Genomic DNA, 222,806 nt, shown 5'->3' with positions numbered 1-222,806 from the left:
TATTGAACAGTTAGGAGCACTGTGTCTAGTTTTGTTAGTTCTGTGTGGCCTTACTAATCAGTCTCTTGGCTTAAATGTTCGCTGCTTTTACTTTGACACAGTTGATGAACAGCACTGGGGTTCAGTTCCTGATGTTTGTGTTGGCAATATATTTTAACCATATTTTAAGAGTATCAATTCTGGCTTTTTATGGAAAAGATAAAAATCAAACAGTATATTCCTTTTGAGGGTTTTTTTAATACGTAAATATATATAAATATAATATATGATGGATTTTTCTAATTTTTTATATTTCCTTACAATTTGTGGGTATTAATCTAACGTTAGATTCTGGCATATACTAAGTAGCTAGTCTGGGCTTTCAAAAAACATGCATGGAAATTCCAGTTTTTATTAGCTGAATGAGGATATTTAGAAATCTCTTTTAAAAGTGACCTGATTACTAAATATCTTAATGTTTATTTTTAAACTAACAATTTGTTATGTCTTATTAGGCAGTCCTAAGGTGCAGCTCAGATGTCTGTGAGCTGTGGGCCAAGCATTCTGTTTTCAGTTCTATAGCACAGAACACTGATTAGTATTGTAAAGAGACATCCACATCATTGTTCTGGTTTTGTATTTTCAGCAGGTTCAGGTGTCCCTTGAGTGACGTATCATAAATGTGGGGGAGTGGGGTGTCAGAATCAGTTACCTGGCTTCTATTTTGTCCGTAGCTTAGATTTGTCCCTGTTGTCAAAACTATCCCCCAATGGTATAGCACATACTCATGCATAAACTGTTAAATGAACATCTTTGTATTTGTATTCGTTTTCAACATTGCCAAGGTGCTATGGGAAATTACAATTACAAAATTAGAAAAAAATAAAATTATCAAAAAACAGGACTGGTTTTCTTTTCTCCAGGTGGGGTGTATCTACTACTGCGTATTTCTCAGTAATTTCTATGCTGCGCACTCTAATCTGCCGTGCAAGCTAGAGCAGAAGCTCTCTTGTGTGGGGGGGTGGGCATTTTACTTGTAAACAATAGCAGTTCGACTTTATGATTCTGGGAATTTCCATTTCTACCTCTGTCGGCTACAAAATGATAGGGAAATGTGCAGTTTAAGGATTTTTGTCTTGGGACAGATTATATATAGCCTGCTTCGATATAGCAAATCAAGTTTAGGTTTGGGCATTATTTGTTTACTTAATTTTATTTTGCGCGAGTTGGTGTTTTGCTTACATGTATGTATGTATATGCGCCACATATGTACCTGGTGCCAGCTGAGCTCAGAAGTTACAGACGGACTACCATATGGGTGCTGGGAACCAACCCCCAGTCCTCTCCAAGAGCTGCAAGTGCTCTTAATCCTCTCTCCAGCAGTGGGGCTGTTTTAAAGTCTGTCTTTAATCCCAGCTCTTGGGAAACAGGCAGCTGAATTTGAGACCAGAAAAGGCTGCACAGTGAAACTCTGTCTCAAAACAAACATAAAAGAGGACCTCTGGGCAAGGTAGAGAAATTTAAATAAATTTAGGTCCTTTGTTTACTTCGTCCTTCCCATTGGGGGTTGTTTTGGTTTGAGACAAAAGTTTTAGCATCTGCTACCAAATTAATATGATAGGTCAGATCATCTATTAAACATGCTATAGTGCAAAAAATAAAAGAAATGGTGTTTCTGGGCAATTATGTCATAGTTATTCCTGAATTGCTTGGTTAATATAAGTTTTTAAATGTAGAAATCAAGTTTTCCTAAATGTGGTCTGATTTAAATTATATTATGTAATCTTAAATTAATTTGGTACAGTTTTATTTTAGATAGTAAACATTAAATAACTAGGTATTTGTTTTATAATCACTTAGCTCAGTAGTAACAGGGTCCTTTAGTGAAGCTGTTAGCACACTGAAGTTACCTTCTTAGTGAAGGCAAATGTCAGTGAGCAAAGGCTCTCTCAGTGACAAGTCCCTAATGGTAAATGCTGAGAAAACATTGGAAGCCTTATGTCAGTGTGTCAGTAAGTGTGCTGTCTCTGTCTCCTCACAGGGGCCGGAAAGATGGTTCAGTTTCCCCAATGGAGTTGTGAGCTAGCTGCCTGAGGGTGCTAGGGTTCAACCTGCAGTCCTCTGGAATAACAATAAGTTTTCTTAACCACAGACATCTTTCCAACCCTGTATTACTATTTTTCCTTGTTTTATTTCATTGTTTTGAGACAGTCTCATGTATCCCAGGCTGGCCTCAACCTCACTAGCCGAAGATGGTCTTGTACTTCTTATCACACTGCCTCCATTAAGTCAGTGGTTCTCAACCCCTTTGGGGTTCACACCTTATATCCTGTGTACCAGATATTTACATTATAATTCCATAACTAGCAAAATTACAGCAGCAATGGAATAATTTTATGGTTGGGGATCACCACCGTATGAACTGTATTAAAGGGAGGTTGGGAACCACTGGTGAGCTAGGATTGTGGGCATGTACCCCCATTCTTGATTTATCTCGTTCCAGGATAGGCTTTGTGCATTCCCGGCAGGCACTCTAACTAACCTGTGAGAATGTGTTCTTAGTGGGCGCAGCCAAATTAGTAACCTCATGTTTGTCATCCTGTGAAGCACTGGAGAACATTAAATACTGTGCCTCCACTTTCTTTCAATTTCTGTGTTTTTATTTGGGGATTGAGGTGCATATCTTCACGGTACATGAGGAGGTCGGAGGACAGCTTGGAGGAGTCAGATTTCTCCGACCATGTGGATTCCAAGGAGCGAATGTCATCGGCTTGGTAGCAAGCACCATTACCCACCATAAGTGATAAATGTAATTAAATGTTTTTCTTTTGGGTTTTTATTCTATGTGTGTTAGTGTTTTGCCCGTCTGTGTACCATGTGCCTCTGTAGGAAACCAGAAGAGGGTGCCATCCTTGGAACAGGTGCTAGGGGTCGGGGTGCTGGCAGTTGACACAGCCTCTCCAAGAACAGTAAGCGTTCCTAATCCGTGAGCCATTTCTCCAGTCTCTAATTTTTAAACTAAGGTTCATTTTTAGTAACTTCTGCAAGGAAGATTTCGTCACTGTTTTGGAATTGTGTTGATGTATGTTTATTTTGAAACTCTTGTTCACTGCTGCCTTGATTTGTGGTCCTCCTGCCGCAGCCTTCCAAGCATTTATAATTGATTGTAATTTATAACGTGTGTATTGTTGGGCTGTGTGAGTCTATGTGCATCGTGTGCATGCAGTGCCCACAGATGCCAGGAGGCCTTGGAAAAGGCAGTTTTGAGTCTGATGTGAATGCTGAGACCCAAACCCAAGTCCTCTGCAAGACTGATTAGAGCTCTTGCTGGGCTGTGTCTCTCTCTTCTGTTAAGGTCTCTAATTTGTTTAAGGTGCTGGAGATTAAATCTAGATCTCCGAGACTGCTCTCTGTCACACGACTACACTTGGAGTCCAACAGACAACATATTTATGTGTGCACATGCAGGTATGTGCACATGCAGGTATGCAAGTATGCTTGCATACTTGACTGTGCATGTCAAGGCCAGAGGACAGATTGCCTGTACCATATTAACTTTAAAGTAGTAAGCCTACTTGGCATACCCAGGGTAAACACTGGAGAGAGATTATATCTCTTCATACATTCCTAGATTGGATTTGCTGTATTCCTGCACATATATATGTGTGTACCATGTGTGTGCTTGGTACCTGAAGAGTTGAGAAGAGGACATATCTGATGCAAGGTATATGCTGGGCAGTGGTGGTGCACACCTTTAATCCTAACACTCCGGAGGCAGGTGGTATCCCTGTGAGTTCAAGATCAGCCTGGTCTATAGTGTGAGTTCCAGGACAGGCTCCAAAAGCTATGGAGAAACCTTGTCTTGAAAAAAAAAGAAAAAAGAATGCAGAGCCCAGTTTTCCTGCCAGAAGGCTGGAGCTGATGTGTTTTGTAGCCTGGTTACCTTTGAGTAGTTTGTAGGACCAGGGACTTTCAGACACTGAACCCTACCGCTGACCAGCATTTTGAAACTTGTTTCTCTCAGTCTATCTAGAGAACCTATCTTTAGGGAAGGTGAAGGTGTCACGTGCACTTTACAAAGAGTTTAATGTCATGTCTGATCCGTGTTTAGCTTTGTTCCTCAGAGATCTAGGTATATGGTGGTGTGCACGTGGGACTGAGATAGTCCTCACAAGAATAGTTTTCACCAGATTGCTGAGTTTAAATAAGCATAAAATAATCCACTTGGGTCAGACTCCGGATGTTTGAACCAGCACTGGCTGCTGAGTTGCGGTGGTCGGAACTGCCTTTTTGCCTCCCACGGCTTGTTACTCTGTTGCCTATGAAGTTTGCAGATGCCCCACGCCCACGAGCACCTAAAGGCCGGTTCTGTTTACCAGGAAAGTGGATCTCCTAAGGTGGGTGTCTGTTTACCAGGAACCTCCCTTAATCTCCCCAAAGGTCAGCTACCCCGCAAGGGCATCTGGTTCTTAGTCTGTCCAAACAACTGCTAGATAGAATGGTGGAAGATGGCAGCCTTGCCTTCGGGCGCCAGCAGCAGTCTGTTCGCTCATCTTTGGTCGCTCTCTCTGTTGTCCCACCACAGAAGCTCAAGGACCTCCTATCACACAAGAGCCTCTCTACGTTGTCCCCTTGTACATCCCAACTTCTCCATATCCCCTTCCTAGTAAGGATTCCTGGCATCACTTGGCTCCCGCCCTGCACTTAGCCCTCTGTACTCCTTCCCAAGGCCCCTGACCTCACCCATTCCTGCCTAGAACCTTGAAAGTCAACAACTGTTACCCCTGTCTAGTCCTGCCTAAGCTTGACTCACAAGCGGGAGCTCATTTTCAGCTTCACTGGCTCCCACTAAGCACACTGTGCCATAGTCTCTAACCTGGTTACAGAGCCTGTGCCTTTACCACCAGCCCCCTACTAAAGATAGAGCGACTGCGAGAGTAGTCAGCTAACACCCCCATCCTCCTTCCTCTATTCTCCTCCTGGCTCCTCCAAACTTAACTCGTGCCTACTGGAGTCCCAGCGACAGGCCCTATTCTCATTAGACGATTTAGTAGCCTGAGCTCCTGTTCCAGGAGCAGCAGGGTGCAGCGCATGTGCACTGAGACCATGCAGCCAGTCAAGGTACTGCCTGCTTACTGGGCATGCGTGCAGAAGGGATGCACTCTGCCAGGTTTGCACATAGATATCCCAGCTTCTCCCCAAGGAGCCTGGCCATTTCTGACTTTATTAATAACTTTGGGTCCAAAGATAGACATGTTGCATGTTGCTTGCTGTTGTTACAAATGTAAGAGCCTTAAAGGGACAGGCGGTGATGGTGCACATAATCCCAGCACTCGGGAGGCAGAGACAGGCAGAGCTCTGTAAGTTCAAAACCAGCATGAACTACAGAGGAAGTTCCAGGACAGAAAGGCTCCAAAGCTACAGAGAAACCCTGACTCGAAAAACTTAGAAAAGAAAAAGAGCCTTAAGTTACCTGAACACTTTAAGTTACCGTTTTTTAAAAAAGAAAGCTTAGAAAAGCTTAGAAAATGAGGCCTAACTTGGTTTCAAGCATAAAAGCCTGGCTTTCTTTGCCTTTTCCTGGAATTCACAGGTCAGGCTTCATGAAAAGCAGGCTCAAAACCACCATGCTGCTGCTACTTAGAAATTGCTCATTACTATTCCTTTATGCTCCAGTGATAATTCAAAAAGACCTGCCTTTCCAGTGGCTACTCTCATTATTCAAGCATCTAAGGGTTGTGGTAAACGATTGGATGTCTCCAGATAGAAAGAAAAGGTAAAAGTTAAAGATTAGGATGCCTAATGTTAACTGATGGTGGTAGCAGGCACCTTTAATCCCAGCACTCAGGAAGCAGAGGCAGGCAGATCTCTAAATTTGAGGCCAACCTGGTCTGCAAAGCAAGTTCCAGGACAGACAGAGCTTTTACACAAAGAAACCTGGTCTCAAAACAAACAAATAAAAAAGATGGCTGATGTTTCCAGAGGTCTTAAGCAAGCTGTGAATGTTATAATTTAATAACACGGCACTAGGGCTGGAGAGATGGCTCAGTGGTTAAGAGCATTGTCTGCTCTTCCAAAGGTCCTGAGTTCAATTCCCAGCAACCACATGGTGGCTCACAATCATCTGTAATAAGGTCTGATACCCTCTTCTGGCCTGCAGGCATACACATAGACAGAATGACAGAATATTGTATGCATAATAAATAAATATTTAAAAAAAAAAAAACACGGCACTAAGGAACACCATACAACAGAACTCTCACGGAAGGGGTTTATTAAGAGAGAAAGGCATACGAGCCTGCCTGCCTGCCTGCCTGCCCTCCCGCTTGTGCCAGCCCGCCCGTCTGCCTGCCTCTCAGAGGAGTGGTGGGAGAATAAGAAAGGGAAAAGAAGAGGAAGAGGAGAGAGAAAGCAGGCAGGGTTTCACTTTTTAAAAGGGTGGGGGTGCCGCCGACTAAGGTGTTGCCTGCCTGTGTACTGGGCATGCACAGGGGTGAAGCACTCTGCCAGGTCTCCCAGAAGTGGACCAGGTATGCCTAAATGCCAACATTCCTCTTCTGTTTATTTTAGAAAGTTGAGGAGTTAGGAGTGGCAGGTAAAGTTTGGTCCTGCTGATCTGGAGGCACTGGAGTCTTGGGGACCTGGGAACACTGAGGTGCTGGCCACCTCCCGAGGTAGCTTGCTGTTTCACATCATTGTCCAGGCTCTATAGAACTGTCTGGCACTGCTTGGACCTGGCAAGATGCTGATAGGGCAGAAGATAAGGTTAAGTTTAGGGGAAATTTTTTCCTTAGATCCTGGTACTTGAGGGAAGGGGTGTTCCAAGACCAGGGAAAGGTGGGAAACTTAGGCTGTTGATTTTCAGTACTTATCTGGAGTGCATTGACAGTGCATCTGACCTCTTCAAGGTGGGTTCCAAGTCAACTCCCTGGATCTCACAAGAGGTTTTTGAGTGTACAAATAGATATGTTTTAGACACATTAGCATTCCCACTCTTTGTATCTGTAACAAAATCCCTATTTGTACCATATTATAGAAAAGGTGGTATAGTCACACAGTGGTCATACCCTGCCAGTTTAATACCCTAGCAGCATTTCATCACTATGAACTTTTGGAGTCTTTTTTTGTTTGTTTGTTTGTTTGTTTTTTTCAAGACAGGCTTTTTCTGTGTAACAGACCTAGCTATCCTGGGACTTGCGCTTATGGACCAGGCTGGCCTTGAACTCACAGAGACCTGCCTGTGTCTGCCTCCTGAGTGCTGGGATTAAAGGTGTGCACCACCACTGCCTGGTGAACTTTTGGAGTCTTAATATAGCAGTAGCATAATGAGAGGGAGAAACCTGGAGCATGTTTCATTCTTTCAAATTCTTCTCATCCTCAGACCTTCATAACTTGCATTCTCACACCTTAAGTCAGTTTCTTAGACCCTCACATCTTTTTTTGGGGGGGGGTAATTTTTCGAGACAGGGTTTCTCTGTGGTTTTGGTTCCTTGCCCTGGAACTAGCTCTTGTAGACCGGGCTGGCCTCGAACTCACAGAGATCTGCCTGCCTCTGCCTCCCGAGTGTTGGGATTAAAGGCGTGCACCACCACCGCCGGCTAGACCCTCACATCTTAAGTCTTCACATGCTTTTCTCATTCCCTGCTCCTTCTGCATCCTCTCTGCTCCCCAGCTGTGCTGGGTGACTGTGTATATAAAGTCTGAAGGACACTTGGATTTGAGGGATGAGGAAGGCACTTTTGCGCCCGAAATCTGAAACCTGGATTGTTGATGGAGTGGTGGGCCACTTCCCGCTGCTGCCTGGCTCCCAGCTAGCTTTACCTGAAATAATTACACGGAAACTGTATTCTTTTAAACACTGCCTGGCCCATTAGTTCCAGCCTCTTATTGGCTAACTCTCACATCTTGATTAACCCATTTCTAATAATCTGTGTAGCACCACGAGGTGGTAGCTTACCAGGAAAGATCTTAACCTGCATCTGTCTCGGAGAGGAGAATCATGGCCACTGCCTGACTCGGCTTCTTTCTCCCAGCATTCTGTTCAGTCCAGTCTGCCGACCTAATTTTCTGTCCTATTAAAGGGCCAAGGCAGTCTCTTTATTTAACCAATGAAATCAACACAAAACAGAAGATTCTCCCACATCACTGTATCGCCATCAAGAGACCAGCCCTGATGCAAAAACAAATAGTCTTTATTTGTGAGTTAACTCAGGTCTCTCCATCCTTCGGAAGCCGCAATAGCAGCAATGACAGTGGCAGTAGCAACAGGAACAGTGCAGGAGAGACCCTGAGCAGCAAATACAAGGGGTTGAAATAACGAAAGAGCCTTGGGGGAAGTCCAAGCCCCTGGGCTTATGATTGGCTGTCCCCTGGAATTCAGACTTCCAAGCTTAGGATTGGCTGCCCACTATGATGTAAGGAGGCTTTCCAGGCCTGAGGAGAATTCCAAGCCTCTAGGGCCTCAGTGATTGGTCAGTTTTCCTTGCTCAGGGATTGGTGGTTTAGTGTCAGGGCAGAGATGGCTCCAAATCTGGGACCAAACTGTGTTTCTTTCTTTGATTCTTTTTACCTTTTTGATCCTAATTTTGGGATCAGGGCAAAATCTTTGGTATACTCTGAATCTAGTATGTTCTTTTGGTCCTGGTTTCAGGGCCAGGGACTTTTCTCTGGCTCTTGGTTTGGGAACAGAGTATTTCTTCCCCTGGCTCTGGTCCTATTTTTAGGGTTGGGGTTTGGAGTAGAGCCATTCAGGGTCTAGGTAGGGTCTATGAATCAGGAATTTTCTGAAGCCTGCGTCTCTCAGGCACAAGCCACCCAGTGAGTCATCACTCAAAGAATAGGGGCTGAGGGACTAAGCTTGAAGGACTCTTGGGTCCGAGAGACAAGAAATGAGGCCTTACTCATGGGAAACAGACAGAGAAAGGGGGCTCACGAGTCCTACCCGTGCTAGATGGAGGGGCCCAGAGTCCGTTAGTTGGAGAAGCAAAGCTGTAGCACATGGACTTGATGTCAGTGTCCTGTTGTACCTCAGTGTACTGGGGGGCAGGAGGAAACCCCAGGAGAGCCTGCCAAGATCATCGTACCAATGTTATAATTTAAAAAAACGGCAGGCAGCAGCCTTGGCAGGTTGGAGCCAAGAGGCCCCACAGCAGGTGAGAGAGACACACCGTCCAAACGGCACTCACGTAGAGGATTTTATTGGGGGAAAGGAGGGAGAGATATAGGAGGTATAGAGCTGCCTCATGGGAAGAAAGAGAACGAGAGAGAGAGAAGAGAGGGAAAAGGGAGAGAAAGCAAGTGGGATTGTGCCTTTTAAAAGAGGGGGTGCAGCACATGTACACAGAGCCCACACAGCAGGCCAGGGTACTGCCTGCATACTGGACATGCACATGGGTGACACACTCTGCCAGGTTTCTAAGGGGCAGGTCAGGTGTGCCTGACAGCGAGGATCTGACAAAATTATTTAAAGTGTGTGAATATGGGTCGCAGTCATAAACACTGGCTGCTGTAGCTCTCAGTTGTATGCTGGCTGATTGCTCATGTTCTTATCCCCAGAACCATCTTCCGATTCCTCAAACTCTTTCCCACCGTCATCTTTCCTGCCAGGAAACTTCTGTCTTACTGCTGCATATGAATTTCATGTTTCTATCTTGTTGGCAACTTTTCAGGCTTTGTTTTTGTTATGGGTTCAAGCCATGGTGTTTTCCAGCTGTCTGCAGACACTCGTGATTACAGTGAGGATTTCAGTGTCGAGTCCAAACAGTGGTTCTGTTGATACATAAAACTTGATCTCTTGTCAGCTCTCTTACCCCCAACCTCCCAGGCAGTGTGATAGGCCTAGACATCTCAAGCCTACCCCCCAAATAAAGATCCCCCGGGCTCCTTAGCTCTCTTTCGTCCCAGCAAGTTTCCACCCAGCTTGCAGATACCATCCAGGAACCAACTTCAGCCCTGTAACTACTCTAAAACCTGCTCACTTATTTTAACTTCACAGCTCCTACAAAACCTGGAAGCCCTGAAATTGCTACCCACTGAAGGGGGTGGTTCCTCTTCTTCAGTGAAGGATATTGCTGTTATCTGAGCTCGTCTGGCCAAGTGGAAGTGTGGATTACACACATTGGTTAACAAACTACAGCCTCCAGAGGCCAACCCCCAGGGGAAAATCCCTGCCAGAGTCCTCTCTAGGGCACTTGATGAAAAATATGTCAACTCGGGGGAGGGAACGCAGGTCAAATAATCCCAAGATAACTCGGAATAGAGTATTCTAAGGTTTTCCTTTATTAAAAGGGAACTCACGGATCACAGAGAAGAAATAGGAATAGTGTCTGACATCCAGGTGTGGCTCACAGAAGAGAGAGGCCGAGTAGGCGGGACCATGACTTTTTGGTACCCAAAGTCACGCCCAAACCTGGTCCAACCTCTTAAAGGCCATTGGCTGAAGGAGGTTCCCCATGAGGTACTGGCTTCCACCCCTCCTTAGTCTGCTAATCTCTATCCTTCTCGTAATAATGGTTGCTCCTTTTCCCGGAGGAGAGAGTTAGTGAAACAACACAGCAGTCAGGCTTACCACCTTGCACAGCTTTGGACTAGTGCTTCCGGCCCCTCCTCTTCTCAACCCCCCAGTCAGCAGGAAGCAGCCAAAGTACTCTTGTTCCCCCTTACCCCCTTATCAAACTCTAATGGAAAGATTAGTCAGGTGGCTCAGAAATAAAACCACAACCCTCCTGCCACCTAAATCTTTTAGTTTATTTTGCATACATACGTCTTACCTGCATATACGTATGTGCGCCATGTGCATGCCTGCTATCTGTGGTGGCCGGAAAAGGGCACTGGATCTCCTGGAGCTAGAGTTGTTGGTGGGTACCGCCGGTGACATGAGTGCTGGAAACACAGACCCAGATCCTCTGCAAGAGCAACAAACGCTCTTAACTGCTGAGCATCTCTCTAACTCTACTGATGGGGGAGAGTCTTCTGGCTTGTGTTAATTTCATTGGTTAAATAAAGAGACTGCCTTGGCCCTTTAATAGGACAGAAAATTAGGTAGGCGGAGTAAGCAGAACAGAATGCTGGGAGAAAGAAGCTGAGTCAAGGAGTTGCCATGGTTCTCCCACTCCAGAGAGACGCAGGTTAAGATCTTTCCTGGTAAGCGCACCTCGTGGAGCTACACAGATTATTAGAAATGGGTTAGATCGATATGTAAGAGCTAGCCAATAAGAGGCTGGAACTAATGGGCCAGGCAGTGTTTAAAAGAATACAGTTTCTGTGTAATTATTTCGGGTAAAGCTAGCCGTCCAGGCAGCCAGGTGCCGGGAAAGTAGCCCGCCGCAACTAATACAACACTCTACCACCTCATTTTTGACAAATTTATCAAAAACGTATATTAGAGGGAGGAGATGAAATAGCTCAGTAAGGAAAGGCATTTGCCACCAAACTGAAGGTCCTAACTCTATCCCTGGGACTCGTCTGGTGTGCACTGTGACAAAAGGTTTAGGCATACAGTCCCTGTCAATGCATTTGGGTGACCTCAGACTCACAGAGATCCACCTGCCTCTGCCTTCTGAGTGTTGGGATGTAAGGGTGTGTGCCGCACCAGACTGTCAATCCCTTCCTGTGCTGCTCACCTATTTCTTTCTTGGTGGTATGTTTGTGATGTGTAAGGCCAGGTGAATGACCCCAGCCTTGTCCTGGAACCATGGCAGTGTCAGAAGCTGGATATGAAGACAGATGATCTCCGGTGTCCGGCATGGAGGAGGCTATGGTGCAGCTTTTCTCATTCCTCCTAAATCTGAGTACATCTGATGCCCCCCGCCTCCACCATGCCACCCGTGTATGACCCCGACAAAATCGAAGTCGTGTACTAAGATGCACTGGGGGAAAGGTTGGCTCCACATCACCTTGGCCCCCAAGCTTGGTCTCCTATGTCTGTCTCCAGAAAAAGCTGATGACATTGCTAAGATAACCAGTGACTGGGCAGGTTTAAGGTATACTCACAGAACCGCACAGATGTCTTCTTTCCTCCTCACAAGTTCATCGACTGAATATTCTCACGGGACAGTGTTTCTGTTCTGTGATGGGGGTCTTACTATTTGCTCAACCTGAAATGAACCTGTGACCCCGGGGGGCTGCTTTCCTATGATGTGTGCTGCCTGACAGAGAGTTCTTACTGAAGATTTTAGAAACCTCTGTAGACACGTGTTTTTTTTTCTTTTTTTCTTTTCTTTTTTTAATATTTATTTATTATGTATACAATATTCTGTCTGTGTGTATGCCCGAAGGCCAGAAGAGGGCACCAGACCCCATTACAGATGGTTGTGAGCCACCATGTGGTTGCTGGGAATTGAACTCAGGACCTTTGGAAAAGCAGGCAATGCTCTTAACCTCTGAGCCATCTCTCTAGCCCCCTATACACGTGTTTTTAAATTTTAAAACAAAATTTTGTTGTTTTTCTAAGACAGGATCTGTCCATTCTTCGTGGTCCCCATGGGCTGGACTTATAGGCACAAACCACAATAACTTGTTGAGAATGTATTTTGACTGCATGTGAAACACTAATTCAAAGTGACCACGGGGCTGTGGAGAGGCCTACATAGGCAAAAGTACTTGCTTCCAGGCCAGGCAGATTGATCTCCATCCCTGAAGCCACAGGATGGGAGGAAAGAGTCTCCAGTTCTTCTTCTTTTTTATATTTATTTATCTAGTAGACAGTATTCTCTCTGTGTGTATGCCTGCAGGCCAGAAGAGGGCACCAGATGGTTGTGAGCCACCATGTGGTTGCTGGGAATTGAACTCAGGATCTTTAGAAAAGCAGGCAATGCTCTTAACCTCTGAGCCATCTCTCCAGCCCTCTCCAGTTCTTCTTGACTTACTTCTCCACACTTGCCATAGCCCAGGTGCATGTGCACACACATGCATGAATGCGCACACACAAGAAATATCACTGATGGAGGAAGGTCATTGGTTAAATAAAAAGAAACTGCTTGGCCCTCATTGGTTAGAAGATAGGTGGGAGGAGTAAACAGAACAGAACGCTGGGAGGAAGAGGAAGTGAGCTCAGACTCCACAGCTCTCCTCTCGGGAGCAGACACCTCAGAAGAGACGCCATGCTCCCGGCTCCTGGGCAGACACACGCGATGAAGCTCCAACCCAGGATGGACATAGGCTAGAATCTTCCCGGTAAGCGCACCTAGGGGCGCTACACAGATGATTAGAAATGGGCTAAATTAATATGTGAGAATTAGCCTAGAAGAGGCTAGATAGAAATGGGCCAAGCAGTGATTAAATGAATACAGTTTGTGTGTTGTTAATTTGGGCATAAGCTAGCCAGGCAGCCAGGGTGCTGGGGATGCAGCCCCACTGCCCTTATTACTACATATCACTAAATTTGAAAAGAATCAGTATTTTCCTCCCCATCGTATCGTCCCTGTTATTGCAGTAGTCTAGAGAAATGATACCAAGTTCATTGCTAAATCTTCCTAACTGCCCCCACTCCCCGGAACAGACACATGAGCCTTCATAATTGTCTCAGAGCACAGAAGGACGGAAAGGTCACTCAGCTGATTTTCAGAGGTAAGTAGGATCTCTCTATCAAAAGAGACCAAGGAAACTGAGACAATGATGGCTCACTGCAAATAGACCTTTAAAATACTAAATAAAATATTAGTAAGTGAAATTCACTGTTGTAGCGCCTGCTCTACAGGATGGTATGTGAACCGGAAACCAAGCTGGAGACTTAAAAACACATGCACACAGACAGACAGAGACTCGGGGACACAGGTCATCCATGATCCAAGAATGCCGAGTTTATTGTGCTCCAGGGAAGCTGATATAGGGATCCTTAACTGATAGCCACACCCTAGCTCTTGGGATCTTTCAGCTGCAGACTCACCAGAACCAGCTCCCCTACCATCAGGGTCTCGTGCTCAGAGCAGCTGCAGACTCACCAGAACCAACTCCCCTACCATCAGGGTCTCGTGCTCAGAGCAGCTGCAGACATAGGTAAAACAAGTTGTTTTGCTCAGTTCACTCCAGCAGGCAAAGAAAGTCAAGGGGCCAGGGATCTGCAGCCCCCAACCCACTTTTGAAATTTTTAAGGCCTTGCTGGGCGATGGTGGCATACACTCAGAAGGCAGAGGCAGGCTGATCTCTGAGTTCAAGGCCAGCCTGGTCTACAGAGTGATTCCAGGACAACCAGGGCTACACAGAAACCTTGCCTCACAAAATAAAAAAGAAAGAAGGAAGGAAGGAAGGAAGAAAGGAAAGGAAAGAAAGAAAGAAAGAAAGAAAAAAAGAAAGAAAGGCTCTTAACTTTTAACCTATTAGGATTTATCTCAGAATAAAAGGAAAAATAATATAATACTTGGTACCAAAAGGCCACATGCGAAATTCAACAAAAGCAAACTCAACAAAAAACTCTTAAACTAGAGCATAAAGAAATGTTATAGTTTGTAGGCCCATATTTCTGTATGGTGTAGCAGCCAGGCATAAAAGCCAAAGGCCCGGTCTGAGCTGATCAAGTAGCTCAGCAGACAAGCTGTCTCTGCCTAACAATAGCAAGGATGTACTTGTTAGAAATGTAGATCTCCTGAGGAGAGGTGTTGAAACTGGTCAGGATGTTTGGTGCTTCCTTCCTTTGTAATTTTGAGGAAGTCTTAGAGATGCTAATTCATGGCCTACATGACAACTAGCTTACAGGTAGATGCGGACATGACTAAAAAGCCCATTCACCTGGTTACCTAGAATACAAGTCTAATGTGTTTTCCCGCTCAGTTTATGTGATGATAAGGTGTTTGGGTAATAAATGAGAGGATCTTCAAGGGAGATCTCGCCCTTGAAGGATGACCATGTAAGCTGCATCTGATTATTCCTCGCTACTCTGTTCCAGTCCAGTTAGGGAATCTGTGTTGGACTCACGCGGGCTTCAACAATAGTTGTTTCAAGAATAGCATAACTGAGAACTCATAACCTAGAACATCTTCAGTAGTTCAGAAGAAAGCCTCCCACCACCCGTCAACCATCTAGCCAACTTGATGAGGCCCTGTCTGGGAACCTAGAAGGAGGCTAGGGTAGAGCACAGAGGCAGTGGCAGAGCACTTACCCAGGATGGGAGAAGCCCGGGTTCAACCCAATACTGAAATAAAGTGAAATGAAATAAAAACGGGCAAAGTCAGAGGACTTAATAGCAACGTACAAAATGACTTACTGGCTATGGAGCGCTGACGCTCCCCTGTGAGCCCAGAGCAGCCCAGCTGCACAGTGCTTACGAGGCCAGCATGGACGTCCTGAGGCTGGGGATGAAGCTCAGTGGACAGAGTGTTTTCCTGCCTCTCATGGAACTCCAGGTTTGAGCCCAGCACAGAATAAACCATGCAGGCAGATCTCTGAGTTCAAGGCCAGCCTGGTCTACGAAGCTAGTTCCAGGACAGCCAGGGCTACACAGAGAAACCCTGCCTTGGGGGGAGGGGAGAAGTGCAATCTCGCCCAAATTCACACATGAACTCACAGCAACACATACATGTGCCTTTCCACGACCACATACAAAGATAACTATTGTTTACTTATTTTAGTCCTGCTGGGAACTAAATCTAGGATTTGTGTGTGAAAGATGTGTGCTCTGCCATGAAACTATATTCCCAATCCCAAAAGCAATTAAAAAAAAATCCCACTTATAAGAACAGTAATCTCAGCCGGGCGATGGTGGCGCACGCCTTTAATCCCAGCACTCGGGAGGCAGAGGTAGGCGGATCTCTGTGAGTTCGAGACCAGCCTGGTCTAGAGAGCTAGTTCCAGGACAGGCTCCAAAGCCACAGAGAAACCCTGTCTCGGCAAAAAAAAAAAAAAAAAGAACAGTAATCTCATTAAAATATTTAAAAATAACTAAAAATACTAAGTATGCCAGTTATGATAGTGTACACTTTTAATGCCAGCACTCAAGAGCAGAGGCAAAGGCAGAGGTGAGTTTGAGGCCAGCCTGGTCTATATAGTGAGTTCCAGGATAGCCAGAGCTACATAGTGAGACCCTACCTCAAAACACAAAAATAAATAATACCTAATGACCCAAGCAAGTCTGATGCCAGAACTATCCTAAATCTCACAACACTCTGAACCCCAGCAAAGCTCTTCTCTGACCTCAGGTTTTATCATCAACAATTGGGTTTTTAGGATTGGAGAAATGGTTCAGGGGCAGCTTGCAGACAGATACAGTGCAGCCTACTTCTTGATCAGCAGTAAACAGGAAGTGGACTGAGTGACACACTGAGTAAAACTTAAGCAAAAGAGACCTCAAAGCCCGCCCCTATAGTGACACACTTCCTCTAACAAGGCCACAGCTACTTCAACAAGGCCACACCTTCTAATGTGCCACTCCCTTTGGGATGATGGAGGCCAATTACATTCAAACTACCACATTCCACTCCCTATTTCCATAAACTTGTAGCAATATCATAATGCAAAATATATTTAGTCCAACTTCAAAAGTCCCATAGTCTATCATAGTCTCAACAATGTTTATAAACTCAAAGTCTCTTCTGAGATTCATGCCATGCCCTCTAAATTCAGAATCAAAAAGCAGATCACATACTTCCAATATATAATGGCACAGGATATACATTACTGTTTGGGTGGAGCTCTGTCTGGGCTCCCCCGATCCAACTCCAAACCCTGCCAATCATTAGCCCATGAAACAGGGGCTTCTTCCCCAGAGATGCCCGGAACCACACCTACAGCCTTTTTTTTTTTTTTTTTTTTTGGTTTTTCAAGACCAGGTTTCTCTTTGCTTTTGGAGCCTGTCCTGGAACTAGCTCTTGTAGACCAGGCTGACCTCGAACTCATGGAGATCTGCCTGCCTCTGCCTCCTAAGTGCTGGGATTAAAGGAGTGCGCCACCACCGCCAGGCCCTCCAGGCTATTTAATGCCTGGTCCTCCAACTTGCCACGTGGTTCTCTTTAATGGCTTTCTCCTCCCCTCCCCAGACCACCTGGGAGTTGCTTTGCTTATTAAATCTGAATTTTTAGTTCTTAATTCGACTTAGTTTGATTGGCTGCATCAGCAGAGAGACTTAATATTGGGCGCACTTTCATTTGGTGCATTTTCCAGGAAGGAGTTGATCTCCCCCTCCCCCCGTTGGTCCTCTTCCATGTGGGTGGGAAGGCACTCTTTTCTGAACCCATCCTCTGCAGGGCTACATCAGCTTCTGGACTGGTAAATTGCCTATCCCAAGAGGTCCTCAGAGGCCTGGGACCTCTCCCGATTTTGGGGTGATCCCACCAAAGATGCAGCAACACTAGGACCACCGACCAAGAACAAAGGCTGCCTTTGTTCTGTGGGGACTCTTCCTCAGAAGACATCCTGTTTAAGGCACACCCCACACACCCTTTTCTTGACCCAAAGTTTACAGTTGTGGATGCAGTACTTTAGGCTTTGGGTCCCAACACAGACTTGTTAGATGGACAGTTGCAGTTCTAAGCCACACCCCCATCTCCTTTGGAGTGTGTTTTGCAAAATCTTTTTAAATTGGGGCTACCTGACACCATATGTCCTGTAGTAATAGGAGCGGTGGGGCTGCGTCCCCAGCACCCCGGCCACCTGGCTAGCTTATGCCCCGAAATAACAACAGACAAACTATTCTTTTAAACACTGCTTGGCAGCCGGGCGATGGTGGCGCACGCCTTTAATCCCAGCACTCGGGAGGCAGAGGCAGGCGGATCTCTGTGAGTTCGAGACCAGCCTGGTCTACAAGAGCTAGTTCCAGGACAGGCTCCAAAACCACAGAGAAACCCTGTCTCGAAAAACCAAAAAAAAAAAAAAAAACCAAAAAAAAAAAAACACTGCTTGGCCCATTAACTCTAGCCCTTACAGGCTAATTCTCACATCCTGATCAACCCATCTCTAATAATCTGAGTAGCATCAGTCTTACCGGGAAAGATTCAGCATGTCTGACCTGGCGGCTTGTTTCATTGCATCTGCCTGGGAGAGGGGAGCATGGCCTCTCTGAGCTCACTTCCTTTTCCTCCCAGCATTCTGTTCTGTTTACTCCACCCACCTATGTTCTAACCAATAAAATGGGCCAAGGCAGTTTCTTTATTTTTTAACCAATGACCTTCCTCTATCAATGTCCTGAATGCCTGATGCATTCATGTGCACTAAGGCCTGGCCACAATATGTACTTGATGTTAAAGATGGCTGCCAGAGGAAACTTTTGAATTTTCCATCCTCTGTAAACAGAAGTTTCTGTCTTGCCTGGTTCTGCAGCCATTCAGTTCCAAAGAAACACACAGAGGCTTATATTAATTATAAACTGATTGGCATATTAACTAGTAATTAAAACTTAAACTAACCCATTATTCTTGTCTATGTTAGTCACATGGCTTGGTACCTTTTATCAGTAAAGCATTCTCACCTTGCTTCCTCTGCATCTGGCTGGTGACTGCAGACTGAGCCTTTCCTCTTCCTAGAATTCTCCTACTATGGTTACCCTGCCTATACTTCCTTCCTGGCTACTGACCAATCAGCATTTTATTAAACTGATACAAGTGACAAATCTTTACAGAGTACAAGAGCATCTTCCCACAGCAATCCTCCTTGAAAATTATTGCCAATGTGGGGACAAGTGGACAGAACTGCCATATGCCCACAGTTTCTGGGCCTTCTTCTATACATTGGCCTAATCCCCCTGAATCCTCACTGGTCTCTTCTCACAGCTGGTCCTGCCAAGACTCTTGCCTTCTTCTGCCCTCTCTGAGAAACAGCTGCAGTTGATGGAACTGTTCAAGTCCATGCTCTTTTTTTCTTTTTTCTTTTTTTGAGACAAGGTTTCTCTGTAGCTTTGGAGCTTGTCCTAGAACTCCCTCTGATAGACCAGGCTGGCCTTGAACTCACAGAGATCCCCCTGCCTTTGCCTCCCTAGTTCTGGAATTAAAGGCGAGTGCAACCACTGCCCGGCTCCATGCTCCTTTCTCCCTTTAGGACCCCTCATAGATAGAAAAGTGGTTGGGTTCCTTCTCTGCTAATCCTTCTGTTGATATCAAGGAGTTCCATTACCTGTCCCAAACCAACGATCTAACATGGCATGATCTCAATATCATCCAGGCCTCCACTCTCCCTCCCGAGGAATGAGGTCAAGTTCAGGCAGCAGCAAGACAGTGTGCTGGGGCTGGAGAGATGGCTCAGAGGTTAAGAGCATTGCCTGCTCTTCCAAAGGTCCTGAGTTCAATTCCCAGCAACCACATGGTGGCTCACAACCATCTGTAATGGGGTCTGGTGCCGTCTTCTGGCCTGCAGGCATACATACAGGCAGAATATTGTATACATAATAAATTAAAAAAAAGGCAGTGTGCTGACCAGACCAGCCTAGTGCATAATATGCTTCTTGTGAGTGACAGGGTGGTGCCAGCTATAGAACCATAGTGGAGTTATCAGTCAGGTCATGATGACTGGCAGAGGTGGGATCTCATGGTACACTGCTCCTGTCAGGGTATAGAGATGTCTTGGAAAAAGTTGCTAATTTTGATAAACTCCAAAACATTACACAGTGAGCCAATGAAAATCCAGCCATTTTTCTCAGTAGGTTACAAGAGACCATGGTTCAATATATCCACCTTGACCCAGCTTCTCCAGGGGGATCCACTGTCCTGGTCATCCATTTCATTTCTCAGTCAGCACCAGACGTTAGAAAGAAATTTTAAAAGTCTGAAGAGGGTCATGAAACCCCCATACAGAAATTGGCTCAGGACCTTTTCCACCTTTATCCCTGGTCCTAGCACTCTCCTCCAATACGTAGATGACCTCCTTCTCTGCAGTCCCTCCCTGCCTCTGTCCTAATGGGCCATCTCTTCACTTCTTAACTTACTTGGCTCCCCGGGATATTGAGTTTCACCTGCTAAGGTTCAGCTATGTTCTCCCACTCTGGTGTATCTGGGTGTTTAACTCAGTCCAGGGTCTAAGACCCTCCCCACCTGTAGCAGGAGAGGTGCTTGTTTGTCCGGGCCACCCCACTAGCTTAGCTCCAAAATAAGCACACAGAAAACTATTAATTAAACCACTGCTTGGTCCATTAGCTCTAGTTAATTCTTACATCTTAATTTAACCCATTTCTATTACATCTGGTTAATTCTTACATCTTAATTTAACCCATTTCTATTAATCTGTGTATTGCCAGGTGACAGTGGCTTACTGGGTAAAATTCCCAGCATCTGACTCTGGCAGATCTATGGCATGGCATCTCTCTGACTCTGCCTCCTTTCTCCCAGCATGCCATTTAGTTTTCCTCACCTACCTATGTTCTGCCCTATCAACAGGCTCAAAGTAGTTTCTTTATTAACCAATGAAAGCAACACAAATACAGAAGGACCTCCTACACCACTCACCCCTGACAGGGTCCAGGCCCTGCGAGATTTACAGCCCTTGACCACAGCAGCTCAGATTCTCTCATTTTTGGCCTGATGGGATCTTCCACCACTGAATCCCTAACTTTGTCATTACAGACAAGCCTCTATACCAGGAAGCCAGAGAGACCCCCAGAGGGCTTCTTACCTACCTGACCACCATTGTTCGTCACTTCTCACTACTACAAAATTCCTTTCTTAACAGCCTCTGCGCCGGGCGGTGGTGGCGCACGCCTTTAATCCCAGCACCCAGGAAGCAGAGGCAGGCGGATCTCTGTGAGTTCGAGACCAGCCTGGTCTACAAGAGCTAGTTCCAAGACAGGCTCCAAAACCACAGAGAAACCCTGACTCGAAAAACCAAAAAAAAAAAAAAAAAAGAAGGGCAGATCTTAACAGCCTCTGCCCTTGCTCTTCCAGACCCCATAGGACTTTATCACCTTTATACAGATGAAAGGTTGGGAGTGGCCACTGGGGTTCTAGTTCAAATGTTTGGACTTTAGAATCAGGCTGTCGCTTTTTTTTTTTTAAATATTTATTTATTATGTATACAATCTTCTGTCTGTGTGTATGCTTGAAGGCCAGAAGAGGGCACCAGATCTCATTACAGATGGTTGTGAGCCACCATGTGGTTGCTGGGAATTGAACTCAGGACCTTTGGAAAAGCAGGCGATGCTCTTAACTGCTGAGCCATCTCTCCAGCCCAGGCTGTCGCTTTTTTGTCCAAACAACTAAACTCCACTGTCTGTGAATGACAGCTATGCTTGAGAGCCTGGGCCACAGCAGCTAAACTCACCAGGGAGGCACTCAAGATCACCCTGTTCCAGCCAATCACAGTATATCCCACCCACCACCTCTCAGACCTTCTGAGCCACTCTTCTCTCTCTTTCCTTGGGCCTTCACAAGTCCAAGTCTCTCATTTACTGTTTCTAGAAAACCCTAGAATTACCTTGAACCCCAGCCCTGTCCTGAACCCCACAACCCTCCTTTCTGTTCCTTCTTTCTCTGGTTCCTCCTCTCATTCTTGCCCAGAGACTGTAAAAGTCTTATGCTCACTCAGTCTGGTCTCCTAGACCCCCAAGTGTGCTTCTTTGTTGGTGGAAATTCTATAATAGACAGATCAGGAAATCTCCAGGCGGGGTATGCAGTGGTCACTTCCACTAAAACAGTCCAAGTGACCTGTCTGCCAATAGGGATCTCTTTCACAAAAGCCTGAATTAGTTACCCTGACTAGAGTGCTCCACACAGCCAAGAGACAATGGGCTAGCATTTATACTAACTCTAAACTCATTTTAATAGCCCAGATTCATTCTGTCCTTTGGAAGGAAAGAGGCTTCCTCAATACCAAGGGCACTCCCATAGTTAATTGACCCTGTATAGCCAAGCTCTTGGAGGCCCTCCAGTTCCCTGCAGAAGTAGCCATAGCCCACTGCCAGGGACACCAATCCTCCAAGGACTTAGTGGCCTTAGGCAATGCCAAGGCTGACTGAGTAGCCTGGGGACTGACCTCCAGCTCCATTGGATTAATGGAACATATTTTGTTTTTGACACCCTCCTATCAACCCTGCTATCAACCTGAGAAGGATGAACTACTAAAAAGGGGTCACACAGACAAAGGATGGATGTTTTATTTAAATAACCACCTCTTCCTCCCTCAGGATCAGGCACTCTCCATTATTTCAGACATCCACCAAACCTTGTATATGAGGCCCCAAAGCTTTGTTCCATTTCTTAGAGCCCCTCTTTGACCACACCCTTGTTTTACAGGCTCACTCCTGCCAGACATGTGCTAAGGGGGCCCTATAGACACAGCAGCCCCTGCACCATCTTTGAGATCAACCAACCTGGCCAGATTTCACCCACATGCCCACTCATAAGAGAGCACTGTTAACACCCTTACCTCCTAACTCTTGTCAACACTTTTACAAGATAGATAGAAGCATTTCCCACCTCCAAGAAGACAGCAGCTGTAGTGGCTCGGGTTCTCCTGGACCACATCATCTCTGGGTTTGGCGTGCCACAGACAATAAAAACAGACAACAGGATAACCTTTACTTTCAAGTTCACAGAGCTTGTGTTAGAAGCTCTCAACATTTCCTGGAAGCTCCATATCCCCTGCCATCCACAATCCTCGAGTAGATGTAGTTGGGGAATAAAATGTAACCATCTGAAAAGAGCTGTAAATGTGTGGCTATATAGGGGAGATGTATGTATGTACAGAGAGATATGTAACTAACTATAGGGGAAAGATGCATGTATGTACAGAGAGATATGTAACTCTAGGAGAGAGATGCATGTATGTACAGAGAGATATGTAACTCTAGGAGAGAGATGCATGTATGTACAGAGAGATATGTAACTCTAGGAGAGAGATGCATGTATGTACAGAGAGATATGTAACTCTAGGAGAGAGATGCATGTATGTACAGAGAGATATGTAACTCTAGGAGAGATGTATGTGTGTACAGAGAGATATGTAACTCTAGGAGAGAGATGCATGTATGTACAGAGAGATATGTAACTCTATGTAAAGTCCCTGCTGAGTCTTTCTTAGGTTGAGTTTTTAATCATAAAAACCATGTTTTGGGTTAGCATATTTCAGTTAACAAGAATAGTTAGCCAGAAGTGGACATTAACCAGAGAAGGCCTCTATAAGTTGGTGCTTGCTGCTGTCTTTTGATGTAGCCATATGCTCAGCCAGTCCACCAAACTGAAGGTGTGCTCTGTGGCCTTGGAATGTGGTTAAGATCTGTACTGCCTAGAGAGCAGCTCTTTAGTCCTAGAGGGCTGGAGAGAAGGGTCCAGTTTCTGAATCTGGGTTGTTGTCTTGATCTTGTTGTGAGGCCTTCTAATGTTAATCCCATGGACATGAGGAGAAAGACCTCTGACCCAAATCATGGCCATATTAATTAAAGCCATCTGTATATCCCTACAGGTGGAGTTCAAGAGATCAGCATTGAGCGTGGGCAAAATAAGGGTTTTTATACTTCAGGAGTAAGGGCTTTCCAAATGGGGGATTGGTCAGGCAAATAAACAGGGTTACAAAAGTAGAACATAAACATAACAAGTTAGTCATAACAATTCTTTGAAACAAAGGCATGGTTGGAAGGTGGCCATAACAAGGCAGTCATAACAAGGTAGTCGTAGCAAAGTGATCATAACAAGGTGGTCATGACAACCTTCTCAAGCAAAAACATGGTTGCAAGGTGATCATGACAAGGTGGTCATAACAACAAGTGGTTATAACAGAGTAATTATGGTGATTTAAAAGAAAATGGCCCCATAGGGAGTAGCACTGTTGGGAAGTATATACTTGTTGGAATAGATGTAGCCTTGTTGGAGGAAGTGTGTCACTGTGGGGATAGGCTTTGAGGTCTTTTATGTCCAAGATATGCCCAGTGTGGCACACAGTTCACTTCCTGTTGCCTTCAGATCAAGATGTAGAACTCTCAGCTCTTTTTCCAACACCATGTCTGGCTGCATGACACTATGCTCTGTATATTGATGATAATGGACTAAACCTTTGAAACTGTAAACCAGCCCCTTTATAAGAGTTGCCATGATCATGGTGTCTCTTCACTGTAATAGAAACCCTAACTAAGACGGTCGTTATAACAAGGTATGGTTGCAACGTGATCATAACCACATCCTAAAGCAGAGGCACAGCTGTTGTTTCCTGGAACATGCAGTTCAGAACCATTTGTAGCTAAGGCTACAGGTTGCCCATAGCCCAATCCTTGAGAAATGAATATTTAATCATAATCAGGAATGAACCAAGTTTGTCTTTACTGTAATATAGCTTTCAAACCCAATATGGAGGCAGGCTGGTTCATTAATATTCCCTGTAGCTGGAATTATTGGTGGTTGTGAGCCATCATGTGAATGCTAGTAATCGAACCCAAGTCCTCTGCAAGAGCAACAAGGGCTATTAATCATTGAGCCACCTGTTTAGGCCCCTTATTTATTTATTTATTTATTTATTTATTTTGAGACAGGGTTTCTCTGTGGTTTTGGAGCCTGTCCTGGAACTAGCTCTTGTAGACCAGGCTGGTCTCGAACTCACAGAGATCCGCCTGCCTCTGCCTCCCGAGTGCTGGGATTAAAGGCGTGCGCCACCACCGCCCTGCCTTTATTTATTTATTTTTGATACAAAGTTTTTCCCTGTAGTTCCACTGATCTGGAATTTGCTGTGTAGCCCTGGCTGGCCTTTATCTTCTAGTCCTCCCGTCCTAGCCCTCTATATGTTGGGATTTCATGCATATACCATCCTCCATACCTGCAAAGCTACGTATCTACGTGTCTATCCATGAAATACAAGGTCTGACTATTAGCCACACCTACTGACAATAATCTTGAGAGAGCAGAACTCTCTGATCTAAATCTAGGTGGGACCTTTGCTTGAGGTAGAAGCACAATAACCTTGAAGAAGTAGAGATAAGTTCCAATTCTCTGACCTTTTGTCAAAGTGGAAATAGGCTCACATTTTTGGGCCTCTACACTCTGTAGGCTAGAGAGATGGCTCAATGGTTAAGAGCATTGGCTACTCTTCCAGAGGTTCTGAATTCAGTTCCCAGCAACCACATGGTAGTATACAACAATCCATACTGAGATCTGGTGCCCTCTTCTGGCCTGCAGATATACATGCAGGCAGAACACTGTATACATAATAAATAAATAAGTCTTAAAAAAAAAGTTCCTCTAGGAAAGAGCTCCTGTGTTCCAGCCAGCATATACTGCCACCCTCTGTATGAGATACCTTACTGCTGCAGTGACCACTGGAATCTTAGCCCCACCTGCACCTAGAGGAGCAATCACTGGAACCAAAGCCCTGCCTACACCTGGAGGAGTGATCACTGGGGCTGGGGCCCCTTCTGCACTTTGAAGAGCCATCACCTGAGACTTGGCCCACCTGCACCTGGAGAAGTGATCACTGGAGGTTCTGCTCTGCCTGTACCTGAAGAAACATTCAATGGAGCTACAGTCCCCAACTACACCAATTGTAGGAAGAGGAACCCCCTGAAACACAGACTCCACCTATACCCATTGGAGAAAGAGATGGGTAGACGGCAAGGTAAGAATACACTAAACATAAAGAGCGATACATGGAAAGATGGAAAATACACAGAGAGTCTGGATTATGTTTATTATTGTATGTTCTTTGAATTTTCTGACTGTGGATGAACTAAGTACAGAGAGATATTACATTGTACGGGCTGCTAAGCTAAACCAGCATATATATTTTACAGGTATCTTGACTTCAAAATTTGGGTCTAAGGATATGTTGCTTTGGAAAAGAAGTTCTACTATTGTTTCCACAGAGGATGAGAATCTGTGGATTCCTTCCAAACTAATGTGGTTTTATTAAACAAGACCCCCTGAAACAATAGCCCAGATGGTCCAACATCCATGACAACTCCAGGAGTGCTGGCTGAGATAAACCTTCCACACAGGATGCCCCATGACAGATCTAATTAGCAGCATCTCCAATCAGCAGGAAGTAGTCTAGACAACAACACCCAAATTCCCTAAATGATTGTTTATAAATGTTTGTTTACATTTAAAGGGTGATATACTATAGACATGAATACTTTACATTGATATGGATCTTGATCTCTTGATACAAATTTTAGGTCAATTTTGTAATATGTTTATTTCTGCTCTTGATTAGGATATTGTGTTTGTGCAGCTCATTTAAAAATGTAATGTATAATGAAGAAATACAGGTTAATAGATAATCATCTATAATAGTCAAGCTTGTAGTCATGTTAGTTAGGTTTTCTAGATATATAAACATATATTTCAGTTAGATAATCTTCAAAACTTCCCAAGACCTACAGAATATGGCTTGTAAAATGTTTTAAAAACTTAAGACTTTTCATGACAATGAGACACATTTGCTCCTGGCAGCACCAATCTACTTCAAGAGGATGATGGGCATTGAAGAAGTTTCTTATGGACTTTGTTAGCCATTTGGGCAAGAAACTGCTCTTGCCTGGACTGCTTGATGTTATGCTGTATGAACTGGATATGCAGGACCCACAGAAAAATGACTGCTGAACTTGCCTAAAGATGAGACTGTCCTTCAGGGTTCTTACTTCATAAAAGAGTCAGTCAGTCTGCAGGACACAGAAGAAAGCAACTGATAAACTCTGTCAATACAAGCCATAAGAGATCTTCAAATTTCCTGCTTCATGGAAAAGTCTGCTGGATGCTATGGGCCTCAACGCTGAAGGTGGGTGGCCCAGTGTTTCAGAAGAACTTGGGTGACTGCCCAGGCAGTGAGATGTATCTGTCAATGCTAGAGTTTTGAAAGTTGCTTACAATGTACTTCCTGTTTACTTAGATAATATTATATCCTTCTGGGGTCTTTGATGGAGTTAAAGAATAGATAGTTAGGGGCTGGAGAGATGGCTCAAAGGTTAAGAGCACTGGCTGCTCTTCCAGAGGTCCTGAGTTTAATTCCCAGCAACCACATGGTAGCTTACAACCATCTGTACTGAGATCTGGCGTCCTCCTCTGGCGTGCAGGCTTACATTGAGGCAGAATGTTGTACACATAATAAATAAATCTTTTAAAAAAGAATAGATAGTTATAATTATAGTTTACCTTAGTTATGACAAAATATAAAGTAGATATAAATACTGTAACTCTAATTCTTGCTTGACATCTGTTTTGTTATATGTAGTTTTACTATGTTAAAGTTAAAACCTTACTTTTTATTTAAACAAAAAATGGGAAATAGTGTAGGCAGTCCTTTTGTGTATGTGTTGCTTTTATTGGTTAATGAATAAAGCTGTTTCGGCCAGTGGTTTAGCAGAATAGAGAAATTCCACGCAGAGATAGAGGAAAAAGTAGGCGGAGTCAGTGAGAAGTCACGTAGCCACTGCAGGAGACAGACATATCTCCACTGGAGCCCATCAGAAAACTTTTTTTTTTTTGTCTAGAATTCCTTTCCAAGCTCTATCAGGTTTCATGTGGATTTAGCTAGCCCCAAGTTGGTTGTCAATCTGCAGACAGAGGCTGTTCATTTGTCCCCAGCCACTCAGACTCAAAATAATCACACAGAAACTATATTATTTGCAATACTGTTTGGCCAATAGCTTAAGTGTATTTTTAGCTAGCTCTTATATCCTAAACCAACCTATCTTAATTAATCTGGGCATCACCATGAGGTTGTGGCTTACCGGCAATGTTTCAGCAAGCTCCAATGGAGGCATCTATCTTCTGTAAGCAACTACTCACTGACTCCACCTGCTTTTTCCTCTATCTCTGCTTGGAATTCCCACCTTACTCTATTCTGCTAAGCCACTGGCTGAAATAGCTTTATTTATTAACCAATAAAAGCAACACATATACAGAAGGAGACTTCCTACACCACAATATGGCACCACCAAAAACTAGAAGTTCTTTTTTTTTTAAAGATTTATTTATTTATTTATTAAGCATACAATGTACTGCAGGCAAGGAAGGCACCAGGTCTCATTACAGATGGTTGTGAGCCACCATGTGGTTGCTGGGAATTGAACTTGGGACCTCTGGAAGAGCAGCAAGTGCTCTTACCCTCTGAGCCATCTCTCTAGCCCCCAAACTAGAAGTTCTTTAACAGCAAGACCTGAACATCCCAATGCAGATGAAACAAAAGAAAATGGCCTTAAAATAACTTTATGAAGATGATTGAGGCACTTCAAGGGAAAAAAAATCCCTTAATAAAGTGGAGGAAAAGACAAACAACAAATTGGAAAAATCAACAAATCCCTTAAGAAGAAAACAAAAAAACCCAAAAAACAAACAAAAACAGAACAAAACAACAACAACAACAACAAAAAACCCCAACCAAACAGATAAGGAAAATGGTTCAAGATTTGAAAACTGGAAAAGAGGCAATGAAAAAAAACCCAAGAAACAAGGAATTCTGGAAATGGAAATTTTGGGTAAATGTTCAGGAGCCACAAATGTAAGCATAAACAACAGAATGCAAGAGATGGATGAGAGAATATCAGGTGTTGAGGATATGACAGAGAATATTCATCGGTCAAAGAAAATGTTCAAGCCAACAAACTCTTAACATAAAATATCCAGGAAATCTGGGACACTGTGAAATGACCAAGCTAAGAATAATAGGGATAAAAGAAGGAGAAGTACCACTCAAAGGCACAGAAAATATATTCAACAAAATCATAGAAAAAAACTTTCCCAATCCAAAAGACATTCCTATGAAGATACAAGAAGCTTACAGAACACCAAATAAACTGGACCAGAAAAATGTTCTATTGCCACATGATAATCAAAACACTAAACATACAGAATAAAGAAAGAATATTATGAGCTGCAAAGGAAAAAACCAAGATCTATCAGAATTATACCCGACTTCTCAATGGATACAATGAAAGCCAGAAGGTACTGGACAGATGTGCTGCAGATACTAAGAGACCATGGATGCCAGTCCAGATTACTATTCCCAGCAAAGCTTCAACAGACAAAACAAGATATTCCATGACAAAACCAGATTTAAACAATGCCTATTCACAAACCCAGGCCTACAGAAAGTACTAGAAGAAAACCTTCAACCCAAGAAAGTCAGCTATATTCACAAAAACACAGGCAATTTATGAACTCACAACAGCAAATTCCAAAGAAGAGAAACACACACACAATGCTGTTGCCAGAAGTTTCTGTCCAGCAGCCATTCATCCCAAAGAAATACACAGAGGTCTACATTAATTATAATAAACTTGTTGGCCTATTAGCTCAGGCTTCATATTAACTAATTCTTACATCTTAAATTAGCCTATTTTTCTTGTCTATGTTAGCCACATGGCTTGGTACTTTTATCAGTGATGCATTCTCATCTTGTTTCCTCTGTGTCTGGGTGATGACTACAGTCTGATCCTTTTCTCTTCCTAGAATTCTCCTGTTTTATTGCCCTGCCTGGTCATTCTGCTTATACTTCCTGCCTGGCTACTGGCCAATCAGCATTTTATTAAAATAATACAAGTGACAGAATACAAGACCATTGTCCCATAGCACAATGCCACCACCAACAACATAAACAAAAATAACAGGAAGTAGCAATCATGGGTCATTAACATCCCTTAATATAATAGGACTCAATTTGCTTATAAAGACAGAGGCTAACATACTGAATACGAAAGTAGAATCCATCCTTCTGCTGCACACCTAAACTACAAAGACAGACATTACCTCAAAGTAAAGGATTGGGAAAAGATTTTCCAATCAAATGGACCAAGAAAGAACTTGGTGTAGCTATCCTAATATCTAGCAAAATAAACTTCAAACTAAAGTCAATCAAGAGAGATGAAGAAGGACACTTCATACTCAGCACAGGAAAAATCCATCAAAAGGAAAAACATTACTAAAGCTTAAATCATACAGTAAGCCCCACACACTAAAAGTGAAAAACTTCAGCACCCCACTCTCACCACTGGACAGTCTACCAGACAGAAACTTAACAAAAAAGAAGGGAACTGTGCTCCAATGTCTGATCCTACTGCATGTACTGGCTTTGTGGGAGCCTAGGCAGTTTGGATGCTCAACTTACTAGACCTGGATGGAGGTGGGGGGTTCCTTGGACTTCCCACAGGACAGGGAACCCTGATTGCTTTTCGGGCTGAGGGGGGGGACTTAATTAGGGGAGGGGGAGGGAAATGGGAGGCGGTGGCTGGGAAGAGACAGAAATCTTTAATAAATAAATAAATTAAAAAAAAAGAAGGGAACTAAGAGATGTCACAAATCTACAGAACATTCTACCCAAAACACAAAAGAATATACTTTCTTCTCAGAACACATCTAAACACCTTCTCTAAAACTGACCACATACTCAGTAACAGAGCAAACCTCAACAGATACAAAAATATTGAAATTACCCTATGTACCTTATCAGGTCACCACGACTTAAAGTCAGAAATCCTACAAACACATAGAAACTGAACAATACTCAACTGAATCACTACTGTGTCAAGGAAGAAATAAAGAAAGAAATTAAAGACGTCCTAAAATTCAGTGAAAATGACCACACAACATACCCAAACTTATGGGACGCCAGTGTTGATGAAAGTTCATAGTACTAAATACCTGTATAAAGAAGCTGGAAAAATCTCACACTAGAGAATTAACAGAACACCTGAAAGTTCTAGAACAAAACAAAATTGATAGACCTTTATCCAAATTAACAAAATCAGAAATGTCCTTTATCATGAAGGCAATATACAGTAAGCCAACAGTCAACATTGAACTAAATGGAGATAAAGTGATTACACTAAAATCAGGAACAAGACAAGGTTGTCCGATTCAATATGGTACTTGAAGTTCTAGTTAGAGCAATAAAACAACAAAAGAAGATCAAGGGGATACAAATTAAAAAAATCAAACTTTCATTATTTGCTGATGATATGAGAGTATATATAAGTGACCCCCAAAATTCTACCAGGTAACTCTTTCAGCTGATAAACAGCTTCAGTAATGTGGCAGAGTACAAGATTAACTAAAAAAAAATCAGTAATGATTCTATATATATATACAGATGATAAATGGGCTGAAAAAGAAATCAGAGAAACTTCACCCTTCACAATAGCCACAAATAACATAAAATATCTTGTTTTTTATGTTTTTTTTGTTTTATTATTTTAAGTGGAAGACCTGTATGACAAGAACCTTAAACTTTTAAAGAAAGAAATTGTAGAAGACATCAGAAAATGGAAAGATCTTTCATGCTCTTTGATAGGTAGGATCGACATAATAAAAATCATCAAATTTGGCAATCTTACCAAAAGCAATATACAGATTCAATGCAATAACCATCAAAATCCCAGAAAAATTCTTCACAGACCTCAAAAGAACAGTACTCAACGTCATACGAAAAAAAAAACCAAGGCCGGGCGGTGGTGGCGCATGCCTTTAATCCCAGCACTCGGGAGGCAGAGGCAGGTGGATCTCTGTGAGTTCGAGACCAGCCTGGTCTACAAGAGCTAGTTCCAGGACAGGCTCCAAAACCACAGAGAAACCCTGTCTCAAAAAAACAAACAAAAAAAAAAAAAAAAAAAAGAAAAGAAAAGAAAAGAAAAAAATTCCAGGATAGGCAAAAAAACCTTGTACAATAAAGAAACTTCTAGAGGCACCACAATTCCTGACTTCAAACTCTACCACACAGCTACAGTACTGAAAACAGCCTGGTATTGGTATAAAAACAGACAGGCAGACCAATCAAAGACCCGGATACCTATAAACACCTGATTTTTGACAAAGAAGCTAAAAATATAAAATGGAAAAAGAGAACATCGTTAACAAATGGTGCTGGCATAACTGGATATCAACATATTGAAGAGTGCAAATAGATCCATATCTATCTCAATGCTCAAAGCTCAAGTCCAAATGGATCAAAGACCTCAACATAAATCTAGCCACACTGAACCCTGTAGCAGAAAAAGTGGGAAATACACTTAAACACATTGGCACAGGAAACCACTTTCTAAATATAATACCAGTAGCACAGACACTGAGAGCAGCAATTAATAAATAGGGCCTCCTGAAACTGAGAAGCTTCTGTTGAGCAAAGGACTTGCTCAGTGAGACAAAACGATAGCCTACAGAAAGGGAAAAGGTCTTCACCAACCCCACATCTGACAGAGGTCTGATCTCCAAAATATATAAAGAACTCAAGAAACTAGATATCGGAGGGATGGCTCAGTGGTTAAGAGCACAGATTGTTCATTCAGAGGTCTTGAGTTCAATTCCCAGCAACTACATGGTGGCTCTGTAGTGAGATCTGGTGCCCTCTTCTGGCCTGCAGGGATACAGAACACTAACCCTAACCCATAAACAAACTAATAAACATATGAATAAATACATCTTTAAAAAAGAAACTAGACAACAAAATTCCAAATAATCCAATTACAAAATGGGTACAGATCTAATATAAGAATTTCATGGCTGAAAGACACGTAGGGAAATGATCTACATCCTTAGCGGAAATGCAAGTCAAAACAACTCTGAGATGCTATCTTACCCCTATTAAAAACACTGATGTCAGCTAATGCTGGAGAGGATGTGGAGTAGGGGAACACTCCTGCATTGCTGGTGGGAGTGCAAACTGATACAGCCACTGTGGAAATCAGTATGGCGATTTCTCAGAAAATTAGGAATCAGTCAACCTTAAGACCCAGCAATACCATTTTTGGGCATATACCCAAAGGAGGCACACTCATACCACAAGGGCATGTACTCAACTATGTTCATAGCAGCATTATTCGTAATAACTAGAACCTGGAAACAACCTAGATGCCTCTCGACTGAAGAATGGATAAGGAGAATGTGGCACATTTACACAATGGAGTATTACTCAGCAGTAAAAAAAAAATGGCATCTTGAAATTTGCAGGACAAAACTAGAAAAAAAAAACCATCATGAGTGAGGTAACCCAGATCCAGAAAGACAAATATAGTATGTACTCACTCGTAAGTGGATATCAGACATAAAGCAAAGGTTAACCAGCCTTTCCACAACCCCAGAGAAACTAGAACTCTGTTCCAGAAACAGAAGCTGATGCCGAGACCCACCACTAACCACTGGGCAGAGCTCCCGGAGGACAATTGAAGGAGTGATAATATGAACAAAGGGGCGAAGACCATGATGGGGAAACCCACAGATCCAGCTGACCTGAGCTTCTGGGAGCTCACTGAGTCTGCAGTGACAACCGGACAACCTGCACAGGACTGAACTAGGCCCCCTGAGTGCAGGTCACCCTGGTGTGGTGTGGGCAGTGTGTGGAGCCACTGGCAGTGGGACCAGGATCTAATCCAAATGCATGAACTGATTTTGTGGAGCCCGTTCTCTATGGAGAGATACCTTACTCAGCCTAAGTCGTGGGTGGGGATGGTGGGGGTGGGGAAGGCCTTGATCCTGCCTCAAGAAGATGATGGGACAGACTGAGTTGATTTCCCAGGGGAGGCTTTACCCCCTCTGAGGAGTGGATGAGGGGTGGGGTGGGGGGAAGAAGGGGGAACAAGAAGAAAAGAGGGATGGGGAACTGGGATTGGTATGTAATAAATAAATAAATAATAATAAAAAAATGAAAAGTTATTTTGGCGGGTGGTGGTGCTGGCATGCTTTGAGACCCAGCACTCACTGGGAGGTAGAAGCCAGTGGATCTCTGAGTTCGAGGTCAGCCTTGTCTACAAAATGAGTTCTAGGACACGGAGAAGCTGGGTCTCGAAAAACTAAACCAACCAACCAAAGAAGCAAATAAATAGAATTTTGTTTGTATGCGAATGTGGGGGTGTCTGCAGAGGTCACAGAAGGCTTCAGGTCCTGTAGCACGGGTGCTGAGAACTGGGCTTCAGTCCTTACCAAAAGCAGTTAGCGGTTTTAAGAACAGAACCATGCCTTCACTCCCCCTCCACTGCTAACTAAGGTTTTTTGTTTTTATTTTTTATAATTCTTTATGAATCAAGACAAGATGTAGCACATTCTACTGTAATCCTTTTTTCTTGTGTTTTGAGACAGGTCTCAGGTAACCCAGGCTGGCTCCCACTGAGGAAAGAAAATGACCTTGAATTCCAGATCCTCCGGTTTCCACCTTTGGAGTGCTGGGATTACATGCACGAGACACTTAGCTTTCTCCTGTCTTAAAGCTTGTAACTGAAAAAGAAAAAAAAGGGGGGAGGGTTTGCCAGGTGGAATTCAGTAACTGGTGGACATGGCATGGCCTGTTGCAGGCCCTCTTAGAGAGGTGGCCATTAGGCAAAGTGGGGGAAAGGACAGGACAGAGGCATGCTCTAAGGGATGAAAGGGGCTGGAAGAAGTAGGGCAAAAGCCTCGGAGGAAATTCCTTGCTTTAGAGTTTGGAACGTAAGTGTTGTGTGTCTCCTGGCCGAGCCGAGACGACTCCATTCTGCGCTCCCGAAGCCAGGCGGCAGAGGGCGCCGTAGCCACGCTCGTCCTGCGCCTCCGGGGCGGGGCGTCCTCGGGGCGGGGGCGGGGCCGCGCGCTCACGTGACCCCAGCTCATGGCGGCGGCGGCGGCGGCAGCTGCGGCAGCGCCGGCGGCTCTCAGCGGCTGGAGCCGGATCCTGTAACCGGGGTGTGGGCCCGCGTCAGTCCGTCCCTCCTTCGGCCCCCTCTCGTCTTCCGGAGTGTGGCTGGCGGAGCCGCGATGGCGGAGCGAGGCCTGGAGCCGTCGCCGGCCGCGGTGGCCGCGCTGCCCCCCGAGGTGCGGGCGCAGCTGGCTGAGCTGGAGCTGGAGCTGTCGGAGGGTAGGCGCGCGGCGGCCCGGGCGGGCGGGCGGGCGGGAGGGCGGGCGGGCGGCGGCCTGCGGGGAGGTTGGGCCGGGTGCTCGCCGCTCCCCACCCGCGAAGCGTGGCTGCGCTTTCATTGTTGTCCCTGGGGGCCCCAGCAGGACTTGGAGACTGGTCAGCTCGAGACAAAGCTGCGCCCTCCGGCTGACACCTTGCCCCTCTGCCCTGCCTTTCTCCTGAAGGGCCGCACGCCTGCACCCATCTCCTGCCTTTGGAAAGAGACCCAGGGCAACGCCGCAGCTCCATCTCTTCCTGCTTCTCTAACAATGCGAGGTGCCTCACCAGTGACAGGCGTGAGAAAGGAGCGGGGAGCCATTGAGGGTCCGAGGTTAGAGGCAGTGGCGTTAACCCAGAGAGACACCCGATGCTGCTGCTTTTAGACGGCTTCTCTCATGGGGGACAGCGGGGCTTTTTCTTGGCACCTGTATTCAGGCTGGGTTTCCGCATCTGATCATCTTTTGGAGTCTTTGAAGAGGTGGCTACCGGTTACGTGCAAATCCTGGCCAGCACCCTCTTTCTTTTGACAATGGATTAGTACAGGGAGGGTTGGGTTTATTTAGATAATTTCAAACATGGACTATATCTAGACACTGTTACTAGAAAAGTCACTTGGACAACAATGAGAAGCGCAATGCCGGCTGTGGGCATGTGATCAGGGAATGCGCCTTTGCCACCAGCTCTCTGTAAAGTTCCTGTTTTTATCGCAGGCGGCCTCTGAACAAAAGCAGCATTTTCTCCGCGCTGGGTGTCAGTACTTTGCTGATGTCTCCAGAGTTACATATTGTTGAATTCCTTGCCAAAGGCCTTCACCATTATTTTTCAAGTGCATTAGAAACTGTTGATGGGGTAGGGGGGAAAGAATGTGACCAAGTTCCCAGGAGAGTTCCAGTTCTCACTTTTGTTAACTTACCATGGCTTTTTAAAGGGCTTTTCCCCTTAAAAGTCACTTACAGTGAAAAACCAGGATGAATTTGAGTGTTACAAATCTTAAGCAATTGAAGGAAATAATTAATTTTAATAACACTTTAAGGCTTTCCCAATGTATAGGGTGGTGTGTTTTCACCTGCATGTAATTACCAACATATTATTTTTCAATTAATCAGTTGGGATGTGCTTAGGAAGATAGGAATCCTTTGGGCTGGTTGCCCGGTGATACCTTTGGTCAAAATACTCACCAGGTAAAAAAAAAAATCAGTTGAAGTAGTTTCTTAAAATATGTTTCCCTTAAGATTTTCCTTTGCCTTGTCATCCTTGTGTGAAAGTGTTGTCATTAAGTCTGATTAACTCCATTCAAATCTTTTTAAACAGTTACTATTATTTTTTTTTAAATAACAAATCAGCTGTGGCTTTCCTTAGCCAGAAAGGGAGGTTTGGCTGGATGTTTGCGTGAGAGGGAGATTAAAAATAGGTTCTGATTGCTTTCATCGGGAAAGGGAAGTCCCGGGCGCTCCTCTGGATGTGATCTGCTCTGCGTGACTGTTTACAACTCAGGGTGTTTCTAGACATCTGTGGAGAGAGCTGTTCTGAGGACCTATTTCGAGGATCTGCCGCTGATTAGCTCACCCTGCTCTCGGAGAAAGGTGTGAAAGTCTTAGAAACTGGAGACAGCAGCCTTTAGACATCTGAAGGTCAAGTGAATGGGTTATTTTCCCAGGCAGAATGTTTTGATTGGCACATGGCTTAGTTTAAATTTATTTCTTAAGGGTTTGTACTGCATTAGCCTGCATTTTAGTCTTCGTGCTCCAGAAGGAGATAACAGTTGAGAAACCTTGAGCCTGCAATGTCAGCGGATTGGCCATCTGTCTGTCTTGCTTCAAGTACACAGATGGTTGGTGCTATTTGGAGTTCAAGTGAAGTTAAAATAAGCCAGGGGTCCCCAAATCTTTGGTGGTGTTTGTGACATCAGCAAGGGTCCTCAAATCTGTGGTGGTGTTTGTGACATCAGCAGTATATTTTGACCTAGCCTTTTCAAAAAAATTTTTTTCTCTGTAATTACTGTTCTGACAAAAAAACTTTGCTTTTTTTTTTTTTTTCTTTTAAAGACCTCTGTGTTTGTCACGACTTGCTGACATTGGCAGATTTGGTCTTTCCTTGTTTTTTTTTTTTTTCTTAGTTTCAGGCTGTAGTTGGTCCTAAAGGTAGGAGAATCTGAGCAAACTACTGGCAGAGAATTTTCTTTGTGCGTGTATCAGTGTGTGTCCGTGTGTGTTGTGCTGCAGGCTTTGATCACACATCGGGTGAGATGTAGGTCGGTGCCTCCTTTGGGCTGTTTGCCGCAGAGCCTGTGCAGAGCCGTGTGATGGGTCAGCTTCTCCAGCCGCTCACCAGGGACCGCTTCTGCACTAACAGCCTGGGACTGTCTGGAGAACCATTTAGAAACTGAATTTATAAGTGAGCTTGATAGATGAGTTGGATATGGCTCTTAGCATAGTTCCTATTTCTATCTTTTCTCGGGATCTGCTTGTGTCCTCCCTTGACAGTAAGCTCTGTTGGACTTCACCCCTTTGGTGGAATGGGCTTGATGAGCATTGTCTGTTTAAATCTGACCTAGTGTCTGTTGTGTGATGCTTTTCCTATGCACTGTCATCTGAACATCACTAACCTTCTCGATGGGGTAGAACAGGTATATTTACCCCCTCCTTGGTTTAACAGCAGGGAAAATTTGGACTCAGAAAGGTTAAAGGATTTTGTTTAACACTGCCCATTGAGTGGGCACCATTATCTCAAGCCGTGATATTATTATGGAATCTGGACGATTGCAGTATCTGAGTTGTGATTGCTCAGATTTCCCCCTAGGAAACACTGCATTCAGTGTTTATGCCACAGTTCTGCATAGCCTTGTCGGTTCTTAGATTCACGGTGTCTGCCTGCTGCTCAGCTGCCTTCCCTGTGCGGAGGATACAGAGGTGAACAGGATGCTGTGCCAGCCTGCTAGGGGACATCTCTAAAAAAGTCAACAAAACGTCACACAAGACCATGATAGAGCCATGCGCAGGGGCTGCCTTCTAAGAAAGAGGAAGCTTTCCCGTTGTGAAAAGCATCAGAGAGCTGTAAGTACAAGTTGTGTAGTTGGTAGCAAAGGCTGTGATTTGGCAGGCGCACAGCACTGGGTGTTAGGCCAGCGCTGGTGGTGCAGGCTGGAGGGTGAGCAAGTCTTTCCGTGTCTGAGAACAGCCCAGAGATGGTGGCGGCTGGAAAGGTATTTAAGATAAAACAACACTTACCGGAAGGGAGCCTCCCTTTTCTTGTTTGGACACTTCTGGGCATGAACAGCATCACACCCCCTGTCCCTACATGTTTCATTCCCTGTCTCTGAGTCCTGAAAGTGGCACAGAGTCCACCTTGGAGGCGGAGACATAGAGGGCACCTTCTTAGGAATTGTAGGAGGGTTGAAAAGAAAGGGGAAATATGGGCAGACTGAATTTTAATCTCAGAAATGAGCAGGTCAACTTTCATCAGCAGAAAATTTGTAAAGCCTTTCAGTTTACCTGCAGCGGGGACTCACTTCCCTCCAGATGTGTCACGAATTCATGGAGTTGTAGGCTACATACCCCACCCCCCCCAGGCAACTGAAATACCTGATGTCAAGAGTTCAAGTCTGGAGTATAGATTATTTTTATTTATATTGCTGCATGCTAAAGAAGCATTCTACCACTGATTTCTACCCTCACTCAGTCCTATAGACTTTTATTAAATTACATTAATTATTAATTACACACTATGTATGCACATGAGCTCATGTGTGTGTCTGTGTGTGCTCATGTGCGTGTTCGCACACACGTGTCATGGTGCGTGATGGAAATCAGGAGAACAGTGGGATCAGTTTTCTCCCTCCCACCATCCAGGTCTTGAATGGTGAACTAAGGTTGTTAGGTTTGTTGGCTGGTGCCTTTTTGCTGAACCATTGGGCCAGCCCCAGATCCATGTGTTTAAAATGTCTGATTTTCTTTATTGGAGTATTGAGGATTGAGTCAGGGCCTTACACATGCTAGGTGAGCGTCTACCATCACCCCCATGAGTGCTTTGCCATGGGGCTGTGTCACCATCACCCCGGTGAGCAGAGCACTCTCCTGCAAGGCTGTGTAGATTTTACTTATTTTTTCCCCTTCATTGCAAAGAGAGTCTAGGCTGGTTTAGAAGCCACTATGCCTGGCCCCCATAGATTGATTTTTTTTTTTTTTTTATAGATTGATTTGTTTTTGAGACAGGGTCTCTCTGTGTAGCTCTGGCTGCCCTGTAATTTACTGTATAGATCAGGCAGGCTGGCCTCAAACTCAGAGATCTTCTTGTCTCTGCCTGCCAAGTCCTGGGATTAAATCTGCACCACCATATCTGAATCTTTTATTTATTTAAATAATTTAAAAGAATTTTCCCCAGGGTTTGTACGGTCATTATTGTAATTCTCCATTGCTCTCTTATGCCAAAATATGGAATAATGCCCCTTCTTGCCTGTTTATATTTTGTCAGTCACATGTTTTCTGATTAATTAAACTGCTTTTCATTTAATATAAACTGTAGAAGCCAGAGTTGTAAGGAAGTTTAATATGGGCTGGTATAATATGGCATGTAGGGACAGTTAACACGTGTATGCTCAGTGACTTGACTGTTCTCGTGAACAGGGTCCTTGTGAAGTGATGCATGAGGTCACTTGGTGGAGGTTTTTTAATTTTATTTTTTTATTTTTTGAGACAGGGTTTCTCTGTAGCTTTTGGTTCCTGTCCTGGAACTAGCTCTTGTAGACCAGGCTGGCCTCGAACTCACAGAGATCCGCCTGCCTCTGCCTCCTGAGTGCTGGTATTAAAGGCGTGCGCCACCACCGCCTGGCTATTGGTGGAGGCTTTTTAAGCAAGGTTTCACTCTACCGTCATTTCTCTTGACAGCCTAGATCCTTGCTCTAACACGTTGGTTCCTGCGGAAGGCTGGAGCAGAAAAGCTTTCAGTTTGTTTTCACTCATCGTCTGCCATATGTGTGATGAGAATGTACCCGAGCCTGAAGGATCAGGCACTTGGCTTGAGCATGAGTGTGGTTCTGAGATTCAGGCCTCTGTAGCCTTGGAGGGCTGGTGTGGGTGCCTCAGCCGTCCAGCAGGATGGACCTAAGCTCCCCTTGTGCCCAGTGAGCACTTCTTTTGCTTTTTCCTCCAACTGTTTTCTGGTATCTTTTCCTTTGAATTGACCTGCAGCCAGCCTTGTTGAATTCTAGTCCAGGCCCGCTGGCCTCTCTTTAGAATGACCTTTGGTCTTTTCAGAAGCTAGAGCTTTAGTTTGAAGTCTTTGCTAAGTCCAGGGTTTCGATGTTTATTTATAAGTTTGCATTATAAGTTTGCTGAAGGAACAGATAAGCTTGCATGTTGCTTACCTTGGGGTCAGTGCTAATGCTTCTGAACACATCAGTAACTCATTTTGTTGTTGTTGATTGCTGGTGGGAAGTTTCACGTGTTGATGGTAAATTAAGTGCAGTGTAGTGTGGATGCACTTCTGTGAACTGAAGGGTTTGTTTGTTTGTTTGTTTTGAGATAGGGTCTCACTATGTAGCTCTGGCTATCCTGAAACTCGCCATTGTAGACCAGGCTGGCTTCAAACTCAAAGAGATCTACCAGCCTCTGCCTCCCAAGTGTGGACTTGTTTTTTGTTTGTTTGTTTTTGCTGTTTTGCTATTTATGTGATGCCTGCATGTATGGATGTACACCAGTGAAGTCAGAGGGCTTTGGATGCCCTGGAACTGGAGTCAGGATGGTTGTAAGCCACCGTGTGTGTGCTGGGAATTAAACCCAGGTCCTCTGCAAGAACAGACAGGGCTCTTACTCCTGAACCATCTCTTTAGTTCCTACTCTTAGTCCCTTGCCCTCATTTTCCAGAAGAAGAACCATGTCCTCCCTGTTCTGAAGTGCACACCCCTACTGTGTTCTCAGTCCCATCTATCCACCTGTCCTCCTCCTGTGGGAGCTTGGGACCTGCCTTAAGTATCTCTTCATTCCTAATCTTTTTACCTTTGTCTTTTCACTCAGCTTCTCATGTAACTTCTTGACTCTTGGTCTCTTCTCTTCAGCATTTATAGTTGTTCCAGTTTTTTTCTGGGGAAGATGGGAGAAAACACAACAAACACTTCTCAGAGTGGCTGCTTGCTGTCATGTGTCTAGAGTGGAGGAGATACCGACTGTGCCCCCCCCCCCCCCCGGGTTTCTCTGTATCTTTGGAGCCTGTCCTGGAACTAGCTTTTGTAGACCAGGCTGACCTCAAACTCACAGAGATCCGCCTGCCTCAGCCTCCCGAGTGCTGGGATTAAAGGTGTGCGCCACCACCACCTGGCCCAACTGTGTCTCTTATTTTGCCTTTGCTTACTGCTCAGTCCACCACCAAAACAGCTGTTTCCATGACTGCTAGTTGCCTCGATTCAGACTGGGTACCTCTGGGTACTGCTGTAGTGCTGGGCACAGCCCTTTGCTGTTTTATTTTTTTAACCGTTTTCAGACAGGTCTCTGTAGTCCAGGCTAACTTTGAGTTTGTGGTAATCTTTTTGCTTTGGCCTCCTGAATGCTGGAATTACAAGTGTGAACACCATACCTGGCTCTGTGGATCATGGTCTCCACAATATTTTCTCTCTTCTTAACTTGATTCCTTGTAGTTTCCAGGCTGTTCTCATGCTTTGTCCTGGCTTCTCACTCCATCTTGCTTCTGATGCAGGTGTCTTCAGTAGCTTGTCATTATTCGTCATCTTACTTACATATAACGTACAGAGCAGTCTCACGCATGCCCAGGGCGTCAGATGTCAGTGGCCCTCAGTTGACTCCCAGGTCTAGCACTGAGATCCTTTGCTGTGTGCACACCACTGGTATCCCTCTGGACCACTTAGTAAACCCAAAGCTTCTTCTTGTCCCAGCTCCTCTACAGCTAGTTCTCTGTCCAAAGATGGCCATTGTTTCAGAGTGCCTGCTTTCTGTCTGTGGTGCTCAGTTTCATTGTCAGCGCTGTCTTAGTTAGGGTCCACTGCTGGGAAGGAAAATGGCCACGGCAACTCTTATAAAGGAAAACATTTAATTGAGGTGGCGGCTTACAGTTCAGAGGTCCAGTCCATTGTCATCATGGCAGGGAGCATGGAGATGTGCAGGAGACATGGTGCTGGAACAGGAGCTGAGAGTCCTACATCTTGCAGGCAACAAGAAGTTGAACAAGTATCACACAGAGGGAAGCTTAAGCAAAAGAGACTTCAAAGCCCGCTCCCACAGTGACTATTTCCTCCAACAAGGCCACATCTATTCCAACAAGGCCACACTTGCTTCAACAAGGCCACATCTCCTAATAGTGTCACTCCCTATGAGCTTATGGGGGCCAATAATATGCAAACTACAACTTGACTGGACCAAGAAACATCAGTGAATTACTGAGATGGACCTTTGGATGTATCGTCAAAGGCTTCTCCAGAGAGGGTTAGCTGAGGGGAAAGTAGGAAGATCGCTTTTAGTGTGGGTAGCACATTACAGTCTGGAGTCCTGGACTGGATAAAAAAGGAAAGAAAGAAAACAGACACTACTAGTTCACACACCTTTCTGTGCTGTCTAGACTGCCAAGGCGTGAACCAGCGGTCGTCTGCCACCATATGCATTCCACGCCATGATGGACTGTGTACCCTAACTGTGAGCCGAATGAACCCTTCCTTTAAGGATTTAAATACCTCTGTCAGGTAGTTTGTCATAGCAACAAGACAGCAACCAATACATCATCTAAGACTTTCCGATGCTATAACAGAATTCTGTAGACTGGGTGATAGGTATATAATAGAAATTGATTGTTTACCATTTATAGTTAAGAAGCCAGAGTTCGAGGTAGCCAGCACATTCTTTCTTGTGTGGGAAATGGTGCCATTGGGGCTCAGTGGAGTTTGGGCAGGTGACTATGGAGGAAGAGACTAGTTTGTGACTCAGAATTGTGACAGCATTTGTGACTAGAGTCCAGGACCCACAGTGTGTCTCTGTATGCAGGATGGCTGAAGGCTGATGGGGTTGGGGCTGCCTTGTGGACCATGTATTCCCAGCTGGATGCAGGTGGTCATGACTTCTAATGGGGGTCTTTGTTGATGTCCTGCAGATATTCAGTTCTGTAGGATAACATGGTTCATCTTGGAATGTTGATCTAATTAAAGTTTGGTAGAATATATTACTGTTTTAATAAAGATAAAAAAGATAAGGGCTGGGGCATGGCTCAGGAGTTTAGCATCAAACATGAGAACTGGCATTTGCACCCTAGAGAGCCTGGTAAGTACTGGGTGGATGTGGCAGCCCAATCCAACCTCAGAAAGCAAAGCTGGGGATCCCCAGACCAAGTTGGCTAGGGAGACTAGCCACAACATCATTGAGCTCTGGGTTTGATTGAAAGACTCTGCCTCATTGAATAAAGGTGGAAGAGCCAACCAACTGAGGATGATTCCCAACATCAGGTGTACCCACATGCATGTGCAGCTCTACACATGTGTGCCAACATGTGCATATCACACACACACAGTTGGAAGAAGGAAAAAGAAACTCTAAGAAAATGAATTCTTAATGTTTAAAGTTTGTAATGAATCCAGTTTGCTTTAGTGGCTGGCCACTTCATGAGTCCTGTGTCAGTCAGCCCCGTGTTCCTTTCTTAGGAAAGAATTGAAAGACTAAGTGCTGTCCTCAGACAGGATGGTTTTCGGCTCCTATGTCACGTGATAAAGGGCACCATTCACGTAGGATACAGTGTGTAGTGGCCCTAACTGGTGAGGACTGAGACCAGAGAGCAAGGGCAGGAGGCTCCCCTAGAGGCTGCTAGAGCCACTTCCCCCACAGTGAGGTTAGGGCGTGGAGTGGAGACCTGTAATTAAGGAGACAGAATTGTTGACTAGAGAAGCAGTCGGGCTGCAGACAGGAGATTTAGCAGAGGAATCTAGCGGACTACTATGCTCTGGGGCTTCAAGAGAGAGCTGGCCTGGCTGGCCCTGTTCCTAACTTAGGGAGGAGCCTCGCTCTGGGGAGAGGGGAGATAGAGCCAGGTTCACTGAAGGTGAGGACACAGAGCTGAAGGTCTGTAGCAGCCGGAGTTTCTGACCTGCAGGTGCGCTCAGTGTTCCTCAGTCTGCCCCTCTGTGATGGGTGTGATGGAGGTTGTCCTAGGAGAGTTTGTGCAGCAGGAAGAAAACAGCTCTGGGAAGTACCAACATTTGGAGCTGCAGAAGAGGAACCTGGAAAAGAAGGTGGCTGCGAGAGAAAGGGCAAAGCAGTGGGGATTCCCTTAAGAGTTCGCTTGCTGAGGCCGCTTGACTGAAGTAGATTCATAAGATGCCATTGAACTTACAGGCGAAGGAGACCACTAGTGGTGGCTTTTGCCTGAGCTTCTTTTGTTGGTGGTGGTTGTGTTTCTTTTTTGGGAAGTGGTCTCACTACATAGCCCTGGTTGGACTGGTACTCCTGCTGTGATCTAAGCTGGCTCAAACTCAAGGCGGTCTTCATGCTGGAACTGCAGGCAGTTTTGGTGGCCCTGGGGACAGGGATTGTGTGTGGAGACTACAGCATGTTGCGTTACTCTCGGTGAAGCATGCAAAACCGAGAGAAGTGGAAGTGAGGCTGGCAGGAGCACAGCCTGGCTGTGAGGAGATGAAGTAGTAGGTTGCTTGTCTGTGTGTCTCTTCCTTGTCTGTCCCCACTAGAAAGAATGTTGCAGGACCCTTGTCCACCCCACAGGAACAGAAGGAGCTTCTGGTGTGGTAGGCACTGTCACGTTTCTGCTGGCCAAACAGGAGAGACTTGAGCATGTTAGATTTGGAGTAGAGGGGCTTGGGGACTTGGAACATGGTCCTCTTGAGTCAGCAAAGTGGAGTGACTGCATCAGGGAAAGAGGAAAGGGCAGATAGTTACAAGTGGTAGAGGAGGAAGTTGAGAGGCCTCTCTTTGATGGCCTTGTGATTACTCTGTCAGTCAGAAATAAAGAGCAAAGAGTGAGTATATATTTTTGAGAAAAGCTTTGTGAAGACAGAAAAAAGAAGAAAAAAAAAAGCCAGGTGGTGGTGGTGTTCACTTTTAATCCCAGCACTTGGGAGGCAGAGGTAGGCAGGTCTCTGAGTTTGAGGCCAGCCTGGTCTACAGAGCTAGTTCTAGTACAGGCACCGTAGCTACACAGAGAAACTCTGTCTTTAAAAACCAGAAAACTAAAAAAAAAAAAAAAAAAAAAAAAAAAAAAAACCCAGAAAACTACAATAACAACAAAACAACCCAGACAGCAACAAACAAACCAACTAAAATCAGAAACAAGCCAGCCCTTCTAAAATGACTTCACCAGGAGGCACGCATAGGTGATGATCTGCTTCGTAAGGGCAGCCGACGCCAGGCTGTGCCAGACAGGCTGAGTAAGAGCAGGTGAGACAAGAAGCCGTGTATAGTCTCAGACTGCAGGTCGGGTGTGGCTGAGCACGGAGGATTAGCACACCTGTGTGCATGCTGGCTCATTGTGCCACACAAGCAGTGGAGACCATCCTTGGTGTCTTGGGAAGTTGGGGGAAAGTGGAGTACAGTGGTTCGCTGTCCCTCCTTGAGAAAACCAAAAGAAACCTGAGCTCTGAGTGCAACGGCAGCGTCTTGGTCCTCATCAGGCTCTTTCCTGTGATTTGTTTCTGATTCATTCAGCAGGAAACAACTTCCCCAACTGTAGCAAACCTGTTTCTCAGATAATGTAGAAGTAAAGGTGACAGTGAGAAAGAGGATGTGTGCTGTCATGGCTAGTCACAGGAGACGTGACTGTATTGGTCTATCAGGTTTATCTAGAGGTAGGGAATAGTACACTGCTTTTGCTTACAGTGCCTTTTTCTTTTTTGAGACAGGGTTTCTCTGTGGCTTTGGAGCCTGTCCTGGAACTCACTCAGTAGACCAGGCTGACCTTGAACTCACAGAGATCCGCCTGCCTCTGCCTCCTGAGTACTGGAATTAAAGGCGTGCGCCACCACTGCCTGGCCAATGCTCTATTTCAGTTAGTCAAGTTTAAGACTGCTTATTTCTCAGGATCTTTCTGGAAGGGAAAAGAATAGGAAGGACAAAGTTACAGCGTTTTAGACTTGGGTTGGAGTGAAATAACCCAACCAAGCTGTTTGGTTTTCCTTTTGCTCTCAGTGAATAGGCTTCTGAGAGTGAGCTCTATAAGCGGGAAAGGTGGCTGAGCTGAACTCTTCTCATTTGCTAGGCCGTGTTCCCTGAGAAGGAGGGCGTCTTCCAGAAAGGACAGGCTCTGTGCGTCATTGGCTGAAGGTAGCTCCAGATTCTTCACACCATGTTTAATTCTCTGTAGGGGAAAGCACCTGCTCCTTTTCAGAGATGGAAGGACATTTCCTTCAGATAGAAGTGCAATCAGAAGTGACTAAGGCATCGTGACTGGAACTTGGCATCGTCGTAACTGGTTCTACGGGTGGTAGAAAACCATCTCCGCCTCCCTAGAATCTCAGTCTTCGCTGTTAGTTAAGCAGCACCACAGTTGACCACTCATTTTGCAGAAGAAAAATGACTTCATCACTTTGAGAAAATCTTGGGCTACAGATCATGTGTTCACTTGCCATCGGAAAGCTGAGGACCCATTTCCCATTTTACTGAGATTTATAAAAACATCTTTCAATAATTTTGAATCTGGACTGGAGAGATGGTTCAGTGGTTAAGAGTACTGGCTGCTGATCTCATTCCCAGCACCCACACAAGGGCTCACAGCCATTTTAACTCCCATTTCCAAGTGATCTGACCTTGTCTTTTAGCTTCCACAGATGCTAAGAACATAATATGGTCCACAGACACATGTGCAGACAAAGCATGCATATGCAAAAAAAAAAATGCCTTTTTTTTTCTTTTTAGAAAAAGAACTTGGAACCAGGCCTGATGATTCACACCTTTAATCCTAGTACTTGGAAGCAGAGGCAGGTGGATCTCTGTGAGTTCTATGACAGTCAAGGCTACACAGAGAGACACTGTCTTAAAAAAAAAAACAAACAAAAAATAACTTTGAATCTGTATGTGGTCATCCCTAGCTGTAGTTCCAGCTACTTAGGAGGCTGAGGATCATTTGTGCTCAGGAGTTTGAAGCCAGACTGGCAATTTAGTTTTTTTTTTTTTTTTTTTTTTTTAAGCCCTGACTGGCCTGGAATTCACTGTGTAGACCAGTTTTTTTTTTTATTTAAATAGGTTTTTTTGTTTGTTTTTGTGTCCCCCCTCCCTCCCCCGAGACAGGGTTTGGAACCTGTCCTGGAACTCATTCTGTAGACCAGGCTGGCCTCAAACTCACAGAGATCCACCTGTCTCTGCCTCCCAAGTGCTGGGATTAAAGGTGTGCACCACCACTGCCCAGTGGCCAGTTTTTTTTTTTTAAGATTTATTTATTCTTGGGCTGGAGAGATGGCTCAGAGGTTAAGAGCATTGCCTGCTCTTCTAAGGGTCCTGAGTTCAATTCCCAGCAACCACATGGTGGCTCACAACCATCTGTAAAGGGGTCTGGTGCCCTCTTCTGGCCTGCAGGCATACATACAGACAGAATATTGTATACATAATAAATAAATAAATAAATAAATATTTAAAAAAAAGATTTATTTATTCTTATTTATGTGTTTGTGTGTATATGTGTACCACAGATACAACCATGGAGCCAGAGAGTGTTGGACCCTCTGGAGCTGGAGTTGCAGACAGTTGTGAGCCGCCTGATGTGAGAGCTCTGGAAGAACAGCTTGTGCTGCTAACCACTGAGCCATCTCTCTAGCTCCTCCCCTCTGTTTTTTCCCTTTGTCTTTTTGAGGGGTCTCAGTATCCTCCCCAGCACTGGGATGCAGGTGGCCTGGGAGCCTGTCACCTCCTGCCTGTGCTGTCCTGTGTGATTGTTCTGCCATCAGAGGAAGCAATGTTCATGTTTATTTTGTTTGTTAATTAGTCCTAATGCTGCGTGTGCAAATTATGCCTAAATATTTAGACCCCACAGCTTTTGTAGCGTCATTATTAAGTAAATATTGCTTTTGGAACCTAGAACTATTGTTGGGGTCATAGGAAAAGGAGTACAATCTCTTATCATCCAGTCCTCTGCACTCAGTGATAATAGCTCTGACTCAAGGTCCGCTAACTCTTCTTACCCCACTGATGATGTTTCTTACAGCTAAATTTTCTTCTTCTTCTCCTTCTTCTTCTTCTTCGTGGAAATGATTCTGGGCAGTGACATCAAGTGTTCATCAAGCACAGCATATGGGAGGGCAGAAGCAGGCAGATCTTGGCGTTTAAGGCCATTCCAGTCTACCTAGTGAGTAGGGCCGCAGAGTGGGACTGGCTCAAGCAGCCACTGCCACTAACAGCCCCAAACTGGGAATGAAGATAACATGAAGAACATACATGCTAAACTATAAAGTCCTTACCTTTTTTTTTTTTAAGATTTATTTATTAAGCATACAATGTACTGCTGGCAAGGAAGGCACCAGATCTCATTACAGATGGTTGTGAGCCACCATGTGGTTGCTGGGAATTGAACTTGGGACCTCTGGAAGAGCAACCAGTGCTCTTACCCTCTGAGCCATCTCTCCAGCCCAAGTCCTTACCTTTTAAAAATTCTTTCTCCCCCCTCTTTAAAACAATTATTTTTATTTAATTTAAGCTTATGTGAATGAGTGTTTTGCCTGCATATTTGTGTACCACATACAGTGCTGGTGCTGAGGGAAGCCAGAAGAAGGCATTGGATTCCCTAGAACTGGGCTTACTGGTGGCTATGAGCCTTTGTGTGGGTGCTGGGAATCAAGCGTGGGTCCTTTGGAAGAGCAATAGCGACTCTCCAGCCCCATCTGCCTTCCATATGGCCTCACTATGTGTTGTAGGAGCTGTGGGCCTGCTTTTCGTCCCGCCCGGCTCCCGTATGGCTAGCTTTACACCAGAAATAACAACACACAAACTGTGTTCTTTTAAACACTGCTTGGCCCATTAACTCTAGCCCTTACAGGCTAATTCTCATATCCCGATCAACCCATCTCTAATAATCTGTGTAGCATCAGTCTTACCGGGAAAGATTCAGCATGTCTGACCTGGTGGCTTGCTTCATCGCGGGCATCTGCCCGGGAGAGGGGAGCATGGCCTCTGAGCTCACTTCCTCTTCCTCCCAGCATTCTGTTCTGTTTACTCCTCCCACCTATGTTTTAACCTATGAGGGCCAAGCAGTTTCTTTATTATAATTAACCAATGACCTTCCTCCATCAACTATGTAGCCAAGGCTGCCATCAACTCTTGATTCTCTTACTTCAGTCTCTCCAATCTTGGGGTTACAAGTGGGTGTTTATTACCGCTGGTTTCTCTCTTTAGCACTGTGTTTGCTTCATTTTACTTTATACCAGGTGGGTGACAGACTGTAGTCCTTAACAAAGTTGACAATTGACTTAGCCCAGAAAGTCTTTTTCTCTTTCTTTCTTTCTTTCTTTCTTTCTTTCTTTCTTTCTGACTGGGTTTCTTTGTGTAGTCCTGGCTGTCCTGATACTCAGTAGACCAGGCTGGCCTCGAACTCAGAAATTCATCTGCCTCTGCCTTTCTGCGTGCTGGGATTAAAGGTGTGTGTACCACTGCCTGCCTAATCAGAAAGTCTTTAATATGTCTGTTTTTAGTGCTTCTCTTGGGTTGGGAATAAAAGTTCAGTAGCTACACATGCACAGAGTCCTGGGTTTGATTCTGAGTTTTCCAAAACAAAATAAACCAGAAACCTGTTTTTTTTTTTTAAAGATTTTTTTTTATTTATTATGTATATAGGTTTCTTCCTTCATGTATCCTGCAGTACAGAAGAGGACACCAGATCTTATTACAGATGGTGGTGAGCCACCATGTGGTTGCTGGGAATTGAACTCAGGACCTCTGGAAGAGCAGCCAGTGCTCTATTCCTCTGAGCCATCTCTCCAGCCCCCCCAGAAACCTGTTTATTTTATCAATTTTTCTCCAATACAGATGTAAATTAGAAACAAAAATTGTTATAAGGACCCACACTGGAGGAGCTGAAGCAGCAGAGGTGTTTTTAGACAGGGTCTCACTGGCCCTACGATGATGGCCTTGAAGTTGTGATCCTCCTGCCTCTGTCTCCTGCAAACTGGGGTTATAGGTGTGAGCCACCATGGTTACCTCAAAGTAGCAGGTTTTTTTTGTTTTGTTTTTCTTTTTTCTTTCTTTCTTTTTTTTTATTTTACTGCATTATCATCACCAGGGTCCCTTTCTCCCACTGGTCCTGCTGTGGGGTTGAGGAAGCCCTGCTTCCCCCGTGTCCTAACCCCCTAATCTGCTCTCTTGCCTGGGAGGGGACAGCACTAGAGCAACACAGCTTTTGCCTCTGGGATTTTCTGGAGCCTGAGAGCCTTCAAGACCCAGGCCCTTGTAGTCAGGCCGCAGCAGAGGACTGGCCTCTCTCCTCAGCAAGTTTCCTGCTCCTGATTTTATCAGCATTCTTCCCAGCTTCTCTGAGCATGCCTAGTTAGAAGTTTTTAAAGATTTCTTCTAATTTCTGAAGGGCAGGGTTTTGACAGCCCATCTTGGTTTGTTGCTTCTTCACAGACCATATAAAATGTGGTTTTTCCAGGTCAGTGTGAGTGACTTCCCTGTGAACGTTTGTGGCTTGTGTGATTTTCTTCCGGAATTGAGTCGATTTTCCTAGATATTTACAGTATTATTGTGCAGTATTATATAGAACATAGATAATGTGTGTTCACAGTTTGAGAAGGTGTACACTAGACACTTCTATACATGTATTTTAGTTTTAGTATTGAAACTTTAAAATACCTTTTAGGGCCCATAGACTTGTTTTTCTCCTTACACTCTGCATAGCCATCAACCTGATTTTTTTTTTTTTTTGAGGCAAAGTATCTCTGGTTAGCCCTGTCTGTCCTTGAAATCCCTGTGTAGACCAGGCTGATCTCAGACTCACAGAGCTCTGCCTGCTTCTGCTTTCCCAGTGCTGAAATTAATGATGTGTACCACCATACCTGGCTTCTTAGAATTTATTTCTGGGTTTTCTGTTACTTTAAATATTACAACTGTGGGTTCTCTTATATATTTCCTTCACAGTTAAAAGTGTTCATCTACACTGTTAGTCTTGGATTTTCCACATGTGTTGTACATAGCAGAAAATGTGAGCAAAATTTTTGGATAGGAAATTGTAAATGATTAAAAATTATGGCATTTTTGTATTTTTCCATAGTCCCTTAAATATACTGTTTTTTATTCTCAGATTTTTAAAAAATTGCTTAGCTGGGTAGTTGTGGCTCATGCCTTTAATCCCAGCACTTGGGAGGCAGAGGCAGGTGGATCTCTGTGAGTTCAAGGCCAGCTTGGTCTACAGAGCTAGTTTCAGCATTGTCGGGACTGTTATACAGAGAAACCCTGTCTTGAAAATTCCTTAACACTTAACTCTCTTCCTTGAAGACTATAAAAAAATAAGGGACCAGAGGATTTTGAGTTAGGTACTAAAAATCATGCAGCTTTTGTTTGCTAGCTGTAATTTAGGCAAACGTGATGCTTTTGCAGAGACATTTCGGAGGTCATCTGCGTCACATGTCTGTTTCAGGTGCTTCTCTTCGAACTGGAATGGTGTGTTGCTGTGAGTTTCATAACTTTTATAATTTCTTCTTTCTATTTACCTCATCATTTTTTTTTTCGAGACAGGGTTTCTCTGTGGCTTTGGAGCCTGTCCTGGAATTAGCTCTGTAGACCAGGCTGGTCTCGAACTCACAGAGATCCGCCTGCCTCTGCCTCCTGAGTGCTGGTGTTAAAGGCGTGTGCCACCATCACCCGGCACCTCATCATTTTCTATCAGTAACTCAAGTTTTTTGTTTGCACTGTGTTGCAGGATATTTGTGTATGTGAAGATGTGTCTATGTTTTGTCTCACCTACCTAAGGCAACTGTTTTATTTAATAAAGAGCTGAATGGCCAATAGTTAGGCAGGACTTACAGGTAGAGTGGGGAATTCAGGATGAATCTAGGTGTGTGTAGTAATATTGGCGGCGGGGCTGCGTCCCCAGCACCCCGGCTGCCTGGCTAGCTTATGCCCGAAATAACAACACACAAACTGTATTCATTTAATCACTGCTTGGCCCATTTCTATCTAGCCTCTTCTAGGCTAATTCTCACATATTAATTTAGCCCATTTCTAATCATCTGTGTAGCGCCCCTAGGCGCGCTTACTGGGAAGATTCTAGCCTATGTCCATCCTGGGTCGGAGCTTCATCTCACACGTGCGTCTGCCTGGGAGCTGGGAGCATGGCGTCTCTCTGAGGCGTCTGCTCCCGAGAGGAGAGCTGTGGAGTCTGAGTTCACTTCCTCTTCCTCCCAGTGTTCTGTTCTGTTTACTCCTCCCACCTATCTTCTAACCAATGAGGGCCAAGCAGTTTCTTTTTATTTAACCAATGACCTTCCTCCATCAGGTGTGCAGGAGGCACCAGCTTGACAGGGAACAAGTCACACATACAGAATGGAAGAGAGGTTGCAAAAGCCACGTGGCAGAATGGAGATGAATAGAAACAGGCTAATGTAAGTTCTAAGAGCTAGTTGGAAAAAAGCCTGAGCTAAAGGCAAAGCTTTCATAATTAATAAGAAGTCTCCATGTCATTATTTGGGGTCTGACATCCCACAGGAAAGTTCAACTATAGTTGGCGCCCAGTGGGGGGTGCCAGATGAAGTATTTACTTATATTGTTCTGTTATTAAATAAAACTCAGAGTCAGACATCAGGGTAAGAACCTGATTGCTCAGAGAAGTGGCAGAGAAGCTACTTTCTCAATCAGAAAGGGCTTGTGAATCTTTCTAAGCCCCTTCCTACTACTTCCTCTGTCTATCTGTATTCTGGGTCCTCCAAAACCTTTATGACCAATTCTGGTCAGCTGGTCACTAACTCTGCCCTCTGATTCAAGATAAACTTTATTGACAGTCTCGGCATGTCTCTGCGAACAAATATTCCACAGCAGCACCGGAAAAACAAAAGTAAAAAACATCATAAAGCATTCAGAAGTGAAAAATTTAAATGAGAGGTGGTAGTGTGGCCCTTAAGCCTAGCTCTGGATATGGATGGGTCAGAAACATGTAGATCTCTGTGATTTCCAGGCCAACCTGGTCTCAAAAAACAAAACAAAACAAAACAAAACAGCCTTAGGAGATCTCCTGAAGAGTAGTAAAGCACCCGGATTGTAAGTGTGTTCTGTTTGAGTGCTGAACGTTTGTCTCCAGGCTGAAGCACGCTCTACCTTTTTTTTCTTCCTGTTGGTGTTTGGGATTGACCCCAGGACTTTAGATACAGTAGACAGTGCTTTGCCATTTAGTTATGGCCACCCCTTACTAGGGCTAAACTACACACTATGCTTGGGATAATAGTTTTCTTATATCGTTCTGGGTTAAAGGTAGTGGCAGAGAGAGGCGTCTGTCAACATGGCGTGGCTCAGAAAAATTGTACTCAGTTTTGATCAGTTATGACAGGGCTGATAAACTATGGCACTCAGAGAAATCCATCAGAAATACCTTTAATAAGGAGTACCATGGCTGTGCTTAAGGTGTCTGCCAACAAGCCTGCAGACCTGGGTTCCTTTTCTTCAGGACCTGTGTGGTGGAGGGAGCAAACTGATTTCTGCAAGTTGTCCTCTGACCTACACATCCCAACTATGACAGTCACACTTCTTCTCCCCCAATCACACTCTCACAATCATGAATAAAATTTTAAAAGTTAACTATTTCTAAGCTACAGGGAGCAGTTTGATTGGGTTGTCTCGAATGGTGTACACCCTCTGATAACTGTCACCTGCTGGCTTCTGGAATGTTCCTGAAACGTAATTGTAGGTGTGCATTCAATTAGACATGAGATAAGAATGGGTTGGAGATTTTCTGATGATCGCTGCAGCAGTTACATTTTGAGAGTGGAACTTGCTTCAACACGAGAGACGGTACGTAGTTTTCCACGGCTGGGCTTATGAAAGAGCCTAAGCCTTGGATTTGGAGGGATCCCAGGTGTCCTCCGCACTTGCACCGTCTCCTTGCAGCAACATGTACTGTGAAATGTGAAAATAGTCTGGCCGCGGTGCCAGGCTAGTTCAGGAAAGTCAAGTTTCAGAGTTAGGGCGGATGAAGAAAGTCTCACGGTAATAACTCAGTCCTAGAATGGCTCAAGAGATTAGAAAGTAGAGATTGAGATTGAGGTAGTGAAATTCTTAGTGCCCACAGTGATTTCTAAACTGTGAGCATTTCATTTCTGTGAAATGTTTTGTGTTTTACCAAACAAATGCCTGCTTCCGTGCCCTGCCATGGAAAAGCTTATGAGGAGCTAGATTTTAGTCCTGACAGATAGAGAAATATTTGTAAGTGTGTCATAGAGAATGTCAGCTTTCCCTCATTTGGTATGGAGTAAGAGATTAAAATGGAGACAAATTGACCAAATACCATGTCTAGTCTTTTTTTTTTTTTTTTTTTTTTTTTTTTTTGGTTTTTCGAGACAGGGTTTCTCTGTGGTTTTGGAGCCTGTCCTGGAACTAGCTCTTGTAAACCAGGCTGGTCTCGAACTCACAGAGATCAGCCTGCCTCTGCCTCCCAAGTGCTGGGATTAAAGGCGTGCGCCACCACCGCCCGGCTCCATGTCTAGTCTTTATTATTTTTAAAACTGAATTAATAAGTAAAGGGATCCTAATGTGCCTGGTTAGAATTAGAATCAAGGTCTCGTAGCAAGTGATGTAGAGGTTTTGATTCGGATTTAAATCTGCATTATTAAAATAGAAGAACTCATATCCTTAAAGTTTAAGAGAGCTTTTACCCCACAAACTGGTGATGATGGCTTATTAATTCTCCATGCTGGGGGAAGAAGTCACCAACAGCTTCTGTTTGGGGAATAGAGAACTACAAATCCAGTTTGAGAGGGTTTAACTCTGTCATGGCTTACAGTGGCATCCCTGTGGACTGGACCACCCTCAGAAATCTCTAAGTCTAAAGGGTGTGTGACTGCAGACGGTCTCACACCTTTCTAGGTCTGGGACTTTCTGGAACCTGACTCCTCCTCTTGAATTTGTGACTCACAAAAGAAAGTGTCATACATATGCAGTGAGCCCAAGCTGGAACCTCATAAGACCCTGACTAGGTGCTGTGTTTATCTTGGGATTTCTTCCTCTTTTTTTTTTTCTTTTTTCTTTTCATATTTTGAGACAGTGTTTCTCTGTAGCTTTTGGAGCCTATCCTGGAACTAGCTCTTGTAGACCAGGCTGGCCTCAAACTCACAGAGATCCGCCTGCCTCTGCCTCCTGAGGGCTGGGATTAAAGGTGTGCACCACCACTGCTCGGCTTTATCTCGGACTTGTAACATGCTCCCCAAATCTTTTTAATCTGTGTTAATGTGTATTTCGGTACTAGCTTTTCCTGTCTCCATTTTTCCTTCTAAGAGGAAAACACAATTCTTTAGTTGCTACTCTCACACCTCCCTCTGTTTTATGCAGACCTGTCTACGTATAGTGTTAGTTATGCTCGTTCCTTGTGATGTGAGGTGTGCGAGGAGGGACGCAGACAGGAGAACGGGTGACTGACTCAGATGCGCGATCCATGACACTTGGGCGGCAACCACACCTAGAAACCTTGACAATAACAGAGCCTGTGTTTGATACACCTCACTTGTTAAGTCCTGTCTGGATTTTACCTTGCTGTACATGTGTTGTTCATCAGCAGAACTGAACAGGTGCTAGGACATTCCAAAGCTTTAATCAGACCCATGACGACACTCTTCTGGCTTTGGCCTTACAAAGGAAAAGAACCACAATAGCCAGAACAAATTTTTGGTTGTTTCTTGTGGGGTGGTTGTGGTGAAATGGTTTAGGGCTCTCACCTCCATTAAGGTAGATTGTAATGGGTAAGTTAAGGTGAAGGCAGTCTCTCAGAGTCTTCCCCTCCTGTTAATGCCACCTGCTTAATGATAAAGAGGAAGAATATGCTCATCCAGGTAGTTATTAATTCCAGTTCCCAGCTGTAAACATGAATCCTGTACGTTCTTCTCCGTTACTTCTCCACTTAGGTATTTACTTAGAAACAGCAATAGAAATGGGTGAGTTCTTCTTGGCCTTGCTAGGAGCAAGTGTGAAAATGCAGTGTAGATACGAGTGGTGGTGCCTGCCTCTAATCATAGCGCTGGGCAGATTCTGCCTCAACAAGTCAACCAGCCAACAAGAACACAGCCAAACAACCAAGAAAAAAAGAGCCACACAGAAGTCAGCGTTGTTTGTTCATTATTTATTTTTTTGAGACAGGATCTTATAGCCATGACTAGACTGGAACTGGAGTTATAGCGATTATAAGCCCCTAATGTGAGTGGGACCTGAACCCAGATCCTCTGAAAGAGCAGCCAGGCCTCTTGATCACTAAGCCACCTCCCTAGTACTCAGAATAGTTTTTCAAAGTTCATAAAACCGAGCTCTATAGTTCAGTGAATTTACATGGCATTTTTACAAAAGGACTGTGCCTGTGAACCTACTGCGGTGGTCTTGAAGGAAAACATTGGCTAGGAATGTGGCTTAGTATGTAGAGTGTCTGTCTGTCCCGCAGGAAACCTAAGATCCCCAACACCCATAAAACTGCCTGTGTTAAAAAAAAAAACAAAAACAAAAACAAAAAAAAACCTGCCTGTGTTAGTGTACACCTGGGGCTGGTAACAGGAAGACCAGAAGTTCAAGGTCATCCTCTGTTACGAGTGAGTTGTAGGCCGGACTGGGTCACAAAACTAAATCCACAGCAAAAGAAGGAAAACACCTTTATTATCAAGAACTGTCCCCGGTAGCGGTAGCGTTTCCCCAGCATAGGTACAGACTTCTGGGAACACCGTCAGGTTTTGTCCCCTTTTGCATTTACTTCAGTGATATCTTAGGAATGTTTCCTTTTGTTCTGCCTTCCCTTGCAGGAGTTTGTTCTGTTTCATGTGAGTTTCAGGAGTGCTGTCTTTTTCATTGTACACAATACTAGATTTATAGCTGTGGTAATTCATTTGTTTTGTTGTTGATGGACAAGTAGATTCGTTTATAATTCTGATCGTGAATGTTCTTATCTTTCTTGGTGCCCATATGTTGGTTATAGTCAGTAGTAGAGCTGCTTGGCACAGGGTAGAATTTTTGTTGTTGTTTGATTTTGTTTTTCGAGACAGGGTTTCTCTGTGTAACAAGTTCCTTGCTGTCCTGGAACTTGCTTTGTAGACCAGGCTGACCTCTGCCTCCTGAGTGCTGGGATTAAAGGTGTGTGCCACCACTGCTTTGCTTTAATTTTATCTTTCAGTCCCTTTTTTTTTAAATTTTTGAATATTTCATTCATTCATTCATTTTTGGTTTTCGAGGCAGGGTTTCTCTGTGTAGCCCTGGCTGTCCTGGAACTTGCTTTCATTTCTCTTAGATAAGTATGTGTAGGTGGGCAGGGGTTGGTGTGATGGTTTGTAGATGAGGCTGGCCTCGAACTTAGGTAGATCCACCTGGCTCTGCAACACCAAACCTGGCCTTTAAAAAAATTTTTTTATTGATTTTTATTGAGCTCTACATTTTTCTCTGCTCCCCTCCCTTCCACTCTCCTCCCCTTCAACCCTCTCCCAAGGTCCCCATGCCCCCAATTTGCTCAGGAGATCTTGTCTTTTTCTACTTCCCATGTAGATTAGAACCTGACATGTTTGAAGTGCTTGTGTAAAATGGACATCCTAATCTAAAAATCTAAGCTCTGAAAGCTAAGACAGCTAATCTTGGTGAGTACTGACAGTGTCCACAGACGGAGAGTCCTCACCTGGCTCAGCGCAGTAGACCACACGGAGAGCATAGTGCTGCCTTCCATCTTTATGTGCAGGGCGTAGGTAAAGCAGTAATGTAAGGTTAGGTGTTTGGTGTGTCTGGTTGCACTGTGAAACTCCGAGACCATGTTAATAAAATTCACCTTGGACGGGGCATTGCCAGCGAGAAGTTGTCAGGCACACGAAGGAGTAAGGAGAATCTTAGTAATTCATGGTCTTTGGTTTGGGACTTAGATAAAAACAACAGTCACGCTTGTGTCTCAGCCTGAGACACCAGTATGCACTCGGCATCCTCAGGGTTAGACTGCAGAGCTCGGTCAGCAGTTTCCTCAGCACATGCTGGTCTTCCTTGCTGGGCTAGGGAGGACGGTCAGAAGAAACATCAGCCCAAACGCAGTGCCAGTGCTGGGAGCCTGGAACCTATCTGAGCCTCCTGGCAGCGTACACAGTGGGAAAGGGTGGCTAGGCGGCACCGGCGTTGTTGGCAGCAGAGAATTTCTTTCTAGTCTTTTGTAGTTGCTGACATGAGATGCCAGCGTAATGTAACTTATTACAGATTTTGTGACAGACACTGACCAGAAGTGAAAGCAGCAGCAGAGCTCAGCTGCCCTCTGTGACAGAGCTGGGGAAAGCACTGAAGCCTGTTCAAAGCACAGCCCTTTCACTTTGGACTTCGGAAGAAAGTGAGGTAGCTGACGTTAATGACTGGTACTTTGGTCAGTAATAGAGTTCAATTCAAATGTATATTATTTGAGTACCCATTAATAGGTCAGATGACTTGCTGGGTGTGGTCTAGCCTACAGTACAGGGATGAATTAGACGGCACCCTCACTGTCTACTTAGAAGTGTGACACAAAAGACACAATAGCGGCAGCCTGCAGTGTCTTTCTGAAGATGTCCCCAAGGAAGTGAAGGGGACAGAGGAGTTCCAGGTGAGAGCTGGAGAGGGAGAAGCTGGCCATGGTGTGAGTGTCATAAAATTTCATTTCTCTTAGATAAGTATGTGTAGGTGGGCAGGGGTTGGTGTGATGTGCAGTATTGGAGTACCCGTGTATTTGCTCCATATGTGTGGGTGGCATCTTGATTTAAGTACTAGGATGGCAAAGAAAATAAAGAGCTCACATTTTTTTTTTTGTGAGCTTATTTATGTGGCTGCTCGTGCTTGGTTAGAAGTGCGTGTGCTCCCTAATGTAGAAGAACATAGAACAGCGGAATGATCTTTTCCCCCAGATGAACTGGAGCAGTGTCTTGCTCAAGTACCAGGTTTTGTCTTTGAGAGAAAATTTTTGGTTTAATCGAGGCCTGAAGATCTTAGGGAAAGCAAAGGGAGAGTTTGACAAAGCATGGACTTCTGGCTTTAGATCTGAATTTCTGATCAGCTAGGTAGAGGGAGTGGCTGCAGGTGTACCTCAAGAGTCCTGTGTTCAGCCAGGTGGAATGGGACCCTTTAGTCCCAGCACTCAGGAGGCAGAGGCAGGCAGATATCTGTGAGTTCACGACCGGCCTGGTCTACAAGAGCTAGTTCCAGGACAGGGCTTTTATACAGAGGAACCAGGTCTGGACCCCCCCCCCCCCCCCCCCCCCCCGCCACATACACACAAAAGTTCTACAGCAGTCAGCGAGAACCATCAAGACTGTTATTATCTATTTTTCAGGATTAATTTGAACATTTGATCCTGCTGCCTCCACCTCCCAGTGCTGGGATTATAGGCATGTGCCATATGGCCAGATTTATCAAAACTTTTTCTTTGGCCATGCATGGTGGCACACGCCTTTAATCCCAGCCAACATTTGGGAGGCAGAGGCAGGTGGCTCTCTCTAAACTGGAGGCCTGTCTGATCTACAGAGTGAGTTCTAGGACAGCCAGGGATGTGTGTAGAGAGACCCCCATCTCAAAATAAATATGTAAATAATAAAAAAAAATAAAAAAACAACAAAGAATTTTTGATCAAAAATAAATAGAAACTTTTATATTTATTTTTATAAATATAAAGTGATATTAATAAGGTTTCTACTTTGTCCTAGCTGTTGGGAAGACAAGTTTTAGTCCCAGGTTCAGTTCAGACTGATTTTTTTTTTTTTTTTTGCTTTTTCGAGACAGGGTTTCTCTGATTTTTTTTTTTTTTTTTTTTTTGCTTTTTCGAGACAGGGTTTCTCTGTAGCTTTGGAGCCTGTCCTGGAACTAGCTCTTGTAGACCAGGCTGGTCTCGAACTCACAGAGATCCGCCTGCCTCTGCCTCCAGACTGATTATTTTGTGGGAAAAGAGGTGATGAGGTGACTTGTGCAGTAATCATAATAATGTACTTTTTGTTTTCTAAACCTGCCAGGATGTCCCCTGTGTGTCAGGAGTAGCCATATGTCACTAAGCCTGAGCCTCCATCCGTCTATCTATCTAGCTGTCTCTTAATTTTTTTTCTTTATGGACAAGGTCTTATTGTGTAATCTAGGCCAGCCTTAAGCTTACCTCTGTCTTTGGAGTGCTTCAAGACCAGTGATTTTAAACAATGCACACGCCAAAATCTTATTGTTTTAAAGCATGTATTCAGAGAGATGGGCCAGCAGTCAAAAGCACTGACTATGCTTCCAGAGGACCTGGGTTTGAGTCTTCACAGCTCTATGGTAGTTCACAACTATCTGTTCCAGGTTAGGCACCCTCTTACAGTCTTTTTGGGTGCCAAGCACACACATGGCACACAGCACGCAAAGCACCCATACACAGAAAGTAAAAATTGTAAGAAGTGTGTATTTCAGTGACCCTCAGTCCGTGCAGTACTGTGCGGCTGCTGTCTAGTTTCAGATCTCCCATTTGGGTCTGATCTCAGTTTTTACATGTGATAGAAGATAGCAAACCATATGTGTACTTATACACAAAGATACAGTATTTCAGTGTCTTTGTTTGATATAAACCCGCGCCTGGTTTCATTGTCTTAAGCCCTTACTGAAAATCAAGGGCAAGAAAGACAGTAGCACATAAAGGCTCTAGTCCAGACCTGATGACCCAAGTGGCCTCTGCGCTTGGGCGAGAGTCAAAGGACAACTTTGTGCAGCGTTAGGTTCTAAGGATTGAACTGAGGTTGGCAAGCAGGCATCTTCATGCAGCAAGCAGCTTCACCTGCTGGGTCTGTGAGTTCAAACCCTATTCGTTCTCAGCTGCATAGTACCGAGGGGAGGGGAGGCAGGACCAAGGCAGAGTCGGCAGTCTTGTAGAAGGGAGCAGCGGGCTGCATTTCTGCTGCCCTGCTCCTGCATGGATAGCTTATGCCCTGAAATAACCACACACAAATTGTATTCTTTTAAACACTGCTTGGCCCATTAATTTTAGCCTCTTATTGGCTAATTCTCACATCTTGTTTTAACCCATATTTAGTAATCTGTGTAGCACCATGAGGTGGTGTCTTACCGGGAAGGATCTTAACCTGTATCCATCTCGGAGAGGAGAGCTATAGTGTCTGATTGACTCAGCTTTCTTTCTCCCAGAAAGAAATTCTGTTCTGTCTACTCTGCCTACCTAATTTTTTGTCCTATCAAAAGCCAAGGCAGTTTCTTTATTAACCAATGAAAATAACACATAGACAGATGACCCTCCTCCATCACAGTCTTCACACTCTGAGCACCTGTTCGCAGTGCCTTTCCACAGAGCTAGCAAGCAGTCCCTGGAGTAAAGCAAAACCACACCACTCTGGGGACATCAGGATGATACGTGGCTAAGGGACAAGCCTGGCACTGACCTCAATCAATGAAGTTTTTAAATAGAATTTCAATTCGTTATAATGACTTGTGTTTTCAATGTTACATATACAAGTATGAGTTAAGTAGATTTCAGAATCTCTTTGTGCTTTAAAATATACCTACAGGATAGTCTTACAGATTTTTTTTTTGTTGTTTTGAGAAGGGTCTTACTACGTAGCTCAAGCTGGCCTTGAACTCTTTCCTCAGTCTCTTGAGTGCTGGGATTGTGAATTTAAGCCATTGCTCCCTGCACTTCCGTGTTTACTCCTGATAATGTGCCTCAGAGCTTACATGGAAGTGCATTTCCTGTGTAGTGCAGATACAGGGCTCCTGTGGCTGTTTGTTCTCAAACTTGAGTACTTTAAGTCTTGGAATGATTTGCATTGTGGTCTTATGTCTCAAGTTTGATATACTGGGAACTTGGAGATTGGAGACAGTGAAACAAAAGGAAATAAATGAGATGTTTCCCTGAAGTTATAGCTGGTTTATGTGTAGATAATTTAAAAACACATTGTTTAAACAGCAATTGAAAAATATGCTGTCCTTGCCAGGTGTGGAGGCTGAGGCCAAAGGATTGTGAGTTCTAGGCCAGCCTGAGCTACATAGTAGTGTGAGACCCTCTCTCAAACCAATAAGACAAAACCCACCAAAATCTATAGTATTTTATTAAATGAAAGGCTATATGACATGAGCAACAGAATTTCTTTTCTTCTCTCTCTCTCTCTCTCTCTCTCTCTCTCTTTTTCTTTCTTTCTTTTTTTCCCAGACAGGGTTTCTCTGTGTAGCCCTGGCTGTCCTGGAACTTACTCAGGAGACCAGGCTGGCTTTGACAAACACATTTATCTTAGTGCTGATTTCCTCAAGAATGAAATTAGAGGAGCAGAGTAATAAGTTCCCTTCTTACTCTATGTCCTCCCCCAAAGTGATAACTGGCGGTGATATGTATTTTGTATCTGCATTTTTGGGATTCCTTCTCAAATAGAGCAGACTCAAGGAAAAACAAACAGAGCAGGAAGGGACCTCCTTTAAAAATGCAAATGTGTCTTGTGTGTCTGAATTTATTTGCAGTTTATATAATTCCACCCTGCAGGTCAGTGCACTCACAGTAAAGCTACAGAGTACATTTTATTGGCAGGCTTTTTCTCTACCTCTGGGGCTAGCCTAGGGCTTGAACCCAAAGCCTCGGGTCTGATAGGCTCTACCCTGAACTGCAGCTTCGTTTGTATTGGCTTTCATTTTAAAATTCAAGACAAAGATAGGATTTTCTTTTCTCCCATGTCCCAGGGTGCAATCATTCGCTAAGAACTGAAGTTCTTTAAGAAACTACAGGGTTTAGCCCGTGTGAACTTTCCGTGTACGGCAGCCCGTGTGAGCTTTCTCTGGTACAGGTTGCAGCTTGTTCGTGTCTCTTAGTAAAAGTTTAAATTTCATGGTAATTAGCTAAATTGCATGATCATTGAAACTAAAAATAGAAAGTATTTCAGACCAGTGAAGCTCTGAATACAGCTGCTTCGGGTTTAGACTGTAAATTGGAATTGCCTTCATTGAACAAGTCAGGGATGAGAGTGCAGGCTGATTTAGAAAATAGTCTGCTGGGGTCTCTGAGCTTTGTGTTAACAGGGGTGTTGGCAGCCCATTGAAACTCCTTTATAACTGTCCCTTATCAATATGCAGCTCATGTCTCAGGGCTCTGAAGGATGTGTGTCTAAATACAGTGACTGTGCAGTGCTGGACACGGAACTAGGTCTCACCTATGCTAGGCAAGTGCTCTCCCTCAGGCGTACACTTCCTATACTGCAGAGTACACTTCCTGTACCACAGGGTACACCTCCTGACCACAGGGTACACCTCCTTTACCACAGGGTACACCTCCAGTACCACAGGGTACACCTCCTGTTCCCTAGGAATACACCTCCTGTATCACAGAGTACACCTCCTGTACCACAGGGTACACCTCCTGTACCACAGGCATATACCTCCTGTTCCACAGAGTACACCTCCTGTTCCACAGGGTACACCTCCTGTACCACAGTGTACACCTCCTGTACCACAGAGTACACCTCCTGACCACAGGGTACACCTCCTTTACCACAGGGTACACCTCCAGTACCACAGGGTACACCTCCTGTTCCCTAGGCATACACCTCCTGTACCACAGAGTATACCTCCAGTACCACAGGGTACACCTCCAGTACCACAGGGTACACCTCCTTTACCACAGGGTACACCTCCAGTACCACAGGGTACACCTCCTGTTCCACAGGGTACACCTCCTGTTCCACAGGGTACACCTCCTGTTCCACAGGCGTACACTTCCAGCCTTTATTTGAGTAATTTTTATATTTGATTTTAGTCAAGGCTGAGAAACATTTTGAGTAATTTTAAAGGACTGACTTGTTCCTTTTTTTAGATAGTGGTCAGTGATACAGTGTTGGATTTTCTAGAAACTTCCCAGTTTGCAAGTTACATTGGCCTTATGTCTTTCTTTCTTTAGCTGGTGGATAGCTGCCATTTTGTTTTGTATTTCTTGCTCAGTGAAACGGAATGAGGAGGGCCAGTGAAATGGATTCTAAAACTCCCTTGTGCTCTCTTGTTTTAAGTTAAGGTTTATAATAGCATGCAAACTCTAGGATGTTCTTTAATTTGCTCTGTAGCTGCTGGTCTTGACTGCTGCTGTTTCTCTGCCTCTGCCTGGATTACAGGTGTATGCCATACCTGGCTCCCAGATGATGATGATGATTTCTTCTTCTCCTCCTCCTCCTCTTCCTTCTTCTCCTTCTTCTCCTTTTCTTTTTTGAGATAGGCTGATTTCTGAACTCTGCAGCTGAGGTGGGCCTTGAACTCTGGTTCTCTTGTCTCTTGAGTGCTGGGGTTGTACAGATTAATGCTACCATGGCTGGCAAAGAAGGAGCCTGCTTTCAGTTCAGCCCTTAGTAAAGTTTATTGGGTTATTTTTGGGAATTGAAGATTCCTGCTGGTTTTTTTTTTTTTAGTTTTAATTTTTGTTTGCTTTTATTTATTTTCAAAGGACAGGGTTTCACTGTGTAGCCCTGACCATCCTGGACTCACTTTGTAGACCAGGCTGGCCTTGAACTGGGTGTTGGGATCAAAGCTACCACACCCAGCTAGTTTTATTTATTTTTACTATTTATGCAATTTATCCATCCATCTATCTGTCTATCTATCTATCTGTCTGTCTGTCTACCTATCAGCAAGGTCTCCCAATGGTCTGAAATTTGGAGAGATCCACCTGTCTCTGTCTCCTAAATGCAGGGATTAAAGGCGTGTACTACCCCGGGCATTCCTGCTGATTTCTTGAACAGTTTCCTCATTATTTTTTTTCCACTCATCTTCATGCAACTAGTACATTTTCAAGTGCATTGAAAAATTCAGCTGCTTAGAATCTAATTATGAATATTCATGAAAAACCCAACGTAAAAGAATGAAGCTGTCATTTATAGCCGTTACTTCACTAGTAGCTATATAAAAGTTTCTCCTATAATGAGGCCCCTGGAGGATCATTGGGAACCTAACAGGCTTGCTGTTGTTGTTTTGCATTTGAGACAGAATCTTATATAACCCAGCCTGACCTGGAGACCGTCCTGTTGCCAGAAGGAAACGTGAGCCCCTGACCCTCCCAAGTCCTGGGGTTATGGTGTGTGCTACCACGACTAGTCCCTGACAGGCTCTTCTGGACCTTATTGTTCATTTTTAGCTTATTGAAAATTATTAAAGCCAGGTGTCTGTGCATACCTGCAACCTTTAGAATTTGAAAGACTGAGGCAGGAGGATTATGAGGTTGAGGGCGGCTTAGGTTTATAAAGTGAGACCCTATCTCAATAAGGGAAGGAGAAAGTAGGAAGGGGTTAGGAAGTGAATAGGCCTGCTAGAGCCAACCAACTTACTGCAGCGAGAGCCCTCTGTCAGTTAGCTCATGGTCACCATTCTCCACAGACAGTGCTCTGGTGGGCTGTCCTCAAACTCAGAGATCTGCCCGCCTCTGCCTCCTGAGTACTGGGATTAAAGGTGTGCGCCACCACCACCCAGCTCTATTTCTGTTATTAATTCTCCTCTTGCTTTTTTTTAAAAAAGGTGTGGAAATAAATTCTTTAAATTCTTAGACTTTTATCAAATTTCTTTTTATTTTTTCACCTTTTAAAAGCTTGAGCTTTATTTTGGAGATGATGATTTGTGTTCTGTTAATTTCAAACTTTTCAAGTAAGTGGAGGAACGTAGTAGAGTTGGTGTGTTCACGGAGTCGTGCAGACAGCAGGAGCATCGCATGTACGGACACCCAGTCTATGAGCCATCCCTCCTGACCTCTCCCCAAGCTTCTGGCAGCACTCAGTTCCTTTTTGTTCCTATGGCTTTGCTGTGTGGCTTCTTTGTGTATATGGGGCCACACAGTGACATGCATGCCTCTGTTCAGGGGACCAAACAGTGATATGTATGCTTCTGGTCGGGGTCCTTTCGTCTTCTCCTTTCTCTTAAGCTGTCCCAGGAACTTAATCAGAACTAAGCAATCATGTAAGAACTCTCTTATTGTTGAGTAGCACAGTACTGAAGATGGAGACTTCCCAGGTGACTGGTACGGTGCATTTTAAGCACCAAATTAGAGTGATGGTTGGTGCAAGTTTTTCTGAATTACATGGCCCATCGCTCTAGTGGTCTCATAGGATTTATGATGAGTGGTGATAGCTGTGTACTCTGCTCCTGTGGAGGAATTGTGCACTAGCGGAAGACTAAACACAGGCGAGAGTAGTGTTTCTATTCACCCAGTATTGCAGGGCTTCAGGGGCTGATGGTGTCTGAGGTCAGTTCTGCTTCAAATTAGAGTCTGATTTAAAAACTTCTTCTTGTACATAGCATAACACACACAACATGTGTTCATTGTAGAAAAAGTAAGATTCGTAACTAAGTCAAAGCAAGATGACAAGCTGTCCACGTACCAAGATAGCTGTCCTTAGTGTCCCCCACTAAGGCTCACTGGCTGGCTCAAACTCACGATTAATCCTGTCTCAGCCTTCTGTCCTCCAAAGCCATCTGGTTTCTTTCCTCAGCTCTCCTGTAGCCCTTCCCACAGCCCCTGTGCTGTCGTCCGCGTTGGGCAGCATGGCACTTGTCTCCCTCCTGTGGAGACGGCACCTGACACGAGTTCCATGTCATTGTAGTTTGCTCACTGGGAGCCAAGTTCTGCCTTCTTTACTCTTGACAGCACCCAGTGCTCTCTGACTTGCTGAGCCTTCTTTCTACCCCAGCATCCTTAAGTTTGTTATGGGCTCACTTGTCTCATTCCTCTATTTATCTCTGTCTATCATATATCTACTATTCATCCACCCATCTGTCTCATAAAAAAGTAGGGCCTTTCAGCCAGGCATAGTGGAGCATTCCTTTAATTCCAGCACTGGAGGCAGACAGACAAAGGCAGGCAGATCTCTGTGAGTTTGAGGCTAGCCTGGTCTACATAGAGACTTCCAGGACAGCTAGGGCTACAAAGAGAGATCTGTCTCAAAATAAAATAAAATAGGGCCTTCCTGTTTGGCTCAGGTTGCCCTTGAACGCACACTCCTCTTAACTTTAACCCTTAAAGTGCTGGGTCCAGCTTTAGGGCACCACACAGCTTCCTGGCTTCACTCAGTCTCAGCCACTGCCTTTGATGATGCCTCTCCCTTATCTCTTCCTGGAATGTCTTTCAGTCTCGTGTGTAGGTCCTGACTCCATTCTGAGTTAATTTTTATGCGGTGCACATTCTTCATATGGATATATCTAATTTTCCCAGTACTGTTGGTCAAAGACCATCTATTAAATGATTGTGAGATTTTTCACAAGCATTTAAAAACTCATTTAAATGTGTAATTACTTGATTAAGCCTTTCTGCCCCTATAATGAAGTACTATGAGAAGGAATTGTGTTTGCTTTGCACACTCCTGTCTGCAGTCCCTCAAGCAAGGCCTGGCCCTTTGCAGCCTCTCGTCCTCATCATTTACTGCGGAAGTTCACGGCAATTCTGAATGTCACAGAGGCATTCTGTGCCTTGTCTGTCTGTCTGAGAACTGTTGCAGGTTGGTAGGCTGAACTAAAGAGTGTACTAGGTGTTTTGTTATTCCCATAACCAATATACAATGTCTCCATCAAAGAGGACTTGTGGCTCATTGCTGTATTATTTTTTTCAACTCATTGTTTTAATTAAAGTTTTATTTATTTTTCGTTTTTCGAGATAGTGTTTCTCAGTATAGCTTTGGAGCCTGTCCTAGAACTCTCTCTGTATACCAGGCTGGCCTTGAACTCACAGAGATCCACTTGTCTCTGCCTCCTGAGTGCTGGGATTAAAGGCGTGCACCACCACCGCCCGGCTTTCTAGATTTTATTTTCTGTATTGCTCGTTGATGTGGATCCAGACTTTTGCAGTTGTATGTTTCTTCCTGTGTGACCATCATACCATGGCTTTGTTCAATTTTAACTTACTTTTTCTCGATTTTTTTGAGACAAGGTTTCTATGTAGCTCTGGCTGTCCTGAAACTCACTTTGTAGACCAGGCTGACCTCAAACTCACAGGGATCTAACTGCCTCCCCAGTGCTGGGATTAAAGGCGTGTGCCACCGCCTCTACCGCCGAGCCTATCCTGGAGTCTTATATGGCTGATCACTGGGTGAATGACACAACAGAATAAATCACATTTCTCTGGTTTTCTAGAGATTTCCTCTGTGAGTTTCCTTGATTACTTCAGCTTGGTGCATCTCTGAAAGAGATCTGTGTGTGTGTTGTGTTTCTAGTATACAGTCCGCTATTCCAGAAACTTTCTGTGTGTCCTCTGGAGACCATTCTTCTCTCTTCTGCCAGAGTAGAGAGGGCAGAACCATTATTTTGACTGCATGGAGGAGAGGGGAGGATCTGAAGTCCGGCTTTTCTTAGACTGAGTCTACTACCCATTGCAGTCACATTTGCTGAGGGATCTGGCCTCCCATTCCCGTGGGTTTTTGTAGTGTGGATCACTCTTGGCCACTTTAGAATTGGCTTCCTTGGGTCGTCTGGGAGACGTTTATCTTGTAATTCCCTGCTTTGCACATTTTAGAATTGCACAGCTGCATGGTCTGAGAAAGAGCAGGCTGAGTACTTACTCTGCCTAGAAACTCCCAGCCACCCTGATCTCCACTCTTCCTCTCGAGCTGGTCTTCTGGTCACCTTTTATCCACTGTCGCCCCTGGCTTCTGACTTTTACCCTCATTTGTTCCAGCCCCAGTCCTGTTCAGTACCTGCATTTTTTCCAGCTCACTGGGCCTTTCAGTGGTTTGTCACTCTTTATCCCCACTTGTCTGGAGCCTCCTGTTCTTGTCTTGGAGTCTAGACCCATCAGATAGTCTTCTCGTTGGTGTATTGTTGGTTTGCCTGGTTGTCTATGCTTCTTTGCTTCCCCAAATACGAAGCACACTCACCGGAGGGCAGGTTCTAGCTGTGTTTGGTCAGCTGCTCAGGAGTCCTCGGAAGGAAGTGTAGGGGCTGACAGCGCTGTGACTGCTGTGACAGCTGTGCCGTGCCGCACCGCCTCACCCCCTGCCTTTACGAACTACTCTTCAGGTGACACGCCATTTTCTTCACAGGGTTTTACCACTATGGGAACGAGTATTTATTTGCTTTTTAAAAGTAAAATAAATGTTGTGAGTAGAATAGTCCTTTTATTTAGAATTAGGCTGAGGTGGGAAGGGTCTAAATGATACATGTTGTTAAGCTTTCTTAATGGCTGAGATTTGGTTCTTCGTCTGTCTCGTGGGGCCAGTAATCTCTTCCTACTTTATAGGACCGCAGAAGCAAAGGCAAGAGATTAAGGGAAAGCATTTGGGAAGCTAAGGAATTACCTGTCATCTGTGTGCCATTTGCTTCTGCAGATGTCCCGGCTGAGGTGTGGGGCTACGGTCCTGACTGACAGCAGAGTCAGCAAGATGAAAATCCCCCACCCCCTGCATATCGGATGATTTTTATTCTTGGGTAGTCACCATTCCTGCTCTGCCCCCTAGACCTGGCGTACCTGAAGCATTGACCTTGATGTTTGCATGACTGGGGCTTCCTAGATCCAGGGCATCTGCCAGGAGGGTGTGATTCATGGTTGATACCTGCTAAACTGTGGCTAGCTAGCAGGTTGCCTGAGGGAGGTAGTTCCTATAGTTCTGAGGGAATTCATGGTGGGCAAAAGTAGAGTGGAGAAAAGACTCTTAGATCCTCTCCCTTCCTTCACTTAGCCAAGAAAACATCTTTCCTCTAGGTTAGCAGGAAATTGCAGATTGATATTTTCATATTATCTTTCGTCCTTCTCCCTCCCTCTCTTCCCCACTGCTGTGATCTTGTGAGCCTCCGCCTTAGGCTCCTAAATGCTGGAATACTATGCCAGTCCAGATTTATTTATGCGTATTTATTTATTGACAAGGTCTCACTCTGTAGCCCTGGCTACTTGCTACATAGACCAGGCTGGTCTTTAACTCACAGTGATCTTCCTCCCTGTGCCTTACGCCTGCTACAGCTAGTATATTGTGTATATATGTAGTACACTGCCAGATTCAGTATTACGACTACTACTATATTTTCTTCTTTCTTAGATTATTATTTTTATTTTATTTTATGTGTATGGATGTTTTGCCTATGTATATCTGCACATCACATGTATGTAAGTAGCCATGGAGCCCAGAAGAGGGCATCAGATACCTTTGAACTGGAATTTCGGGCAACTGCCATGTGGGATGCTGGGAATCAAACTCAGGTCCTCCAGAAGAGAAGCCACTAAAGCTATCTCTTCAGCTCCAGATTTACTTTTTAGAAAGGCAGAAAAGCAGAGTGTGTCTAGAATGGGGTGTAGCAGGCTTAGGAGAGGGCATGAGTAAGTTTGGTCAAGGTCTTCAGGCCTGTATATAATTCTTCCCACTCCTAGCATTGTATGACAGGGTTGATATAGTTCACTGGACAGTAAATGGGGCGATCAGATGTCCTCCCTCACCTTTCCTCAAGGGACACATTTCATATTATTCTCCCATGAGTAAATAATCACATTCTTAAAAACTGTAATTTGGAAGTTAATCTTCATAGAAATGAATGTGATACTATTAAATTTAAAAGATTAAAGGTAATAATTTAGACTAATGATTTAGTCTTGTTTTTAGAAATCTTTTTTTTTAGGATCTAGAGAAATGACGTAATGGCCAAGAGCATGTATTATTCTCGTAGAGAACCTGAGTCCCATTCCCAGCACCACATCGGGTGGCTCACAACCACCTAATTCCTAGCACCATAGCGGGCTACTAGCGGTCTCCAATTCTAGGAGATCCAGCACCGTCTTTGAGCCTCTGTGGGTACCCGAGATGTACATGGTACATAGATATGCATGCCGGCAACACACTCATATATATACACGCATATATATGTATATATATTATTTTGCACTTCTACATAACCTCTCCAGCTTTCAGTGCAGAGGATTGACTCTAGGTGCCTTTCCTACCCCTGAGGTGCATGTATCCCAGTCCTTCCCTGTCAGGTCAGTGACAGTTTGACTATGTAGAGTCCTTCAGTGAGGTCCATGTTAGCATGTGGGGGTTCTGATGGCAGTCCTTCTCCCGCCTTTGCCGGACTTACTGGGCCGTGTCTGATGATAGTCCAGGTCTTGGCACTTTGTTGTTCTTCTTTGGCACAGTTCTGCATGTGTGAGCTTGAGGACCATGTGGAGATTGGCCTGGGTTGGTGTTCTTGTTCACATCTTGAGGTTCAGAGTCCCACGACTAACTCAGACCTAAGCCATGAGTGGAGAAATGGCAGGAAGAGTGATTACCTTGTGTTTGTGGCTTGCGTGAGTTTTTCTCAGGCTTCTGGCCGGGATGAGGTCATTTCAGCAGTTTTAGTTTGTGTCCACTGTGCTGTTTTGTGAATTGGGGCACAAGGACGAGGCCATTCTTGGGTGAAAGCCAGGAACTGAAGGAGTTTTGTTTTGTAACGCAGCAGCCGCAGGAAGTGCACAGCACTGTGAGCCCCAGTGCACACTCCTGCTTGCCTTGCTATTTTTCTTATTTCTCTAAGAAAACCTGATGGTTGTGTTTAGTTCAGAACTTTTGTGGCAGTCAGAGGCAAGAGAGATGATTATGGACCTCTTTTTGTCTTGCTTAATACCAGAAATAGATTTTTCTGTTTGTTTTGTTTTGTTTTTTGCCTATAGAACTTTGATAAAATATTAATTCTAGGGCCAACAGGATGGTTCAATGGGTAAAAGTCCTTGTTAGAAAAACCCAATGGCCTGAGTTCAATCTCTGGAACCCACTGTGGAAGGAGAGAGCTGAGTCCTCAGAGTTGTTTTGTCTACCACATACATGCCATAGTATGTATTCTTACATACATGCATATATGTACACATACACACACACAACTATATTGTGTACATAATAATTAAAAAAAGATTCCTTCTAAATATCAGGGAATTAAGCCTTGGGGAATGACCTCCACACACACTTGCTTTTTGTGTCCATTTCTCCTGTAAAAGAATTCCCATCCCTCATGTGATCAGGGCACCGCAGTGTGCAGCAGTGGGCACATGGTGCAGTGTGGTAGTGGACCCAGTAGCAGTTGGGTAGTATCACTTTGCCCTCTCAATTTGAAGAGGCCCCTCAGTTGCATAATACTGTCTCTTAAGTGTAATTTGTTAATTTTAGGGTCAATAAAGTATCATAACAGAGAAACTAGTTAATGGCCAGGTAATTAGTAGGGTTAGAAACTAGTTAATGGCTAGAGTAGTTAGTAGGGTTATAAAATTGTTAATTAATATGGGATGCCCTTCTGTATGCTGTAAATATGTCTTGGTTAATAAAGAAACTGATTTGGCCAATAGCCAGGCAGAATAGAGCCAGGCAGAAAAGCTAGGCAAAGATAAAGGGAGAAAGAAGGTGGAGTTGTGGGACACCAGCAGCCACTGGAGAAGCAAGATGTGAGGTAACAAACCACGAGCCTTGTGTAAAATATAGAATAATAGAAATGGGATAATTTAAGTTGTAAGAGCTAGTTAATAATAAGCCTGAGCTAATAGGCCAAACAGTTGTAATTAATATTAAGCCTCAGAGTGGTTATTTGGGAACTGGCAGTGGGAGAGAGACACCTCCAGTTACAGTTAATGGCTGGAAAAAGTTAGTAGGGTTAGAAACTTGTTAATGCATGAGGTAGTTAGTAAGGTTAGAAACTAGCTAATGGTTAGGGTAGTTAGTTAGTAGGTTAAAAGCTAGTTAATGACCGAGGAAGTTAGTAGGGTTAGAAACTAGTTAATGGCTGAGGTATTTAGTAGTGTTAGAAACTAGTTAATGGCTAGAGTAGTTAGTAGGATTTGAGGGTTAGGCTAGGCATGAACCTTTCTAGAGATTCTAAGGTGCTTCGCTGCAATGTGATAAGTAACTTTCTCCATGGAAAGCCAAGGCTTAGTCCTCCCCTATCAGCCTACCTGACTTTTGCGATGAAAGGGAATGTTGGTGTGAATACACTAAAGGTGGCATCCCTTCCAGTTATTTCAGGGAGTTTGGCTGGGGTGAGGCTCTATGAGAAGTTTGGAGTTTTAGCACCTTCCTATGTGGCAGTTGGAGATTGTCCAGACCTACTGTTGGCCATTAGTACCTTTTACCAAGTTGAGTGTAGCTTTTTGTTTGTTTGTTTTTTTTAAATAAAACATGCTCTATTTTAGATAAACTATTATTTTTAGGAACTATGTAAGTGTCAGATAAATCTCTGTCTCTGTCTCTCTCTGACTCTCTCTGTCTCTCTCTGATTTTCTGAGATGGGCTTTCTCTATGTAGCCTTGGCTGTCCTGGAACTCTCTCTGTAGACCAGGCTGGCCTCAAACTCACAGAGAATCTCCTGCTTCTGCCTCTTGAGTGCTGGGATTAAAGGCATGCACCATCACCACTAGGTTTAAGAGTAGCATTTTTTTGATAAAAGATTATTAGAAGTGTTGGTTTTACTTTCTCAACCAAACTTTTGTTGACTACTTAAGCTATTTAGTAGACAATGAGTTGTAGCAAAACATCCGTGACCTAGCCCCTGCCCACAAAGAAGGCATAGTCAGGAAGTGATCTGAAATGAAAAAGAAGTTCAAGTGCAGTTGTGTGTGCTGAGGTAAGTGATAATAGGGACAGGGAAAGCAAATTCAGTGACTATGTGGGGAGGGAACAGGGAAGGGCGGACTGCTGGCTCAGGCCCTACAGAGGGTTTGTTGTTGTTGGCAGCTTCTTGAACAATTGGTTGGTGGTAGGCAGGAGTCAAAACTGTGACCTTCAAAACCTAGGCCATTTCATTGTTTGTGTGGCTTTAACAGATATCTAGGATTTGGAATTGATTTAAAACTACATCTTTGTTTGTGTTTCAGCTTTTAGTTTTAGTGTTCCTGTAGGAAAACCCTTTATGGGTGTAGCTGTGAGCAGCCGTGCGGGTGCTGGTCCAGATGGTCCTGAGGGTGCAGCTCTGGTGACACCATCTCTGGGTCACTCCTTTGTCTTCAACACTGAGCAGCTTTTATTTGTTCTGCAAGTGGAAACCAAGACCCGGTTCCTGATTCGGATGTTTTGTCATCTTCATGTAGCTTCTCTTTCTCTAAGCTGAGGTGTCCATTTCATGCTGATGTAAAGAAATTGTTGGACCCAGCACTCAGGAGGCAGAGGCACGTAATCTCAGAGTTCGAGGCCAGCCTGGTCTACAGAGTGAGTTCCAGGACAGCCAGGGCTATGCAGCGAAAACGTCTTAAAAACAAAAAACAAAACAACAACAAAAAAGAAAACGAACAAAAACCCAAACAAAGACAAAAATGGCCATAGCCTTTTCTTAAACTTCACAGGATTTATACTCCTCCTTTAAAGGACAGTGTTTGAGCCGGTGACAGGGCTCACCAGGTGACAGCGCTTGCCCTGAGGCTTATCCTTGGAGCCCACAATGGAAAAGAGAGGTCTTTTGACCTCTACATAGGATCTTGCTTGCTCTTTCTCTCTCATTCTCACATTCTCTTTCTCTTACACTAATAAACAAAAATTTGAAAATTGTGTTTGTACAAAGCTGATTTTGTTTTTTTTTTTTCGTTTACATTGTGAAGTTAAAATCTGTTTCCTAGAAAAATCCTTTGCAAGAGGAACTGAAAGCATTGCCTAGGGTGGGGGTAGAAGTTGCTAATCTGTGACGCTGAACTCAGGCTGTGTGGGAACAGTTTTGTAACATTTGACTCAAGCAAACATTTCCTGAGGGCTGCGGGCAAGGGACGCCTAGTTGATGTTATGGGTCAGGTTGAGCAGGAGAAGGCTGTGTCTAGAAGACACTGACGGGGCACTGTGCTGACTCTTGTGAATCACCTCCCTTCCATCCCATCTTGGCCACTTTCCAGATAATGAGAGAGTTCTAATATGTCATTCGTGTAAGATGAAGAGCCTATTAAATTCGTTTACTTAAAATATTGCTTTCAGATTCTCCATTATGCTAATGAAATTGAGAGTAACAGCAAACATGTTGCTGTCTTGATGCTTGTTTCCATAACTGAACATTCCCAGAGTGCCCGCTTTTCATGGTGCACAGTGATCTGGCCCCTCTCCTGCTGTGAGTCTTCCCGATCAGCTCAGTGGTCCTGCCCTTGTGCTGTGAATCTTCACAAAGAGTATTAAATCAGATCCAAGCAGCTCCAGGAGACGGCTGAGAGCTTGAGAATGTGCCCAGCACAGCATCTTGGCCAGGAGGCATGTTAAACAAAGGATGCTCTTTGGCATTCAGAAACTGATAGGCATGTGCCATTCTGCATATGAGTGCTCATAAAAAATGCTGCTTAGAGTCTTGTGTGCTGTCATTCAGGCTGAATTAAATAGTTAATATCCTTGTAGGTAGTGCAAACTGTTGGCACATTACCCCAATGAAGCAGATCTCAGCCGCTCACCCAGACACTGCCACCCTCTGTCCTCTTAAGCAGGTAATTGCTGGAATGCTCATTCAGAGCTCTGTGCTGAACGGTTTAGGGAGTGAAGCGATCACTAAAAGTCAGTCCTGTCGATTGCTTTAGCCTATCACCCACAACTCAGTGTTGGGACACTCCATGTGCACTTCATGTTAGGGGATGTAGCAGAGATGTGCTGGAGGCCTAGACCAGGGGTTCTCAACCTGTGGGTCATGACCCTTTTGGGGTCAAACAACTCTTTCACAGGGGTCCCCAAAGACCATTAGAAAACACATATATTTACATTATGACTCATAATGGTAGCAAAATTACAGTTATGAAGTAGCAATGAAAATAATTTTATGGTTGGGTCACCACAGAATGAGGAACTGTATTAAAGGGTCACAGCATTAGGAAGGGTGAGAACCACTGCTCTAGACTGTGCTGCTAGAGACTGGGAGTAGCACCAGTCGCTCAAGGAGCTGTTCAGGGAAGTCTTATTTTCTCAGTGGAAACTCACACTTGTCACAGAGGAGACAGACAGAGTCAGACGGGAGATGTTTTCGAAATTTTCTTTCTCCAGAATGTGAACTTTCCCTTCCTCAGGCTAAGGATGGCAAAGTCTAATTATGGAGACAGCATGAAGGTATCTTACATGAAGGCAGAGGATTTATTCTTCCAATAAAATGGCTTCTCAAGTACTTTTAAAGCAACTAAAGATAAATATTTATGGATTATATTTCAGTAACTGGAGGGCATTTTGAAGATGTATTTTTCTTCTGACTAAATGTGTTTTTCTTTTGACTATGTTTTTCTTGTGTTTAATGATCATAAGAATTCTTGGAACTCTTTCCCCAAATCTTACAATCTGAAAGTGGAGGCAGCATGCAAAATTAATTTCAGTATGGAATCTTGACACTCCTTGCCAGTTTCATTTTATAAACAAATACGAAGGGCGACATTCTCTCTCAACATACCTTAGGAACGTTCATCTGTCAGGGAGCTCAACGTCGAGTGATACTTGTCCAAGACATTTCTCGTGGGGTTGATGAGCCCTTGGGTGTTATTGACCAAGTTCCTAAGTGCGGAATGGACCTGTGCCAGATCCTTCCCTGCTCCTCCAGCTCCTTCAGTCCTCTCTGCCTGGACTTGCCGGGGCCTGTGGTAGTGACTGTGCTCACAGGTCATAATGCCTGGCTCCTTTGCATGTTTTTTCTCCTACTCCTCTTCAATATTGTTATTACAATACTACTTCTAGTAATAATGGTCATGGTAAAGGAAGCCATTCAGTGTTACAGTTTGGCTTCCTAACTGAACAATTTGATTGGTGGAGATGTAAGCTGTTTAAATCCCCAACCTATCTCCAGCACATGGCTCACACACATGAGGTAGGAACAGCTCTTTTTTTCCCCCCATGTTGCCAGCCAGATCAGCCACTTCCCTGTCTAGGGCAAGGCCACTGACTCTTCAAAGAAATGCTGGAGACGTTACCACTTGGCAAGCCTGGATTCACAGCAGAGGGAGACTTTAGAAACCAATGAGGAATGGACGTTCTCTCTTTGAAGTGCTTCCCTTTGCTGTGCATGGTTTTTATGAGGGTGGGCTGATCCTGAGGTAGGAAACGGCAGTGTGAGTAGGCCAAGGAGTGTTTGTGAGAAGAACCTTATTTGGGCTTTTGGAAATTCATAGCAAGCATTTGTTTACGGGAATGATGGAAATGGTTAGTCCTTCAGTAGTTTTCTCTGACCTATTTCTTTCTCTTTTCTGTTTTTGGGTTTCTTTGAGACAGGGTTTCTTTGTGTAGCCCTGGCTGTCCTGCAACTCACCCTGTAGACCAGGCTGCCATCGAATTCAGAGTGCTGGGATTAAAGTCATGCTACCACCACTGCCTGGCTTCTCTGCCTTCTCAAACACGTGACTTAGTGTTTCTTTCTGAATAATGAGGCAAGGTTTATAATTGTTTTCTTCTGTCCGCTAAATTTTAAAATTACTCCCCCCCATCCTCCTTCCCTCCATTTCTGTCTTCTCTCTCTCTCTCTCTCTCTCTCTCCCCCCTCTCTTTCCCTTCCTCCCCCCCCCCCTTAAGATTTTTGAGACAGAGTTTCTCTGTGTAACTTTAGTGCCTGTCCTGGGACTAGTTCTTGTAGACCAGGTTGTCCTCGAACTCAGAGATACGCCCGCCTCTGCCTCCCGAGTGCTGGGATTAAAGGTGTGCGCCACCACTACTGCCCAGCCAACTGTCTTCTCTTCTTAAAACAGGATCTCATTATGTAGCCCAGGCTGCCTTCAAAATTACAACCTCCCAAGTGCAGGATTGCAGACATTCACCACCGTTCATGGCTGGGAAGACGGGATCTTGCTATATAGTTCAGGCTGGCTTTGAACTTGATTCTCCTGCTTCATCCTCTTTTCTCAAGTGTGAAATTACAAGTGTGTACAACCTGCCTGATTCTTCCTCTTTTTGGTTTTTCAAGGCAAGGCTTCTCTATGTAGCCCTGGCTGTCCCGTAACTTGCTTTTAGACCTGAGAACCTTTACCTAAGGAGCGCTGGGATTAAAGGTGTGTGCCACCACCAACCTTTACCTAAGGAGCGCTGGGATTAAAGGTGTGTGCCACCACCGTATGGCTTTTCCTCTTCTTTTTAAGGCTTTCTTCACAAACTCTCTTGATCCGTCCTTCCTTCATTCAATCCATCTGTCCTTCCTTCTATCTGTCTATCCTCCCTCCCTCCCTCCCTCCCTCCGTCTCTTTTTCCCTTCCTTCTTCCCTTCAATCCTTCCTCCTTCCCTCCCTCCATTCCACAGGATCTCACAAAACTGAGACTCAGCTGGCCTTGAACTCCCTATGTAGCCAAGGCTGGCCTTGAATTCCTGATTTTTCATTACTGACTTCAATGTTAGGATTATAGGCTTGTGCTACCACATACAGCTTTAATGTCTGCTTTATTTTAAGAAAAATAGCTATTTGGAAAGCACTGAATTTATTGACTTATACATATTCTCCAAATTTAGAACGTTTCTTTAAACAGTATCAAAATCATGGGGACTGGAGATAGTTGTCAGCAAAGTGCTTTCTGCGCAATGAATGAGTTCTGACTTTAGATTTAGATTGTGTGAGATGCCAGCATGGCACACTTGGGATCCAGATAGGCGGATCCTGAAGCTTCCTGACTGTTGCTTTTTGACTGGTATCAAAAGCCAAGTGGATGGCTTCAGCTCAGTCTCTGGCCCCCACACTGTTATGTAACACCTATGTACCCCAACCCCCTCCCCAACTATCAGGAGTTTGTTATGCTTAGCTTTTCAAAAATTGTGGGTTTTGCTTGAAATCACTTTGAGTTCATGGGCTACGAGGGTCACTTGGTTTATTTCGGAGAAAATAGCTTTCAGATAGGCATTTCTTCCCAGTGTTTTTTTTTTTTTTTTTTTGGTTTTTAGAGACATTCCCAGTGTTTTGAGAGTGGAGTCAGAGAAGAAAAGCAGCTGACTCAGCTCCTCACTGGACTGTACATGTGTTTGCCTTGAGCTATAACAAGTATGACAGTTGTTTCAAGTAGTCTTTGATATAGTCAGCAAGGCAAGTAATGCCTTCCTGTCTTGATTAAAGTGACCTTTACTTTGAAGACCCTCACTCAGTGCTGGGGGCTGGGTTGGCAGAGAGGTGGGCGTATCATTTTAGGGGACTGTGGAGGACTTGTTTTTCTCCTGTTTCTTCCTCTGCCCTCTGCCTTCCACTCTTTGCCTTTGCTGCTGCCCTGTAGGCTGCTGGTCGTAGTTGAATGCCACTCTGGTCAGACCCCCACTCCACTCCACTCATCAGACAGGCACCAGGCAAATGCTGGGACTATCCTAGGGCACAGAGAGAAAAACCGGTCCTGAGCCTCACCTCAGCCTTCAGGGGCTAAGGCAGCAGGGAAGGGCCACAAACCTGCTAACCGCGTTCGTTGGCTTGCCGATGTGTTCATCCAAAGAGAGCTCACATCACACAGAGGAGTCCACAGTGAGGCTTTAGCTGTGAGTCATGTGTGATCCCAAGGTGGGAGGACTCAGGCTTCCTAGGGCCTCCAGAGCTCTCGGCTACATAGGCTGTTTGCGCTCACCATCCTAGGAAAAGGCCATCGCAAGACTTCACGTCTACTTTTGTGGCTGAAGCCTGTTTCCTTTAGTCTTTTTTTTTTTTTTTTTTTTTTTTTTTTGTATTGGTGGTGTCCTGTTTTTCCTTTAGTTTTTAACACAGATGTCTAACAGTGCCCTTGTGATTTTGTTATCTCCAAAGGTAGTTTCATTTCCTGTGTCTCCTCTCCCAGTGTTGCTTACATTTGTGTTTAGCATGGTTCCTTTAGTCAGTCAGGTGTTCTGTGCTGGGCCGGTTCTTTCCCAGGAGCTACAGACATTGCTTTTATAAACTGGAAGTTTCTGGCATCTAGGGATCTTGATTTCATTTTAACAAAGTCACTGGGCTGGAGAGATGGCTCAGTGGTTAAGAGCATTGCCTGCTCTTCCAAAGGTCCTGAGTTCAATTCCCAGCAACCACATGGTGGCTCACAACCATCTGTAAAGAGGTCTGGCGCCCTCTTCTGGCCTTCAGGCATACACACAGACAGAATATTGTATACATAATAAATAAATAAATAAATATAAAAAAAAAAAAAAAAAAAAAAAAACAAAGTCACTAATTGTGTTGTTATCGTAAGATGTGAGAGGGGTAGCCTGTAGTACACAAGGTAGCTCCCATCAACAAAACTGTCATACAGGCCTAAATGCCAGCCTCAAAAAAACCAGTTTTATTTTAGTCCTCTCATAATCTGTTAGAGATTGTGTATTTATTTAGAGGCTGGGACTCATCCGTAGATCAGACTCCACCCACCTCTGCCTCCCATATGCTGGGATCCAGGTACATGTCACCACACCTTGCTGTTAGCCCTTTAAAAACATTTTTTTAAATTAAAATTTTGATTGGAGCTGGAGAAATGGCAGTTCTGAGCAGTTGCTGTTCTTCCAGAGTACCTGGGTTCAATTCCCAGCATCCGCATGGTGTCTCACAGCCATCCATAACTCAAGTTCCAGGGAGTCCCATGCCTTCTTCTGGCTTCCGTGGGCACCAGGCATATATACGGACAAATATGTACATAAAATAAAAATAACTTTAAAGGTTTTATTTTTACTTTTTTAAAAATCTATAATTGTCTTATTTTGGAGAAAGTGTTTTTAATTATGTTCAGTAGGAGTTGATTTTAGAGTGATAGGTTCCTCTTAGGAATGAAGGCTTGAATTTGTGCCTTAGGTCATCCTGGGTTATTAGTTTCTAAATCTAAGAACCACAGTATCTGATGATGTAAAAATACAGGTCCCAACTGAGTCTTAAAGTACTTCTCTAGGAATGCCTTTAAACTAGCCGGCTGCATCCCTGGAAGTGCTAGGAGTTCATGAGCTAAAAGTCGGATATGCTCTGAAGACTCATTGTGTGAGAAGAAAATGCTCTTTGTTGCACTCAGAAATAACGTACACCCCTGGGACAACCAGTCCTGCCAGTAAAACCAGTCAGACCACCTGGGCTGAACCAGCTGGACTTTGAGGGCCAATGGAACCTGGCTCTCTGGTCCCTGTGCTGTGCAGTTCTTCTGGTTAGCCACCAGCTGCAGTAGGGAGGGTAGAAGGGAGCGTGGGAGGGATGAGGACGCGGTCAGTGGATCCGTGCCTACTACCACTCTTACGCCCAGGAGGGAATTACTCAGTGCTGACTTTCCCTCCCAAGCATCTGCTGCAGCCCACACTCACCACAGATCTAAGCATCCTGCTGTAAATTCACCTGCCCAAGGCGGCAAGGCTAGGTGCTCCGTTCTTCCCGTCAAGGGCGGTCCTGTGCTGTCTGCGTTGTCTTCTGGTTGGCAGAGAGGAAGGTGAATATGGGCGAGCTGTTTTGTTGCAGGGGTTCATGAGCTGTGAAGTTGTAGAACTCTATCTAGGATGAAAAGAAAGATGGAAACCTTTTATTTGCCATTTTTCTTTATAACTGAAATGTCACCTCTCTTAATGCTAATTAGGGCAGGGCTTAGTGGAGACAGGAGAGCCTCCCCAGTTAGAAAGGAGTGCTCCCTCCTTTTAGGTCCTTTGTGACTCAGATGCTATGATTGACCAGGGTGGATCCGGAAGGAGGAAAGAAGGGTGTAGTGGCATTTCATTTTAATAAATGAAGCCTGCCTGAAGATCTGAGAGTAAAACAGCCCCACTGGTCAGCCTTGCAGACCAGGTAATGGTAACATACACCTTTAATCCCAGTGACCACAATGACATGCACCTTTAATCCCAGTAGCCACACTAGTTGCCATAGAAACTGGGCGGTGCATGCCTTTAATCACGGTGGTGCACACCTTTAGTCCCAAACCTAGAGAGGATTATAAAATGGGAGGAAACAGCTCTCAACACACAGTCAGGATCATTTCCGAGTGAGGTCGAGGTAAGAGCCAGTGGCTGGCTGCTTTGCTTTTCAGATCTTCAGGTTGAACTCTAATTTCTCTCTCTGAGTTTTTTATTAATCGTGCTTCAGAAGGGCACTCAGTTTTGAAGTGAAGTAGATTTTTTTTGGTAGCAGCTTTTCCCTTGAATTGCTGTTAAGAATGCAAGGTAGAATTTATAAAACTATAGTATCTTATAAGAAGCAGAAAGGTAAATACTGGCTCCATTTTAGCCTTCTCGATTACTATTGTCTTTCACTGTATTCTGGACATTTTCAAATATAGAGAAAGTAGAGTACCAAGACTCCATGTACCCATCGCTCAGTGGTGATAATTACAAACATACACAGGACCAATGTAGTTTTATCTATTCCGCACCCACTTACCCATGTAATGTCATCTCTAGTAATTTTAAATATTTTTAAAATTTATTTTAATTTTATATATATGTTTGGGTGCCTACATACATATGTATACATATATACATACATGAAGTGCCTATAGTGGACAGGAAAGGGCATTAGATCCCCTGGAACTAAGTTACAAGTAGTTGTGAACGGTCAGATGTGGGTGCTAGGAACCAGCCTGAGTACTCTTAATCCTTAACCATTGAATCAGTAAAACATAGGCATCTGTGTATTATTTCCCTCAGAAATAGAGAAAGTTTGTGGTTACATTTCTTCCCTCACATCCCCCTACTTAGTTTGTTGTCCGTTTTAAAGGGTGACTGATAATCAGGCAGAAGAACCTGAGGATGTGTACTCCATTTGGGAGAGGGGATGTTTACTTGATTTGATTTCCAGGGAAGGTGTTAAAAGGCATAATTACTGGACCTCGGGAGATTGTTCAGTGGACAAAGTGCTGGTGGTGCACTGTAAGGACCTTTGCTTGGATCCCCAGCACACAGATAAAAATTCAGGCACAGTAGCCCTTCTGTAACAGTGACCAGAGAGAGAGATGGGATTCCCGGGGCAAGCTCCAGGTTCAAGAGTCCCTGCCTCAGTATATAACGTGACCAAGGAAAACTCCTAGTGTCAATCTATGGCTTCATTGCACTTGTGCACACACGTACTCATACCTGTGTCCACACAGATGAATAACCATATACATGTATATACATTCTAGATGCATGAAACACACAAAAATCTAATTCTTGGTATGAATCTGTCTAATGAAACTGAAGCGAAGACTATACACAAAGTTCTTTCTAGAATTCTGTGTAGTTGTAACTAGAATCGTGCCTTTAGAGCCAGGGTGATGCCCATCTTGTGTTCTGAGAACAGTGTCATAGCTTCATGTCAGACCTGCTTCCTTCTCTTCTTCTCCCGGTAGCTAAGCCTCATGCTTATGAAAAATTAGCAGGCAGTCCCAAACATTGTTGGCTACTTCCCACCATGGTATCACGTTACCCTTGGCAGCCAGGCCACTGTCAGTCCCCCCTCATCATGGTGGCTGGTTATAGTGTAGGAGGAGTGCTTGTCTACCTACACCATGCCTCAGCTCCTCCACCTCCTTCACAGGATTCTGCTGTCTCTTTGTCCCTCTTCTGTTTCCTGTGTCTGCTGGCTCTTCCTGTCTGTGGGTGGAGTCTGTTGCTATGTTCTGGGGCACTCTTTAACTGGAAGTGACCCTTGTGCAGTCACCTCTTCCTATAGTTATGGCCCACTCCCTTCTTCTCTTCACAAGAAAACCAATCTTCCCAGAGACTGGTCTGTTCTGGTCTTGGACTGTGCTAGGCAGGAGCTTGGGTCTCCTAGCCAAGCATGGCTGGCTGGCTCTGCGGCTGAGCTGTGCCCCCGCTCGCACTTCCCTTTTCTGTTTTCTTCCATTGAGTTTAAGCGAAGACATTTGAAAGTTGATGTCTGATATTCAAGTGTTTAGAATCTTTTGTCAGCATTATGGCACTTCATGTAAATGATTCTTGATTTATCCATTGTGCTTATAATTAGAATGTGTGGACAGCACTCCAGTATTCTGATTACCAAGGGAAAAGGTTAAGAATGAGCCCCTAATGTAATACAGGCAGGTGGTGGTATGTGTAGCTTCTCACATGTGCTGCACCTTGTTATTCCAGTGGACCAGAGGGTGGGATGGCGCTGTCTGTCTGATGCATCTGAGGGAGCTTCAGGGCAGAGTATTGTGAGAGATGAACTCATAGCAGGACAACACAGCCTGCATGTGTGTGATGAGAACTGACTCTAATTTTGTCTAAACAATGAATGTTTTAATATTTGAGCTCTTTTATAATTATCTTTTAAATCTGTGTTACAGAACAATGAATTGTCGTAGGAAAATGTTGGAAACTGAATGTTAGGTCTCAGAGAAACCCATGACAATCTCATTCATACCTGTGGCTCCTCCCAGCACTCCTCACTGCTCCCCTCTCAGGGGCTGGGCTTCCCTTTCCCCAGCCTGATCCCTATAAAACTCAGCCATTTTGCCTTGGTCTCTTGGCTGGGAGATCCCCTCTTGATCCTTTGCTGTCCCTTCCTCTCTCTCCTCTTATAGTCTGCCTCCTGTTCAGCCGGGACTCTCCCTCTGCCCGTTCTCGCATCTACAGCGAGAGTCCTCCCCATACTTTAGGAGCAGTCATGTCCTCCCCTTGTATCTCGTTTTCTTGTTCACTGAACAGTAATGTCCTTTGGATAGTTTTAGCCAATGACTTAATTGTTTTTGGTATTTCAGCTTCCTTTTGTTCTGATTTGTTTTAGTTTTTGAGTCATGCTATGGCCCCATCTCAGGGAGCCCAGCCTGTTCTTGAATACACCACTCTCCTACCTTCACCTCGCTGTGATTACGGGAGTGAGCTGCAAGCTTAGTTTTTCTGCTTCTTCCCATTGGGCAGGTGTGTTCTTCTGTGTCCCAGTGGATGGCATGGAGTGAGTGTTCTTCCAGGAAATGGCTTCACTCAAGCGATTTCTCATGAGCTTTCCTTTCCCTCCTTCTCCTTCTGCCTTTCCCATTTCCCCTACCTTGAACATGCTGGATGAGCTGCTCTGCCACGGCCACTGAGCTACCTGCTCCCCAGCTTCTTCTATGTCCAGGTGTGTACATAACTATAAACCCAGAGGCTGAAGTGGAATTGTGAGTTCAAGGTCAGTCTGACTGTGGAAAGACTGCTTCAAATAACATCTACAAAAAAATCAAACAAACAGAAAACCAAACCTAAACACATATAAATATTTTAAAGATCCTTGGGCAGTACACAGTTGCTTGACCTGAGGGCACGTTCTGATTTTATTTCTTGGTCATTTCACTAGATGTCCAATAGAGTATGGGATATAACTACCTCTTTCCCTCTCAGAGGTGGAGCTGCTGGACGTATTTGTTAGTATGACAGTAATGGTCATTACCATCTCTCCATGTCTCTGTGATGCAGGAGCTTTGAGAGTACAGACTTCTGTAGTCTGTCTGTGACCACTGTCCTGGAAGGAGAGTTCACATCCATCCCTTGCTGCTTCCACTCAGCCGAGCTGAGCAGCAAAAGGAGACCCTAACTCAGATGTCTGGGAGACTGGGAAGTGCTGTTTTCATGATGGCTAGGAATGAACATTTATGCATTTAGGGTATTAGGCAAGTACATTCAGGAATCATGTATTTGAATAAATGTACCTCTGTCCCTCACTTTTATAAATAAAGTTAAAATCAGGCACCTTTTTATGTCTCAAATGATTTTCAGAACCAGCCCTTGGCTCCTTCAGTGAGTAGCAGATGAAGAGAAAATATTTTCTGCAAATTTAGTGTTTAATTATTAACATTATTGATTGACTCTAGAATTAGTTGGCTTCTAGTCTTCACAGAAATGTCATTTTTATAGTGTGTATGATTGTGGATTAAATAGCATTTTACAAATGAGAAAAACACGCTACCCTTGCCATGTAGCACTGTGGGGTTACTGTGTGGAAGCTGCAGGTTGGAACAGGCCTTACAAGAGGCGGGAGGCTGGGCTCTGCCAACCTGGCCAAGGCTAGCCTCCTCTTGCTTGGGGGTTCAGAGAACATTCTTCTCCCTCATCCAGATAACCATTTTAATTGATTAGTTCATACACAGATGACCGTTTTTAGAAATATTTTTGTGTAACGTGGGCGCTCCTATTTATCATTTGTTTATCTGAAAATTGTTTTTTAAAGACAAGAACTGTTTGGGAGCAGCTGGCATTTACCTGGCATTTCCAGATTTGATTATGTTTCTCAATTTACCGATTTGCATAGCCAATTCTTCTTTTTGAGGGTTTTGCCCAGTAAACTGTTCCCAAGATATCTGTATGGCTAATGCCTTCAGATTTTGTATCTCATTCTCAAAAGAGTTCTCATTGCTTTCTGTGCTCCAGCACGGCTCCTCCTCAGTGCTCCAGCTCTGCTTCCCCTGGCTCTAGCCTGGCTCTCTGATGCCCCACCCCCCTAGTTTTCCAGCACTCCTCACCTTCCGTTCTACACAGTTCACCTATTGCACCTCTCGTTCTTTGTCCATCTTTTCCCTGAAATGTTTCTGCAGGAATGAAGTATTTTATGATTTTTGTCATATTTTGGCCAGTTAAGTGACTGCTTCTCCCCTTTAACTTACTCTTGGTGACCTTCCCCGTGTTCATCCTCTATCTTGATGCCCCATTGCATTTATGTCTACTCTGGGCTATCTGGCTGGTGTCCCTTCTCTGAAGACCCCAGTCTGTTTGCACCCCTGTGCTCCTGCTCTAGTATGCTGTAGATGTCACTCTCTTCTGGTACAGTTCAGCTTCTGATCCTTAACCAGAGAGCAAAAGTCCTCTCTCTTGGCTGCATCACAAAGGGGAGATTGGAATTGTGGGAATTCCTGTTGTCAGCCCTGCTTGAAGTCAAGTGGTTGAACTTCCCAGCTGCTGTGTTAGTGTGCCGAGGGAGCCCTCGCAGGTTCTCCTTATGAGTCTGTTAGTGGAAAGAAGTGGGGTACAAACCTATCAGTGCTTGTGTACTCCCAACATGCACTGCAACATGATGTAGCCCTGAAGACACTGAGAACAGAGCTGGTAGAGAGGGTGGCCAAGGCTTATGGTCTAGGTTGGGTTGATCACTCTTTTTTACATGTTAACTCACTTAATCATGTGTTAGCAGTCTGTGAGACAGGGAAAGGTTTCCTTTCCAGAAACAGAAGCACAGCTCAGGGCTGGAGATATCAGCCAGTGTTAAAACATTCGCCTAGAATGCAAGGCCCCGATTCACTCGCTGGTACCACAGGGAAGGAAAAAACATTGTTAAAGTAGCTGCCAGAGATACAGCTAGTGAGTGATCTGTGAGCATCAGAACCTGGATCATCTCAGTCCTGAGCAGTGGTACCAGCCTCTTATCTACCCAGAGAGGCTGAGCAGGACTACTAGGAGTCCAAGGCCAGCTTGAGTACATGAAACCTGTCTCAGAGTTAAAAGGAGAAAACCCTAATCTCTGCATTTCGTAAAACCAGTCTTTTTGACAAGCACTCTCTGATTATAAGCCATAAACTCAGTAGGGTCTTTTTTTAAGCTTTTAAAATTTTCTGTGTTTGAGAGTTTTGTCTGTGTGCCGTTGCATGTGGTACCCAAGAAGCCCAGAAGAGGGCGCTGGGTCCCTAGAACTCAAGTTAGAAGGTTGTTAGCTCCCAGGAATCGAACCCAGGTCCTCGGCAAGAGCAGACAGGCTTTTAACCACTGAGCCACCTGTCTAGCCCTACCTTAGTAGCTTTAAGAACTTTCAGCCAAGAGCAGGGTGGTTAGTGAAAAAGTCTTGTGTTGACAGTGTGACTAAGCATAAGCCTCTACTAGCAGAGTTGATTTGGCTCAAATTTGGGGGGTTTCCTGGAATTACCAATTGTCTGGTATGGTATGACAGGCTCTTAATCTGAACATGGGAAAAGCATGGCACCTTGCTTATTTTCAGGTACACCCTCCAGCATGTAACAGATCAGAAGTTAGGAACTGTGTCACCTCTCTGTTTTTACTACAGTTTATTTTGATGATATTTTGAGGCAGGAACAGCATATCGTGTGCTTGCTGGTTTTACTTTAATAGTGAAAATAACAAATGCAGTTTAGAAAAGCCATTTTGATGGGCTGTGAGGTGGCTCAGCAGGTGCCTCGCAAGCCTGACAACCTGAGTTTGAGTCCTGGAACCCAAATAAAGGTGGAGGGAGCAAACCAACCACACAAAATTGCTTTCCCACCTCTACGTGCCTGCTGTGGCCCATGTGCTTGTCAGCCTCTCTAGAATAGCATCGGTCTGAAATTAGCAACATACTTTATTGATCCACTAACTCAAAGGCTCTTTTGAAAATCTTTACTATAGGGGGCTGGAGAGATGCCTCAGAGGTTAAGAACACTGATTGTTCTTCCAGAGGTCCTGAGTTCAAGTCCCAGCAACCACATGGTGGCTCACAACCATCTGTAATGAAATCTGGTCCCCTCTTCTGGCCTGCAGGCACACATGCAGACAGAACACTGTAAACAAAAATAAATAAATAAATAAATCTTTAAAAAAAAGAAAATCTTTACTATATACCTTATCTATCTATCTATCTATCTATCTATCTATCTATCTATCTATCGGGAGTGTGTTTGTGTTTGCATGCATGCATGTGTTGTGGGATCCTGTGGAAGGTCTCTCCACCATGTAGATTCCAAAGGTTGAATCCAGGTCAACCGCTTGGCAACAAGTCCTTTACCTTCTGACCGTTTCACTGGTCCTCGCTCAAAACTCAGAGTTAGGCGTGTGTTGTGTGTCCCCCCCTCCATGCTCTGGTTACAAGTAAGTAAACCATATTTACCTTGTGAAATTTCAGAAATTTCATGATTTCATTTCTTTTTAAGTGATTTATTTTTTATGTGTACAGTGTTCTGTCTGCACATATGTCTGCAGGCCAGAAGAGGCACCAAATCTCATTACAGATGGTTGTGTGATGTGGGATTTCCCTATGTATGCTGTGATTACCTTTTAATGAATAAAGAACTGCTTTGAGCCTATAGAAGAGGGGGTGGGGCAGAGCTAGGCAGGGAGGACCGGACTGAATGCTGAGAGAAAGAAGGGCAGAGTCAGGGAGAAGCCATGGGGCCGCCTCCAGAGTCAAACATGCTGAAACTTTGCCGGTAAGCCACTGCCATGTGGTGATACACAGATTAATAGAAATGGGTTAAATTAGTATGTGAGAGTTAGCCAATAAGAATCTGGAACTATGGGCCAAGTTGTGATTTAATTAATACAGTTTCTGTGTGATTATTTCAGGTCTAAGCTAGCCAGGCAGCCGGGAACCAACAAGCGGCCTCCCACTACAGTTGTGAACCACCATGTGGTTCTGGGAATTGAATTCAGAACCCGTGGAATAGCAGCCAGTGCACTCAGCCTCTGAGCCATTTCTCCAGCCCTCATGATTCCATTTGTATACACTGATTAGCTGTGAAGATTGTTAGAGGTGTGTCTTAAATAGTAGTTAAAATGTCTTTTAAGTGTTTTAGTAACAGTTTAAGTGTTTTAGTAACAGTTTGTGGCTCTGCTGGTGACACCCTGTGGCAACAGTTACTTGCCATTGACTGAGAATCATCTTAGTTCTAAGCAGTTACTGGATTATGGGTGTGATGCGTGTGACAGCCAACAGGCACTTAAGATAGTCTGAACTAGTGGAGTGTCCTTCATGAGGTGCCAGGTGCTAGGTCTCGACTGTCTTTTTCCTTCCCAGTCCTTGTATCTGGCTCACAACGGCAGTCCAAGGTGGCTGATCACCACGGTTCTCTTTCAGCCACCCGCAAGAAGGAGGGGGATGGAGGACACGGCCTTTCTATTTGGGCTCAGTACCTGAAAGATGGACCCTCTTTGGTGGTACTTAAATCGCCCCTCAGTAAGTAGCTGAAAGGCGTGTGGCTGCTAGCACCATGTTAAGTTCTATGATGCTGCCTTTGCTATGGTTAGGGTTGGATTTGTTCCTGATCATACATGTCCAAGCCCCAAGTATGTATAGTACAGGCATCACACCCCACTGGGAGCATTTCCTGAGTTAACTTCCTTCGCCCTTAGAATAGGAGGCTGATGGCTAGGAGTCTGTGAGGGCCTCTCCATGTATTAACTCTTTTCATAGTGTGTGGATTCTCTTAATACATCTTGCAGTTGAGAAAACTGGGTCTCAGAAAGGCTGAGACACACACAAGGCATGGAATGTGTGTACACCTGCACTCCTGTATTCTCATGTACACACGCACACACAATTCAAAATCAATCAAAATGTCCCACTTCTTTTCTTTCTTTTTTTTTTTTTTGGTTTTTCGAGACAGGGTTTCTCTGTGGCTTTGGAGCCTGTCCTGGAACTAGCTCTTGTAGACCAGGCTGGTCTCGAACTCACAGAGATCCGCCTGCCTCTGCCTCCCGAGTGCTGGGATTAAAGGCGTGCGCCACCATCGCCCGGCTTCAAAATGTCCCACTTCTTGTTCTCTCCATCTTAACGGAGTCTTAGGGTGGCTGTCAGTGTAGACCCCAAAGGCAGCCACGGCGGCTCTCTTACAGGCCATGTGCGGGTGACAGGTGATCTCCATTACCTGTGCTATTCCCCACACCTGGCCTTTGTCACTGGTTAGAGGAAGAGGTGTCATTAATGTTCCTCAGTGTTCTGCCTTTTAAAAGTCTGACAAACACAGAGAAGTACATTTGTTTCATACAGTGGGAGAAAAAGACTGTGGCTTCTCAAAGTGACCGGCCCAAGGCTGCCAGCTCCCTTAGGATATTTCCACACCAGTAAGGACTCACATATACCCCCAACACAGCAGAGGCTGGGAGGCCCTTGAACTAACCATTGAACCATCTAGTTCATTTAAGACTCTACCGAAGTCTCAGTTCTTAGCACACCTCATCCAATGTGTAATTACACGATTAATTATAGTATTTCTTGGATGTCTCTATTCTGGAAGAGAGTAAACTTTGTGAGTGTGACTAAATTCTGGGGCAATGTCCCCAGCTAAAGTAATACCCGGCACTTATGAAGTTCCTAGTGTTTGCGGCCTGCATCATCAGCCAGCATCTCCACCTCTGTATCATAGTGCTTTCCAGTTAGATATGCCCTGGTCCGTCTTTACAGACCCCCATCCCTCTTCCGGCCTGTAGACTCCTCACTCCTGTGGAGACATGCTCACCCTTCCTTCTGAGCAGCCTGCCTCTCCCTCCCCTAAACTGTTAACCGAGCCACTGGCAATTGAGCTGCCAATGGCTTTTCAGGGCTTGCTTTACATTTGTGGCTGTGGCTGTCATTCTTTCTCTTCTCCTTTCCTTCCTGTCTGTCCTGGATTCCCTGCTTCTTGGTGCCATCTTTCCCACTCTGTCTGTTCCCCAAATGTCAGTTTCTCCCAGGATTTCTTCCCTTCCTCTCTCCTCACACAGAATTCTTTGTGGGTGATATCATTCTCATCACCACTTCAGCTGCCACCTCCTACGCTGACGGTTGCCGAAGTCTGTAGCTTCACGCTGGCTCTGTCTGCTGCCCACTGGATATCCTCTTTTGCTTTTGACTTGATACGTGCTACATGCAAGCAATGCCAGACAGTGATCATGAACAGGAGCTCATGTGATCTTCCTCCCTACCAACGAGGAAACTGAGGCCAGAAAGTAGCGTAGGATCAAAGAACGAGTATATATCAAAACGAATGAAAAACTTAGACTCCTGATGCCTGGAACCCCAGACTACAAATCCCTGCCAAACACTGAGATGTGTGTCCTGTGCCATTGGCAAGCCTTCCCCACCCCGAGACAGCCCTTGTCTCAGCTCTCACTTGTGCTGACTCTGTGTGCGTGTGTGTGTGTGTGTGTGTGTGTGTGTGTGCGCACACGTACACGGTGCTCTCTCTGCTCAGTAGTGCCTTCCCTTTCTCTGCACCTTGGTCTACAGAGAGTATGAATTGGCTGCCACCAAAATTCCTCAGCTCTTTACCAAAGCTCCTCCTATTTTTCTGAACTTCCAGAGGACATGCTAGTTTCATCTAGCCTGTTGATGAAGCATGCCTGACTCATGCATTGCTTAATGTGGCTTTGTTGGTTAGTTCAGGTCTTTAAAAAATTATCCAGTGGGTGAAGAATAAAAGCGGAGCACTCGGCTACACTTGTGGGTCCCTGCTGGAAATAGTTTCCACCTTTGTGAGCAAATTAAAGATGACAGTCTGAGCGATGAAGCAGCCATAGAGAAAATGACCCTTTATCTTGACATGATGATGGCGCTGGGCATCATCCCTGCTTCTGAGCATTTAGTCCTCTGTCCATGCACGATGGCACTGTTCCCACTCGTGTGTGTGCTGACTGGTCTCCTTCACTTCCTTCTGTGAGACGCTGCTTTCCCTCTCCTGTCTGCCACATCTAAAGCTACTGGATTTTGTTGACTTTGCTGACCAGAGTTCAGCACCTCACAGAGACCCCGGTGCCCTCTTTCCTCTTCTGATGTTATGATTTTAAAGCTTTTTACTGTTGTCCTTGGGGGATGAGGTGTGCCAACAGCAGTGCTTGGTGGTCAGTTGGGGTCCGTTCTCTCCTTCCACACCGGAGTGCAGGCTTGGAGCTCAGGGTGCTTGTGCACGAGGCACTTCTGCCTGCTGAGCCATCTCACCAGCTCCTCTTCTTTTCAAAAGATGGAGCCAGAGAATTGTGCGGAACTGTAAAGCAGGTGTCTGGAAAGATCCAATCAACCTAGAACTTTCTAAATGAACCTGTTAAATATAAAGATACATTAGGACCTGTGGGTTGGGTAGGGATGGGGTGTGTCAGCTAAACCTACTTGAGTGTATGCTTAAGTGCCAGGGTTTATTTTTTATTTTTTTATTTTTTTTTTTTTTTGCTTTGGAGCCTATCCTGGAATTAGCTCTTGTAGAACAGGCTGGCCTCGAACTCACAAAGATCTGCCTGCCTCTGCCTCTCGAGTGCTGGGATTAAAGGCATGCGCCACCACCGCCTAGCCTTTTTATTCATTCTTTTGAAGTCCCACCAGAAGCATCCTGGAAGGAGGTAACCAGCTTGCTCTGTAGCTTCAGTAGCAAGAATCAGTCTAAACCAGGCTCTGCTTCTCTGTGGCTTGTGCTTTCTCCAGTGCCCACGTCTGTGGGAAACTCGCCATTTCTTGACTCCTCCTGCTCCTTTTTAACATTCAGCCATTTGTAGAACCCAGCTCTTTGCAGGCAGCTTTTCTAAGTGAACAAAGGAACATTCCCTTTGCACCAGTGAGATTAATTTGGCCAGCTGCATAATGATGGGGCCACACTTAAGAGTTCAGCTTCTTAGTGTCTTCAGTGTTTCACTTTGTTGCTTTTTATTTGTTTGAACTTGTATGATGTCTTTAGTAAAATACCGTTTGTAAGAAGTCATATATTTGACCTAGAAAGCTGAGTGGTGTAAGCAGAGCAAGCCCATGATTGGAGTTTTCAGAGTGTGCAGTCGGGGTTAAACATTCTCACACAGAAGTGGCAGTCGCTGTTCTCAGAGGCCCCTACTGAGGATGGAAAGTTGAACGTCCTAATTTCTTTCAAAAATTGCTTTGCGAAATTAACAAGGTTGATTTTTTTTTTTTAAATTAGTTACCATGAGTTGTAAGGACATCTATCAATGTTGCACAGAGAAACCCTTTCTCAACAAAACAAAACAAAAAACAAGCAAAACTCAAAAATCCCAAACTGATTTTAAAACTATCAGGTATGTGAAGATTCTCATTTTCTAACTTGTGTTGTTTTAAGACAGTGTCTCACTCTGGCTAAGGCTGGCCTGGAATTCACTATAGATTGTAGTAACTTAACAGAACTTCATTTCTTTTTTAACTATTAAAACTTTGCCTTTTCAATACAAAATTTATTTCACCTATATGTAGAAAGAAGCACAAAGAGTGTTAGAAATAAGTCATTAATTTCAAGGTTTTAAAAAAAATTTGTGTGTTTGTGTGTGTGGGCACAGCCATGCCTGGCCTGCTGAGCCACCACTGTGCTGGCCCAAAACAGTGTATTTAGTTATTGGAATCTTCGTAGACACTTAAGTTATATGTGCCAAGAAAGAGCAGGGAAAGGCTGTTGGTTTGAGGGATAAGGCCAGACTTGTTTCGTGTTCTTGTGAAGCTGTCTCAGGAAAGAGCATGTTTGAAGCCGTATGGCTGCTGTATGTAATATACTGAACATCTGTTTTCTTTTTAGGGCTAGTGAGATGGATGTGTGGTAAAGGTGACTGCCACATGCTTGAGGACCCAAGTTTGATTCCCAGAAGGAGAGAACTGTCCCCAGTCTTGATGTACTTGCCATGGTGCACACACTTCCACTTTAAGCTCTTACATGTGTGCATGTTGCATACAAGCACACACACACTAAATGCATGTAGAAAGAATTTCTTAAGTACGACGTAGCTTTTGTGCCCTTTCAGGTCAGCTTTCCAGATGGGCTCGTCGACGCTCTCAGCTGGGTGCCTTTTCCTCTCTGTGGGTCTGTGGACATTTCTGTGTCTGAGTTGTTACAGCTTTTGTTGTACTACCTTCCCTGTGACGGGTTGAATAAGTGGGTGACAGGCATCAATTTGAAGACAGTGGGGACCCTTTATAACTTTTCTTTTTTAGATTTGGCAGTAAGTAGACATGAAACTCACACAGGCTGAGTTTTGCCCCAGCTACTGAACTTGTAATAGCTGCTGCCATCTTTGCCACCACCTCTAGCAATTTTTTATTTTTATATTTTCATGGTTTATTTATTTTTATCTTGTGCGTATTTCGTGTCTTGCCTGCACATGTATCTGTGTGAGGGTGTCGACCCAACTTAAGAGCAGCGTCAGTTGCGTCTTCTCTACCATGCTGAGGCAGAATTTTGAAGGTGACTAGACAGATTCAAGTTTCACGGGTCCCACCCTGCTCCTGGCTGGCTGGTTGTTTTTATGACTATGTACTCCTTCCACAGCCAGCTGCTGCAGACCTTTGGACAGGTGTTCTCCGATAAGCATATGTGTGGGTGGAAACACATTCTCTTACTGGTAGGGAAAATCAATCCCTGTATTTAGTTCTCAAAAAACTGAACGCTGAAGAGACGGCTCAGTGAGAAAAGGTGCTTACCTCCAAGCCTGCTGGCCTGAGCTCGGTCCCTGGCGCCCACTTGAGGGTGGAGAACTGACTCCCAACCACCTTTCCCCCTCCCACTGGCGAGGGCAGGAAGAGGATTAAAAATAAAACAAATCTTTAATAAAAACCCAGATGACCAGGGGCTGGGATTGTAGGCCAATGGTAGAGTGCTTGTATAGCTTGCATGAAGTCCTTCCTTCATTTCCAGCAGCACCAGCTTCCTCCGTAAGGAAGAGACAACAGCACAGTGGGCAGTAAACAGATGGGGTCAAGTCTGGAAAGCTTTGCCCTAGTGAAGCGAAACCTGCTCACCTTGCAGGGCTGAGGATGACTTCTGAGTTCTGAGTCCTGGTGGCTGTGACGCAGACAGGGAACGGCAGACATGATGGAGCAGGGCGTGCATCTGTGTCTGCATGACTTCCTCTGGCTTTGAGGCTCTGGGGTGTGCTTCTGTTCCTTCCTCTCCAGGTCCTGCAAGTGCTCTTCTGGACACTTTTATTGTTTGGTTTTTTGAGACAAGATTTCACTTGGATGGACCAGGCTGACCTCAAACTCACAGACCTCCGCCTGCTTCTGCCTCCCTGTGCTGGGATTACAGCCATGGTCGCCATGCCCTGCCCTTTGTTCTGATCACCCTTAAGGTCTGCTGTCAAATACCAGTAACCTTCTTTAGGGTCCTTTCCCGAGGCCTGTCAGCTCCTGCTGAAGTAAAGACTTTTTTCCATTCCAGTTTTCACCCAGCTACACCTGTCTCATTGATTTACTGTTCCTTACTGCTTCCATTTTACCAATTGTCCAGTCTCCCCTTCGACAAGTGTGTATTGTACCAGGATGTGGGCGGGCCACTGAGTTGAACAAAACAGTCCCTGCCCTCAAGTGCACAGTGTAGTCAGGAGCCAGAGGTGTAAATAGATGATTAAAATACCAGTGGTGTGCTAAGTGTTCCCACTGAGTGTGCTCAGAGTTACGGGAGAGGAGCCCTAGGAGGAATGGCAAACAATGGAGAAGACACGTCTTGGAGGAGCCCATGGTAGAGAACTTTACTGTCAGAAAGAGATTTTTAGGAGCCCACATCCGAGTCCCCACATTCCTGTGGCTCTCATGTTTCTTCCTGGTCTCCTTAATGTCTGTGCTCAGTTCTGAATCTAACCCAGCTAATTGGCATGGCAGAGTTAGACTCTCTAATTGACTTTCTTGAGAACCTGAGACATACTGACAATGAGTGATGGAGACCGTGCGCACCGAAGAAAGCCCTTGAGAGGCCTTTCACTAGCAGTATTGGCCCTAGGGAGGAGTTTGTGAGTGGACAGGAGCTGAGTGCTCTGTCCTTTACAGTGGAAATCAGCTTTCTGTTTGCAGTGAAGGTTTCCTGTGCAGTAGAGTCCTCTTCCTCTGTTCATTGTGCATATTCTTGGAGATTACCCGAATTCTTGAATTGGCCTATGGGAAGAGTTTTGATTTTTACTATTTTATTAGAGAAGGGTTAGAGAAGCAGATGAATCTTGTGATTTAGTTTGTACAGTATGTAATCCAAATGAAAATTTAAAATTTCCTGAAAATAGTGGGTTTTGTAGAGTATTAGGAAACTAAACTGATGCATTAGTCGAGGCAGAGAACTAGCTATCGTGAATGAGGTCCTGGGGTCCAGCGCAGCTCTGCAAAGATGAAGAGATAAATACAGAAGAAAAAGTCACATTTTAAATGCACTGTACAAAGTGTGGTACGTCTTGTTCTTTCCCCATTATTTAATTTGGATGTCTTATGCTAGCAAATATACATGTATGATTGTTTCTTTTAGTAATGTGAGTGTGTATGTGTGGGCTCACATGTGCATGTCAGAGAGCAACTTGTGGGTGTTTGTTCTCTCCTCCCTGTGAGTAGCAGGGATTGAACTGGGGTCATCCAGTTTGGCAGCAAGTGCTTTCATCCATGGAGCCATCTCACTAGTCCTCACTCTGTCTTCAAAAATATAAATAAAGCCAGGTGGTGGTGGCGCACGCCTTTAATCCCAGCACTTGGGAGGCAGAGGCAGGCGGATCTCTGGGAGTTCGAGGCCAGCCTGGTCTACAAGTTCCAGGACAGGAACCAAAAAATAGCTACGGAGAAACCCTGTCTCTAAAATCCAATATATATAAATGCCGGGTAGTGGTGGTGCACGACTTTAATCCCAGCACTAGGGAGGCAGAGACAGGAGGAGCTCTGTGAATTTAAGGCCAGTCTGGTCTACAGAGTGAGTTCTAGGACAGACTCCAAGGATACAGAGAAACCCTGTCTTGAAAAACCAAATATATATAGACTTGTAAAAAAATTATGTTGTATGCATGTCTGTGTGATATGCACACATGTGCACACATACCCATAGAGGCCAGAAGTGTAGGATTCCCCTGGAGTTGGAGTTACATGTATGTGGGTTTTGAGAACTCTACAATTATCTACAGGAGTAGAGAACTTAACCATTGAGCCATCTTTCCAGCCTCCCTCATTCTTTCTTAATGGAAAAAAAGTTTTGTTTGTTTTTGAGATAGGAACTTAATGTGTAGCCCTTGCCAGCTTAGAACTTAGACCAGGCTGGCTTTGACCTTGCAGGAATCCTTTCCCTCTGCCTCCCAAGTGCTTAGATGATAGGTGTGCATCACTCTATCTGGCTTATTGGGAAAAATAAGATAGTATAAATCAAGCCTATTTTGTCAAAATCAAACTTGGTCAGAGTGAGTGAATGAAGTAAAGCTTTTCCTTAGGTCCACTCTGTAAGAGGAACTCACTTGGTTCCGGATCTTCTAGATTTACATGTCTCTGTGTGCAGATGTGCCTAGGTCTGTGTTTTATAAGACTAGGTCACATGTTCCTGCTGTTCTGCTATTGCTGTTTGCATGGAACAAATTTTAGACATTGTTCTTTCCCACTGTGTTTAGAATACCTATGTCTTCCCTAGATCAGGGCCTTTTAGCCTCAGCGTTGTTGCTATTTGTGCTAGATGGTCTGTGTTGTGTGGCGTCCAGTTCATTGCAGAGTACACACACACACACACACACACACACACACACACTTACACTTTGTGCTCACAACCTCTCATTCTCCATCTGAGACAAAAATGTTCCTAGACATTTGCCACACGCCCCCACTCCACTTCAGGACCTCACTGTTGCTAACTTAAAGTCACTGGTAAGCACCTGGCTTGTTTCCAGGATTCTCATCACAAGAATGGGGCATTCTTTCACTGTTTTTTTGTTTGTACACATATAAATACAGTATTGTAAATATTCTCATCACAAGAATGGGGCATTCTTTCACTGTTTTTTTTGTTTGTACACATATAAATACAATATTGTAAATATAATATTGGGTACATTCATAGAAGTGAAGTTGTTAAATCAGAATTTTTATAGAAGTTGTTAGATAATTTAGATAATGTAACTTATTTTTATCAGTATCCTGATGATTCCAAATTCATATGGTTTTGAGTTCTAGGTCTATATGCCCCCCACTGTTGATGGGGCATCTCCATGTGTTCCACAGATCCATACACAGTTCATCTCTTGTGTCTTTATCCCATCAGTAACATAGCTCATCTATTTCCCTATCAGCAGGTAGCACTATCTTTCATCTCAAGCCATGACCAGTCAAGGAGTCTAACCCAGTCTTCCTCCTCTCTCTTGGTTCATGCTCACAGTCTCTTTCGTTCATTTTTTCTTTTCCTACTTGTGTCTCTGCAGCAGGCTGGTACCTCAAGACTGCCTGTCCTTGCTGTCTGTCTTCACTGTGCTTCCTGCAGTCTGCATTTGTCTGGTATGGTAGCTGAAGCTAGCCAGCTGCAGCAGACATGTATCACCCTGGATTTCAGCTTTCTATTGTCAGATTCTCCCCTAGCTGTTGGCATATAAATAGTAAATGTTACCAACGTGAGTGCTTAGAGTCAGGTATGGTGGTGCAGTCTCAGCACTGGGGCTGAGACTGGAAGATTGTGACTTTGCAACTAACCCATGTTATATAGCAAGCTTCTGTCTCAAAATTGCACATGCAGGGGTTAGAGAGATTGCTTTGTGGTTAGGAGTACTTGCTATGCAACATGAGGACTGGGGTTCAGATCCTGGTACCCATTCCTGTGAATGCCCAGAACCTTTGGGATCCGACAGCCTCCTGGCTTCTACACACACACACACACACACACACACACACACACACACACACACACACAAAGTAAGTGAGTAAGTAAGTCTGTAAGGGAAAAAAACTGGCCAGGAGATGGTGGCATATGGGATTTTGAGACCAGCTTGGTCTACAGAGTGAGTTCCATGACAGCCAGGACTGCTACACAGAGAAACCCTGTCTTGAAAAACCAAAACCAAAATACTGGAAAATTATATGCTTAAATTATCTTTTATGCTACTTAAAACCTTTTTCTGTTTTTTTTTTATTTTTTATTTTTTTAAAATATTTATTTATTTATTATGTATACAATGTTCTGTCTGTGTGTATGCCTGCAGGCCAGAAGAGGGCACCAGACCTCATTACAGATGGTTGTGAGCCACCATGTGGTTGCTGGGAATTGAACTCAGGACCTTTGGAAGAGCAGACAATGCTCTTAACCGCTGAGCCATCTCTCCAGCCCCCTTTTTCTGTTTTTATGCATTGAGTTTTATATAAAACTTTATTTTATATAAACCTTTCTCTGCTCAAAAAATTTCATTATTTATTTATTTATTTATTTTTTAGAAAAATGCTCTTGTGCTGTGTGTATTTCACTACCTGCGTTTCTTGCCACAGCTCTGAAGCATTTTTCTTCTCTTGAAGGCCTTTTGGGCCTGTGAGGTTCCTCTTCTACTCAGCCTGCTCACTGCCCATCCACCTGCTTCTTGGCGTGCGGGCAGCTCAGTGGATTGTCTGTGTGTGCACTTCACTTTGTTGTGAGGAACAGCCGTGAATGATACAGGCGAGTGAATCAAGGAGAGGGTGTGGCAGCTCCAGCCTCAGGTTCCGACCCGGGTGTTAGCAAAAGGGCCTTGGAAAGTCGCTTTCACAGATCAGGTATCGCGTGCCATTCCATTTTTGGAGCATCTTAAATACCAAGGAGGTGAGGATGCTGAGGGATGCCAAGGAGTCTCTGTTGCTGTATGTAGCGAGTTTCTGTGCAAGGCTGATGAGGGACAAGTCTGTGGGAAACCACACTTTACAAAGTCTTGTCAAACAAACCAATTTAAATACTCTATTCTATATGTGGTACTTCTGTAACACTGTAATTATTATTTTTTTACAGTGATTAACCACAAAATAAGGATAATGCATAACCTATTTCTGTTTCTTGCTATTTTAGGGGATATCACACAGAAAGGATATGAAAAGAAGAGGTCCAAACTTCTGTCTCCTTACAGCCCACAGATCCAAGGTATGGGATGAGAAATCTTTAAGTGTTCTTACACTAAAGAAATACTGTCTTAGTAGACATGTCATTTGTTTGTCCCGCCTCCGCCTTCTCTTAAGGGAAGAGAAACAGGCAAAATAAGAGGAAAAGAGTCTCAGCTGGGCATTTTTTTAAAAATAAAAACTATTTATTTATTTATTTATTTATTTATTTATTTATTTATTTATTTATTGTGTATACGGTGTTCTGCCTGCAGGCTAGAAGAGGGCACCAGATTTCGTTATGGATGGTTGTGAGTTACCATGTGGTGGCTGGGAACCGAACTCAGAACCTCTGGAAGATCAGGCAGTGCTCTTAACCACTGAGCCATCTCTCCAGCCCCTCTGCTGGGCATTTTAAAGATACCTGAGGTCACTACATAATTTACTTAGAGCTTGGGTAGTAGTGTGTGAAAGATGGAAAATTTCAGGCTGTGGAGAACCGCATTTTATATATATGCAACTTGAGCATATGACAATTTTAGCAGTGATAGAGAGAAAGAAGGAGAGCAAGGAGGGAGAGAAGACAGATGCCTGTTATAGGGTGTGCCGATGCTGGGAGGCAGGAAGATGTAGAGTCAGGACCCCCAAATGCCTGAGAGTCAATCTACATCCTAGATACTACTACTTATGTGAAGAAATTGCCAAGTTTCTTATATGTGTGGAAGTCCAGAGTGCCCTTTGTGCTTAGCTCCAGTTGCTCTTCCCTGCCTCCGAGGTGTGGGACATACGACTGTATATGGTGGCCAGAGAACAGTTGTGGGAGTTGGTGCCCTCCGTCCTGAGGACTGAACTCGGGTTTTCAGTTTTGTCTTTTTTTTTTTTCTTAAATATTTATTTATTTATTATGTATACAATATTCTTTCTGCGTGTATGTCTGCAGGCCAGAAGAGGGCACCAGACCTCATTACAGATGGTTGTGAGCCACCATGTGGTTGCTGGGAATTGAACTCAGGACCCTTGGAAGAGCAGGCAATGCTCTTAACCACTGAGCCATCTCTCCAGCCCCGGGTTTTCAGTTTTGGTGGCAAGTACTTTTGCTTGGGGAGCCATCATACCAGCCCACTATAGGGTTATAATTTTATTTTTAAAAATGATTTACTTACATTTAGTTATTTTATGTATATGAATGTTTTCATGCCTGAGTGTATGTGTACCATCAAGTGTGCCTCGTGCCCACAGATATCAGAAGAGGACTTCAGATCCCCGAGTTACAAACCCTTGTGAACCGCCATATCGGTGCTGGAAATCAGACCCAGGTCCTCTGTAGGTGCACAAGATCAACATGATCTCTTAGCCCCAGAGCCTCCAGCCCCAAGAGGTTTTTATTTTTTTTTTAAGACAAGGTTTCATTAAGTAGCCTTGGCTGGCCTGAACTCAATGTGTAGGCCAGCAGTCTGGCCGCCTAGAGACCTGCTGTCTCTGCCTCCTAAATGCTAGGACTAAAGGTGTGTACCGCCACACCCAGCTTAAAGTCACTTGTACTCTGGCATTTCTTTTGATAGCTACGTGCCACTTTAATCATAACTTACTAAAAAACATTTTTATTTTTAGTTTCCCTTTATAATCAAAATTGGTTTCTGTAAGTTTGTTCTTTGTAAAGCTAATGGCTCAGTTATAAATGCCATGAAGTTTTGTATCTCCCATGGTTGTCAACTAAATGTAGTATATGGTTAGAGTCTGTGAATATTTGTTGAATGAATAATAAACAAGGATTTCCTTCATTGTCCCACAGTATCTGCAGGGGGCTGGCTCTAGGATCCCATTAGTTACTAAAATCTGCATATGCTAAGGTTCTCCCGGACAATGGCATATTCTGTTTGTGTTTGACTGTAATCTGTGCACATCTTGCCGTGTTTTAAATTATTTCTCGCTCACTTCTGATGCCGACCATGATGTGAATGCTGGCTAAATCGCTGCTACACTGTGTTGCTTAGACAGTGATGGCAGGAGGGAAAGTCTGCACGGACAGCCTCTTCCCCAAAATATTTGCAGTCCAAGGCTAGTTGACTTCATGGATGTGGAATGTACAGACACAGAGGCCGATGGTCCCTTCCTATAAAACTCTAGTCAATTTTAAAATACCTTATGAACAGATGGGCGTGGAAATAAATTGAGAGAAGAGAGGTGGAAATCAATCAGTGACAGCTAAGGAAAAGTCGGTGTTTGCTATGGCATCTGATGAGTGGAAGGTGGAAGTGTTACGTGACTGCTGCTTAGCCGAGAACCTCGCCTGTCCTCGGAAAGCCCAGAGACATGGAAAGAGAGGCTGAGGAACGGCTCAGTGGACAGAGTGCTTGGCGTGCAGGCTTGAGAGCAGGGGTCTAGATTCCTTCACATTTGCTGTAAACCAGCAACACAGAGGGGATCCTGAGTCACAGTGTGAAACCAGTATATGAATTCACAGTGAGAACTCTGTAGTGCCCTATGGGCAGACCTCTGTGCAGAGCCCAATCCTAAGTAGGTGATTACTTGGTGAGGTTTTTATCTGCAGTACACCGGGAGTGTGCACACATCTTTCAGAGACTTGCTCTTGCAGATGGCCCCCATTCCCTTACACCTCTGTTAGCTTCCTGACAAGAGATTTCTGTTTCCTACGTCTGGCCCACCCATTCTTAGTCCTCCATTTTGCCTAACAAGGCTATCTGTCCAGGTAGAAGGGCTGTGCTTTGGATTCCAAATATTCCTTCCTCCCTTTCTGAAGCTGGGGGAGTGTGTGTCCTTGTCACCCTGGATAAGGCATTGTGACTGGTGCACACGGAGTCCACACAGTGGGGGAGAGATGGCTCAGTAATTAAGTGGAGGCTCTTCCACAGGACTCAGGTTCAATTCCCAGCACCCACGTGACCATTAACAGTGGTCTGTGACTCCACTTCCAGGGGATCCAACACTCTTCTGGCCTCTGAATGAACATGGTATGCAAACATACAAGCAGGCCAAAGACCTCTACACACACACACACACACACACACACAAACACACACACACAAAATAATTTAAAGAAGAGACATTAAAAGGCAGTAATACCGAGGAAAATGGGCCTGCTTGCTTCTTCTGACCACCATGTGGAGCAGTTTTGACTGTCAGTAATAAAATTCTGCTCCTGCTGAGACCAGCAGCTGAGCTTCTCTTGTGCCTCTGCAGGCACCGCCCTTCCAGCCAGTCCTTGCGTGTTTCTCCCTTTGCTGTAGCCACGCCCCCTCCATCCTCTGGCTAACTGCTCAGACTATTTCTGCTCACCCCTCAGCCTACTCCAGCACCTGAAGCTGGCACCACTAGATTCGTTAGTGTTCACACTTGCCTCTCAGTCACTCTTTTTTTTGGGGGAGGGGGCAGGATTTTTCTGTGTAGTCCTGGCTGTCCTAGAATTTGCTCTGTAGACCAGGCTGGCCTCAAACTCAGAAAGATCTGCCTGCCTCTAGAGTGCTGGAATTAAAGGTGTACTCTGAGTCACTTCTGAATTCTTCTTATTGACACAGTCTAGAATCACCTGGGATTATCTAGATCAGGCTGGCCCGTGGGCAAGTCATATCTGTGGTGGATTGATTATTTAAGCATATTAATTTCTTGTTCCTCATATTGTTTTTGGTTTTGTTTGGTTTTTGTTTTGTTTTCTTTTCTCCCTTTTGAGACGAGATCTCTCTGTGTAGCTGGCTGTCCTGGAATTTGATATGTAGACTGAGCTGGCTTTAAACTCACATGATGCCTCTGCCTCCCATGTGCTGGGATTAAAGTTGTACACCATCACACCTGGGAAATGTTGGAATTTTTACAACAAGGCTCACGCTTTTTAACTTCTCACAGTCTCTTGGTTGTAGGCACATTGATTGCAGGCCCAGTCTGGATTCTGATTTACTAAGTTTAGGGTGGAACCTGAAAACGTGCATTTCTGTTAGATTTCCAGATACTACTTAGGGTGCTGGTCTGCTGACCAAATTTTCAGAACCAATGGACTGTCTCTCCAGATTATTTGAGCCAAACCTGTGGCTTTATCATTTGAATATTGGCAACTCACAAATGTGAGTCTACAAGCCAGATCCTCTCTAGAGCCCCATCCATAGATCCACTGTGTACTCTGCTCTGCTCTTTTTTGAGACTGAGTCTCACTATGTAGACCAGGCCAGCCTCAGACTCGTAGAGATCCACCTGCCTCTGCCTCCTTATATAATCCATTGAAAGTCACTTCTATTTCAACCTTTTCAAATTAATTATATTGATGACTTTCGCGTGCTGCCCTTGCTATATTTCCAATCTGACCTCTACACCACGTGTGCACACGTATACACATACACACATACACAATTCTGTTAATGTGATAGAGAGATCATCTTACATCAGGCTGGCCTGTGGGTGTGTCTGGGGATTATCTTGTTTCATTTGATGTGGGAGGAGCCAGCTCACTGTGGGTGACACCATTCTTTGGGTTTGGGTCCTGGATTATATAGAAAACTTGAGCTAAGTATTAGAGGCATTTATGCATTCATTCTCTCTATGCTCTTGACTTTGGACATTGATTAGCTATTTTAAGTTCCTGCCTTCATTTCCCCACAGTGATGACTGTACCCTGGACTTGTAAGTTTACTTAAACCTGTTTTCCTCTGAGTTTGTCAGGGTGTTATGTCACAGGACAGAAAATGAATCTAGGTCCCCCTTCCCTCAAGTCCCAGCTACAGCAGAGTTCAACAGATTACCCTTAGGAGCTTTGTCTACGGTTATCCGGATGGCCCAGGAGTAGAGGACTCGCCCTCAAGGCAGCCAGTCTGAGCCTGAGTCCTGGGCCCACGTGCTGGAGAACTGACTGGTTCTGACCATGTCCTTGGTTCTAGGTTTCTCTTTAAGCCCATTTTGGTAGACTCAATTTTTCAAGGAAACTACTTGTGTTGTAAGTTTTCTGATTTATTGCGCTATTTACTGCATTCTTGGGTGTCTCCAATTGTCTGTATTGTTGCCTCTTTGGAGACTATGCTTTACTTTCTGATTTATTGTTTTCAGGTTCTTTTTGTAATTTTTTGTTTGTGTTAAGTTGGTTCATGAACTTTTACAGAATTTCCTTGATTGTTCACCTAGATTGTCTGCCTTCTTTCCTAAGAGAAGTGGTTCTTAGTGTCACTGTGCTCAGAGAACATGCCTGTACAAAGGGAAGCTGTTAAGATGTGCCTAGCCCTTAGTTGGTCTCTGAAGCTCATCTATTAGTGTTTTGTGTGTGACGGTCCCTTGGTCAGGCTATGGCATTGTGTGCAGGGCTTTCAGCTCTCACTCATGTTGCAGGGAAGCCCTTTGCTGTCCTCCCCTCAGGCTCTGACCTTACAGTTTTAAAGGCTGTTACTGTCTTCTGAGGCTAGGAGGCCGCTCCTGTTAGAGCACTTGCCTACCTCAGCAAGACCTGACTTGGGGAGTTAAATTTATATATTTATAAATATATAATACATATTATATATATATATAAACATAATTTTTAAGTATCGGAACTTTCCTCATATAAGAACTTTAGAATACTTTAATGTTGGTTACTACCAATTTCCTTGTTACATTTTAGTATTTGCCTGCCTCTCTGTTATATGCTGCTACTGTTTTATGGACTTACTAATTATTTATTCTCCGTTCCTTTCGATACTTACTCCTCTCAAGTCGTCTTTCTTCCTATGAGCATAGTTAGTATTAGGTACTTTAATGAGGATATTGCTAGTAAATTCTCTCAATTTCTTTTGATCTTCCTTTTGTTCTTAACTCTTTCTCAGAAGGAATAGCTTGAGGGTTGGACAGACTGTATACAGTACTTTATATTCTATATCATAAGAAGACATTACCTCTTTGTGTATTATACCCCATAGAGCTGTAGATTTTGAAAACGACATTTAGCTCTATTTTTTAAAAGTGACACTAGAATGTGTCCACTTCTTCCAGACTTTTTATTGCCTTCTTTTTATTCACCCCTAGAGCGATGTTGATGCTGCTTTTCTTGTTGCTGTTAAATTTATTTTATTCTATGTTTATGTGAGTTTTGCCCGTGTTTATATGTTTGTGCATCTTGTGTGTGCAGTGTCATATATGCAGAGGGCATCACATCCCCCTCCAAGTTGAGTTACAGATGGTTGTGAGCTGCCATGTTTGTGCAGGGAATCAAACCTACCACAAATGCTTTTTGTTTTTTGTTTTTTGAGGCAGGGTTTCTCTGTGGCTTTGGAGCCTGTCCTGAAACTAGCTCTGTAGACCAGGCTGGTCTCGAACTCACAGAGATCCACCTGCCTCTGACTCCCAAGTGCTGGGATTAAAGGCATGCGCCACCATCGCCCGGCCCACAAATGCTCTTAACCGTTGAGCCATCTCCGTGCCCAGAGACTTGTTATAAAGGTGGCTGCTTCAGTACAAGTACCTTTTATAATAGGAAGTTAGCACTGCAGCATGGTATTGTTAGAACTTACGTGCCTGTGCTCACTATCTGAGTTCAGTTCCCAGGCTCTCAGCCATCCTTCTGCACACTTCACCAGCCATTGTGTGTGTGTGTGTGTGTGTGTGTGTGTGTGTGTGTGTGTGTGTGATATGTGTACATATATGTGATCTTTTCTCAAATGCTACATGATCTTTAAAATTGGAAAATTCAGCAGTCTAAATATAGCAGGTCACAGAAGACTGAAGAACATGTTTAGAAGATAAGTCATGGAAATCAAGTGCTGACAGTTTGGGTTAATATTAAGCTTGATTTTAATCTTGGGAATTAGTTTGTACAGTCACCATGTGGCAGGAAGGTGACCTGTCCAAATTATCCTGGCAAATCATTTTTGAGTCCCCAACAACACACTAACTGCTATTCCTTATAACAAACCCAACCTCTACCTGATATTTAGGTGTCATACTGTCTTCTAAGAGCCAGGTCCATCTTTATGAAGATACAGTCTCATCCAAAGCCCTGAACACGTTGACTTTGAGCAGCAGGAGAAATGTGGACATGGCCCCTGGCTCTCAGCTCCTACCTGGATGGAGCCATACGCTCTAGCCACCAGTGCCTACTCCAGTGGCCTACAGAGCACCTCGCCGTGCTCAGAGCTTCCAAAGTCCAGAGCACAGCTCCTGGGGTGCCTCGGTTAACACTTCCAGGAGGGCCAGGAGCCTAGCTCTCCTTCTGGTGTGAACTGGAGAACTGACTGTGTGTGTGTGTGTGTGTGTGTGTGTGTGTGTGTGTGTGTTCTGACTCCTGAATCATTCTCTCTTTGCCAAGAGTGACTGTCTTTGGAGTGACAAGACAATGAAAGGTTTTGTGTGGGATGCTTCACTCTGCTGACCTGTGGTCTAATCTTTGAGTTGAGGGATTTTTCCATACAAGTATCTATAGTCCAGACAGCTTTAAGAGGAGAGCATTTGTTGCAGCTACACAGGCAGTGCTGGCAAACAGCAGTGCATATTTACTGCGTAATGGCAGTGCCCTGGGTGCTGTTGGGGCCCCAAGGCGGCAGTGCTGGACAAGGCCAGCGTGCCCTCCCTGTCTTTGTGAGTCTCTTGCTGCTCTTAGAGCCCACTGGCTTGCTCTGACATAGGCTCACTCTACACAGGAGTTCTAGATAGTCTGTTGGCCTTGTCTGAATTGTATTCCTCTAGACTTAATATACTGTTACTACGTATATGAGAGTGGGTGCGTGTGCCTCGGCATACATGTAGAGGTCAGAGGACAACTTCATGGAGTTCTCATCTTCTTCCACCTTTATGTGGGTTTCAAGGCCCAAACCCAGGTCACCAGGTTAATACAGTAGATAGACACCTTTACCACAGAGCCCCGTGAACTACATTTTGAGAACATTCTCTGCACTGTGTGTCTGATTGAACTGCTGGGCTCTTAAGGTCTCTCAGAAACACTTTTGAAACTGCTTATCTCTCTCGAGTCCCTGCTTTGTAGTGTGGTACCTCGCATCCGGTCCATGTGCAGCCATCTGCAGAGCTGAACGGAAAGGGTTTCCTCAGCAGACATCTAGTTAGGTCAGAAGCAGTGGCTGGCTCTTCTGCACGCTGGAGGGATCTTTCCTCCACCTGCGTGACCTTGTCATTCAGATCTGTGGACACTGTTGAAGTCTGTTCATTCTTGCCTGAGACAAGCATTAGCGTTTCCGCTTTCAGTTTATTTTTCTATTTATTTGTTGGCTCAGGATCTTCTGTGTCCCGGGTTTGTCTCACTCACCATCCTTCTTCAGTCCTGAGTGCTGGGGTTACAGGCCTGGACGCTGCACAGGGCTTAACATCCCTCCCTCCTCTTATTTATGGTAATGCTAAGGGTGAAACCAAAGTCATGGGACATGCCATGCAGGTGCCCTCTACTGAGATACTACCCATCAAGTTTTATTTTATTTATTTTTTTAAAATATTTTTTTATTTATTATGTATACAATATTATGTCTGTGTGTATGTCTGCAGGCCAGAAGAGGGCACCAGACCCCATTTTAAATGGTTGTGAGCCACCATGTGGTTGCTGGGAATTGAACTCAGGACCTTTGGAAGAGCAGGCAATGCTCTTAACCTCTGAGCCATCTCTCCAGCCCCAAGTTTTATTTTTAAATGGAATTAATTCATATGTTTTAAATAATCGGTATTACACGCCTCCAGCAACAAAGATGCTTAGTGCCCTGCCTCTCCTTCTATAGGGACCAGTGTCTTCCAGACTTTTATTGTTTTAACAGTTACTCTGTATTCTAAATAGTATTCTTTTTTTTTAACTTTCTCTCAGCTTTAATCAGCTTGAGGATTATTTATTCATTTCCTTCTATAAAAGATTAGTTTCAGCCTGGTAATACAAACCTGGAGTCCCAGATACCTACCCAGCAGGCGGAGGCAGGAGGGCTACAAGTTCAAAGCCAGTGTGGGCAGTTTACCAAGATCCTGTTTTAAAATAGTGTTAAAAAGAAAGAAAGAGAGCTAGAGATACAGCTCAGTAACAGCAAAGCTGAGGTCAGTCCCCAGTGCTAGAGAAACAAAGATCAGTGTCTGTCACCTCTCCTCCTGACCACAGGCATATCACACCCCTCCACTCCCCTTTCCCCTCCCCTTTCCCCTTTTCCTTTCCTTCACAGTTCACACCTCCCAACTCATACCCTATGCTATGCTTAGTATTAAGGAAGGGAATGTGTGCGCGCACGTGTGTGTATGCATGTGCGTATGTCTTTCTGTTGGTTAGCGAGGTGTTTGTAATTATGGAACCAGCACAGCTAAACCATGTGGTTTACTGTGATTACATGCCCTTTCTTACACAGCTTTTGCTTTCGCTCAGGTCAGTACGTCAGTTCCGTCTGTATTTTTGTAGTCAGCTCTTGTCTGCTCTCTTTCTGTGACCTCCCTGTCCACTGAACTAAGTTGATCCCTTGTCCTCTAATAGGCATTTTGGAAGGAGGAGGCATAAATGGGAGTGGTCATTCTGTCATGTTGAGTCTGAATTCTTCATTCCAAAATTTTCTTTCTTTCTTTTTAAAAATATATTTAATTTTTATTATTTATGCGTTTTTCTGTATGTATATTGTGTGTCCAAGAGGATGTGTGTGAGAAAAAAGTATCAGAGGAGGGTGTCAGGCCCCCTAGAACTGGAGTCACAGGCAGTAGTGACACACCACTGGACATGGGTGTTGGGAACCAAACTTGGGTTAGACAGAGGTCCAGTGCAGCGCCTGTGCTCTTAACCTCTGAGCCACTCCAGCCTTTCACCCAATACTTCTGTTAGGATTGTTGTGGATTTTCACTTGTTTCTGAAGATCTCTTTGAAAGAGCTGGGCTGTTCTGGCGCATGCCAGTAATCTCGGCATGTGAGGTAGGGACAGGTGAAGCCGGAGTCTGAGGTGGTCTGAGTATGAGGTCCTTACAGCAGAAGACAGACAATGCACAAGGTCTCCTCTCTTGGCTCCTCAACTGAGCTGTTCACTACCAAGCTGACAACCTCCCTCAGCTCATTGCTGTTTAAAATTGCTCCTGAGACCAAGTCTAGTCTGGTGAAATAGTCCTGTAATTCCCTCTTGAGAACTTGAGGCAGGTGTAACCTCCCTGGTCTATAGAGTGAGTTCAAGAACAGTCTGGGCAACTTAGGCAACTTTGCCTTGAAATAAAAGGCTGCCGGGGTGTGGTCTAGTACTGGAGTGCTTTCTTCCTGTGTGGGGCTGGGCTTCAGTTCCCAGCACTGTCAAAGGCAGTGAATTAATTAGAACTGTGTTTGCAGTGTGACTGTGGTTCCCCTAGGTCCCAGACCCGTGTTTGTGCCACCACAGCTGCTTTTGATGGCTTTGTTCAAGAGGCTCCTGTCTGCTGTGTTGATGCTGGTTTGTATTTGCTTTCTCTTTACTGATTTCTTCTCCCGTCAACTCCATTTCATTGTGTCTGTGTCCCAGTCAGGATGGGAGCCCTTCCTTCCTTCCTTCCTTCCTTCCTTCCTTCCTTCCTTCCTTCCTTCCTTCCAACGTTTTACTAGATAGCCCTGGCTGTCTTAGAACTTACTATGTAGACCAGGCTGACTCACATTGTACACATTCCTTGGCCTGTAGATCACACACACACGCGCGCGCGCGCGCACACACACACACACACACACACACCCCGCCTTCTTAGGGAAAAGACATACTTGTTTGTGAATGTGGTTGTGTGGTGACCCAGGAATAAGCTACAGTGAACAGAGTTCCCTTGTCAAGCTCAGGTGGGTGCTGTTGTTTTGTCGGGGTTCAGTTGCTCCCGAACACCCCGGTCACAAGCAGCTGTACTGCAGTGCTTGCTTTACAGGCCTTTCCTCAAAGATCTTCTACATTGGGTCTTGCCTCAAGGCTGTGCAAGTGTTTATGGACTGTTATGGAGACAAAGGAGAAGTTCCAGGTTAGCCCCTACCGCCCCCGACTGCCAAGAGTCAGGAGTACTATTTTCCCCAACAGCTTCCTGTAAGAATATGAAAACAGAATCACAGTCCATTTTTCATAAAACATTTAACTTTGTGGACATTGGTAGACAGTATTGCTTTGGGGGTGTATGTGAAATACATACCCCCACACACATCTACCCTTCCCACCCACACAGATACATGTACATGCCTGTGAGTGGGTGCCTACATAAGAAGATCAAAGAACAGCCTTGGGTGTCACCTTCCACCTCCAGACAGCACCTCCCATTGTCATTTGCCACAGCTTACACTAAGCTAGTTGGCCCACAGGTTCTAAGGATTTCTTTCCCCAGAGCCTGCCACTGCCCATCTCTCTGTGGGAGTGCACTGGGGTCACAGACGGGAGCGTCACCCACTGAAGCGCCGTTATCTCCATTAAGTAGGAGTTCTAGTCATAACCTTTAATCTGTGTCCTAAGCTTTAAATTGATATCTTCATTTTTTTTCTCCCAACCACCAGCTATTGTTGGTAGATGTGAAGAGACCAGCAAATTTGTTTTAAACAAATTGTTAGGAACCTTGCTATAAAAGACCAAAGGCAGTTACTTTATGCACTGTGTGAGTTTTCTTAGTGGGTGCTAGAGAAACTCAGAGGCTGCTGGGATGCAGTCACTGCCCAGGAGCAGTGTTTTGGAGTGTGAGGAAGTAGGCTTGCGAATGCCTGAGAGGTGGGAGCTACCTGCTGTGGAATCATTCTGTCCTGTGTCTTGTTTTGACTTACAAGCCCCTTTGCAGGTAAGGCCTCCTGCATAGTGGAGATACTGCAGCTTCAGATCCCAGCCTGGGCCTGTGCTCTTTGTGAGGGCGTGGGTAGGATGGGAGTTGCCATGACTGGGCACACATCATTGTATCTGCCCCATATATCTTATCAGAAGGAAGTCTAGTCCCTTCCTCTCAGGGCTTCTTTTTCCTTCTGAATTGTCCAAGAGCCCCAGGGACTTAGGCGGCAGTAGAAGTGGTCCAGCCTCTACATCTGAAAGTGAAGAGCCTCACTGGGTGCTACTGAAAGCCAGTCTCACTGTGGCCTGTGATGCCAAGCTGCTTCTCGTCTGCCCTCTGATGCATCCTGAAGGTGGTGCCCATTCTTCTTGACTCATGGTGGAGTTCCCGGAAGTGTTCCCTTAGTCTCTGGCACAGCCACTTTCCTAGTGTCCTGTGGCCCAGAAAATCTGTGGGTCAGGATCAGTTCAGGCACTTAATTCTCGGTAGATCAGGACTGCTGACCCCCTTCCTTCCCAGAATCCACTCACTTCCTGTGCTTGGAACCCACCACTCACAGGCCTTTCTCCAGATGTGAGGCTTTCAGTAAGCGCTGGTGCCTTAGCACCTCAGCATAGGCCCTGAAGGACTTGGGCACCTTCATCCATCTTGAGCAGGGCAAGAAAGAGACCAGTGACCCTTCATAAGGGCTTGGGTGACAGCTGGTCATTCAGTAGGCAGCTCTGTGACCGACCTCCTGATTTGTTAATAGCATCTGCCAGGTGCCGTTCCTTTGGAGATAAAGTGGTGTGTGTTAAGGAGCCTGTGATGCCTGTACTTGGAAGGCTGAGGCAGGAGGATCCTGAGTTGGAGGCCTGTGTGTGATCAAGGCTAACCTGCTCTGTGTATAGCCTTTTGATCCTGTCTCATTACAGAGAAAAAGGAGGGAGTGAGAAGGAAAGAAAAGGAAGCTGAAGAGCTGCCCGCTGTCAGCCAGCCCACTGGACTTGGATGACTGAGCCCACTTTTCTTTCCCAGCGTCATCTTGTTTCCTGTGCCATGCTGGGTTTGCTCCACCAGTCTTCTTGTCTGTTTCAGGGCTCCCTCTTTGGGCTGCTGCAAACATCACACTGTGGGAATAAGGTGGCTTTCCCTTCTCTGCACCCAGCCAGGTCCTGCAACAGTGTCCCGTTTTAATTGTCATTCGTCTTTCCTGAAGCTCATAGAAGTTTAATTCCCCATTATGTGGGTCCAGAGATCTTTGTTCTTTTCCTTTTAGCACATACCACGGTGTGAAAGCTTGAGGTGGGGTTGGCAGGGGTGGGTAAGGGGAGACAGTAGCCGGAACGCATCGTGTACGTGTATGAAGTCAATAAGTGTGCCAGGTTAACCCATGCGCATTAGCTGTGGCTCCTGGATGCCAGCACCACAAGACTGGGAGCACAGTCACTCTGGCCACCTTGCAAAAGCAAGTGTTTGTCCCTTGGTTCCTCTCAGAACTGTCTGTGTCTACTCCCAGAACTGTGACTAGTTCTGAAACCATAGCAGAGCCAAAGGGTAAGAACCAAACTGGCTTTCCCAAGTTTTTCTGGGTGGGAAAGCTGTGTGCTGTTTTCTACTAGTAAATGCTGTTCCTTTCTGAGCTCTCCTTGCCACTGTGTTCAGACAGCAGACTGATAGAAGACACAGCACCTTTCTGAAAGAGTAGTACATTATATGCATGCTGATTGTCTAAAAGGAATACTTCGAAGAACTTGTTTTAAAAAACAAAACAAAAAAACACATGTAACCAAACCTACCATCACCATTTAAATTTAATGGTGACCCCTAGTGGCTACTCCGCATAACTGAAGCGTCACAGTGTTCACAGTGAAGCTACATTTTCTGTTCCAGCATTTCTATAGACTTAATGCCTTTCAAATTACTTTGATTTTTATAAATACCTTTGTTTTCTATAAACTAAACAGTGAAAGGGTAAAGAATTCTTATGTATATCATTTGTGCTTCATCCAGTATACAGGGGACTTTTAAGTCCCATCTAATTCTTAATATATAAAGTGATTTTTTTTTTGGACTGAAGGGCCTGAAGTTTTTCGTTTTAACTTATAGATTATCTGATTATGTTGCGACATGTAATGAATTCTGCCTTTGCTTTTTCTTTACCATGGCAGTAAAATTACACACTTATCCCAAACATGGAAACTTGTATCTCCCCACGTCATTTCTGAGATCTGATTCACCTTTGGTCAGCATCTTGCCTGCACATTCGAGGCTTCAGACTGTTAGATTATGCTCTCTGCCCTCCCTATGCAGTGTTAGCTTATGCTCTCTGACTTCCTGTGCAGTGTTAGCTTATGCTCTCTGTCCTCCCGTGTGCAGTGTTAGCTTATGCTCTCTGCCCTCCCGTGTGCAGTGTTAGCTTATGCTCTCTGCCCTCCCGTGTGCAGTGTTAGCTTATGCTCTCTGCCCTCCTGTGCAGTGTTAGCTTATGCTCTCTGCCCTCCCGTGTGCAGTGTTAGCTTATGCTCTCTGCCCTCCTGTGCAGTGTTAGCTTATGCTCTCTGTCCTCCCTGTGCAATGTTAGTGCAGTGTTAGTTTATGCTCTCTGTACTCCCTGTGCAGTGTTAGTGCAGTGTTAGCTTATGCTCTCTGTCCTCCCGTGTGCAGTGTTAGCTTATGCTCTCTGCCCTCCCTGTGCACAGTGTTAGCTTATGCTCTCTGCCCTCCTTGTGCAGTGTTAGCTTATGCTCTCTGCCCTCCTGTGCAGTGTTAGCTTATGCTCTCTGCCCTCCCTGTGCAGTGTTAGCTTATGCTCTCTGCCCTCCTGTGCAGTGTTAGCTTATGCTTTCTGTCCTCCCGTGTGCAGTGTTAGCTTATGCTCTCTGCCCTCCTGTGCAGTGTTAGCTTATGCTTTCTGTCCTCCCGTGTGCAGTGTTAGCTTATGCTCTCTGCCCTCCTGTGCAGTGTTAGCTTATGCTCTCTGCCCTCCCTGTGCAGTGTTAGCTTATGCTCTCTGCCCTCCCTGTGCAGTGTTAGCTTATGCTCTCTGCCCTCCCTGTGCAGTGTTAGCTTATGCTCTCTGCCCTCCTTGTGCAGTGTTAGCTTATGCTTTTTGTCCTCCCTGTGCAGTGTTAGTGCAGTGTTAGCTTATGCTCTCTGTCCTCCCTGTGCAGTGTTAGTGCAGTGTTAGCTTATGCTCTCTGCCCTCCCTGTGCAGTGTTAGCTTATGCTCTCTGCCCTCCCTGTGCACAGTGTTAGCTTATGCTCTCTGCCCTCCTGTGCAGTGTTAGCTTATGCTCTCTGCCCTCCTGTGCAGTGTTAGCTTATGCTCTCTGTCCTCCCTGTGCAGTGTTAGCTTATGCTCTCTGCCCTCCCGTGCCCTCAGACCCCTCCATCCTTGATATGGCCAGTGGCGTATAGTTCCAGTTTCATTCATAAACCAGTGCACCTGCAAGTGGCTTGCACTGACCCCCAGCATCCCTGTAACCTCCCCGGATACTGTTGTGCCCTCTCACTCCCAAGGACGCATTGATCTGTTAATTCCTATAGCAAAAGAGCAATAACTCAGCTTAGTGCTGGAGAATTTTGCTCCAAGAGTCACTTTTTATCCAGGAGCATGAAACTGAATATTGTTTGATTTTGATAGGTCATAAATTTTTGTTTTAAGAGAATCAATATAACTTTTATCTTCTTCCTTACACTTAGGTAATCCCTAAATGTTCTATAATGAACATCTGATTTTATGTTCAGCAAAAGTACTTTATCTATACATAGTTTTGTACAGCTCTCCGCAGCCAGCCTGTCTCAAAGCAGTACCTAGAAATAAAAGTTGATAAAAACAAACAAACAAACAAATAAAAGTTCATAGTGAGTGATGTTTCCATTTCATCAAGATGAGCTGCCAAACTTTTATATTCCCCTGGTGGACTTGGTGCTTCCAGGGAGTCTGCTTGGCTCTATTTTCATTTTACAATTTCTTTTTATATTTATTTGTTCGTTTGTTCATTTATTCATTCATTCATTCAGTATATGTGTATGCGCGTGTCTGTGTTCGTGTCCGTCCGCGTTCCTGAATGTCTGCACCCTAGAGTATGTGGAGGTCAGAGGACAACTTGCAGGGGTCAGTTCTCTCTCCGCCATGTGGGTCTTGGGGATTGAGCTCTAGTCATGCAGTTGTGAGGCTTGATGGCAGCACCGTTGGCCATGGAACTTTCTTGCTCGCTTTGTTTGTTGTCTTTGAGACAGTCTCACTGTGTAGCCCAGGGTGACCTCAAACTGACAGCAGTCCCCCTGCCTCAGCCTCCTGAGTGCTGAAATGATGGACTTGGGTCAACATACCTGGCTTCTGTTCCACCTTTTAATATAGCCTCTTGTCAAGTTGAAGCAGATGTGTTACACATTTGAGCCAAGTTTATTCTACCACAAATCCATTTTTCTATGGCATGATGTGTTGGGCATACTTATTGAAATTGTAAATAAAACTTTTAGCTTTATTTCTGACAAATTATAACAAAATAATTGCCATGGTTTTAGAGCCCAGAGAAAATGGGTTGGCTTAGATGAATGGTTCTTGAGGGGACAGAGACAAACGTCACAGCCCCATTACTTGATTGCTTGGTAGAGATCTGTGTGGGCTTTGTTTTCAGTGTCCATTGGGCTGTGCTCTTGGCTGTGTGTCAACTGGCCCCATTTTCATTGGAAGACTTGCTCTATATTGTGTGCCCTTGATTGACCATGATAAGCTGTAGCTCATGCTGAGTGGAAATGTGTGCTGTCTCCAGGTTCTTCCTAGATGCATGCCTGGCATTTCTCCGTGGCAGATTTATTTATTTATTTATTTATTTATTTAATTTATTTTAAAGAGGACACCAGATCTCATTATAGATGGTTGTGAGCCACCATGTGGTTGCTGCGAATTGAACTCAGAACCTTTGGAAGAACAGCCAGTGTTCTTAACCTCTGAGCTACCTCTCCTGCCCCCAGATTTTATTCTTTAGCTTACATTATCTTTCTCTATTTAATTGGCTACATTGAAAAACATAAAGCAGAGCCGGGCGGTGGTGGCACATGTCTTTAATCCCAGCATTTGGGAGTCAGAGGCAAGCAGATCTCTGTGAGTTCGAGGCCAGCCTGGTCTACAAGAGCTAGCTCCAGCGCAGGCTCCAAAGTTATAGAGAAACCTTGTCTCGAAAAACAAAAAAAAAACAAAAAAAAAAAGAAAAAGGAAAAACATAAAGCAGAAACATGTCCAAGAAAGACAGTAAAAATACTTAAATCTTTGTGCCTCCCCTTGTAAGTAAGAATTTACATTCATTCTTTTTAACATTTGAATTATTAACAATACAGTTTGGAAACACTATGTGTCTTAGAGTGATTTATGCTGTTTGTTTAATTAGTAAAATAACCAGTGGTAGATAATAACAATTGTAGTTGTATATGGCCCCTGTTACAATAAATAAATAAATAAATACATATCCTACTTCAACAAACAAACAAAAAAGTCCCTCAAACCAATAGGATCATGTTTTGAGGATCAGTGTGCCACCTCAGACCATTTTCCCTGTGCATATTTACAAAGTAGCTCATGTGTGCTAATGTGATTTCCTTCCTGCCTATATCATCTGACTGTAGAAGTAAAAATAGCTCCTTTCTATTTTTTGTTCTCTATTTAAAGTTGGTTGGACTGTATTTCAAGTACTTTCTCTAACAAGTGGCTTTTTGCAGAATCTTTTCCATGGTGGGCAGTAAGGAGTGTAGCGGTTGTGGGGTTTTTGTTGGGGCAGGAGCAGGTGTGTGTGTGGATGCTTTTCCCTGTTTACCTAGCTGCTGACTCTGAATCCCAAAGCATAGATGCTCCTAGCCTAGGTAGTTAAGCCTTCTTAAAAGTTCTGGGATGTTTTCTATAGTCTCTTTTTAGAGCCTTTTGTTTGAGAACCAGCAGCGGTAGACCAGCCAGGGTCTGTGCTCTGGCTCTACAACTTCCAGCAGCTAACCCATGTCTGCCCTCCCTGTTAAAGGGAATGGCGGGAGGACCGGCTTTGCAGGCTTACCGTGCAGAATGAAAAATAAGATGAGACTACTTCCAGGCACAAGCAAATATTTAAATGTTGGTTTAGTTATTGTAGCTTGGGTTGGTAGAGGCTTTCTATGAAGGACCAGATGGTATCTCAGGCTTTATAGACCCCGTAGTGTCTGTCATAGCTACTCAGTTCTGCTTGGACAGCATGGACATGGCCACAGACACTGTATGGGACTGCTCCTGGCTGGGTCCCAATAAGTGTATTTGTGGAAACAGACTGTCAGTCAGCATGGTGCACACTTGTAATCCTAGCACTCAGGAGGACCAGGAGTTCAAGGCCAGCTTCACCTGCATAGCAGGTTCCCACCTGGCCAGGAAGACATGATACCCTGCCTCACAAAGCAAAAGAAAAGAAAAATCATTGTACCTTGGTTTGCTGGTGCACACTTTTAATCTCAGCACTGACAAGACTGAGACAGCTTCCAGGTTCTAGGTGAGCCTGAGATACATAAAGACCCTGTTTCAAAATGAAACAAACATCCAGGAGATGGGCCATAATAGGCCAGGAACTCTAGTCTGTTGACTGTTGTTCGAGACTAATAAAAGTAACATATGAAGAAGATAATGAGAATATGAGAATCCTGTGCAGCTCTTATTTGAAGTGGGCTGTTGAGAATTTAGGTTGACTTAAACACTAGTTTACAGACTCAGACATTACAAAGGCTGTGTCTGCATGAGATGTTAAAGGGAGTGGAAAGGCAGCTGGGTGTCAGGAAGGGAGATCAAAGCGAGCCAGAGAGGGACTGCAGCCCACCTGACCCGGATTGACGGTTGTCTTGTCTTCCCTGCTCAGTGCTGTCTAATGTAGTACTCACATTGTATCCGACAGGGTAGGTTTAAGACCTCCGCCTGTGTCAGTTAATGAGCTTTGGGTGAGAATTCCAGCAACAGGAACCAGGAAAGAGCATCGCTAGATCTATGGTGCACACAGACAGAGAGCATCCTAAAACGTATCCCTCCTTGTTCTCTCAAGCACAGTCAGTGTACTAAAAGATAATCTAGACGTGGGGGTGTGGCTCAGTGGTGGAACCGTACCTGGCAGAACCACGACCTTATTGGAAGTTTGATTTCGCCATCTTAACGGGCCAGTCTCTAGGATGACTTTTACACAACATTTATTGTCTAGCTATTTCTTTCCTAGCAGACATTGATGGTTATAGCTGTGAGGGAATTTTTTAGCTTGAGGCTTTTTTTTTTTTTAAAAAAAAAAGATTTATTTATTATGTATACAGCATTCTGCCTGTAGGCCAGAAGAGAGCACCAGATTTCATCATAGATGGTTGTGAACCACCATGTGGTTGCTGGGAATTGAACTTGGGACCTCTGGAAGAGCAGACAGTGCTCTTAACCTCTGAGCCATCTCTTTAGCCCTAGCTTGAGGCTTTCATATCGAATTTATGTGCTTACCTTAACCTTTAGCCCTTTACTATGAAGGGATAACTACCTTCAGCTGTGACAGGAATGAGTGTCATGCTTAGAACACAACCACCCACCCACTGTTGCTGTTGGATAACCATCTTCCAAACTTTCTTTCTTAGAAACTGATTCAACAGGACAAAAAGACAGAAACCAGACTCCTGCTCCCACTCCGGCTCAGACTTCTGCTCCTTCCAAATATCACCGATCTCGATCTGGAGGGGCCAGAGATGAGCGATACAGATCAGGTGAGAAGGAATTGCAGACGTTTTTCTGCCTGAAGTGTGAACTGTGTTCTGAGCAGTGTGAACTGTGTGTCCCGGGAAGTGTGAGCTGTGTGTCCTAGGTAGTGTGAGCTGTGTCCTGAGCACCCCTCATGGTTGGTGTGCTGCTTTCCCTTGAGCCAGGAGGTACGTACTGAGTATCAGCTGTAGATACTCAAGTTTCTGACCAGACAGCAGCAAATAAGACCATTCTACCCTCTAGAAATTTCAGTTTCAGAAAAGGAGCAAGACAAGCACAACATCACTGTGAATAAATAAGTAAAAGGAAGGTAGGAGTTAGGTCACGTGTGAGGCGGCAGCTCCTGTGCTTGCAGAGTTGTAACTAGCCCATGGCTCACAGACCTAGACACACAGTGAACTTCCCATAGCGAGCGCATCCGTTTGGTGATGTCCTCTAACCCAGAAGGCCCTGCTGGCAAAGAGAAGGGCATCGCGCTGTACTTGGCAGTGGAACAAATCCTAGAGCAGGTCTTTCTGATACCATGTAGCATATGTGTAGCATATCCTATGATTTAAATAACAGAACTTAATAGTAATATTATTTTACTTCCTCTAGACTTTGTCCCCCTCTTACCAGCTAAAGGTACCATGACCCTTTCTCGAATTGAAAATATCCTCTCAGAAACATCATTTAAAAGGACATGGTTACAGAGCTGACCAATCCATTCTGAGTGGGTATTACTAGACACATTTTCACATACAGATGATGAAGGGTGAAAGATATTCAGTCACTGCCACAAACAGTCATGCAGCATACCAGTTTCCCCTGCAATTCACCTTGTCCTGAGGGATCAGGTAGGTAGTAGAAGCATGGCTGCCAGACAAGAATCAGTTAGGAAAATGGTACCAGATAGTAGGTCCAAAACTAGTTCATTTAGCCAGAACTTCAGGCTGAATTCAGGGCTGGCAGGGAGTGAAGACAGGCTAGGGAAGGTTAGAGGCCAAATCTTGAACATTCTCAAGTACTAAGTGTTTTAGCAGAGTGGAAATCAATTGAGATTTCCATTTGTTCTAGTAGCTCATTCCAGTGCACACTGCTCGCTGTACACTGCTGTACTCCAGTGGGCACTGCTCGCTATACACTGCTGTACTCTAGTGCACACTGCTCACTATACACTGCTGTATTCCAGTGCACACTGCTTGCTATACACTGCTGTACTCTAGTGCACACTGCTCACTGTACACTGCTGTATTCTAGTGCACACTGCTCACTGTACACTGCTGTACTCTAGTGCACACTGCTCACTGTACACTGCTGTACTCTAGTGCACACTGCTCACTGTACACTGCTGTACTCTAGTGCACACTGCTCACTATACACTGCTGTATTCCAGTGCACACTGCTTGCTATACACTGCTGTACTCTAGTGCACACTGCTCACTGTACACTGCTGTATTCTAGTGCACACTGCTCACTGTACACTGCTGTACTCTAGTGCACACTGCTCACTGTACACTGCTGTACTCCAGTGGGCACTGCTCGCTGTACACTGCTGTATTCCAGTGGGCACTGCTCACTATACACTGCTGTACTCCAGTGGGCACTGCTCGCTGTACACTGCTGTATTCCAGTGGGCACTGCTCACTATACACTGCTGTACTCCAGTGTGCACTGCTCGCTGTACACTGCTGTATTCCAGTGCACACTGCTCACTGTACACTGCTGTACTCTAGTGCACACTGCTCACTATACACTGCTGTACTCCAGTGGGCACTGCTCGCTGTACACTGCTGTATTCCAGTGCACACTGCTCACTGTACACTGCTGTACTCTAGTGCACACTGCTCACTGTACACTGCTGTACTCCAGTGGGCACTGCTCACTGTACACTGCTGTAGTCCAGTGGGCACTGCTCGCTGTACACTGCTGTATTCCAGTGGGCACTGCTCACTATACACTGCTGTACTCCAGTGGGCACTGCTCACTATACACTGCTGTATTCCAGTGCACACTGCTCACTGTACACTGCTGTACTCCAGTGGGCACTGCTCACTGTACACTGCTGTAGTCCAGTGGGCACTGCTCGCTATACACTGCTGTACTCTAGTGCACACTGCTCACTATACACTGCTGTATTCCAGTGCACACTGCTCGCTGTACACTGCTGTACTCTAGTGCACACTGCTCGCTATACACTGCTGTACTCTAGTGCACACTGCTCGCTATACACTGCTGTACTCTAGTGCACACTGCTCACTGTACACTGCTGTACTCTAGTGCACACTGCTCACTGTACACTGCTGTATTCTAGTGCACACTGCTCGCTATACACTGCTGTACTCTAGTGCACACTGCTCACTGTACACTGCTGTACTCCAGTGGGCACTGCTCGCTGTACACTGCTGTATTCCAGTGGGCACTGCTCACTATACACTGCTGTATTCCAGTGCACACTGCTCACTATACACTGCTGTATTCCAGTGCACACTGCTCACTATACACTGCTGTATTCCAGTGCACACTGTTCGCTGTACACTGCTGTATTCCAGTGCACACTGCTCGCTGTACACTGCTGTATTCCAGTGCACACTGTTCGCTGTACACTGCTGTATTCCAGTGCACACTGCTCGCTGTACATTTCTGTGTTCCAGTGCTAAAGAGGTACTTTGAGGAAACAAAGAAAGTAAAGTAGGTTTGCTTGTTTTGCTATTGGGTTGTGACCTGGGCTGCCCTTAGATGTATGAGTCCCCCTTCATCAGCTTCCCAAATGCTTAGATTACAGGTGTGCACTGCCACTCCCAGCTAAAAGCAGCTGCGGTTAAAGGTGGGTCAGAGGGAGGTAAAAGGTGGAAGCAGCAGAGCATATCCAGACTTCCTGGTTGTTGCCAAGCATCCAACCTGGTTTCCTAGGTACTGCTGTCACCTTTAGAGGCCAACTCAGTCAGCAGTGTGCTCTAAGCAGAGCAGAAGGGGTTGGGCACTTAGAATTCTCATTTCTAGACTTCTGGGAGATTTTGTTTTCTCTCCTGGTTTATCTTTCTTTCTTGACATGTTTATTAGTGGATTATGATAAAAGACCTAGTTTAAGGGACAGTGTGTCCAAAATGATTGTAGATCAAAAAGTCTTTATGAGCTCACTGGCTGATGTGAAGTTTGTGACTCTCTCTTGCAGAAACACAGTCACTATCTCCAGCCCCTGCCATTTAAAACCATTTCTTTTAGAATTCCCCAACTGATAGAAAATGTAGTCTGCGAAGCGGGTATTTGGAAAACGCAAGGGCAGTGATGAGGAGTCAGTGAGTGGTCAGGCTGGTCTTCGTCTCACTGGGGTTTTGTGAGAGAGGAAGCTAGCAGGAGATAGGCTGGGCAGGAGCAATGGGGAGGAAGGAAAGGTGGTTCCCAAACATCACTTCTGTGGCTCAGTGGCAAAGAGCACTTGCCACTCTGACAGAGAACCTAGTTTGGTTCTCAGCACTCACATCGAGTGGCTCGCAACAGCCTGTAAGTCCAGCACCAGCGGATCTGACCCATTTACTGGCCTCCAAGGGCACACACACATGTATGCAAACACACAACACATAAACACAATAAAAATAATATGTATTAATCTCTGAAGGGCTGGAGAGAAGGCTCAGTGTTTAAGAGCACTGGCTGCTCTTCCAAAGGACCCGATTTCAATCCCCAGCACCCACACGGCAGCTCACAACCATCAGTAGCTCCAGTTTCAAGGGATCCAATGCCCTCATCCGGCCTCTAATGGTGCACACATGAATGTGGTAAAGCACCCATACACATAAAATGAATAATAATAAAACTTTTTTGAAAAGTGCTTCCCTAACATTAAAAAGAAATCTCCAAAAGTATGACAAGCTGTGAGAGTTGCAGCATTGTCATATGGGGAACATAAAAAGGCAGGGAAGCATAGATTATAGACCAACATGGTAGCTTTCCGTATATTGGGACCTGTTCAGCTGAATAGCCATGGGAACTCTCAGCACACTGGAGAATGGAATGCTCTCAGAATTCTGGCATTCCTGAAACCAAAAGCAGCTGTGTCTCGTGTCATGAGGTGGGCTGTACAGCATGCCACACGCAAAATAGCTCAAGAGCTTAAGGAATGATTTGTAAAGTTTATGCTTCAGAGTGAAGAGGTGGGTGCACAGAAAGGCCTGGTAATCTAATGCTGGTGAGTGTGGCTCGAAAATGTCCTTACTTGGCACAGGTTTATTGGCACCTGTGGTATTTCAAACAGTCGTAATCAACTCTAAATAACCTTTGTGCTTAATGTTTAAGATATAATTTTAAGAGCTGTTTTCAGAGATTATTTATTTCATGTGTGTGGGTGTTTTGCCTGCATGTCTGCATGTATGTCTGTGCATTGTGTGTGGCTACTGTGCATGGAGATCAGAAGAAAGTTGGATCCCCTGAACTGGAGTTACAGACTTGTGAGTTGGCACGTGGATGCTGGGAATGGAACCTGGGTCCCCTGCAAGAGCAATGTCTCTCCAGCCCCTGCTCTCAGGAGTTTAGATCCTGTGTCCTGTTCTTGGTGTGCTTTGCCAGAGGACCGTCAACACGCTGCTGCAGCAGTGCCTCTTCCTCCTGACTACTTGTGTGGTTTATTCCTAAGTGCAGCAAACACAGTTAATGCTTACAGTGCAAAGGAAATCCATCTTAGAATGCCTTAGATGTTGATCTTTGGAGAAATTAGCCACCCCAAATAAAACAATAAAATGAGAAAGGACATTCAGGGTGTGTTAGCATCACCCTGTTAAGCTGAAAAATGATACTCAGCTTCGATGGCTTCTGGGAGAGAAATCCATAGTCAGCTTTGTCCAGGGAATGAACTACAGAAGTGATTTCCTTATAAGAGATCAAGATGAATCCTGTGCCGTTGAACCTGTCGCATTCTGTTAGGAGGGCTGCTGTGTTCTGACCAGTAGGAATCTTGGCTGGAGTAATTGGGTCTGTTCCCTTTGACACCAATGTCTGGGCCAGCATTTTCATGTAGGGACAGTTGGGTGGCCCGGTGTTCTTGGACCTGATGCTGTGACTTCTACTGTGTGGTTCTTAGTCATACAGATGGTGTGAGCCTCCCATCATCAGCGGGATGATGCCTGACTTTGGCAGCTTTGCTCTCACATTTCCTATCACAGGTAAAAATACCTAGGGAGGTAAAGAACCAAGTGAGAGCACTAGCTTTGCTACTATTCTGTCATTGAGAAATACCTTATTTCATTGTGACTGCTTACTTACTTTCCAAGGCAGTGATGAATCATATTTCTTCTAATATAAGGACCCTTTTAAAAATATTTTAATTTGGGGGCTGGAGAGTCAATGGTTAAGAGCACTGACTGCTTTTCTAGAGGTCCTGAGTTCAATTCCCAGTAACCACATGGTAGCTCACAACCATCTATAGTGAGATCTGGTGCCCTCTTCTGGCCTAAAGGTGTACATGCAGATAGAGCACTCATACATAAATAAATAAAATGTAAAAAAATACTTTAATTTGTCTCTTTTGTAAGATAGTGTGAAAATTTCAATAAGATATGGAATTCTTGATTTGAGTGGACTTAGGGAACACTAAAATAATATGAAATAAATATACATGCTACATAAAAGTATCCTATTTCAGAACCCAAAGTAAGTAAGTTGGTATTATGCTTTTAAAAGTAATAGCCCAAACTGGACTTGGTAGGTAGTATACTCCATAATCCTAGTATGGAGGAGACTGAGCATTAGTTAGTGCTCATAGGTACAGAAATTTGAGACAAAAATGTACCCTGCTATTGAGCTGGTGTTTCTTGCAACATCCTTAATTAGTGCTGTATGTGTTTAGATTGTTTTTGTAATATATGATTACTTCTTTGTTTCTTTTGGTGATTCTAGGGATTGAAGTAGGATTGGACTAGAGACCTCACACATCCCAGACAAGTGCTTGGCCATTGAGCAATTCCCTCTGCTCAGTTTTCTTATTGTTGACAAAATGACCCATAAAATCTCTGAGTGGTATAATTGTAACAGGACAGCAAGCTCGGCTGTGACAGTCATGTCTTACTATGGGTCCTCACCATCAGTGTGGCTTCTTCTGAGTTGAAATGCAGCATACCTCCCTCTTTCATCTAGAGGAGAGCTTCTCTATCTTTGTCCAAATCTGTTCTGTTTGCGTAAAGTGACTGACACAGGGGCTCCAGGTCATGTCTTTCTGTATTAATACCCCTGAGTTCAGCCAGGAGCGATGGAACTCTCCTGGCAGCACTTCCTGTGATCTGAGCACAGCATGACATCCTGGGGAAGCATAGATGGAAACACAAGAGTCCTTCACACAGTCCAGGGTACAAAGGCAGCATCTGAAAGAAGCAGGAGGTGCCTGTTGCTGAGGCAGGCTTCATGCTGATGCTGTCCAAGCCATTCTGAAGGATAAATAGCCGTTTACTCTGTGCAAAAGAAAATGACAGATAATGTAAAAAATGCAAAAGCAGATAATGTGAAATACAGGACTGAAATTCTATCTCCTGCCTCTCTTAGTACATAGAGCTGGTGTTTGCAAAGGGTTTGCAGGCCCAGAGAATTTACTTTTGAGATTTGTTTGGGAATGCAAAGAATGGCTTAGAAAACACAGAAAAATGTGAGAAATAGGTAGATATTAGCTATGTGATAATAATTATAGTAGTTTGTATGGCACACATGCCTGTTGGCAGACTATTACAATAAGACAGCAAGTTCAGCTCTCCACCATTGTGCTTCTGAGAGTCTTTTTTGTGTGCTGTGCAGCTGGTGTTGCAGCTTACCAGGACACGCAGGTTCTGTTGAAATACTGGCGTTCACACAGCTGGGAGATAGCCTGGAGCATACGCTACCTCCCACTTCACCTCTCTGGATTAGAGATTTGAACGATAGAAGGGTACACATACCAAAGGAAACCAGCCAACACTTTTATCACTTGGACTTTATATATAGAAAGACTTTCTGATGCAATAAAAGGCACATAAGTTTTTTTTGTGTGTGTGGTGGTAGGAAAGCAGTATAAATTTGCCTCTTGGCAATTTGTATCTCATATCCCTAATATATGAAAAAAAATTAGGGAAAATAAAACTGGAAGTTGGTGGGGAAGATGAACAAATGACTTGAAGGTTTATTTTACCTCAGTGGGTTAAAGGCACTTGCTGCCCACCCTGATGGCTTGAGTTCACTTCCTGAGACTCACATGGTGGAAAGAATGGACAGGTTCTGACCTCTACATGATTACTTAGAAAAGAAAACATTTGACAGGACTTGCAGTTTCGGAGGATGAGTCCCCCACCCCCATGGCGTTGGAGCAGAAGTTGAGGGCTCACATCTTGAGGTAAAACCCCAAGACAGAGAGCTAACTGGAAATGGCACGGGCTTTTGAAACATGAATAAAGCTGTGCTCAGCAGGCGTGCAGCCTGAGAACTGGCCTGAACAGATTTGATTACAGTGCTTTCTTCACGTAAACGCTCCCAGTCTAAAGACCAGACAACTAGAAACAGGTACTGAACTCAAGTTAGAAGATTTGTTACAATTGATATAACAATTTTGAAGTAGCTGTTTATGTAGCATAATATAGATTCAGTGAGTGAATAAAATATTGGGGGCATTGTTAAAAGGAAGTTACAAATGGAAAGGGGGACATTAGAAGGAATTTTTTGGGCTGAATGAAATCAGAGTATCAGGGACTCATTTTTAATGCACATATAGATAGAAATAGATATGTGCACAGATACTTGTGTTTGTGTTCCGTCGACCCTGAAAGGCCCAGTAATACCAAGAGCCGCTAGTTCAGGATCCTGGTTCCTGAAGGCTGCATATCTGCCATTGACAGGAGCTCCTGAGAGAGCTGTGCAGGACCAGGCCTGGACAGGGAAGGTACTAGGTGACACACTGTGTCAGGAAACCATAACTACCAAAATGAAAAGTATCCAAGAGCCAGGATGCCAGTAATTTGCCAACAAACGCTAACACCAGGAGAGTCCCAGAGTAGATGGGGAACCAGTGAATGTGTTGATTCCCTAAGTAATAAATATCTCACCCAGGGTCATGATGCAGTTAAGACTTATCAGTGGTCAGGCCTTAATCCCAGCACTTGCGAGGCAGAGACAGGTGGATTTTTGTTCAAGGTCAGCCTGGTCTACAGAGCAAGTAGAGTGTGTGTCGGGGAAGAAACAAACAGACAAAAACAAAGAAGACGAACCACGTGGATTAATTTAACAGACAACATTTAACTGAATATTCGAAGGTACTGTCACCAATAATAGACAGGTATATCTTGATACCATGTTTTTAGAATGGCACATTCTTTGTGGTGTCCCTGTCAGAGTATATACCTGGATCTAATAAGAACATATCAAAGCTGCAAACATTTGGGGCGTTTTATAAAAATAGGCTGTGCGACACTGTCATGACAATAAAAGACAGGAAGACTAAGACACTGTCCCAGATTATAAGAGGCTAAAGGATCAGGATATCCAAAAGGAATATGTGTCTAGATCAGGAAAAGCTGGTGAGAAACTATGGCATTATTGGGACAGCTAGGTTGTGAGTCAGACAGCAGGATGGGCGCATCAATGTTAAAGTTACAGATTTTAAAAAACAAAACAAAAAAACCAAGGTCTCACTGTGTAGCCCTGACTGACTTCTAGTTTACTTCTAATTTAAGATCCATTTGCTGCTGCCTCCTGAGTGCTGGAATTTAAAGGTTTCCTAGAGCACACCTGGCTACACTTCCAGATTTTGATAACTGAACAGTGGCTATGTAAGAGAAAAATTATTATTCTAAGGAAGTATTAATAAGAAGTGGATATTCGTTGATTTCACCCCTTTGCTTGGAGCTAATGCTAAGGAGATAATTAGATGTGTTCTAAAGTGAAATGTTGAATTATTCTTATTGTGGACAGTAGTAAGAAAAATAGAAACAACCTAATATTTGATAGTAAAGGGTTGCCGAAGTTGTAACCTGTTAACTCCGGGAAGTGCTGTGGAGCCCTTTAAAGTCAGGATGCGGAGCCGTTTATTTGTGTCAGTCAGGGCTGTTTTGGTTGCAAGAGCAGCTGCTGACTCAGGTTCCCTTAAATAGCTGGTACAGGTCACAGAAGGAAATGGCTGAGAAACCCCTAGGAAGGGAGAGAATTCTAGGGATCTGACTTGAAGTTCAGACTCCCCTTTCTGGGTCATTGTCCTTAGCTCCCATCAGCCCTGGGACCTACACTTTCTGACTCTGAGTTAGATTTCCTCAGACATGGATATGACTGGACGAGCTCATCTGAGGTCACACTTAAGAGCAGAGAAGCTGGGCAGTGGTGGTGCATGCACCCTTTAATCCCAGCACTTAAGAGTCAGAGGCAGGTAGATCTCTATGAGATCGAGGCCAGCCTGGTCTACAGGAACTGGTTCCAGGACAGGCTCCAAAGCTACAGAGAAACCCTGTCTCAAAACAACAACAAAAAATGGCAGAGAAGCCTGAGAGGATGTGTCTGGAGCCATTCCTGGGCAGGAGAAACTGTCAAGTGGGGAAACGTTGGATTTGCTCCACCTCAGCAGGATCTGTAAGAGCATCTTTATTTCCCTTCAGTCCTGTGTGTGTGAGGGGGTCGTATACATGTTTGTATACACATGTTTGTGTTGGTGTGAGTGGGTGTGTGCTTGTGTGTGTGTACGTATGCAGGCCAGAGGTCCAAGTTGAATGCCTTGTAAAGAGGCTCCTTTACAAAGCAGTGACAGAATGCATCATGCTGTGTGCAGAACAATCGGGTTTTTTTTTTGTTGTTGCTTTTTATTTATTTATATATTTACTTATTCATTTTGTAGTGGGGTGAAGAAGCCAGAATTCTGTTTGGAATATGCTAATTTTGAGGTTCCTATGACAAATGCAAGAGGCCAGAGCCATGTGCAGGCTGCAAAATGAGTAACATGTGCCCTTGTGACTTTTAGACCAGAATCATCCCTTCTGTCCCTGTGGCATAGACCTGAGGGAGTTCTTTTTGACAGCTAAGAGTACCCTAGGCTACTTTTGTTGGAAGTGCTCTAATTCAAAATTTTCCTTGCAGAACACTAATTATTTCCTTAGAATTAACTCCAGTCCACGTAGAGGCTGGGCTCCCTTTGGGCACAGGACTTGCTGGGCTCATGCCCCCCTAGGCAGCCCTTTGCTGTTTCTAACGTTGTGCGCTCAGTCTTCACTGTGCTCTATGAAATTGCCCTTGACTCCTTTTGTTTCTAGCTTTGATTTTTATCTTAATTGATCTGAATCAAAAGATAAATAAAACCACCTAAACCTCCCCCTTGGCATTTTTAACAATCTAAATAACGGTCAATAGTTCATTCCTCAGATGTTACCATCCAGCACAAGTGCAAATAAATCCATATGTTATCCTTTCAGATATCCACACAGAAGCGGTTCAGGCTGCTCTGGCAAAGCACAAAGAACAAAAAATGGCTTTGCCCATGCCCACCAAAAGGCGGTCCACATTTGTCCAGTCTCCTGCGGATGCTTGCACTCCTCCCGGTAGGTTTATCAGAACCTTTCTCTTTGACAGTTACTCTCTGGGTGTTTGGACATGTACCTTTTTCTCTCTGAGGTGGACCTGGAGCTCAGCACACATCATCCCGTGAACCTGTGCAGTGCTCTCTGTTGTCACTTTCTGCACAGCACAGCTTCCTTCTGAATCCCAGCGTTGACTGGCCTACGACGCCCACACTCATGTCACCAGCAGCACGAGCCAGGCCCTTCTGTGAGGACGATATGGCTGCTTTGTGTCACAGATATTAACCCATCCTCAGTTGATGCTTCATCTTAGTTCAACAGCCAACATAGGAGTAGACGTGGAATAGAGTTTTGTTTCACTAAATATTTAGGAGGTCATTAATACAAATTTGAAATAGATCTGAAAAAATAAATATCCTTTAATATGTTTGTATATTTAAAGTTTTCCTTTTTAACAGTGAGGTCTTTTTCCATTGTGAATTTAGGAGTTAGAACTTTAGATCCTAGGACCAACTAGACAGTTCTCAAATTTCTTTCCTGTTCAGAATGTTTCATCAAATTTATGAAAACCGCCGGGCGTTGGTGGCGCACGCCTTTAATCCCAGCACTTGGGAGGCAGAGGCAGGCGGATCTTTGTGAGTTCGAGACCAGCCTGGTCTACAAGAGCTAGTTCCAGGACAGGCTCCAAAACCACAGAGAAACCCTGTCTCGAAAAACCAAAAAAAAAAAAAAAAAAAATTTATGAAAACCTTATTTTTTTCTTAGATCAAATACCAGATAATATTCTTTAATGATTTGTTTATTTTATGTATATTAGTGTTTTGCTTACATGTATGTATGCACACTGTGTATGTGCCTTGTGCTCTTGGAGGCCAGAAGAAGGTAACAGGTACCCTAGAACCAGAGTTACAAACTGTTGCAGGTGCTGGGAACTAAACCTGGGTCCTGTAAGAGCAGCAAGTGCTCTTAGCCCTCCCCTCAACACCATGGATTTGGATAGCCTCCCTGAAGGGCTGCATTGTGTGGTTGGTTTCTCGTTCACAGCTGCCATGCTGAGCTATGCTTATGGATTCAGGCTCACATCAACAGTTTTCTCCTAGGTTTTGACTAATTTCTCAGAGCACTTGGGTTTGCTGTGGGCTCATTAGCTGTGTGTGCTTTTTTTCCCTTCACATTTGTGGTGTCAATATGTTTGAAAGAGAAATAGCTCTGTGGCTTCAAGTGTTTCTCAAAATGTAACTGTAACACAGGATACCTCTAGCAGACTAACACAATGCGGCACTTTGTGTCCATAGTGGTGCACACTTCAGACCCACGCATTCAGAATCTTGGATGGGTTCCCTTCCACATTTGTATAGTGTTCAAGTTGGGTCCTCGGGCACAAAGGGGGCTCTCAGTCTCGAAGCCATCCATGTTGGCAGATCCCTGCAGCATGGCTGAAGGTTCAGTTTCAGTAAATGGCAAAGGGTGGGGAACAACACAACATACAGTTCTTAGAAGCAGCCCTCTCCTGGCCCCCGTCAAGGCGGTGTGGGTCCAGAGTAAATGGCTACTCTCAGGGCTGTGGGTTAAAAGTGAGAGGCCCCACAGGATCAGGGAGGGCCTTTTATCAACCCTTTCTTAAGCATCACTGCCAGAGGGGAGCTCAGTGGCCCTCGAAAGAAGTCACAGCTGTCCACTGCTGAATGGAACCATAGTCCTTCACCATCGGCCCACTGCAAGCCTCTGAACTCTAAACATGCATTCTCTCTCTCTGTGGAACCTTCAAGATGAAGCATAATGTTCTTGACCACGTTACACATGTTAATAATTTCATAACAACGACATGGTTCTCTCTCCTAAGGCCCAAAATCAGCAGAGGGAGTGAATAGGCTTTTTCTCCATTTACCTTCTGTTCTAGAGGTTTCTGAGTAGGAATTGAAACACTTCCATATGCTATTAGGGACATCTATGTTTCAAGTAGGAAATTTTTCCCAAGAGGAGATGTTGAGGCTCCTCTCGAGCAGCCTCACACACCCCGGGAGGTAGACCCAGGTGTTTTCATCCAGCGATTCTGCACATACCAAGTACAAGTACTCTGCTCCAGAGAGGGCAGGCAGGAGGCCGTGTCATTAGGAATCTGCCAGCATCTTTCATGTTAGCAGTGGAGTTTGCCATTCTTGCTGGATGGTGGTAGTCCAGGCCCAGCACTTGGCGGGGGTCAGGGGCAGGTTAATCTCTGAGTTCGAGACCAGCTTGCTACAGAGAAAGTTCCAGGATGGCCAGGGTTACCAGAGAAACCCTGTCTCAAAAAACAAAACTAAAGAGCATCGGCTAATCTTGCCATGTTGCAGTTTAAGACACTGACAACGTGTCCCAGGACCTGTGACCTCTAATTCAGATATCAGTTTTATATGACTTACCTACTTTTGCTAGCCCCAAGTACCCAAGTTAAGAGGCTGTATTCTAGGAGTGAGAAGGAGGAAAAGAGATTACAGGATTGCTCATCATCACTCAGTGTTTTTGAAATTAGCTTCTGGCCAGTTATAAAAATGATCAAAAGGTGGGCAGCTGGAGAGATGGCTCCGTGGAGTTTGGATCATCCAGCCCCGTCATATCCACCCCAGCAGTGCATGGGGAGGATGCAGGTGGATACTGGAGTTCACTGACCAGCCGGTCAGCTAGCTGAAACAGCCCTGTCTGAAAAATACTGTGGAAATGTATTGAGGAAGACTTCTGGTGTCGGCCTCTGGCCTCCCAGGCTCACCCTGCAAGGGCACCACTCCACGTACACCCCACCTCATGCACACACACAAAAAACCAATTTACCCCACAGTGTGCCACATGAGCCCGTTTCACAATAGTTTAGCCTTTGCTCTTTGTACACTGAGCTGTCACTGCAAACATCAGGTTTGAAGGTTCTTCCTCTTCATGAGCTGTGTTGTGTGGCTCTCACTCTGGGACACTGACCACTCTGCTGCTTTCCCTTTGGGAGGTGTCCAGCCACCTGGATTCCCAACCTGATGAAAATTAGAGCTACCTGATCCAGAGGGCTTAAGGAGGAAACCCCAGAGATTTTTATTTCTCTTACGGCATCATTTAGTTTGGAAGCAGTGGTAAATGGTGTGGGAAATGATCTGTCTTCTTTCATGAATAGCTCCCAGTAAAGATGTCAGCCAGCATACACTAACCTGCTGTGGGTTTGAAAGTCTAAGTTCTCTAAGTGTGTCATGAGTCCTAGTTTGAATGCTGTGCCCTTCCCCATCTTTTAGGCTGCTTGAATTACTATTGCCCAGTTCTCTTATGTGCTGAAATCATTTACTGATGTCATGCAGCAATGGCCTCAGCTTTCTCTGTGGAGGTTCTTGGTGTAGCACCATTGCCCATTCATATAGGAAAGCAATGCCAGCCACAGTAATTTATTTACTCGTTCCTGCTTCTGAGCTTTTTCTGTGGCAGTGGGAGCTTATTGTTTGCTCCTGCATGAGTGGCCAGGTGACCAGATAAACTCCAGCACCGTGACCCCAGGACTGGCTCTAGTGGAGGCATGTTTTGTGTAGATGTGTGGGGTCCTGAATAGGGTCTTGCTTGGCAGTGATAATTATCTCGGGGTGGAAGACAAGGGTAATTTCCTCTCCCTAGCTCTGTTTTCAACCCTTTACACACTGTCAATCTCTTTCCCTATATGTCTATATATTGAAATGATGTCTTGGAACACATTTGGGATATTGTTAGTTTTCCATCTACCTCAAGGATGCTTTATAGAATTATTTTTTCTTATGCTGTGCCAAGAACTTTCACATGACAAAGACTGCCCTGCCTGATTTGTGTTTCTTCTAATTAAGTAGGAAGAGCAGATGTTCTGTAGCCATATGACAACCAACGTTCACAGTCGCTGAGTGACTTGCTCTTTGTAAAATAGTAGCGATCAGACTCAGTTTTGTTCCTGAGTGTCACCGGTAGGAAATCCCTTTACTTAACAGCTGCCCACGTATGCACAGTACTAGAATAGTATACATTAAATAGCCATTGCCTCTGGAGAGCTACAGACCAAAATACCTTCCAGTCAGTTAAATGTTACTTGAAAGGGAATACAGAGGCTGGGGATGAGGCACAGCATACAGGAAGTCCTGGGTTCAATCCCTAGAACCACACGACAGGTTTGGTAGCACAAACCTATAATCCCACATGCAGAAGGTGCAGGGTCCTCTTTAGTTACATTCTAAGTCTGAGGCCAGCTTGGGGTACAGAGACCCTACCCGCCCCCAAATGAAAAAGATTGGTGAAAAAGAGAAGTCTTAAAGACTACCAGCTTGCAGAATTGCCCAAGGATTATAACTAACTTAAAACCATGCAGTTAACAGTGGCTAGACTCCAGCCCAGTGCTGGGTCTGGCTTGTTTGGCAGCGTCCTTTCATTGTCCACAGGCGGTAAGCTGGAGTCACATGTGCTTGAGGAGCTCCTTCAGGAGCATTTGGTGTTCCTTAGGCCAACGTAGAATACAAAACCACCATGCCATCAGGTTACATTTGTGTTCTTCAATAGCTTTTTGTAAAATTATGATTTGCTAATGAAAGCAATCTCATACTTAGTGCTATTTATACATTTCATGTATTGTTCAGAGGGAAGTAGAGATAGAGGGCATGCGGGCACAGGACTGAACTAGGAAAATGAACTTAGGGGCTGGAGAGATGGCTCAGTAATTAAGAGCACTCATTGCTCTTCCAGGGGACCTGAATTCAAGTTCTAGCACCCGCATGGCAGCTCGCAACTGTCTAAGATCTGACATCCTCATGAGGACATAAATGTAGCAAAACACCAATGCAAATAAAATAAAAATAAATTTAAAAAAGAAAGAAAGAAAAAAGGAAAATGAACTTATCCATAGATGGTGTCAAGGTCGATTGTCTTTGGGAGCTGGTAAAGAAGAGACACTTGAGGAGACACGAGCTGACTTCATATGCAGTTTGTACAAGGTCCTGGGTTTGGTTCCTGGAGCCCTTCCCACACAGAAGAATAAAAGGAAGCAACAAGTAGGTTGAAGACGTCTAAGATCTGATTGTTGTGTCATAACTAGAGCCAAGTGCAGAACAGTTGATTAGTTCACTAGTTAGTATGGGCACACTCACGCACGTGCGTGTGTGTGTGTGTGTGCGTGTGTGTGTGTGTGCGTTCATACCTTCTACCGTGTGGGCTCGGGGTTGAATTTGAGTTGTCAGGCTTGGTGACAAGCACCCTTACCCATTAAGTCACATAGCAGTTCCCAGAGTGAACTGATTCAAAAGGTCATTCCTTAAGCTACTTAACATATTTGCCTCTTCTTCTGGATTGTTTTGTGTTGAATATATGCTTTCCTGAAAACTCAGAGCACTAAGGGTTGTTAGATATTCAATCTAGTATTCAAATGGGCAGTAACCTGGGTGTCACGATGCAGGCCTGTAATTCCAGCACTTGGGAAGTAGAGGTGTGGGGATCAGAGGAGTTCAAGGTCCTTCTGATTTACTTAGCCAGTTAAGGCCAGTCTGGCCTGCATGAGTCCCTGTCTCAAAGAACCAAAACAAAACAACATAAATGGTATCTTGTCTCCCAGGATATATATAGCATTTGTTTTCTAAGCAGACTTTCAATAGATGTGGGAAGTTCCCAGTAAAACTGTTTAATGATGTGTGTGTGTGTGTGTGTGTCTGGGAGTTCGAGGCCAGCCTGTGCTGCAACGTGAGTTCCAGGACAGTTAGGACTTCATAGAGAAACCCTGTCTTGAAAAATGAAAAAAATAAAATAAAAAAATAATAAAATTAAAAATTAAGCCAGGCGGTGGTGGCGCACGCCTTTAATCCCAGCACTTGGGAGGAAGAGGCAGGCGGATCTCTGGGAGTTCGAGGCCAGCCTGGTCTACAAGAGCTAGTTCCAGGACAGGAACCAAAGCTACAGAGAAACCCTGTCTCGAAAAACCAAAATAAATAAAATAAAAAAATTCTCTTGAGTAGTTTTCAGTCTCTCTAAGAGCTGCATAGCGAATGAATGTCCACGCTTATGGGCTTAGTGTTGGTTTAAATGGTTCAGAATTTGTAGCCTAAAATAGACTCAGCCCCTATCTTCAGAACGAACCTTTTTAAAAAAAAATAAAAATTGCATTTATTTGTTGATTTGTGTGTGGAAGGTATGTGTTGAGGTCTGAGAACAGCCTGCAGGAGCCAGTTCTCTCCTTGCTCCATGTGAGTCCAGGGAGTCAAACACTCAGCTTGTCTGGTGAGCAGCAAGCACCTTGAAACTCTGAGCTTTCTGGATGCCCAGAACTAACCAGCCTTTCCTATGCTATACACTGCCTCCTCCTAGACCCCCTTCTTTTCTGTAAAGATTTGTCTTCTCAAGTTTTAAATCTCCCCTTGCCTATGTAAAAGCCATCTCTCCTCAAAGTATTCTTGTACGTGCTGAAGTTGCCGGTCATCCAGGCAGGAGAAACGACTTTTCTGTGTGGCAGAGCCCCATCCACTTTCTCCTCCGCCAGATCAAGCCTTAACTGTTCCATTGGCAAGTTTGTTCCTCTGTTCTCGGAAGCACTTGCTCTTCCATGCCCAGTTGAGGTGACGTGTTATTCTGAGTGGTTGTAGGGTTGTGGGTGTCACCTGTAGCCTCAGGGGATTGTTGTTACTCTCTTGTCTAAGCTAGTGTCTAGACCTAAGCTTGGCATATTGCTGAATGGCAGAATGTGTTTTCCTTTGTTGTTCTTTTTTTAAAAAGATTTTTTATTTTGTGCACCTGAAGGTTTTACCTGTATGTATATGTATACACCATGTGATCTTCTGGAACTGGAGTTACAGACAGTTGTGAGCTGCCATGTGAGTGCTGGGAACTGAACCAGGGTCCTCTGGAAGAACAGTCAGTGCTCTCAACTGCCGAGCCATCTCCAGCTCTGATAGTAACTATTCTCCAGGAATTGGTCAGCTCATATTGCTGTTCCTCAGTGTGTGTCGTTGATTTTCAGGTGTCAGGTGCTTTAGGTGTCATTGTCATCCTTATAAGTCTTTTAAAATTAGTTTTTTTTAACCAGGTGGTGGTGTACACCTCTAATCTCAGCATTCAGGAAGCAGAGACAGGCAGATCTCTGTGAGTTTGAGGCCAGCCTGGTCTACAAGAGCTAGTTCCAGGACAACCAGGGCTACAGCAGAGAAACCCTGTCTCGAAAAAACAAACCAAAACCCAAAAAACCCAAATAGAGCAGTGGTTCTCAACTTTCTCAATGTTGCAACTATTTAATACAATTCTTTATGTCATGGTGACCCCCAACCATAAAATCCTCTCGTTGCTACTTCATAACTATAATTTTGCTAACTGTTATGAATCATAATTGAGTCTGATATTCACTACTGGGGTTGTGACCCCATGTGAAAACCACTGAAATAAATGATAGGCTTCTGGTGAACAGTATCAAATGGTGCTGTTTTAAATCACAGCACAAAGAGAAAGCCAGGCTTTAAAGATTGTTTTCTGGCCTGGGGGTATAATTTAGCAGTAGTGTGTTGGCCTAGCATGAATGAAGTCTTAGGTTCAGCCCCTAGAACCAAACAACAGCAACAAAACGTTTTGAGCTCTAGGTAGTGACTCATGACTGTAATCCCAGCGCTCAGGAGGCAAAATGGCTGATTGTTACGAGTTAAAGGCCAAGCTTTCCAGGACTACAAAACAAGACCCTGTCTCAAAAACCTCAGTCAAACAAAATGGTTTTAGCAGATAACCACAGTACACCAAGCCTGACGACCTGAATTCCATACCCAGGACCCATAGGGGAAGGAGAGGACTAACTCCTGCACATTGTTCTCCATGGTACACTCTCCAACAAATACATACATTTTAAAAAAACTTCCCCAACCCCCCCCCTTTTTTTTAAATCTTGCCAAAAAATTTTTTACAAATATTCCTGGTAGACATTTTTTTTACACTACAAAGTAATATATTTTTTTTTTAAGATTTATTTATTATGTACACAGTGTTCAGCCTCCATGTATGCCTGCAGGCCAGGAGAGGGCGCCAGATCTCATTACAGATGGCTGTGAGCCACCATGTGGGTTGCTGGGAATTGAACTCAGGACCTCTGGAAGAGCAGTCAGTGCTCTTAACCTCTGAGCCATCTCTCCAGCCCTACAAAATAATATTTTAAAGAGCCCTTTCTCTTCCTCTCTTTTTTGTGAAGTTGTAGGCTCAGGCAAGTGTGGAGGCCACTGCCTATGGACCCACCCCCAAGAGACAGGCTTTGGGAGACTCTCGTACAGATCCAGTTGCAGCTGCATAGCAAAGCTTGGCTCAAAAAGGAGAAAAGAAAGAAAGTGCAGCCGTCCCAGAGCAGCACTAAGCATTGCACATCCCTGGGAGTTAATTCCCCGTGAACGTGACCTGCAGCAGTCACGCCCTTGGGTGCTGTGACCCTCAGAGCAGACGGTTTTCTTTTTAGTAGAAACCAACCTTCAGGGGTCTGTTCTCTTGGCTCTCATTTATTATTTTTATTTTATGTGTGTAGGTGTTTTGTCTGCATGTATATCTATGCATTCACAGAAGCCAGAGAAGGGCACTGAAGTCCCAGAAATGGGAGTTACCAGCATTTGTGAGCTACCAGATTGGTGCTGGGATCAAACCTGGTTCCGCTGGAGGAGCTGAGAACAAGTGCTCTGGACTGCCGAGCCCTTTCTCTGTTCCCTGCTTTCATCCTAAAGGAACAGGCTGTTTAAGTTATTCTGTCTTTAAAAAGAAAAGATTTATTTTTTTACCTTGGGTATGCTGTTGTGTTGAATGCCCAGGGGTCAGATAGTGCGGTCTCCCTTGGAGTTGGAGCTGCAGGTGTTTGTAACCCACTTGACAAGGCTGCTGTGATCTGAGCTCAGGTCCTCTGACACAGAAGTAAGTGCTCTTGACTGAGCCGTGTCTTAGTGCCTCATTTAAACTGTTACTAAGGGAAAATATCAGACACTGTGGCAGAGCAGAGACAAAGACACCTTTTCATCAGTCCTCTAGGGCCTGAGAGGGCCGTGTGCTGGCCCACAGTGGCCTCAGGTAGGCATATTTCCTCTCATGTCCTTAGGCTCCCTGATTGTGCCCTCACCTCTTTCGGTTTCTTTGTGTGCTTCAGCTGGGTTCTGTTGTGTTAATTTCTTCAAATATGTCTTGTTTTCTGTACCTACTGTCCTTTCTCACTTGCTGTAACTGATGTTATTGCTGTGCCTCTCTGCCAATCCCTGCTTCCCCTGCAGGGCAAAGGAGTATGAGCTCCACAAGGCTCCAAGCCCTCCTCACCCAGCATCTCATTCTCCCTCACGGGTACAGTGCTCATGAAGCAAGATTAATAAAAACTTAGAGACAGAAATTGGGGTTCAACCTGAAGGTCAGAAAAGCAAAACAGCCAGCCACTGACTCTTACCTGATCTCAGTCCGAAATGGCAATTCTGTCTCCAGGAATCTCAGAATGAGACTGTAACTGAGAGCTGCCTCCTCCCGTTTTCTAGTGTCTTTAAAGGCATGTAGTGGCCGGTTTTTATGGCAACTAGTGTGGCTCCTGGGATTAAAGGTGTGTGTCACCACTGCCTGGTCTGTCCGGCTGACCAGTGGGGCTGCTTTACTCTCTGATCTTCAGGCAGTCTTTGTTTGTTTGTTTGTTTGTTTTTTCGAGACAAGATTTCTCTGTAGCTTTGGAGCCTGTCCTGGAACTAGCTCTTGTAGACCAGCCTGGCCTCGAACTCACACAGATTCATCTGCCTCTGCCTCCTAAGTGCTGGGATTAAAGTCGTGCGCCACTACTGCCCAGCCAGTTTCTTTATTAAAATACAAAAGAAACTCCACCACATGTTTAGGCATATTTATTTGTTGAATGGGTGAGGCTTCACAATGAATCATTTAACCTCGAGTTACAAGTAAACTTGTGAGTCCTCAGAGTTCACATGGAAGACAGACCCCAAAGCCATCCACATTTTGCCCTAGCCTAAGCTGTTCCATAGCTAATAGCCATTAAACACCCTGAGGAGGGCTGGCAGGCACAGCAGGTAATTGAATTGAAACACTACACCTAATTACATAATTGATCAAATACAGAAACATAATGCAGTCAGTTTTCTACAAATCCAATAATGAAAATATGGGTTTTACTACCAATAAAAATTGATTGATTCTGGTTTTTGACTTACACAAATTAAAATGGCACAGTAGGGGCAGCTTATAAATCCAGAGGCCTTTGTGGGATTCTGAGATGTTACTCCAAAACACTAAATTCTCATGGTGAGGGTCACAAGTCTCACTGCCTCCCTGCCCCCCACTTTCTGCTTGTTTACAGAATGTTTTCCTTTCAAGATAGAGTTGAAATTTTCAAGTATTTTCTAGAAATTATGAGGTACTGCTTTTGCTAAGCACCATTGTCCTTGTGTTTTCCTTTGACACCCTGTTATATTGTATACCTTTTCCCTGCAGGGAGCCTTCTTGCTGTATCACTGAATTCTCTGGGGTGTCCATCTGTCTGTCCCCCCATGCCTCCATCTTCTACCTTCTTATAACCTACTCCACTTAACACTGAGGCACTCAAAATCCAGTCTTCCTCCCAAAGTTCTTGATTTCTTCCATTGCTTACTGCACGTTATGTTCTTGTGTGGAGTTGTATGTTGCCAGTACCATACCGTAGGTCCTATCTCACAGGCATTCATATGTCTCAGCATCCCTAGGACCTGACATAGATTTCAGCATAGAGTACATTAAAACCATTACAGTTCTTGGACTGTGCGTCTCCTTTAATGTGAGGTAATGCATCGCTGGTAGTCTGAACAAGAAGCAAAGGTAGTGGCCATTGCTTTATTTGGGCTCTCTGGTTTATAGATTAGGTTTCTGAATTCTGGATTACCATGGTTTGGTTTGGTTTTCTTTTTCTTTTTCTTTTTTTTTTTTTTTAAGCTCAAATTCCCATTGTGGAGTGTTAGTTGTTTTTTTTTTGTTGTTGTTGTTGTTTTTTTTTCTACCCTCTTGTTTATTTCTCTGGCTCTTTGAATCACTGCATGTCCTGGACCCACTGATTCATTTGAATTAGACAAAAAATTTCTGCAGAACTGAGCGTAACACTTTTTTATTAAAAAAACAAAATAAAACAAAAATGACTGGGCAGTGGTGGTGTCTTTAATCCCAGCACTGGAGAAGCAGAGGCAGGTGGATCTCTGAGTTTGAGGTCAGCATGGTCTACAGAGTGAGAAACCTGTCTCAAACCCCCCAAAACTGAATGATACTGGGGCTCTGCTAGTTAGCTCATACAGCATGTGTGGGTTCCATTGTTAGTCCTGCAAAAACAAGAGCAAAGTGAAGGAGTCCATTCAAGCCACAGGTCACTAATTAGAGCCACCCAGTGTCATTTAGAAGTTTTCCCTGGGTCTGCACTTTGAGTTTTTTAGCAAACTGTTCTAATTTAGGCCTGCTTCCTGAAGTTAGAACCCAGCTCAGTCAAGGGAATTCTCATGGCTCTGTCATGTTTGAAAACCTCACCTAACCCTGTGAGCAGCCAGCTTGTCCAGTAGAGCAGGCAGTGCCTCCAGGCTAAGACAGTTTCTTGCCCCCACTTGAGATCTCATCACCCTGCTCTCTTCCTACTTTTCAGCAGAAGTAGTATCCATGTCTCCTATAGCCCTCTCCTTTTATTTTAATTAATTAATTAATTAATTAATTTATTTATTTATTTTGATTTTCGAGACAGGGTTTCTCTGTAGCTTTTGGTTCCTGTCCTGGAACTAGCTCATAGACCAGGCTGGCCTCGAACTCACAGAGATCCGCCTGCCACAGCCTCCCGAGTGCTGGGATTAAAGGCGTGCGCCACTAGCCCTCTCCTTTTAAGCAGAGACAGATACCCAGAAAAACCCATGTGACCACCCCTTACAAGGTCTCTAATGAGCGAGCAAACCAGAAGAATGTAAACACTGATTGATTAAATTATTAAAATTACTTAAATTATCAAATTAATTAAATTATTAATTTTTTTTAAAGTTTCCCGTGGTCTTCCGAGGTCAGCATTCTGTTTTGTGAGTTGTGTCCCCTAGATCTCTCTTCCACATCTAAGAAATGTCACCTGATCATCTAACTTGAGAATGCTGGTATTTTACTGGTGTCAACATCGGTTGTACAGTCAATGAACAAGAACTGAACAGTCTGTGCTCAAGGCAGGATCGAGACCTCTTTTTCTCTAATTCCACACAGACACGTCTTCGGCCTCTGAGGATGAGGGCTCTCTGAGACGCCAGGCTGCGCTCTCTGCTGCCCTGCAACAAAGCTTGCAGAATGCCGAGTCCTGGATCAACCGCTCAGTCCAGGGATCGTCCACCTCTTCATCCGCATCTTCTACGCTGTCCCACGGAGAGGTCAAAGGAACCAGTGGGTCTCTAGCTGATGTATTTGCCAATACCCGAATAGGTAGGAGTTGATCTACCCAAGAAGCCCACCCAATGTTTCATATGGCACCCCAGTATCCTGGAAACAGTTTATGATTGTGTTAGGTTTTCAATGTGGCCTGAAATATATGATCACAGAAAACAGTTGATGAGGCAGAGAAAGAAGCACCAGCTATATATTGTTGTAGGGGTAATAGGTATCATCAACATTATTGATACAAATATTGCTCACCTGAAGCCATATCTATTTCTGTAAGCAATACTGAAACTGCAAAATATAACCCCAGTCTTAGTACGGGTTTATGCCAGAAGAGAAATAGTCCCTATATCAAGAGCTGCTAAACCTCAGAGTTCTCAGAAATATCATCTATATTCCATAAAACATAACATATTTAATCTGAGTAAATTCACACTAAGCCATTGTTGGCAAGGCATTTTGTCTCTGGCTAAAGACTGGGTTTATGTTGCTCGCTGCGGTGATGTTGCTGCATGAGACGTGTGCAGGCTGCGGGGAGGCACACCAAGCCGCTGGCTGCGCTGGTGCTGTTGTAGGGTGTCTAGCTGTTGCTTGGCTCTGCTTTATGTATTTGTGAGTTTTGTCCCCCACCAGGTCTCTGCTCTACTTCTTGGCAGTACCAGTTGCACTTGTCATGGCCTAATGCTGCGTCTGCTGTCGTACTCCTTTTCCTGGACGACCCGTCACTTTCCGTTGTCCACTTGTCGTCTCAGTGACCGTCCTGTGTCACTTTAGATAATATTCCAATTTGATTTTTGGAAAGGCTGGAAAATTATAGATTAAGATTATACTTTTTAATGATGATAGTTACCTTGTGGATATGATTGCCACATTAAAAAGCCACACATCACTGTTGTGACCCGCCCTGCACTCCTTGCTCTCCTCTGTATCCCTGAGCCTCCCAGTGCAGCTGCACGCAGATAGGCATTTCCCCACTACCCTGCCACAGGCAGCAAGCAGCTTTGATTATTTTATGTCCTATGGTTGTGTCCTCTAATTTCTTTCTTCAGAAGATGTTGTCTAGTTTTTGTGGGGGGTTAGCTTCATTCAGTAGCTTTTTCCCAGCCCACAGCACTCCTGTTCTCACCCCAGCTCACTTTCCACAGACACTGAACCAGATCGTGTGCACCTGTAGGCCCAGCACTTGGAAAGCAGAGGCAGCGGGTCAGCTGTCCTGGCTAAGGAGACCCTGTCTCAAAAAATTCAAAAGAACTTTTCCATGAAGTATCATATGTGGGGAACCTTGCCGGATAGTGGATCCAGCTTAACTCTGGGCTGTCTCGTCAAAATTAGAAGTAGGCTATCTCGTTTTCCTTCCTTTGAGAATATGGGTCTCTGACCCACTCTCGTTTGGTAGAACTGGAAACATCCCAGATAAAACATGGCATACAGAAGTGTTCAAGGACCTAGAGAACTAGTAGAATTGGACCTTACTCACTTTGATTCCGTTTGTTTACAAACATTGAATTCCTGTTATCCACTCTGTAAGGAAATAATGTTTTTGAGAAACATTGGCTATGTGATTTGATCTAATGACCAAATCTACTCAGATCTTGAGAATTATGTTTTAGAAAGCTGATATGCTCTGGTTTACCTTCATTTTCCTCCAGTAAGTCCTAGTAGACTTTGATGGAAATGTTTGTTTTAGGCTGGTGAGATAGCTCAGCAGGCAGAAGCACTCAGGCAACTCAGGACTCGTTCATCCTTGGGACCTCCAACGGAAGGAGAGAACTAGCTCACAGTACATGATAGTAATAATAATAAGTAAATAAGAGAATAAATATTTTTTAAAGTTTGTTTTAAAAGAGCTAAAACAAAAGATTTATAGTGTTATTTTTACTGTTAATACCATATGATTCTAAATTTTGTCTTTTCCCTTCAGAGAATGTCTCAGCTCCTCCTGATGTCACTGCAACTACCTCTTCCTCTTCCTCACTTCGCCCAGCAAACATTGACCTGCCACCTTCTGGCATAGTTAAAGGCATGCACAAAGGATCCAACAGATCCAGCCTTATGGACACGGCTGATGGTATGAGTCCCTTGGTAGGGTTAGGGAGTATACGTTCAACTGGGAAAATGCAACTTGTGCCCAGCAGCTCTTCTCAGCTGCACCAGCTGCAGAGACACCTGCTGCCGCCTCACTCGTCATCACCATGCACAGTCCCTCTTGTCACTGTCCATGCTGGTGTTTGTAGAAAGCACCGTGAGTCGAGTGTGGAAGAAAAAAAAATGCTATACGAGGAACAGAAGCCTGGGGAGGCCTTTAGCTGCACACTCAGCATAGCGCTGGGTTTGTCTCCTGTTGTTAGAAAGTTTGTCAAGTGTATATTTGGTCCTTTTTGAATAGAATAAGATGGCAAAGACCAAGCAAGCATAGCTGGAAGTAAAATCTGGATCAAGCGGTGGTAGCGCACGCCTTTAATCCCAGCACTCATGAGGCAGAGGCGGGTGGATCTCTGTGAGTTTGAGGCCAGCCTGGTCAAGAGAGTGAGTTCTATGACAGCTAGGGCTACATAGAGAAACCTTGTCTTGAAGGAAAAAAAAAAGAAGATGATCTGGGAGGAAGGAGGAAAGGAAATAAGGGTAAGAAAGAGAAATCACAGTTTCAATAAATAAGGCATTTAAATCCTTAAAAGTCTCATTGGTAATAAAAAGCTTAATAGGTAAGTTTTTTAAAGAGAAGAATGAGGTAATTGAGGTAATAAAATGTATTATTGAGCTCAATGAATTTTAACTGAATTTACCATTGCTTTTCCCCTTACAGGTGTTCCTGTCAGTAGCAGAGTATCCACGAAAATCCAGCAGCTTCTCAGCACACTGAAACGACCCAAAAGACCCCCCTTAAAGGAATTTTTTGTGGACGACTCTGAAGAAATTGTGGAAGGTAGTAGTGAAAGTGCCAGAAGCACACACTCACGGCTGAACGTGGCATCGTTCTTACTGAAGGAGTTCATGCGGCTGCGGTGTTAGGTCTCGGAGAAGGGATGGGGACAAAGAGGACTGGGAGCTAAGAGCTATCCTCGTTAGTGTGGTCTTTGTACTCAGTCATTGAGTCAGAAGGCGCATGGTGTGTGTGCCTGTGAGAGAGAGCGAGCGAGCATGTGTGGAGACCAGAGCACCACTTCCGAAAGCTGCTTCTCTCCCATCATGCAGGTTCTGGGCCAGCAGGTTTGATGGCAAACACCTTTATTTGCTGAACCCTCTCACTCACCTAGAAATACATGATTTCTATAATTATTTGTAATTTGTATTTTTTGAGCGTGTCGATAACAAATCCAGCCTCAAAGGTTTGGTTTCTTTCTTGTAATACAGATGGGCCTTTTATTGACTCTGCCAGTCAGTGCACACACATTCACTTTCCAGAAGACAGAGTGGTAGATAGTAAAGACATTTAAAGACATGAAAATGCACTTCCTTCCTTCATGCTGATTGTGACGTAGACCAGTGAGTTCTAAAATGAGTCAGTGTAGAAACAGGTTAGCCAGGATGTTCATGTTAGAGAAGATGGGAGAGGTAAGAAGTTAGTCCTGTGTGTGTGGTTGTGCAATAATTAAAAACCATTCACTGGTGAAATCATGATATCCTGGATTTCATAAGAGAACTTGAGAAGGGAGAGGGTGTGAGTGTGGGTGAAGAGCAGCCATTCTGTGTGATTGAAGCTCATGGCAGACTCACAAAGAGTAGAGGGGACCAAGGAGACTGCACACAGGGAGAGAGACTGACAGACTCTCCTGCATAAAGAACTATCTGGAAGCCCTGTCAGTTTGTTTGCTTGTCCTGAGACTAGAAGTAATCTACAATCATATCAGAATAGTAATGGGATGTGGCATATTGGAGACTAGTTCTGATCTTTGCCGGCTTCTAACAGTGTTTTACTAATTATAAATAGATTTCTTTGACTAATGGTTGTTTTTGGAAAAGGAAAACACCTGTGTCTTTTGGAAGCATGAAGAAGTGTGCACGCAGCTCTAGTGGAAAACTCTACCTCCCAGATGCACAGTCTCTGTAGAGATGAAGTGGCTTATAACAGTTACTCCTTGGTATTCCTGTTAAATTTAGATTAAATCTAAGAATCTTAATGGTCTGAAAATATTATGCAAAATAAGGAGTGAAATGAGTATTTTATTAGGAGAAGAATGAATTCAGAGAAATGGATGCAAATAGGGAACATTACACTATGTAAATAAGCCAGACTCAGAAACGTGCAGACAGCATGTCTTTTCCCTGCAGAATCTAGATTTAAATGTGTGTGTGTGCAGGTCCTGAAAAGGGGGCACTGCGAAAGGGGAGAAGGGAGTCTTAGCAGAGGTGGGGCTAAGAGAGAAATGAAATTCACATGAAGTCTGCTTGGGAAGAGGGAGGCTAGCAGGAGCGGGTAGGAGAGGTGGGATGGGGATGAGCAAGAATGAAATGTAATGATACAGATGTATAAAATGCTGTTTGGAAGCCCCCTGCTTTATGTGCTAACTCTAAAAAAAGAATGAGTCAAACAAATCCATCATAATAGTGAATTACAAAGAACAGTTTTTTCTTATTATTACTTTTAGTTGTCTATACTGATTGATTTTGTATGGATGGGTGTTTTCCCTGCATGTGTGTATGTGTACTACCTTCATGCTTGCTGACCAAAGAGGCTAGAATAGGGTATCAGATCTCCTGGAGCTGGAAATACAGACAGCTATAAGTTGTCATGTGGGTGCTGGGAATTGAACCTGGGTCCTCTGGAAGGGAGACCAGTGCTCTTAACCACTGAGCCATCTCTTCAGCCCATATATAGCTGCAGTATGCACTAGAGCATGCACACAGCAAAACCAGGCTAACATGGGCAGTGGGTGACTGCACACTCGGAGTACAGGAGAGAGAACGTCACCAGCTGTTGAGTCACACTGGAGCTGAGGTATCACTGTCTGTGTGCCCCTGTGTACTCTGTAGCTGAAAGTGCAGTGTTTGTTTTCTCTAAGTGTTTTGTTGAGACAAGAGTCTTGGCAGTATTCCTTGGCAAACCTTAAATTTGATCTTGTTCTTGCTTTAGCCTCCTGAACTTTGAGACTATGGGGATGGGCTCCCATACCCAGCTTGTTCACATTTCCAGTTTACTATAGTCTGTGCACTTGGTTGGTACACAGTAATTACTTGAGTATTTAGCCTATATGTAAATTATCTTTTCTTCTATGAGAATATAGAGTTTAAGACTGAGCACAGTGGGAGATAGAGGTAGGTGGCTCTCTATGAGGTCAAGGTCAGCCTGGTCTATATATCAAGTTCAAAGCCAACCAAGCCTAGATAGGGAGACCCTGTCTTAAAAACAAAAGCAAACATCCAAAACCAACAATAAACAAAAGAAATGTAGGATTTAAATAATTATTTGAATAATACTTGTTCACTGTAGAAAAACCTACAGTGTATATTTTGAGTATAAACAGTCTCTCTGATTCCTGGTGTAGGTGTTCCTCTCTCTGCACTCAACTAACACCGTTAAGCAGCCCTTGCATTTGGGGCACTGTAAGCTGTGATGGGAGTAAGCCATCCCTTCCCTGGAAGCTGTGACTCCTTGGGAGGATGATGGAAGCCCTAAGGCCTCACTGTGAGAATGAGCCAGAGAGAGACAGAGGAAAATGTGTTCGAGTTGGAGTTAGAAACATGTGAACTTATTTCATCTTCTTGCCTGTTTGCTGCAGTACCTCGGCCAGATCCCAACCAACCAAAGCCTGAGGGCCGACAAATGATGCCAGTGAAGGGAGAGCCCCTTGGAGTCATCTGTAACTGGCCCCCTGCGCTGGAGTCTGCCCTGCAGCGCTGGGGCTCCACCCAAGCCAAGTGCCCCTGCCTGACTGGGCTGGACATGTCTGGGAAACCAGTATATACGCTCACATACGGTGGGTCCCCACTGCGCTAAGATTTCTCCAGGACTCTGGGCAGCGCTTCTTTGGGTAGTTCTCGGTTGCATGTGTCTCTGTCATTTCATTAGACCCTGTGTTCCAAGTGGAGGTATTGCCAAACATTTTCATTTGCTAAAGTGATGTGGGTAAGCAGCTAGGTTTAAGGACAGCAAAATAAGATTCGTTTTTGTTTTTACATTAGAAGATTTGTTTTTGTTTTGTTTTATGTTTCTGAGACAAAGTTCACGTAGCCCGGGATGGCCTTGGACTCTAGTTCTCTTAGTCTCCTGATTCTGAGTTGCAGGCATAAATCGTGGCACTGACTAGCCCCTCCCTCCAACGTCCATCTGACACTTATGAGTACATCCGTATGACTCCTAGAACCAGCTTCTCTTTTGATCTTAGTTCTATATAAGACAAAATTTCACTATGTAACCCAGTCTGGCCTTGAAGCAGAAGAAATCTTCCTGCCTCAGCCTCTGCAGGGTAGCATTATTGTTATGAACCCACGCTCAGCTTACTCCATTTATAGTATTTTTTTTAATCATTTGAGTTAAACCTTCCAGAAAACCCTAGGACATAGCCAACTGTCTTTTAGTCTTGTGTTGTAAAACAGACAAACAAGGGCAGTGGTGGTGGCGCACGCCTTTAATCCCAGCACTCGGGAGGTAGAGGCAAGCGGATCTCTGGGAGTTCGAGGCCAGCCTGGTCTACAAGAGCTAGTACCAGGACCGGCACCAAACCTACAGAGAAACCCTGTCTCGAAAAACCAAAAAAAAAAAAAAAAAAAAAGAAAAAGAAAAAAAGAAAAGAAAAAACAGACAAACGAAAAATGTTGTCCTCTCTTTAAAGGTATTAAGTATGCTCTTGTTACATTATTTAAAAAAAAATTGAAATGAGCCATATATCAGTGGCACTCACCTTAATCCCAGTACTTGGGAGGCAGAAGTGGACAGATGTCTGTGGGCTTGAAGCCAGCCTGGTCTATGTAGCAAGTCCCAGGATAGTAAGACCCTGTCTCAAAAAGAAAAAGAGAAAAAACAGATGACAGGAAAGAACTTGAACTCTTAAGTAAGGCAGGGTGCTTCATTTGTCCTGGGCAAGAGTGACTCTTTAGAGTGCCCGAGAGGCTGCTTGAGGGGAGACTTCTGTGTTGGGGAGGGTGGTACCAGCTCATCGCAGCCACTGGCGACTGTCAGCATGCTGAACCCAGTGCTCTCTGGCTGAAACAGGCCTATAATCTCTTCTGTCTGATTGTTTTCTTTTCTCAGGGAAGTTGTGGAGCAGAAGTTTAAAGTTGGCTTACACGCTGCTTAATAAACTGGGGACCAAAAATGAGCCTGTGTTAAAGCCTGGAGACAGGGTAACTTATTTTGTTTGTTAGAAAGGTGGTATTTGTTTCTGATACATACCCCGGGCTTTGTTGTACAATGATAAGACTTACATTATTCCTTTTTAAAATGCTTACTTGTTTTATGTGTATGGGTGTGTGGCCTGTATGTGTGTCTATGTATACCACGTGTCTGGTGCCTAAGGACATCAGATTCCTAGAACTGGAGCTGTGAAGTGGTTGTGAGCTCCCACTGTGCTGGAAAGGCCCCTGGTCCCTGTAAGACCGGCCAGTGCATTTCCATCAATCTGAGACTGTCGGCCTTGCTCAGCAAGCACTTCTTCTCACTGAGCCATCTCACTGACCCCAGCTTTCTTTTTAGTAGACTAATAAGCAGACTTTCTTAATGTAACCTTTTTAAGAAAATATTTTTTACATTTATGTGTGTGTGTCTGTGTGTGAACATGAGTGTTCTTGTGGAGGTCAGAGGACAGTTTATGGGAGCTGACTCTCTCCACCACGTAAGTCCTTGGAGGATTAAACTCAGGTCATCAGACTTGGTAGCAAGCACTCTCAGGCTATCTCATGGATCCTCAGTAACTATTTAAAAATGCTTTTACAGGAGGCTGGAGAGATAGCTCAGAGGTTAAGAGCATTGCCTGCTCTTCCAAAGGTCCTGAGTTCAATTCCCAGCAACCACATGGTGGCTCACAATCATCTGGAATGGGGCCTGGTGCCCTCTTCTGGCCTGCAGACATACACACAGACAGAATATTGTATACATAATAAATAAATAAAATATATATAAAAAAATAAATAAAAATGCTTTTACAATGTCCCAGAAATCCTTAAAGTATGGCTTTACATGTACAGACTGATACTGAGGACTTTCCGTGAGTCACTGAACCTAAGCAGGCGATGCTGTGCCTACCCAAGTGTCAAGAAGGCCATTTCGTTCTGTGGAATTATTTTTAGACCTCTAGGACAGTTTAAAGGTTTAGATTGAACTCAGCTTTGGAGTGAGTTTAAGCAGTTTGATTGCAAATTGAGAAGAAACAGGAACACAGTGATTAAGGGGCTGGGGGAGTGGCTCACGGGATGAAGGGCTTGCTGTAGAAGCCTCGCGTCTGTGTCCCATCTCTGGAACTCACAGACCTGACAGTTGTCCCCTAAGCACACACACTATGGCACACACCCGGCACCCACACGCATATTTTATCCAAACAGTAATAATAAATAAAAGAAACTTAAAAGAATCTAGTGATATGGTCAGATTTCAAACGTGAATCTGCGAATATTCCAGCCAGAGAACAAGAGCGACAGTGTAGTAAGATGAGTGGTTTTGCATCCTTGAGTAAAGTTACTCCTGTGACTTAGCAGAAGCAATCACAGGCTTGCACACTTAGGGCTTTCAGTGTTCTCCTGGCTTACCTCTTGCCAATGAGCCAACTGTACTTGCACTTGTTCATATGTTACCAGATGCCTTCATGCTGGACCACTTGCGTGTTGAGTGACTAGGGACTGGTGTGGTGAAAGGTTAAGAACAGGCCTGTGTGGTCCCAGTGTGGTGACTGAGCTGGTTAACACTTGTAGGCGCCTCCTGAGACATACACAGCTCTAAATTACATTGTTCTGTCGTGAGATGTCCACCACATTTATGCTATTAACCCTGCACTAAGGTAAATTGCGTTAAGCTTCCTAAGTAATTAACATATTAGACAAGCTGTCTGCTACTGAATCATAAATAAGATTAAACATTTTACAATAATGATAATGAATTGCATTTTTATGTCTCAAAATGTGTAAGTTTTAGGTTTTAGCTTTGCTTTTTGGTGTTCCTAGGAATGTAAATGGGGTCTTATATGAGGCAAATACTCTCTGAGGAACCTCTACCCCAGAATCTATGGTATAACCATGGGGATGATGGTGCCCCTACCAGATGTTTTTGTCCTTCAAAGTCACTTAATTTCCTTCAGAATGAGTAACTGTTAAATTGTTTGACTTATTGTGTCCATGGAAAATGTTCTATGTGTATAGAGTTAATCAGTCTGCGCTCCACTGTTGTTTAATGTCTTTGGGAATTTTAGGTTGCCTTGGTTTACCCCAACAATGATCCAGTCATGTTTATGGTGGCTTTTTATGGATGTCTTCTGGCAGAAGTGATTCCAGTACCTATAGAAGTACCACTGACCAGAAAGGTAACATCTTTGTGCTAAATGTCTTTCGCTGTGATACAGGAGGCACTGGACTGACTCAGTGACACTAGAAGCAATGTAATCGCTAGGCATAGTGGCCTCTGCCGTTAATCCCAGCACTTGAGAAGCAGAGGCAGGTGAATTTCTTGTGAGTTTGAGGCCAGCCTGGTCTATATAGTGAGTTCTAGGACAACTATACAGAGAGATACTGTCAAGAAAGAAAGAAGGAAGGAAGGAAAGAAAGAAAGTCATGGGAGGCATATATTTGAGTGTGCAGTGGTTGCCATTCATAGAGTACCATTCCTTCAGACTTACTTCATCAAGTGGAGGAGGCCAGGGAGGTGATGATGCAGTGGAGGAGGCGAGGGAGGTCATGATTCAGTGGAGGAGGCCAGGGAGGTCATGATGCAGTAGAGGAGGCGAGGGAGGTGATGATGATGCAGTGGAGGAGGCCAGGGAGGTGATGATGCGGTGGAGGAGGTGACTGCTCCACAATGGAGATTGTGTTCAGACCATGTCAGCCCTGATAGTAAAGATGACAGGGCAGATTTCCATTCTAGTTTGAATGGTTTCTCCCTGAGCTTTTCACACTGGCCATTTCATGCTGTTTATTTCTGAGAATTGATGTTAGAGACTAATATAGTAGAGAATGTTGATTCATAATAAAGAGCTTTTTAAGTAATAATAAACAGATTGGTGACATTGCTAAAGTTTTAGTTGATGGGTAGATCATAAGGCTCCCCTTAAGCTGACAGTCCTTGTGCGTTTCCCTAGTGATACTTCGAAGACGGCAGGTAAATACTTTAGACTTTGCCTTTGGTTGCTTTTGCTGCTATTTAAGGTTAAAATCTATTTCCTCTAAAGTAGAAGAATAAAGGAAGATAAGATTTGGTGTAATTGAATGGAAATATGGGCTTTGATATCCGTGTTATTTATGTTGTTCTGGCCTGGGTAGCTGCTACTCTTGATTTGGGGATAGGGCTGGGAGAAGAAAACTGTTAGAATTTGTTCCACTGGCCTCAAGAGTCACAGAAGGTTACACTGGCTTAGGGTGCATACTTTGTAATGTCAGGTTGAAACAGTGTTTGGTTGTACTTAGGGAACAACCACAGAAATTGCTTGAGCCATGTTGTCTCGAGCTGCGACATTTGAAAGCTGTCTGGGCTCCATGGCACAGTGGGTAGTGATGGGTGTCTCTGGGTGCCATTGCCAAGCGTGGTGTACTCATGCTCACTCATGCTCACACCCTCACTGTGTTCATTATTTTTTTCTCCACAGGATGCTGGAGGTCAGCAGATTGGCTTCTTGCTAGGGAGCTGTGGGATTGCCTTAGCTCTCACCAGTGAAATTTGTCTGAAGGGCCTGCCAAAAACCCAGAATGGAGAAATTGTACAGTTTAAAGGTGAGTAATATTCATGCCCAAATTACCCATTGAAAGTCAGGTCTGGGGCCTGGAGAGATGGCTCAGAGGTTAAGAGCATTGCCTACTCTTCCAAAGGTCCGGAGTTCAATTCCCAGCAACCACATGGTGGCTCACAACCATCTGTAATGGGGTCTGGTGCCCTCTTCTGGCCTGCAGGCATACAGACAAACAGAATATTGTATACATAGTAAATAAATATTAAAAAAAAAAAAAAAGAAAGTCAGGTCTGAGTCTTTTAGATTTTTGTTTGTTTTTTGCTTTTTTCAAGACAGATTTTCTCTGTGTAGCTCAAGCTGTCCTTGAACCCACAGAGATACAAGCTGCCTCTGCTGCCTGAGTCCTGGCTAGTTAGAATTTTAGTAGAGTAACAACTAAGGACTTCATGTGTATGTTTTTGTTTGTTTGTTTTTTATTCTTAGTCACAAGATCGGTATAGTAATTATCCCTATTTTTCAGGTAGGAAATTGAGAAACAGAATCCTTAAATTCCAGCTAATAAAGGCAGAGTGGTGATTTGAACCCAATCTGTCAGGTTCTGTAGTCACACTCTTAACCTGTGTACGTTAAGGCTGGGTGATGGTAGGACACACGGCTCTGCAGGCTCCCCTGACGGATGAGTCTCCCGTTGTGGAGGAGTCCAGCCCGCATTTCTCATATGGACAAATGCTCTTTTGAAAGAAGTTATAATTAACGACTTTTCACTAAACCTAGTAAAAATTAAGTATTTTATTGATGATGAAATGATCTTAATATCCTCATTTGACATTTAAGATGACTAGTTCAGTGTGAAGTCCTTCACTGGTGGCTTAAGCAGTTCAATTTTCACTCTGGGTTGACAGGTTGGCCTCGGCTCAAGTGGGTTGTAACAGATTCCAAGTACCTTTCAAAGCCTCCCAAAGACTGGCAGCCCCACATCTCACCCGCTGGTACAGAACCAGCATACATCGAGGTAAGTCTGGAGACAGTGTGTGTTTCTTGGCTTTTTTTTTTTTACGCTTTAGATGCATGTTAGTGACTGCTAAGAGGTAATTTTTTTGTAATAACAAGGATAGGTAAAACTTGAAGTAGCTTTGGCCACGAAAGAAGAGGGTGGGCATACTGCTGACGCAAAGACAGAGAGTGGGGCCTGTTTGAAGCCGTCCCCTCCTGGGAACTGCTGCTGGGGCTGGCCCTTATCATGCAGCCCTCCTCAGCACCCTGGCCTCAGGGGAAATGTCCTTGCTCTGTACTGCGAGGCCCTGCTCCTAGAACCCCTTTGTTTGAGAGCCTCACATTACCCACAGGTTCTCTACTGAGGGGAGAACTTTTAAAGGGTTGTTAGTAGGTGAGAAATAAGATTGTCCTTATTGTGTAAAAAGATTTGTTTAGGCCAGCTGGGTGCTCAGCAGGCCCGCACTCACCACTTAAGCATGACAGGTTTGACCACAAAACCTCACGTAAAGGTGGAAGGAGAGAATCAGCTCCACCGCCTCCACACATGTGCTATGGCATGTGCACCATACATGCAAATAATAATGAAGTTTTTGAAAAGATTTATCTAGATTGGCTGGGCTAGAAAGGAAACACTGGGTTTTAGGGTTGGGTTTGTTGGTTTTTTTTGTTTGTTTGGTTGGTTGGTTGGTTGGTTGGTTTTGTTTTTTTCCCCTAAATTTTATATGTATGAGTGTTTTGCCTGTGTGTCCATAAGTGGACCATGTACATGCAGTTCCCATAGAGGCCAGAAGATGGCATTAGCTTTCCTAGAACTGAAGTTCTAGACAGTTGTGAGCTGCTATGTGGGTACTGGGAACTGAACTGAGTCCTCTGAAAGAGCAGCCAGTGCTCTTAGCTTCTGATCTATCTCTCCAGCCCTAGCCTGCATTTTTTTTTTTTTTTTTGGTTTTTCGAGACAGGGTTTCTCTGTAGCTTTGGAGCCTGTCCTAGAACTAGCTCTGTAGACCAGGCTGGTCTCGAACTCACAGAGATCCGCCTGCCTCTGCCTCCCGAGTGCTGGGATTAAAGGTGTGTGCCACCATCGCCCGGCCCCTAGCCTGCATTTAAAAAAAGCTTTTGAGCTGGAGAGGTGGCACTGGCTGCTCTTCCAGAGGAAGAGTTCAATTCCCAGCATTCACATGGCAGTTTACAGTTGGAACACCAGCTCTAGGGGATCTGGCACCCTCACACAGACATACATTCAGGCAAAACACCAGTGCAAAGAAAATAAAAATAAGTATTTTTTTTTTTAAGTTACTGAAGTGAGCCAAAGCTCGTATAGATGGCTAAGAGAAGTGGATAGGGTTGAGAGACAGTAGGGAGTAGAGCCAGCCAGAGTGACTGGTCCTGAAGGGATAAAAGGCATCTGAATGGATGGCAGAATCCTTCAGTTAAATAGAAAATATAGAAAGAGTCAGGCAGTATGTGGTACCCACCTTTAATCTCAGCACTCAGGAGGAAGAGGAAAGTAGATCTCTGTGAGTTCAAGGCTAGCCTGGTCACATAGTGAGTTCCAGGACAACCTGATCTACCTAGTGAGTTCCAGAACAGCCGGGACTTCGTAGTGAGACCATGCCTCAGAAAAACAAGAAAACATGGAGAGAGTTCTCATGGGTGGAGGTGGGGATGGGACGGAAACTTGGTAGCGTGCTTTCCCGTGACAAGCGGGATCCTGTGAGTCTAGGCCTCTGAAGGAGAGGCTAGTGGACACAGAGCCAGCAGTCAAGCAAAGATACCACACCCTGATGGCATAGGGTAGGAAGGAGGGGGATTCTCAGGTGTGCCAGCATTTAAGGCATAGTCAGAGATAGAGCAATGAGAGGGAGAAACCAGGAGACACAAAAGCTAAACAAGGAACTCAGATGGGCAGAGATCTGTTGGGTAAATTGTGGAAAATATCTTTGATCTGACACAGAGGAAGGCTGCACCCTGCATGAAACACTGACGATGAATGCGAAGACGCCGCCTGCAGGAGTGGATGGCCGCTACCGGCTGAGGCCCTGCTACCAGCTGAGGCCCTGCTACCAGCTGAGGCCTGCTACCAGCTGAGGCCCTGCTACCAGCTGAGGCCCTGCTACCAGCTGAGGCCCTGCTACCAGCTGAGGCCCTGCTACCAGCTGAGGCCCTGCTGCTTCTTGCCTTTAGTGTTTCTGTGGTATTAGGGAATCAAACCAGTGTCTCACACAGCTCGGCAAGCATTCTACCATTGAGCAGCTACTGAGGAATGGCTATATTTGGCATTTTGCTTCTGTTCATACAGCTCAAATCTCTTGGCATTAGTCTTTTTGGTGACCACATCACGTCAACGAGCGACTAAACTTTGAGGTCATTTTTACATGCTCCAGTTGGGCTTCATTGTCATCCGGGCTGGGCTCTGTTTGACTAGAGTTCGGGATCCAACTGCAAATAATAAATAAAAAATGGTTTATCTGGGTTTAGGTTTGGGCTCTGAATTTTGTCATTTATAATAACCCATCTTATTGTGCTTCTTACAGTTTTGTTTTTGTTTTATTTTTCTAGTATAAAACAAGCAAAGAAGGGAGTGTAATGGGAGTCACAGTGTCCCGACTTGCAATGCTGTCCCACTGCCAAGCTCTGTCACAGGCCTGCAATTATTCTGAAGGTCAGACCTCATCCCGTGACTGCTCTCATTGTTAACTTCAGATACTTGTGGCTATGAGCGCCCACTTGGTGATTGGACTCCATTTAATGACCAAATTCAGAGGGAAACGTTCCAGGGCACATTCTTGGCTTGCTTTTGCCTTCTTTTTCTTTAAAAAAAAAAAAAAAATCCTGTAATTTAAATAAACTTCTAAACAAACCAGGTATGTAAAATCTGATTTCTAGAGTACAGAGATAGAAAACTGTATTTTTAGGCTGAGGTGGGGGGGTGGGTCTCAGGTGTCTCCATCTTCCCATGGAAAACTTCCAACTAAGTAGGAGCTATGCTGCTCCAAAGGTTCAGATTAAAACAGAAAGCACTATGAGGCAGGTACTGTGGCCCACAGCTGTAGTGCTGGCGTACTAACACAGTGAGGAGCAGGGTCAGTTTGAGGCCAGCCTGTAATACATAGCTACAATATGAGATGAGAACCTCTCTCAAAAAAATAAACAGAAACAAAAATGCACGGACACAAATTTAAATCTTTTGCTTATAGAAATATATATAGCATAATTACAGTTCAGACTGGCCTCTACCTCAAGCCCCTTTGTGCCAAAATCCCAGGTATGGCCTCCAGACCTGACTAAAGTTTTACTTCCCAGTGTTCCATTTTCTTTGCTTTCAGAGCAACATGTTTGTCTGATTTTAAATACAGGCATAGGCATGTGTGAGAACAATCATAGGATTTAATACGTGCACAGGCATGTGTGAGAACAATCATAGGATTTAATACGTGCACAGGCATGTGTGAGAACAATCATATGCTACACCTGGGTCCTGTTAAGTTCCAGGGCTTCATTCAAAGATTCTGACCTAGGGAGCTGAAACTCAAGCTCTTGAATATTAGAAACATAGAGAAATCTGTCATTGAGTGAAAACAATTAGATGCAGGCTTACGTATGCCTGTTTTATCTTGTTGATAATCTGTCTATGGATATACCTAGAAATGGGCATCTGTATACACAGGGTTTTATGTAGAATAATATTTCATGCTTTTCAAAGAAATATAATTTTTACATATATTTGTGAAAATTCCAGAGTTTCTTTTTTTTTTAAAAAAGACTTATTTATTAATTATATATACAGGATTCTTCCTACATGTTACCAGAAGAGGTAACCAGATCTCATTACTGATGGTTGTGAGCCACCATGTGGTTGCTGGGAATTGAACTCAGAACCTCTGGAAGAGCAGGCAGTGCTCTTAACCTCTGAGCCATCTCTCCAGCCCCAGAGTTTCTAAAACAAATAGATGTTCCTAATTTTACTAAGAAAAAACTTTTGAATAATACCTCTAAATACTACCCAGTTTCTACCTTAGTGTCCCTGCAGTGACCATATCCCTGTCACTCTCCTCCAGCCAATTTGTAGGGGTCTCAGTGACCAGAGACTCTGATCCCCTAGTGCTTTTCCAGAAGCACAAAATGCTTGGTAGGGGCATGCATGCGACTGTCACTTTCTGCTTACCATGACCTCTTCCTGTTTCCCTCCATCTTTTCTAGGAGAAGCCGTAGTAAATGTTTTAGACTTTAAGAAGGACGCTGGACTGTGGCATGGCATGTTTGCGGTAAGCTGTCAGAGTTGGTGCCTTTGTATAAGATATGTCTGAGGCTGGGGCTTTGTAACAAGTGTATCTTTTGGGACTTGAAACTGGAGCTCTCAAAATAACATTTTTTAGAGGACACACAAACTTGAGGACCTGAGTTTAGATCCTCAGGATCCATAGAAAGCCAGGTGCAGTAGTGCACATCTGTAATTCCAGTGTGAGATTGGAGGCAGAGACAAGAGAATCCCCTAAAGTGTGCCCAGCTACCTTGGTGTAGCAGCAATGAACTGTGAGCCATCTCTGCCTTGGGCTGCATAGATGGCTCAGTGTTAAAACTCTTACTGCTTTTGCAGAAGATCCAAGTTCAGTTTCTAGTGCCTATGTCAGGTACATTACAGCTACCTGTAATTTCAGAGAAGGAGGGGAGGACGGTAAATTAATTTAAGTAAAAGAGGCCCTGTCTTAAAGCAGGATGCAAGGACCAACACCCAAGGTTGTCATCTGACCTTTACACTCACACCATGGCACCATGGTCCACAGTCATACATGAACATTCAGGGACACACATCATGTATACATACAGTAAGAAAAAGACAAAACTACATGCTTGGAGCACAGAATAGAGTAACAAGGAAAAGAGGACTTCCTGTAGTAGGATGGGGAGCACAAGGAAGAGGACTTCCTGTAATAGGATGGGGAACACAAGCAAGAGGGGGCTTCCTGTAATAGGATGGGGAGTACAAGGAAGAGGACTTCCTGTAGTAGGATGGGGAGCACAAGGAAGAGGACTTCCTGTAATAGGATGGGGAGCACAAGCAAGAGGGGGCTTCCTGTAATAGGATGGGGAGTACAAGGAAAAGGACTTCCTGTAGTAGGATGGGGAGCACAAGGAAGAGGACTTCCTGTAGTAGGATGGGGAGCTTGCCGTGGGTGCCAGAGAAGGGTGACTTCTCACTCATCCAGTCACCTGGGAATTTCTATGAGAGATGACAGCCAAGTTGGACTTTAGAAATAACTAAGTTTATCTAGGTAGAGATTTTTGGTGGGCAGAGTTGGAAAGGGTTTGTTTCTTTGGGAAAACTATGTATAACCTGAAGTTAAATGGAAAGAAAACATATGGGATCATGAAGTTGGAAAGGCCTTTAGAGAGCTAAGCATCCAGTCCAGGATCTAGAGAGATGGCTCAGCTCTTCTAGGAGCACTTGCTGTCTTCAGGGAACCCGAATTCTATTCCCAGCACCCATAGCAGGCAGCTCATGAACACCTAGGGATCACACACACACACACACACACACATACACACATGCACACACACATGCACACTCTCCCCTCTGTCTCTCTCTGTCTTTCTCAGCAAATAAATTAATAAAGGAGAGGGCATCTAGTCCCAGCTCACCAGGGAAACCCTTCCACCCAGGACCACTCCACCCCCATTTTGGAAGAGCTGTATCTCTTGCAAATCTATTTCCTTTTTTTAAAACCAGAAGTTAATGAATGAACGCTGTGTGAGGAGGGTCTTCCAGCATGGACAGAACATTTTTCCTGAAGCTCACTTAGCACCAGCACTAGAACTTGATGGCGCGGGGATGGTACCTTGTATATAAGGCCGTGTAAATGGTGAGGAGTGTAGCCAATCTCAGGTTTAATTGGGGATTGTGGCTGATAATTAAAATTCTAGTACTTAGGAGTCTGAGGCAGAAGAATCACCATGAGTTCAAGGCTAGCTTGACACACACATGCTAGCTTGAATATCAAATTCCAAACGAGGTAGGATGATCTCTCTCTCTCTCTCTCTCTCTCTCTCTCTCTCTCTCTCTCACACACACACACACACACACACACACACACACACCAACAGAATCACCACAGGCTTGATTACTTTGCCTCACTAAGTCTCTGGGGATTGCACATCCTTGATAGGGATGGCAGAAGGGACAACAAGCTACCTGACCCTCGGTTCTCTCAGCTGTATTATCTTTACAAACACTTAACCTAGGGAACGGGAAAATGAGTCTCTTCCTTTGTAGTGCTGTCCCATTTCCATTCCTTTCCCCTCAGCCTGTAGTGTGTGGCAAGCAGGAGCACCATGGAGCACTGGGTAGGCTGGGAACAGTTTAGTAGTACCTACTGACTCTGTAAAAGCAGCAACTCAATGACTCAGCAGGGCTTCTCTTCTCTATCTACCCTAAAGAAACAGCCGTGTGCGTGCCAGGGGATGTGAGGGTGGATGCATTGCATCCACACTTGCTATGACAAAGGGGACTAGAGCCCTCTGATTCTAAGGTGCCTAGATTTATCTATGAAACAGTCAAAGTGAAAAGCAGCAAGTGGGAGGTACATGTATACTGTGATGGCTTTCATTTAAAGACTCTGTGTTTCTAAAGTCACATATATATGTATGTGCGTGGACAAAGGGCCGGAGGGATAGATATTCATTGCTGTGACGCCTGGGAGAGAGGAGCAAACCAGGGTTTGAGCAGCTCTCAGAGGTGCTGCAGTGCTCCTGCTAGAACTCCAGTATTTTTCGAAAGGGTGGGCTTGAGTAACGCCTGTCACATCGTTAGAAGAGTGTCAGCACCACTCTAAGGTGCTGAGTGCATGCTGTATTGACTGCTTTATGTTTCTTTGCTTTTCAGAATGTCATGAATAAGATGCATACAATTAGCGTACCCTACTCTGTTATGAAGACCTGTCCTCTCTCGTGGGTCCAGAGAGTCCATGCCCACAAAGGTAATCACACACATCGACATGCTAGTTATGAGCCTGGTGCGGTGTGCCCTGGAGAGAACAGTCTGGCTGTGGTGGCTTCCCACAGTCTGGAGTTATAATGTGGGTATGCTGTCTGTGTTAGCTCACTTTGCTCTTCCTTACAAACTGGACTCTGGAATTTGAGCTGTTGTTAGCTCTACTGAATGCTGTGTTGTCAGAATTCCTGTGACTATGACCTGTGAACTGAATAGGGTCACACAGGCTTTCTTAAACTCTTAAAATTGTTCTTCAAGTGAGAACTTTTACAAACTAAGTAAAAATATTGTTATTGTAATACATTGAATCTGGACCCAAATTTAGCATGTGTGTGTCATGACTCTTTCCCTTTGCATTTGTAGCCAAAGTAGCTCTTGTGAAGTGTCGAGACTTACACTGGGCCATGATGGCACACCGGGACCAAAGGGACGTAAGCCTGAATTCTCTGAGGATGCTGATTGTCACTGACGGCGCCAATCCCTGTGAGTGCGGGGTAGCGATCCCAGAACATCTGACAGCTCCCGACATCTATACTGAGGGTCACTTATGAGCCGTGCTTGTCCGTTTCAAGGGTCTGACTCGGTGTTGTGGTGTTTGTATCTGCGCATCTGTCACCATGACTCAAGTTTTAAAACACCTGTTAGCCTAAGAGAAACCACACGCTGACTCTGTCACTCTTGATCCTCTCCAGTGTCCCTCACTTCAGACTCTCATGAATTTCCTTCCTCTAGAACAAAACAAAACAAAAAACAACAACAAAGAAACTGATTTAAAAAATTTGTGTGTGTGTGTGTGTCTGTATGAGTATATGTGTGCAGGTTCCCCAAGTGCCCAGAAGAGGGTGTCCGGCCCTCTGGAACTATGAACTGCCTGGCATTGGGGCTGGCAGCAGAACTTGGGTCCTGTGGAGGAGCAGCAGGCTCTCCTCAGCTGCTCTCACTCTGCAGTGTCCCCACCCCGATTCTGTCTGTAGATTGGCCTGCTCTGCACACTTGGTGTGAAGCTGCCGTGTGTTTAGTAATAGGCTTCTCTCAGCTGGCATGTTTTGCACTTCTCTGTAGCCTTTTCGTTGGCATGTTGTAGTCCATCATAGATACATCACATTTGTTCATCCGTTCACCTCTTGATGGACTTAAAGGCTCCAGGAAACCATGCCTTGCTCATTTAAATCCTCCATGTGAGACTCTTGAATGAAAGGAGAGGTTTGGATGTAACTTAATATGTATCTTATGAACTTGGTGTGAATTCTTCCAAGCAGCAAATAGAGGGAATTTGTGAAGAAACTTCTAGAGATCTTACTGTGCTGTCTGCTTTTCTGGGTGAGCACAACAGTGCTGGTCCTCCTCTCTGGGGACTCAGTGAAGCATTGGCAGCTGTGCTCTGTTTCTTATGTGAACTTCCTCATCATCCTGCCTTAATACACACATGGAGAACTTAGGAAGGGTCAGAGACCATCACTGAGAGCAGGTGGGACTGCCATGGCCGCGCTGCCATGGCTACGGTAGATACTTCAGGGGCTGCTCGAGTCCCACCTGGCTACATATTACCTGCATTGTTGTCTCTGAGCTTGCTCTGTCTCCTTGGCAGGTGTAACCTTTCCAGATTGTAACTCTAAGTACTGTCAGGATCTTTCATGGGTCGGATGAGCACGTGTGCAGCCCTCACAAGCACAGTAAGCTGCACGGAATGACTGATGTAGAGTGGAAGTTCTGACAGACAACTATGTCACACACACCCGTTAGTTCCCACAGTGAGGAAATGCTCGTTTCAGCTTTCAAGTTGATCTGTTCCCACTCCTTAGGGTCTGTGTCGTCCTGTGATGCTTTCCTGAGTCTATTCCAAAGCCACGGACTGAAGCCTGAAGCCATCTGTCCATGTGCCACGTCTGCTGAGGCCATGACTGTAGCCATCCGCAGGTACCGCTTAGGATGCCAGATTCTCTTGATGGCTGTCACAGCCTGGATGAGATATGTGGGTTTTTTTCCCAGTGATGATAATAGAATTTTAAGTGATTATCTGCTTCATAAACCTAAAAGTTAGGGCTGGATATGGCTTAGCAGTCAAGAGTACTGGCTGCTCTTCTAGAAGACCCAGCACCCACATGGCAGCTCACAACTGTCTGTAACTCCAATTCCAGGGCTTCGGACAGACTCACACAGACTTATACAGGCAAAACACCAATGCACATAAAATAAAAAATAAATTATTTTTAAAAATGCTAAAAGTAAAATTTACTTAGTAAAGTCATTTCAGGCATCTCATTATTTTTCTTCTTGTCAGAGTATACCTTGAAACTGAAATTGAACTTTAATTATTCTTATTTTGTGAGTTATTTTTCTATGTTGCTTACACCTCAGAATCCTTTGCATCTTAAATTAGAAGTAGGCTGTTCTTTTTGTTTTCTGTTTTTCTTTTATTATATACATATGTTTATATATATATATATATATAATTTATTTTTATTTTATGTGCATTGATGTTTTGCCTGCATATATGTCTGTGTGAGGGTATCAGATACCCTGGAATTGAAGTTACAGACAAGTGTGAGCTTGTAGGTGCTGGGAATTGAACCCAGGTCCTCTGTATTTGTATAGATCTGGTTTGATGGTTTGTTTTTTGTTTTTTCACATTTTAGGCCTGGGGTTCCAGGGGCTCCCTTACCAGGAAGAGCCATTCTCTCAATGAATGGATTGAGCTATGGGGTAATACGGGTCAATACTGAAGATAAAAATTCAGCCCTGACAGTCCAGGATGTGGGACACGTGATGCCTGGAGGTGAGTTGTGAGGCTGTCATTGGGATTTCATGAGACATAGGCAGGCATGCCCAGAGCCCCGGCTTCCATCCCTAGTACCTCGTAAAGAGGGGAATGCTAGAGGAGGTGTAACATGAAGGGCCTGCTTTTTGGGGTTTATGTCTTGCCCAGTTCCCACAGCCAGTAAGTCCCAAAGAAAACACACAGAGGTTCTGCATTAGTTATAACTGATTGGCCCATTAGCTCAGGCTTCTTATTAGCTCTTGTAGCTTATATTAACCCATTATTCTTATCTATGTTAGCCACATGGCTCAGTACCTTTTTCAGCGGGGCAGATCATATCCTGCTTCTTCGGTGCTCTGGGCAGGACTGGGGAGGAAAGGGCTTCCTCCTTCTCAGCATTCTACTGTTCTTATTGCCCAACCTTGACTTCCTGTCTGGGTATCCCACCTATACTTCCTGCCTGGCCAATCAGCATTTATTTAAAACATGATTGACAGAATACAGACAATTCTCCAGCACCAGGAGGAACAGAAGACTGGTAAACCAGAGGGTTAAACTCGGACATCCAGTTTCACTGCTTAGTCACATCATTCTGTGAGCCACTCCAGTGACGAGTGGGTGTCGTCATGCTGGCCCTGTGCTTGCTGTATGAGGTCAGAATCTCAAAGGCACGTGTAATTACACTCTTTACGTGGGTGCCAGCCATTGTTTTCACTGGAGTTACCAACCCAGGAAGGCAGAGAGTGCTGCTCTCGTGGGTGCTGTCCTGACCCTGCAGAAGGCCAACACCCGCTTCATCGGGAGACTGATACAGTCCTTCCTCGGTGCACCCATGTCTAAGAGCTGTAGGTGCCAAGTAAACTTCGCAGGTTCACAGCTCTCTGTGGCACTTCTGTTGGCTGTTCTTTTGTTAGTTTTTGTTTTTGGTTTTTCAAGACAGGGTTTCTCTGTAGCTTTGGAGCCTGTCCTGGAACTCTCTCTGTAGAACACGCTGGCTCATGTTCACAGAAATCCACCTGCCTCTGCTTCCCGAGTGCTGGGGTTACAGCTGTTGGCTGTTCTTAATGCTACTTCAATAAGTGTGCAGCTCTCTGGGTTTGTAAGCGAGGTTGTTGCTTTGCAGTTTTCTAGACTGTCTTGTTGTTTTCTGTGCATTAGGCATGATGTGCATTGTGAAACCAGACGGACCTCCTCAGCTCTGCAAGACAGATGAAATCGGAGAGATCTGTGTTAGCTCCAGAACTGGAGGGATGACATACTTTGGACTTGCTGGTGTGACCAAAAATACATTTGAGGTACATGATGTTATTTCTCAGGGACATGTTGGGTGAAGTCATATGTTATATGGAGACCTATTGGCTTCACATCACAGCACAGCGTAGTGGTTGAGCTCAGGGCTTCAGGAGCCCGGTGCCTAGCATCAGATTCTACTCCTACACTCACTGGCTGCTGTGGGAGCCGCTTTGCCTTACTGAATGCCCAGTTCCTTTATCTTAAGATGTGAGTGGTAGGCAGACATGGTGGCCAGTGCTTGCAGTCACAGCACTTGGGAGCCTGGGGGCGGTGGACTACACTTGGGCTGCAAAACGGGACCTTGTCTCCAGAAACGCAAAAGCAGAACAAAAAGTGAATGGTAACAGTGCCTATCTTACCTCGTGGGCTGTTTTGAACACTATGTCAATTAATGTTTCCTCATGGACTCGGTCAGCCTCTGGCATAGGACGTGGTGTGGAATCTGTTGAATATTAAAGGAATGAGGCCTCACGAAGGTTTACTCCAGCAGATTTGCCACTGGTAGAGCTTTCTGGGTTGAAGATTTTGACTTTGAGAGCCCTGTGCTTGCTGCATTAGATCGCCGATAAAGGCGTGGGACTGGGAGATGTGCAGTGCTTGCTGTGTGAGCATGAAAGCCCGAGTTGAAATTCCCCAGAGCTAGGTGTGCATCACAGCTGCCCTGGGCCCAGGCAAACCACTCAGCCGCACTAACGGACTTGGCAGGCTCTGCATTCAGCAGACAGTGCACCTCAGTGAAGAAGACCCCAGCATCAGATTTGAGCTTCGCACATGTGCATTCTCGTGCACACACACACATGTACACGTATAAAAAGACTCAACCTGTTGTAGGGGTCAGATTGCTCCTCATGCAAGTACTCACTGACTCCTCTCTCTCTACCTGTTCTGTTCTGGGTGCTGGGGACACCTGAATCAGGGCACGTGGAGCTTCTGGTAAAGCTGTCGTTCTAGAGGAGGCCACATTTTCTAAGAAGACAATGTATGGCCTTCCTGTAGGCATTCTCCTTGCAAAGCTGAATTGTAATGAGAAGTTGCCCTGCTGAGCCTGCACATTGGAATAGGTGGTTAACTGTCTGGGTTACCTTTTAGGGGCCAGAGAAATTTTGTTGATGGATTGTGACTCCCTTACACTACTTGATGGGACTAGCAAGAATGCTGCTGACTTTCAGCGCTGTGAATTGGTTTTTCTGCAACAGCTTCACTCAGGTTTCTCAAGAAGATAGGACAGTGTAGAGTAAGTCTACAAACATCGGAAGCTACATTTCAAGCACTGTTTGGAAATGCGATTGTACAGTAGCTGTCAATGGTGACAGCATGGCTTCTGTGTGACAGTGCATCTATGTTATCTGTCATGTGCTCCCGGAAGGGGACTAAGAACAGGGATGAAGCAGCATGGTATGAACCTGTCCTGTCATCAGCACCATCGCTTCAGTGCCCTCAGTGCTGTTCCCCTTCACTGCGGGAGTGGAACATACAGGTGCCCAGGGTGTGCTCAACACCAGGCTCTCGGTTGCCACGCGGCTATGTTTCAGTCTGTGCACATTTTGTTGTCCTACGTCTGTCCCTCTGCCCATGGACAGTCAGCACAAGTCCTTGTGCACGCTAAGCATACACTCCACTACCGAGCCGCCTTCCCGGTCCTTATTTTTCCTTCTTTAAAATTTGTTTTTAGACAGTATCTCCCCTGTAGCCCAGATTAGCCCCAAATTCTTTGTAATTCTTCTGCCGCAGCCTTCTGAGTTGCTGGGATTATAGGGGTGAACCACCATACCCAGTTTCTGTTTCTAAAGAGATTTTTAAACATTTGTTTGTTTATTGTGTGTCTGTCTGTGTGGGTGCATGAGCACATGCGTGTGGAGGTCAGAGAACAGCTTGCAGGAGTTTATTCTTTTCTACCATGTTGTTTCTGGTGATTAAACTCAGGTCATTAGACGTGGTAGCAAGTGCTACAACCCCTGAATCCCTTGATGGGCCCCAACTTGTTTTTAAGTACTTGAAATATATATATCCAGTGCTTGTCATTGAGTCTTTCTTACTGAAAATAAGGTTCTCACTGTTGGAGACTGTCTCACTGAGTAGTCTGACTAGCCTCAGGTTTATCATCCTCATTCCTCAGTCTCTTGAGAAGCTGGCGTTATAGGCACACACGACTGCACCTAGCTTCAAGCGGAATTGTATTATCACGTGTGTATATGATAGGAAGGAAGAGAAATGAGTGTGAGAGAGAGGAAAGGTGGGGAAGGGGAGGGGATAAGAGATTGTTACAGCTGCAAGTATGTAGAGGTCAGAGGACAACTTGGGAATCAGTTCTCCCCTTCCACTTTGTTTTTAATTAAAAAAATTATTTATATGTATAGGCAGTTTGCCTGCATGTATGTCCATGTACCAAGTACATGCCTGGTACCCTTGGAGGCCAGACGAGAGAGTTGGAACCCCAGGATTGGAGTTAGAGATTATTGTGAGCCACCTTGTAGGTGCTGAGAATCAAACCAGGTCCTCTGGAAGATGAACCGGTGCTCTTAACCATTGAGCCATCTCTCCAGACCCTGTTCCCACTTGGTTTAGCAGGGCCTCTCTTGTTCTGCTGCAATGTGTATTTCAGGCTAGTTGGCCGTGTGGACTGTGTGGTCCCGTCTCTATTTCCTAGCAGCAGTGCTGGGAGTATAGATGTGTGAGGCTGCGTCTAGCTTGTTATCTAGGGTCCAGAGATGACTCAGGTCCTCAGGCTTGCAGAGCAAGCTCTTTCGCCTACTGAGCTATCTGCAGGCCTTCAAGCAGTATTTGCAGATAATGGCGGGAGCTGCATGCTTTTTTGGTGGTGCTTGCAGTAGTGGCCAAGCGCAGTACTGCTGAGCTGCATCCCCAGCCCACAGGAGCATTTCTGATCTCCAGTATACACAATTAGAGCAAAGTGGAATGGATCCTCACCTAAGAAAGGAGAAACAGCCAGGCAGTGGTGGCCCACGCCGTTAATCCCAGCACTTGGAAGACAGAAGCAGGAGAATCTGTGAATTTGAGGTCAGCCTGGTCTATAGAGTGAGTTCCAGGACAGCCAGGGCTGCACAGAGAAACTGTTTTGACGAAAATAAAGAGGGGGAGGAGTAACCAGGTGAGATGGCTCAGCAAATCTCTGTGAGTATGAAGTCAGCCTGGTCTACAGAGTGAGTTCTAGGACAGCCAGGGCTGCACAGAGAAGCCCGGTGGTGGTGGTGGGAGCTGAAGATGGCTTGGTGGTTAAGAACACTGCTGCATTTGCAGAGGACCTGAGGTCCAGGAGATTTTGTACTCTCTTGACTTCTGTGGTGTGGTGCACATAGTGCATGCCAGTACACAATACCTAAGACGTCAAATAAAAATAAAATTTAAATTTAATTTAAAAATTAAAAACAAAATAGCTACTCAGAGAAAAGAGGAAAAACAGCTATAAACAGCTATACAGACCCCAATAAGTGAACACATGAATAAATGATTGAAGCACGCTACCGGGGATGTAGTTAAGTGGGAGAGTATGTATGTGCCCTGGGTTTTGTGCAAGACCCTGGGCTCCATCCCCACACCATAACACCCGAGGGAAAAAGTGAACAAGAACAGCTGGAGAGAGACCTCTAGCGTGCATGGAAACAAAGTTCCCATCACTGCTCTGGGTTACCTGTTTGATTTTAAACAAACTTAAGTCTGTCCCTCACCTTCTCATCTGTAAAATGGATATAATCCCATTTTGAGGACTTGACATTATGATTAACTGTAAAGCAAATTAACTGGTTAACAAATATTAACTCCTGTTACAAATATCTTAAAAATTAAAGGAAGGAGGCTGGCAAGAAAGCTTAGCTGGTAAAGACGCTCACTGCTCAGTCAGACAATTTGCTGACCTGAGTTCAGCCTCAGGTACACATGGTACAAGAGGAGAATTGACTTCTGCATGCTGTCCTCTGGTCTCTATATGAGTACTGTGACATGCAGATAGATAGATAGATAGATAGATAGATAGATAGATAGATAGATAGATAGAGTGTAAAAATATAAAGGGAGGTAGGAATGGAGAAATGAGTTAAGTTTCAGGCTGTTCTTCCAGAGGACTCAGGTTCAGTTCCTACCACCCACATGGCAGCTCCCAACCATCTAAAACTCTGGTTCCAGGAGATCCTGTGCCCTCTTCTGGCTTCTAAATGCACCAGGTATGCATATTGTACGCAGGCATACATATAGGCAAAACACCTGTACACATAAATTTTTTTAAAAAAAAATTAAAAGTTAAAGGGAGGAAAAAAATCAAGTAGGAGTAAAGAAACTCAAGAGACACGTGTGAACCAGCTCTTTCCTATGCATGCTCATATAAATGCACACACAGGCGGACAGTAAATAGCCATCACTAATAAAGAAAAACATTCCCCCCCCCCTTTTCCCCCTTTTTTTCAAGACAATGTTTCCCTGTGTAGCTTTTAAGCCTTTCTTGGAACTTGCTCTTGTAGACCAAGTTGGCCTCAAATCTACAGAGATCCACCTGCCTCTGCCATCTGAGTGCTGGGTGCACCACCACTGCCTGGCAGGAAAAGTAGTTTTTGTTTTTTTAAAGAGAACAAACTATCTTTTTTCATTATGCATACAGGAAAAGTAGTTTTAATCATAATGGAATGTCTGCCCCCTCCATGAGATTAATTTAACATAGTGTTAGCTGTAACATGGGGAAAATGTATATTCAGTGTGACAGACGTTCTGTGTGACATTGGTGGAGTTGGTGTTGAAATAGCAGTTGTGTGGGAAACTATTACAGTTGAAGGAAGACTCATAGCTTTTACACAAATTATGTAAATATATATGATAGTATTCATCAAAGCTGTTTGACTTAGTAAGCTATCAGATCACCTGTGCAGACCACACCCTAACCAGTGTGTCCTTCACCTGTGCATGTACTGCACCCAAACCAGTATGTCCTTAAAACTGGCCCTGGGTGGGCTGGAGAGATAACTCACAGGTTAAGAACACTGGCTGCTCTTCCAAAGGTTCTAAGTTCAATTCCCAACAACCACATGGTGGCTCACAACCATCTGTAATGAAATCTGGTGCCCTCTTCTAGCCTGCAGGCATACATGCAGACAGAACACTGTATACATAGTAAATTAATAAATAAAAAGGTAAATAAATTAACAAGTAAATTTTTTTTTAAAAAAAAAGATAGTCATTAAAAAAAAAAAAAAAACTGGCCCTGGGACCTGGGCAGAGGTTGGCGTATATCTTTAATCCCAGCACTCAGGAGGCAGAGGTAGGTAGATCTTTGTGAATTTGAGGTCAGCCTGGTCTAGAGAACAAGGTCTAGGACAACCAAGGACTGTACATAGAAACCTGTCTTGCAAAATAAAAATTAATTATTAATTAAAATTAACTGGCCCTGCGTCAGGCACTGTACATGTTTCTCTAAATCTGTGTGTACTACTTTTATCTTTACACAAACTCAGAGGAGGATCTGAGAGCATTCTTTTCTAGCTGAGAAGAACGTGAGGCTCAGTGCTATCACGACTTGACCAAAGTCTACTTTACCAGTAAACTGACTCCCAAAGATTTGCTGTCTTATCCCTATGAAATGCTCTATTATACAACTGTCCTACACCATGGGCTAGATGAGTTACTACCAGATGGGAATATTTATCTCAGGTATATTGTGATAGTTCTGTTAGAAACACACACACACACACACACACGCACATATCCTTTTTATTTTTTTTTTTTTTTTTTTTTTTTTTTTTTTTTTTGGTTTTTCGAGACAGGGTTTCTCTGGAGCCTGTCCTGGAACTAGCTCTTGTAGACCAGGCTGGCCTGGCCTCGAACTCACAGCGATCCGCCTGCCTCTGCCTCCCGAGTGCTGGGATTAAAGGCGTGCGCCACCACCGCCCGGCTTCCTTTTTATTTTTTAATAGTTTTTTTTATTTGTGTATATGTTATATGGCTACTGGCCAGTCCGCGTTTTATTAAAATACAAGTAACATCTTTACAGGGTACAAGACCATTTTCCCACAGCAATTCTTTCCCTCCCTCCATTTTTTTAAACAAGAACTCTGAATCTGATCTTCCTTGTTTAACTTTCTTCCTGACCATTATCCATAACAACTTGTAACCAATACTCTAAACAAAGAAAAACATCCATAATCCAGTTTTTTTTTTGGTAATGTGGACATAATTTCTAGGCTACTTCCTACTGATCGGGGTGCTGATAATCTTATGGGCACCTAAAAATATTTAGAATTATGATCAAGTCTCGACTGGAATACTCTGTGAGGCTTTATCATCTCAGCCAGCAGTCTTGAATCTGTTCTAGATGTAGAACTCAGACATCTGGGCCATCCACTCCTACCAGAGATTTTTCAGGGGGATTCTTCCTTGATCAAACCTGATTTTTCTTAACCCACAGTCTCTTATTTCCTGTGGAAACAAAGCAAAACCTCTTCTCTAAAGTAACATATCTTTTGATTTCAGTTTTTAAGTCAAGGTATTTTCAAAGTACCTATCTTGGATTAATCCAGCAGCATTTATAATCAAATATCTTTTAGCAGCTGTTGTTTCTTCCTTAGTCATCCAACCATTCAAAAACAACACAATAACATACAGTATCCAGACTCTGTGTATTTTCCATCTTTATGTGGCTTTATTTTTATTTTATTTATTTATTTAAATTTTTTTTTTGAGGTTTCTCTGTATATCTGCCTGTCCTGGCACTCACTCTGTAGACCAGGTTGTCCTTGAACTGTTGGGATTAAAGGTGTGTGCCACACCCAACTACTCTCTTTCTTTTTTTTAAAGACTTTATCCTTTTTCTTTTTTCTTCCAAGCTTACATATATTTTTAAACACACTGTAAACCATTTAAATTTTTTTTATTTTGAATCTATCTTTACTATATATCTCTCTTTTTCTGACCACATGAGTCTTTAATTTGCTAAGCAATATGACTAAAATTAAAGCCGTGGCTTAATTCACCCCATTCCTTAGCTTTCTGAGAGTCTGGCATCATGACGGAGGTACTGGCCAGAGCCATGTTTATTGCCACAATTCTGTGGAGTTTCAGGGTCCCTGCCACCACCAAGAAGTATGCTGTTGGCTACTCATAAACACTACGTGTTTGACGGCAGGGCCTCTTAAAAGATTTGCAAGGTTTTTGCAGCTAAAGTTGAGTCAGGAAGCCTCACTTAAATGAGACATACTTGCCTATAGCAAACAGAGCCCACACTAGTAAATGCTGCTACCAAGAAGCTGTGTTTATCTCTGTTCTTTTGTGCCTAGAATTACTTCCCAAGCTCTCTCAGGTTTTAAGTGGATTCAGTTGTCCACGTTAGCGCCATTTGTTGACTGAGGTTTCTGTTCCACCAGGTCCCACAGGCGTTCAGTCCCAGAGAAACACATCATCTGCTGGTTGGCCTGTTAGCTCAGGATTTCTTATTAACTAATTCTTATATCTTACATTAACCCATAATTCTTGTCTGTGTTAGCCATGTGGCTTGGTACCTTTTATGGGTGAGGTATTCCCATCTTGCTTTCTCCTCATCTGGGTGACGACTGGAGACTCAGCCTTTTCTCTTCCCAGAATTCTCCTGTTCTCGTTGTCCCGCCTATACTTCCTGCCTAGCTACTGGCCAATCCGCGTTTTATTAAAATACAAGTAACAGATCTTTTCAGGGTACAAGATCTTTGTCCCATAGCATGTGTGTGTGTGTTCATGTGCTCTGTATATGCGTGTGCATGTGAAACAGTTCACATGGGGTGTCCTCCATTGGCCATACTTTACCTTGTTTATGTTTGTTTGTCATTTAGGTTTTAGTAGCTGCCCTGGAAACCTCTAGCTTCTGCAGTTTACACCTTCCCCCAACTTCCTCCACGGGCGTTGAGATCAGAACTGTGGTCCTCATGTTTGTACAGCATGTACTTTACCCACTGAACTGTCTCCCCAACCCTGCAGCCCCTGTTTTGACATATTTGGTTGTTATGTCAATCTGTGTATCTTGTGTGCTCGTGAGGTGACGCATTTGTTAAGGTATTTCACATACAGCCTGATGTGTTATGCCCACAGTCCACGTGGTGAAAGGAGAGACTTCACTCCCCACAGTTATCCTCTGCCACACATGTGTGCAGTGGCACGTGGGTATGAGCACAGACATAAAAAATAATAAGGTAGTAAAACATGCATGTACATGTATCTTTTTATAAGTACAGGGGAGAATAACAAACATTGAAATGGTTGAGAGTCCTGGATTTGTTGCAGAATTTGGCTTCTAATAAGCATGGTGTACACACACACACAAACACACACACTAGGCGTGTTCTTTGTTTTTAGAGATGGGGGGTCTTATTATGCAGCCTTGGCAGCCTGAAGATTGCTCACTGAGACCCATCCATCTGTCTCCAGGTGCAGGGTTACTAAAGGCGTGCACTGACCATGCCCTGCTCAGTTAGCATGTGTTACTTGCAGCTTTTCTTTTGTAAGACTTTTTTAAAAATCCGGTGAATTTTCAGAAAAACTAACCAAGCTTTTCACCCTTTCCTTTTGTCTTTTAGGTGATTCCTGTGGCCTCTTCAGGCTCTCCTGTGGGAGATGTGCCCTTCATCCGGTCGGGACTGCTCGGCTTCGTAGGACCGGTAGGTGACGGTTTCCTGTTGATTTTGCTACATACGATCTAAACATTTGAACCTTAATTCACAGAACTACACAATTCTGTGTAACTGAAGGTGCCACAGTACCTCTTATAAGCAGTCACAAGTTGTCCCTCTCCTGTCTTCAGCCGGTCTTGCTCCATGGTCCTGGCTGGCTTGCAGAGACCCTGCCTCCGCCACCACACCAGGCACTTGAGTTCTATTTAGATGATTGCTTAAGGCTGTCATAGAAACTGGACAGTGTCCACTTTTTGTCCCAGCACTCGGGAGGAGAGGCAGGAGGGTCTCTGAGCTTGAGACCAGCCTGGTCTACAGAGTGGGTTCCAGGACAGCTAGGGCTACATAGGAAACCATGTCTTGAAAAACCAGAGAGAGAGAGAGAGAGAGAGAGAGAGAGAGAGAGAGAGAGAGAGACAGAAAATAATTTGTTACTTGGTAAATGGTATTTACAGGTACTGGATCTAGAGCTGACTAGGACCCGAAGTCTTTCTCAAAGGGTACATGATGAGCCCAAGGAATTCATGAGGATGGCAGAGGGCCAGACCACGGGAAGTGATGGGTGGTCACTATCTTATAAACTCATCTGTTGTTGTCTCCCTCCTACCTGCTTTCCTGCTCTCAACTGTTCAACTCCTCTGAGAATGTGTAGAATTGACTTTTGCTTCTCTTTCCACCTGGGATTTGGGTGCCAAGAGTCGCCCTCTTAGAAACTGTATACACTGAGTGTAACCTCAGCTGTCCTGACCTCCAGCCAGCACCAGAATAGTCTCAGATGCCCAGCTCTTTAGCTTGCGACACTGTTGGGGTCTGGGACGGAGCTTCAGCCATCTCTGAAATAGACAGACTCTAGTCCTGCTCTCTAGGATGACCCCCTAAACCCTGACCTAGCTGCCAGAAAGCTGTGCCAGCTGAACAACCTCACTGGAAAAGATTTGGAGAAACAGGCATCTCTATTTTAAGATTGTTTTTATTATTTAATTGTACATGTGTGTACTTGCATAGAGGAGTTTAATGCCGTGGAGTTGGAGTTACAGAACTTGTGAGCCACATGACATGGATGCTGGAAACCACACTCAGCTCCTTCATAAGGCCAGTGTATTCCTAACCACCAGCCTAATCTCTAGCTCCTCTTCTCTGACTGACACCAGCTCTTAACACAGTTGGAAGTGACTGGCTCCCCACTGGCATTGTAGGTGGACCAAAGCTTCATATGCATAGAGATTCTGCCTTTCTGTTGTAGCCCAGTCACTCTGGGCCACTGCACTGTGCTTAGAAAGTTAATGAGTGACATCCACGTGGAGATAATACTGGCTCATTGAGTACATGTCAATAGTCCAAGTCTTCAGACTAACTAGGAGGGAGGCCATGGAATGTTCCCACAGTAATGCTGCTCTGTTGTCCTGGGAAGAAGACCTGCAGCAGTCTTGGGCCTTTTTCTCCATCTACTCCTGCTCTTGCCTGATGGAAACAGTGGCACCCTTCCATGCTCGACGCAACTTTTTACAGATTACAATTGCTTGACTTCCCTCTAATTCCAGTAGTCAGTGAACATGAACTAACCCATATACCCATGGCTAGAAAAGTAAATGACACATGGTTGTAGTTTCTTCCCTGTGAAATTCCCCTCTAAGAATATAAATGAGTTCATCACAGACTGTAAGACCTCAGTGCGTACTAACTAGTGGCTCAGCTAAACCTGATGACTTGAGTTCAATCCCTAGGATATTGACAGAAGTTTCTGTCCCTCCAGGTCCCACAGCCATTTGGTCCCATATAAACACACAGAGGTCTACATTAATCATAAACTAGTTGTCCTAGTAGCTCAGGCTTCTTATTAATTAATTCTTGCATCTTACATTAATCCATTATTCTTGTCTGTGTCAGCCACATGGCTTGGTACCTTTCATCAGCAAGGCATTCTCATCTTGCTTCCTCTGTGTCTGGGTGACAACTGCAGACTGAGCTCTCCTCTTCCCAGAGTTCTCCTGTTCTCATTGCCCGACCTCTACTTCCTGTCTGGCTACTGGCCAATCAGCATTTTATTAAACAAGTATAAGAAACATATCTTTACAGGTTAAATCCATTGTCCCACATCAAGGACACACATGGTGGAGGAGAGACCTGGCGCCTTTGAGTTGTCTTCTGACTCCATGAGCATGCCGGTGCCCACTCACACATGCACACACAAGAGAAATGGTGTGACTTTTAAACAGACTTCATTGACTCAAAAATGCCACTTCCTCACTGATTCCAGAGGGTTTCTTTTAAAAAAATCCAATTGAGGTGGATTTAATCCACATTCAATTCCACATACCTTTAATCCCATCATTCAGATGGCAGAGGTAGGCAGATCTCAGTGAGTTTGAGGCCAGCCTGATCCATCTAGTGATTTACAGGACAGCCATGACTACACAGTGAGACCCTGTCTTGGGGGAATATAAATAAATGAATAAGGATTTGCTGAAGGAGGCAGAGGTAGGAGGATCACGAGTTCAAGGCCACAGTCTGGGCTACGCATTTTATATATATCATGACATTGTTTTCTTTGATGTAAACACACAGGGTTTTTTTGTAGTGTTGGGGATTGAACTGTGTACATGCCTTACAGGTATTTTTCTTAGCCGTGTTTTTTTTTTTTTTAATGAGATTTACTTCAAAGCTGGAAATGTAAAGTGTCTTACCCATTAACCATGGAAATGAAAGTAAACAAATCATTGTTAACTTTCAGGGTAGCTTGGTGTTTGTGGTTGGGAAGATGGATGGACTGCTCATGGTTAGTGGTCGGAGACACAACGCTGACGACATTGTTGCTACGGGACTTGCTGTCGAGTCCATCAAGACCGTCTATCGAGGGAGGTAGGTGCTGCATGAGATGACGTCATCACTTTGGGGTCGTCTGCAGTGCTTTCTCTAGACGCTTCTTCCAGTTTCTTAGGTTGGCTTGGGTTCAAACGACAGAAGCCTGACTTTCAATATCTGGCCTACAGTGTTTGGCTCTTTGAGTGACTGAGAAGAATAAGATGGGTATCAGAGTCTGTTACTCTTTGAGTTCTGAAGATGGGGGAGCATTAAAGAAGAAACATTGCCCCTCCCATACTCTGTAGAAATGCAGGCCTAAGAATTCTTCCTCTCACTTCTTACCCAGTTGCTGTATTGTCCATGTGCAGATTGACATGTCAGCTTAGTGTTGAGAATCCAGATTCTGTGGACAAGGCCAGGCCTTTCCTTCTGCTTACTAATGCAAGAAGAGGTATTCCAGCAGTTCAGTCTCCTCCAGGGGTCTGGTAGGGTTATTTTTGTTTTGTTTTTGCACAAGAACATTTTGATACACATGTATGATGTGCTTGGAGCATGTGTCTCCTTATCCCTCCTTTCCTGACCTGAGTTGCATAAGAAGTAAGAAAATATGAAGATATCACAAAGAACCAGTTCCTGAATTATGTGGTTTTCTGAAACTGTGTGGCTCTTAGGAATGGAGGAGCTCCTGGGCCCTAGACCCACTGTGTGTGGTCACAGTTGTGTCCTTGGGCACAACACAGTGGCAGGCAGGTAGTTAATATCCCATAACTGCTGTGGAGGGAGGGCGGGACTCAGGCTGTCAAGCAGCATCTTTGCTCCCCTGTCCTTTCCCAGCCTTCCTGCATTCACTCAGCAAACACTCCCTGGCGGCAGCTATACGCTGCTTTTCTGGGTGCTCTGACAGGGAAGGAAACAGGTTATGTGTGTACCCTCATGTTCTCATGACAAACACAGGAGCCAGGCAAATGGCCACATAGACAGCACCGAGAGGGTCATGAGTGCTGTGGGGTGACCACCTGCAGTGGCCTGGGGACGCCTCACTAGTAAGGGGACATTTGAGCGCAGACCTCCCCTAGATCCGACTCCATCCACCCCCTCTTGGCCTCAGTCTTCCTCACTCCCTTGCCCGTGTCTGACTTCCGCTCCACTCTCTGCTTCACCACTCTGCTCCAGGCACACTGGCCTTCTTGCTGTTCCTCAAACCTGCCAAGCTCGTCCCTACCTCAGAACCTTTCCGCTTTCCGTTCCTTCTGCCCGGAATCCTCTTCCTCCAGATCTCCGCGTGGCTCGCGTCCTCACCTCATTCAGGTCTCTGCTCCAGTGTCCCCTCCCCAGGGAGGCGCTCCCCCAAGCATCCATATCCCACTCTGCTGAGCACCCCACTCCACTGGCCCTGCCCCAGGTGCTTCCTGGTGCACATCACAACATGGCTTCATTATCTGTGTGTCGATTGGTTCTGTCTGTGACACGTGAGCATCACAAAGACAGGAACTGTGTCTTCTTTACCATTCTGTGGGGCTTAATTCGTGTTGTCTTCATTTTTGTTTCAAGTGAACCATTCGATCCTGGTTTGGTGATGATGGCACCTTTCTTTCTACTGCTCATGTGTGGGTGGTATGTCGGGACGGCTCCTCTTCACTTCCAACTCAGGAAAGCAAACAGGATGGTTTTGAAGGGAGACTGATGTGTCTGATCTGTCTCTCTTAGAATTGCTGTGTTTTCTGTGTCTGTATTTTATGACGAGCGCATTGTGGTGGTGGCAGAGCAAAGGCCCGATGCGTCTGAGGAAGACAGCTTCCAGTGGATGAGCCGTGTGCTGCAGGTGAGCACTGGGTCTGTGCCGGTCACAGGTGGCTGTGACTGCCGCCTACCAGATATTCTTTCTTTCAAAATTATGTTTGAGGGCTAGAGAGATGGCTCAGTCGATAACAGTTGCTTTTCCAGAGGACCTGAGTTCAAATCCCAGCACCCATACAATGATTTACTGGGTGGTGGTGGCACACACCTTTAATCCCAGCACTGGGGAGGCTGAGGCAGGCGGATCTCTGTGAGTTTGAGGCCAGTCTTACGTACACAGTAAGTTCCAGGATAGCCAGTGCTACACAGAGAAACCCTGTCTCAAAAAAAAAAAAAAAACAGAATAAAACAAAAAGACCAAAAATAAAAGTTGTGTTTCAGACTTTGATGTGCAGGCAGTGAAATGTGTTCATACCCACTCTCCTTCCTGCCTCTCCCACTTTCTCCGTATCTCCCAAACACCTTATTTCTTTCATGCCCACGTGTTTACTACCCATGAAGCTTTTGGCTGCCCTCTGTGGCATGCATCTCTGAAAGTAATTGTTGTAAGTAGGTAATCTCAGTCTTGCTATACCATGTGTGTAGAAGGTTCAAGCACATGTAAGTGAGAGAGCTTTTTGTGGAGTTGGCGGAGGTGGGTAGATGGACCAGTGTTGTGCCTGTCTTGCGAGACTCCCTAACAAGACCACCACAGAGCTGGTATCTGAGGTAGGGGTTTACTGAATACAAGCTCAAGCCAGGACTTTCATCCCGCACTCAGAGTGGAGGAAAATGGCCCTGAGCCTCTGGGTTTGTTTTTGTTTGTTTGTTTTTTCAAGACAGGGTTTTGCAGCTTTGGAGCCTGTCCTGGAACCAGTAGACCAGGCTGACCTCAAACTCACAGAGATCCATCCACCTGTCTCTGCCTCCCTAGTGCTGGGATTAAAGGCGTGCACACCACTACCCAGCTGGGTTTGGGGGTTTTTAAAGGGAAAAACTGCAAGCAGGGTAGCCCAGCCTTGGCAGTTCAGGATTGGTAAGGGTATGCAATGAACCTTTGAGTTTATTGGCTGGGGTCTTGGGGAATTTCAAACAATGGTTATCAACAAAATCACAAGGACATCTGTAGCCTGGCGAGTGTTGTTTACCCAAATTTCTTGCTGGCTGTCTTACCCAGGTGGGGTCGCCCTGACCAGGATCCTGGCAGTTAGTAGCCTTTTTTGGAATGTTTATGCCTTTGTTGGAGCTGAGTTCTTTCCCTGGTTAGGTCCTGAGTTCTTCCTCAAAATGGAGTTTGTTCTGCTCCTTCACCTTCAGGGTAGGAAGAAGACTTGTGCTCAGTGTTGAGAACGTGTTTTTAGTGGAAACTGGCTATGAGAGTGTAAGGAGCCAAGTCTCCATCTGTCAGCACTGTGGGTGGAGGCTGGTGACTTCAGAACTCGTCTCCTGACCTGTAGAGATGGAGCAGGGTCTCTTTCAGGACGAGTGGATTGAGTGAGGTCACCAATGGAAGTGCCTGGTCTGCCCTCACTAGACAGTGGTGATCTTATTAATATAAAATGCTGATAATATTACCCACTGTGAGTCCCATGCAGGCTGAGACTTCTCTGTCTTTTTTGTTCTCCACTCAGCCCCCGGAGCTTGAGAGCGATGCTAGCATGCAGCATAGTACCATTCAAAAGTATTTGTTGGCTAAATGTACAGTCCAGAGCAAGCTGGCCTGCCCTCCCAATGAACTCTGATGTGCTGGACGTGTTTCCAGGGCTGTGACTTCTCTGCCTAGGGCCCTTAGCCTTCTGAACAGTCCCTTAATAACATAGAAATGATGCAGACACAAAATGAGAATGAGCACTGGACAATTTCAGATTTCTTTCTCTTCTCAGAATACATTATTCTGAATTATTAGCTAGTCTACAGGCAGGCTGTTTGTAGTACAGAAATGAAAAGAACTGCTGGGTACGGCGCACGCCTTTAATCTCAGCACTCAGGAAGCAGAGGCGAGCAGATCTCTGTGAGTTCAAGGCCAGCCTGGTCTACAAAGTTCCAGAACAGCCAGGGCTGTTAAAACAGGGAAACCCTGTCTCAAAAAACAGAAGACAACAAAACAGAAAGAAAGGAACTAGGTATGGTGCACATGTCTTTATCCCAGCACTTTGGAGGCAGAGACAGGTGGAGCTCTGAGAGCTGAGTTCCAGGACAGCAAGGGCTACATAAAGAGACCCTGTCTCAGAAACAAGCAAACAAATCAGAGGACATAATCTGAGTATAAACCAGGCTAAAATACTGTGAAGACTGTAGGATTGGGCTGATACCTGGTTATCTGAAAGGTGGTGGCAGACGTGCAAAGATTGATTTTAGTCAGGTGTGACAGTATGTCCTGTAACCCAGCACTTGGAAGGTGAGGTGAGAATTTAGAGTTTAAAGCCACATTAAACACTGTCACCAAGGAACAATAGTAAGGCCTAGAGAGAGGGCTTATGGGGTCTTCCAGAGGACCTGGGTTGGAGTCTGAGCCCCCAGGCTGACAACCATCTGTGACTCCGGTGTGGCCATGGGCACCATTCATACACGTGGTACACACGCATACATATAGGCAAACATTCACATACATAAAATAAAGAATTAATTAAATGAAAAAGAGTGAGAAGGGCTCTGCTGGTAAAGGCAGTTGCAGTGCAAGCCTGATGACCTCAGGTCAGTCCTGGGGACCCATTTAAAGGGGGGAAGAGAAAATGGACTCCTCTAAGCTGCCCTCTGCCCTCCTCAGAAACGCTGCGCTGCGTCATTCTCATGTGCATGCACGCACACACACCATCACAGTGGCACCACCACACCCATCCACACACCATCACAGTGGCACCACCATACCCATACACACACACACACACACACACACACACACACACACACCATCACAGTGGCACCACCACACCCATCCACACACCATCACAGTGGCACCACCATACCCATCCACACACACACACACACACACACACACACACCATCACAGTGGCACCACCATACCCATCCACACACACACACACACACACACCATCACAGTGGCACCACCATACCCACACACACACACACACACACACACCATCACAGTGGCACCACCATACCCACACACACACACACACACACACACCATCACAGTGGCACCACCACACCCATCCACACACCATCACAGTGGCACCACCATACCCATACACACACACACACACACACACACACACACCATCACAGTGGCACCACCACACCCATCCACACACCATCACAGTGGCACCACCACACCCATCCACACACCATCACAGTGGCACCACCATACCCACACACACACACACACACACACACACACACACCATCACAGTGGCACCACCATACCCATCCACACACACACACACACACACACACCATCACAGTGGCACCACCATACCCACACACACACACACACACACACACCATCACAGTGGCACCACCATACCCACACACACACACACACCATCACAGTGGCACCACCACACCCATCTACACAGGAGATTTTTTTCTAGTCCTGTAACTTTATTTGATATTCATTGAGTTAGTTCTCATCCCAGGTCACTGTAGAGGTTTTAATGTGGTCGTAGGATACAAGTTGCTGACATAAAGAGCTTGTCTGGTGAGTCCTCATCCTCATTTTGTTTTTCTGGACAAACATACGGGATACAGTGTGGACCATTTCTTATTCTTTGAGACCAGATGAGCCTGGTGTCAGCGTGCACCCCTGAAGTTCCCTTTGCTTCATCGCACATTTCTGGATTTCTTGGAGGGCCTGAGGGGCGTGCTTCTTGAAGCCCCACCGTGGGTGTGCTCATGGATGTTGATGGTGTATTCTCGGGTTCTTGCTGCCCTCCTGCCAGACCCGAGTTGGAAAGGAAGGGCTCGAAGGATGTAGGAAGGAAAACCGGGTGGCTGGTATCACTTCCAGATCACAGGGAGGTGGAGAGTGGAGGTGTAAACAGGCATATTTGGGGACTTAGTGATCTACCAGACTCCCGTCCTGGGATGGATAGAGAGGCACCCTGCCGAAAAATTATGGGCTCTGTCAGGATATATCAGATGTTCTCAAAGTAATCTCCCTGTTTTTCTTTGTGTTTTTCCAGGCAATTGATAGCATCCATCAAGTAGGCGTTTACTGCCTTGCTCTGGTGCCTGCCAACACATTACCAAAAACTCCACTAGGAGGAATCCATATATCTCAGACAAAACAGCTCTTTCTGGAGGGATCTCTGCACCCGTGTAATATCCTCATGTGTCCACATACATGTGTGACGAACTTGCCCAAACCCCGACAAAAGCAGCCAGGTAATAATCTAGCTTCTAGCTGTGACATTACGATGCAGTTTTTTTTTTTTTTTTTTTTTTTTTTTTTTTTTTTTTTTTTTAGTTTTTCGAGACAGGGTTTCTCTGTGGCTTTGGAGCCTGTCCTGGAACTAGCTCTGTAGACCAGACTGGTCTCGAACTCACAGAGATCCGCCTGCCTCTGCCTCCCGAGTGCTGGGATTAAAGGCGTGCGCCACCATCGCCCGGCTCGATGCAGCTTTTTGAAGGCAGACTCTTTCAGCACGTGGTGCGTCGGTTTAGGCTCTATGCAGAGATAACAAGAACAGCATACGCTGCCCAGCAGCCAGGAAGACGGCTGCCTGTGGGAACGCTGCCCTGGCTGAACGTTTCTCCTCTTCTGAGTTTGCCACGATGGTCAGCGTCCCCCTAGGAGAAAGGGGTAAAGCGCGTCCTCTGGTGACAAGAGCAGCTGGTTTTCCATGGGTGCTCACTAAATGCCATGCACTGGCTATGCATGTTACGTGTGTGATCCTGAGTGTGAGCCGTGTGCTCTCTCTCAGTATCATTGTATCATACTGGCCTTCTGCGGGAATCTCATGCCTAGACCTACTCCTTCTCTCATAGCTGCTGAGGTGTGGTGTGGGCCTGTCTTACCTCTGGGGAATAGGCATCTTCCGAGTTATAACCAGAACATAAACAGCATGCTTTGTGTTGGCCATTTTCAAGGTACAAACCAAAAGAATATGAATTGCCACATGGAAAAGAGAAGAAACACAAATCAGTTTCACCTTCTTGCTTGATTTCTCAGCAGACAAATGTCACGGGGCTGGGTGGAAAGCTAAGGTACTGATGTGACCCATTGATAGGCAGTCCTCTTTAAACATATGTCAAATCGAGTTGATGTCCTGTCTCAAAAAATTAAGAAGTCATGGCGTGGTGGCATACACCAAGACAGTGGGATCTCTGAGTTCAAAACCAGTCTGGTCTACATAGTAAGTTCCAGGCCATCCAGGGCTACACAGTGAGGCCTTGTCTCAATGAAAGAGATGAGGAGGGGACTTAAAACTGGCATGGCTTTGCTGGATGTGCTGACACCTTTTAGCTTCCTGTCTGCTTAGAAACATCAAAGCCCAAACCAGGCCTCTCCAGTGCCCCCTCCACCCCCGGCCCATACCCTGCATGGTGAGTAGAGGAAAAGCAGACAGTGGGAGGACTGGAAAGGAAGGTGTGGCATTTGAGTCTATTTTATGAGGTGGCTGTTACTGACAGGTGAGCAGCATGTGCGGTGATGAGGTATGGGATGCTTGCATGACCCTGCACTGCTCTAAAGTGGAGAAGTTGGTCACCGTGCTCGCTGTGGTCCACCGTCCCAAAGTCCTATCCCGCCCTCGGCCAGACCGTTAGAACTACCCTATCTTAGAGACAGTGGGCTCTGCTAGTGGAAATGAAGGGGTTATGGAGGCTAGCATTCTAGTTCTTGTGTTTGTTCATTGGTCTTATGTTGGTTGGGACTACTGTTGTAATACAAGAAAGTCTGGATCAAGAAGGTTGTGTGGTTAATTAAGAAATGTAATAGGAGCTGGAGAGATGCCTGAATGCTAAGAGTCTTTGCTGCTTCTCTAGAAGATCTGTGTTCAGATTGGAGCGTCCGTACAGGCGACTCACAACTGCCTGTAACTCCAGCCTCTAGGATTAGACACCGTCTTCTGGCCTCTATTAGGTACCCACACATATGACACATGTGTGCACTCACACACATGAAAATGAAACAACAGAAATGGAGTATCTTGACACACATTTCCTGCGTAGGCATATAGTAACCACATAAAATGTACCTCCTGCAGCAATGTGGCTTACTGGCAGAGTGTGTTCAACATGTGCAAGCTCCTGGATTCGATTCCCAGCACTGAAGAAACACAGACCTGTGCAATCCCTTCTTCATCTTAAATCTTATTGCTTTATTATGAATAGAATCCTATTTTAAGTAGCAGTATAAGATGATTTATTTATTTATTTATTTGTTTGTTTATTTATTTATTTATTTTTGAGATAGAATTTAGATGTGGTAGGGCTTAAATTCACGGTCATTATGCCTCAGCCTCCCAAGTGCTGGATTACATGTATGCTCACCCTGATAAACATATGATTTTTTAATGAAAACAATCATGTTTGAGTAGATGCTTTTAAAATGTTCTTAGAGGTACAGTAGACTTTAAATTTTTCTTTTCTTTTCTTTTTTCTTTTTGGTTTTTTTGTGTGTTTTGAGACAGGGTTTCTCTGTGTAACAGCTCTGGCTGTCCTGGAACTCATTCTGTAGACCAGGCTGGCCTCAAACTCAGAGAGATCCACCTGCCTCTGCCTCCCGAGTGCTGGGATTAAAGATGTGCACTAACACTGCCCAATCCTATAAATTTATTTTTATGTGTATTGGTATTCTGTCTGCATTTATGCCTATGCAGCATGTGAGTGCAGTGCCCAAAGCAGCCAGAAGAGGGTGTAGGATCCCCTGAAACTGGGTTACAGATGGTTGTGAGCCATCTTGTGGGTACTGGGAATTGATCACAGGTTCTCTGTAAGAGGATCCAGGTTCAATTTCCACCACTACATGACAGCTCAAATCTGTCTGTAACTCTGGTTTTAGGGGATCTGCCACCCTCTTCTGACCTCCTCAGCCAATGCATGCACATGACATACAAACAGGCAAGAAACCCATATCTAAATAAATAACTGAATTCATAAGTGTTTTTAATTCAGAAGAGCAGAGAGTTAGGAAGACAAAGATAATGAGTGTCGAGTCAGCCTCACTCAGATGCTGTTGGCTCCAGTCATGGAAAAACCAGAAGCAGAGCCAAGTCTGTTTCTCTTCAGGTGAAAGGTTCAGAGCAAGGCAAGCCTGGTGAGGATTGATCAGTCCTCAGCTGTCCTGTGCCACTTCCTCGCCTTTTTGTTGTTGTTGTTTAGTTTTTATCCCTTATTTTGGTTTTTTTGAGACAGGTTTCTCTGTGTAGCTCTAGCTGTCCTGGAACTCCCTCTGTAAACTTGGCTAGCCTCAAACTCAAAGGAATCTGCCTGCCTCTGCCTCCCAAGTGCTGGGATTAAAGCCATACACCACCACCACCCAGCTAAATACTTATTTATTTTTATTTTGTGTGTATGGGTGTTTTGCCTCCATTTATGCCTGTGTACCATGTGTGTTCAGAGGCCAGAAGAGGGCATCAGATTCCCTGGAACTGGAGTTAAATGTGGTGGTTAGTTGCTGTATAGGTACTGGGAACTGAACCTGGTCCCCTGAAGTAGCCGCCAGGTGATCTTAATGACTAAGCCATTCCTCCAGAATCTTTTTGTTCTGGTGACTTGTTACTGAACTGTTGTTATAGGTGTGCTGCATGACAGTAGCCTTTGAAAGAGCAGGCACTTGCTTTTCCCTCATGGAGTCTTCATAAGCTGCAGGTCATACTCAGAATTTGCCCATGTTCTCCTCTTTGGAATGGGCTGTGGCCTGAAGTTCCAGTAACCTTGCCTCAACCTCCTTACTACTGGATTTGCTAGTATAAGCCACATGCCCAGTATGGGCAGTACTTTCCACAGGAAACATGACTGAAACGGGATGTCCAGCCAACCCACACAAATGTGGTTAGGGTGTCTATTTCTGTCACCACCTCCTACTGTTTCTTGTCTAGAGCAAGTCAGACCATGTCCAACAAGTCAGTGTAGCCAAGTAGCGTCCAGTGTGAGTGCAGCTAAGAAAAGAAGGAAGGTTCTGACAGAAACAACTGTGGCCATGAGTCTCCTTAGCAGCCTGCCTGACCTCTAGCAGTGTTCTGCATCCTGACCAGCAGAGACGAGAAAGCTGTAGAGAGAATTCCTTCTCCAAACAGATCTCACAGAAGTCAGAAGTCAGGGGTGACCTTTTCTCCCTTGTCTCAAACTAAAGAAGATAGTCTATTTCAGGGTGTGTACAGACAATCTGGGTTATCAGCAACTCTGAGGTCAAGACCAATGTGGTCTACTGAGAGTTCTGGGTTGTCACTGTAAGAACTTGTTTAGGAAAAAGAAGCAGAAAAGAAACCTGTGTTGTGTTATGGGGGGGGGGGGGGTTGTAGGTAAAGTACGGTGTTGGCCTCAGGGAACTTTGAAAGCTTTGTGGGAAAGGTGAGGGAATGTTCCAGGTGGGGCAGTGTGCAGTGTCCTGGGAACTGCCTCCTGCTTCTCCATTTTCACTCTGACCCGTGTGCTCAAGAACTGCACCCAGAAGACCCTGTTCATGTGCTGCTGCTGTGAAGAGACACGTGACTACGGCAACTCTTATAAAGGGAAACCTTTAATTGGGCTCACTTACAGTTCAGAGGTTTAGTGCATTATCATTGTGGCAGGAAACATGGTGGCACGTGACAGACATGGTGCTGGAGAAGGAGCTGAGAGTTCTACATCTTGATCTCAGGCAACAGGAAGTGAACTGTGTACCACACTGGGTGTAGCTTGAGCAAATGAGACCTCAAACCCACCCCCACAGTGACACACCTTCTCCAACAAGGTCACACCTCCTGATAGTGACACTCCCTATGGGCTAAGCATTCAAACACTTGAGTCTGTGTGTCCAAACCTATTCATACCACCACAGTCTTATACCACAGTCTTTCAGGTGTTACTGCTTAGTGTCCACTTTTTAAATGTCACTCCTGGGGCTGGAGAGGCACTGAGAGGCTGAGGGCAGTTTGTGCTCTTACAGAGAACCCGAGTTCAAATCTCTGCGCCCACATTGGGTAGCTCACAACTACCTAGTTCCAGGGGGATCTGATCCCCTCTTCTGGCTTCTGCAAACATGTGCATACATATACATACACATAAATAATAAAATAAATCTTTAGAAACAGAAACAGCAGTTCTGTTTATTTCACACTGTAAAGTTAGTTCAGATCATTTTCACAGGTATATGCTGGGTCCTTAATATGGAAAGGACTGTTTGGAGAGTGGCATATCTCATTTATTATGCAATTTCATAAGAAAGGTTGGTGTCTCAAGATTATTTTGAACACTTTGCAGGCAAGCTGTTCTCCCATCAGAGTGTGGAAACAATCTCCCATCCTCAACATTTTTATCTTTTATGGCAAACAGTTTAAAATTGCATTTTGTGTGTGTGTGTGTGTGTGTGTGTGTGTGTGTGTATCAAAGGACAATTTGTGAATTTGTGCAAGTAAATTTTTTCTTTCATTAATCCTTAAGCTGCTGAAAAATAAATTTTTCCTTCAACCATATTGATCCTGGAGATTAAACTTAGGTCATTAGGCTTATTGAATCTTCTTGCTGGTCCCTTTTCTTTGCTTTTCTTTTCTTCTCCTCTTCTCTTCCTTCTCCTCCCCCCCTCTCCCCTCCCTTCCCTCTCTCTCTGTCTGGTTTTTTGAGACGTGGTTTCTCTGTAGCTTTGAGGCCTGTCCTGGAACTAGCTCTTGTAGACCAGGCTGGCCTCAAACTCAAAGAGATCCACCTGCCTCTGCCTCCCGAGTACTGGGATTAAAGGCGTGCGCCACCACCGCCCAGCTTTATTTTTATTTATTTATTATGTATTCAGTGTTCTGCCATTATAGATGGTTGTGACCACATGTGGTTGCTGGGAATTGAACTCAGGACCTTTGGAAGAGCAGACAAAGCTCTTAACCACTGAGCCATCTCTAGCCCCTTATTTTTTTTTTAATTCATTTTGAAGGAATTGCAGACTTATAAAAAATTGTCTACTACTATGAAGTTATGGCATATTCTTTATTCAGTTTCCCTAAATATTCACACACATATATACTTTTTTTTTGAGTTCTCACTGTATAATATACAAGTGCTGAGAATAAAAGACATTGCATATTAAGCATCATTGTTCAGAACCTAATGGCAATGATGGTTTTGTGGTTTGTTCTCCATTGACTCTAGATTGCAAACATCATGACCTTTTACCTGTACTGTTTGAACACTTTTTCCAAAGAAGCACAGAACTTTCTCTACTTGTTTTATTTAAGTAGTGTGTAAACGTAGATGAGGCTGGCTGCTTGTTTGTTTTCCAATCACTCAGACCCGAATAATCACGCAGAAATTATTATATTAATTACTACACTGTTCGGTCTGTTAGCTCAGGCTTCTTGTTAACTGACATATCTCAACCCATTTCTATTAATCTGTGTGTCGCCATGAGGCTGTGGCTTACCGGGTAAGGTTCTGTTCTGGCATCTGTCTCCTTTGGCAGCTTCATGGTGCCACTGACTCTGCCTACTCTCTCTATTTTTCCAGCCTGGCTGTATTCTGCCCTGCCATAGGCCGAAGCAGCTACTTTATTAAGCAGTGTTAATAAAAGGCACTCATAGCATACAAGGGGAATCCCACATCATGTCAAGGTTATGTGTTGCATTTGGCTGTCTTATTTTATCTTTAATACATAGACGCTTCTAGGTGTGCTGGTGCCGGTGACAGGAAGCTAAGAGATGTCTGTGAGTTTGAGGCTTGCGATTTGGATTTCCTCATTTACTTTTAATAAAAAACTTCTCATTCCCTCTTTTAAAAAATTATATATGCATGTGTGTGTATGTAGAGTATGTGCACATGCATGCATTATGGCACACATGTGGAAGTCAAAGGACATATGGTTCTAGAGATGGAACTGCTATCAGACCTGGTGGCAAACACCTTTACCCACTAAGCCATCTCACTGGTCTAGCACTACTCAGATTTCTAATGATCTCGGGCCACATCCTGATAGGTGATCAGTTTCTTGCAGACCAGATATCAGTTACTGTAAGCACTCTTTTTTAGGGTTGTGGTGGTCATAGCAAATAAAGCTGTTTGTAGGAACCGGTAGAACTGTGGACTCTGGAGTACAATTGTCCCCATAGAACCAAGCTCAGTGGCCACCTGTGCCCCTTTTTCCCTCACCCTGAGTCTCCTGCGTCTGTTCTGTTTGTCTCCAGCACTTCCCAGCTTTGTTCACAGCATCTTTTGTATACCTTTTGGTTGCCTTTGCACTGGAATACAGGCTCTTCGTCCCATGTCTGAAAGACCACATAATCCCTGACATTGCTGAATGAACTTCTGAACCAGTTTGGGCCAGTCCAGAAACGCTTGGAAGTGTGTAACTTGAGTCTTCACAGGCTTGGTGTCTGCTTCTGTTCACAGGTGTCGGCCCTGCTTCTGTGATGGTTGGGAATCTGGTTGCAGGTAAACGCATAGCACAAGCTGCAGGAAGGGACCTGGGGCAAATTGAAGAGAATGATCTTGTGAGGAAGGTAAGTTCCAGACATGCCAAGTGTCTGCCAGTGAGCTCAGGATAGAGTGCAGATCTGGGTTCATTCCATGAGTCTTTGAGACTTGCTGACCTCAAGTCCTTCTCTCTGCTTTGTGATTTTAGCACCAGTTCCTGGCAGAGATTTTGCAGTGGCGAGCTCAGGCAACTCCTGACCATGTACTCTTCATGCTGCTAAATGCCAAGGTATTGCACTTGCAGGACTGGGGAGAGTTTGCATAGCATGGACAAGGCCCTGGGTTCAGTGGTGATGCATGCCTATAATCCCAGCACTGGAGTTAAACTCATCATCCTCAAACTACGTATATAGGTTACAAGAGACACTGTCTCAATGCAAGCAAACACATGAATAGAATAATTCATGTGTACTAAGAAAGTAAGAAAACATTAAGAAAGAAAGACTCTAAATATGTTTGGTTTAAGTCAATGCTAACATACCCTAAGTACCTGGAACACTGGGAGAGAAAAAGAAATCCATACCTGTCTTTAGTTACCAGGGGAGTTTTCTCAAGAGAATCCTTGGCCTGAGGTGATGTTCCAGAGGCCAAGCCTGTGGAGTGTGATGTCCGCTTGACTGTGCTTATTTGTGCTTGTTTCTCTCTGAATGTCAGCCCACTTATCCTTCTTCTCTTGAAAGGGAACTACTGTGTGCACAGCCAGCTGCCTTCAGCTTCATAAGCGAGCTGAGAGGATTGCATCAGTACTTGGTGACAAGGGACATCTAAATGCAGGGGACAATGTGGTATTGCTCTATCCACCTGGTAAGTGTTGGACTGGTAAACTGGACTCTGCACTGTTCTGAGGTGACACATACCAGGAGAGGAGAGGATGGGAACTTGGGGCCACTATCTGCTACCACAGAGGCCTGGTGCTTTGCACCACCACAGCTCTGCGTGTGCACTTGTTAGAACTGAGCAGTGGGACGGCTCGGCTGAGAATGTCTAGTTTGCAGTCCCTCTGTTTTCATCAGTGCCTGCTTCATACAAGGTCCTCAGGCCACTTGTGGTAGCACACTGCTGTGATTCCAGGCCTAAGGCAGTAGCAGGGGAATTAGTTCCATAACAAGTTATAGACATATCTAGCCTGAGGTGATTAACAAGACTTACAAGTAGCCAACATTGTCCTAGCCCTCAGGAGGCTGAAGTAAGTAGACCTCTGTGAGTTTATATGATAAGTTCCAGGCCAGCCAGAGCTACGTGGTGAGACCTGTCTCAAAACAAACAACAAATAGCCAGGCAAGGAAGCACACACCTAATAATCCCACCCTTGGGAAGTAGAGGTGAAAGGATAAGGTTCATGGCCAGCCTCAGCTACACAGCAAGGAGAAAGCTCAGTAGGTTAAGTGATTGCTACAAAAACATAAGGGCCTGGGTTTAGAGCCCCAGCATCCATATCCAAAGCCAGGCTTGGGTCAGTGAAGGAGCTCGGTGGGTAAAAGTGCTTGTCATGCCTGATGACCTGATGTTGATCCCAGGAACTCAAGGTAGTAAGAGAGAACCAATTCCCAAAGTTGGCCTCTGACCTCCACATGTACACATACATATCACACATACACATACACTAAATAAGTAAGTTTATATTTAAAAAAAATCTGACATGGGGGTATGCACCAGCAGTCCTAACCTTGCAGAGGTAGAGACAGGTGGGTCCCTCAAGCTCCGTGACCATCTCATCTAGGCAAATTGGTGAGTTCCAGGTCCGGTGAAAGAACTTATCTCAAAATAGATGATAAAGAAGCCAGAGAGATGGATCATCAGTTGAGTTCTTGCTACTTTTCCAGGGGACCAGAGTCAGTTCCCAACTTAGTGCCTCACAACCACCTGTAATTCCAGGATCGATGCTCTGTTTTGGCTTCTACAGACATACACACATATAGGTACCTGCTTAGACACAGACACACACATGCACAGGTACATGCTTAGACACAGACACACACATGCACAGGTACATGCTTAGACACAGACACACACATGCACAGGTACATGCTTAGACATACACACACATGCACAGGTACATGCTTAGACACAGACACACACATGCACAGGTACATGCTTAGGCACAGACACACATGCACAGGTACATGCTTAGACACAGACACACACATGCACAGGTACATGCTTAGACACAGACACTCACATGCACAGGTACATGCTTAGACATACACACACATGCACAGGTACATGCTTAGACACAGACATCCACATACACAGGTACATGCTTAGACACAGACACACATACACAGGTACATGCTTAGACACAGACACACACGCACAAGCACATGCTTAGACATAGACACTCACATACACAGGCACATGCTTAGACACAGACACATATGCACAAGTACATGCTTAGACACAGACATCCACATACACAGGCACATGCTTAGACACAGACACACACGCACAAGTACATGCTTAGACACAGACATCCACATCCACAGGTACATGCTTAGACACAGACACACACAGGCACAAGTACATGCTTAGACACAGACACACATCTTGTGAATAATCATTTTGTACAATGTGAAGATGTGTCTTTTCCAAGACACCTTCTGTTTGGTTTAATAAATAGCCAAATTGTTGGATGGTAGTGGTATACTCCTTTAATCTCAGCACTCGGGAGGCAGAGGCAGGTGGATCTCTGTGAGTTCGAGGTCAGCCTGGTCTACAAGAGCTAGTTCCAGGACAGGCTCCAAAGCTACAGAGAAACCCTGTCTCAAAAAATTAAAAAAGAAAGAAGAAATAGCTGAATGGCCGATAGCTAGACAGGAGAGAATAGGCGGGACTTGTGGGCAGAGAGAGGAAGAGAAGGTGAATTGAAGTGTGGGAGAGACACGAGAACCCCGAGTGGAAAGTAAAAGTCACGAGCCACAGGGCAGCACGTAGATTAGTAGACATGGGTTAATTTAAGTTATAAGAGCTAGTTAGAAACAAGCCTAAGCTAAGGCTGAGTTTTCATAATTAATAATAAGTCTCTGGGTCATGATTTTGGGGCTGGCAGTCCAAGAAAGCCTGCTACATATGGTGCAACATGGAATGCCAGATGTTGTGATTCTTTTTATCGTTTTATTAAAAAATAAAACTTGGGGGTGAATATTAGGGACTAAACGAGATCTACGGAACAACTGAAGCACTATTTTCCTCCTCTCCGCTTCCCACTCCTATTCCTCCCCTTGTGCCCTTCTATCTCCCTCTGAGTCTTCCAGGAAACTCTTTGGTCCATCTCAGCCAGCTGAATGTGGACTCCGCTCTCTGAACCGAGGTCGGACTCTATTGGTCATCTCTGAGCATTCAACACAAACAGCTCTCCCCAACACACATGCACACACAAAAGTTTTGAAAAGGTAGAGCACAATGGAGGAGGACAGCCATCTCCAGTCTCTGACCTCTACCTGCGTGTGCACATACTAGTGTCAGCTCAGGACAGAGGTGTGCATAGCATGCGCTCTTGCCCGCTGAGCCGTCTCACTAGCCCAAATAGTCAGAATCCTAAGGGAAAAAAATTTGGGTGGGGGTGGGGTGGGGTTTGTTCACAGACTGAGGTTCTCTCTGTAGCTCTGGAGTCTCCTGGAACTGTAGACCACGCTGGCCTTGAACTCACAGAGATCCGCCTTTCTCTAACTCCTGACTGCTGAGAAAGGCTCCACCACTGCCGGGCTCTAAGTGAAATATTTGAATTGAAAGATTAACACAAGAAAAACAAAGATATTTGCATTCCCTTTCTGTGTCCCTTCTGTCCCCTCACCTAGGCTTCATCGGTACTCTGTTCCCAGTGCTCCATTTCACCGTGTCCTGGTCTTTTCTCCCTCTCCTCCACTTTTTCTGTTCTTTCTACGCTGTTCATTTGTGTGAACACTAATAAGAATGCCTAGAAGACCGTCTGCTCTAGGAGGGATGTGTCCTGTGTGTTTGCATGAAGTTCTCTTCCATCCATCTGTCCGTAATGAGGTGGCAGGTCCCCAGCACTTCCTGAGGCCCCCAGGCTGCACTCGTTGACCCACAGTGTCTAAGAAATCCAGTTTCGCCGGGCGGTGGTGGCGCACGCCTTTAATCCCAGCACTTAGGAGGCAGAGGAAGGCGGATCTCTGTGAGTTCGAGGCCAGCCTGGTCTACAAGCGGTAGTTCCAGAACAGGCTCCAAAGCTACAGAGAAACCCTGTCTCGAGAAAATAAAAAAAAAAAAAAGGCCTTCCAGTTGCTTTTCTTGCAACAGCCTTTGTGCAAGGAAAGCTTGACAGTTCCTCCCTGTCCTTATTTCCTTAGTTAAAATCCTTGATTTCTGCAACCATTTTTCCCAAGTAATAGAAAATAAACATCTTCTAAGAGCTCACGTCTCACCTTGAGGATGTACTCAGAGGCATGACACTTGCTAGCCCTGTCACAGCTCTGGGTTCCATTGCTGGACCACCCAAATATATTTGTGTATATATATATATATATATTCCTTCCTTGTTTCCTGGGCCTCTTTATATAGTTTAAATTGTTTCCTATGCTTCTTTCTTTCTTTCTTTCTTTCTTGTTGTGTTGTTGTTGTTGTTTTAAAGATGATCAGGCTGGCCTTTAACTATCACTATGTAGTCCAGGCTGATCTTGAACCCTTGGCAATATGCCTGCCTCAACCTCTCAAATACCAAGTGTGAGCCACCATGCCAGACTTTTTGGTTTTTGATAGAGTTCCTCTTGTGTATTTCCGACTGTCCTGAAACTCACTCTGTAGACCAGGCTGGCTTTGAACTCACAGAGATCTACCTGCCTCTATCTCCAGGAGTGCTGGCATTAAAGGTGTGCGCCATCGCCCAGCAATGCCGACTTACTATTTTTCTTAATTATTGGAATTTATTCTGTCAGGGTTTTGTTTGAATTGTGGTCAAATAATGCACATGAGCCAGGTATGGTGATGCTCGCCTGTAATTTCAGTGCTTGAGAGACTGTGTCAACACCAAATGAAGCTGAGTAGCGGTGGCCTTTAATCCCACTACTTGTGAGGCAGAGGCAGGCGGATCTCTGTGAATTCAAAGCCAGCCTGATCTACAGAGAGAGTTCTAGAACATTCAGGACTGTTATACAAAGAAACCCTGTCTTGAAAAAACAAAAACAAAACAAACTCAACACCAGATGAATAACTAGCTCTCACACCTGTCACATGACTGGAGACTCTGGATTCAGTTTCTTGCGGTAGCAGTGGCTAAATGATCCCCCTGACAGTGCCCTCTGTCTTGCAGGCATCGAGTTAATCGCTGCATTCTATGGCTGCCTGTACGCGGGGTGTGTACCTGTGACTGTGCGCCCCCCCCATGCTCAGAACCTCACCGCCACATTGCCCACGGTGCGCATGATCGTTGACGTAAGTTCCTTCTGTTTCTGTGTCTGCCCCATTTCATAGAGTCACATTCAGACAGCTAATAACCCCGGTAACTTCTTGCTATGTAGTGCCAAGTTGTCACGTTTTTCTCCTAAGAAGTCTCCCAGCTTGGTGTGGTGTGGTGTGGTGTGGTGTGTGTCTGTGGTCCCAGCACTCAGGAGGTAGATGTACAAATGAGAGTTGTAGGCTAACCTGGGCTTTGTAGAGAGTCTATGTCCAAAACAAAGAAATAAACAGGCAAACAAAACCAGACTAACAGCTGTTCCCTTTTCTGGCCAAAGTGGCGATGATCGTTCAGTGAATGGGAGAGCGATGGGCGAGGGTTGGGATGGGGCGAGGGTTGGGATGGTGCCTATTGGTAGAGTAGAGCAGGGCTGAGTGATTTCCCATAAAGCTCGCCCTCCTCCCTTCTCAAAACAAGGGATGATCTGGCTGACTTGTTTTTACTGCACAAGAACCAGTGTAATTTTGCATGTCAAGTCCTCCCAGTCAGGTCACTTTGGGTTAATTTTGTATATTTAGCCTTAAAAGGTATGTCGGGGGAAGGGCTCCCTGGGCTCCACCCCAGCTGAGAAGTTGAGGGCTGCCAGAGGAATGGAAGTTGCTTTTCCTTAGGAGTGTGGCCACCGATAGGTTCCCGCGTCCCAGGGGTTTTCCTTAGGAGTGTGGCCACCGATAGGTTCCCGAGTCCCAGGGGTTTTCCTTAGGAGCGTGGCCACCGATAGGTTCCCGCGTCCCAGGGGTTGACCCATGCTGTGTGCAGACGGGCAGCGCTAGCTGGACTCAGTAGCTTAGAAGGAGGTTAATCAGCCGGGCGGTGGTGGCGCACGCCTTTAATCCCAGCATTCGGGAGGCAGAGGAAGGCGGGTCTCTGTGAGATCGAGGCCAGCTACAAGAGCTAATTGCAGGACAGGCTCCAAAGCTGTAGAGAAACCCTGTCTTGGGGGGGGGGGGATAATTAATTAATGAGAAATTATAGAAAGGGCATGAAACTGGGAGGGAGATTAGATACAGGGACTTGGAGGAGATGGTGAGGTGAACATAATCAAGACAGTGCATTTGCTTATCGAGTTTCAAGAAAAAAATAAAGATGGAACTTTTAAAAAGCTGTGCAGGGCCAGGATATGGCTCAGTGGTTGAGAGCTTGTTAAGCCTTAGCAACACCAGAACAAACAAAATGCCCTGAATTTTGTCCTAGGGTTGATAGAAAGTTTTAGAATATATGAGAATTGAAATTGACTAAATCTCTTTTGTGTCGTACTCTGAGGCCTTTCACAGAAGGCGGCCTGGGCCAGCGCACTGACTGGCATTTGTTCTCCAAGAGCTGCTGCTGTGTCGGCAGCTTCAGCCACAGCATAGAGCCACGCCCGTCACAGATGATTCCATTACATTTTAATTCAGCAGAAATGTCCTTATTAGCTCATACAGAGAGGCCCGGGGAAGCGCTGGGAGTTTCTTTCTGTTGATGCACTTTGTGGGTGAAAGTAGGTCGTTTTGCTCTTCCTGCATAGCTGAACAAAGCCCGTTTGTGTGGGCACTTCAGTCTGGATCCATGGCCAGATTGGTGTGCACCGTAGGTCTAGATGGCACACACCAGTTCCGGGTGTGCCCACTATCTCCTCCCATTCCCTAAGCACCACAGAGTCCACGTCTTGGTTTATTAGGTCTTTACGAAGATTAGGATTGCAGCGTCCTTCCTGAGAGTATGGCTGGTGTAGGCAGCAGCCCCAGTTAAAAATGCCTGGGAGAATTAAGCATGCCACATTTTCAGAAATAAAAACACAAGAGGAAAAGAATGAAACAACCCTGGCTGATATGGTGAGCAAGCTACTTCTAGCAGCGGCCAGCGCTAAGCCTTCTGGTATTTACTGCTGTCCCTTTGTTTCTAGGTCAGCAAAGCAGCGTGTATTCTCACCACTCAGACTCTGATGAGGTTGCTGAAGTCTCGAGAGGCAGCCGCAGCTGTGGATGTGAAAACCTGGCCAACTATCATTGACACAGGTGAAAGGAGTGTCCCAAGCTGCTACCATTCACTACCAGAGGTTTCCTAGAATCTCACACGTTTGCACAGCTTTGATGTTGTGATACCTTCATTGTCTGCTCACGGAGCAAAGCCAGATACCCCGTGTGTACTACCAACATGGTGGACACAGTAAAGCCACGTCCAAGAACCAGCCCATCATATGCTAAGTGCTCTCCAAACAAAGTATCTTGCTGAATGTGATTGCTGTATCTATAATCTCAGGACTCTACAGACTGAGGCAGGGGGATTATTAATTCAAGCCCAGGCCTTGCCACAGCATAAGACCCTGTCTCGGGGTGGGTAGGGGGAAGGCAAATGGTGTTTCGGCATTGCATTGGCACCCTCCGAAGATATCTGTATCTGGTTATATTTTCTCGCCAGATACATGAGACGGGCTGGAGAGGTAGTTCAGTTGGTAGCTATGGAAGAGTGATGAGCTCCCTTTGATCTCCAGGAACCACATAAACAGCTGGGCACAGAGGTCTGGAGACAGGACTCTAGAGCTTGCTGGCCAGTCTAGCCTAAGTGGGAAGCCCCAGGTCATAGTGAGAGAGAGAGACCCTGTCTCAGAAAAACAAGGGAGATGACTCCTGAGAAATGACACCCAAGGTTGACCTCTGGCCTCCAGTGGCACATAGACAGACAGACAGACACACACATACACACACACACACACACACACACACACACACACACACACAAAGACAGTCTGACCCTTGACTTGTAGATGTGTTGTAATTTAAACAAGGGACTAGAAGTTAGAAGACCTGGGCTCTATCTTGAGCTTCATAAATTTCTATGTAACCCCATTCTAAAATACTGTTGCTGTACCCCAAAATATCAAATTATCCAATGTGTTATGATATGAAAACCAGAATGTTAGCGTGGCATTGGTGGCACATGCCTTTAATCCCAGCACTTGGGAGGCAGTGGCAGGCAGATCTCTGTGAGTTCAAGGCCAGCCTGGTCTACAAGAACTAGTTCCAGGACAACCAGGACTATTACACACAGAGACTTTATTTAATTGGGCAGTGGTGGCAGATGCCTTTAATCCAAGCACTTGGGAGGCGGAGACAGGAAGATTTCTGTGAGTTTGAGGCCAACAAGTGAGTTCCAGGACAGCCAGGGCTGTTATACAGAGAAACTCTGTCTTGAAAAATGGGGGAAAAAATGATTGTACATGAATTTTAGTGATATTCAATCAGATTCAGATATGGGAATAGCTGGAGGACTGGTGGAACAGGAAGAGTGGGGATTCTACACTTAGACAGGGCTTAAATACTGCTGCTGCTCTTGAGAGTCCTCTCCAGGTTGGACAATAATATAAAGTGAGGCACGTAGAGCTTGGTATAATGTCCAGCTGTAGTGTGGGGCCCTAGTGGTAACACATAACCAGAGATAGCCACCCAGTGACATGGAGATTTAAAATTCACGATGGTTTCTTAATCCAGAAACCAAAGGACCACCAAGGGGCATCGTTGAGCTAGGGACATCTTGATATTCTTGGTTTTGACTTGAAAATCTGGGATAAGGGCAAGCTATCCTACCATATCTAGTTTTCTGGAGTCCCGGAAGTGAAGCCCTGCTCGGGGCTCTGTGCATGTCAGGCAATTGTAGGTGTTTTAAATGAGTGGAAGAAAAGAATTCCAAATTCTAGAGGAGGGAGCTGTCTGACTTCTTAAGTAGCTGTGGTAAAATATTATGCAGAAACAGCGTAAGAAATGAAAGGGTGGTTCTGCTCACAGCTCAAGGTGCAGTGTGTCTTGGTGGGGAGTCCAGGCAGCAGGGGCTTGGGAGGAAGAGAGCAACAAATGATCGCCTATGCCTAGCCTTTTCCTTTTTATGTGGTTCAGGAACCAAACTCACATACGGTGTCATTCTCCAATAGGCACCATATCTGAGCTCAGTTACCCTAATCAAGATTATCCTATGCCCAGCAGTGGTGGCCACACACACCTTTAATCACAGCACTTGGGATGCAGAGACTGGCAGAACTCTGTGAGTTCGAGGCCAAGGTTAACCTGATACAAATAATGCCCCCATGTATGTGCCTAGAGGCTGTCTCCAGGTGATTCCAGCTCCTGTCAGGTTAACAGTCAACACCGTCACACCGTGCATGACTAATGTGACACACTAATCTGTGATACGCTTTAATGGGAAAAAGCATAAGAATAATGAATGCATCTTGAGTATATACACAATTGTTATTTTACTGCTTCATGTGGGAGTTAGATGGCTCAGAGGTTAGAGTACTGGCTGCTCTTGCAGAGGTCCCAGGTTCAGTTCCCAGCTGACGTGGCAGCTCACAGCCACCTGTTCCGGTGGGATCCTTGTCTCTTCTGACTTCTTCAAGAGGCTCCTGCATGCATATGTTACTCCTACATACACTTAGGGTCACACACATACACATAAAATAAATAAACATAAAATTTAAAGGCTGGAGAGATGGCTCAGTGGTTAAAAGCACTGACTGCTTTTCCTGAGTTCAATTCCCAGCAACCACTTGGTAGCTCACAACTGTCTGTAATGAGGTCTAGTGCCCTCTCCTGGCCTGCGGAAATACATGCAGGCAGAACACTGTATACATAAACAAATCTTTAAAAAAAAATTTTACGTGGTTGATGTGAGTTAAATTTCCAGTAACCATTAAAGGTAGATATTTGGAGATCTGTTTTAAAGAAAAGGAAAAAGAGATGTCAGGTAAGCCCAGGGACACAGAGCTGGTGACATAGTTGACCTCTGGGATGGAACACCAGCACTCTGCCTTTTCCAAGATGTTACCATTGGGACATCTGCAAATGAATTTGATGGCTGTGGCATTGCAGGTAACCTTTACCTAGTGGCATCATGGCTCCTGCTTGCATTTGAGGGTGACAATAGTGAGCTGCTGGGTTAGACACAGGAGGTTGAGACCTTCACACGTCTTAGAAGCAGTGAAAGAGCAATGGTTTCTGTGTTCAGGCACGTCTGCTGTACATCAGCTTTCTTCTTTGCATTGCAGATGACTTACCCAGGAAACGGTTACCTCAGCTGTATAAACCACCCACTCCTGAGATGTTGGCATATCTTGATTTTAGTGTCTCCACAACTGGCATGCTTACAGGAGTAAAGGTAAAGAAAGCGGTCTCACTCTGCTGGTGAGATGCCAGGCCACAGTGGGCTGACCTCTGCTGTGGAGGCCAGCCGGCTGCACCAGAGGCCAGTGGGTGGAGGGTCAAGTGTCCCGGCTATATTTACATCTGAGCACTGGCTCTTCCAGAGAAAGTTATCTCAAAGGATTTGCACTGTAAAGTGTTGTGGCGGAGTACATGTGCTATAGATAGTAAGAGCTCTAGGTAAAGTCTATGTGCAGTCATCGGTTCAGGTCCCGTGAGGCTGTGCCAGCTGCAGAGTAGAAACCCATCTTCTTAGTTTGTACTTAGGCTAGGCTATGAAGCAGTGGAATCCATACGTCACATGGAGAGTTTGGGGGCTAAAGCTGGTCAGGGCAGTTCCTGTGCCTGTGGGGTGCCAGCTGCATCCCGTGTGTGTCCCTTGCTTTGCAGATGTCCCACTCTGCTGTCAATGCTCTCTGTAGAGCCATCAAACTCCAGTGTGAGCTGTACTCCTCTCGGCAGATCGCCATCTGTCTTGACCCGTACTGTGGACTTGGCTTTGCACTCTGGTGTCTCTGCAGGTAGGATGGAGAAGCCCGCCTGTGGGTTTGGGGCTGTGGCCATCTCCTCCTCCCTTTCCTTTTCTCGGTTTAGTTAACTTTAGTAAAATGCTGCTGTTTCTGAAATATGAGCACCTTTTGTATTTCTGGTGTTTGTTTAGTTTTGTGTGATTGCTTGTTTATTCTCCCTACCTATTTTTCTGCCTCCTGGAACATGGCACTGTTCTGTCGCCTGCTTTCTGTCCCATCCTGTAATCCTAGTTGTAGAAGCCATGCCAGATAGAAGGATGATTTCCAGGTGACGTCTGACATTTGACAGCAGGATGTGCTCTAGGCTGGGCAGGAGAACATGGTGGGATGCAGTGACAACAGCAGGACATGCCCTAGGCTGGGCAGGAGGACATGGTGGGATGAGTGACGGCAGCAGGACGTGCCCTAGGCTGGGCAGGAGGACATGGTGGGATGCAGTGACAACAGCAGGACATGCCCTAGGCTGGGCAGGAAGAGCATAGAGGGATGCAGTGACATCATGTGGCTGGAACGCAGCAGTTTGCCTTGACCAGATTACTTCCTGAGGACTGGCAAGTCTCTGCTCTTTTCACTGCCTGCCAGAAAACCGTATCTCAGGCCTGAATTTTCACTTCCTGTAGAGATGCCAAGAATGTTTCCAAGTGCCTGTCTCTCCTGTGTCCCTGTCTTCATTGGGGTGTGGCTGTCCACGGGGCCAGAGTAGAATGTAGGTGTCATCTTCAGCTTCCTCTGCCAGTTACATGTCTTCATTGGGGTGTGGCTGTCTGCGGGGCCAGAGTAGAATGTGGGTGTCATCTTCAGCTTCCTCTGCCAGTTACATGCAATGCTCATTGGTTCAGTTGTCCTATTACCCAGCTATGCCGTAAAGTCACTGTTGGGTCTTGGAACATTTCAACAAGACCAAGAATGTCTACCTGTATTTCTAGGGGCTAAGGCAGGAGAATCATAAGGCAAGCATGGTTTATAACAAGACCACACCTCTAAAAGGAAAAGAAGTGGCTGGGGAGGATGGCTCCATGGCTAAAAGCCCTTGCTACTCTTGTAAAAGACTCTGTGGCTCCAGTTCTCAGAGAGCTGCACCACTTCTGACTCCCACAGCACACACATGATACACTTATGTACATTCAAACAAAGTACTCATGCACATAAAATAAAATAGCCAGGTAGTGGTGGCACACACCTTTAATCCTGGCACTCAGGAGGCAGATGTAGGTAGATCTCTGTGAGTTTGAGAGTAGCCTAGTCTACAAGAGCTAGTTCCAGGACAGCCAGGGCTACCCAGAGAAACTGTCCTGAAAAACTAAAATAAATAAATACAAGTCTCCTTTAAAAAGGAAAAGAAGCAAAACAACAACAGAACGAGGTATGATGGCTTGATCCTGTGAGTCTAGCAGGAGACTAAAATGGAAGGTTGACCATGAGATCAAGGTCTCTTCTTGTGGGCTAGAGGGATTATTGTATTTTTATACCCTGGCAAATTACCCATTGTACATGGAAGAAAAAGCTGATGAGGTCTTCTAGACTGGATTGATCCAGACCCCAATTCTGGTGTTGCTGGACTCTTGGTGGTACTGAGTTTAGAGGTTAGAGGTCGTGGCTGTAGATCTTCTCGGCGACTCCACATTCCTTTCGTTTTCTCTTGCTGCACTGTTGGGATTCATCTGTCGCCATCCCTTGCCCAGACTCCGCAGCCCGTCTAACTGTCTCCCAGTCTTCAGTAGCTCCAGCTCCAAAACCTATGCCATGGTGGTTTTATAGCAGCTTAAAGCTGCACTTGGTGTGAGACCTTTCACGACTGCTTCAGCCTTCCTGGCCTCATCCTGTGCGTCTGTTCCAGGAATGTTACGCACACCCTACACGCTTTTCCTCTGCCTTCCCACTTGTAGACACTCATCTGGAGTGCTCCCCACTTTCTCAGTTTGAGTGGTTGTCTTTATCCTGTGCTCTTGGATCGTCCTACCGTAGCATACTTTGTTTTTGTGGTCACATGTCTTGTAAGTCGTGCAGAAACGGGATGAATGGTCAGCCTTGTCCCTAACGTGGCCCTCTGCTGCCTCTGCCCTGCTGGTGCAGAGAGTAAGCGCAAGTCAGCTCTCCACTTATTCTTTGCAGTGTCTACTCCGGGCACCAGTCCGTCTTGATTCCTCCTCTGGAGCTGGAAAACAACCTTTTCCTCTGGCTCGCCACCGTCAACCAGTACAAGATAAGGGACACTTTCTGCTCCTACTCCGTGATGGAGCTCTGCACTAAAGGGCTGGGGAACCAAGTGGAGGTGCTAAAGGTGAGGAGCAGCCCCAGCAAGTGATGCCCTAAGAGGCTTGATGAAGGCCAGGGCTTATAATGCTGGCGCAGAGGGAGGTAGACAGACCAGCTTGTCTGCCCTTTGTCTTCTTTCTAGCCAGATGACTGGGAGGCTATTTTGTAAAGATCAGAGAGTTTAACTTTACTTTTCCTTAATTTAATGCATTCTTACAAAGCCTAATTTTATTCTTTGTGGAGGGGTGGGGATTGATTTATATAATAGTATGGGAAACTTACCTCTGATAGTTTTTTTTTCTTCCTAGTAAAATGAAAACCTCAGAATACTGAGGTTGGGTACTCCCTAAAGAAAAGGGCTTATGTGTGTTTCCAGTGACCATATGTGAGGAAGTCAAGTACTAAATTCTCTTTAACAGAGAAATAGGACCCCAAGAACTAAAACAAGAGGTAGAAAGTTAGTGTCCAAGGTCCTAATAAATGAGGAGAAACGTGAGGGAAAGTGGGCAGGACCAGAAACACACTACCACAGAAAGAAAAACTTGAGTTTGGGGTTTTGGCAATGACTAGTGCTTTTCTACCCAACCCTGGCCCTATCACAGCAGGCACAGAGCACATCAGATGTCCCGGGGGTAATTGACTGTGGAAGGTGTTTTAGCATTTCCTTTCAGAAGCTGCCTTTCTCCATTTCTGGGCTAAGAAAGTAGCTCTTGACTTTTCCTGAGCAAAAAGGAATCTTCTTAACCATGTTTCTTCCAGACCAGAGGGATCAACCTCTCCTGCATCAGGACCTGTGTGGTGGTCGCAGAGGAGCGACCACGCATCACCCTGCAGCAGTCCTTCTCCAAGCTCTTTAAAGACGTTGGTCTGTCCCCTCGAGCTGTCAGCACCACGTTCGGCTCCAGAGTCAACGTAGCAATATGTTTACAGGTAACTCCGTGAGCTCATTCTTGCTGTTAGTAAAGCAGGCCAGCAGGCTCCAGAGTGATGCTTTCTTCTGGAGTGAAGAGCTCCAGGACTTCTCCAAGTCCTGCCTGCATTTTAGTAATTAAGATACAGTATACATACAGAATACAGACTCTTTTTTTTTTTTTTTCCCGAGACAGGGTTTCTCTGTATAGCCCTGGCTGCCCTGGAACTCTCTGTGTAGGCCAGGCCAGCCTTGAACTCAGCGATCCAGTTCCACGTGTCTCTGCCTCTTGAGTGCAGATTAAAGGTGTATGCCACCAAGCCCAGCTAATACATAGCAGCCTTCTTTTTTTTCCTGTCTCCTACATGTTTTGCCTTTTAAAAATCAACCTGCATCTATTCTTTTGCCCTGTTGTTCTTGGTGGGTCTAGAGCAGTCTGATTTCATGCTGCTTGGAGGCTCCTGAGGTCGGTGAGTGCAAGGATAAGAGAGAAAGAAGGCGGCCAAGACTTGGAGCGCTCCTGTGACCATGGTCAAGTGACTTGCAGGAAGTGTCACGATACTTTGCTGTGGAATCTCATTGTGTCCCTTGCTCCCATCTCTTTTGGCATGGTGGCTTCTCTCGTCCCTACTCTGAGCCCTGCACCTGCGCAGGAAAGCCCCCTGCATTTGCTATTGTTCCATTGCTTCAGAGACATCTAAGGATGCCAGGGCCAAGATTCCCCATCTTCTGGCTTTGCCAGAGTGAAGGTTTCAGGGGCCTCCATGCTTCTGTGAGATGTGGTACAGAGCCACTCACTTAGCCTTAAATAAACATGTGCTGGTTTGTTCTTCTTTAGGGAACCTCGGGGCCTGATCCGACGACTGTGTATGTAGACCTGAAGTCGCTGAGACATGATAGGTACGGTGAGCAAAGGGCTCGGCCTCAGGGTCAGCACCCCGTCCTCTTCGTGTCTGGATTTCCAGGGCTGGTGGAGGAAGGGAAAGGATTCATGTCTATTATTAATAAATGATAGAATTTTTTCTTATAAAATGAAAGCTTCATTGGCATTTGGTGGGTTTTTGTTTTCATTTTTATTTTGTTTGTTTCCATTCAAAGGGGTAGGATAGGGTTTGAAATGCCAGTTTCTTAGGTAGCCTAAGATGGCCTCAGATTTACAGTCATCTTCCTGCCTCTCATTCTGCTAGATTTTTACAGACGTGTGGACCAGGCATGGCTTGTTGCTTTGTTCTGTAATTAAAATGTAATCTTCGTTCCTAGCTATATAAAAATACTTTTGTGGAACTGGGCATGGTGGTGCATGCCTTTAATCAGAGGCAGGCAGATCTCTGAGAGTTTCATGCCAGCCTGGTCTACATAGAGAGTTCCAGGACAGCCAGAGCTATACAGAAAGTCTCTGTCTACATTAAAAAAAAAATGTCTTTGCTCTGCAGTTTAAAAATAAAAATGAGAGCGATGATAAATGTAGCAGGACAGGGTCTCTGAAACAGCACCGCGTCTAACTCCAGGGTTGTAAAGCCAGCTCCTCTCTAGCTCAGAAGATTTTAACTCTGTCTCACAGTGCACACTGCTAAGATACTGAGTCCACTGCACTCCAGGCTGGTGGCTGGTCCCTAGTGTACCCAGGTATACATTAGGCTGCACCATGGTGATTAGGCATGTGTGTCTGTATGTCCCTGTGTCTGTATGTCTGTGCAGGCCAGAAGACAACCCCAGGTCTTGTTACTCATTTACTCAAGGAACATGCACCTTGTTTTGTGAGACAAGGCTCTCTCTCTGAGACCTGTGGCTTACCAATCCTGCTAAGCGGGCTAGCCCCATGGAGACACTGGTCTCCACTTCCCAGCACACTTGGCTTCTTACATGATGCTGAGGCTGATACTCATGTTCTCATGCTTATGCAGCATTCTTGCACTGGAGAGATTTGCCCCTCTTCTCCAAAGACTTCACCATGCCTGAAACACTTGTGTAGCAAATAGGGCCAGGATGTTGTTAACACCCTCACCAAAATCTGTCTGACATAGCATCAAGAATGCAGAGTGAGTCGGGCGGTGGTGGCGCACACCTTTAATTCTAAAACTCGGGAGGCAGGGGCAGGTGGATCTCAGTGAGTTCGAGGCCAGCCTGGTCTACAGAACTAGTTCCAGGCAGGACTGTTACACAGAGAAGCCTTGTCTCAAAAAAACAAAAAACAAAAACAAAACAACAACACCACCAAAAAAAAAAAAAAAAAAAACCAAAACCAACAACAAAAAAGTGCAGAGTGTAAGCAAGCCCTGCTCTGCTGGGAACAGATGGTACCACTTAGAGGCCTTGCAGAGGCAACCATAGTGATGAACCCAGTTTTAGAAAGACTGCATACATTAACTGCTATTTCTCTGCAGGGTCCGACTTGTGGAACGGGGTGCCCCCCAGAGCCTCCTGCTCTCCGAGTCTGGAAAGGTACTCTATTCTGCCAGCTGCTTGCGGGGGGGGGTGGGGGGTGGGGGGTGGGGGGTGGGTAGGCTGAAGCTTGAGGGAGAGCCTGAGGTTAATTCCACAGTCTCATCTAAGTGGATGGCTTCATTCAGCGTACATGGTCATGAAGACAGACGTGCTCTCATCTCCATATTGTTTAGACCCATGGCCTGCCATTCTCACTGATAAACCAGCGAAATGTGTTCGTTGTGTACAAGTGCATAGATAAGCAGCACCTAAAAAAAGTCAGTTCTATATCAACATCAAAGTTGAAAGGCAAGTCAGGAGGTGCCAACTGTGGGGGAGCAGAGCAGCTGTGCCTGTGCAGGGAACATACTTCATCACTTCATCCCTGTCCTCTCCATCCTCACCACTTCATCCCCATCCTCTCCGTCCTCATCTTCTCTGTCCTCACCACTTCATCCCCGTCCTCTCTGTCCTCACCACTTCATCCCCATCCTCTCCATCCTCATCCTCTCTGTCCTCATCACTTCATCCCTGTCCTCTCCGTCCTCATCCTCTCCATCCTCACCACTTCATCCCCATCCTCTCCATCCTCATCCTCTCTGTCCTCACCACTTTATCCCCGTCCTCTCCATCCTCACCACTTCATCCCCGTCCTCTCCATCCTCACCACTTCATCCCCATCCTCTCCGTCCTCATCACTTCATCCCCGTCCTCTCCATCCTCATCCTCTCCATCCTCACCACTTCATCCCCATCCTCTCCGTCCTCACCACTTCATCCCCATCCTCTTCATCCCCATCCTCTCCATCCTCACCACTTCATCCCCATCCTCTCCATCCCCATCCTCTCCATCCTCACCACTTCATCCCCATCCTCTCTGTCCTCACCACTTCATCCCCGTCCTCTTCATCCCCATCCTCTCCATCCTCACCACTTCATCCCATCCTCTCCGTCCTCATCACTTCATCCCCGTCCTCTCCATCCTCACCACTTCATCCCCATCCTCTCTGTCCTCACCACTTCATCCCTACCCTCAGCATCTCCACCACCCACATGTCCCTCTGCCCTACACTGTCCAGACAGAGAACAGGATTGTGATAACCTCTCAAGCTTCCTCCTAGACATTGTGAGGCACAGATAGAAGAAAAAGTCAAAGGAGATCTTACTTAATCTATCCAGCAGATGTCACCCCAGAGGAAGCCGACGTTAGTTTTTCTGCTGTGTGAACTGCTTGTGTGGACTGTGCCATTAACTGCCTCATGTCGGCAGTTGGGTGCACAGTCTTCAGGAATGTCATGTCATGAGGGCAGGCTGAGGCTCAGGGAACTGTCCTTTCATTCCCTTCCTCCCGGCTTTAGATATTTACGCCCTGGTAGCCAGTCTCAGACTTTAGAGACCCAACCCAACAATTTCAACAAGGTGAGACGGGTGACCAGAACGGCTGGCCAGCCCACCTGTCTTTTTGCCCAGCTACGTCCTTGTACATACTAAGCAAGCAGCTCACTGCTGAGCCACAGTCCTGACCCCAGATAAACCTTCTGGAAAGCCTGAGCCATTTGCTCATCAGCACTTAGTTTCTTTTCCTTCCTGAAGATAGAAGTATGACGTCTCTTGAGATGCGAGGGCATGGGGTCCTTCTCTGTGTTCTCGCTTCTGCAGCTCCCCAGCCTGTAGCCCCCATTGACTATGGTGTGGTCTCCAATTGGGCTCCCCTGCTGTTTTAACTTTGGAGAAGATTTACCCAGAAGGGTACCAGTCTCACTGTTGTGACCCTGGGCAGAAGTTTTTCATCCTCTGAAGAGATGGCAGTCTGCGTCTGCTTAAGTTGGAGAGTGGAACTTATTGGTCCTTAGGTCTCAACCAAAATGAGGAATATTGACCAGGGACAAACAGAAAAGCACATCAGGGCACCTTGAGTAATGGCGGCTCCTGCCATTTTAGTCCCAGAGGTAAAGGCTCAGGTCCTAGAGGTCATTGGTTATTTTGCGGGGCTGGTGGTTGAAGCCAGTCCTCAGGCATGCTAGATAGGCTTTTGACAGTAAGTGAAGGCACAGTCAGAGCTGGGAGCTTTGACTGAACTGAGCATTTGTCTTTCTCCTTTGATTCTTAGATCTTACCTGGAGTAAAAGTTGTTATTGTTAATCCTGAGACCAAAGGACCTGTGGGAGACTCTCACCTGGGGGAGGTAGGTGTGAATCTCATGTTCACTCTGAAGTCAGGACTCTCACCTGTGGGAGGGAGGTGTGAATCTCATGTTCACTCTGAAGTCAGGACTCTCACCTGGGGGAGGTAGGTGTGAATCTCATGTTCACTCTGAAGTCAGGACTCTCACCTGTGGGAGGGAGGTGTGAATCTCATGTTCACTCTGAAGTCAGGACTCTCACCTGTGGGAGGGAGGTGTGAATCTCATGTTCACTCTGAAGTTAGGACTCTCACCTGTGGGAGGGAGGTGTGAATCTCATGTTCACTCTGAAGTCAGGCCTCTCACCTGGGGGAGGGAGGTGTGAATCTCATGTTCACTCTGAAGTTAGGACTCTCACCTGGGGGAGGGAGGTGTGAATCTCATGTTCACTCTGAAGTCAGGACTCTCACCTGTGGGAGGGAGGTGTGAATCTCATGTTCACTCTGAAGTCAGGCCTCTCACCTGGGGGAGGGAGGTGTGAATCTCATGTTCACTCTGAAGTTAGGACTCTCACCTGTGGGAGGGAGGTGTGAATCTCATGTTCACTCTGAAGTCAGGCCTCTCACCTGGGGGAGGGAGGTGTGAATCTCATGTTCACTCTGAAGTCAGGCCTCTCACCTGTGGGAGGGAGGTGTGAATCTCATGTTCACTCTCATATCGGTAGCCAAGATTTTAAAGATTTTAGGAACCACACTACAAGCAAACAGAACTAGATTGAATGAACTCTACTCCCTCCATTGGGAATATCTATTTTTTCTGGAAGGGGCAAAAGGAAGAGGCTGATGATCAAGACTGGGTAGAAATAGTCTCAGGTTTGTTCACTACCATCCCCTTAGCTAAAAGCAAACCAGCCAAATGCTACCTGTTCCCACCTGTGAAGGGTTGGAACCAACAGGAGCCATGTTTATACATTTTTTTTATAATTTATTTATTATGTATACAATGTTTTGTCTGAAGACCAGAAGAGGGCACCAGATCTGTTACAGATGGTTGTGAGCCACCATGTGGTTGCTGGGAATTGAACTCAGGACCTCTGGAAGAGCAGTCAGTGCTCTTAACCTCTGAGCCATCACTCCAGCCCTGTATACATTTTGTTGTTGTTGTTGTTTTGTTTTTTTGAGACAGGGTTTCTCTGTAGCTTTTGCGCCTGTCCTGCAATTAGCTCTTGTAGACCAGGCTGGCCTTGAACTCACAGAGATCCACCTGCCTCAGCCTCCCAAGTGCTGGGATTAAAGGCATGTGCCACCACCGCCCAGCAACGTGTATACATTTTTAAATTCACATAAATGTTAAGAGTCCACCCCCCAGTGTCATACTTCTTCTAACAAAGCCACACCTCCTAATCCTTCTAATCCTTTTAAATGGTGCCACAGATATCTGAGCCTATGGGGGACATTCTGACTCACACCAGCACAGCCAGTGACTAGCCTGTCAAAGCTGGGCAGGCTGCTTTCTTCCCTAGACTTGTTTGCTGAGCTTTAATAATGATGACATGCACCTCACAGAAGGAATAAATGCTGTCATATTTGAACGCATTATCCCTGTATCTGCAAAGCACAGAAACAGTCTCTCAAGTTTTCAAGAAACCTAGTGGTAGCTGGTACTATCCTAGATGACAGCTGCTGGCCTGTTAACACTGTGAGCTCAAGTGCCCTGGCATCCCCAGAGCATGGTGCCATGGTTACACCACACGTGTAGTAGTTGTGCTTTAGTGTCTTTGTGGGACTCTGAGCTGGTGAGAATGAACCCAGGGGAGCAGTGCAGCCTAGTGGTTAAGAGTCCGGCCTCTGGTGCTAGCCACTGGTCTTGGGGCTCCTTTGTAGTCCTGCATCTTAGAGGAGTTTTTGTTGTTGTTTTGGGGAAGGGGAACAGTTTTAAGACAGGGTTTCTCTGTGTAGCTTTGGAACCTGTCCTGGAACTCACTTTGTAGACCAGACTGGCTTCGAACTCACAGAGATCCACCTGCCTCTGCCTCTCGAGTGCTGGGATTAAAGACATGCGCCACCACTGCTCATCTTGGTTTTTTTTTTTGGGGGGGGGGTTTGTTTTGTTTTGTTATTTCGATTACAGACGTTTTTTAGACTTTTCTTTCTCCCTGTATGGTGAGAAAGATAACGATGTGACTGTCTCAGAGCTGACAGAGTCTGGCAGGAAGTACATGCTGGCAGATATCAGCTACTTACTGTTGTGCTTGCATTGTTAATATGAAAATGAGATTTAAAAAGAAAATCTGAGGCCTGGAGAGATGGTTCAGAGGTTAAAAGCACTAACTGTTCTTCCAGAGGTCCTGAGTTCAATTCCCAGCAACCACATTGTGGCTCAAAACCATCTGTAAGGAGATCTGCCCTTCAGCATACAGGTAGACAGAACACTGTATACATAATTAATAAATAAACCTTTTTTAAAAAAAAAGCATGCTGGTTGCTGTTTCAGAGGACCCGGATTCAATTCCCAGCACCCACATGGCAGCTCACAACTGTCTATAATTCCAGTTTAGGTCCAGGGGACCTGACACCCGTGGCAAAACACCAATGCTTATAAAATAAAAAATTTAAAAAATAAGTCCCACAAGAATTGAACTGACGTCATCATCTTTCCTCTTCTTGTAGATCTGGGTGAATAGCCCCCATACAGCTAGTGGCTACTATACCATCTACGATAGTGAGACTCTTCAAGCTGACCATTTCAACACCCGCCTGAGCTTCGGTGATGCTGCGCAGACCCTCTGGGCCCGGACAGGATACCTTGGGTTTGTCCGCAGGACGGAGCTTACAGCAGCCACTGGAGGTAACTTCCACCCCTGTTCTCTTCCCAACTTCCTTGTTTGCGTAACACTGGCCAGGCTGTTCCACCCACCTGTGGAGTATAGAGTCCCCCTCTGCGCCCTGAGCACATAATGGAGTCACATAGCCCTCTGAGGACTGTCAGGAAGAGAAGCCCTCTAGACTGTGGCAGGAGCGCCCTAGAACAGGATACTGGAGCAGCTTGTAACTCCAGTCACAGCGGAACTCTCTCAGGGCTGACACCAGTGCTGAGCAAGCCTGGGATAACTAGCTCTTCCTCGTCTCTTCTCCCCTGGCACGCCATTGAGTCCTGGAGAAACAGAAACATCCTTTATCACTGAGAGCGAGTTGGTTTTGTTTTTTTTTTTTTAATGGTCTTACTACATAGCATGACTGGCCTCCAACTCACAGAGCTCCGCCTGCCTCTGCCTCTAGAGTGCTGGGATTAAAGGCGTGCATTACCCTGCTTGGCCTGGGAATTGTTTTGGAAGTGGGTCAAACCTGCTTTTTGGCAACACTCAGAGGAGTACCTAATGTCGTCCTCTGCCCACCCAATCATCCTGGCTCCTCCTCACTGGCACTGGGAGCCACTGCAGAATTCTCAACACTAGCTGTATTTGTACACTGAAAACACCATGAGCTGTAAGGCCTCAGCCAGACCACACCATTTCTCCTGATCTGAGCAGTGTGTATCGTTTCTTCGTAGTTCTTGGGGAGATGAGGGCTGTAGTCCTTGACCAGGTGACAGTGAGCGGCCACTCCACTCTAGTAAATGTCAACATGGTGTCCTCTGCCTCACGGAAATGATGTGCAATTCAGTGCTGTGTGTGGTGCATTCAGTGCTGTGTGTGGTGCATTCATTCAGTGCTGTGTGTGGTGCATTCATTCAGTGCTGTGTGTGGTGCATTCGGTGCTGTGTGTGGTGCATTCGGTGCTGTGTGTGGTGCATTCGGTGCTGTGTGTGGTGCATTCGGTGCTGTGTGTGGTGCATTCGGTGCTGTGTGTGGTGCATTCGGTGCTGTGTGTGGTGCATTCGGTGCTGTGTGTGGTGCATTCGGTGCTGTGTGTGGTGCATTCAGTGCTGTGGTGCATTCAGTGCTGTGGTGCATTCAGTGCCAGCACGGAGGGCAGATCATTCCTCAACGGGTTGCCTTGTTTCTGCTGTTATTTCATCATCAGAAATCTACTCTCATCAGGAAAGTATTGCAAACGCTACCTTCCTTCTGTGTGCTTGCTGGGTTGGACCTGGCTGGTCTCTGTGCCCTGCAGTCTAGAAACTGTGGTGCATGACCACTGCCCCTTTGTCTCAGGCCCTCTACTTCCCCTCCTCTTCCCCTCCCCTCTCTCATATCTGGCTAATTCTTGTTCATTTGTCAAAACTCAACCATGGCATCAACATTCTAGAAGCTCTCTTTAAATCCTTGATTAGATTAGGACTAATGGGTCTCCCCAGTTCCTCAGATTTTATGCCTACGCCTGCCTTTGTTGTTGTTGTTTGTTTTTCAAGACAGGGTTTCTTTATAGCTTTGGAGCCTGTCCTGAAACTCACTCTGTAGACCAGGCTGTACTCCAACTCACAGAGATCCACCTGTCTCTGCCTCCCAAGTGCTGGAATTAAAGGTGAACACCACCACCATCTGGCTATACCTCTGCCCTTCTTACCCTTAACTTGCTATAGGGATATTCCTGTTTGTATCTCCCCCAGTTAGGTCTTTTCAAAAAATATTTTTAGTTGCTAAGCTAATTATTGTATGTATATATGCTTGAGCATGAGACGGGAGGGGTGAGAGAATATGTGTGTGATTGGAGGACAGTTTGCAGGGTTGGGTATTCCTTCCCCGTGTGTATCCTGTTGACAGGTACCTCCATCTGCTGAGCCGTCTCACTGGCCCCTATTTAGGTCTTCAGAGCAAGACCCATGTTTTGTCATTTGTGTCTCCCTAGCACTTAGCACAATTGCCATCACATAATAGTATTAACAATGGCTATTTTTAGCACCTAACAATTACCACACACCATATCAACTACCTTGCAAAATCATTTAATTTTTTTTTTTAGTTTTTATACTAGTGAAATGGCTCCGCTGTTAGAGGATTTGCAGCTCTTCCAGAGGACCCAGGTTCAGTTCCCAGCACCCACATCAAGTGGTTTTCAACCACCTGTAATTCCACCTCTTCTTCTGGACTCTTAGGGCACATAAACACACAGAGACACCTATTCACACAATAGGAAACTAAAATCATGCTGGGTAGTGGTGGCACACGACTTTAATCCCAAGGGTGGCAGAGGCAGGTGGATCTCATGAGTTTGGGGCCAGCTGGATCTACAAAGCAAGTTCTAGGACAGCCGTGTCTGTTACATAGAGAAATCCTGTCTCAAAAACCAAAAAAACTTAAAAAAATTGTGTGTTCACGCATACTACCACACAGATGTGGAGGTCAGAGGCCGACTCTGTGGAGTCAGCTCTTTCCTTGCACCGCTGTGTGGAACGTGCTTACCAAGCCGACTCCATTCCAGACTAAACAGTATATCCCTTATAGCAGCTATTTAACCTCATCTCTGTCCATGGAGGCCCAGAATCATAGCCAGCTGACTGGCAACATCAACCCTGTGCTCTTAAGGCCGACACTTTATGGTATTTAGTGGGCGTCTGAAGCATGTTCTCTTCTTTCTTTCAGAGCGCCATGATGCCTTGTATGTTGTGGGTGCACTGGATGAGACACTGGAACTGAGAGGATTGCGGTACCACCCAATTGACATCGAGACCTCCGTGTCCCGAGTCCACAGGAGCATTGCTGAATGGTAATCCCACACCTTTTTCTCACTGTGACTTTAGTTAATCAGCCATTTAGTCCAGTTCTACCTAACCAGAGTAGGGAAACATGTGAACCACTTTCCATCGTGCTTCCACGTTCCACTGTGGCCACCAGAGCCTGTTCACCAGAACCCAAAAGAACATGGAGGGAAGCTGTGGGCTGAGTTTGTTTGTAAGGGTAGACTCTCATAGGTAGAAGAATTAGCAGGTCTCCTGCCTCCAGGAAGTCAGTATAATGTGGAAGGAAATAACTTTAGGCTCAAAAGACCCAGTTTAGAGACTCACCTTGAAATTGCTAGGTGGCCCAGAAGGTCAGGTGTTTAGCACTAAGTCTGGTGACTTGAGTATAGTTTCCAGAACCCCCACTAGTTGTCCTCTGACCTCTACATGTGAGCTGTAGTAAACACATATGCTTCCTCTCTCATGAATTATAATGATAAAAATGACTGATAATAAAGGCTCACCTTCCCATACTTCCTTGTTCTTCCCAATCACCAAAAGGCTCAAATCAGCCTGTGCTTTTTAAACCATCAGTGGGAAGCAGGTGAAATCGCTGGGGTTGCCATCTCAGCTGGTTTTCTCATTGCAGGAACATACCTGCATTTCCCTTATCAGGGATTAGCCGACCTCATACTGACAGAAAATTCATTAGAATTAACACTGAGTTTCACCTACTAGTTGTCATTCTGGGTTTTTGTTTATTTTTGTTTTTAACTTGGGTGTCTGTGTGAGTATATGCCACATGTACAAAGGTACCCATGAAGTCCAGAAAAGATGTTGGATGGCCTGCAGCTGGCCTCGCAGGTGATTATGAGTCACCCAAAATAGGCTCTGGAGTCAGAGCTCTCATCTTTTCAAGCAGCAGCTAGTACGCTTAGCCACTGAGCCATCTCTCTAGCATCTCATTTTTGGTTTTATTTATTTGTTTTGAAACAGGGTCTCTCTCTATAGCCCTAGATATCCTGGAATTATCTTTGTTCTCTTTGTAGACCAGGCTAGCCTCAAAATTAGGTGATCCACCTGCCTTTGCCTCCCAAGTATTATTCTGAGTTACTCTTTTTTTGGGGGAGGGTGGTTTCGAGACAAGGTTTCTTTCTCTGTGTAGTCCTGGCTGTCCTGGAACTCGCTCTGTAGACCAGGCTAACCTTGAACTCACAAAGATCCACCTGCCTCTTGCCTCCCAAGTACTGGAATTAAAGGCATGCACCACCATGGGCCGGCTTATTCTGTGTTTTTAATGTGTGGTGTTTCTTCCCTGTTTAACTCCTTTGTCCTTGTCCGGCTTGTCCCTTGTTGCGTAACCACATTTTCTATGATAGCGGCTCATACTTTCCAAATACTCCTTTGTCTAAAGATGTCCTTGCTGGGCATGCCAGCCTGTATTTGTATGCCAGCACTAAGGAGGGTGACACAGGAACATTTGGAGCTGTTCTGTGCTACCCAAGGAAGAGATCCTGCCTCAAAACAAACACACAAAAAAAGGGTCTTCATGTTGCCTGGGTCAGAATCTTTCTCTAGACCTAAACCAGACTGATCAAGGCAAGAACGTCTTTAAATGAAAGGACTTCTGTAAAACATGTAGAGAAGCTGGTGTCAGAACTGATTTTATATATTTGACTTTATTACAATTAATTATTACTTCTAGCTATCTTTACTATGGGATTGTTTAAAAAATCTGTTTAGCATTGTAAATGGAAAGCCAGCCCATCCCTTCTGACTGAGTCGTCTGCTCAGTGGGAAGTGTGTCCCTCACAGTACTTTCACACAGTGGTGACGTTGCAAGCCACAGAAACTGTGTTCAAGAAGGTTTAAGTAAACCAGGCCTTGGCAGTGCACACTTTTAATCCCAGCACTCGGGAGGCAGAGGCAGGCGGATCTCTGTGAGTTTGAGGCCAGCAAGGTCTACAAGAGCTAGTTCCAAGACAGCCAGAGCTACACAGAGAAAGTCTATCTTATGGGGCAGTAATGTCAGACATACTGGCTCACGTTCGCTAGAGAGACCCTGTCCCAAACAGAGAAACCACACTTAAGCTCAAGAGTAAATGGGAGGGACACCTGGCTCTTTTTACCTCTGTAAAGATTGCGTCGGGACAAGGGACAGGTGGACAACGAGGGACCGCTGCCTCCTCTCTCTGAAGCTGTAAGCACCTGTATTGATTCCTTCTTTCCTGAACAGCTGCTGTGACACCCTTCTACCCAGTCCCAAACTCTCAGACATGTGTGTTCTCAGTTCAGGCAGTGCTACACTTAGAAACTGCTGGAAGGCTCGGCTAGTCGGCTGTTCACATACATGGCTGCTGGCCTCTGACATTCAGGAGAAAAGATAGTTCATGGGGGATGGGCATCAATCTCCAAAGACCAGGCAGGGCTGGCTAGCGGTAAAGGCACTTGCCAAGCCCGATGACCTGAGCGGGATCCTCAGAACCCGGGAAGGAGCCAACTGAGCTCTCCACCTCCATGCGCATGTGCACTGCCCACACTGAATGCCGAAGAAGTGTTTTAAAGATGAAGAGGCTGGATTGATGGCCCATCAGTTAGGAGCACTTCTGCTCTTGCAGGGGATGTGGGTTCTCTTCTCAGCACCCGTGTGGTAGCTCACATGGAACCAGCTGGAACTCTACTTCCAGGGGATCAGACAGTCTCTTCTGACTGCCTCGGGCTCTGTATGTATGTGTATGTAGGCCAGCAGCCATACTTGTAAAATCAAGATCCTAAGGATTTTTAAAGGATGAATGTTAACTGGGTGTCATTGGATTTCAGTGCTGTGTTCACGTGGACCAACTTGCTCGTGGTGGTGGTGGAACTGTGTGGCTCTGAGCAGGAAGCACTGGACCTGGTTCCTCTGGTGACCAATGTGGTTCTAGAAGAACATTACCTCATCGTTGGAGTTGTGGTTGTGGTGGACCCTGGGGTCATCCCCATCAACTCCAGAGGAGAGAAGCAGAGGATGCACCTCCGAGACAGCTTCCTGGCTGACCAGTTAGACCCTATATATGTGGCTTATAACATGTAGCCAGCCCGTAGGGGCCGTCCTGAGTGTCAGACAGACTGAAGACCCGTGGCTGGGGGAAGGCTTGCCGCTAACATGAAGATGGCTCCAGTGTAGCCTTCATCTCATCTTGTGGGATTCTGCAGTCACAGAACACCCAGGAAAGGGGAATTCTGTGGTTGCAACGAAAACATGTTAGCAGTGCGTCAGACCTGACTCTGGCATCTGCGACAGCACGTTACTAAAGCAGTTACATGCATGTTGCATTTTCCTCAACTGGTATACATACCTGTATTTTTACCTAATGTTTTAGACTTTTATAAGGGAGTTTAATGAATTCATATGAAGGGGTAATCTGTGTGCACAGTTCCCCACTCTGTACTGTATTTTGCCATTTTCCTGTAGTCAGGTGTTCTGCGAGGTTTCTTCAATCGAAACCGCCAAGCTTGAGTCAGCCCATAGCAAATCAGACGATCACGTGAGAGCTGCTCTGTACGGCTAGTTGTCAGTCACGAGCATCTGACCCGTGTTTAAACGTGTAAATAAGAGTGTGCATAACTCGGCTAAGGAGCTGAGCAGTCGGCTCGCCTAACTGCAGCTGGTGTAGCCCGAGCTTCCACCGCCCGGTGTGGTAGGACTGCCTGGCCCAGCAGGGCAGCGCCTCCTGTCTGCACGAGAGCTACCTGCATTGGTTTTCAAAACTTGTATTCCCAGAATTAGCTTAAGCTTCTAAGGATTCTTTAACCCATTCCTCTGAGCTGAGAAAAAAAAAAATCTCATTTCGGGATTTTAGAGGTAGCTAAGATTCATCAATTCCTAACCTACTCTACGGAACCATGGTAGTTCACTCGGGCCAGTGTTGAAACTCTCCGCGTTTAGAGTGACTGTGGATAACTGTGAGTTGTGCTCTTTCCATGCTCGGTATCTGCAGATTACATGTAGAGCTTCCCCTACCCAGGAAAACTGAGGAGCGAGCTCATGGACTGTAGGCCACATGTGCACATCTTAACACTAACCAGTCTGGGCTGCCAGGATAGCCAGCCGGCTCCTCGGAAACAGGGAAGTCTGATGTATGCAAGAAACTCTTTTGAAATAACTGGTGCCTGGGCCACACTCAGTGTGGGACTGAGTTTGACCTTAGGCTCAGTTCCCTTTCTTTGGTCTGAAACTTCATGTATTTGAATATAGTTAAATTTTATTATTTTTTTCTTACAGAAATATTTTTAAAAATTAAAGAAAACTTCAAGTAAAAGAATTAACCTGTTAAGTCAGAACGGTTCTCTTTGACCCGTTCCGGTCTATTGTGTAAATATTTATTTAGACTATTTTGATAATACATGTTATTTACCCCACTGTAACATCCTGTAAACTAAATGTGTTTTTAAGCAATTTGTAAGACTTGTAATTACCCTAAAAATAAGGTTTATTAAGCAAAGACCAGATTCTTCATCAGGGCAGTACTCCTGGGTTGCCTTCAAGCTCATGACTCAGCCGCTATGGCCCCTTCTCCATATCCTCATCCTCCCGGCTCCTGCTCCACAGAAGGAGGACCTCCAGAGAGAGCTTCTACTTCAGGACCTTTGCATTCTGGGTAGGACTGGTTTGCATGTGATGAGGGAGGTTTTGGGGTGTACAGGAAAGGGGTGTCTCCTGGGAAGGGTGATGTCCCATCCAGAGACCCCTTCATCTACAAAGGAAACAGCCTGCTTAATTTAGAAGTCTTAAACTGTTTTGCTTTGTTTATTTTTTTTGAGACAGGTCTTTCTACATAGCCCAGGCTAACCCTGAACACCGTCCCCGTGCTGGGATTGCAGTCATAAGTAAACTCTTAAACCAGTTTGTGATGATTTATTAAGCAAAGCAGGGGCCTGGTCAACAGTTCTATGTCAATAATCTGCAAATTCTAAGTTATCATCTTGAATGATAACTTTTTTTTTAATTTTGATTTTTTTGAGACAGGGTTTCTATGTGTAACAGTCCTAGCTGGCCTGGAACTGGCTCTGTAGAGCAGGCTGGCCTTGAACTCATGGAGATCCACCTGTTTCCCAAGTGCTGGGTTTAAGGGTGTGAACCACCACAGGCGGCTCTTGAATGGTAACTCTTACAAATGCACATTATTAACTTGGTATCACCAGTCAGGAACACATTGCAGTAAATGTAATGTGAGCCACATCTCTAATTTCAACTTCCCTAATAACCACGCTTTAAAAAGAGCTTTCATTGTGTAACGCTAGCTGCCTCCTCCCTCTGTGGACCAGGTTGGTGACAAATTCACAAAGATCTTCCTGCCTCTGCTTCCTGAGTGCTGGGATTAAATATGTGCGCCACTGTACTACCCATCTGAACACATCTTCTAAACATTTCTTAAAGAATATGGCATTGATTTTAATATATTTACTAAAAGTACTATTTCATTGATATAAAATTATTGAATTTTTTTTAATTTTGGAAATCTTATGTGTAGTAAACATGTTTTAGTTCAGACTAGCCACTTCAGGCCTCAGTGACCAAATGTGACTAGTGGCTGTCATCATTCCTTCACACACAGGACTGTAGCCTGGTCATCTCACTGTGACCAGCTCTCAGTACTTAGGGTGATTGTCAAGTTGTCATTGCCAGGTCGTCTTTTTAAAAACGATGCTGGGGTGGAACATAGGACCCATGGTGAGCTCACCCTTCCTAGCCCAGGCTGGCCTGGAACCCCTGCTCTTCTTTCCTGTCCAGAGTGCTAAGATTGCAGCAGACCCTTTCTGACCATGACTAGTCTCCCCCGCCCTCCCTTGCTTTGGGCCCATCCCCTGAACCCAGATTGTACTAGCAGAGAACAACTGAGCGCTTCCCCTGGGAGCCTCATCACTGCTCCCTCCTCGATGGGCTCTGCTAGACCCTGCAGTAGACCTTAACAAGAGTTTCTCCTTACACAGCACTGGAAACTTCCTGGCTGAACTGACAGTGAAAGCAGCCTTGAAATGAAGTCTGTCATTAACAAATCAAAACAGCCTGCAGCCCTGCCTAACCGCTGGACATGGGGGCTAGGCTGAGCCTAGTTACACAAAGGAAAACTCTTTTTTTTTAGTTTTTATTTTGTGTTTATGTGTGTATAATAGGATTTTACTGTATAGCCCCTGCTGGCCTCAAACTTGAGGCTCTTGCCTCAGCCTTCCAGTGGCGAAATTACAGGCTTGTGCAACCGACCACACTTGGCAAGAGCAATCTTCTCATCTGGAAATCTGTGAGCTTTTGTCTGGCCCTCAGGAGAGTGACTGAGATGGAGCAGCTGCACACATGCCATCCTGTGCATCTGAGCTTTCAGAATGCCCACCATGCCCACAGAGACCCTGTTCTCCCCAGTACAAGTCCTTCAGTGTGCGGTCGTACAGATTCAGCTGCTGAGAACCAAGCCTGTCTCCTCACTGTAGTTCTTTGGCAGTGCTTGCTTAACGCTCTCCTGGAATCCCAAGGGCCTGAGGCCTTAGGCTCCTGTTAAGGTCTTTGCCCCAAGCATGGTGCTCAGTATCTTGGCCAAATAAGTTACTTTCCTTGAATATCCGAGAATTTTAAAGTAAAGCAATGGGGACTTATTCCTCTTACCCTGGAACTCCAGTATAACTAACTGCCTTAGAGTGGTCCATGTCATGTTTTCATGTGAAACCCAGAGTGTCTGGAGCCGGCGGCTGCAGTCCTCCATATGCACAGTAGGCCTTGGCTTTCACTCAACAGTTCTGACTTAGACGTGTGTAGGATGGGCAGTAAGATTTGTCCTGAGGAAGAGACTGCAAAGACATGAAGTTTTTAGTCATAAATGCTGTTTTGTTTACTTTCTGTCAAGGTGATATTTACCCCTGTCAAATTCAAACTATAGTACTGTGTAATTATGTATAAAGGTTTTTTTTTATTTATTTGAAATTAGATTAGATATACATTTTTAAATTTAACATCTGGCTGGACAGTGTTCTATTAACTCATTGAATGTGTTTCCTTTGTCTTGTGTTAATAAATATTGATGCTTGATTGTGTTTAATCCTTCACACATTTTGCTTATGTGTGTGTGGTGTGGGGACTGAACCCAGGTCTCCTGAAGGCTACACATTCGCATTCACTCTAGCGCTTAGCCACACCCCTTTGGGGGACCTACAGAAGGTGACTGCGGTGGCCCAGCAGAGAGCTCCAGAGCTGTGCCCTGAAGGCAGCTGGGGCAGGGCACAGTAGTGCTGCTTTGTAAACCAGTTGGGTTTCTTTTTCTTTCTCTCTCTCCTCTTACTTCATTTTGTCTTTCTTGGTTTTCTTAAGAAAGGGTTTCTTTGTTTAACAGTTCTGGCAGTCCTGGAACTCGCTTTGTATTCTAGGCTGGCCTCGAACTCAAAGAGATTCGCCTGCCTCTGCCTCCTGAGTGCTGGGTTCAGACGTGTGTGCCACCACTGCCCAGCTTGGGTTTTGTTCTTAAATATTATTTTACTATTTTTGATCTTTGTATAAGTGTTTTGCCTGGTTTATGTATGTGCACTGAGTGCATGCCTGGGAAGGCCAGAAGGTACTGAGTCCCATGAAACTGGAGTTAAAGATGATTGTGAGCCGCCATGTGGGTGCTGGGAACCAAACCTGAGTCCTCTCTGCAAGAGCAATAGTGCTCTTAACTGACAAGCTGTCTGTCTGCAGCCCCTTGCTTTTTTTTCCCCCTTAGGGTTATTACATTTTAACTTATTTTGTTGGGATGAGGGGAGCTCGCTGTGGTGCCTGTGTGGATAGCAGGAGTCAATTCTCTTTGTACCGTGGGATCCCAGGTACCCAACACAGGTCCTCAGGCTTGGCTGTAAACATCCTTAACCACTTGACCCAGTTCTCAGGATTTCTCAGAGTAAAATGTTTAGTTTCTGCCTTCTGAGCCTGTGGCACGTCTCGGTTGCAGGCCGTTCTTCTTCCGTTCTTCTTCCTTGAGCTGGGCTGAGTTCCGGTCTTCCTGGATGTGAGGATTCCTTTGCTCTAGCATTTCCTGGTCTCAGGAAACCTGAAGGGAGTTCTTTCAGTATGGACCAAGCTGTTTTGGCATTGAGGCCCTGCCTCCCCAGCTTGACAAACTGTTACCAAGTGATGCCCACCAAGAACAGTGTGTTTGAGAAAACACAAGGTGTGCCTTTAGGGCGATGCAGGAACCAGTCATGATGTATAGGGCAGTTAGGAGCAGTGGGTGAGAGCAGGCACACAGACAAGGAGGACAATAAGGACCAGCTGGAGGCCATCATCTGAACTGAAGTTGGATTTTTACTTTTTTTAAGTCATGATCTCTAACCTAGGCTGGCCCCAAAACCCATCATGATCCTCCTGCCTCAGCCTTGGAAGTTCTGGGATTAGAGATGAGAGTTACTCTGTCTGACCTGAACTTAAGTTTTGAAAGATGACATAGGTAAGATAAAGCAAGTAGGAAAAGCAGGCATGGTGATGCACACTTGTAATCCCAGCCTAGGGAAGCAGAGCAGGAGGAGTTCAGACTTGTTCCCAGCTACATGGGCAGTTCAAAGCCAGCCTGGACCACATGAGACTCTGTTTCAACAAGCTATGAGTCATTAGAATTGCCATGATGTAGGACTGGAGATGGCTCAGCGGTTAAGAG

General features: G+C 44.9%; 1 protein-coding gene across 5 annotated transcripts; it reads left to right on the top strand.

The window, feature by feature from the left end:
* Window positions 1-34,390: 34,390 nt before the first annotated feature.
* Dip2b (disco interacting protein 2 homolog B) lies at window positions 34,391-221,209 on the top strand. Of its 5 annotated transcripts, none has more exons than XM_041642501.1 (39): window positions 34,391-34,620; window positions 99,869-99,940; window positions 119,158-119,283; window positions 129,658-129,783; window positions 141,949-142,161; window positions 144,038-144,184; window positions 144,920-145,039; window positions 147,834-148,031; window positions 149,306-149,397; window positions 151,452-151,562; window positions 152,838-152,961; window positions 153,821-153,930; window positions 156,474-156,576; window positions 158,115-158,179; window positions 160,795-160,888; window positions 161,266-161,385; window positions 162,705-162,819; window positions 163,539-163,678; window positions 164,819-164,955; window positions 173,497-173,577; window positions 176,321-176,448; window positions 177,565-177,699; window positions 178,099-178,213; window positions 182,310-182,511; window positions 189,643-189,752; window positions 189,875-189,955; window positions 190,407-190,530; window positions 194,993-195,114; window positions 197,022-197,133; window positions 200,157-200,266; window positions 200,701-200,831; window positions 202,953-203,121; window positions 203,856-204,026; window positions 204,845-204,906; window positions 206,391-206,448; window positions 208,540-208,614; window positions 211,221-211,398; window positions 214,073-214,196; window positions 216,970-221,209. In XM_041642501.1, exons 1-39 carry the CDS (start codon window positions 34,521-34,523, stop codon window positions 217,220-217,222), a joined length of 4,854 nt encoding a protein of 1,617 aa, XP_041498435.1. In that variant the 5' UTR covers window positions 34,391-34,520; the 3' UTR covers window positions 217,223-221,209. The 5 variants fall into 5 exon arrangements, with proteins under 5 accessions (XP_041498435.1, XP_041498434.1, XP_041498439.1 ...); XM_041642500.1 differs by having other exon boundaries at window positions 144,920-145,042; XM_041642505.1 differs by lacking the exon at window positions 141,949-142,161 and having other exon boundaries at window positions 144,920-145,042.
* Window positions 221,210-222,806: the final 1,597 nt, after the last annotated feature.

Source organism: Microtus oregoni, unplaced genomic scaffold, assembly GCF_018167655.1.
Source record: "Microtus oregoni isolate MIOR12 unplaced genomic scaffold, Mior012 000077F_ref0000221, whole genome shotgun sequence".
Taxonomy (NCBI): Eukaryota; Metazoa; Chordata; class Mammalia; order Rodentia; family Cricetidae; genus Microtus; species Microtus oregoni.
Note: the sequence above shows the minus strand (reverse complement) of the source record. Positions and strands in the feature narration are given on the sequence as shown.

Excerpts from the sequence above, each read along its gene's own strand:
- Dip2b (XM_041642500.1), top strand. The coding sequence starts at position 34,521 with ATGGCGGAGCGAGGCCTGGAGCCGTCGCCGGCCGCGGTGGCCGCGCTG. Across the intron at positions 176,449-177,564 it reads AAGACCGTCTATCGAGGGAG|GCACACTGGCCTTCTTGCTG; the intron begins GTAGGTGCTGCA and ends ACTCTGCTCCAG. Across the intron at positions 214,197-216,969 it reads CACAGGAGCATTGCTGAATG|TGCTGTGTTCACGTGGACCA; the intron begins GTAATCCCACAC and ends ATTGGATTTCAG.